Source organism: Anabrus simplex, chromosome 1, assembly GCF_040414725.1.
Source record: "Anabrus simplex isolate iqAnaSimp1 chromosome 1, ASM4041472v1, whole genome shotgun sequence".
NCBI lineage: Eukaryota > Metazoa > Arthropoda > Insecta > Orthoptera > Tettigoniidae > Anabrus > Anabrus simplex.
The window spans coordinates 731,248,084-731,536,441 of NC_090265.1; the positions used below are offsets into that span (position 1 = coordinate 731,248,084).

At 39.5% G+C, this 288,358-nt stretch overlaps 2 protein-coding genes across 4 annotated transcripts; one reads left to right on the forward strand and one right to left on the reverse strand.

Annotated features, from left to right (window-relative positions):
- The first annotated feature begins 14,689 nt into the window (after positions 1-14,689).
- On the forward strand, positions 14,690-146,860 carry LOC136856843 (uncharacterized). Its single transcript, XM_068231022.1, has 5 exons — positions 14,690-14,776; positions 85,310-85,519; positions 109,014-109,555; positions 121,783-122,206; positions 145,916-146,860. The coding sequence occupies exons 1-5, from the start codon at positions 14,690-14,692 to the stop codon at positions 146,225-146,227; spliced, it is 1,575 nt and encodes a 524-aa protein (XP_068087123.1). The 3' UTR covers positions 146,228-146,860.
- Positions 146,861-180,025: 33,165 nt separating this feature from the next.
- On the reverse strand, positions 180,026-268,952 carry LOC136857442 (FAD synthase). 3 transcript variants are annotated; one of them, XM_067136109.2, is made up of 6 exons: positions 267,801-268,952; positions 246,145-246,356; positions 232,127-232,268; positions 208,300-208,421; positions 187,156-187,294; positions 183,410-183,544 (listed from the first exon to the last, which is right to left on the reverse strand). In XM_067136109.2, exons 1-5 carry the CDS (start codon positions 268,680-268,682, stop codon positions 187,159-187,161), a joined length of 1,494 nt encoding a protein of 497 aa, XP_066992210.2. In that variant the 5' UTR covers positions 268,683-268,952; the 3' UTR covers positions 183,410-183,544; positions 187,156-187,158. The 3 variants fall into 3 exon arrangements, with proteins under 3 accessions (XP_066992208.2, XP_066992209.2, XP_066992210.2); XM_067136107.2 differs by lacking the exons at positions 232,127-232,268; positions 246,145-246,356; positions 267,801-268,952 and having other exon boundaries at positions 180,026-183,544; positions 208,300-208,416; XM_067136108.2 differs by lacking the exons at positions 208,300-208,421; positions 232,127-232,268; positions 246,145-246,356; positions 267,801-268,952 and adding an exon at positions 193,173-193,369 and having other exon boundaries at positions 180,026-183,544.
- Positions 268,953-288,358: the final 19,406 nt, after the last annotated feature.

Here is a 288,358-nt window from a genome sequence, read left to right on the forward strand (position 1 = left end):
GACGTGACTTCTGTGGCGATCTTTCTCGTAGCTATTAATGGTGTTCTTGTGCTTCCTTTGCCTGCAATATTCTGTTTTACAAGTAGTAGCTGTTTATCCCTTTGTTTACTGAATTATTAATAAATTATTTTGAATGAATTTTTTTACGGTTTAATGAGAGGTTGATGTAGATATACAAACATGAACAAAATCATAAAAATAATGGTAAAGGGGCCAAAGTGAAATTTTAGACTTGAAAGTCCCGACAGGACCGACAGGGTGCATGTGAAAAACATAAACTACTTCACTACATTTCTCTAAATTGTCAGCATTGGTCATAAAAGTATGCTTGGAGAAAAATAGCACAGAACACACTGAAATGTCAATCTCACTCATCACTCAAGCAATTTGATGATACTCATAGAAGCAGTTTCTTTCATTGACACACAGGAAAATTTTACACTGTGAGCATTTGGAATGAGGCCTGGATTCCACTTTCTTTCACGAGCATAGTTCAGACCTTCCTCTCTTCTTTGGCATTTGTTGCCGTAAGGTTAACAGACCCAGGGCAACACGGCGCTTATAAGTGAGATGAGGAATCTCCCTCATCATATGCAATGTATGAGTTCACAAGTGCTATGCCACCATATCTGTCTCGTACATTGATCTCAGTATGTCAGCTTTGTCAACTCCTCCCATTAGTTTCACAATTGTTGGCGCTTCCATTTCTACTTTTATACCATCCTTCATTGTTCTTGTAACTACACACGTCTCAATGCCATGGTAATTTGAAAGTAAATGGACACTGCGAATATCTTTCCATCTTAAATAAAGAAGACCCTGGTGTGTTATTCGGTAATCGAAATACCCTCTCTTCAAATCTTTATCTTTGGCAAGAGCTGGGGACCTTGTCTCGTAGATCGCACTGTCCCACATGCCAATATGTATTCAGACTTTAAACTTTAAACTTTCAAAAAGTGGCACAGAACAGAAATAGTTATCCATTATTGCAACGTAGTTTTTACCCCTTAGTGAAGACGTCGAATTCTTCACCACTGACCCCCCAAGTGCAAAATCAGTGTTTACACTGTCGTCACTTTTTTTTGCCTTAGTACACATCAAACTCATATCTGAACGACACCAGAGTTTATAGCCTCTTTTTATCGGTTTCATAGCGTTATATTGTTCAATGGATGGTCTTCCCTTGAATAAAATCATACTTTGGTCTACAGATTGAAACTGATCTGGTTTTCTGAGCCTCTGGAAATTATTATTAAGAGCAACTATAAGTGGCCTAATTTTGTATAATTTATCCTTGTTGTTAGCGGGAAAGGTATCATTATAATTTATATGAATATTGGTCACATTTGAAAATACCGGTCACGATTCACTGTCTCCTTTACGACAAATACACCAAGATCTGGTTCATTTGACCAGTAATCTCGAATCCTTGGCACACGGTGGTAGCCAAAATTACTCTGGAAACAAATATGAACCACAGTATCCTCTCCCTGGTACTGGATGAAATAATCAGTTGGTAACGTCAGTTCATCAAACACCTCAAAGGGCACACCTTTACTGAGAGAAAATATAGGCACAGTTGTCACAGTGTTTCTTTTCAACCATCGCCTTCGTACAACGACAGAATCATCCTCAGAACTGGAATTTTCTGGGCTCTCCAATTGTTTGACGATACCTGTCTCTCCTATCCGTGTCACTGTCTGGGCTTAGCTCCTCTTCACTATCACTACTGAATTCACTGAGTGTGTCTATATCCTAAGGTATATTATCCAGCCAGTCACGAGCGAGACATCGGGAAGTGCGGACGTGTGAATGAGCTGAGGTGCGCAATATGGGAATAACGCTACAGCAATACAGGCTAAGAATTGGAAGATGGCATGGTGCAAGGCAGTGTTGGAAGGAAGGTGGAGTTGAGAGAGGAAGAGAAATTAGTGGTTATAAAGGACTGTTGGAGATTATGTTGTGTGCGACGGTTATTGCGACGCTGCTGGTGGTAGGAGGTATAGAAAAAAATCCGGGTCCAAACCAGGGACCGTTCGGCTGGGAGGAGCTTGAAGAGATCAAGAGAGTGGTGAAGGAAGCAAGCAAAGGAGAAGAAATTAAGGAAATGATGCAGGAACACCAGGCAACCCAAATGAAGGAGATGAAGGACTTAAAAAGTTTTATAAAAGAAGAAATTGGAGGTGTAAATGACAAGTTAGCGGAGATAGAAGATGAGGTAGGGAGCTTGAAAAAGAAGGTGGTGGTACTGGAAGAGGAATTAACAGCAATGAAGAGAGAAGTGAGGTTAGCGAGGAACGAATCAACAAGAAAAAATGTGTTTGTGTATGGTGTACCTGAGGAAGGAACAGAATCAAAAGTGGAATTAGTATTGAAAGTGGTGGACATAGTTTCGAACAAAATGAAGATAAACTTTTCTGAAGTTGATATAGACGATATATATAGAGTGGGAAGGAACAAGGGACATAGGCCGGTGAAGCTAAGATTAATATCAACCCTGATGGCTGATATACTTCTGAGGAATGCTGGAAATTTGAAAGGATCGAACATTTATTTGAAGGCTGAGATAGAGAAAGAAGACAGGATGCGGTCGGATGTCTATAAGCGGCATATGTGGCGTGCTAGAGCGCAGGGATTGCGAGTCAAGATAGTGGGGAGGTGTCTGGTTACTTCAGGCAGAAATTGGTCGCGATCGTGGACACAGGAGGAACTGCTGAGGATGGAAAAATGTGAGGAGGAAATGAGTTGCAGAAATCGAGAGCAGGGCGACATCAGTACGGAGAAGGAAGAGAGAAGAGGGGACTGCGGTGTCAGCGGGCAGGTAGCGAAGACAGCAGAGTCCTTGGTGAGTCAGAACAGCCCAGGAAGGAGTGAATCAACAAGTAGGACACTAGACCGAAGTGAAGTGGATACAGGTAGTGAAGAGGTGACGGGAAGGGAAAGGAGTCAGGGTAGTGACTCAACCTCCCCGAATAGGAATAATGCAGAAATAAATCTGGAGAGAAAGCAGGCGTTAAATAAGGCGAGATCCTTAAGTTTAAAAGATCTATGGGGTGGGAAAAAAGGCTCTGGCACGGAAAAGGGGGAGGATGGGGGTGAGAAGAAAGAGAGGGATGGGGTGGAGCCAAAAGGAAGAATCACGAGAAGTAAGGGGGGAAGTGGTGAAATGCAGAAGTATAGGGAGGGAGGGGGAGGAAATAAATAACTAGATATGGTGATAGGGATGCTGAATATTGAGGGGTTGATGGGGAAGTTAGGGAATAAGGAAATTGTGGATTTAGTGAAAGATTTTGAGATTATTGCTCTAGTAGAGACGTGGTTAGGGAAGGGGGTTGAAATTACATGGGACGGTTATAGAGTAGTTAACGTGTTAAGGAAAAAAATAGGGAAGAGGAGCCGAAACCCAGGGGGCATAGTAGTTTTAATAAGAAATGAGATAACTGAATGGGTGGAGACGTTACAGACTAGGGTAGAAGGGGTAGTGTGGTTGAGAGTAAAAATGGGGAAGGGGCAGCGGAAGCAATTTGTCTGGCACTGCTTTATAACCATCCGAGCGATTCAGTGTATGCAAATAAACATTTTTTTGACGAACTGATTGAAGAAATAAACACAATTAAAGGAATGTATGTAGAAGATGGGATGATTTTATTGGGAGATTGGAATGCGAGAGTGAGCAATAGAGTACCGGTATACAGGAAAGAAGTAAAAGTAGACGGGGTACTGCAAAGGAAGAGTAAGGATAATGTTGTAAATAGTTATGGAGAAAGGTTATTAGAGTTATGTGCTCTAGAACATTTATTTATTTTAAATGGGTGGATGAAGGGGGATAGTGTGGGAGATTTGACGTATATTACAACAAATGGAGGGAGTGTGGTGGACATAGGAATAAGCTCAGAGATAGCGTTAAGGAGAATAATTTTTGAGGTGTTAGAATATGGGTTGACAGAACATATGCCTATCAAAATAAAATTGAGAACGTTGGTCGCTGATGAGAAGGGAAAGATGGAGGAAAGTAAGGAGAGGTATAGGAATGGAGGATGGAAGTATGTATGGGATGATAATACTAAAGAGATATTAAGACGGCATTTGAAAGAGGAGGGAGATATATTAAGGGTAGGAATTGAAAGGGCGCTAGAAGGGAATGATATGGATAACGTGCTAAAATTAATTGAACTCCCTGTATGGAGGGTGGGGAAGAAAGTGAGGAGAAGGGTAGAGGGAAAAAAGAATAAAATTAATGGATGGTTTGATGATGACTGTAGGAGAAAACGTGAGGTTGTAATGAGAGCCCTAGCGGAGTTTAGGAAGGAGGGTGTGCAAGAAAAAAGGAAGGAATATTGTAAATTGAGAAGGGAATATAAGGAGGTATTGGATGAGAAGAAAAGAGGATGGAAGGAGGTGGAAGCTGAAAAAATAAATATTTATTGTAGAGAGAAGAAATTTGAGAGGATTTGGGAGTCAATAAACAAGATCAGAAGAACGAAACCGGAGGGGAAGGGGGATAAAATAGGAGAAAACGAGTGGGTTAGGCATTTTAAAAGGCTTTTAGAAGGGGAGAGGAAATTGGGTAGAGAAATAGACAAGTCACAAATTGGAAGGGAACTGCAAGTAGGCATTACAATATTGGATAGGGAGATAACAAGGCAGGAGGTAATTACAGTATTAAAAAATGCTAGACCCAAGGCTGCAGGAGGTGTGAATGGTATTTCCAATAGTGTATGGAAAGAGGTAGGGGCAAATGAACCGATGTTGAGAGGGATTGTGAAATTCTTTAATAGGTTGCTGGAAACGGGGAAATTTCCTAGAGAATGGAGGAAGGGGGTATTATGCCCTATTTATAAAAATAAAGGAGCTAGTAGTGATCCAAACAACTATAGAGGAATTACACTCCTAGACTCGCTGTCAAAGGTGTACACAGGGGTTTTGGCGAATAGGATAACAAATTGGGCGGAACAGTACGGTAGGATATCTGAGTTCCAAACTGGATTTAGGAAAGGATGTAATACAGTTGATAATGTTTGGATTCTGGACACTTTGATTACAAAGTATGTGAGGATGGCAGGGCGTAAATTATTTATAGCAGCGATTGACTTAGAAAAAGCCTTTGATACGGTCAGTAGGGAGGCGCTATTTTTGAGATTAGGGGAGGTTGGAATGTCGAAAAAAATGAGGGTGGCAATTGAAACTATTTATGAGGAAGTGTTTGTGATGATTAAATTGCAGGGTGGAAGGTTGAGTAAGTGTTTTGAATCGAAAAGCGAGGTGAGACAGGGATGTAAGCTATCCCCGATATTATTTATATTATTTATAAATAATATTTTAGAGGGTCATGGTGGAGACGCATGGCAATGCCCTTGGGTAGGGAAAATGGAGGTTCCGGGGTTGCTATTCGCGGATGACCTATTGATTTTGGCTTTGACGGCAAATGGGTTGCAAAAAGGGTTGGACAAGGTAGTTGAATATACTAGGAAATGGTCTCTCAGAGTAAATGTAAGAAAGACTCAGATAATGGTGTGTAGGAAAAGGGGTGGGGAAAAGAATAAGGAAGTCTGGAGGCTGGAGCAGGAAGAAATTAAATCAGGGGGAAAACTGAGTACCTAGGTGTAATAATTAGTAAGAATGCTTCTTGGAAAAATCAGTGTAAGAAGGCAAAACTTAAAGGAAGAGGAGCGCTTGCGGTAGTAGGAGTATTAGAAAAGAAATTTCCAGACGTTAAATACAAAATTCAGAAAACGGTGTTTAAATCACTGGTAATGGGCAAAATGCTATTTGGGGTTGAAGTATGGGGAATGGAGGAAGACAGGAGTGAACTAAACCAGGTGGTGGCGAAATTTAGCAAGATCATGATGGACCTACCGAATTGTACAGCCAATGCCGGGGCCAGATTAGTCTGTAAAGAATCGATAGAGGTTGAAATAGCTAAGAGGGTGTTCAAGTACTGGATTAGATTGGAGGAAGGGAAGGGTGGGGCGTTAGTACAAGAAACGTTTAATTTTCAGAAAGGTATGACGAATGAAGGTTACTGGGTGAATAAGTGCAAAAATGGTTACAAAAGATTGGATTGGGGGTATATGGAGAGGTCTGGGGGGATGGTAGGAATAAATGGGTATGGGAAAGGATAAAGGGAAAACTACTAGATATTGAAAGACAGAGCTTAATAGGGGAATGTAGAGAGAGAGTCTCTTTATCAGTATTAAATAAATTGGTGGAAGTAATAAACCCGAAAACGGAGTTTGAGGGTAGAAGGGATAAGAGAGGTTTGTATTGGTGGGTACTGGGTCTTCCGAGGAATAAGGGGTGGGTAGGTAGTGAGAATAGGGATAGATGTGTGTTATGTGGAGAGAAGTGGGAGGACCTGCATATTTTTAATCAATGCCGACCTTTGGCGGAGATAAAGATCAAACTACTAAGTAAGAAGGAGCTGCATATGGTAGGGGAAAGCTATAAGATAACATCTTGGTTATGTAGAGAGTGGGAGAAAGGAACGAATATAGCGAAATTCTTAAATGTGGCCAGAGCTATATTTATAAAGAAATTGAGGGAGTAACAGGGGTTGTGCAGATAATGTGGTTCGTGCTGAGGGAGAAAGGGGGAAGGCATTCTGCTCAGAGGAATGGATATCCGCCCTGAGCAAATGCGTGAAGGGTATCATGGTAATCATATCAGAAGAGGGGGCTGTAGTGTTAGGGGAAAGGGGGAGAACACCTTGCCCTGTGGAAAGGTGATCCGCCTGGGGCAAAGGGAAAGCCTGAGAAAATTAGGTAAGCGTTGAGAAAAGGGGAGGTTGAGTAGGTTTGAGGGTAGTGTAAAGCTTAGGTGGAAGTAAAAAAAAAATTAAAAAATAATAAATAAAACAAAAAAGCGAGTTGACTGAGTGAACTAATGGACTTGGAATGGAGTACTGTCTGTTGGTGTGTAAATGAGGAGTGAAAAAAAATGGATTGTTTAAGTGTATTTGTGTGAGGAGGGAGTATATAGAAGGTATATGTGATAGAATTGTGATAGATTAAGTGGGAATGTAGTTAAGGAGAAAATGTTGGCAGTATGGAAATTATGAAAGTAGGTCATATGAAAAAAAAATTTTAAAAAATTTAAATGGTGTAGATGCCTTGATGAGGGGTGTAAAATTGAGGGATTCTTGATGTTTATGTATTAAGTTTAATAGGATGGAAGAAATGGGATCTAACAGTTTGATGTAATTGAGGTGTTGTAGACTGAGAAGTCGGAGTGAACTAATGGATTTGGAATGGAAACTGTTTGTTTGTGTGTAAGTGAAATGTTAAAAAAAAACAAGTCAAATTGTTTTAAGTTCGATATAAAATGATTGTTAGTTGATGCTTAAGTCTGAAGCTTAATAAGGTGAGTCGGTTTGATATATGAAGTGTGGTGCGGTAGGTGGAGAAGACTGAGTGAACTTCGAATGAAAAATGTTTGTCTGTGTAAAAAAAAAAAGTGCTAATTGTTTTAGGTGCGTTGATGAGGGATTTTAAATGGTTGTTAGCTGATGTTTAAGTCTTAAGTTTTATAAGGTGAGATGTAGATAGCGGGAGTAGTGCGTGAGAGGTGAGGGTGACGTATCAAGGGAAGAGGGAGGGGTGGGGGACTTGACCCCACTCCAAAGAAGTTAGACTTGAGCATGTCTGCACGGAAATGAAAAGGATAGGGAAGGTAGTCTGCTGACAATGGACAAGAGTATGTGTGACGTACATAGCGGAAGTGTGTTGCTGGCCATCTGTTGGGTCTGGTTTCAGCCAGAGTGGCTTGTAACACATGATAAGGAAAGGAACACAGTGTTTGTCAGCGAGGGTCGGTGAGATACGATACCAGTTCTCACGTGGCAAGGCTGGTGGCTGCTGTAGACGGGTTGGTGGGCGTGTGTTCCATGCCAGGGCTGTTGCAGCGACCAGTCTAATTATTTTTTTTAAATTTTTTTTTAGGTGGTAGTCAGGGGTTGGGCTTTGGGTAGTTAGTAGTGCGGTATCGTCCTGCATGTGTGCTGGCTATCCGCGTACGTGTGGGATGATACTGAGTAGAGGTAGAAGTAGTAAATGTAGTTAAGTAGTTTTAAGAGAGATGTAGTTGCTATTATTGCTTGTTTTCCTTTGTTTCGCTCTGTCTGTCTTTATTGCCTGTAAGCCGATGGTGTACACTAGGGTGAGCAATAAAGATATGTATATATATATATATATATATTATCCAGCCCATATACTATGTCACTTACTCTGAGGCCTTTCCTGTAGAGAGCCATAATGTTGAAAAGTAAGAAAGAATTTTTACGAAAGATTTCATAATAATTGTAATCTATATCTAAACACTCAAGTGCTGAAATAAAGCTAAAGAGTAATTTTCACTTGGCATTGATGCTATTTACCATGAATGGCATGTCCAACAACCCGGGAGTACTAATGTAGTTAGCAAATTGCAAACTAATTGTTGTCTGCGGAACCTGACGGGACTTTGAAGTGCCCAGTACAGTGTTTTATAACCCCATAATTGCACGATGCTACATAAATAGTAAGTTCATAGAGAAAAATTCGTAATTTTAGGTATTCACTTAGCAGAAAAAATGTTAGCTTACCATTTGAGCAGTAGAAATGCTATTCAAAAACACGTGTTATTCGCACTGCAGCACTCACCCAAAATAGCTTCGATACGATTGCGAAGTAGCACACATTTCAGCCAGATAGCTGCTGCATATCGTGTGTGCTCGATGATGCCATCTCTTATTGCATTCCAAGTTATTCCTGAAGACGTCTGAGAAGTCCCGTGCCTTGGATCAGCAACAAGTTGCTATGGTGGTATTCCTAGACATAGAAGAGGCCTTCAACTACACATCTTTGGGCTCCATAGAACTTAGTCTAGAGAGAAGAGGCGTGAGCAGGATGCTCATAAGATGGATTATGGCCTCACTGCAGGGCCGTCTACCCTCAACGTCATGATCCTTAGGTCTAGTATATGATGACTAGACCTGGGATTTTAGGCTCTAAAAAATTAGTTTTAGGCGCCTAAAATAGGCTATTAAAACAAGTAAATAGGCTTTTAAAACAAGTAAATAGGCTTTTAAAAGAGAAAATATACACTTAAAATATGTTTTAAAAATGTGTGGATAGGCAGGAAATAGAGTTTAAAATATTACAATATACACTTAAGCTGTAACATGATCCTTTTTTACTTTAACAAACGTGGTATCTCTATTCTTAACCGAACTAACTGCAAAATTAAGTCAGAATAAAAAAGACATTTATCAAAAACAATATTAAAAAGTCATGTCAAAAAAGTTATGGATTATGATATACCATTATCAGTACTGATCTAAAACCTTAATACTAAAATCACTGTACACAATTACAGCACTGTAGGCATCCAATAACTGTGTAAACACGAATGGAGTATGTGTTTATTATTTGTAAGGAACATTCCTACTGTACTTTCATTCGTAGTTTGCTTTACAGTACATAACAATAATCTTCTCTAAATTTTCCACAGTCAGGCTGTGTCTTTTGTCTGATAAAATAATTTTGAAAGCAGAAAGAGAGCGCTCCACGCTCACAGATGTTAGAGGGGCATAGGAAAATTTACCTACATTTTTCAATTCAATTTCACTTGGTAAGTCTACCTTTTCCCCATCCATTACCTGATGTACCCTTTTCAGCACTGAATAACCTGAGTTCTTCTGCAGTACACTAGACCACTTGTCTCTTATCTTGTCCCCTACCTTGCCCCTAGCACTTTGTATGTTATTCTCAGCTTCCTCAATTACAGAAAATTGCTGTTTGAGACTGTTTCCTTTTTCCTCCATTTTTGTAATGGTGACTGGAAGAAATGAAAAATTTGCTTGAATATACGCAATGTCTCTCTGAACACTGGAACAATCATTTAAGAGCTCTTTGACAGACGACACACATGCAGAGTAGTACGTTAAAGGCAAATTGTCTATCACAGTCTTGATTTCCTCAAGATGTTCTGCATAATACAGGGCAGCTTCCATCCAGGAACCCCAACGGGTGATGATTGGCTGTGATGGAAGGAGAATAGAGGGGAGTTTCTCTCGAAAGATGGCTATTCTTGATGGAGCCTTACAGAACACTTTCTTCATTGTTGAAATGAGAGTATTTACTGCAGGAAACTCGGCCCTAACTGTTTCTGCGAGTCTATGCAAGGCATGGGCCATGCAAGTAACATGAATTAAAGAAGGATAGAAAGTTTTGAGGAGAGGTGCAGTGGCAATCATGTAGGAAGCAGCATCAGAGACAAGGAGGAGGACTTTAGAATCATCAACACTCCCAGGATACAACAATTGCAACCCCTTGTTGATGAAGTATGCAATGCTTTGACTGTTGACTTTCTCAAGCTGTTTAGAGCAAAGAAGGTGAGCGGTAGATGCCTGATTCGGTTCCAGTTTTCCTACTATAAGGTTAGCAATGTACCTGCCCACAGAGTCGGTGGTTTCGTCCACACACAACAATATGCAAGACTCCCCAATATCCCCCCTGATTGACAAAATGACCTCATTGTAACAAATATCTAAGTAGTTCTTTAATGTAGATGCTGATGGGATGTGCTGCTTGGTGTATTTCTCTAAAAAATATCTGAAAATCGGATTATGCACAGCATTCCAGGGGATATTTGCTGCAACTAGGGCTCTACACATATCAGCATAGAAACCATTATGGGTTGTAGGAGATATAGTTTGTGTGAGCAGAGTCTGTCTAATGTTACTTTTCATGGCTGCTTTCGCTTTGTGACTGGCAGTATCTGCATGCTGCTGAAGGTGGCATTTTTTTCTCATGTGAAATCTAAAACACAATAAAGTGATGTCAATTAGAGACTAAGATGAGGAATAGAAAAGGTGAGCTATTGAATAAAGTTTGTAATTTTGAACTATTTAAATTAAGCCATTATTACTCTAAAGTTAATTAAGAACAAGAACACTACAGTCCCCGAAAGGCCTTGGCTTTCAATAACGGTTGCTGCCCAGCTCATGGCCTGCAGATATTGGGTGGCATGTGGCCAGCACGATACATCCCTCAGCCGTATTGCCTTGCCTTCGTGACCCCTGCCCACTGTAGCTTCTCAATTGTCCTCACGATGCTGGGTAAACACCGTTCCAGAGCTCATAGATTTCTAAATTACTGCCGGTACTAGAAATCGAACCCAGGTCGTCTGGACTAGGTCTCTACAATTAATTAGAGGAGCCAATATCAAAACCTTAGTTTTAGATTAATATGAAATTTAAGATATATGCACATACCTGTTTATTGCAGTACTGGCAGAAAATAATCTTGCCATCAAAAGTCATCCCTGGAAATTGTACAAGCCATTGTTGTATAAGCGCACTCTTAGATGATTTCGTTTTAGGCATGATGAACTATATTCACTTAAACAGATGTTCTTTCACTGGTGACTTGACACAGAATGTCCCTTCTTACTACCTGCTCCTTGTTCTTCCTAGATAATCCTCACCCCGTCACTCGACACAGTACGTCCTTTACTACCTGCTCGTTGTTCTTCTGAGCTAATCCTCCACCTCCACCCTTCACTCAGCATTCCTTTGGTGACAGTTGTCTGGAAAGGGCACATTTCTGTGAAAAACCCACCCTCTGCTGTTCTGCTCGTTCCAGGGATTCCATTGTGTGATTGTAAAAATTACAGAAGTTGAATTTTATTTTAAATGTAGAAAATAGGCATTTTTAGGCACTAAAATAGTAAAATAGGCTCTAAAGGTCCAAATAGGCATTTTAGGGCACTATAAAACTCTGTTAATGTAAGGTATTTATCATGAAACGTCAACATATTTTTTTAAAAATCATGTTATTTCGTAAGGAACGAAGTAGGCATTTGCCTTAAAATCCCAGGTCTAATGATGACCTTCCGGGTTTAGATATATATATATATATATATACTACCTTCGCCTGACGCCATAAGGAGTACACGTACCCCATGGTGAGAAAGGCTCTAAAAATTCTGACCAGGTATGGTATAAGGACCACTCCCGCTTCCTGAATAAGCGCTGGGAAGATCCCATCCATTCCTTGACTTTTATAAGGGGCTTAAGATTATAATGCCCACTTTACCCTTCTTGGGGTAACAATCTCTGCGGCGTCCTTCCAACCACTTCTATCGGGTCGGAAGGATCCACTCGATTCTACTTCACTATTCGTGACTACTGAACCTGGAAAGTGGGCATCAAGCAATAAGCTCAGGGTCTCCCCCTCTGATGATGTATATATCCACCCGTGGGAGACTCCAATGAGCTCAGCCTTGCCCTTCCATCCAAAGTTAGAATTTCATGAAGCCTTGCCGCTTCATGTTGACTCTCAATGGAGTAACAAAACTGTCTCTAGGATTTCCTAGAAGCCTTTTTGACTTCTGACTTGTACTTCCTCTGAGATTCTTTGTAAAAATTTAGACTTTCTTGGTCTTGAAGGTCCCTGTATTTGTTCCAGAACCTTCGTGTGTTTCTCCTCAGGTGTTCCAGATAACTGTTCCACTTGAAGCTTCCTGTTGCTCTTCTTGCCTTAACAACTGGGAAGTTTAACTCATAAGAGGTAACTTTCTCACACTGAGCTCTAGCTCCTCCTTGTTCTTAAATATATTTGACGGTTCTCCTTCCAGTCCCCTCCTCACGTCCTCCCTGAAAGACGCCCAATCTGTTCGTCTAGAATTTCTATAAAATGGGATCTCAAGGAAGCCCTCTATATGAAACACATTGTGTCTGTGGTCTGGGAAGGAAGGCTCCAATGAAACATTCCAGTCTTTAAATTCCTGTATAATTCCCATGGAACCCAGGGTAAGGTTTATGATCGCCTCACTCCTATTATTGATGTAGGTTGGGGTACCACCTATGTTCATGATCTCAAGATCGGTTGTACATAGAAATTCTATGAAGTTCTCTCCCGTTTGGTTTGTATGTTTGCTTCATCAAATGCTGCGGTGAGCATTGGCGTCACATGCTACTATGAGGTTAAGTCCTTGTTTGCTACAGTATATATCACCAGTCTCTTGAACTCCTCCGGCGGGGGTGGAGATTCAAAGTCTTCTGAAAAATATGCAGAGCAGACAACCAAATCTCTTGGCTGTCCACCCTCTTCACTGGGACTGCTACTAGGTCTCTAGTAATGAAGCTCGGCATAGCCCAGGTGTTATGGTCCTTAACTAGTATACATGTTCTGGGCTTCTCCTCCGCTACCCCACTGAAGAGAGTGAAACCTGCGCATTTTAGTCCCATGATATAGCTCTGTCTAAGCCAGGGTTCTTTTATCAAGGCGACCGAAAATCCACCTTTCTGGATACTTCTTATAAGTACCCTAGAGGCCGCTATACAATGTTGTATATTCGATTGTATGAAAATAATCATTTCTTACCTTCATGCAATGCTTTACCTTATGCAGTCTCCGGAACCTACAGCTCCGGCTCCCGCGATGGATCTTGAGGCTTGGCTGGCCGCGGCTCCTGCTCCTTGCCCCCTGTTGGTCTCAGTATTGTCTATGGTGGGGTTGGTCCTCTGCTTGTCGTGTTTGCCCTCCACCAAAGTGAAGATGGCAACAGCACCCCGCAGAAGATCTTCTTTCCCACCACTTTTTCCACATCCTTGGAGTCCATGCTGACCACAAGGTGGACACCTTTCTTCTCTTCCTTGCGGTCGTAGATTCTCCAGCTACTGGGATTTAGTCCATGGTTCTGGCATGCTATTCTTCTCAAAAGGACATCGTTGTCCTTTGGTTGTCCTGGTATCCAGACCATTACCCTCTTGTAGGAGCCTGGCTCCTTCCCATGGCTTCATACCTGTAACAAGACTAGAGAGCCATGCTACAGTCTCGTCATTTTCTGCAATTATGATGGCAGCACCTCTCGACGGATAGCAATCCAGGAACTGAGACCTAATGGGCCCCTGCTCCGGAAGCTCATCTATCAGATTGGTGATAGCCTCCTCTACGGACTCCACCTGTTTTTGTGTTAGCTGCTGGTCAGGATATCCTTCAGGCACTATGGCCCTCCTGATCCCAGCTTTAGCTATTCTGGTATACTCCACCTTAGGTCTTTTGTGGACTTGCCAATCTTCTTCTGGGGTTTCCCCCGACAGGAGTCGTTTTCCCGCTGGCGTCTTGGTAGGAGGAGTCCTCTGTGCCCTGGAAGCAGAGCCCGCTTTAGAGTCCCTCCTCTTGTGCCCATTGGATCCTTCCGCAGTCGTCATTTCCGTGGAAGTAGAAGGCCTCTCAGCTCCAGGAGCTAGGTCCTCTTTGACCTGCTCCCGGGCCTTTAAAGCCTTCTTGGTACCTTATTTTCTCAGTGCTGGAGCGCTGTTTCTTCTTCTTCCTCTGAATTAGAAGTTTGCCCACCTCTAGAGTGAGCTCTCTTATAGTCGATGTCGTGCTATCCGAGGGTATCTCCGAAGAGTCCGCATCGGTTGTCGTTGAAGTGGTGTTTCTTTCAGAGGCCCCAGAGGAGCTCTCCGGTTTGGGGGTTGCTATAGTACTAATGTAGGTCCCACGAGTAGCTAGGGAAATATGATGTCCGCCCAGGCAGAGCCCCGCATACCTGGGTAAGGCTGCTTTCTTCGAGAGGGCGCCAGGTATCTCGAAGGCTCCGTTCAAGATACATCTCCCATGTGCTATGCACCCCATCGGCACGGGTCGCGTTACACCTTAGGGTTGGGTGGTGCTTTAGCTTCCTCCTCCTCGTATACCGAATGGTTACGCAACACGGCTCCATTCGGCATCTCAAGAAAGGAGCTACTAGTCCCCCTCACCATGCAGAGGATCTTCATTTGAAGAGGGTAACCAGGGTTGGCTCCTACAATTGTAGAAGCATACAAGAGGGGTGGCTCTGTCTGAGCCAGGGTTCTTGTCTCAAGGCGACCGAAAACCCATCTTTCTGGATACTTCTTATAAGTACCCTAGAGGCTGTTGTTGCTGTATTTGTTGTTGTTGTTGCTGAAGTTGGGTAATTATGTTTTAGCCTTACTTTATTATAACTTGTGATGCTAAGTTAGTAGTAAGCTCAACCTATAGTTTTGTAAGCCATCGTGTTAAGTACTGGAAATAATTAAGTTGTGTATTAAACTGTACATGATGATGCTGGATTTAGAATGTTAAACTAGTAGTATTTCCTGTAATATTTTGTCCATGGAATTACTTTTTGTACTCGTGTTGTTGTAGTTGTTGGGTAGTTATGTTTTTAACTTTATTATCACTTTTAGTTACGCTAGTAGTAAGTTCATTCTATAGTACTGTAATCTGGAAATACTTAAGTTGTGTGTGAATTTGTATATAATGACGCTGGATTTAGAAAGCTAAACTAGTAGTATTTCTCGTCATATTTTCTTTCCATGGAGATGCTTTTTGTACTCTTGTTGTTATTGTTGTTGTAGGGTAATTATGGTTAACTTTACTTTATTATTACACTACTGTAAGTGACCATTGCCACCGGGATATTTTCCATTTGCGATGTATTTCTTAATAATAATAATAATAATAATAATAATAATAATAATAATAATAATAATAATAATAATAATAATAATAATAATAATAATAATAATAATCTCTACTTCCGGTTTAAACATATGTTAAAAACAAATTCTGTTCCGCTCGGTTCGATTCCATTCTACTAGGTGGGAGCGGGTCTTAACCTAAACTGAATGAGCAAAATTTAGCAGGTATTTTGTCGTAGCCGAAGATTTGCTGTTTCACTCGCTTACTCAGTGTAGGTACATCAACGACAAATGAATATTCCACACGACGTATACCACTGTTATATTCACGAAGAATTCTATAGAATTCGCCAAAGTACAAGAGGAACGCTAAAAAAATTCGCAACATATCACCATTACAGACAAACTCCCTCGTACAGAGCAAGCAAATACACAATTATTTTACTTTGCGCTAGGCTCCGTGATCATGCTGGACGACCTAATTATTTTTTCGCGTGCATCGAAAAATAAACTCTACACGTGCCATCAAATGAATCACTCCCAGAAGCTTTATGCGTGTTGAAATCCAAAAATAACATACTTTTGTTACAACTGATTACACTGTACACTTTGAGTGTTAGCTATTACAACTAACATGTGACGTGACCCCTACCTTACCCACTCTAGCTGCCCTGTCGCCGCAACACGCTATGAATCTCGACCGAGGTCAACAGCTCACACCCCGCCGCCCGAGGAGAACAGCGTCAACCCAGCAACTTGAATTTTGCTCTTTCGTGGCGGCAAAGAAACCTAGCTCTCTGGACTGCGGCAGAGCAAGCGGATTGTCGAGCCAGTTGTACAGTGACTTTCTCTCATAGGCTGGCTGGCAGACTTATCTGCCTCCCGTTGACTCATCACTCCCCGCTCCGCGGTATAGCAACAAGGTGAGCACTTTATCACTTTCTCCGTGCAAGACATGAGATAACAATTAAAATTAAGAAAATGAGAATAAGAAAATTAGTGCAGTAATTAAGAATTAACAAAATAAGCTCGTACCTTATGACAGGAGATGTTGGAAATGTTCTCCTCCTGCATCCACACGTTTCTGGCATCGTCTTCGGAAACTCCGATTCACACATCTAAGTTCGTCTTTCGTAATTGAGGCTGTTTCTCTCCGGATGGTTCAATTTTAACATTTTAGTAGCCCGCCATGCTGAGCTCTTCAAATCCCAGGCTTCTTGTCCAAGTCTTCTTAGCGATTTTGTAGGAGGATGTTCTAATATTTCTGCGATTTCATTTACTTTTTCCTCGTTAAGTACACGTTTTTACACTTCGCTTCTCATCGAGTAAAGAACCAGTTCCTCTCAATTTCTGCACGGCCTCTCTATGTGGAGGGCGTACACCTGGAAATTGTGTAACAAATCGCCTAACGACTTCCCTGCAAGACTCTGTTTTCACATCATTATCGTACATAAATACCGTTTCCTCTACCGTGTATACATGTGGAGGCATTATGCGAATTATACCCCGAAGTAATAATAATGGCGTATGGCTTTTAGTGCCGGGAGTGCCCGAAGACATGTTCGGCTCGCCAGGTGCAGGTCTTTTGATTTGACACCCGTAGGCGACCTGCGCGTCATGATGAGGATGAAATGATGATGAAGACGACACATACACCCAGCCCCCGTGCCAGAGAAATTAACCAATTAAGGTTAAAATTCCCGACCCTGCTGGGAATCGAACCCGGGACCCCTGTGACCAAAGACCAGCACGCTAACCATTTAGCCATGGAGTATACCCCGAAGTAACACTTCACAACTGGAGAAGAGTTGGATAGACAGATAAACACTTAATCACGTTCTAAGCGCGGACCTGAACAGCGAAGTGCGGGCATTCCCGTTCTGTCGCTGCGCTGTATAACGGAAAGTGATAAGTCAACGGGAGGCAGATAAGTTGGCCGCGTCTGCCAGCCAGCCTATGAGAGAAAGTCACTGTACAACTGGCTCGACAATCCGCTTGCTCTGCCGCAGTCCAGAGAGCTAGGTTTCTTTGCCGCCACGAAAGAGCAAAATTCAAGTTGCTGGGTTGACGCTGTTCTCCTCGGGTGGCGGGGCGTGAGCTGTTGACCTCGGTCGAGATTCATAGCGTGTTGCGGCGACAGGGCAGCTAGATTGGGTAAGGTTGGGGTCACGTCACATGTTAGTTGTAATAGCTAACACTCAAAGTGTACAGTGCCAGCTAAACAAAATAGAGCCATTTTATGAAATCAATTGTAACAAAAGTATGTTATTTTTGGATTTCGACACATATAAAGTTTCTGGGAGTGATTCATTTGATGGCACGTGTAGAGTTGATTTTTCGATTCATGCGAAAAAATAATTAGGTCGTCCAGCATGATCACGGAGCCTAGCGCAAAGTAAAATAATTGTGTATTTGCTTGCTCTGTACGAGGGAGTTTGTCTGTAATGGTGATATGTTGCGAATTTTTTTAGCGTTCCTCTTGTACTTTGGCGAATTCTATAGAATTCTTCGTGAATATAACAGTGGTATACGTCGTGTGGAATATTCATTTGTCGTTGATGTACCTACACTGAGTAAGCGAGTGAAACAGCAAATCTTCGGCTACGACAAAATACCTGCTAAATTTTGCTCATTCAGTTTAGGTTAAGACCCGCTCCCACCTAGTAGAATGGAATCGAACCGAACGGAGCAGAATTTGTTTTTAACATATGTTTAAACCGGAAGTAGAGATTATTATTATTATTATTATTATTATTATTATTATTATTATTATTATTATTATTATTATTATTAAGAAATACATCGCAAATGGAAAATATCCCGGTGGCAATGGTCACTTACAGTAGTCTAATAATAAAGTAAAGTTAACCATAATTACCCTACAACAACAATAACAACAAGAGTACAAAAAGCATCTCCATGGAAAGAAAATATGACAAGAAATACTACTAGTTTAGCTTTCTAAATCCAGCGTCATTATATACAAATTCACACACAACTTAAGTATTTCCAGATTACAGTACTATAGAATGAACTTACTACTAGCGTAACTACAATTGATAATAAAGTTAAAAACATAACTACCCAACAACTACAACAACACGAGTACAAAAAGCAATTCCATGGAAAAAATATTACAGGAAATACTACTAGTTTAACATTCTAAATCCAGCATCATCATGTAGAGTTTAATACACAACTTAATTATTTCCAGTACTTAACACGATGGCTTACAAAACTATAGGTTGAGCTTACTACTAACTTAACATCACAAGTTATAATAAAGTAAGGCTAAAACATAATTACCCAACTTCAGCAACAACAACAACAACAACAACTACAGCAACAATAGTGCAACAAGCAATTCCCTGGAAAGAGAATACCACAAGAAAAACTACTAATTTCACAATCTAAACCAAGCAGAAAATCACAAATTCAGTGTCCGTAATTTACAACTTTCACTTTTCACTTTATACTAGCACTAATAGTCTCATTAAATGATTTGATACCGGAGGATTCTAAAAAAGACTGCTGCAGGTAATTTATTCCAATCCCTTATGATCCTGTTTACGATCCTTATGCTGGTTTCTGGCTCTAATTTTATGCTCATGATCATTTTTCTATAAGTATGAGGGAGGTTACAACCTCCAGGCAGCCCTTCCCGTATAGCCCTTATAAAGACCACACAGACGAGCTCTAGTTCTTCTAGATTCAAGACTTTCCCAATTAATGGTACTCCTCCTATTCCCGGTTACGGAACGCATCGCTTTTCTTTGCACTTTTTTGGGGGGAATTTATTAAACCTGCCCTGTACGGATCCCAGCACTCAGATCCATATTCGAGAATCGGTCTTAGCAAGCATTTATAAGCTTGATTTTTGGTACCAGAATTAGCTTTCTTGAGATTCCGCATAATAAAATGCAAGGATTTCCAGGATTTCCACTTGCTCTGACCAGTTTAAATCTCTTCTAACAGTAACACCTAAGTACTTACAACTTTCAACTTCAACAACACTTTCCCCTCCAGTTTCGTAATCCCTCTTTCCTGTCATTTTCTTTTTACTGAAACACAATTTCTTGTTTTTTCCGCTGTGGATTTTCGTTCGATTTTCACGCGCCCATTTTTCAATCTATCGAAATCCCGCTGAAGCAATAGTTCGTCCTTTCCTGTCTTTATCTCCCGGTTTATGAAGCAATCACCGGCAAAGAGGCGCACTTCCGATTTTATCAAATCAGGCATATCATTTATGAAAAGTATGAAAAAATTGGCCCAATAACGCTACCCTGAGCCACACCAGACTAACACTTATTGGGAAAGATAGCGTTTTTCCCATGCGCACCTTCTGAGTTCTTCCATTGTGGAGTTCTCGAATCTATTTCAGAACTCTGATGGCAATGCCCGTACGCGCTAACTTGTAAGGAGGATGTCATGTGGCACAAGATCGAATGCCTTACCAAAATCATTTATTATTGCATCAATCCTTGACCCACTGTAGAGCTTATCCGATATATCTTGACATACGGAACAGAGCTGACCTTCGCAGGAAAAGTCTTTCCTAAAACCATATGCCCTTTAAATATCACTCCCGTAGAGTCCCATTTTAGCCCCAAATAATCTACTGTTAATTGCTCCATTTGTTTGCATATGATAGACGTCAAACTTACCGGTCTGTGGTTTTTCAAGTCGCTCTTGTCAGCCCCTTTGTGAATAGGATCTACAATGGCCGATTTCCAATCTTCTGGAACCATTGGTATTGTTCAGTGATATATTAAAGATTCTTATTGAATATGGTAGGATCGCTTCACCCCCGAGTTTAAGTGCCTCTCCGAAAATAAAATCTGGCCCACAAGATTCACTTCTTCTGAGTTTAGAAAGACCTTCACGCAATGATGAAGCTTTAATTTGGAAATCATTATTAGTTTCCGGAAAATTGTCCCTGAATAACTGTGCCGTCGGAATAAAAACCTTTCCGTAGTGCTTATTTAATGCTTCCGCTTTATCTATATCTCTTGTCACCAACAAATCCCCTTCTATACAAAGAGAAGGAAATATATCTTCGTATATACAACCTGTGATAATAACGTTCGGTGAATAGTCCTGTTCTGTCAACATAGATGAACAATGCACGACAGTGACCTTACTGTCCTTCGAAATAGTCCCCTCCCATAACTATGCACTGCTGAGATCGGCGATACATGTCCTGGAAACTTTGCAAGAAGGATTCCTTTGGGATAATGTTCAAAAGCCTCGTCACGTTTCGTTGGATGTCATGAATATCGTCAAATCTCTTTCCTTTCAAAGCGAGTTTGAGCCGTGGGAATAGGAAGAAGTCTGTAGGATTGAGATCTGGCGGGTATGGGGCACGTTCAAGTTGCACCACCCCCTTTTTTCCAGGAACTGTTCGACGATATCATCCTCAGTGACAGTACAGTTCAAGAAATTTGATGTCGCATCCACCGTTTCTACAAAATCCTGTGAAGCTTCTAAACGTGCCTGCTTCTGATCGTCCGTCAAGTGATGTGGCACAAGACGAGAACACGTTATCTTCTTCCATAACTTCTGGGTAACAATTTGTCCCACGGATTCACGTTTAATCTGCAGTTCATCCGCTATCGTGCGCACAGTTAATCGCCGATCGTTCGTTATTAATGTCCTCACTTTCTCAATGTTTTCGTCACTGACGGCGGTCGCCGGTCTTCCGCTACGGGGGTTGTCAGAAACGCTTTCCCGGCCTCCTCGAAAACGGGCGAACCACTCGTACACACACCTCAAGGACGTACCAGCTTCGCATGCGTTTCTTTCGGTGTCTTGCCAAACTTAAAACAAAACTGTACACTGATCTTTTGGTCATTCATGTTCCAGTTCGCAGTTCAGAACCAACGCACTAAACACGCACTGTGTCAAACAGTTTTTACACGGCACCATACACGATGCTCAACTGAACAACGCTGGGAGCAGGTGGTTAAAACCTGCTGCTACGCAGGTGCAGCGTTGTGTGTCGCCAGTGTTGGCGGATCGACCGTTCTGACTTCATTCACCGAACTTTATTGTCACAGGTTGTATTTTTAAAAAAGGGTTCCAGGAATTTCGATTTTCATTAAGGATATTGTCAAGATATTTCTCTTCAGCCACTTTCTTTTCTGCTAGCAAAAGCTTTACCAAATTTCTATCCCCCGCTTTGTACGCATCGTTATTATTTCTTCTGTTGAACGCTTTCCTAGTCTTACGTTTAAGCTTCCTAATAGTCGCGGTGTAGTACGGCGAATCTGAATTTTCTTTATATATCCTTTTGGGAACGATATTATTCAGTCCAGTATTTAAAATGGTTTTGAAGTTCTCCCAAGTGTCGTCCATCCTCTTGCCCTCCTTTAACCAGTTAGTATAGCACAACCTCAAATAATTATGAAAACTTGCGGAATCTCCCCTCGCATAACACCAAATAGTCTTAGAAATTTCCACATGTCTCGTATTATAAGTTTCCAAAGAGAGCTCGAGTACCACTGCACTGTGGTCACTAATCCCCTGAATTAAGTCACAAGATATAACTATGTCATCCGGTCTGACTAGAAAAACATCTAAAAGTGCTCGTTTACGTGTGTTCTTTGTGACGACTTGGGAAAAGCCATTATTCGACACTAATAAGTTAACTGCTTCCTGCGATAAGCCCCCCCATAGTTGGCCCAGCCCAGTTTACTAGGCGGTAGGTTTAGATCCCCTGCAGGGTAGTTCTTTTCCCGTAGCTTGTATTTGCACATGTCAATTCTGAAAGATGAGTGATCGTGTTTAAACCTGATTTGGCGGGCGATAAGCTCCAATAATGACTAAATTTTGTTTATTAGGTGCGTTATTTACCTCCACCCCAATTATTTCGCAGTCATCGAGAACACATTTTAATACTGCTTAGCTCTGACCTAATACAAATGAAAATTCCCCCTCTATTCGACCCTCTATCCCGTCTAAACGTCAGAAATTTTTATCTGAATATTTCTTAATTATATATATTATCTGATAACCAACTTTCCGTTCCCATAATTATATCAGGGTCACTGGAATCAACTGAGTTTTCGAATTTTGCGATTTTATTACCAATACTTCCGCAGTTTACCTGCAACAATCTAAGAAACTTACCCGATCCGGTATCACTGCCTCTCACAATATCCTGTTGGTGGCCCCGTTGTCGCTGGAGTTGCATCGAATCCGCTCCCGTCGTGGATCGTCATTCGGCTGCCTGTTCTGCGCCGTCATCCGTTTGGGTGGAAAAGGACTCGGTAACCCTCGACAAGAGTTCACCCAAGACCAACTACAATATAGGCCTATCAGACCGTAATATCAAAACCAAGATGATGGACGTCGTGGGCGCAGTAGCTGCCGACTGATTAAGGTCAGGGTTGCACGCAATAACTTCATTTCGGCGATAAACCAACTCACGGTTTCCGGAGATGCCGGAATTTAGTACCGCAGGAGTTCTTTTACCTGCCAGTAAATTTACCGACACGAGGCTGACGTATTTGAGCACCTTCAAATACCACCAGACTAAGCCGGGATCAAAACCGCCAAGTTGGGGTCAGAAGGCCGGAGCTTCAACCGTCTGAGCCACTCAGCCCGGCGTCACATTAAATTACTTGTGTTGATACCACTGAAAGAGCTACACAATATCTGGTTCAATCCGCCAGAAATTAGGAAAAGATCACGTACATAGTTTGCCAACGGTGGTAATTTAACATGATAAATTAACATCATAGGGAAAATCACTGTTGCACCTATGAAACGCTTCGCTAACAACTTTTTTTTTTTTTTTGCTAGTTGCTTTACGTCGCACCGACACAGATAGGTCTTATGGCGACGATGGGACAAGGAAGGGCTAGGAGTTGGAAGGAAGCGGCCGTGGCCTTAATTAAGGTACAGCCCCAGCATTTGCTTGGTCTGAAATGGGAAACCACGGAAAACTATTTACAGGGCTGCCGACAGTGGAGTTCGAACCTACTATCTCCCGAATACTGGATACTGGCCGCACTTAAGCGACTGCAGCTCTCGAGCTCGGTCGCTAACAACTACTCATCACATAAAATCAACTAGAATCGCACATATTCTGCTAGAATAGATGGACAACCCCACAGCAAACAAGCTGATTATTTAGAAATTTCACTTAGTCAAATAATGTTTTCTCTTAGATTTCACTCGCTGGATAGATGGACATACACGATAAAAATGCAATGATATAACATCATTTTGAATGTTTAAAAATAATTTAAGGAGCGAAATTCCTCAATTTCTTCACTCTCATGAAAACTATGCAACATAACTTGTTGCTTTCGAAGTGGTGGACAATTTCTAATATCCAGCACTCAATGAAAGGGAAGTACACCCGAAATGATTATGCCAACCCAATGAACGGCCCTGGTGATGTTAAGCTTTCCTTACTGGAAACTTTTAAAACATATGTTGACATATGGTATAGCAGAACTTCCAACAATGATGGTAAACTTATTAATGAAACGTTCAGGCACTAAAGATATAATGGGATTTTCCCCATTGAAGAACATGAGTATAAAAACTCTATTGACTCTAAACATTTTTTTTTTTTTTGCTAGGGGCTTTACGTCGCACCGACACAGATAGGTCTTATGGCGACGATAGGATAGAAAAGGCCTAGGAGTTGGAAGGAAGCGGCCGTGGCCTTAATTAAGGTACAGCCCCAGCATTTGCCTGGTGTGAAAATGGGAAACCACAGAAAACCATCTTCGGGGCTGCCGATAGTGGGATTCGAACCTACTATCTCCCGGATGCAAGCTCAGAGCCGCGCGCCTCTACGCGCACGGCCAACTCGCCCGGTGAGTCTAAACAATGATGTCTTTAACCTACATGGATGAGCTTCAATTTGGTGTAGACTGCTTGATAACAGATATCCACAACATGAATCGGAAGGTATTGGTACAATATAACCCCTGCGTTACAAACGAAGCTAATCCCTGCAAGTCACTATTTCTTCTCTGTAACTGTACGGATCGCTCCACCTGTCACATTATAAGTTTTGTTATACTCCAAGATCCAGCCAAATGTTCCCGCAGGCAAGCACAGATTCTTGCAAAATATAATTGCATCTAAATGACACGACACTTTGAAGCACATAGACACTGACGGAACATCACCGTATCAATTATCATCAATCTAAATGAATTGTTTTTCCGAGGAATACGAATAAGCCCACCATTTAGAATTATATATATATATATATATATATATTGCTATTTGCTTTACGTCGCACCGACACAGATATGTCTTATGGCGACGATGGGATGGGAAAGGCCTAGGAAGTGGAAGCGGCCGTGGCCTTAATTAAGGTACAGCCCCGGCATTTGCCTGGTATGAAAATGGGAAACCACGGAAAACCATCTTCAGGGCTGCCAACAGTGGGGCTCGAACCCACTATCTCCCGATTACTGGATACTGGCCGCACTTAAGCGACTGCAGCTATCGAGCTCGGTTTTAGAATTAGAAAAGTCTTCCCTAATCTCAGACTTACTCTCAGTTGACATATGTACACTACTGTTTTGTACAAATATTCACGATGTGTGTTTTTAATCCACTTCTCTCTTAATGTTTTATTCCTTAGAAAACTAAAGAATAATTGTATGAGAGGCATTGTCATAGTTCGATTTAAATCCGGTTCACAACACGATCCAAACAAACACATTCTCACATGACTGCGCGTAAAAATAGATTCTAAGTGACCACTGACCCATATGAATACACTCACACACTTTTATTCTACAAAAAACTAATATTTATTGTTAAATTTCATTAAATTACTCCGACTGAGTGAGAAAACAAAAACGAATAAGCTCACCATTTTCGGATATTTCCCAATGGATATTCCTTATCCATTTATTACGTAAAGATCTATCTTCAGAGAATTTAAAAGCTTCACCAACTATCACTAACGGTATAATTCGATCTACAACCACGAACGCACCAAGAACGACCCATTTTGTGAAATGCTACAGCACGGCAATATAAAAACTATTGTACACTAAAAATACCATCATATGCACTCCTAACAATACACCATACTAATAAACCATTATAGATTACTATTTTACCAAATATATACTTTATACTTCAATAACTCGATCAATATAACACTCTTTAACAGAATGTAAACACAGATATGTATCAACCACATGTCTCGAACGTTCGCCCTCGAAGGCGCAGTAGCTGCCGACTGATGAAGGTTAGGGTAGCACGCAGTAACTTCATTTCGACGATAAACCAAATCACGATTTTCGGTGATGTCGGAATTTCGTCCCAAAGAAGTTCTTTTACCTGCCAGTAAATTTACCGACACGAGGCTGACGTATTTGAGCACCTTCAAATACTACCGGACTGAGCCGGGATCAAACCCGCCAAGTTGGGGTCAGAAGGCCAGAGCTTCAACCGCCTGAGCCACTCAGTCCGGCGTCACATTAAATTACTTGTGTTGATACCACTGAAAGAGCTACACAATATCTGATTCAATCCGCCAGAAATTAAGAAAAGGTCGCGTACATATATTGCAAACGGTGGTAGGTAATTTAACATGATAAATGTAACATCATAAGGAAAATCACTGTTGCACCTATGAAAATACTTCGCGAACAAGTACTCATCACATATGATCAACTAGAATCACGCATATTCTGCTAGAATAGATGGACAGCCCCACCGCAAAAGAGAACAGCAAGCCGATTATTTCGAAATGTCACTTAGTCAAATAACGTTTTCTCTTAGATTACACTTCGCTGGATAGATGGAAATACATTATAAAACTGTTAAAATGATATTTATCACACCATTTTGAATGTTTAAAAATAATTTAAGGTGCGAAATTCCTCGATTTATTCACTCTGATAAGAACTGTGAAACATAACGTGTTGTCTTAGTTTCGCAGTGGTGGACAATTTCTAATGTTCAGCACTCGATGAAAATGATGAAAATGAAGTACTCCCGAAATGATTATGCCAGCCCAATGAACAGCCCCGGTGATGTTTCCTTACTGGAAACTCTTATATCATATGTTGACATATGATATAGTGGCACTTCCAACCATGGTGGTAAACTTAGCAATGAAGAGTTCAGACACGAAATATATAATAGGATTTTCCCCATTGAAGAACAAGAGTAAAACAACTCTATTGACTCTAAACAATGATGCCTTTAACCTACATGAACGAACTACAATTTGGTGTAGACTGCTTGATAACAGATATCCACAGCATGAATCGGAAGGTATGTTATTGGTACAATAAAATCCCTGAGTTACAAACAAATCTAATCCCTACAAATCCCCCCTGTGGGTGGGGGCGGTAGAATAACACCCACGGTATCCCCTGCCTGTCGTAAGAGGCGACTAAAAGGGGCCCCAGGGGCTCTGAACTCTGGAGCGACCTCGGGGCCCTCAGCCGAGTCCTGGCATTGCTTCCATTTACTTGTGCCAGGCTCCTCACTTTCATCTATCATATCCGGCATCCCTTGGTCAACACTTGTTCTTTTCTGACCCCGATGGTATTACGTATGGATGCCTAGGGAGTCTTTCATTTTCATGCCCTTCGTGGCCCTTGTCTTCCTTCGGCCGATACCTTCATTTTTCGAAGTGTCGGACCCCTTCCATTCTATCTCTGTGATTAATGTTATATAGATGATGGTTGCCTAGTTGTAATTCCTCTTAAAACAATAATCACCACCACCACCATCCCTGCAAGTCACTATTTCTTCTGTGTAACAGTGTTCAGATTGCTCCATCTATCACACTATACGTTTTGTCATACACCAAGATCTAGCCAAATGTTCCCGCAGGCAAGCACAGATTCTTTCAAAATACAATTGCATCTAAATCACACGACACTTTGAAGCACATAGACACTGAAGAAACATCACAATATCAATTATCAATATCTAAATGAATTGTTTTTTGAGGAATACGAACAGGTCAACCATTTAGAATTAGAAAACAATAGTCTTCCCTAATCTCAGACGTACTCTCAGATGACATATGCATACTACTGTTTTGTAGAAATATTCACGATGTATGTTCCTAATCCACTTCTCTCTTAATGTTTTATTCCTTAGAGAACTTAAGAATAGACGTATGAGAGGCACTGCCATAGTTCGATTTAAATCCGGTTCACAACACGATCAAAACTAATATATTCTCACATGACTGCGTATAATTCCGTATCCTAGTGACCAGTGACCCATATAAATACACTCACACACTTATATTCTACATAGAAACTAATACTTATCGTCAACTTACATGAAATTACTCCGACTGAATGAGAAAACTAAAACGAATAGCTCACTGTTATCGGTTGGAAAGAGATCTTCCCTAACCACAAATTTTGGTTACACACATAGCCTAGTACGATAGTTTGGTCTTTGACTTCCAGATTTTTTCCGGTGAATATTCCTTATCCATTTCTCCTGTAGAGATCTATCTTCAGGGAATTTAAAAGCTTCAGCAACGGTATAATTAGATCTACAACCACGAACGCAGCAGGAACGACCCATTTTGTGCTATGTTACAGCACAACAATATAAACACTATTATACATCAAAAATACCATCATATACATTTCTAGTCCGCCTCTGTGGTGTAGTGGTTAGCGTGATTAGCTGCCACCCCCGGAGGTCCGGGTTCGATTCCCGGCTCTGCCACGAAAATTTGAAAAGTGGTACGAGGGCTGGAACGGGGTCCACTCAGCCTCGGGAGGTCAACTGAGTAGAGGTGGGTTCGATTCCCACCTCAGCCATCCTCGAAGTGGTTTTCCGTGGTTTCCCACTTCTCCTCCAGGCGAATGCCGGGATGGTACCTAACTTAAGGCCACGGCCGCTTCCTTCCCTCTTCCTTGTCTATCCCTTCCAATCTTCCCATCCCTCCACAAGGCCCCTGTTCAGCATAGCAGGTGAGGCCGCCTGGGCGAGGTACTGGTCATTCTCCCCAGTTGTATCCCCCGACCAAGAGTCTGAAGCTCCAGGACACTGCCCTTGAGGCGGTAGAGGTGGGATCCCTCGCTGAGTCCGAGGGAAAAGCCGAACCTGGAGGGTAAACAGATGATGATGATGATATACATTTCTAACAAAACACCATACTGATAAACCGTTATAGATTACTATTTTACCAAACATATACTTTATACTTCAATAACTCGATCAAAATAACACTCTTTAACAGAATGTAAACACAGATATGAACCAACCACATGTCTCAAACGCTCGCCCACGAAGTCGCCATTTTCCTCCTAATCGATAGTAACATTAAGGTCTGATATTATTGTAGTCGGTCTTGGTCTGATATATTGTAGTCGGTCTTGGTTCACCTAGTCTCGCCACTAGTCGAATCGAATCGAACCGAACGGAACAGCATTTTCTGCCAAGAATATTTTTCGTCTAGCGGAATGGAATCGAACAGAATTATCAAATCCAAGCAATTATGTAGACGGTCGGGATCTTTCGGCGTGCATTTGGTGGCAAATTTGTATCAGATTCAGCTTGGAAGTCAGCTGTTCCCTGTTCCCTGCATTGCTGTTTCCTGATAGTTTATTCAACTTACTTATAACGGACACGGAAAAACGTATTAGTTTAATTCAATACTATGATTTCCCCTGCGACAAGACCCCCGAGTATTATTTTAACAACAACGTAAGAAATAATGACTGGGGTGAAATAAGCAAGTCAATCAAAAATCGAACTGGTTAGAATATTCAATTTCGTGGTAGATTACTGTAGCCTATATTCAATTTACTTCATAATTATTGTTAACCTCATCATAAAATCATTTTATTTTGGAGTCCAAATACAGTATACCACTAACATAATTGACATCGCTTGAGATGTATTTTTACATGCGTATTATATTTGCTACAGTGAAAAATGTCGTAAGTGGCATTCTCCACTTTTGAAACTGTCGTAAATGTGTTCCTCACAAACAGTAACGCATACGAAACTGCTCCACTGTGCACAATAAATACACTTCACAGATTTTAATTAATGTTCAGGCTACCTTGATTAACGATTCCATCCTGCCATGGTACGCAACCTACTGCATTAAAATAGTTTTACATTGATGACGGACTCCCATTGCATCTGAAGTAGGATTTCCTCTTGTAAAATTGAACTGTTTTGTTAAATTAATACTATCTGAAATAGTCGTTGAAATTTCAATACCCTTTTCTGAAGTACTGCGAGACTTAGCTTCATCGCGTAATAAACATTCAAATAAGATTTCATACTCTCCTTTCGAATCTCTTGTTAATTTCATGCCCACAGAATATTCTCCGATCACCTTTCCTGTCACTCTCATCACTTTCTGCCTCCTCACACACACAAATGCTAGAGCTATCAGATCTTTCACTGCGTGTTTTACGTTCCCGTAAAATCCCGTTCAATTCTATTCTACTAGATGTGAGCGGTCGAGTGGAAATTTCGACTGTTCGGTTCGATTTGATTCCACTAGGTGGGAGCGAGTCATAAGTAGAGGATTTGATCCCGGGATCCCGAAAACCGGGATCCCGACCGATTTCAATCCCGTAGTTTTCGGGATTAAGTTTTCGGGATCCCGGGATTTTCGGGATTGACATCATTTCTAAAAATTTGCAAAATAGACTGCGTGAAGCGAACCTCTCAGTGCGTTATTTATGCGTCTTTTCGGTGTGCAAATGCCTGTTCTCGTTTAGCGCATAACTGTGTTGTTCATCTCCCCTACGTGCGTGAAAGTCTGACCACAATGCGTGCATTAGTATAGTTCCTCTCACGTGTGAGTGAGATAAGTGAATGCCTTCTTGAAATTTAGCGTCAAAAAGGCTCTTATAGATTTGAATAATCCAGTGCAATTGGAAGAGTCCGATTTCGAGTTCATCGATGAAATCATCAAAGTCATGGCTCCAGTCAAATTAACTGTAGAAGCACTCTGTCGCACTGATGCAAATTTATGCACAGCTGATGCTGCCCTTAATTTTCTTTTTAAGCTGTTAAATGACAATCGCTCCGAGTTTGCTTCTAAATTCAAGATACGTTTACTAGCGCATGAAAGATGGCCGAAGAAAAGAGTTGAGTGGCGTATTATGCTACCAACAAAAACCGTATAGTAACAATGTGGCGTTGGCGTTCGAATATGAAATAAAGCGTACATTTTCAAGTCCGAGCAAAGTTCTGATAAAAAACCACATTGTTTCTTTCGTTGAGAGATTAAATGGTAAAAACGTGACGAAGAGGAAGAAAAAAATATGCAAGTTGAGCCTACAAATGCAGAAAAAAGTGATTTGACGCTCAAAGAAAAGCTTCAGCTGGAAATAGAAAACAGCATGAAAATTATGTCTCCTGAAGCATTACATTAAATGAATTTTCCAGAATTGTTAAAAAGGAAATGAACCTATACGAGTCTTCAAATTCTACTCAGAGCTATAACCTAGAGCACTCTTATAAGTATTTACTAACGATTCCTCCCACTTCCATCGAACCTGGACGCTCTTCCTCAGCAGCTGCATACAGTATATGTGCAACAAATTGAGAAGCAGGCTTGGTGATGGGACACTGGACGCGTTGTTATTTCTCAGATCATATTTTCACAATTCAGATTAGAATGTTCCTATTAAATTAGTTTTCTTTATATTTAAGAGAAATGTGAAATGTGACTGCTTAATGTTAATTTTAAGTACATTTTCGCTAAGAAACTTTCTACCTACTTATTATGTTGTTACATGAAAGTCGACTATTTAGTCTATGTTCAGGGAGATTGTTGTTAATTTCCAAAGTTTATTTTCATAGTTTGTTACATACGTTTTTTTAATGTATGCAAGTTTAAATAGATCTCGCTGATTCTTGGAAAAGAATAATTTTAACATAGAGACTGAGTGATTTTAAATCTCGTTAGTCTGACTCTAAGTCTGATTAGTTAGAGTGATTATATTAGCTAGATGCATACCGTAAAAGATGTTGATTTTGTCTAAATTTCGATTTGCTGATTAAACAGGTGATTTCTGTAAGATTTTCTTATTTTTTATTTGTAACCTTCAATCCCGGGATAATCCCGGGATCCCGGAATGACCAAGTGTAATCCCGAAATCCCGGGATTAGAAATAAGGGCCGAGATCGAATTCCCTAGTCATAAGGCATTTTAAGTTAAAAAGCAAGAAGTTAGCTCTGTGAAAACTATGACTGTATTATTACGAAGCGTCAGCAGGTGAAGCTCTAAGTACATCGTTTAGTAAACCTGTAAGGGAATGGTCAACAGCAGCCATCAAGGCCATGTATGACTTTCAAGCTATCACTCGACACAGCGATCACCCTATTCCACGCCGAGATTGGCGCTACCATCTACCAAGAAGAATGCGAACGCATTGAGTATCAGACGAAGGAAACAGGAGGAAATTTTTCTAGATGTCTACTCTATTGACGCCTTTTGTAGAAATACGACCGGACCAAACGACGTCATAAAAAGTGCACTGAAGAGACTAGCTGTTCATGGTGCGTTCACGATCAGGTTTCCATATGGGTGTGCAGTGTAACTGCTGCAAAAGGACGTCATTAATATATGATAGTAAACTTTAATGCACATTTACATGCTATTCTGTAATAAGTAAATAAAGAAATAAATACACCTGGGAAAAGAAAAGAGAAGGGATTAATATCGGCAAGCTATAGACCATCCAGAGTTAAGAAAGGAGTACAGGCCTTATGGCTTGCTGCCTTCCACTGTTGTCATATTCGCTCACTTACCGCGGCTCGGGCACTGCTTGTGAAATACAGTGATGACATAAAATTATACATCGCTTGGTACAGCTGTTTCAAGACTGTGTAGTAGAAATAATAATAATAATAATAATAATAATAATAATAATAATAATAATAATAATAATAATAATAATAATAATAACACTAATCAGAGAGAAAAAATGGAAGGGGTCCGACACTTCGAAAAATGAAGATATCGGCCAAAGGAAGACAAGGGCCACGAAGGGCGTGAAAATGAAAGACTCCCTAGCCCTCGCAAACCTAATAGCGTCGGGGTCGGAAAAGAACAAGAGTTGACCAAGGGAGGTCGGATAGGATAGATGAAAGTGAGGAGCCTGGCACAAGTAAGTGGAAGCAATGCCAGGACTCAGCTAAGGGCCCCGTAGTCGCCAACCCACGCTCCAAAGTTCAGAGCCCCTGGGGCCCCTTTTAGTCGCCTCTTACGACAGGCAGGGGATACCGTGGGTGTTATTCTACCGCCCCCACCCACAGGGGAATAATAATAATAATAATAATAATAATAATAATAATAATAATAATAATAATAATAATAATAATAATGCACGATTATCTACATTCAATGAAATTGCAGTTATGAAATTTCGTTTTGCCATAACTTTTCTAAGGATATCAGCCCACTGACTGTATCATTCGTAAGAGAGTAAGAGTTTGAACATGTAGGGATGCGAACTAAATAATAATAATAACATAAATAATAACATGCTTGTCCAGAACCCGAAATGGTTATTTCTTGCTTCTTATATCTGAGAAAGTTTCATGATCGTTGTTGCTTTAAGGGAGCGCAGTGCTGAGTTTATTAGACCCCAGAAACATGCCACTATTAAGGCAAATACTGTCTGGGTAAAACACAGGAAGCTCCGTTAAGGATTGGTGACAGAGAGATATCTCTATCCCGGTGGTGTATCCTACAGCTCACTTCAGATAAATTTACTCGTAAGTGACAACAGATGCAAGGGCTTCATCTTTATCACTAAATACGGTACCTTAAATATTCTTCCGCAACGTACAGTACAGAATGCCGAATAACCTATTCGTATGAGAACGCGAAAAGACACAAGCACAGATAGACAAATACAGTAAAATGTAAATATAAATTTAAAATGAATGCATCTACTCTTCTTACCTTGTCAGCAATGTAGAGATTTCCTTTCCCGCTTCTTGCTAGGACTCTGTAGTGGCCTTTCGCTGGCTTCCTTTCTTATTTTGAAGACGGAAGACAACGAAATTCCTAAAGCCTTTGCGGCTTCATCTACTACCCAGCTTACACTTTGTTCTGGATGCATTGTTTTCAAATATGAAAATGTATTAAGCACCATTTGCCGTGCCTTTCTCCTGAGAACTTCACCACTTCTTTTCACATGTTCAGCCATACTTAAAAATATTACTCGCTGATTAATTATATAAGATACTAAACAGACAAAAAATACACGATACACACAACCAAAAGCAATGCACCTTGACACGTAACACAAATAATTATAACAAAACACTATGCACTCAAGGAAGACGATCACTTCATTCTGCCAAATATCTCCCTTACACAGTAGCGTGCATTGTGGGTATGCAGGCTAAGCCGGGCTTACCCGTTGGACTTGAGAAGCAAAAGGTAAACACTAATGTAACTGTAAGTGCAATAATTCATTTTATCTTGTCAGTTGGCAATACTATATTTCTTTAATAACTCATTTGCTGCAATGTGGTTTTCTGCGGTATGTAGAACAAATTCTGCAGTGCGAATTTCTGCAGTAACGAGGGTACGCGACACACCTACCGCTTGGCTCACCCAGCGTAGAATTCAAGGTGACGCATGCGTAGTAACCGCGCCAGTAAGCGAACTTGGTAAGCCGAAAACTCAACGCTGCCCGGCTTCATCGCACGGTGTAGCTGTGTGAAGCAGCTTTGTTTGAGTTTATGATACGTTTATTTACTGTGATTTGACTTATTGCTGAAACAGCTCTTGCGAGTAACAACTGACATCAGTGAAAAACTTTTTAAAAGTACGAGTTTAGAACTGAAAATTAGTTTTTTCTTAAATGTAACAGTGTGAGAAAAACTTGCCTACTAGTAGGTACCAGCGTTGTAGTGGACCATGTGACGTGCTTCTATAGGAGCGTACGTTCTAATGATTTCCATAATAATAACATGCAACGTGGGCAGTGCTTATAATTAGCCTGTGTCGTAAGTGCGTAATTGTGTATCTATGTAGAAGTATTTAGTGAAATGTAATTTCTTCTTAGTTTCATTTATCATAATATTTGCGATGGCTGACTCAATTTGTGTGATTGAAGAACTGTTGGACAAACCGTTTCGTTTTAGGAGCTTATATGAGAAATTAGGAATTTTCCAATCTGGAAAACCTTCAGATATGCCCAACCTTAAAGGGACGCATAAAAACAAAAATCAAGAGTACGCTCGTCATTTCAACCTTCACAGTACAGTAAAACAGAATGGATTTCTGGACGTTCCAAATTTAATAAACTATTTTGCTGGCCATGTTTACTCTTTGCAAAAGAACGAACTGTTTGGTCCGACACTGGTTTTGATAATCTGAGTAACTTGCACAATGCCATTCAAAAGCATGAGAAATCGCAGTCACACATTTCTGCATTGAGAACGTTTCGAAAATCTAGAATTGATATTCAGCTTAATGCTCAATTGCGTGCAAGCTCTGTACAATATAATGAGACAGTTCGAAAAAACAGAGAGGTGCTCAAGTGATTGACTGATGTTGTGTGTTTTTTAGCCTCTCACGAATTTACCATTCCGTAGACATTCTGAAGGTGAAGATTCTTTGACAGGGGTGCTTATTTGGGTGCATTGAACTTACTCGCCATTTACGATGCGTCGTTATGTACCCACCAAGAAACATCCACCGTGTTTCGCGAAACTTCAAACAGGATACAAAATGAATTATTAAAGGCTGTCAGTGATGTAGTTTTGAAAAATGTGAAGTCAGAAATAAAACACGCTATCTTTGTTGCCTTTTTTCTTGACGAGACTTCAGACATGAATTCGTCTCAACTATCAACTACTCTGAGATACGTTGAATCTGAAAGTGGCAAAGCTCACGAAAGGTTCATTTCTTTCACTGATGTCAGCGCAGATCGAACAGCCAGTGGTTTGCTTGAACATGTTAAAAACATTGTTACTGAATTTGACTTGAACTACAGGTTAGCTGCTCAAACGTTTGACGGGGCAGCTGTGATGGCCGGCCACACAAATCGACTAAGAACCAAAGTGCAAAAACTCTTTCCGAAGGCCATATTTATCCATTTCTTTAGTCGCAAGCTTAATCTGATTTTGTCACAGTCAGTTTCCTGTATCAAGGAATGTTTTTTTTTTTTTTTTTTTTGCTATTGGCTTTACGTCGCACCGACACAGATAGGTCTAATGGCGACAATGGGACAGGAAAGGGCTAGGACTGGGAAGGAAGCGGCCGTGGACTTTATTAAAGTACAGCCCCAGCATTTGCCTGGTGTTTTCAGACCTTAACGTGATTAGGACAAGCCCTCTAAACGATCTCATGAACTGAAAGAATTTACAGCTAAGAGGATCGTCTTGTTCACTCAGTGAAACAACATCGCACTACATTCCTTGAATTTTTTCGGAGTGTTTTAGATGAAAGCTTAAACTGGGACAGTGAACAGTAGTAGCGGCACAAGGTTTTATGAAATTTCTAACTAGTTTTGAAACTTCCTTTTCGTTACTGATTTTTAGCAACATCTTTACCTCCACTGATACCCTTTTCAATGTCCTTCAATCCAAGCATTCATACGTCCTCTATTGCTCCGAGAAATTTCACGAAATCAAAAGAGAATAAACCTCAGGAATAAGTGCGGCGTAACTTGGGCCGAGACTCTGGTTATTCATGGTGTCGAAGACTCTCCAACAACTAAACGACAATGTCGGGAAGAAGATCCAATAATTTCAAGGAAATGCCTTTACCGCTCTATTTTGACAACATTATTGCACAATTAGACGAACGTTTTGGATCATTACACCAATTACAACTTACATCCTTGTTGGATCCTCTGAAGTATGAAGCGCACGGAGCTACTTTTCCTCATTCTGCTTGTGAAAATCTTGAACTGTCTTATAAATACTTGTTTGATTCTATCCGATTGAAGAATGAACTTACCGTACTGTATTCGTTTGACGAATTTTATGGTCAACACCCTCATCAGTTAGTGTGTTCTCTGAAAAGCAAACAATTAGATGCAGCTCTGTCTGAAGTGTACAAGTTGGGTGTACTTATAGTAACTGTTCCAAGCACAATAGCGTCAGTTGAAAGATCATTTTAAGCTCTCAGGAGGATTATGAGGTCTACACAGAGTCAAGAGTGACTTTCAGGCTTGGCAGTTCTGTTCATAGAAAAGGAAGGTCTGCACGAACTGAAAAGCATAGACACATTTTATGATGTCATCACAACATTCACATACAGAAGAGAGACGACTAGATTTCACCTTCAAGTAGACTCAAAGCAACAAAAAATGTTGTGGAGGGACTTACTGCATAGTTTTGTTAGTAGTGGAGCATACAGTGGACAATAGAAGAACGTCTGCAAAAACGTAGCAAATAAGTTACTAATAATTTTGAGATAAGCCTATGTGTTCAATGTAATATGCACGATGCTGTTGCATCAGTATCAGAGGTATTTCAAGTCGGCTTCGCGGCTGTAAGAGGACAGAAAGTATTCTGATACATAAATAAGAGATCAAGGAGTTTTTTAACAGAAGTGACAGGTAATTCATTAAATAAACGTGATGTCTACTAATCTATGAATTTTGAAGTATGAAACTTGTGGATTATGCACTGTCATTGGGAATAAATAAACTATTTCTATACATCTTAATAAGTTAATTGCAGCTTTAAAAATTATATCGATTTTTTAAATCTACAGATGTGATGTCGCTAATTATTTTGTATTTCCTGAAACGCCAAGGATTTGACATGATACCGTACGTTCTGGTTAGAAGTCCTTCAATTTTCATGAGATTACACTTAACTTTATATGGTTAGAGCTTGGTTACATTCTTTATATAATGATGTACAGTACGTTAAGTTGTACTTCCTACATCCGGTAATTAGTACGTCCTATTTTGGACAGCATACCCGCTTTTCGAAACCACCGCACGCCACTGCCCTTACATAAGCAGTCACTGTAATGAATGACACATGCAGAACAGGAAACATGCCGCGCTGATGCTTCGCAGTAGTTAAGCTGAGTTATTACACGTGCTGACTGACTACTGTACAGACTTCCGCATTACACGCTGAAATGTGGCGCGCGATGTGACAAGCATGGCCGGCTGTTCCGTGTAGTGAACCGCATATTATAACATTTAAAAGGATAAACTCGAAGGTATAAAAATGATGTTACGTCTTCTTCAGAATTGTATGGCACAACCAATGCTTGTTTCATAAGAAAAATTATGCATTTTGATAGGAATTCATTATAATTCGTATACTATATATATTTAGAACTAAAGTGGGTAACACCAATTGAAGTAAAAGACCTGTAGTTTTTTCCTAACCTTGGATGCTCTCACATTCACATCAAATGTTTGGCCTTCGCAGATGTTCTGGTAATTCTATTCAACAATAGGTAGGCAAGAGGCAATTCAGTACCTGGAAAAACTTCATGCAATTGCATTTAAAACTGGACTCCAAATCTCATACGAGAAAACCCGATAAATGGAAGGATCTCCTCAATACATAGATAAATAACCTATGGTGACTCATTTCGGCAAAATCCCTCAAAATTGAAATACCGTACTTAGGGGAAAGTCATCCAGCTAGCTGGATTAAATCGTGAAGCAAACGGAGAGAGAATTTCTAAATTACAAAAAGCCTACAAAGTCACATGGAACAGGTACAACAATAAATCAGTGTCTCGGAACGCTAAAACACTGTAACATCGTAATTAAGCCTGATGCATTATACGCATAAGAAACCTTCATCATTGGAGGCAGATTGAACATTGAACATTTAGAAAGACAAGAAAGGAAAATTCTTAGGAATATATTTGGCCCAGTATGCATAGAAGTGTGAATGAAAAGGTCTCCTGAATGACACTAGCATTCTAAGAAAATAGCACAATTTTATAAAAAGACGACTGAAATTTCTAAGAACAATGAAAGACTTGCTAAACAGATATTTAATTACGCTTCTTCATTGTCAAGAATAATTGGGTGATTCAAATTGAAAAGGGCCTTCCAGAAAGCAGAATAACAGGTGCACTTAGACTATATAGGACAGGCCTAGCTTTAGAACGCTGGTAAACAAACATCATTTGCTTAAAACCCACGATGAGAACCACCACTGCATGGACGGAAGAACGGAAGAAAAAACACAACGAGAGGATGAAGAGATTCTGGGAAGAGAAGAAACCAAATTCGGTTACCGGTAAACGAACGAATCGTATTCATGATATTTCAATGTCATTTTTGTCCTAAATGGATGAAAATAATTGCTTTCACGCAAATCGATAGTAAAATTAGTGGTAAATTGATAAATACCATTATTGCTAGAGAAATATAGATACGTAACTACGATGACTATTTCGCTGTAGACACGACTCTCGTCTGTGGCATTCCGCTTCATCGAGCAGTCTTTTGTTTCCTTCTCGGGGTCCAGGGAAGTTGTATGCTTGTGAATTCTCAATATCTTTGTCCAGGGCGGGCAGTTTGACGGGAAAATGGAGGTAAAAAATGTATCGTAACACGAAAATGAGTTCTGTTGGAAGAAAAATAGTGTGATACCTGGACCAATAATTATATTAATGAGTTAAATGGACAGAAGCATAGCCGACTACAGTTACAAGCCGGAGTCATGTAAGTTTGGCAACGTGCAGCGGAGGCAAAGGTGAAAGCGTGTGAGCTATCCGTGAATGTTGATGTGTAGTGAAGTTCGTCTTGTGTTTCGTTTTACTTTTCACGGATATGTTCGAGTGTATAGGCTATACATAACAATAAGCATACGTAGAACCTATTAGCGAACTAAGGTTATGAGAAGGCGCAGCAACGCTGTGTAGCTTGGCAGATTCAATCCTGGCTCTGTCTGGTGGTATTTGAATGTTCTCAAATACGTCAGCCTCGTGTCGGTAGATTTACTGGCACGTTAAAAACTCCTGCGGACCGTAATTCCGGCATCTCGGCGCCTCCCAAAAAACGTAAAAGTAGTTATTGGGACTTTTAACATTATTACTTGTGAAGGCGCAAAACGAATGTGTATCGTAGCAACTATATCATAAAGCGTTTTGTTACCGTACGTCATTTAGGTTTCCTTCAGACGAAGAATTAAAACAAAAATGGATTTGTCACTTTAAACGGGATAATTGGGGACCTAGGAAGGATTCAGTCGTGTGCATAAAGCATTTCACAGACGAAAGATTTCAACAGGGGGTACAATTTGTGATAGTAAAGGCAACGTAACTCAAGTGTCAAAAGAAAAGACTTGAAATGAAGAGTAAAAACAAGATGATGGATGATTTGCCAAATGTAAGCCATTTATTCAAAATTCACCAATATATGAAGGTCTCTGTATTATACCCTTTAAGGCCCTTCCTTACCTATCAGCAAATCGGAATGAGATCTTTATCTTGGGTCGTCTATAGGATTTTCGTCACTTGCTTTGGCAACAGGCGGGTTTCAGTAATTAAAACTAATGTCTACAATGAGTTAACTCAATTTAAAAGGGATGTGCGTTTATTGACTATTGGAGACGAAATATGAAAACTCGTGACATTTCACAACACCTAATCAACGAACTCAATCCTGTCTGTGTAAAAATAAAAATAAAAATAACAAGGATGACCAGAGGCGCTGGTTTTGGAGACCTTAACTCAAACGCCTGAGGGGCATCCTTACTAGAAACCACCGTCTTAATTTAAGAATGAAATAAGGAAAGTCTGGAGATTCCTAAGATCGGCTTCCATATGAGACTACATGTACCACCATAATGATTCATGACGATCCAGCCCCGTAACACGAGCTCAGGACTCTTGGTATAATTAAGGCAGTCCAATCGGTATGTGTCACACAGTGGTTGCACGGCATGGACCCTTAATTGAATCGATGTGGCCTGCGACTATGTCATGGACCGACATCTAACTTTGTGATTTACGTTAAAGTCATTGTGGATGATGGCCGCAAGAAAAAATTGTGATATAATGGCATATGGCCATAATCTAAGTCATTGACGTTGATGACACCATGACCATCTAAACTTCTAGGCTGAAGGCGGAACACATTTATTAAATTAAATGTCCGACTCGTTGGCTGAATGGTCAGCGTACTGGCCTTCGGTTCAGAGGGTCCCGAGTTCGATTCCCGGCCGGGTCGGGGATTTTAACCTTCATTGGTTAATTCCAATGGCCCGGGGGCTGGGTGTTTGTGCTGTCCCCAACATCCCTGCAACTCACACACCACACATAACACTATCCTCCACTACAATAACACGCAGTTACCTACACATGGCAGATGCCGCCCACCCTCATCGGAGGGTCTGCCTTTAAAGCCCTAACTGTCTCAATTAAATTTATGATTATCACTTGGACATGTTTACCAGAAACATTCCTTTGAAAGAAATATTTTATTTATTTATTTTATGAGCACTCGGCTAGAAATAGCCACACGAAATTATTATTATTATTAAATTAAATTAGTTGATGACCAAAGTTTCCACGTTAGTAATTCCCAGCACATCTGATGCTCAACAAATCAAAATCAAAAATAACAACAACAACAACAACAAACGCTCACAATACTTGTGGCAGTAACGTACCTTCCCATCGGCCATGTCCCCTTAATCGTTACGTTAATAAGTTGAATGTTACCAGCAAATAAAACTCACATTTCCAGAATACATTTTCAAGTTAGACACTTGGTTTTAAGCTAATTTCAAAATACGGTTCTATTGAATTTAATAAATTAATAAATTACGTAATCTCATAATCCTAATCAACAACAAATTTATCTGTCCCGGATAAAGTGGTTTCTTTAAAGCCCTAACTGTCTCAATTAAATTTACGATTATCACTCGGACATGTTTACCAGAAACATTCCTTTGAAAGAAATATTTTATTTATTTATTTTGTTTATGTTCATAGTTCTCTTAATTCGTAGCTGTAATATGAAATACATTGTAATAACTACCGGTACTATTTATTTATACTCATAGTTCTCTTATTTCATAGCTGGAATATGAAATACATTGTCATAACTACCGATACTATTTATTTTTTCATGATGTCACTCAACAAGTTTACATTATAACACCAATAATTATTAAAACACTAGCTTGGATAATCCTAAACTTAAATCCCATTATCTGCATACATTTACACACAACGCAAAATAAAACAACCCATGTCAATCGCTTATAACATCTACGGTTATTCCTTGGACTAATTTCGGCACCTCCTTTCGATATGATTTCAGGCCAATGAGACTCAAGTTTCGTAATGATCTCACCCAAACTATAGGGTGGATGTACTACTGCACCCCATGTGCTCCATAAGCATGACCTCATACCACATGAACCTACATTTGTGCCTTGAAAACCACCACCACCACCAACAACAACAAAACCATCCATCACGAACTCTATGGATTGACAAGATATCGTGACACTCATATAAAAGAATCGCAAGTCCTTGGACAACCCCGAACAACACGAAGCAACATCACTACGGATTCTCAAATTTTGACACCCCTGAAAATGGTTATTCACAACATAACACAATATCATATCATTTCCGTCGCACCGATAATGAATCTCAAGTTCTTTACCAAGCGATTCTCTTCTTAAGTAATGAAATCTAATTTCAAACATTTATTATAAATGACAAAATCTCAGTTACAATCCCTTTCTGACAATTGAACTGGCTCGCTCGCCGAAAACACAGGTGGTTTACTACCTGGAAAAGAGACCCTTCTCGTTATCTCTAGAAAACACACACGTAATCTTTAAATATATCAAATGAAATCTCGTCTCGCTTACAATTCGCGTGTAATAAAATTCTTAACCGACACAGAATATGCGAAAAATGTAATTTAAAACGTCACTTGAAACGTTCCTATCCACCACGGTCCTACGGTTTCAAGTGGGATCCTAACTATGGAATGACATATTCCCATATCATTAAATTCCACAAATTAAATTCTCGGGTTCCCTGCAATGAAAATACCGATACAAAATATCTTCAATACAGGATTCAACAACCTGAGCCATATTTCCTTCCAACTCTGCATGACTTGAACCAGTTGCTACCTCAAGTTCTCTACACGACAATAATATGGAATATCTCTCTTACGCGATCCACTATGTTACATAAAACATTCTGTGACAAATTTACCATCTCTTCTCGCATATCTGAATTTGACAACACAATATTTCAAAACTGAAACTCACAACTTCACTTACAAAATGTTTACCGTTCTTTTCCTCTCATCACTTCTACACAGATTGTAATAGACCTTTGGAATAACACGTCCTTTCCATAAATCACACACCAGTTTCGCCTCGTACATTCCCTTGACAAATTTACAGCTCCGAACACATGACGGTGTGCTCTGAGCAAGAGCTGACATTCCAACATTACTACTCCATCTATCTAAATGGTAAACCACGGATTTCACTTACGGGAATTGCACACTGAACAGAACGTCGTGATAAATTAATATCTTAACTTGGGCAAACAACAAATATAGGAAATAAACGTACGGAAATGATACTCTGCTATTCACATTACATCCGTTTTTCAACCATCAAATCTACTACCGTACAACACTTTACACGCTAGTTTCGCGGCTCTACCGCTTATCCAAGAAACATAAAATGATCTTTCGTTGTATTCCTCTGACATTTTCACGAAATAAAAAGGGAGAACAAAGTGCCTCACAGATACACTTTACAAAGGGTAGCTTACATACCTGGAAGTCGTGCGTGGCCTTGCATCGTGACAGACCCACTAGCCTCACTCAATCTCTTATCTAGCCATCTCGACAGATAGTGGCTTTTCAAAATATACTCTTCCTTTCATTTTTATTTTATATCATTCATCTGATAATAACGACATAAAAATAGAAATGCCCTTCACACGTTTTCTTCCTTGCGAATCGAACACGTTCGTCAAATCACGGATCCGCACACGCAATAAGGCAAAACAATGATATTTTCTAATTAAACTGCAGGATTTCGGCATTATATTGACCGTCTGTTGCCTGAACTTAAATCTAAATGACGGTTCCACATTTTGGAATACCGTTGAGTTGCCTTCTAATCTATCTCCACTTGGAGATGACGTTATATAGCCACCTTTGGCCAAAACTATCTTCCCTTTTGGGAACTTAGACTTACCAACAAGTTTACAATGTTATTCTGAACAACGAGTCGCCTCAGATTCACTGGACACTATGGGGTAATTGCAAATGGCAATTTTTGTCCCACTCCCATGCCATTTTCACCTCACAGAAAATGTAATTATGGCTCATTCTGAACTGACACATAATTGTTTAGTTTAGTAGCGGTGCTGATGATTAGCATTGAAAGTTTCTCTTAACAAATTTGAGTCTTTAAATTAACATAAGCTAGGTACTATATTTTGATCGATATAACAGAGTTCAAATAAAACAGGCGCGTCTTTTCGACAGATTTCCTTCTGGAACTATTTAGCGGTCTAAAGTTTTTACCACTAAGAACCAAACTGTTTCACTTACTATTTACTGACGTTTACCACGGCGGCTTCATCGCCAATTCTTCAAACGGACTTTTAACAAAAAAAATCAGAAAGAATTTCTCCTCTCTATCCAGAGCTGCTTTAGGAAGAAATGAAAAATCACAGTTCAGGTTTGAAAGCGGTCATTTTGGGTGTGACAATAATGGTCTGATAGATTGTTTATTGCCAAATTTGTAAATGTCGGGTTAAATATTTATAGAAAGCAGATGAAGAACAAGAGTTTTGCCAGCAGTGAGGATTAAACCATCAAGCTGATGAAGCTGTCAAAGCTCCAAAATAATGAACTTATGACCACTTTTCTTAAAGTGTTTCGTTTTTATTCACGTAAAATGTGTATTTCTAACTTCAGTGAATGAATTTACTTATGTGTGTGTTTCTTAGTATCACTTTACGAAGAGTGAGCGTTTATCATAACCATCGCCCTCTACTATGACTGCGCTAATATGCCTTCTCATTCGCCTGGTAACACATGTAAACGGGCGAACAGGGCATAGTTACCATTTCAGGCACTTGGAGCGCTGAGAAGCTGGCATTAGTCTGCTTGTAGAGACACGCTCAGTGATCAATGCTAAGAGTGCTGGTGTATTTTGAGCCTCTGTTTACCTCATTTGACTTGTTTCTTTGCTCGTGAACCGTTTCAATGTGTATGTACATAATATTGTTTACTGCTGTATGCTTAATGTAATATGGAACGCAGATCGGGAAGTGGGATTTCGTTTCATGAATTTCCTTTCAACGAGTAACATCATAAATCGCTAAATGTATTTCAGGAAATAATTTTTCTCTTCATTTCAATTCGAGATCATCGAAACGATATGTTTGCCACACCGAATAAATCCACACTTTCATCCTAAGTGGGAAATATAAACTGTGAGACTGGAATAACACTCTTAGTAAAGGAGCGCCTCTTAGAAGAAACTCAGCTTCTAAATGAACCAGAGAGATTGTGATTGTTGGTAGTCAATGTATCAGATGTTATATGACAAGAAACTCGACACCTTCTTTTTGTAGAAAGACGCTTCATTCCATTTTTTCCAAAGTTCTCATTCCCCACCCTGAAGGGGTGGGGCGGGCCACCTAGAGGGTTACGCCCTCTCTCTGGCCAAGAGATTGGAGCGGGTCGAGAAGATGTGAGGGAGAAAGAAGGTGGGTAGACGAAGTGATAAATGACAGGAGATGTGTGTATGCGATGGGAGAAGAATAGAAGGGAACGCAAGGGAGAAGATGCATGGAAAACAGGTGGAAAATAGCGGTGATATTATTAATAGATGTGGTGAGAAGGCGAATTGTATCTAATGTTGAAGGGGTGGGAGGAAGTGACTAGATTGAGGAGGGGGTGGACAAAGGGTTTAGAGGGCTGGAACAGGAGGAGGGCCTGGCCGGGGGCGACGATGTGTGTTGTTGTGGGGTTGGCGAACTGTCGAGGGTGGGGAGCGAGAAGGCTCCACTCTGTAACGATGTCCATGGATTATGACGCCGGTTCTAATAAGGTCGTGGACGTCTTTTGGTGTGGGGAGATGCAGTCACACCATATATGTGGCGCTGTTGGCGTAGTGAATCCGGAATGCGCGTCGAGCTGGAACGCCTTCTGCTTGGAGTGCCTGTATGATGTCCCGTTCTGAGATGTCCGGTGCCATCCCACGGAGAACACAATTTGACATAGCGTGGAAGGATGGTGGCGGCTGCTTGGGCGAAGATGGGATGTTGTCCTGTGTAGGTGGCAGCGGCGGAACGGTGGCGGTTGAAGTCGAAATCGAAGTCAGTGAGGTGATAGGGGTTTGTTGGAGTGCAGTAGTCGAGGAAATTGGCAGTGAAGTTGACATTACGGGCGAAGGGTGACAGGTCGTGACAGTAGTAACTGGAGGTTGGGAAGGGGTGTAGGCGGACGTTGTAGTGGTCGTGGTGGTTGTAGTTGTAGAGAAGGAAGGCGATGATTGTAGATGCGATGTCCGGGGTTGAGACACTTTGGCGAAGGGGACAATATAGGGGTTTGCGGATAGCTGGGCTAGGATGTACGAAGGAGTTGGCACCACTGCGTAGGTTCTATGGTTAATAGTCGCGTCGGAGGTTTGCAGTCGTCGCAGGTCGTCCACGTTGCCTAGATATACTGCGATGACGGTGTGGAAGTTGCGCCATCCTCCAGTCTGTAGATGTTGTCAACTGGAACGCCGGATGTGCGGAGGTCGATGAAAATGTATTCAGAGAGGTCCAGACCAACATCGGGGATGAGACAGGTAGGCATCATTGTTAGGGAGGCCGACTTTCTGCTCGGTGTCAGGCCTATATGCTTTATTAAGTCGGCTAGGTAGCCAGAGATGAAGCGCCACCCGGCCGAGGAAAAATATTTGGGGCTGCTGTGGAGTTTCGTAGTCCTTAATGGAGAGATCTGGTGTGGGGTTCATTCCATGCTGAGCGAATAAAAACTACTTAAGATGATTGTCGTGCAAGCGAAAGTAGAAATTGAATTAGCCTGGTCAATAACTTTCCCTGTTTCATAATTGCTGCTGTGACTACAAAACAAAGGTTACCAGCAGCATTTTTCTTCTTTAAGGGGATTTTAGGTACAGAGCTACATACTTTAACGCTCACAACAATAAAAGAAGTCTAAGCTTGCGGTGTTTTCGTATTGCGCATTCTGAGTGTCAACAATAAGACTAATGTTAGCATGATAAGAAGAATGCCTTCTTCAAAAGACATTAAACCGAAGATCTGTCATCCTGTTGATAGTGAAAGCCTTTTCTTGCTTTCTACCAATCGTACATTCTGAAAAAGTAAGAAATTATTTACTAAAAAATCTATGTTTGATGGTTCCTAGGATATAAATGGTCATTTTATCAAGAAACTGTATCAGATGCAATCAAATGAAACTGTGAAACCGGTTCATTTTTCTTACCCGGAAACACGACGAGCCGTCTGTTTAAGAAAATGAATGTGCGGCGCGCGGAAGATATTTTCGCGACTGAAGTAATAACAGCCCTAGAATATTTAAAAGACCATTCGTATGCAGGTATGCATGATTTGTCTAGTGCAGGTACCACTGTCACATACATTTTATCAATAAAAGAAGATTCGACATACATGTCAGTAGCACAAATGTAGCAACATTGCAGCCGGACAAGATGCTTGATTATTTTGACAAGACCGAGGTGTTCATCAGTGCTAATGGACTTGATTTATACAAGAGATTAAAACAACACGCTGCAGTACCAATCTGATTTGCTACTGTGGATTTTGTATTGAAAGCACAAACATTTGTGCATAAAAATCCTGTTGCGTCTATGAATGACTATTTAGGGCCAGTGATGCGTGATTTTCCTCACTTCAGTTGTCCTGAAATCAGACATTCACAGTTATTGATCTTTGAAAGACCGAAATATTTGAACGCGAGAACGCGAAACACTTTAAAAAAAGTGTGTGAAATTACCAGAGCCATCTACAGTTAAAGCCGGAAGGTACGCTTGGCAACGCTGTATGTATCTGTCAAGCGGAGGCCGAGAGAAAACGGGGCGTGTCCGACTTTGAATTGACTTCAATGATATTCAGCGCACTTAGACCTACATGATGGTTATGAAAAATATACATACTGTGAAAAATGACACTAAGAAACACACAAATCAAGAAATGCACTCAGTAAAGTTAGAAATACACATTTTACATGCATAAAAACAAAACCCTTTAAAGAACAGTACTCACAAGCTCAATATTTATGGTGTGATGACAGCTTCCTTCGTTTACTGATTTTATCATCACTGCTGGCATAACTCTTGTTCTTAATCTGCTTCCTATAATTATTCAATATGACGTTGCAAAATGTGGACAATAAACAGTCTATTAGACTATTATTGTCATGCCCACAGTTACCCTGTTCAAACCAGAACTGTTGATTTTCATCTCTCCCTAAAGCAGCTCTGGATAGAGAGAAGAGAACTTCTTTGTGATTTCCACAATCCAGGTAGTCTTACTTGTAGTCTTCAGACACCAACAAGGTAAACATTCCTGTCACTGTTACACACACACACACACAACACAATCCGATGGCACCACTAACCCACCTCTCTGAAGTTCTTCAAAATAGGGGAGTAGTATAATGGGAGAGTTCTAGCGCCTCCTCCCGCGGGAAATTTGAATTCTGGCGGGAAATTTGAATTTTGGCGGGAAATTTGAATTTGTAAACAAAGCCACGTGCTTTTTGACAGCTGTCATCGACAACAACGCATCGCTAACCTCACTGCTGCCATCTTGACGGGCCTACACCTCAGTAGTGCCAACTTAACCTAACTAGCGCGAGGTAAACAAAGCCACGTGTTTTTGACAGCCACGTGCTTTTTGACAGACAACAACGCATCGCTAACCTCAGTACTGCCATCTTGACGGGCCTAAACCTCAGTAGTACTAACTTAACCTAACTTGCGCGAGGTAAACAAAGCCACGTGTTTTTTGACAGCCACATGCTTTTTGACAGACAACAACGCATCGCTAACCTCAGTACTGCCATCTTGACGGGCCTAAACCTTAGTGGTACAAACTTAACCTAACTAGCGTGTGGTAAACAAAGCCACGTGCTTTTTTGACAACTGTCATCCGTCATCTTTAAACCACAGAGCACTGTGCTGCCCTCTTTATCGCAGTAGCTGCAAATACGTCACCTGTCATCCGCAGTGCTGCCATCTTGACGGGTCTAAACCTTAGTGCTACAAACTTAACCTAACTAGCGCGAGGTAAACAAAGCCACGTGTTTTTTGACAGCTGTCATCCACCATCTTTAACCTTTAGAGCACAGTGCTGCCCTCTTTAGCTACTTACCTTTGAAATGTGGTGGCGGATAATTTGAAAAAATGCTTTTTGACAGCAGCCATCTTTAATCTAGAGAGCACCGTGCTGCCCTCTTTAGCTAGATACCTGTGGTGGCAGGCAATTCCACATGACAGCAGCCATCTTTAATCAAGAGAGCACCGTGCTGCCCTCTATGTGGTGGCGGCAAATTCTACATGCTCTTGTTTGGAAACAAACTCACGCGCTTTTTTGACAGCCGTCATCCGCCATCTTTAATCAACAGAGCACAGTGCCGCCATCTTTAGCTAGATACCTTTGAAATGTGGTGGCGGCAAATTCCACGTGCTCTTGTTTGGAAACAAAGCCATGTGCTTTTTTGACAGCTGTCATCCACCATCTTTAATCAACAGAGCACCGTGCTGCTATCATGCGGGCAATTTCGTCAGCTGTCATCCGCCATCTTTAATCCACAGAACACCGTGCTGCCCTCTTTATGACATGTAGTAGCGGGCAATTTGAAAAGTTCTGTTAGCTATCATCCGCCATCTTTAATCAAGAGAGCACCGTGCTGCCATCTTTAGCTAAATACCTTTGAAATGTGGTGGCGGCAAATTGAAAAATTCCACGTGCTCCTGTTTAGTAAACAAACTCACGCGCTTTTTTGTCAGCTGTCATCCGCCATCTTACATCGCAAACCTCAGTGCTACACTCTTTAGGTACATACCTTTGAAATATGGTGGTGGATAATTTAAAAAGAAAAATTCTACAGCAGCCATCTCTCGACGCTAATTGCACAAGATGGTGGCTATACATGACTTCTGAAAGGTGCTTGTGCAAGATGGCCGCTATACATAGGTTCTTATGAGACGCCCTTGGGATGCTTGCGCAAGATGGCGGTTATACATGGCTCCTTATGAGATGCCCTAGGGATGCTTGCGCAAGATGGCGGTTGCTCTTATGAGGCGGCTTAAGGGTCCTTGCACAAGATGGCTAGAGACTCCTTAAGGATGCTTGCGCAAGATGGCGGACACAAGATGGCAGCTATAAACGTCTCCTTATGAGACACCTTAAGGGTGCTTGCGCAAGATGGCTGCTGCTCTTATGAAGAAAGCTAGCTTAAAGGCTAACGCGTCGTGCTAGTTCGATTCATTAAATTTGGGGCTTAAATGCAAAATGTTAAATATCTCGAAAACGGTGCATCGTACAGCAAAACCTGATACCTAGGTTTGCAGTATCAGGAACATGATAGCATAAGAAAAACATAGTCTAATGATGAGATCGACGTTTCGATCCCTACTTAGGCCCTTTGGCATTGGCAGCTATCTAATTCTACAAGATGGGGGCTATACATAGCTTCTTATGAGGCAGCTTAAGAGCGCTTGCACAAGATGGTTGCTGCTCTTATGAGACTCCCTAGGGGTGCTTGCGCAAGGTAGCAGCGACAAGACGGTGACTATACACAGCTCCTTATGATACGGTCTAGAGGTGCTCACATAAGATGGTGGCTGCTCTGATGAAGAAAGCTAGCTTTACATCGTGCAGGTATCTTTACAGCACTAAACCTCATACCTTTGAAATGTGGTGGCGGGTAATTTGAAAACTTCTACGTACTTTTTCTTAACAGCAGCTATCTTTAAACAATAGCGGCTATACATAAGCTGTTAAGGCCTCCTCTTATGTCAAGGCATAGCTCTATCGAACAAGTTTAAACCTGCATCGGGATAGCTAGAGTAAGCACGTGCTGCAGTGATGACGTCATTATGCATGTTTAGACTTGCAAATCACTAAAGAAACATAACAAGACTAGAATCGAACACTGCACTCTATGCTGTTAACTTTATCATGTGATCGGAACATTGATTGAAGTGTTTAGAACACTAAATAAGTGATCAAGACTAAAACAGAACACTGTACTCGATACAACATGTCAGGGGATACCTTTGTTCTAAGAAGATTAGATTACCGCACATTCCTTGTAGGGCTAATAGGCTAAAGGGCTAATGGGCAAAAGGGCAAAAGGCTAATGGGTTAAAGGGCTAAAGGGCTAATGGGCTAAAGGGCTAAAGGGCTAGGGTGCCTCTCCTCTCTTTATCCGGGCTTGAGACCGGCTCTACAACTAGAGGCGGAGTTAACACCCTAAGGAAGGGAGAATGTTGGGAAATAATCTATACGAATATAGCTACTCGATCGACTATATACTACAGATGGATGACTTAGGTGAGGGTAAGCGCTTACTTAATAATACCAACACGACGTAATTCATGCTCTATTTCAAAAATATCTTCTTTGTACTGTGTGTAACCAGCATCATGATAGGCTCTTAGCAGTTGTAAACGTTTTACCAGTACGTTGGGGTCTTTACAGTAGCTTATATCTACATAGGGTAACAGAGGCTCGTTGTGAACTTTGAGTCTATATGCAGACAGTTGGTGTGTAGGGACTTGTTTTGATGTAATACGTGCTTCAGCAGTAGCGTTTCTAGGTACAAACTTAACTTGTTTCGATAGCGATGAAGCGTTGAAATTTCCTTCTTCTTTACCTTGCATCTCTTCTTGAGATGTTTGTACTGCGACAGAACGTGTAGTAGGCTTAGGAAATGAAGTAAAATCATCAAGCTGTAATGGCAATGAAACATTCAGATTTTCTTCTTCTACTTTCCCTTTACTACTGTTTTGCTGAACATCATTATCCTTATTATCATAATCATGATCTTGCCTCTCTTTATCTTGAAGTTTGTGCTTAGTAACAGAACTCGCAGCAGGTCTAGACAACAAGGGAGAATTAAAAATCTCTCGCAGAGGTGTACTTTTTAAACATAAATCAGTGTTCGCTGGAATATGGTTGAGCTCTTTGTATTTTGTTCCCGATGAAGCTGCATTACACGCGGCTTCATGACGTTGAGCGTTGTATGCGTTCTTGAACTCTCTTCTACAATGTTTGCATTGAAAAATTGTCCTGCATGATATCTCATGACGTCTCCTGTGATAGCTTCGGGAAAATGCTTTTCCACACTCTTCGCAAATATACCTAGAAATAGGTTTTTCCATGACGGACTTTTATCTTCTGCTAACAGATTCTTCTTTAAATCTACTCGACATTTGTTACTCTCTACTTCGATGATGCGAACAGCTTAGCGATTAACAGTAAACTAGCACAAAAGCGTATAACCAAGGTAGCAACAGTAAGGTTTAAGCCCATCAAGATGGCAAGAGTGAGGTTAGCGACGTTCTGCTGTTGGATTTTAAATTCCGCGCTATAACATGCATAAGGTGGCAGCCTTGAGGTTTACTCCCGTAAAGATGGCAGCAGTGAGGTTAGCGACGCTCTATTGTCCTTCAAAGTGAGGTTAGGGTTCGTCAAGAAGACAGCTGTCAAAAAAGCACGTGGCTATGTTTACCAAACAAGAGCACATGGTCGTGACGTCACGGTCACGTAGTATGCTGCTTCAGCATGCAAAGTTCAATGTCTGCACCTACGTAGTAAACACTCTGCTATGTTCACAAAATTTTTACTCATAACTATTTTTTATGCTTTAAGTTCGTGAACATAGGTTATGTTAAGATAGCAGCACACGTACAAGCGATGGTCACGTGCTCTAGTAGAAGATGCATGCATTATCAAAAGGTGATATGTACACGCTTTTAAACCTTGCTATTCTTACCGCTGCCAAGTTCGCAAGATTTTCAAAGATCGCTATTCTTTGTGCTTTAAGTTCGTTCGCATAGGTCATGCTAAAGTAGCAGAGCAAACACATGCGAACGTTGTACATTCTAGCGGGATGTGTTTAGTACGATAGTTGATGCATGCAAAATCGATAGGTGTTGTGTACACACTTTGAAACTTAACTATTCTTCGTGCTTTAAATCCGTGCACATAGGTTATGCTAAGATAGCAGCACACTCTTACGGGAGAGGTTTTGTACTCTAGTTGGTGCATGTATAATCGATAGGCAATGCGTACACGCTTTTAAAACATTGCTATTCTTACTGCTGCTGCTGCTATGTTCACACGATTTTTATACATCAGTATTCTTTATGCTTTAAGTTCATGCGTATAAGTTATACTAAGTTAGCAGCATACTTATAAGGTTGTTGCACGCTCTAGTGGAAAACGTTTAGTAAGAAAGACGATGCATGCAAAATCGATAGGTGATGTGTACACGCTTTGAACTTGGGTATTCTTTGTGCTTTAACTTCGTGCACATAGGTTATGTTAAGATTGCAGCACACACAAGCGATGATCGCACGCTGTTGTGGAAGAAGTTTAGTAGAAGAGTTAATGCGTGCAAAATTGACAGGTGTTGTGTACACGCTATTCTTTGTGCTTTAAGTTCACGCACATAGGTAGCAGCACACAATTGCGAACGCTGTACACTCTAGCGGTAGAAGTTTAGTACGATAGTCGATGCATGCAAAATCGATAGGTGATGTGTACACGCTTTGGAGTATAGCTATTCTTTGTGCTTTAACTTTATACACATACGTTAGCAATACACATATGCGATCGTTGTACACTCTGGCGGTAAAAAATAGTCGATGCATGCAAAATCAATAGGTGATGTGTACACGCTGTTAAACATCGTTATTTTTTGTGCTTTAAGTTCGTGCGTATAGGCTATGCTAAGATAGGAGTACAATCTAGCGGAAGAAGTTCAGGGTGATGTGTACACGCTTTGAAACATGGTTATTCTTTGTACTTTAAGTTCATGCACATAGGTTATGCTAAGATAGCAGCACAATCTAGAGGAAGAAGTTTAGTACGAGAGTCGATGCTTGCAAAATCGATAAGTAATATGTACACGCTTTGAAACATGGCTATTCTTTGTACTTTAAGTTCATGGGTATAGGCAACGAGCTAGAATAACATAGAGAGGCGGAAGCGCTGCCTGGGTGAACCTAATAGAACGAACGTCCGCCATGTTTCCTGCTGTCACACAAGCAAGGGGGCATGGCCTGTAAATGACGAAAAGTGTAGAAAATGCGCATTTTAGAATCGCTGGGGGAGAATTAAAGTCCGTTGCCGAAAGCTTGAAGCATGAAAGCGAATACCGCCACTTCAACATATTCCGGCACGAGGCCAACATCACGATCAGTTGATTGTAGGGTAGTTCGAAATCATCGCACAGTGACATACGAATAGACCTCGAAATCGGAACAAGAGCGTTACCCTGCTTGGCTGTTGTGGTTAAGCGTAAATTAGAATAAAAACGATGGACATAAATATTTATGAAAGGAAACCTTAAAATCATAGGGACCTATAATATGTTACAACCTCATTCTGTTAATATTTTTAAAATTATTGCATCCTCATGAGTACTGTGTTCCTTTCTTAATCTGTTTACCCTCCCGGGTTGGTTTTTTCCACGGACTCAGCGACGGATCCCACCTCTACCACCTCAAGGACAGTGTTCTGGAGCGTGAGACATTGGGTCGGGGGATACAACTGTGAGGGAGGGCTGCACCTGCTATGCTGAACAGGGGCCTTGTGGGGGGAGAAGGAAGCGGCCGTGGCCTTAAGTTAGGTAGCATCCCGGCATTTGCCTGGAGGAGAAGTGGGAAACCACGGAAAATCACTTCGAGGATGGCTGAGGTGGGAGTCGAACCCACTTCTACTCAGTTGACCTCCCCAGGCTGATAGAATCCCGTTACAGCCATCGTGCCCCTTTTCAAATTTCGTGGCGGAGCTGGGAATCGAACCCGGGCTTCCAGGGGTGGCAGCTGCTCACGCTAACCAGTGCACCACAGAGGCGGCCCAAGAATACTTTACCACAATAATCGTTTAGTGTAATTATTTATTATAATATAGGGGGGATATCATGTTTCTCCCATTACCATATCATACTGGGATTACTAGCTTGAAAGTTGTCCATTATGATGTGTGGCGTAGTTTTAAAAACCAAGGCAACAGACATCTACAATAAAGGCTGTATACGTTTCAAAAATAGCAGTAAAATGCTGTATTTATCATACTTGGTGTACGTTTGAACGAAATAAGTGATTGTTTGTGGTTACGTTTTCTTGGTGGTGGGCGTTCCATTTCCTTTATTTGTAAATGTGAATGAACATTAAATAGGGCTGGAAATGTACAGTACACAGCATAAGCAACTGAATTGAGTGGGATACCATTTATCTCTTTTCGCCCTCACAACGCATTGTTCAGTTAATTCCCTGTTCTTTAAACGAAATCTGAAACAAAATTCGACAAATAATTACCGTGGCTATCCGTACTTTCGCTAAGTAAACAATAAAATGGATTTAATTACAAACAGAAATTACAAAAAGGAATCTCGGCTATCATTCAGTAATACTTACTTAAAGTACGATATATCCTTGGTTTTATTACTCCGATTAGTACAACCATACGCTGAGCTTACGGCTGGCATTCTTGAAAGCGAGAATCTACCTTTTCACTTCTTAAAACTTAGGGAATTAAATTGGCAAGCACGATCTCCCTGTCACCTCAACATATGCTCTCGCGCCAATTCGCTTTGTTTTGACAACCCTTAACATGGCTGCCCCTTATCAACTTGCTTCAAGCAGGGAGCGCTGATGTCAGGTATACAGCCCCTCTATGTTATTCTAGCTCGTTGGGTATAGGTTATGCTAAGATAGCAGCACAATCTAGCGCAAGAAGTTTAGTACGATATTTGATGCATGCAAAATCGATAGGTGACGTGTACACGCTTTAAAACATGGTTATTCTTCGTACTTTAAGTTCATGCGTATAGGTTAGGCTAAGATAGCAGCACAGTCTAGCGTAAGAAGTTAAGTACGAGAGTCGATTAATGCAAAATCGATAGGTGATGTGTACACGCTTTGAAACATGGCTATTCTTTGTACTTTAAGTTCATGTGTTAAGTTATGCTAAGATACCAGCACAATCTACCTGAAGAAGTACAGTACGAGATTCGATACATGCAAAGTCGATAGTTGATGCGCACATGCTTTGAAACATGACTATTCATTGTACTTTAAGTTCATGGGTATAGGTTATGCTAAGATAGCAGCACAATCTAACGGAAGAAGTTTAGTATGATAGTCGATTCATGTAAAATCAATAGGTAATGTGTGCACCCTTTGAAACATGGCTATTCTTTGTACTTTAATTTCATGCGTATAGGTTATGCTAAGATAGCGGAAGAAGTTTAGTGTGATATTTGATGCATGCAAAATCGATAGATAATGTGTACACGCTTTGAAACATGGCTATTCTCTGTACCTTAAGTTCATGTGTATAAATTATGCTAAGATAGCAGCACAATCTAGCGGAAGAAGTTTAGTATGATAGTCGATGAATGCAAAGTCGATAGGTGATGTGTACACGCTTTGAAACATAGCTATTCTTTGTACTTTAAGGTCATGCGTATAGGTTATGCTAAGATAGCAGCACAATCTAGCGGAAGAAGTTTAGTACGAGAGTCGATGCATGCAAAATCGATAGGTAATGAGTACACGCTTTCAAACATGGCTATTCTTTATACTTTAAGTTCATACGTATAGGTTATGCTAAGATAGCAGCACGATCTAGCGGAAGAAGATTAGTGCGATATTTGATGCTTGTAAAATCGATAGGTGATGTCTACACGCTTTAAACATGGCTATTCATACTGCTGCTCTGTTCCTAAGATTTTTAAACATAGCTAATCCTAATGCTGCTCTTAACGACGTAGAGCTAAGGGTTGATTACGTGACCGTGACGTCACGACCACGTGCTCTTGTTTGGTAAACATAGCCACGTGCTTTTTTGACAGCTGTCTTCTTGACGAACCCTAACCTCACTTTGAAGGACAATAGAGCGTCGCTAACCTCACTGCTGCCATCTTTACGGGAGTAAACCTCAAGGCTGCCACCTTATGCATGTTATAGCGCGGAATTTAAAATCCAACAGCAGAACGTCGCTAACCTCACTCTTGCCATCTTGATGGGCTTAAACCTTACTGTTGCTACCTTGGTTATACGCTTTTGTGCTAGTTTACTGTTAATCGCTAAGCTGTTCGCATCATCGAAGTAGAGAGTAACAAATGTCGAGTAGATTTAAAGAAGAATCTGTTAGCAGAAGATAAAAGTCCGTCATGGAAAAACCTATTTCTAGGTATATTTGCGAAGAGTGTGGAAAAGCATTTTCCCGAAGCTATCACAGGAGACGTCATGAGATATCATGCAGGACAATTTTTCAATGCAAACATTGTAGAAGAGAGTTCAAGAACGCATACAACGCTCAACGTCATGAAGCCGCGTGTAATGCAGCTTCATCGGGAACAAAATACAAAGAGCTCAACCATATTCCAGCGAACACTGATTTATGTTTAAAAAGTACACCTCTGCGAGAGATTTTTAATTCTCCCTTGTTGTCTAGACCTGCTGCGAGTTCTGTTACTAAGCACAAACTTCAAGATAAAGAGAGGCAAGATCATGATTATGATAATAAGGATAATGATGTTCAGCAAAACAGTAGTAAAGGGAAAGTAGAAGAAGAAAATCTGAATGTTTCATTGCCATTACAGCTTGATGATTTTACTTCATTTCCTAAGCCTACTACACGTTCTGTCGCAGTACAAACATCTCAAGAAGAGATGCAAGGTAAAGAAGAAGGAAATTTCAACGCTTCATCGCTATAGAAACAAGTTAAGTTTGTACCTAGAAACGCTACTGCTGAAGCACGTATTACATCAAAACAAGTCCCTACACACCAACTGTCTGCATATAGACTCAAAGTTCACAACGAGCCTCTGTTACCCTATGTAGATATAAGCTACTGTAAAGACCCCAACGTACTGGTAAAACGTTTACAACTGCTAAGAGCCTATCATGATGCTGGTTACACACAGTACAAAGAAGATATTTTTGAAATAGAGCATGAATTACGTCGTGTTGGTATTATTAAGTAAGCGCTTACCCTCACCTAAGTCATCCATCTGTAGTATATAGTCGATCGAGTAGCTATATTCGTATAGATTATTTCCCAACATTCTCCCTTCCTTAGGGTGTTAACTCCGCCTCTAGTTGTAGAGCCGGTCTCAAGCCCGGATAAAGAGAGGAGAGGCACCCTAGCCCTTTAGCCCATTAGCCCTTTAGCCCTTTAGCCCATTAGCCTTTTGCCCTTTTGCCCATTAGCCCTTTAGCCTATTAGCCCTACAAGGAATGTGCGGTAATCTAATCTTCTTAGAACAAAGGTATCCCCTGACATGTTGTATCGAGTACAGTGTTCTGTTTTAGTCTTGATCACTTATTTAGTGTTCTAAACACTTCAATCAATGTTCCGATCACATGATAAAGTTAACAGCATAGAGTGCAGTGTTCGATTCTAGTCTTGTTATGTTTCTTTAGTGATTTGCAAGTCTAAACATGCATAATGACGTCATCACTGCAGCACGTGCTTACTCTAGCTATCCCGATGCAGGTTTAAACTTGTTCGATAGAGCTATGCCTTGACATAAGAGGAGGCCTTAACAGCTTATGTATAGCCGCTATTGTTTAAAGATAGCTGCTGTTAAGAAAAAGTACGTAGAAGTTTTCAAATTACCCGCCACCACATTTCAAAGGTATGAGGTTTAGTGCTGTAAAGATACCTGCACGATGTAAAGCTAGCTTTCTTCATCAGAGCAGCCACCATCTTATGTGAGCACCTCTAGACCGTATCATAAGGAGCTGTGTATAGTCACCGTCTTGTCGCTGCTACCTTGCGCAAGCACCCCTAGGGAGTCTCATAAGAGCAGCAACCATCTTGTGCAAGCGCTCTTAAGCTGCCTCATAAGAAGCTATGTATAGCCCCCATCTTGTAGAATTAGATAGCTGCCAATGCCAAAGGGCCTAAGTAGGGATCGAAACGTCGATCTCATCATTAGACTATGTTTTTCTTATGCTATCATGTTCCTGATACTGCAAACCTAGGTATCAGGTTTTGCTGTACGATGCACCGTTTTCGAGATATTTAACATTTTGCATTTAAGCCCCAAATTTAATGAATCGAACTAGCACGACGCGTTAGCCTTTAAGCTAGCTTTCTTCATAAGAGCAGCAGCCATCTTGCGCAAGCACCCTTAAGGTGTCTCATAAGGAGACGTTTATAGCTGCCATCTTGTGTCCGCCATCTTGCGCAAGCATCCTTAAGGAGTCTCTAGCCATCTTGTGCAAGGACCCTTAAGCCGCCTCATAAGAGCAACCGCCATCTTGCGCAAGCATCCCTAGGGCATCTCATAAGGAGCCATGTATAACCGCCATCTTGCGCAAGCATCCCAAGGGCGTCTCATAAGAACCTATGTATAGCGGCCATCTTGCACAAGCACCTTTCAGGAGTCATGTATAGCCACCATCTTGTGCAATTAGCGTCGAGAGATGGCTGCTGTAGAATTTTTCTTTTTAAATTATCCACCACCATATTTCAAAGGTATGTACCTAAAGAGTGTAGCACTGAGGTTTGCGATGTAAGATGGCGGATGACAGCTGACAAAAAAGCGCGTGAGTTTGTTTACTAAACAGGAGCACGTGGAATTTTTCAATTTGCCGCCACCACATTTCAAAGGTATTTAGCTAAAGATGGCAGCACGGTGCTCTCTTGATTAAAGATGGCGGATGATAGCTAACAGAACTTTTCAAATTGCCCGCTACTACATGTCATAAAGAGGGCAGCACGGTGTTCTGTGGATTAAAGATGGCGGATGACAGCTGACGAAATTGCCCGCATGATAGCAGCACGGTGCTCTGTTGATTAAAGATGGTGGATGACAGCTGTCAAAAAAGCACATGGCTTTGTTTCCAAACAAGAGCACGTGGAATTTGCCGCCACCACATTTCAAAGGTATCTAGCTAAAGATGGCGGCACTGTGCTCTGTTGATTAAAGATGGCGGATGACGGCTGTCAAAAAAGCGCGTGAGTTTGTTTCCAAACAAGAGCATGTAGAATTTGCCGCCACCACATAGAGGGCAGCACGGTGCTCTCTTGATTAAAGATGGCTGCTGTCATGTGGAATTGCCTGCCACCACAGGTATCTAGCTAAAGAGGGCAGCACGGTGCTCTCTAGATTAAAGATGGCTGCTGTCAAAAAGCATTTTTTTCAAATTATCCGCCACCACATTTCAAAGGTAAGTAGCTAAAGAGGGCAGCACTGTGCTCTATAGATTAAAGATGGTGGATGACAGCTGTCAAAAAACACGTGGCTTTGTTTACCTCGCGCTAGTTAGGTTAAGTTGGTAGCACTAAGGTTTAGACCCGTCAAGATGGCAGCACTGCGGATGACAGGTGACGTATTTGCAGCTACTGCGATAAAGAGGGCAGCACAGTGCTCTGTGGTTTAAAGATGACGGATGACAGCTGTCAAAAAAGCACGTGGCTTTGTTTACCACACGCTAGTTAGGTTAAGTTGGTACCACTAAGGTTTAGGCCCGTCAAGATGGCAGTACTGAGGTTAGCGATGCGTTGTTGTCTGTCAAAAAGCACGTGGCTGTCAAAAAACACGTGGCTTTGTTTACCTCGCGCAAGTTAGGTTAAGTTAGTACTACTGAGGTTTAGGCCCGTCAAGATGGCAGTACTGAGGTTAGCGATGCGTTGTTGTCTGTCAAAAAGCACGTGGCTGTCAAAAACACGTGGCTTTGTTTACCTCGCGCTAGTTAGGTTAAGTTGGCACTACTGAGGTGTAGGCCCGTCAAGATGGCAGCAGTGAGGTTAGCGATGCGTTGTTGTCGATGACAGCTGTCAAAAAGCACGTGGCTTTGTTTACAAATTCAAATCTCCCGCCAAAATTCAAATTTCCCGCCAAAAATTCAAATTTCCCGCCAGAATTCAAATTTCCCGCGGGAGGAGGCGCTAGAACTCTCCTATTATACCACTTAGGGGTCATCTGTTTCATTGCACTGCAGGAGACCTAAACATGTGTCACAGCTTATCCTTTTGGATATTGCCCTTACTGCATACCCAGAAATGTATATTACACCTGTCATCTCAAAATGCCCATCAGAAATGTCACATGATAAAAGTGAGTCGAACTTTTTTATCACTGCCATATTGAGCCTAATATCATCTGTCTTGGTGGAATCAAACATTTCTAACTGGCTACAGTCAAACTGCACTTTTCCAAACCTAGATGAGTGCAAGCCCAGAACACTCTTAATCCTAATTTTCTTCTCACTTTCTATAACTTGAAGTGCAGTACCATTGTAGTTACAACCACTAAGCTGTCTGTACTGACCAAACCTTCTTTCCAGATTGTCACTCTGAAACTTTCCTAACAGTAAATAATTTAGTTTCACAGTTTCAAATGAAAATTGGATAATTTTTAACAGGACAGTTGTGGTATGTACCAAAGCTGTTGAAGTGTCAGTTGTTAAGTGACCACGAACCACATTTAAATCATCCCAACTGCTTACCCACTCACAGAAATATTGAAGAAATTGAATGCGGTCATCATCTAGTTCAGTAAAAGGCATTTGATTGTGGTCCCTCTTGCAAATTCCTTTAGTTACACTTTTGACGTTTACAATACGCCACCACTTACTAATAATTTCTAAACAAAATTGCAGTGGCATTAGAATCTAGTTCACTGGTTTTTAAAGCAGCTATGGTGGTGTCATGGAACAGATTATCAACAAGTAACACTTTCTGCCTATCAAGATTGTTGGGATACACCGTTGTATAATTAAGTTTAAACGCTGTAGCAATCAGGTTGGATGCATGACTGTGGTACACATAAAGGTTCCTTAAATCATTAAAGCACGCCTTACAGATAATCTGATCTACTTCAAAATCAGGGAAAATAAAAGTTTTGTCTCTGTCTTTCTGATTTAGCCAGTTATTCCTGGTGTTCTTAAATATATGTACAGGAGTATGGAGGAAATGCCTACTCCCAGTCCTGAACAACTAGGATGAACTTGTAGCACTTCATTCATCACCAATTCATACTTCATTAATCACCTTTCCAGATCACATCTGGAATTGTAAAGCCTGACCTTGGTCAGAAATGTTTCGATCGAAAGATCAGACAATCAATGATGATGAGTCTTCTAATGAATAAATCCACCGGTGTGGACAAACAACAACAAGGATCTGCACAAAGACACCACTCGGAATCGGTGGGGTGTCAAGTAGAAGACCTAGGCGAATCGGAGCGCCTGGAAGCCCAACAGACAATCGACAGACAGCTGACAGACAGTGGACTAACCCAACAATGTAAGAAGAGACTTAAGTTCAACAAATCAGGAAAATTTTCATACTTTGCAACATTAAACATTAATTCACTAAGTAAGGTGGGCAAGTTGAAACATTTAACTGATGTGATGGACCAACATAGGATTTTAATAATGGCTTTACAAGAACTTAGGAACACAGACCAGGACCCAATTGAATCAGGAGGTTATCGTCTCTACAAAGGACCTCCAGGAGAAAGAGTAATGAAGAATGTCCCTCAATTTGGTGTAGGTTTTCTTGTTCATAGTAGCATAATAGACTCAATTGAAGAATTTTCTTCAAAATCTTCGAGGATGGCACTTCTAACAATTAAAGTAGGGAATAAAACTTATACTTTAATAAATGTCCATGCACCAACAAATGACAAAAACAATAAAGATAGAGAAGGAGTTGAAAACTTTTGGGAGGAACTTGATTACATATTAGCGAAGATCCCTGATGAGCATATAAAAATCTTACTTGGAGATTTCAATGCTAAAATAGGCAGAGAAAAGAAGTATCGCACAGTTGTAGGAAAATGGCCAGCTCATAAATTAACGAACAAAAATGGCCAAAGATTAATTGAACTTTGTGCAGATCATAGACTCGTTTTGGAAACCACCAGATTCATGAGGCGACCACATAAACTTATGACATGGAAATGCCCTAACGTAAAATTGGGAGAGTTTCAGATTGATCATGTTGCCATGGATAAAGATTATCATAAAGAAATTTATAATGTCAGAGTCCTCCGTGGGGTAGACATTGACTCGGATCATTATATCTCAAAAATAAAAATCAAGTTAACACCAAAAAGGAAACACAAACATAATCATCTCAAAGCAAGGAGAAATTATGATCCCAGTTACTTAATAAATAATAAAATATATTTAGAGAGATCCAAAACACCTTTAAATGACAAATTAGAGACAATGATCAACAAACTTAAAACCATAGCTGAAGAAATTGCCCCAATCAAAAGGAGAAAGAAACATGCGTGGTGGAACGAGGAATGTGACAAAGCAATTCAAGCAAGACACAAGGCATGGATAAATGATCAACAGAGGAAAACGGAAAAATCTCGAGAAGAACTAATTAATGCCAGAAGACAAACAGCTAAAGAAATTAGGACAATTAAAAGGAATTATCAAAAGGAAATGCTTAGCACTATAGAAGAAACATTCAATCAGCATAAAACAAGAGACTATTACAAAACATTCAAGCAATATCAATCTAAATTTACCCCTCCCACACTTATGTTAAGAAATAAAAATGGTAAAATGGCACACAATAATCAGGATAATGCTAACATTCTTGCAGAATACTTTAAAGAGTTACTTAATTGTGAGGATCCTGTGGAACATTTAGAATTTGATCCTAACCCAAAAAATAAAACTCCATTACAAAAGATTATACCACCAGTTTACAATGAAGTGAAAACGGCAATTAATGCACTTAAAAACTACAAAGCAGCAGGAGAGAATCAAATAGTAGCAGAAATATGGAAGAATGCTAATGATCAGACTATTCAAAACCTACATAAATACATCATTGATATTTGGAACACGGAGAAGCTTCCTGAGGAATGGAATACAGCGATAATCCACCCGCTGCACAAGAAAGGTGATCGCTCCGATCCAAATAATTATCGGGGGATATCCTTACTTGATATTACATACAAGATTTTATCCAAGATTATATACACAAGAATCCAAGAACAACTCGACCAAGAACTTGGAGAATATCAGGGAGGATTTCGACCAGGTAGAAGCTGTCCAGATCAAATCATTAGTTTAAAATGGATAATGAAGCACCAAAGAGTTCGAAGTAAGGGTCTGGTCATCACGTTTGTAGATTTTTAAAAAGCATACGACAGTATTCATCGTCACTCATTATTAAAAAGCCTTAAAGAATTTGGCTTACATCAAAAACTTGTTAACCTCATTAATATGACTTTTAAAAATACGAAGGCAAAAGTTAAATTTAGAGGTGAATTATCAGAATCATTCACTATAAGAACTGGACTTCGACAAGGAGACGGACTTTCACCATTGTTATTTAATTGTGCATTGGAGAAGGTTATGCGTGAATGGAACAAGAAATGCCAACCAACTATCAAGATCGGTAGAAATATTAAACTCAACTGCCTTGCTTTTGCGGACGATTTAGCATTACTTGCAAATACAATAGAAGAGGCTAAATTTCAAGTTGAACAACTAGAAATTATAGCTAAAAAAATGGGATTACAAATTTCATTTGAAAAAACAGAAATGATGCCAACTTTTAAAGTTGATTTACCAGTTATTCAGCTGAACAGTAATAAAGAGATTAAAATTGTTCAGAAATTCAAATATCTTGGGGAAATAATAACATGGAACACAAATGAAAAAGAAGCAATAGAACACAGAACAACTAAATTTAAACAAGCACAAAGACTTACCTGGCCAACCTATAAAAAAAAATCTCTTTCGATAAACGCTAAGCTGAAACACTATAATTCCATAGTTAAACCAGAGGCAACCTATGCTAGTGAAACTTTATTCAAATTAAATGTAAAATCTACAACAGACAAATTACAGAAAACTGAGAGAAGAATTCTTAGAACAATTATTAATAAAAAACACCAAGTTGATGGACAGTGGAGATTGTTGCCTAACAACATTGTCTATCGTGAATGTGAATCAATAATATCTACAATGCGTAAAAGAAGAATTTCCTTTTTCTGTCACATATCAAGATTAGCAGACACCAGGATATTGAAACAACTATTCGATTACTTTTTGAAGAATAAAATCAATAATAATTGGTTCAAAGAAGTTCAGGACGATTTGGAAGAATTGGGTATAACTCGGCAACAAATCAAAGACAGAAAAGAGAAGAGGATTTTGAAGAACAAAAGCATAAGTCTCAAACTAAAAGCAGTTGAACGGAAACAATATACTATATCGGACACACAAAGGGCTTCCAGGTCGGAGAGGATGAAAAAGTTCTGGGAGAAGAAGAAGAAGAAATTAACTCAAATGTATTGATTTCAGTGCTCCAATGTGGGCGTAAAATATGTAAATAAATAAAATATGTACAGGATCAAACATGAGAAATATCTGTAAATTCTTGTGTTGGGGATTTGGTACACAATATGGACTTTCACTTCCTAACAATGAACACATACTGCTAAACATATTCTTATTTATCCTATTGTTGTCACATATTATGCACATAACAATTAGTCCTGTATTCTGAACAAGTGTCAGAGCATTCATTGTCAGGTTAAATAAAATATCTCCGGACTGTGCTTTCACTGGGGTGAGAGAGATAACTTCCTTAAAGGATCCAAATGCAGAATGCACCATGAAAGCTTGTATTGTTCTTGCTTCTTGTAAAGGGCTATTCTTGGCTTGACCAATGAGTACTCCGTTCTTGTACTCAAGAGAGGGATTCACATAAATTTCATCAAGACTTAAAACTACATATTTTTCAATGTATGATAAATTCCTTGTCACTCGGTAAAGAAAGTTTCTGTTTTCCTTTTCCGAATTAGGTGACACTTGTAAATTTGCTGCTAATTTTTCAAGGTACTTAGGGTGTGGTAGTATCAGTGTACCACTCTCACGCAAAGAACAATAAGCAGCATGAGACTGACAGTTCAACATAAAGGCAAGAATCAATGTACTTTTTGAGTACGGTAACTCTTTTTCCTTTTAGTACAAAGTTCGAATTGTTCCCTTAAGAAAACAAGGTTAGATGAGAAGAGTGTGCTTTCACTGCTAACCTCACAAAACTCTATGAGCTTGTCAAGCATTTTAAGTACATTACTTTGTACACATTCAACACTAACACTACTAGCAGTGGCTCCTGTATAATTTAATAAATATTCATTTATCTGAGACCACTTGGAGATTTTACCATCAGCTAAACATTTAATTTCTTTGATTGACACCTGATAACTATTAACATATACAGTCTCATGCATATCCTAGTGAATTTTTAGTAAATTACTTACATTTGGCAAATCATACAGATTTAATCTGTATATGCAAAGAAATTCATTACAGATACTGATCTGCCATACTGACATGTCAATTTTGGTATGAAGAAGGGATATTAAATGATTAAAGTCAGCTATTAAGTCATCTTGAAGCTTTGATTCCTCCAAATCTGTTTTCCTCTTGTTTTCCCTACTCTTAATTTCCAGTCTCCTATCTTCAGGATCTTTTCTTTTTACACTCTTTGACGACAAATATTTGGGCAAATTTGGGAAAATAATTGGACATGCATTAGGAAGAAGTTCATTAGGTTTAGGTGGTTGTACAGTTATATTGCCTTTACTATCACAAACCTTTTCCCCTTTTGAAAAACTATCATCTGTGAAATGTTTATACACACGACTGAATCCTTCCCAGGTTCCCAATTATCCCGCTTAACTTGACGAATCCATTTTTGTTTTAATTCCTCATCAGAAGGAAACCTAAATGAGGTAACATAACCATCCTTTTTGATGTCATAGTTGCTACGACACATAGGAACACAACATTTTCTGGGCATCTGCAAATACACGAAACGTGTTATTAATAACCCAAATTCGGACATGCCTTCACGTATTTCGATAATAGGTTCTACGTATGTCACTCAGTCACCTACCTTGTTACATATACTCGAACATATCCATGAAAAATATACAAATAAACACAACACGAAGTTCACTACACATCAACATACACAGATAGCTCCCGCGCTTTCGCCTCCGCCTCCGCTGAACGTTGCCAAACTTACATGACTCCGGCTTGTAAAATGTAGACGGCTCTGGAAATTACTTATTTTCTACAGTATTTACTAACTATCGTTAACATTCTTTTGTACGGTTTTTCCGCTACGGAGGGATACGTTCTTCATAGAATTTCTTTATTAACGTGTAAGCTGTGATTCAAATATGTTTATCGAGTGATTGTTTGTACATTTCAACAGAAATATACAAAATACTTAACGTGTGCTGTAATGTACAATCGTGTTTCAATGCCAGCGAAGCAGCGCTCGGCGGTAAGAATGGGAACTAGGCCCATATCGCTCATATCGCTGTATTGAGAAGACGTATTAGCGCAGCCGAGGGCGATGGTTGGACTCTATGAATTTCGTCCAGTCACTATGTCTGTAGTGAAAACACAAGTGTCTTCTTTGAAGTTCTTTGGTTTGCTGGATGTTTCTTGATGGGGAGAGTTTTTGATTTCTGCCAGAGCCATCTACAGTTAAAGTCTGAGGGTACGCTTGGCAACGCTGTACCTATCTGTCAAGCGGAGGCCGAGAGAAAAGGCGCGTGTCCGACTTTGAATGACTTCACTCATATTCACTACATTTAGACCAACACGGTGATTATGATCAAATACTTTAATACACCGATACCGGACAGCTCTATCTCAACGGCATTGAGTGGAGTGCGAACAAGGTCTGTCTAGGGAGATCTGGTCACGCTACCACAATCCTTTGCGGTGGCGGCCATATTGGGTCTTAAATATCGTTGTTATGTGGGCGTGTCCGATGTAATGATATGGGTTTTACTTGTATTTTGAAGTACAATGGGATACTGTGCCGCACCAAATTGTCAAAATAAGACAACTGACGAAATTAGAGGGTTTCACTTCCCGAAAGATAAGCAAAGGAGAGCTCAGTGGGTACAAAACTGTAAGCGTGACAAATGGCAATCTACAGATAATTCCGTCTTGTGCGCGGTTAGTAAAGTTATACATTCGTATTATTTCTGAATAATAATATGTTTATATGAACGATGTTTTATATTTATTATGTATTTTCTTCTAGTATAATTTTGAAGAATCGCAATTTGAACTAAAGAGGGCAGATGAACGTAAACTACTCAAATGGAATTCCATCCCAACAATTTTCAAAGTTCCTAATCCACCCAAGTCTTTGACATATAATAGGAAACCTGCCAAGGAAAGAGAATTGTTTTTCAAAACAAACAAGAAAAGTAACAGGAAATGTGTAATAGTAGTACTGATGTTTATAAAAATTTCCTTTTCATGTGTCCGGCTCCATGGCTAAATGGTTACCGTGCTGGCCTTTGGTCACAGGGGTCCCAGGTTCGATTCCCGGCAAGGTCAGGAATTTTAACCATAATTGGTTAATTTCGCTGGCCTATCACTTCAAACCAACAATATGTGTCCAGCTTGCCATCATTACAACAATTGTTAACAGCAGTCTTATAGGGTACTGTAGTTATTATTTACAGCTATATTTCATTCATCTTAAATGCTCTATGGGGTTCATTATATGGCTGGACAAATACTTAAAGATCACAATACTCGCACTAACCAACTACTGTAATTTAACGTACCGTAGCCTAACATAATATCCTAATGTAATCCCTAAAAATAGCCTAAGCTAGGTTAACTCAACTTAATAGTGAATAAATTTCTATTTCTTATGGAATCTAGTCTATCAATGGCTTTAATTTTCTTAACCATTATTAATTATTATTATTATTATTATTATTATTATTATTATTATTATTATTATTATTATTATTATTATTATTATTATTATTATTATTATTATTATTATTATTGTACCGGTTGGTACACCTATACGCCGCCTATTTGAATGTTCCGCCTTAACTTACCTCTCTACTGGAGCAACCCTGAACTTTAACAACTGAACTAACTCTACTGTTTATCAGAAGATGTCACTGTGTGTTTTTGATTTGCTTTTGTTTTTCATTGATCAAGACATTCTCTAACAGATGTACTGTAGTCAATAAAAGTTTGAGGGCGGGTTGTTATCATTCATGAAAGGTCTCGAACTTTCCACGAGGGTATAAAAACTGCTGATTTTCTTGTCTCCGTGCCACTCCGTGTGTGAATATGTAGCAGGGGGCGGGAAGCGCCTCGTTTTTCAGGCAGCAGCTCTTCAACAAGGTAATGGCCTTTTAACATCTTTATTTCTTGCTAGCTCAGCAGTTTAACTCGCGGGGAAGGTTCGAAACCTTTAATGTGTAACCTATATCTTTAAATATGTAAGCCTTTTCAATCCTTGTAAAACTTCACATAACTTGAACTGTAACTCGGGGATAGAGAGTGCTTTACCTCTCGAACTCCCCTTCATTTTGAAGGTGAGGTAACTACGTTTTCATAACCGTTTCTACTCTTTCTTAATATGTTAAAGTTTTCTCATACGAGTCACCTCCCTAGCTTGGGATTTGCCCCTGTGTAATCGGCCTAGCGCCACTTAGGTTTTAAAATGTGTTTTTAGGAGTGCTAATTCACGCCTCCTTTCCTTTTGCGTTTTGGGCCGTTTTTATTAACGTAGTACTTTTCCCATTAAGGCCCAGTAGCTTGGGTAAGAGATACCCCTGTTTAAATTTGTAAGTCGTGCCTGTATGGCAAGTGATTGTAAAAGCTGAGGCTGCCCTCAAAGGGCGTGAGTAACTGTGAGCCGGTTTGCTCTTTCATTATTTGATCTCTGAGTGCCCCTTGGAGGCTTAACATGGTAATTAGGAGCAAGTGCTCCTTGGTATGAGGGGGTTTTCCGCCCCTTAGTTCAAATTTGTACCTTGGTAAAGATGGGCTAATAGCTCAAGGATTGTGAGAGTGGGGCTCGAAGCCCAAAACTTGTAAAAAATCCCTGTACTGGTAAAATTATACTTGTACCTGCCTTTCATTGTTATTTCACCTAGTGGAAAATTGTTTTCTTCGTTTTGGACCGTTTGTTTGGTTATTGTTTGACTCGCTATTTTTTGTTGAAGTCCAAAGATCATTGTTAAATCTTGTTAAGTTTTGATATTTTGAAAATATAACCTTTATTGAAATTTTAAATTCACCTTTTGGCCTTGTAGTTAGACCCACTCTAGCCCGCACCTTCTTTCACCTCTGCCTTCCACGGATAACTTCGTAACAATTATTATTATTATTATTATTATTATTATTATTATTATTATTATTATTATTATTATTATTATTATTATTATTATTATTATTATTATTATTATTATTATTATTATTTGCATGCAGGTTAGGACTCAGTTAAGAGCCCCGTGGTCGCAACCCACGCTCCCTAGTTAGGAGCTCCTGACGCCCCTTTCAGTCACATTTTGACAGGCAGGGGATACCGTGGGTGTTAATCTATTGCCCCCGCCCACAGATGGAAATAAATTTGGGTTGTGACTACGAGGCCCTTAGCTGAGTCTTTACATTGCTTTCACTTACTTGTGTTAGGCTCTCAGCTATTCTAGCCCATCCGACTGGTCAACTCTTGTTCTTTTCCGACCGCGACGGCATTAGCGCATTCGAGGCCTAGGAAGTTTTTCATTTCCACGCACTTTGTGGCCTTCATCTTTCTTTTTCCGATACCTTCAGTTTTCGAAGTGTTGGACCCCTTCTATTTGTTTTCTTCTGATTAGTGTTTATAGAGGACGGTTGCCCAGTAGTACTTCCTCTTAAAACAATAATCACCACCACCACTTTGTCTATATAGCTGCATGGGTTATCAATAAACTAGTTAAGAGTAGCTAAGAACATCACTCTTGTTGCACATGTGCAGAGTATTTTTGCCTTAGAACCCAAAGAAATACCACAAGAGTGGATAACAACAGTTACCGTACATAATTTAATGCACTCAAGAGGCATTCGGTGCTTGTCAACATACTGGAGTAACCTTTTAGAAACGCAGTATCGATAATTACTTTCTTAGTAAAGAAAACGCTGAAGGTAATTTATTACAACTGTCTTTTAGTACTTTAAGTACAGTACTTCAAGTTCAGTATTTCATGTACCAGTAATCATAATATGGCACAGGTACTGTACAGATTTCTGTATTTATGTCAATAAGATTACGTATTTGACAGATGATATTAATAAGAAACACATAAGACAAAGTTGTAAGGAAGTAAAAGAGTAGGACATGAGCTTTTCTGTTTATTCTTGTTTCTAAAAAAAAATTCAGGCTCTGTTACTTATCTTCCTATTCAAATAGCTGTGAATGTATTCATATCATTTGAGTGTTATACAGTTATACATGAACAGTAGATGCCCAATTAAATTCTTTATGAAAAATAGTTGGTATTTTGTTTTTATTTCAATGTACGGCACCGAAATCCTCTAAATTCGAATACACTTGCCTTTGGTTACGCTCGCTTAAAGACCCAATATGGCGACTCTATAAGAAGCATTCGTGACTTAACCTCCCTAGACAGACCTTGAGTGCGAACAGCGACGATGGTGACATCTAACGCGTTGGTGTGAACTGCATACTTGTCTATGCTACAGTTTAGAGGAATACACTACACTCATTGGACATATTTTTGTTAAAATAATTGAATAATCATAATAATTACGAATGAAATTTTAAAATATAAAATGCCTCCTTCATAAACCTCCAAACGAGCATTATGTTAGCCGTGTATTTCGCTATGTCTTAAAAATTATAAAGCTTAATTTGTTTGAGGATCCACCCAGCCTCTGGGGGAAATATTTAACAATTACTCTCTCCTCTTCTTTCTAGCCTTTTCTCAATTACCTAGCGCAGGATTGTGTATTGACTTAGCCTAGTTTTCCGGCCGGATGCCTTTCATAGCAGCAATTATATGTGAAGGGATATACATCATACCGTACTCACTGTTGGGTGTTTCTGTGATTGTTTTTCGAATGATGTGTTGTATGTACTTGAAGATGCGTATGAATACGAACGCAAACCCGTAGTCCTCGATCTACAGGAATTAACAGACGCTATTAAAATCTCCGACTTAGCCGGGAATCGTATCAGGGCCCTCTGAACCGAAGGCCAGTACGCTGACCATCCCGTGATGGTGATTATTTTAAGAGGAAGTACTACTGGCCAGCCATCCTGTATTAACAATAATCAGAAGGGAAATGGAAGAGGTCCAACACTCCGAAGAATTAAGGTATCATAAAATGGGGGGGGGGGCACGAAGCGCTAACCATTCAGCCAAAGCGCTAGAGGGGGCAGATAACTAACAACATCCATGATTTATTACGATTTTGGGAAAGAGAAGCTGTATCTAAGGGACAGGAGTTTTGGTCCATTATTTTGACTTCTTCTTCTTCTTCTTCTTCTTCTTCTTCTGTACGGCCGATCTTCCCGAACTCTACAGGGGAACTCACCTCACGCTGCTATCTCACTTTCGCTGTACTTTAAACTTTCTGTTTCACCTCTGAAGACAGAAATACATAATATGTATAACACATATTGGGGTTACATGAGTGAACTACGTTCTTGACAAGGAAGAAGTGTTCAGAATTTCCTGAAGTCTCTTTCACAAATTTATGCAGAATTACCATTACATTATGAAGAATTACCATACACAAGTTTTAACTTAGTTGGACTGGTGCTCAAGCCGATGCCAATAATACACTGAAATAATTTTCTTACGCCGATCTGGGTGGTTCAGATGGCCTTCCGGTGGTATTTGAAGGTGCTCAAATAAGTCAACCTCGTGTAGGTAGATTTACTGGCATGTAAAAGAATTCCAGCGGGACTATATTCCGGCACCTCGGCGTCTCCGAAAACCGTAAAAGTACTTAGTGGGACGTAAAGAAAATTGTTATTAGTATTTGCAGTAAAAAGAAAGTGACTGGATTCAAAACTCATGGCCTTCAATTTTCAATTTCAAGACTACCGCGATAACCATTACGCTACAGGCCCACAAGTTTTCGATTGTGAAATTTATGGTACGGTACTGTTTAACAATGTGGACCCTCAAGTTTGAGTATACTAGAGTTCCATATTTGTTAATGTTACCGTGTTTTAGCGGTAGGTAGAGGTGAAAGAAGGTGCGGGTGTGAACGGGTCTCAAGCTACGAAAGTAAAAATTAATTTAAAATTTAACAAGGTTATATTTTCTTTTCAAAATAAGGAAATAACAAGCATGGCAGGTACAAAGTAGCAAGTCAAAAGGGTAGTTACAATATTTACAGGATTTGGGCTTCGCGCCCTGACTTCACAATGCTTGGGCAATCAGCTCAGTTTTACCCCAAACACAAGTTTCAACAGAGGGGCAGAAAACCCCATTCATGCCTAGGAGCCCTTGCTCCAAATTACACTGAAAAGCCTCCACGAGGCATACAACACTCAATTTTCAAAAAGAGCCACTCGCTCTCAACTTTAAGCCTCTCAAAGGCCACACCAAACTCCGCCTTCGAGTTGTCCTCGCTGGACATAGACACAGGGGTAAAATACCCAACCTACTGAGGTCTATTAAATGAAAAGAAGGTTGATTACATGACCTCCAAAATAACAATTTGAGAGGAGGCGATCTGCACTCCTAATACACTTTGTTTTTAAAACCTAATTTGGCTCTTAGGCCACTGATGCAAGGGCTAATCCCATACTACGGAGGTGACTTTAGAAAAGAAACAAATTTACATAATGTTAAGGAAGAATAGTTTGAGAAAAAAAAGTTCACCTCAAAACAATATGAGTGGGAGATCGAGAGGGTTAAGCACTCTCTATCCCAATACGTAGTTTAAAAGATAAAATAGATACCAGATTCTTTACATTTTTAAGGAAGGTTACATAACGGAAAAACTTCGGACCCGCCCCGAGAGTTAAACTGCTGAGCTAGCAAAGAAAGAAGTTATTAATTGGCCATTACCTGGTTGTTGACCGCAGCCGGAGAAAGAGGCGCTTCCCGCCCCCTGCTATGTACTATACACACTGAAAGATGGAACAGAAGTGGCCCGGAGACCCTAAAATCAGCAGTTTATATCCTCTCGCGGAAGGTTCGAGGCGTTAGGGGAATGAAAACACCCTCCCACAACGTCTTTATTGGGTAGGATACAGCAACATATTCAAGTTGGGGGAAGATACCTCGGATTGGTCAGCAATTAATAAAAGAAATTCGGGATTGGGTAAATACAAAACAAGGGGAAAGAGAGGGGTATACAGCCAACTTAAACAATAACAGAAAGAAATTTAACAAGAAACAAACTTTTGAAATAAAAATTTCTCCCAAAAAACAGTTCTTTCACTCCGCACTAGGGTGCACTATTGTTGATCTTCAGTAGTGTCCTCTAGAAGCGAAAGTTCACACTTCTTACTACAAGTAAAACAAAAATACGTCGAAAATGACACAGTTCAAAAACTCCAAAATTTCCAGGTAGTGACATCTTCTGAGAAACTTGAAAATTAATACCGTCAATAAAGTTCAGACTTCCTCCAGCAGAGGAGTTTCAACAGGCGCAACTTTTAAATTAGCGGCGTGGAGGTGTACCGCCCGGTACAGACCTCCCCCCCCCCCAAAAGTTCCTCCAGGGGTGACACATGAAATTTGTTTGAAAACAAGGTCCAAGTTTTGATGTAGATATGGAGATTAATTGCCGAAAAATTTATAAGATTTTCTTAATGTGGTTTGATTCAGTTTCAAAATTTTTGTTGTAACTGGAGAAGTAAAGTTTTTATGGTTGTAGAAGTTGAATTGAGAAGGAAAACTTTAGTTTTAACATCGAGGAAAAATTTTCTAAGTCCACCAGATTTTGTTGTTGAATTCCCAAGTGTAGTCATCTCTTATAGTAACTGTCCATGTAGTTGATGTTGATTAAGTTGGATGGCCAGACCGGCCGTTGCAGCTTGCGTCCAGAAGAGGCCGCTCGGACCCCTCAAGTACCCTGAGATACCGCTCGCCCGCACTATGAGGGGAGCAGTGGTGTTGAAACACGCCGCGCCCGCGGTGAACATATACAGGCTGCGGGCAAGTAGCAGGTCGTGCGCCGCACATCAGCCTTGGCCGGGAGGAGAGCTCCGGCTCGCCGTGCACATGTCGTCCTCGCTGGGGTCGAGGGGGCCCTTCCTCAAGCCCAGTCGCGGCACGGCGCCACGCGGCTGCGGGGGCACTGAAACATTAAAACTAGGCGGCAGAATTGTTGGACCATCATCATTTTTTGAGGGCACAGGCTTGGTGGAGAGGTTGAGGGGCCAGCGGCGTGCAGATATCCATGGCATTTAATATAAGCAAGCCACAGTGTGTATAGCAGGAGACGGGAGCGTGGTAATGGCCTTGGTAAGGACAGAATGGCAGTTTAACGGTGCGGGGAGGGTTTACAAAAATACTTACATATGAAACTAAATTTTATAGAAGGGGCAGAAAGCCATAAAGGTGAAACTCAAAAAAATATAACCTTCATATTCCTTTCACGATTATATGAAGCAAGTTGACACAAAATTTACACTGGTTTCACCTGTGACAGGTGAACCCTAAATATCCTCTCGGTGGCTGGATTACTTAATAACAACGTAACCGGCGTAAGAAAATCGAGAATGATACAAGGCCCATGAAATCTGGGGGCAAGCTTGCCCGCGGGAACAAAGTTCTTGACCATAACTTGGTCACCTACCTTCAAAGGGGTGGGTCTCCGTCCACGATCATACCTTTCACTAACCTTATCATGAGACACTTTAAGATTGGCTTTAGCCTTCTTCCAAAGATCTTTAATGTTGTCCGGATCTATTGTCTCGGGCAGAATGTCACTCAGAGACCAGAGGTTAGAGAGCGGCGTGTTGGGAACAAACTTGAACATCAAAGAGGCTGGAGTAAATTTATGTGATTCATGAACCGCCGAATTCAAAGCAAAAGCTAACCAATGCAGGGACGTATCCCACCTGGAATGATCTTCATGATGATAGGCAATAAGCGCGGACCTGAGATTACGGTTAACCCGTTCAGCCAGAGATGGTTGAGGGTAATAAGCAGAAGTAGTTACATGAGAGATGGACAAGTCGAAACAGAATTTACGAAAAAGATTAGATGTGAACGCCTTAGCATTATCAGACACAATATATTGGCACGGACCAAAAGAGGCAAAAATAGAATTTAAGCAAGTAATGGTAGACTGAGCGGTAGCCAGCTTAGTCGGAAATAACCAGGAAAATCTAGTAAAGCCATCTACGCATACAAAGATAAACTTGTTAGCATTTCCCTTAGACTGGGGGAAGGGTCCTACATAATCAATATACAAGCGTTCCATGGGACGCGACGCTTGATGCGAAGACAAAAGGCCTACCTTGGTGGACATGGTGGGTTTACTGAGCAAACAAGATTTACAAGCTTTTACTAGTTCACGGATTTCACCGTCCATACCTTTCCAGATGAACATTTCACGAATCTTCTCACGAGTTTTAAAGATTCCAAGATGCCCTCCTAATGGGGTCTCATGATAATACTTGAAGATCATAGGTACAAGAACAGCTGGAACGACAACTTTCATCATCTTATCATGCCTCGTGGGGCAACATAGAACACCATTCCTCAGAACATAAGGGACGACATGTTCCCCAGAAGAAAGGGTTTCCATTATCGGAACCAGCGTCGGATCTTCACGTTGCTATTTCTCGATATCCCTAAAGAGCATGGGAACATCTGTTAAGATGGCATTAACATCAGATAGTATGGACTGGGAAGGTGATGAACTATCGACCGGTTCATGGGTCTCGACGTCGTTGGAAAACATACGGCTGAGTCCATCAGCAACAATATTTTCGGTACCTCTGATATGCCTGACATCGAATTGGAAGGCAGAAATACGGATGGCCCAACGGGCTATACGACCAGTACGACGCGGCCTACCTAAGACCCAGCTTAAGGCTTGATTATCTGTCTCCAGGTCAAATTTGACGTGTTCCAGATAGAGACGGAACTTCTCTAAGGCGAATAAGACTGCCAAACCTTCGAGCTCATAGATGGAATACTTGGCTTCTTGAGCCGATAGAATCCTAGATGCATAGGCGATGGGTCGCCTCCCTAGTTCAGTCTCTTGAAGAAGGACTGCAGCTACTGCTGACGACGACGCGTCGGTTTGGACGATGAATTTCTTCGAGAAATCAGGCATAGCAAGTACAGGGGCATTACAGAGAGCTAATTTAAGATCTTCAAAAGCGGCTTGTTGATAAGGTCCCCACTCGAATTTGATGCCTTTCCTACGAAGAAGGTTTAAGGGCGCCGCTCTATTAGCGAAGTTAGGAATAAACTTCCTGAAGAAATTCACCATACCAATGAACCTGGCGATACCTTTGATGTCCTTGGGAGGTTTAAAATCACGGATGGCCTGTGTTCTAGAATGATCGACTGCTACACCATCAGGTGATACAATATGCCCTAGGAATGACATAGAGGGCTTAGCAAAGGCAACCTTGGACAACTTAACAGTTAACCCAGCCTTACGAAGGCGATTGAGAACTTCTCGCAGATGATCTAGATGTTCTTCAAAAGTCTCTGAAAATACGACATCATCCAAGTAGTGATATAAGTACTCAAATTTGATGTCGGAGAAGACCCTATCTAGTAGCCTAGTGAGTACAGCTGCTCCCGTGGGGAGCCCGAAAGGCACGCGGTTGTATTCGTATAAGTTCCAGTCCGTGGCAAACGCTGTGAGGTGTTTAGACTCTTCGGCAAGGGGAATTTGATTATAGACCTGATTCAGGTCCAAGATAGTAAAGAACTTGGCCTTACGGAACCATGAAAAACAAGAATGAAGGTCGGGAAGGGGCACAGATTGTAACACCACCTTCCGATTGAGAGCCCTATAATCAATGACAGGCCTGAAGCCTCCTTGGGGTTTCGGGACTAGAAAAATAGGCGAAGAATACGCCGACTTAGAGGGCCTAATAATACCATCCTTCAACATTTGATCGATGATTTCTTTCAATGCCTTCATTTTAGGTGGAGATAGCCTATATGGTGGAAAACGGACAGGAATCGAATCCGTGACCTCAATTTTGTATTCAATAAGGTCAGTAACACCAAGAGTATCAGAGAACACCTCTGGAAATGACTGACATAATTTACGAATACTATCAGCCTGCTCCTCAGGTAGATGTCTAAGGTCTAACAACATCTCATCCTGGGTAGGCGAAATAGATGAACATGACACAGAATTACACTTTAACAAGGGAATTTTACATTTGGACGCAAATTTGAATGTGCACGACTTACTGTGAAGATCGAGCACAAGACCAGTGTGAGAAATGAAGTCCGCTCCCAGTATGATGGGGCAAGACAAGTGCTTAGCCACAAACAGTTTGGTTTTCCATGCAAATTTAAAAATACGAATTTTGACCAGTAAGGAACCTAGAATTTCTAATGGGGATGAATTAGCCGAAACATATTGAACAGGAGAGGAGACATAGTCAGGTAGTTTACAAACAGACTTAAATTTTGAATACCATTGGTCCGAAATAATTGAACAAACACTACCTGAATCTAATAGAGCGGTTATAGGCTCGTTATTTAACTCAATCTTAAGAAAAGGAATAGGTGCGGGGGTATCCGCCGCAATCCTAAGACATTCTTTAGGGCATTCAAAAGATGAATTTGAAGACTGCTCGTTCCCTGAATTTACAACCTGTTTACCAGGGGCTGAGTCTCGGGAAGATGGATTAGTCGACTCAGCCGAAGCCACTAGTCACTTTTTATTATTGGCATAGGTGGAATTTGCACCAGAAGTTGAGCAGGAGGGGGTGCTATTTGAGTTTGGGCAATTCTTGGCGATATGTGAGAAAGCCCCACATTTAAAACAGCCTTGTGATGAACCAGCCCCATTCCTTGTCCCACTCGACTTGATCAGTGGACACTTATTGCGCAGGTGGTCAGGCGACCCACAAGCATAACATTTACGAGGGGTGACTGATCGGCGAGGTGGAGGCCGAGTATTACTAAAGGAAGGCGGGGGTTCTTTCGCTACACGCAAAGAATCGGCGTATCTAACTCCTTCTGTTGAGACGGCCAATGCTTCAAGTTCAGAGAAAGTTTGCGGGCACGCCGCGAAACACAAATATGACCTATAGGGAGGTGAAATTCCCTCTACAATAGCCTGTACAATCTGATCTTCAGGAAAATGAAGGGCAAACACCCTAGTATAAAACTTAATGTCCTGTATGAAATCAGCCAAGTTTTCATCCAAGCGCTGTACACGATAATAGTACTTCTGAATCAGAGATGACCTCGCGCGGGCGGGAATAAAATTTGCAAGCAAGTGTGCATGAAAATCTTCAATAGATGACTGTTCAGCTATGGCTCTTACTATTTTGTCAGAGAGAATACCAATTGCATAAGGATAGATAATTTGCAGAATTTGACATGGAGAAAGAGAAAACACAAGGGCATGATCCTGAAATTCAACTAGAAATCTTAAAAATGAAATTACGTCACTGGTGGTATTAACGGAAAACTTAGAGATACCTCTGAGCAACATTGCCAATGGATGAGGCAAGCTGCTAAACCCTGGTGACATAGTAGGTAAAGGTTTCAATGGCAAGGAAGTTAATTCAGAACGTACATTATTTAATGAGTTACGGCGTTCAGACTCGTCCAATGGGGCAGAGGTTGTTTGTGCAGCAATGGTTTTCCTATTTGCTTCTCCCTTAGGAGGCTCTTCCTCACTACCTACATTCACTGTGGTGGGTAGATCGCTTTTGGGAGGAACCTCCCCCGTTAACAATTGAGTGACCTTGCTAGACAATTCCGAAATATTTTCAAGCAGCGTACTAGCTTCCTTCTTCTGAACGTCATTCAGCTTTAGAGACAACAGATCGTTAACTCTATTTGAGAAATGATATAGCCTGGCTTGCACACGCTTAATTTGATTAGGAGAAAGATCATTTTCATCAAAAAAACCAACTACAGAAGCTAGCCCAGTAATATTCTTGACGATCGTGGAAAGAGAGTCGTCAATTTCTTTCTCTCCCAAGGTGGGGATGGAAATAGGCAACTCAAGGGACTCTCTAAGCTTGTTTGTGTCTATCGCAACCGTGCCTCCAGATTGCACATTTCTAATAGTCAATTCGTAGATTAACTCCTCCTTGCGCAAATAGTTAAGATGGAGAACATCGCGAGGGCCGGGCATGATGACAGAACAATAAAAAAAATCAAAAAATTCCAGCAACTGAGAAAATTGTTAGAGTTCGGAACAAAACAATGTTTAGCCGTCAAAAGGGGCTAAATTGAGACCCATTCAACCACGCTCTGCTACCACTTGTTACCGTGTTTTAGCGGTAGGTAGAGGTGAAAGAAGGTGCGGGTGTGAACGGGTCTCAAGCTACGAAAGTAAAATTAATTTAAAATTTAACAAGGTTATATTTTCTTTTCAAAATAAGGAAATAACAAGCATGGCAGGTACAAAGTAGCAAGTCAAAAGGGTAGTTACAATATTTACAGGATTTGGGCTTCGCGCCCTGACTTCACAATGCTTGGGCAATCAGCTCAGTTTTACCCCAAACACAAGTTTCAACAGAGGGGCAGAAAACCCATTCATGCCTAGGAGCCCTTGCTCCAAATTACACTGAAAAGCCTCCACGAGGCATACAACACTCAATTTTCAAAAAGAGCCACTCGCTCTCAACTTTAAGCCTCTCAAAGGCCACACCAAACTCCACCTTCGAGTTGTCCTCGCTGGACATAGACACAGGGGTAAAATACCCAACCTACTGAGGTCTATTAAATGAAAAGAAGGTTGATTACATGACCTCCAAAATAACAATTTGAGAGGAGGCGATCTGCACTCCTAATACACTTTGTTTTTAAAACCTAATTTGGCTCTTAGGCCACTGATGCAAGGGCTAATCCCATACTACGGAGGTGACTTTAGAAAAGAAACAAATTTACATAATGTTAAGGAAGAATAGTTTGAGAAAAAAAAGTTCACCTCAAAACAATATGAGTGGGAGATCGAGAGGGTTAAGCACTCTCTATCCCAATACGTAGTTTAAAAGATAAAATAGATACCAGATTCTTTACATTTTTAAGGAAGGTTACATAACGGAAAAACTTCGGACCCGCCCCGAGAGTTAAACTGCTGAGCTAGCAAAGAAAGAAGTTATTAATTGGCCATTACCTGGTTGTTGACCGCAGCCGGAGAAAGAGGCGCTTCCCGCCCCCTGCTATGTACTATACACACTGAAAGATGGAACAGAAGTGGCCCGGAGACCCTAAAATCAGCAGTTTATATCCTCTCGCGGAAGGTTCGAGGCGTTAGGGGAATGAAAACACCCTCCCACAACGTCTTTATTGGGTAGGATACAGCAACATATTCAAGTTGGGGGAAGATACCTCGGATTGGTCAGCAATTGATAAAAGAAATTCGGGATTGGGTAAATACAAAACAAGGGGAAAGAGAGGGGTATACAGCCAACTTAAACAATAACAGAAAGAAATTTAACAAGAAACAAACTTTTGAAATAAAAATTTCTCCCAAAAAACAGTTCTTTCACTCCGCACTAGGGTGCACTATTGTTGATCTTCAGTAGTGTCCTCTAGAAGCGAAAGTTCACACTTCTTACTACAAGCAAAACAAAAATACGTCGAAAATGACACAGTTCAAAAACTCCAAAATTTCCAGGTAGTGACATCTTCTGAGAAACTTGAAAATTAATACCGTCAATAAAGTTCAGACTTCCTCCAGCAGAGGAGTTTCAACAAGCGCAACTTTTAAATTAGCGGCGTGGAGGTGTACCGCCCAGTACAGTTAATATTACTGGTTTTACGTCCCACTAACATTTCAGTAGAGTATTTGATTGATTTTCTTAATATAAGGGGCATAGAATGTAACCTGAACACAGATGCAAGGTCATTACTTTTTTTATCAGTTCCCATGCCCACTACCTTGCTGGGTAATTTGTTCAGCGCATAACACTTTTCTTGGAATATAACTGCAGTATAAGATTATTTAGTGACAAACATTAATACATTATATACAACACGGCAGTGAGCCAAGAATCATACAGATGGCAATATGTTATTGAAGAGTTGGTCACACCAAGCCATGTAGGTAGCAACATTATCGACTGTCTCGTTTCTTATGACATCGCCCTCTACTATGGCTAGTAGAGGGCGATGGTCCAACCCAGACCCTCAAGAAGAAGAAGAAGAAGAAGAAATTAAGTGAGCGAAGACTTCACACACAAATGTGGGACATGAACAACTGACATACTGAAGCGCTGTGACGTAGTAGAATTCGTAGCCGTAATGTAGCTAACTATGTATGCATATATTTCTCTAGTAATATTCGTATTTATTAACTTAACCCTAATTTTACTCTTTATTTGCTTAAAAGCAATTATCATCTTCCATTTAGGACAAGCATTATAATTAAATTTTATGGATACGATTCGTTTACGTACCCAGCAAATTCATCTGTTAAGCATTGTAAGTTCAATCGCGCTCGTTAATTGGGCACAGCGTTGTAAAAAAATCTTATGTCTTGTCATTTGGTACTCTTTGAAACTTCTGTCTAGTGACTGACATTCAGGTGCCGTCATTGGCAATATTCGCCGTCACTCGGCTCATAGTGCCGAACGCATCGTGTCATCATAAATCCCGCTCGTCCCGCTTGCATTTGATTCTTTGAGAATCTTGGAGTGAAGTGATTAATTAAGTTAGCGTATTATTTAATTCTATAGTAGTCACGAATAACTTCGTCTACCCAGTACCAGTACATCCTCTGATCATAGACAAGACTTAGTACTTTCCTTTCTTGTAGTGTATGCATTCTTGAAGATCCCACACGAAAGGATGTTTTCTCTCAGTCTGTAATCTGTATCTTGCGGTAGTCAGATGAAGTATGTTTGTTTGAAGTGGACTTGAGTTTTTTCTTTGAGAATTTTGGAGTGAAATTATAAATTAAGCTAGCGTATTATTTAATTCTAAAGTAGTCATGAATAACTTGGTGTGCTCAATATGTTCTACATCCTTTAGAAAGTTGAATCGTCATTTTAAAATGAAACATTGAGGCGAAGCAGTGATATTTACATGTAACTTGAATTCAATTATATCACTGAGCCTGTAATTCCGTTCACAGTACACTGAGCTCGAGGAAAGTAAAAATCCTTAGTTTTGAGAGCTCAAGCAGAGGGAGGATGTAGCTAAATATCCTGCCAAGACGATCATGCACGAACTTGGCCGATGATGGCTCCTGAGTGTCAGGCGCTAGAGCCGTTCTCGTAGGCAACGCTAGAAACGTTGCCTACGTTATAATACAAGGCCCAGAAATAGAGCCTGTGAAACGCTATGGAAGTGGTTACACTGAAGTTCAATGCCGGGCCGCTAGGATCGCTATCTTGCCCCCTGTCTACCAGGCTCGCGCCTTTAAACGTGTTCATTAACTGAGTTGGTTGTGAATGTATTATGTATTTGTCTGATGTTAAGCATTCGCAATTCCAGTCATGGTTTATTCACAAGAAATTAAAGGTAGTGGAATTTCGTTTCACAAGTTTCCAGTGAATGTTCAATATTCCAAACATTATACAGGGGAAGTATTACGCATGAGATACGACTTCAAGCTGATCGAAGTAGGCCTCTGTTCCTAAGTTTTGATCCGAGTAACGTCATAAGAATCGGGCGATTCCGAAATTTGTCACTGGACTTTTTTTAAACTATGCTACCGTGACCGGCAATCATTTGAGAGACATCTTCAAACTCAGAAATCTTACATTAGGAAACCAAAGAGGAAAATAATTTGCCCAACAAATTTCACGAAAATGAATGTAGTAAGAGCTAAAAATATTGTATTTTCCCCTGAAACAATCTCCGGTTTGTAAAGTATGGAGGTGGTTTTGTCCCGAGAGCATAAAATACAGTTTAAAATAAGCCATTTGTTTTATGGAGCATTTTATGAAATTAATTAATGCGCATAACGTCTGCAACACCTCACATGGGACATATTCAGGAACGAGAACAAATGAGCATCATTTAACCGGGCGAGTTGGTCGTACGGTTAGGGGCGCACGGCTGTGAGCTTGCATCCGGGAGACAGTATGTTCGAATCCCACTGTCGGCAGCCCTGAAGATGGTTTTCCGTGGTTTCCCATTTTCACACCAGGCAAATGCTGGGGCTGTACCTTAATTAAGGCCACGGCCACTTCCTTCCAACTCCTAGGCCTTTCCTATCCCATCGTCGCCATAATACCTACTTGTGTCGGTGCGATGTAAAGTCACTAGCAAAAAAAAAAAGCATCTTTTAGTACTGAAGATGAACTCCTCAGTTGGTTAATTAATGATTTCCTGTCATATATTAAGAAACTTAAAATGCATTCAGAGAAAGTAAAAAAGGATCATGAGAGAAATGTATCAGGCATAGATCTTGACTACCCAGTCCACTGTGGCCTGCGTAAAATACCTCATAATTATACATTTGCATTATGCATTGATGAGGAACCTAACGAGCTATGACATCGAGCTCTTCTTCAGCTACCTAAGACGCCAAGCGGAATACAATGACATTATGGTTCGTGTGGCAAAAGAAAAAACAGACTGTAAGGGCTGTTTAGAACATATCTGTTCTCCAGCTACTCAAAGTCCAACATTGTGTCTTATTCGTTTTCAAGATCGAGGAGCCCTCAGATACCGAAAATCATCGTCTGTGGCACTTCTGCAGTGAACGGCGTAATTTTACACTTCCGCTACGCAGTACTTGTCCCGAAGAGTGTTACTAAAAGGTGTACGTTTATTTTTTCGAAAGACATGTTCAACAGTGAAATTAAGTGTAGAAAGTGTAAAGGCGACAAATCACCTCTTTTTCTACTATGAAAATTTCTGAGGCCTCTGTTAGACAACATTACTTTGAGCCACTCAAGTAGAAGAGAGACAATTTTGAAACTTGATAAGAAGCCCCTCAGAAGGAAAGTTTTGAAACTTCAATGACATATCCAAGCCAATTCAGCACCGCTCTATAAATAAAGTACTGTCAATACTCGCAAAAACATTCAGTTCTTTTTATTTAGGATATACTTTACTTATTGACATATACGGCCATGCGAATACACGGGGGCAAGACCGCGATCCTAGCGGCTGAATGGTGAACTAGGAAGCAACCCGTTTCCACGAGTGCATTTCCAGGCCTTGTATTATAGCGTAGGCAACGGCTAGAACTAAGTCTCATTGAAAGCTAGTGGCGATGACTTGCGGCCATCAGAGAAACTATTTTATTGTTGTCTTATTTCTTTACTGTTTGACATGTGTAAACAAATCAGACGGTGATAGTTATCGAGTAAGATAGAATTCATTGTAATCAGTAATGTGTCGCTGTGATGTGATACCTCCAGTCGCGGTTCGTTTTCATTGCTCTTATGGTGTACGGCTCAGGCTTGAGCCATGTATTTTAGTGGCGTACGTTTTGATGGAGAAATCTGACGTAGCACTACCCGATGTATCACTAAATAGGGTACAGGCACCGGTATCACAAATTACAATTATAAGGGAGCGTTTCTCTCGGTCACTTTGGAGAACGTTATGGACCCAACTGCGAAGACCATCCCTGCCTGTCAAAGAAGAAGAGCACCAACATAAATTAAAACATGCAAGTCGATATTGTTCAGTTCAAACCGGTACACCATTTCAGATCCACTCCTTGAAACTCGACGGTTACAAACAGTTGAAATGTATAGTTGTCAATCTTGATTCCGAACATTTACAGAAATTAAATATAGAATTGTTAATATGGAGTGCTTTTTCACTATTCGTTTACTTTAAACTTCGTTTGCGAGGTCGTGGCTTCTCGGAGTGCATACGTCGACGACAGTTCGAGAATGTTAACGCCCTTTGTGGTTTAATAATCAACAAATTGATACCAGAAAAGGAGTGGGAAGTGATAAAAAGTGCAATTTCCTTTACAAATCACTTCAGGGTGAGTTCTGAATCACGACTTGATTGTATTTGTTTCTGTTTAGCCACTAGCCTAAGCGACTTAACAACGGGGAGTTTCAAAGGTTAAAAAGTGTGAAAGAATCGATTTTCATACTTTGTCTTATCTGAAAGGCGAAATTCTAAAAACGATAACACCTGCTGCGGTACCAAGTGTCCAAGCAGTGTTGCCAACTTAGGGGTTTACCCTAAATTTAGGGGGATTTAGTAATCCCAGAGGGAAAGTTGTGGGGATACAAAACAGGGGAAATTTTAGAGGGAATTATTTTTTGAGGAATTTTTATGGGGCTATGGAGATGACAAAAAATATTTATTTCATGCTTAGGTTCATGAGTGTATATCGATTTTATCTTGAGGTTTAATTTTTCGCTGTTGGCCAGCCTCCCTCAGACAGTGCAGTTAATCATACAATGTCGTGATTACTCTTCTAGCAGCTCTTAACGTCTGCAGAATCCTTTACCTTCCTTTTGATTCCCTCTTCTCGCCTCTTTTACGAACGCAGCAACCACCTTATTCTTTTCTTTCCCCCCCCCCCTTTTTTTTTTTTTTTTTTGACTACCAGCAGATCTGATCTCACACATAGTTCATTGGTCCGTTGGTTGTCAGTGTCTTGTAGGAAGGAAATCTCCACAATACACAAATGTAGCAGTCTGATAACGTAACACGAAGCAGCTTTTACTGTGCCTCCACAGTTCATGCAGTTGTAAGGCCATATGCATGATGTTTTAACAAAATAAGGCAACTTTTGTGATGTGTGAATAATTCTGTGAAGTGATTTATTCTTTTTGTGAATAACGGCGGTGCTATTATTATTATTATTATTATTATTGTCTCATTTAGAGGGATTTTAGAAGTGATTTGGGGGGGGGGGATGTGGACATAAGTGTTGGCATCACTATATCAAGGAAGCACTTAGAATACTTCATTGTATAACATGTTGTGCACCCAAAAACCTACCTGGTAGTTAGTGAGAAAAGGGGACATGAAGTTCAGGTCTGCACACACCAACTCGGGACGTGGGAGCGGGAACGATCCCGTCGCGAACTATTATGAGTATAGCGGGATATTGATACATTCACACCGGTGCGTCACTCTCCCGCCTACATGGCGGCATTGCTGCGTACCATTTTCAGTCCGCAGCATGAAGCGTTTTCCCGCGTCCCACATTCATTGTGACAGTAGCAGTGGCGACTGAACTGTTGATAGAGTGCGTTAAGAAACATCCAATGCTTTACGACATGAGTACCATAATGAAGATTACACGAATGTAAGGAAGAAAGATATGTTGTGGGATGAAATAGGAAAAGAACTGTGTAGGCTATACCTGGTAAGTATCAATTCTTTAAATTATCACTGCTTGTTTGTGACTTTTTTGGCACACATTTCTCCACGCGCTGTTGGTGGGGCGTAAGGGAATGGAGGAGCGGAAAGGAAGTGGCCACCCTACCGTACGTAAACTCCGGCTCAGGTACACCTCTACGGAGGTTCGGACCTGCCTTCGGGAGAACACACCCTTACCTTACCATTTTCCGTTCGTAAACTTCCAAATAATGCAAGATGTGCACTGACTTAGCAAATGTCATGGAATAGTCACCTAACAGCGTGTGGGGCCTCCTCCGGCCCTGTGAACTGCAGCGAGACGCCGTGGAAGTGAGTCGACAAGTCCCTGGTAGTCCTCTGGACGCAGCCGACACCAAATCATTTGCAGAGCGGCCGCCAATGCTGGTCTGTTCGTGGGTGCAGGATCCGTGGCACGGAGCTTGCATTCCAGGACATCCCAGATATGCTCGATAGGGTTCATATCGGGGCTTGTGGGTGGCCATGGCAGTCGTTGGACCTCCGCTGCATGTTCCTGGAACCATTTCCGGGTGACGTGGGAGCGATGTGGCGGCGCGTTATCTTGAAACACCGCAGAACCGTCTGGGCACTGGAAGGCCAAAAATGGGTGGAGATGGTCTCCGAGCAGCTCAACATACCGCGTACCATTCAAAGTCTCTTCTAGAACAACTAGGGGGCCCAGTCCACACCAGGAAAATGCACCCCAGACCATAACAGAGACACCAGCGCCCTGGACCACACCTTCGAGGCAGGCGGGATCCATCGCTTCATGTGGTCTGCGCCATACACGGTGCCTGCCATCGGCATGGTGCAGTTGAAATCGTGATTCGTCAGACCATATCACGTTATGCCATTGTTCCAGTGTCCATCCCTGGTGACTGGCGACAAATGCGCGTCGTTGTGCCCGATGGTGTTGGGTTAACAGTGGCACCCGTGCGCAGCGCCGACTCCCATACCCCATAGAACCCATGTTCCTACAGATTGTCCACTGGGAGACGTGTCTAGCACGGCCTGTGTTGAATTGAGCCGTGATTTGTTGCACGGTTGCCCATCTGTCACTATAGACAATCCGTCTCAGACGTCGCCGGTCACGGACATCGAGGATGGCTGGACGGCCGGTCGTTCGTCTGTTGTGGACGGTGACACCCGCATTCAACCATTTACGATACACCCTGGACACGGTTGATCTTGTGAAGCCGAATTCCCGCACCACTTCCGAAATCGCACTTCCCATCCGTCAGGCACCGACCACCATACCCCGTTCGAACAGTGTCAGCTCATGACGACGTTCCATGTTACACCTGTCACATGCACAGCCACTGCTTACAAGGTCTCCTATACAACTGTCGCTGGCAGAGGGGGCGTGTGGTGCACAGACAACACACCTGCGCATCAATGCTCTGCTATCCCATGACATTTGCTCAGTCAGTGTGTATACTAAAACTATGTATAAACACTGTTATTTCTCACGATCAGCGAAGGCTACAGCAGGTGCTCGTCGTGCATCATTATCAACATTTGCAAAGTCCTGATTCCGGTGGATCTAAATCTTCGTAATACACTGAATTTTCTCTCAGGAAATTGTGCAGAATGCACGTTGTTCTAATGATTAGCCTAGCTGTGTCCACATGAACTTCTTTGGGTCTGTAATAAATTCTTCATTTCTGTGCTAACATGCTGAAGGCATTTTCTACGACCCTTCTTGCTCTACACAGTCGATGGTTGTAATGTTCTTTGCACTTGTCTCCTTTTGCTTGCCTGTATGGAAATTAAGTGTGGTAACTTTTCGGAGGAAACACTTCGTCGCCGATTATGGCATAAGGCGCAGGCACGTTCTGTCCAGGAAGAGTTTTGTCTTTCAGAACACCAAGAGCACCCGCTTCTAACCGTTGTCCCATTACAGAGTTCTAGAAAATACCAACATCATTGTTCTTTCCCTCTGATATCCACACATAGGAACTTGTAACCTGGACCAACAATTGATAAAAGCACAACAGAGAATTTGTTCAGGTAACAAAAATAATTTGATCCGCTGTTCCTCGGACATTTTATACTAACATGCTTCCCACCGATACTACCAATACAGTTTGGGAATTGCCACATTCTGTAATATCCATGAGCTGATTCTATCCATGTTTCGGAAAATGGTTCTGGTATGTATATTCCTTGCATTCTGTCACAAATAGCTTGGCAAACATCTCACACAATAGCACCAACTGTTGTGAATCTGACTAGAAAACTGTGACCTATTGTAGAATAGGAATCTCCAGTAGCCAGAAATCTGAAAGAAAAATACATAGAGTGGAGCTAAGTCCCGCAAATACGAGCATTGTTTGAATTTTTACTTTCTTCAATTTGAAATGATTTTTCTACAGCATTTCATTCCCTGCGTATTTCCGCCGTGTCATCGTACTGTGGGTCCCCTCTACTGAGACCAAATCTGCCTATTAAAGCAGTTTTATTGCTGGGCAACGCAGGGCCACATCCAGATGAACATGAACTAGTATGTGATGGAATTCGTGCTTTATTTTTGCCCCCTAACGTAACAAGTTTGATACAACCTATGGATCAGACCGTTTTGGAATGTCTAAAAAGAAGGTATTGACAACGCCTGCTACATTCACTCCTGGAAGCAACAGAACGTGAGGAAACCATCACGAACTTCCTCAAACAGATTGCCATGAAGGACGTAATGTATTGGACGAACTTCGCAGTAACCGCGGGATTGTAGTTTTCGCTCCCGCATCCCGCATTGGTGTGTGCAGACTTTTAAGAAGATAGGCCATTAGGGAACTCCCCTCGTCATCTGCGTATTTGTAACTAATGTCGAATTAATCTTTAGTATACATCTAAAAGTCACTTTGCATTAGAAACAAAACATGAATATGAATATAAAATACTGCCTTATAGGTACGGTAGTAACACACTGTAATATTCTACACTATTAAATATACCGTACTGGTACTTATACAAAGAGCAAAATATGAGTGATATAAAATGAATCAGTGACTCCAAATAAAATTCCCTATTATCTGTGTAGCTGATTTTATGATCAGAGGTCTCTTTAAAGAATTATTGCAGCTTCCAGCAAATAGCCAATAGGTACCAACGATATGCTAATTTTATTCTGTTATTATTATTAGTCGCATTTACAACATATTAACTCATGTAAGATTTCACAGTTATTTATATCCATTGTTTAATTCGACAGTCACTATTTTCTGAAAAATTTCATCCAGCCTGACCAAGTTGAGGGTGTCTGATAGACTTACGTCTAGCAGCTGACACTCAGGAGCCATCATGGATTATATTCACTGACACTCGGCTCATGGTGCTGAACGCATCGTGTCGTTACAAGTCCCGCTCACCTTTGATTTTTTTGAGAATCTTGGAGTGATATTAAGCTAATGTATTATTTCATTCTAAAATAGTCATGAATAACTGCATGTGCCCAGTATGTTGTACCAGTACTTCCTTCAAATATGGACAAGAGACTTCCTTTTCTTTCTTGTAGTGTATGAATTCCCGAAGATACCGCGTGAAAAGATGCTTTCTGTCAATCTGTAATCTGTTGCTTGCGGTAGTTAATTTGTTAAAATGTGATTTGAGTTTTTTATTTGAGAATTTTGGGGTGGAATTCATAATTAAGCTAGTGTATTATTTATTTCTAAAGTAGTCATGAATAACTTGTTCTGCTGAGTATGTTCTACATCCTTTAATTATAGACAACTGAATCATCATTTTAAGATGAAATATTGAAGCAGTGATAGTTGCAGTACATGTGACTTCTGCGTCTACAATATTATGGGCCTCCATCATAACAATATGATAATTTGAATATTTGTAAGTAGATGTATGTCTTTCATAATGATATTAGCCACTTATTTTCTCTTTAAGAAATAATGAATGTGTACCAAGTAGCATTAGAACCGATTATAAACTGGGCACGCAATAACATTGTGAGCGTTCAATTATATCACTGAGCCTGTAATTCTGTTCACAGTACACTTAGCTTGAGAAAAATTGTTAATCCTTAGTTTTGAAAATGCAAGCAGAGGGAGGGCATGGCTAAATATCCTGCACGACGATTGTGTAGGCCTATGTGTACAGCTCCTGAGTGTGAGGCACTGGAGTTAAGAGTCTGATGGTGGGGGAATTCATGGTAGGAATGGCCTTTAGCCTGCGGCAAGAATTAAGGCCAAAATAGTTTTGGGGAACTGGGAGTTAAAAGGAGTGCTCCCATTCGAGCAACGCACCCCAGCAAAGGAGTGGATGTAGTCATAGTGAGTGGCCAAAAGCTATTAAAATAACTGCAGAACTTACAGCACCACAGGAAATTTGAAACACTTGCAATGTTGTGGGATTACATGATGAAACTCACGTCATCGGTTTTGGGTCAACCTCACGGCTGGCCCCAACAGTCTGCTGTTCTGAGAATGGTTTTCCATTCTATTGCACTAAGGCGAACGCCGGGACAGTTCCTAGTATAAGCCACGGCCGTCAGCCCCTTCACCTTCTCCGAGCTTCTCCTTCACCGAAGAAATCTCCCGGCCTGAGAGACGGCGTCACCGTCTAAGAGGCCCGCCTCCCCCTTCAGGAGAGGAATGAAAACATTTTAGTAGTAGTTTCGGGTCAGCTGTTGCCAATACCTTGAATCACAATTTGATATTTTTTGTCTGACTAGTGCTTATGTTTAGCCTAAGTTAGTGACCACATGGCTATGTTACACTCTTGCAGATATGTGCATTCACTAAATGCAATTATAGGATATTGAGATAAAGGAAATAAGTTAGCATTTGATATTTCATGACCTGTGCATCCGAGTGTGAAGTGAGTATAATAATGAAGAAGGTGAAGCGTGGTGTCGGTACGTAGCTTACTCCTGTCAAATAACATCAAAGGATCTGCTCTAGGATTAACGTCCCCATCCAATGGACGGATCACCATCAACAGCATCATATGCCCTCACAGGATACAAAAACTTCATAAACCAAATTAGTTCTGATACTGATGCAACATTCTTCAAACTATTTAGACTTTAATAACAGACCCAGAAAAACTACAGCTTCACCCAGTAACTTCATTTTGGATTGTATCAGAAGAATCACTGGGATTTGCTCTGGCTAAAACTAACTGCTTATACCCTAGAACATCAGAGGCCAATTTTGTATGTTAAGCATAGTCTGGATGTTAAAAAGAAGCATGACACTCTTTGTTTTGAAACGTTTTTTTATACACACAAAGTTTGCAAAATACTTCAGTTCCGCTGTGTCTTGATGCGCATGTTGACAACAAATGACCACTCCTGTCATTTTTAAGTACACAACCAGTTTTAAAATTGCACTTTCCCATTATTAACACTTCTGTTCACAGATCAAGAGGCAACCTTTCCAGTATAAATCCCGAAAGGAAAGGAAAAAATAATAGAAAATCAGAAAAAGTACATTACCGAAAAACTCTGTTTTAAACCGTTCTACTACAATATGTAACTAAGAACACAACAATCATTTCTGTCTTCATTACACGGATATTCTTATCATAAGCAACTTCAGAAGGAAGTTAGATATTGATCAACTTTAAATATAATAAGAAACCATATACCATATACCTTTATTGTATCTAACAAAAACAAACTACATAAATTTTCACAAACCTTTGTATGTATTAAATTTGGATAAAAATCTGCTTTTCTTCAATCAAAGAGTAATGAAAGTGCACAGTACTAAATTCTTAGGACTGATTATAGATGAAAATCTGTCGTGGAGTAATCACGTGGAGACTATCTGTAATAAAATTATCCCTGTGATTGGTATCCTCAGTAGATTGCGATATAAGTTTTCTCGTGGGTTGTTGAAGGGTATTTACTATGCTCTTATAGAAAGCCACATCTCTTATATGATACATGTCTGGGCATGCTGTAATAAAGAATTATTTGGAAAGGTAGAGGTCCTTAAGAAGAGAGCACTAAAAATAATTTTCAAACTGCCCATTCTGACACCGACTAAAGATCTGTATAAATATTGTAATATATTATCACTTCCAAACCTCCGCATAAAGGCTTCTATAATTATGATCTATAAAATTCAAAACAAATTAGTCTGCTCAAACACATCAGTAATTACCAATTCACAGATTCACAATTATGAAACACGAATTATTTATAATATTCACTACAATCAGATTCATTCCACTAGTTATGGTCAAAACTCTCTTTGGCATTTTTCTATAACTATGTATAACTCGCTTCCAAAAAATATAAAAATGTTACCAACTTTATCTATCTTCAAAAGTAATGTAACTAAATACCTGAAGTAGTATGGTAATTATGGTTAGGAAGCTTTGTCCTATCTTATATCTTACACCATGTTAAATTATATACTTACTGTATTTTATTTTGTAATCAGATTGTGAATATAGCTGCCATTGTCATTTATTTGTATTGCACCAAGAAGAACCTTGGCTCAGGTGCCTATATTGAAATGAAATTTGTAGAATAACACCTCTCACAATTCTACTCCAACTCCATATTTTCTAAATTCTGCACCTACCAAAGGGAAGAAAGTTAGAAAAGCGACTTATTCTGAAAAAAGAGACTATGAGAGAGTAACTCCCAAAAAGAGACTGAGAGCTAAAAAAGAGACCAACTCCTAGGCCTGCAAGAGAGCTTACGCCGAGATACAAAAAACAATTTGGAACAAGAAAGAAAGTGTTGAACATGATACGAAGTAAGAATGGCGAAGGCCTAACTGAAGAAAATGAAGTAGGGCTACGTTGGAAGGAGTACGCACAAGAATTCTACCAAGGAATTCTGGATACAGATGTCCTGGAAAGTGAACACACCATGAGCTGGAATGAGAGAAGAATTCGATATGACTCTCAAGAGATTAAGATACAGAAAGGCTTCAGGACCAGATCAAATCCCTGCAGAGATCTTACAGGCCCTAGGATATAAAACCAAGAAGACTCTATATGAGCTAATAAATGAGATGTACATAACAGGAGGAATTCCAAAATATTTTGAGCAAACTATCCTTATTCCTCTCCCAAGAAAGCAATGAACATTGAGCCTCCTCTCCCATGCCTCTAAAATTGTAACTCAAATTATCTACCACAAGGATAGAGAAAAAGACAGATGATAATATTTCAGAAGAACAGTTTGGGTTTAAGAAGGGAAGATGTACATGCACAGCCATTCTAAGTCTCAGAGTCATTATTGAAAAACCTCCAGAAATAGGCAGACCAATGGTAACTGTGTTCATTGAAGTAGAGAAAGCCTTTGATAACGTAAACTGAATAAGCAAGTTGAAAATAGCCTATAGGAACAGAAGAATACTCTACCACATTTACAAGAACCAGACACCATTGATACGCATACAAAGAGTTTGAACAAAAACTGGAAAGGGCATAAGAAAAGGATGTGGAATATCGCCATTATTATTTAACATCTAGCTACCAAGAATCATAGCAGACTCTACAGTTTGCAGATGTTATACAGTAACACTGATAACTGAACATGAATAAGATATGGAAAAGGCACTAGATCACATGAACAAATTGTTAAAAGAGAGGTGCAGCATAAGAATACAAAGGGATAATTACCAAATTGCCTTTGTGCTGAAGGATCGAGAAAAACTAAATCAAGTAAAGGAATTCAAATATCTAGGAGGTCTGATCACATCTGACAGGAAATAAAGGAGATAAGTAAATGCTCAGACTGCACAGGCAAAGGAAGCTTTCTCAAAAGAGAAGTCCTTAAGACCATCGTCATGGAGGTACAAAACACAACGTGAAAAGATTTGTATGGAGCGTTGTAAGCTATGGACCCTGCAAAAAGCGGAAGTGATGAAACTCAAGGCCTTCGAGATGTCGTGTTGGCATCAAGTCCTGAGAGGGTTACAAATGAGCATGTTCTCAAAAGAGGGAATGAGACACCCACCCTGTGCCACCCTGCTTGAAGGGAAACTCGAAGTTAGAAGGAGCAAAGGAAGACCTAGAGTACAATTTATAGACAATTATTGCCACTTGAAGCTACTGGCCATGACTGAGTGATATTCCCACTTTCTCATAAGATTGTGTATTGGTTGTTAAAATTCAGCAGTGACAGCTAGACTCCCCTTAACTTGGCAGCATCACAGGCACGTTACCAGTTCCAGTCTTCTAGCTCCGAGTTCCTTTCTATTAAAAGCCAGGCAGAGGATCACCATCTGCTGTTCGTCCAGAATTTCATGTCCTTCTGGTACTTTTGAGTCAGAGTAGTGAGGACAAGTATCTGACCTTAGAAGAGCCTCATCTCATACTTGACCCTCGACCTCTCTAGGTCACCTCCCGTTTTCTTCCCCACTGACCGTATTAACATCAAAGAGTTTTCTTTGTTGGAGGTACAAACTTGTTCTGCTTTGCTTTAACTTTTAACCATCAAACCATCTACTTCCTGTTTTTCCTCATGGAAAATTGCCTTCAACTTTGACTTTTCCAAATTCTGTTGTTCTCTTCTCAAAAAGTGTCCAAGGAACTGGAGATAAAATAAATATGCTCACTTCAGGCATAGATTTGAATATTAGGAATATGTTTCTAAAGGCTTGATGTGAAACATGGACAATAACACTAGTGTTAGAAGACAGAACACAAGTGTTTTAAATATCGTGTTACTACAGAGTCTCTCATATAAACTCAGACCGAACGCATGGTGTTTGTACTCTGGGCTACGGCAGCTGCAGTATGGGAGCCGCGCACACAGTTCTTGACCTTACAAGCACCCTGCACGCGTTCAACCTGACAAGCATGAGTCACTAGCCTGAATCTCAGCTGTTAACATGGTGAGACAACTATCATCAAAATACCATATTTTATATGTAAAAGTTCTGGTTTCATGTTAATGGTCATGTGAACAGTCATAATTCTTGCTATTGGTGTGCAGAAAATCCTAATGATGTTTATGAAGTCCCTCATTACAATAGGAAGATCGGTGTTTAGTGTGCTGTCGAACAAATTCTCGCACATAGGAGGAACTGAAAGAAAACATTACAAATGAAATCAGAAACATTATAGTGGCAGAATTCACTTGCGATCAGTCAGAATGTGGTTGCCAGATACAATGCAGGGCGGCCGGGTGCAACATAAGTTTGGGTGAGGCAGCTGCCGTAAGGCAGAGTACAAACAGAGAGACGCTGTATAGCATGTTGAAGGTCAGATCACAAATGAAGTTGTTAAGGGGAGAATAACTTTACCATACTGATAAGGACAAATCTAGAGAAACCCAGGATTTGTCAGATAGGCTCTCCTCATTGCTTCTGTGAGCTCCTTTCTGCTTCTCAGCTTCATCGGGAGGGCGGGCATCATTAAGGGGGTCATTCTGAAACTGACCTGCTGTCATCACATTCATATTTCATATATCCAGGTTCCTGAAAGCTGTTCTCGGCCTATCAACATATAGCCTATGAACTTACTGGAGAAATATTATAGAAGACTTAAGAATAAATTACGGCTTGCCATCTGCCGTGAATTCGGAGAAAATACTCAAAGCCAGATGACGAAAAAGAACCGAAATATGGAGCGAATTTTACTCCAATGGTGCCATGATGACCAATGACTGGAAGCAAGCTAATTTCAACCTCCGACACATCATGACAAGATTCGCAACCCATGGGTTCCACCACAAGATATGTGCAAATAAATAATTCCATGAACCAAGACAGGAGAGAGAGAGAGAGAGAGAGTGTGTGTGCGCATGCGCACGTGTGTGTGTGACAGATATCACTCTATGTACTGCAAACTCAGTTGAATAACAGCAGAATATCCCATGCCTGTCGTAAGAGGCAACTAATAGGGGCCCCAGGGGCTCTCAACTTGGGAGCGTGGGTTGGCGACCATGGGGCCCTCAGTTGAGTCCTGGTATTGCTTCCACTTACTTGTGCTAGGCTCCTCACTCTCATCTATCCTATCCGACCTCCCTTGGTCAACTCTTTTTCTTTCCCAACCCCGACAATATTAGAGCACTTGAGGCCTAGGGAGTCTTTCATTTTCACGCCTTTCATGGCCCTTGTCTTCCTTTGCCGATACCTTCATTTTTTGAAGTGTCAGATCCTTTCCCTTTTTTCTCTCTGATTAATGTTATATAGTGGATGGTTGGCTAGTTGTACTTCATCTTAAAACAATAATCACCACCACCACTATCATCAGAGCAGAATCTCTGATAAAATTCTGTTCCTCTATGTAAACTTTTGCACATTGTGCACATTTCCTAATTAATAATCATGTTCATATTTCTCTATATATGGCACTTCTTTATTCCTTTTCAGCTTTTCTCCAGTTAGTTTTTGAGGAAACTGTAGGCTGTGATAACAGTAGTGCTATGAATATGACAAACATAGAACTAGATGTAGGAAGCAGTAATTATGTACTTATGAAAAGGTTAGCTCAGGATAGGGTGACATGGAAAGCTGCATCAAACTAGATTGTGTACTGTACATACCCCATGTTGAAGCTTCTGATTTTTCCCTGCCACAGCTTGAAATGATTCTAGAATCTGGGTTCAGGTGGTGACAGTAAAAATGAATCTAGTTAGGATGACAGCTGTACATTTTTATTACATCTGATATTCTGTCAGCTAAGGGGCTTCACTGGCATCTATGGCTTCATTATGTGACCCTCTTTATGACTTTAAAACCATTCTCAGCTTGCATTCAGGAGATGGTGAGTTCAAATTTCAACATTGGCAGGCTTGAAGATTTTCACATCAGGCAAATGGTGGAGCTGTACCTTAATTAAGGCCATGGCTGCTGCCTCCATCTTCCCAATCCTAGCCCTTTCATATCCTTTTTTCTCTAAAATAATGAAGCTATTCTTCTTCAGTGTCGACTCAGAAAATGTAACTGATAGATTTTCAGTCTTTTGAAACACAAAATGTAACACTATAACATGGCTGAAAAATTATTTTAAAATGTTTTTATTTATTATTATATTTTTGTATTATTTATTTATTAAAAAATTTGTTAATCTAAAAATGAACAATATTAACTTATACAATTAAAATTAATTATAGTTATGTTATAGCATTACATTTTTTTGATCAACAGACTGAAAAGCTGTAAGTTATACAGTCCTTTCATTTTACGAGGAAACTTCCCGATTTTCCCAACTGCAATGGAACCCCAGCTCACACTTACCCTCATGTCATCTTTCCACCAGTGGGGAGTGCATTCCATTACTACTGGCAAATCAAGACAAAATAAAATAAATCCACAAATTTAAATATTATTATTTAAAATACTGTACATGTATACAGGTTTATTACTCACCATTTATTTCAGATACTGTTCAAAATTACCTCCTTCACAGTAAAGCATGTCTCACCACTTTCTGTAATTCTGCTTTGCTTGTGTTATTTCAGCCTTCAGTTCTTCTATACAATGGCAATTATTTTGGCAAATCCTGCCCTTCAGGGTTCTTCAAAGTTAATAATCAGTTGATCTAGGGAGCCATAAACCTGTACTAATTATTCAGTCATAAAAAACTGGACGTAAAGTGTCTACAGAATTAACAGCTCCATCCTGTTGAAAAAATTCATAATCCTTTCCAACCAGTGTCAGTTCACTAAAGAAACAGATGCAGAATTGTTCTCATGTTCAGATCTGAATTCGTGTGGTCATCAAAACATCTTTTGCATGCTTACCTCTATTTTAATGGGCTGCAGTGGCACTTTCTGTACAATACATGGATTGTCAGTATTTTACAGTTGCATATTTTGAGAATTTACATGTCCAAAAAAATGGAACCATGCTTTGCCAGGCATAAACATCAGCTGAGGATCCAAATTAACATTATATGAAACCAATTACAAACCTTATTCTTGCGGCAAAATCTGTCTGATTAAGTTCCTATATGAACCTTGTATTATATGGTCAAATTTTCAGCAGTCTGATCGCTTTATAGGCCAACCCCATGGGTATGTTTGTTTCCTGCGCTGGGCGATTAAGTGGTTTTCTGGTACTTACTTCCATCCCCAGTTTATGTTCAATTAAAACCTGTCTTTTCTGCTTCCTCTGTAAATCACAAACTGAACCTGAAACTGAGCCACTTTTTCATCAATTACAATTACAAGATATTAGAATCATTCTGTATTTACAGTTTTCACTTTACAAAGGAAATTTAATATGTCCTCCTATTCGATACATCGTCATCGGCAATTACTCATATTCAAGTTTACAGATTTCCTGGCTAATAGCTCACTTCAATTCACAGCAGTTTGTGTTTAAAATTCCAGTGACTGTACAGGCCAATTCTTGCGTAGAAGATACGTCCACACATCGCACAGCTGAGGGACGGGGGAAATCTTGGCTGGGTTTGGCGAAGTTTGTGTTCCTGTCGCTTCATATTTTCATGTCTGCGGCGTTCTTGTTCGAAGTGTTGAAGTGAGGCACAGACACTTTGCCGCCAAAGTAAACGGTCCTTGGCAAGTCTTTCCCAGGTTTGTGGGTTTATTCCTGCCATCTGTAAGGTTTGTTTCAATTGGTCTTTAAAACCCTGTGGTGTTGAACCAGTGCTAAGTTCACCATAGAGGATCTGGCGTGGTAGTCTGGTGTCATTCATATGGCGCACATGTTCTGCCCATCTGAGGCAATGGCCAACGACCAATGCAATACATACACAATTTGAAAACGCAAGATTTTGTAAGAATGCTCGAGTTAGGATATTTACGAGCAAATTTTTATTATTATTAACAAATACATTGCAATTGGGAAATATCCCAGTGGCAATGATCACTTACAGTAGTGTGCTAATAACATAAAGTTAAAACATACTTACCCAACAACAACAACAACAACAACAACAACAACAACAACAAGAGTACAACAAGCAATTCCATGGAAATAAAATATTACAAGACATACTACTAGTTTGACATTCTTAATCCAATATCATCATATACAAATTCACATATAACTTAAGTATTTCCAGTGCTTAACACTACGGCTTACAACACGTTAGGTTGAGCTAACTACTAGCCTAACATTACAATACCGTCATATACAAATTCACACGTACCTTAAGTATTTCAAAATTTTACACTATGACCTACAGTAGATTGAGCCGTCTAATTACTGTTATCTTAGCATTGTAAATACAGCATGTTCATCTACAAATCCATACATACCTTTAATAATTCATATGCCTCAAAGCTACAGTTTACAGTGGGTTAATGTTGCATTAAAATATGACACCATCACATAGAAATTTACACACAAATTACAGAAAGCTGGAGTCTGCTCAATTTCCCGATTTATAAACAAATATTTACCATAGTTAATTTTATGCGGTTGATCTGTCCTACATATGTAACAGGGCTTTTCTGGTCGACTGTTCAACTCTTCCCAAGCTGGCTTATTTGTTGGCATTATACATAGCATATAACAGTGTTCGTTTCCTTCTAGTCCTCCGTGTCTCCCACTCAAGTTTTTCTATCACAACTTTTAGGAGTGAAATCATTAAGCACGAATCTTGCAGCCTTTCGCTGTACCATGTCAAGTTCCTTAATGAGTCCTATTTGGTATGAATCCCACACGGCTGCCCATATTCCAGGACTGGCCTAATGAGTGATATACAGCCCTGCGCCTTCGCCTGGGAACTCCTGCCTTTTAGCACCCTCTGGTGACCTTTAGTAACCTAAACATATCTTCTACAGTTCAACTAACATTCCACTAAATAAATTTGCTGTACAAGCAAATACTTCATTTTCCAACGGAGTATTTAATACATGAGCCAGACGGTATTGGATTTTCAACGTCTAAAGACTCTTTAATTTTTAATGCCCTTCATGACCCTTGTCTTTCTTTGGCTGATATCTTCATTTTTTGAGGTGTCAGAAACTTTCCATTTTTTCTCTCTGATTAGTGTTAATAAAATTAACGTGGTCTGCATACAATAAAAAATGTCCCTCGATCATAACAAAGACCCTGCTGTGGTTTTGGTTTCAAGCAAATAAAATTAACAATTAATGTGCAAAAGACCAACAATATGATAATGACAAAACAGGATCAGAAAGAAATCCCAATATACACAATGCTGAAGTAAAACCAGTGAGTATTGTCAAATATCTTGGGTTGATAATTGACAGAAACTTGAGGTGGACAGACCATGTTGAATATGTAACTGAAAAGATCATACATGTTGCAGGAATTTTAAAGAAACTTAGGTATCTCATTCCACAACATCTTCTAAAACAGATCTACTACTCTTTAGTTCACAGTCACCTACAATATTTGAATGTTATCTGGATGCGCTGTAAGAAGTCTGACTTGAATGAGCTAATGGTAGTACAGAATAGAGCTATTAGAAATAATCTTCCTTACTTAACGCCAATCAAATATCTATATCTAAGAGCTGAATTTAAAAAAAACTATATATCTGCAGTATATCACGGAAACATAAATTGTTACAGATGTGAAAATTAGTATTTGGAATCTCCTGTAAATGTAAAGAAATACGTATTTCTTTGTTTTCAGATAATCCACTTAAGGGGCAGGGGTGAAAGAATTGGAAAAATGAGTTGAATTCTTTGTATGAGGATACTTATATCTAAAAAAATGTTGCAGATGTGAAAATCAGTATTTGGAATCTCCTTTAAAAGTAAAGAAACATGCATTGTTTGGTTTCCGGAAAATAGACTTGGGGAGGGGGGTGAAAATAAATGAAGGAGTTGAATTCTGTTTATGAGGACTTACATCTCAGAAACTGAAGATGTTACAGATGGTATTTGTAATCTCCTTTAAAAGTAAATAACATGTACATTTTTGTTTTCAGAAAATTCACTAATAAAAGGTGATGGGAGGAGGACTGATAAAGGGGTTGAATTATTTTTATGGTGATACTTACACCTCAAAAACTAAAGATGTTATAAATGTGGAAATCTCTTTTAAAAATAAAGAAACATGGTTTTTTTTCGACTTGAGAGAACACTGTTTCTCATATGTACAGCTCTATGTCGCAAGATCTTCTTAGCCCCAAAAAGCAATACCACAAATATGGTTTACAAAGAGTTTTTGGGGTAAATTAAACTCACTTTTTCTGTGAGTGTTTATATTAGTAGGGATTTTCAAATAATGTCTTAGTACAGTACCAAGGAATGATTACTTCTAACAAATTACAAAATCCATGTGAGCAAAGCCGCAGGTAACTGCTAGTTTATTTGGCAGACTGAAGAACGCCTTGGTTATAAATTAACTGGTGAAACTGAAAAGAGACAGTTTCAGATACCGCTCGTCCCCTTACTCCCAAGTCTTCCTAGCAGCTGATGTGGTAGCATCATCTGTGGCTCAGAGGCAGCTCGGAACTGACCTTTACTCTGTCATTCTCATGTTATTAGATTGTCAATGCTCTGTCTTTGTATGCATTTCATTTTTTGAGTTCTTAATCACAAACCAAATCCTATACTGTACCGTACCCAGGGGTAAATACCCTCTAGTACGATGCCTCCATTCCTGTATGAACATTCGACTAAATCAGGGTTGGGCAGAGAGTGGGTTGGTCGTCAATTGGATCAGGATAAAAGTCGAATTTCTACACTTGAATATAAGTAAATGACAGGAAAATGGAGGTATAACTCGAATGAGAAACAATCATATGGGGTAGGATGAATTTATTCATAAATATCCCCGAATCATTCTACTTGAAATCTATTAAATCAAATAATAAAATAGCAATATAAAATCTCAAAATAACAGAAATAGCTGGACACTGACAACGTTAATTATTTAAAGAAACAAAGTGAATAAATTATCAAGCACAACATTGAATACTTGCATACTTTCAGAAATTATCTTCTTCTTTTTTGTCCATAGTTCATGTGATATGGTAATCAGTATACGCATACACTGATATGTAGTTATTTTGCATGGAGTCACACTAGAAAATATCGCAACGATACGGGTTACGAATTTAATTTAAAACGAGAGTCGCCAAAATGTTATCGTTAAAGAAAATTACAATATAAAGAAAAGTTACGATGAAAAAGAAAAACTAAGACGCAATGGGATATGATCTGAATTATGTAAAATACTAGTGGCATTTCCTACGCTATATTTACAACAAATCAAATAAGCAACACTAAACACATCTATTTACATCGGATAAAGAGAAAAAGTCTTACATACTACACAGATTCTACATGAATCGCGGTTCACCACAAAGGATCTAGTGAGAACTAGATTGACCATCAATAACACTCAGCACTCGGGCTGTTCCCCATTAAAAAAACGAGACAAGGTATTCAAACAACATGTAACAATATAAAACATCATCCTGTAAGGGAAAAACATATAAATAACCATCGATAGTATGCAGAAAGCAATGGGCAACATTGCCTCCTTCTGCTGCATTTGAGCGCTCAATGGCGCGGTCATCCATCATGTATTTACGGGTGGGCTCAAAGCTGAAAGGAAATGTTGAACTCAACACTGTACTAAGGCTCCTTTCACACTACACGATTTCGACCGTACGGCAAAAAAACCGTACGGCTCTTTTGCCGTGGATGTTGCTTTCACACTGCAACAGTTTTTTTGCCGTGGGAAGCTCGGTGCATGTCTTGATGCTAGTCATACAAGAGAGTCATTTTAATAATAGGATGATTTCTTAATATTAATAGTTTGTGGCTGAATATTAAACTGTGAAATTGTGTCATAAGTATATATTTGTGAATCTGTATTATGTAATAATATACACTATATATATATATACTGAAAATACACTTAAGTTACCAAACACACTTTTTTCTTTGTCTTAAATTAGATCAAAATCTGGTTTTATTTCTAAGTAAACTTCACGCCAGGCTTTTCTTGTCGGATTCCGATCTTTATAAATGCAGCAGCGGCGATTAGGGGGCGAGGGGGTGCGATCGCCCCCGCCCCACTTTGTGGAGGAAAAAGACAGAGACACCTCCGTACAGGCCATGAAGCCCTTTGGAGGAGTGGAAGGTAAAGGCTTCCACCATTGTTAACCACAGCACGTGATGGGGTAAAGTGGTTAGCTCTACGCCCGGCCGCCTTTGCCCGCAGGAATTAACCTGGTACTCATTTTTGGAGTAGGCTGAGTGAACCTCAGCGCCATATGCATCTCCGGAAGTGAAAATCTCGTTTCTTAAATTTTACGACTTCCTGACGGGGATTCGAACCCACGTCCTTCCTGGCGGACCGAGTACTCCTTTACCGCCTCGGCCAGAGAGCCCCTTAGTGGAGAAAACATTACATTATTATTCCATTTTAGGTGGCTTAAACTAGGACTTAATTTAATTATTTAAAAACAAGCAATTTGTACAAGCCCTGTTGTCTTATCAGATAAATCTTTCTTTTATTTTCTTTAATTATCAATAAAATTATTAGCGGGAATACGCACAGAATGTAGTTTGTCGCGGCTAACCGATTTGTATAGCGCTATACCAAGTAGTGGAGACTTCTATGAGGAAGGGTGGCAGGGGTATATTTTATTGCCAAGGTCATGGACGCTGAGATATGATTCACTCGCTTGCCGCGCGTTTTCGTCTATCTGGCAATCTCGTTAGTGTGTTAGTTTCGTAGTATGTAGTCAAATTCTAAACGAATTTTAATTTTATTATCACACCGTACTTCTGTTTAATTTTAGTGCATGTGTAAAATTGTTCCTTTGATGAAAGTTTTATTGTATGGTATTGAATCAAAATAATAAACAAAAAAACTATTACCGCACTTAAGTTGGTAGTCTGACAATCTTTACCTCTCTGTCGAAATTAGCCTACCACTTTCAGCTTTTCTTAAAAGTTCTGGTGTATATACACACCCCCACGCTATACACCACAAACCCGGGTACGTTTTGTTGTTTGTACATCCCCCCCCCCCCCCCCAAAACACACGTCCAATACAATCGCCACTACTGTATAAATGTCTAGCGTTATGTCCCAGTATGGACCAGAGTAATAAGAATTTCAGAATCTGCGTCAGCCATTTCACAAAACCAACGATAAATCCTACAAAGCAATGCACTGAACATTTTAATAACAAAGTAAAACAATAAAACACTACGATACCAATACGTATAACTTGTGTCTAGATACCCTCGCGTTATCTCCTCTACAGCTGCTCGAGAGCTGCCGTACGATTAAAAAACCGTGCAGTGGGAAAGCATGCATTTATAGCTGCGTGCGCCACTGAGTCAACGGCAGCCGTCCATTGCCGTGCCGTGCCGTGCCGTGTAATGTGAAAGGTCTAATGCTCTTCTTCACGCCACTAAAGGAATGTCGCCGTACGGGTTTTTTTTGCCGTACGGTTGAAACCGTGTAGTGTGAAAGGAGCCTAAGGCTTAGTTTCTGTCTCCCAAGATTGTGACACAGAAATATCATCTCATTCGCGCCGTCTAATAAAAACACGGCCAATATATCAGCTTGCAGTGAGATAACATCTTTCGTCGGCTATACGGAAACTCACGTATAATCATTCCTTCCCAGCACGCTTTTACAAATTAGCACACATCAGACTCCTTGGTCTGGAATCAATTCCGTCAATTCTGATAACAATATACTCTCAGAAGACAATTGGCAGGTGCATGTCCACTGCACATTATTCTTTTACATATCAGGCAACAATCGGCCTGCATAATCACTTTATCATTCCGCATGCAATCTTATTTCTCATATCTCTTATGAATCACATTAGCTTTCTACATTATGAGACCCAGTTCGTTTCCTGTGCAAATCATTGAGCAAAAACAGATTCCAACCTAAATTCGAAGATCCTATTCTTTCAACGTCGGTATGCAGCTCCTTACGTACAGCTTCTGAAATACCATGCGTCATGCAATTAGCTATAAGTGTCTCTCTAAATGATCAAAATGAAATGACGTAGTAAGTATTTAACTTTGAACTTGGATGAACTTGTCAATCTAATCCTCCTAGCACTATTTTACAAGGAAAAATCGGAATATTCTACACTAAATAAACATGCATAAATGAACAACAATCTAATCCTAACAAATCCCTCATTATCCCAATTATCTAGTCATAAATCAAAATAAAAATAAAAAGAACATGCATTACTCTCTTATACGTATATACAACAATATCAAAGTGAATCAAACACATGCCGTCAGGCTTACTTTACATTAAATAAAATCTCTATTCTAAACTGCACTAGTATTTTAACATAACCCATATAACATTCCATAATTAACACATGTGTCTTATCTTAATTTGTGGCGACTCTCTGGATACATGGTAGCAGCTCACATCTCTGCTATATTAGGGATTTACTCCATGTCGATCACAGCTTCAACACGTGGAAATGCACTTCCTTCTTCCATAGGCGAAGCCATCTTCTTGCTGAAAAGTTGTTTAACACTGGAACACAGAAAGCTTTGGATGAATATCTCTTCACCGCTCACTTCTATAAGTGCCGAACAACCCTTGGTTACAAATTCAGCCAAGCACACTGACACATTAATAATGCAAACTTTACACCGTCTCTATATGTTGATAGTAAACTTTGCAATAACATAATCTGCAATTAACTCTGGAACAGTTATTTTATCCCACTGCACAACTGAAACACTTGTTTAAAATCATATACTGTTACTGATATAACACTTCAGTATCTGCGATCACAATGACACTTCTACTCCCTCCAAACTACCCGATCAGAATGACGCTCTCCTGAGCTTGGGGTGCTGAGGAAGCTTCGGTAACGCCGTTTCAACTATGGGGTTCCCGCTTGTCTAGACAAACCACCAATCGGAAAGCTTGCCATGTATAATGTCACAATATTAATTTTAATACATTTATAAAACACAATTCAAACAATGGCAAATCTCTTCCTATAATTTTTAGATCGTATTTCTGATCATATTTCACTTATAGACCTGTGGAAAACCGACAAATGACAGAATTAAACCAAATACAGTAGAGACAATACGCGACACTGAGCGAGATATCGAGGGACAGCTATTGGAGCCCTCTCTAGCGAGTAGACCTGAAAACCACTGATTCTGTCATAAGAACACGTGTATTTGTGTGTGAAGTTTTTGGTGTTATTTATACGTTTTCAGTGAGTTGACATAATTAAATAGTAGCGTGTGTCATTCCTTGATATCTCCCCTCAACATGAGGGGAAAGGTATGTGCTGTGTTTGGCTGCAGTAACTGTGAAGTAGAGAAGAATGTGTTGTCTTTCTTTCGCTACCCTCGTGACAAGAAAATGTAAGTAATATTGTGTTTGCATATATATTCTTCCGGTGACAAAGAGATTTTTATAGTACTTCATAATCTTCTGACCTGCTCGACCCATATTTTAACTGGCTTAAAATATAATACCGTACGCATATTTTATTCAATAGTGCAGCAGTTAATCTTCAATACCGATTGTGTTGTTGTAGGTGTGATCTGTGGGTTTTGAAATGTCACATAAGTGATTTGGATAAGGTGTACGAGAAAGAAGGGACTTAACACTTATATAAGAATTATAAGATCTGTTCAGATCATTTCCAGGCCAGCGACTTTAAAAACCTCGACTATACAGCCAAGAGTATGTTACATTTTTACTCTAATTGTACGTAAATATTCCTCAAAGCATCACCATCGACAACATTTTCATACTTTTCTTTCTTTTATCCCTCTTCTCAGATTAAAGCCGGGATTTTATAGATTTTCTTTCTGATAGTAGGCTTCATGTTAAGAGGAAAATTGTCCAGCTTTTAAATGTTAATTCATTGCTCCATGTGTGTAAGGAATGTGCCGATATTTTTATTGACAAGTGTCTTAATGTGATGATACAATGTTTCTTCAATGAGAAAAAAGATTAATCTAACCGTAAAAGTTCAGGCAGGAATGCTAAAGCAAAAAAAGTAATGCATAAATGAAAGATCAACCCATTTCACAGCAGTCCATTTCACATCTTGTTTATATGTCTAATTTCAGTCTTTAAATAATAACCTTTTAAATAATTCTTCATTCATTTATCCAGAATTGCTTTAGCATCTTCGAAGTTAATATCTCAATAATACTTTCTTTCTAGACGTAATTTATTTATCCATTTTCGTATATGCATTTCCATTGATATTTGAATTTAGCGCGACTTTTCAGGTCAAGTCACCAGGAGCGCCACCGTCGAATTGTCCCCCATTTTATCGAGGCTAAATCCGTAAGTGTCGCGTATTGTCTCTACTGTATTTGATTAAACTCAAGCAACTGTACATGTTGGTCAACCTGGGATTATCACTTGGCGCGATGTAGACTCCATGGTTGCCATATCCTCACTTTCTCATTGGCGGAATATATAGCTTGGTCAGCACCTTGTACACGTGCCGACCTTTACCAACGCTTCGTTACGCTAAGCTATTCTCACGGTCTCGAGGAAATGTTGGACAATATCCAGCGACTTGATGTCTCCATAGACATCCGGTCTCAACTATCTTGGGATTCAATACTCTACCATTTATGACTGTAATTTATATGAATAAAATTTATATATTATGTCAAATAATACTCTGAATATTTCTTATGGGCCGACAGGATACGGCTCAATGCCTCAAACCCGTCACTTCTTTTGAAGCCACCTGCGCATATTTAACCAAGGCTTGTTTCCCAGGTTTGACAATTGTCCTCATTTAGGTGGGGTAGCCAGATTTTCAGAATTACATATATCGAATTATCCCAAGACGTACGAAATGTGTGAAAGAAATTGTTGATGAGAGTCAGCTATGATCGTAAACTTGTATGCGTAAAGTGTGTTGTGTGGGAAAAAAATTAATTTCAAAGTTTCATCAATTATATTATGCTCAGATGACATGCCTCATTGTGATTCAATGAACTTATATACTTTACTGTCTTATAATATGCATAATCTTTGGATTTGGCCTTTTTCGTTTCATGCATTTAGGGGAGAGAAAAATTTCATATTCAGTATATCCCTCATTTCCAATCAAACAATACCTCAACCACTCAGATCCTTCTAGAGTTATAAGCAAGATTGTAGCACATGATTCCCTTTCACTAAGGTTTCAATGTGTGCAGCCAGATTTCATAGACGTTACCATGTCAAAAATAGATTTAAAAAGAATTCCATTGTTTGTATTTTGTTTTATTCAGGTAAGATGGGCCTTCTAATATGTTGTTTGTACTCTCTCCAGCTCTGGGCGCAGGAATTCCTGGCCTTTGCTGTGTTGTACAAACCTCTAAGTTTGGGCGTCCCTGGCTACGTGGTGCTCACGTTGATGCTGGATCAGGTAGAGGAACTGGTGGAGCGCAACTCCATGGAGTCGCGCCAAGTCATGCGCATTCTCTACGAGGTCATGAGCACGTATGAGTGGCCACCGCAGGGCGAAAAGGGCATCAACGCCATCACCCGTCTGCTCCGGCTGTTCTACTTGGCCGCAAGCGACCATCGACGGCCTTGCGCCGTTCTCCGTAAAGGTTTGGAGGTGTGCACTTTCCGCGTTCTGGAGCACATGACTCTATCCGACGTGAGGAAAGTGATGCCGGAAGTAATGCAGGGCTTGTTCAATCCCAAACTGTCGGACAGCGCTCTGCTAGATATAGCCAATGTTATAGAACATGCCACGCTATTCCATGCTCAAGGTCCATATAGAGACATCATTGGAGATCAATTGTTTACAGCCGTTCTAAACATGGTGGCATCCAAACGACGAGTCCTCAGTTTGGTGGGGAACAGGTATGTTTCACACATAGCACTAACTAGACTTACAGAAAAAAATAGTCCAGCATAATTCTAAATTCCTCTTATGTGAATCTGTCTTGAGATGGGTATCAACTGGACATCCTCCATGATTCTCTGTCCTGAGCATCTTGTTTCAGGTGTTCATAGCTTCTCCCTTGTTTGCTTTCTGTTAACATTCCAAACCTTCTTTCTCTTCCATTTCTTCCATCTATTTTTCCCTCCACCACCCTCTGTTGAAGACAATTTACATGTAGTATCTGACCCAACCACGATATTTTCCTCTTCCTTATCATTTTCATCAGGTGTCTCTTATCTCCTACTTTTCTTAGCACTTCATCATTTTTCACTTCATTTGCCGACTTCACTTTTCCATTCTTCTACACAACCATATTTCAAAACTTTCCAAATACTTTGTTTCTTTCTTTCTTAATGTCCATGTTTCAGCTCCATATGACACTCATCATCGGGAGTTACTCATTTCCGAGTTTACAGATTCCATGGCTAATAGCTCACTTCAATTCACAGTAGTTTGTGTTTAAACTTCCGGTGCCAATTCTCGCATAGAACATACATCCACACATCGCGCAGCTGAGGGACGGGGGGAGATGTTGGCTGGGTTTGGCGAAGTTTGTGTTTCTGTCGCTTCATATTGTACCAAATTATTGTAGTGCCATGGGACCTCAATACCTGTCAAGCAAATGCTCCATGAAAATGCCGAAAATGAGATCGAAAATGCCGCACAAACCAACAAAATGGCCCCACGTGACAGCACACCAAATTATGTGCCTTACTGGGTCAGCAAACAAATTAATCACAATAAATAAAGTGGAACATCGCGTAATAAGCCACAATTTACCATATTTCCTGTTATCTTTTGACTGGCTAGTTCAGCGGCATAGCCCGCAGAACGTCCGTTAACTTAGGTCACCAAGAACTACAAAATAAAATCTCTTAAAGATGTTAGTAGGACAGGATTGAATGAGGATTAAAATTTTCTTTTAAAAACATTAATAAAAGATAGATAAGAAGAATCCTTAAAAAAAATTGATGCAATTTATATTACAATTAGTGTTGGTAGCCATCAAGTAGCAACAAGTCAAAAATCAATTATCTTGGAATCCATGCGGGCGTTACATAAACACTACACTGTATATTTAAATAAGTTTTAACAGACTTTATTATTTGCGTCATACTTAAACGTCCTGGTACACGAGATAAGCAACAGAAAACTGTGCATATAAAAGAAAACTAAGATTAAATTATTCCCATTTAAATCTGGGATACAAAATTCACACGAATGCTTAGTTAGGACTTTCTGTTATCCCCAAAAACACACTGAAGCTCATAAGCAAAGACAATGAATGAACATTTTTTTTTTTTTTTTTTGCTAGTTGCTTTACGTCGCGCCGCCACAGATAGGTCTTATGGCGACGATGGGACAAGGAAGGGCTGGGAGTGGGAAGAAAGCGGCCGTGGCCTTAATTAAGGTACAGCCCAGCATTTGCCTGGTGTGAAAATGGGAAAACACGGAAAACCATTTTCAGGGCTGCCGACAGTGGGATTCGAACCTACTATCTCCCGAATACTGGATACTGGCCGCACTTAAGCGACTGCAGCTATCGAGCTCGGTTAATGAATAAACTTCAAAACCCCTAAAATGCATACATGCTTCCCTGTTAGCAGTGTACAACGAAATGACAAACACGAACATAGACACACCAAAAAAGAAAAACAATAAACAAATCACAGATATTCCACTGGATCTGAAATAAACACTCAAAATACACACTGGTCTTGCGGGCTTGTTGATGTAATCACATCTCTGGGTTGTCCTTCTAGAGCAACGTTCATTGACCTTCCCTTTACTGAGGGAATGGCAAGGTCGTCTTACCCTCGCTTACATATATCTGTCTGCAGATACACATAGCTACACGGCAAAGCCTTTTCCACATCTGCTTGTCGTCACATGGCTAATGGGTCCTCTTCTGCAGTACAAGGCAGCTCTCAGCTGACCCAAATCTCATGGCCTCTCAATAACACATAATAACCTATCTCTCTGGTCTGGAATCATGTCCTCATACTCATAACTCAAAGGCCTACATGCTTGACCTCACTTCAGGTCATTCAGAATATCCGGAGTATACTCAGTACATCTCTTTTCTTCATGCAAGAGACCCCGGTTCATGCCACGTGCATGGCCATGTGATAGCTTGCCGGAATTATTTCGAAAAACCTTTCTAGTGTAACGATGGTATTTATTCTGCACATCCGAAAAACTCATGCACTTTTACATAACATACAGTTCCTATACGTTAGGTCATCTGGCACTCCAGTAACTTATAAGGCATCTCCCTCCTTCAAATCTCAATGATCCTAGCTCCACAACCTTCTATAAATTACTCCCCAATAAGAATAACACTACTTTACATGATTATAGAACAAACCTAATTCAATCCTAATACCCTCGTAACCATACACAAATGATACAAAGCTAATAACACTGAGAACACATGCATTAGTCCTAAGCATAATTTAATGACTGCCATTAAGGCATAATGAAAGTTTATTTACAAAGAAAAATATGCAAAGCTAAACTGTCCCTCTCTAATGCTAAAGAAAATTCTGTTCAAACTTATCTGTTACATTGCGACCTCACAGCTCCTCCTTGCTGGACTGTGGTATATGCATTTAGCCCAACATTTCACTGGCATCGTCTTGGGCTGCTGGTCCTCGGTTCAGTTACATGGTATGGTCCATCGTGCTGCTGTCTGCTTGAGTGCTGGTTCGTAGGAAGTTCTTGTGCTTAAACAGCTCTTATCATAAATTCCCGTACCGCCAATAACTGCAATTTTACGCACAATTTTGTGCACACAATTAAAATGCCTGTTTGCGCACTCCCATCACTCCTAGTTCTGCACATCGTGGGTTAGGACTGGAGAAACTATAGAACATGTCTCCCATCTGGACTTATACTTTGTCCCGTAGAGCTCCTAATCGTAATTGCTATTTCTCTTGGCTACAGATAATAAAAACTAACAAAACACTATATATTATGACGCTGGCTTTGTGTAATTGGTACAAGCTCATGACGCACCTCCCCCTGTGGGTGAGGGCGGTAGAATAACACCCACGGTATTCCCTGCTGTCGTAAGAGGCGACTAAAAGGGGCCCAGGGGTTCTGAATTTTGGAGCGTGGGTTGGCGACCACGGGGCCCTCAGCTGAGTCCTGGCATTGCTTCCACTTACTTGTGCCAGGCTCCTCACTTTCATCTATCCTATCCTACCTCCCTTGGTCAACTCTTGTTTTTTCCAACCCCGACGCTATTAGGTTTGCGAGGGCTAGGGAGTCTTTCATTTTCACGCCCTTCGTGGCCCTTGTCTTTCTTTGGCCGATACCTTCATTTTTTGAAGTGCCGGACCCCTTCCATATTTTCTCTCTGATTAATGTTATATAGAGGATGGTTGCCTAGTTGTACTTCCTCTTAAAACAATAATCACCACCAACACTCATGACGCACCCTGTCTCATCGTCTGTGTTCCAAAGAATGCCATCTCCACTCAGTGCTCCCTTTTATATGTTCTTGACAGAGATGCCACATACGGGGAAGCCGTATGATACACACGCTTCTCCTTTGTGCAAATAAAAGCTTGGTTCCCATGCTCATCCCACTCAAATCAAACTAAAATCAAACTGGATCAATTCGGAGCACACAGTAAATTACAACAAAATTTTCTGTTATTTTAATTTTGTTGAATTTTGTTCACAGGAGTCATTATTGTCATATTTTCATACCTTGCCAGGCCTGCTTCATGCCGCGTTTCTTCTTACACGGGTAGTATATGTGAATCCCCAGACAGTATTCAAGTCGTTCTATCCTTTTCCCTGATTTCTTCGCTCTCTCACACATCTTGCCACACCCGTCCTAACTTCAACATTAGAAATGTAGTTTTCCCTCTTGATGTTCATGATGAAGCATAGTTTTTGCTGTTGAAATTGCTCCAGCTTTTTGATGTCACGGCGGCATAAGGTCCACGCTTTGCAGCCATAGAGAAGTATAGAGATGACTACAGCCTGGTACACGATTAGTTTTGTGCAAATTGTAAGGTTTTCAGAAACCTTGGGACACTATACACTCCACACAAAACACTTTGGGAACCTCTTTCTTAAATCAATAGGGATTGGCTTAGATGTCAAAAGCCCTCTCACCTTTCCAAAAGCTTCTTCTTCCATAGATATTCTGCTTCTTATTTCTTCTGTACATCTTCCACTTCATGTCAACAAACTTCCCAAATATCTGAATGACTTTACTTGTTCCAGTTTCTTTCCCTCTAGTGTTATATTAACAGCGATCTCTGGCTTTCCTATTCTTATCACCTTAGTCTTCCCAATGTGTATCTTCATTCTGCAATCTTTGACAGATTCACAGAATAACAAGAATTCTAAATTAAAATGTAAGCTCTAAAGTTCTTATTATAGAAATTTTGCCACCAATTGAAACTCCAGAACTATGCTGGCTACAATGTTTTAGCTTTCATGCTGTGGAGAAAGTAACATTCATGTTATGTCTAATTTTGGAGAATCAGGATGCACACAAATGCAGCTCTCATTGCAAACCTGGAGCCACTGCAAGGCTCCAGAGCATTGCCAAGGACACTATAGTACAGTGGGCTGTGCCAGTGCTTAGTGCTTGTAATGAATATATATGTGGTGTTCGTTTGTTTGTAGAAGATAGTATGTGCTCAACTGTTGATATATTCCATTCACCACCATCATCAGTCCGACTCGTAGGCTGAATGGTCAGCATACTGGCCTTCGGTTCAGAGGGTCCCGGGTTCAATTCCCGGCCGGGTCAGGGATTTTGACCTTCATTGGTTAATTCTAATAGCTCGGGGCTGGGTGTTTGTGCTGTCTCCAACATTCCTGCAACTCACACACCATACTATAATCTATCAGCTTCATTGATAATTTAAGGACACAAGTATGAAGGATGAGTTTTCCACCTAATCAATACTTTATTTACAAAATGTTTAAAATTATCTACATTAAAACAGTACTGGTTTCGACCCGTAAATAGGTCATCATCAGCTGTTGGTAAACCTGCTTAATAGTGATTGTACATAAAACATTACTAAAAACTAATTTAACAAGAATGCCTTATTCTAATATAATACTACTGTACAATTATAGGGCTTTGACTAGTTGGAGTTCCATTCAAAAATCTAAACTGTTGCCAACATTATGTCAAACAAGATACATATATACATATGGTACAATGAAGGACTTTGGCATGCTGGAGTCCCTTCAGTGCCACATATTCCAAAAATTGTATAGCTGAGGTTGAAAATATAGTTCTTATAGAATAAAGGATCACTGAGGTTTTGGTGTCAAGTTCAACTGTTGTGTAGATACAATCAACATACACACATAACACTATCCTCCAATACAATAACACACAGTTACCTACACATGGCAGATGTCGCCCACCCTCAACGGAGGATCTGCCTTACAAGGGTTGCACCCGGCTAGAAATAGCCACATAAAATTAATTAAAACCACCATTATCATCATCATCCTCATCATTTCCGGGTGTAGTGTACAAGTGCTTGCCACTTCTTCCCGTCAAAGTATAGTTTCTGTTCCTCTATGTCTTCCCATTTGACGTTCCTCTTGGGGAACGCCGATTTCACTGTGTCTATTACACCAACCCACCTATCTACTGTGGACCGGTTGAAACTGGCTAGAAACTGCCAGGAGCTGAATCCCCGCCTCTTAGACTAGATAAATAAAGTATAAAAGGTATGTACCCAAAACAAAGATCAATTAGAAATAAATGAGGTTTATCAACATAAGATTGGCAAAAGAATTAAAATGTGGGCACAAAACAAGTAAAATTGGGAGACACAGGGAGACGGATACTAACATACATAGTCCTTGAGAGTATCTTAATCACAATCGAGTCGTTTGACTCGTTAAATTCAATCTCATGGAATCCTTCTACACTGTCGTAACGGAAATATTGTGGAAAGTGACACAGTTGTATTCAATTATTATCAGACAGTGATAATTAAAATTTGATGCAAAGCATTCCTTTCTCAAAGGCAAGACGTCAATAAGAGGTGAAAGTAGCAGCTTTCACACACTAAAAAATTTATTATTATTGCAGCTCTCCAGATGAGACAAGGCTTAATTCAATTATTTAAAAAGGAATATGGGTTCCAAAAATCTCCAAAGAGACTGTATCCCCCCAGAAATCAAAACACCAGTGAAGCAAAGCTGGCAGAAAAAAGAACAAATATGGAACATAAGGAGGTTAAAAGGAGTTGCCTTAGTTACAGAAGCAAATAAACATGAATCAAATGAAACTAGAATTGAGAGTAAGATCCAGAAATAGACAAATAAATTGGCTGAGCAAGCCATGAACAATAGTAAGATGAAATAATAATAATAATAATAATAATAATAATAATAATAATAATAATAATAATAATAATAATAAAAGCAACATCCATAAGGCAATAAAAAATAACACAGATCTGATAATCACACAAAGTCTACATACACACGCACATGCAAAGACCAAATAGGCAAAATAGAATAAATAATATAGTATCAAGACACATCACGATAAGAACCGTAACAGCATGACAAGAGTCAGTCAATGGCTTATGAGCTTGATCTGAGAGCACAGATCAGATATCTGGGTCACTGTAATATAGGTCAGGCTCACCCAGTTAATACCATAACCAAATAACAACACATACGCTACATGACATATTCATATCGCATATCAAGGCGAACATGAATCGTACAGCACCAGCATTAAAACATATAACAGAAAGCCAGATGCCAAAGCCAAAGAAAATATATAAGGTCTCCAATCAAAACACAAACAAACTCATCATACACACGGATCAAATGGATCAGTGTTACCTTCTGCCCCTACATAGGAAGGAATACATAACAAGCAGACATGAAGAAAAGGAAGGACATTGAAATAAGCCAGCAGCAAATAAATAAAAGAATAATATACAGAACAGGGATCTCTCAGCACACTAAACCAACATAACTGCGGCAAGCCAATGAGAGGAAAATAAGATAAATACCTGAAGCATGAAGGAATAGAATCCAGAGATTCTAAGTAATCATATACATTGACTTAAAACAGAGAGTCATACTGGGTAAATTATGAATCTTTTTAAAATACCAATTAAAAGACACGAGAATCATCTTGTATGCCAGCATGTCCATCTCTTTTACCTAAGCCATTCTAGTCTCCTGAGCTCCCGAGCAGAGAGCAAACGAATCAAAGATAAGTTAGAAAGAAATGCTTCAGCAATCTTCATTACATGAGGTGCCATCTGTCTAATCGGGATGAACTACATGTCAAGTTTGAGAACATTAACCAGTCACAATCGATTGACCTATGACATCGTAAAGAAGGCAATATCAGAAAATAAAATATGAAGGTAATTAGGTGTGGCACCCTATCCTTGCTCTCCCAACTTGCCTCTCCCCTTTCACTTCTCTGTCAAACTAATTCCTTGCTGTTCTTGTTCCGTCCATCCTCATAACATGTCCAAACCATTGTAGCCTGCATCTTCCCAAAAACTCGGTAACAGGTATTTTGATGCCAGCCTCCTTCCTGTTTACTTCATTTCTAATCTTGTCCTTCCTGGTCTTTTGGTTCATTGTTCTGATGAATTTCATTTCTGTTGACTGGATTTTACTATTTGCCTTGTTATGCAGGGTACATGTTTCGAGTCCATATGTGAGAATTGGAATAAAGTAAGTATGAAACATGGTCAATTTTGCTTTCTGGGTATTTTATCATCCCAGAGTAGATTTCTCAAATGAAAATCAAATTGAGAAGCTTTCTGAGTCCTATTAGTTATTTTTGAGTTACTGTATTATCTTTTGAAATGATACTTCCAAGGTATTTGAAATTAGAAACAGACTACAAAAGAGTTCCATCCAGGAAAATGTTTGAATCTGTGCCTTTCCTGTTGATAGTCATTTCAACAGTTTTCGTTTTAATTATGTTTAGTCCATATTCTTTAAACTTGCCATTCCAGAGATTTAGTTTCCCCTGTACTTCTGCTTCATTTTCTCCCCAGATCAGAGCATCATCTGCAAATATTAGAGTGTTAGGCTCTTTGTAATGTTCTTTGATGGACTTTATGACCCGATCCATGACAACTATTCAATTGAAAAAGAAGTTATCTCAAATATACACGTATCCTACATCAAATTAATTGGGTAGAAATATTCTAGTCATATCAACTGCTTAAACAAACTTTACTGAATAAAGCGAGCAAAATCTGGAAGGCGCCAGCTGACTACGTTGCTGGAGGGAAGTGAACAGTGTTGATGCCAGTAGGCGTGCTGTAGAGAAAGAGTTTCTTGGAAAATTGCCTCTCAAAAAGGAAAGAAACTGCTGTGTATGTAATGCAGCTAGCACCAAAACTGGAGGCAAAAGGAAAAAATCTACTTTTCTATACTCAAAGTGCAAAACGGGATTGCACTTTTATGCTACCCTCTGCACAAATGTTAGAAATTATTGGCACATACATGTTTGTACATATACCCTGTAAATATACGAACTGTATATAGTAAAGTGTAATTTAAAAAAAGTTAATATGTTATCATGAATAGTGACATTTTTGTGGGTTTTGTTATTATTTACTATTGTTATGTTGAACATATGAAATGTATGTGCCGAGAAATACAAATTGCTGGTTTATGTTTAATCTTCAATAACTATGTTTTTTTTTTAATAAACTTTTGAAATTTAGTGGTTTTGTTCATTTTTAAACGTTCTTTTAAGTGATATGGATGGTTGGAGGCCAGCTATTTTTTTTTTTTTTTAATTTTGAAAAATGTATTTTAAAAAATTAACTTCCTGATTTGGTCAGTAGATTTTGAAACATTATATATCTTTTTTGCATGACTATTTACTTTTTGCCTTTAGTATTTTTTTAGAGTATGTATTTACAAATAAAATGTTTTAAAAAATGTTAATTTGGACTAAATAAGTGAAATATGCATATTTTAGTAAATTACTACAATAAAGCAAGAAAAGGGCGTGGGATTTCTTGCACATACCCTGCCAAAATGTCTGGGAGTGAAAGGGTTAAAGTATTTCTTGGTATTCATTGCATGCTACATTGCATAAAAATGTCCACAGTGACATGGAGTTCAAGAATTAGTATGGATCCCATAGCTATTTGTATAATGATTAAGATCCAGCACTGGCATTTGTAAGACCAGATTTTCTGCTGAAGTTTGAATTTTGTTTTTTTATATCGAAAATAAACTACTCATACCATGTGAATACGTAAAAACAGGAAATAATATTAAAGAATGAATTAAGTCTGACTTGGGTATATAAAGTGTATAAAAATAATACATTGTTATGAACTATGAAATATTTCTTGTAATTTTCTTCACATTTCTTAAAATATTTTTTTAAAGCCTTCACAGGCCGCATAGTGTTGGTGCGATGTAACACAAAATTGTAAATAATAAAACATATCAACCAACATAAATGCACTTGGAAGAAATGAAAGCAGTGTTGATATTTGACATAATTCAAAACAAAATATTGGAGATTATTGATAAAACGTTTGTAGAAACACCATAAGATGCCCAATTATATATTACTAAGTTCTTTGATGAAAAGTTCATAAAATCACTACAAGATGGCTAAATATATAATGTTCAGATTAAATACACCAATGATGATAACTTCACACTTGAAGGCTGAGGGCTGCTTCAGGGCATCGATGCAATAATCTCGTCGAGAAGAATCTTTTTAGATTGTAATATGTGTATGGATTTGGTGGTTTTTTTCTCAAGTTACTAGTAATACAGACCATGAGCAGGATTATTTGAAACTGATATCTGCCATTAATGAAGTACAGATACCTTTTACTTTTATTACTGGGCTGCCTCTTCTACCCTAGTTGCTGTACGCTGGCAGCAGACTTTGTCCTGACTTGTGACAAGCAGAACCTGCTCCAACTACAATCTGTTGGCCAATGAACACAATCACACAACCAGAGGATGGAGAAATTACAGGATATTTCAGCCATATCCTGAGAGGTCCATACAAACTTCACCGTCAAGAGCAAACTTCTACCGTAGTCACCAATATGAACGTTGTGTAAACTCGTGTAAAACAGTGTTCGTTGAGTGGACCCTGCATCTGCAGGATAACATGAAGATAATAAAATAATAACTTTATGACCCACTAACTACTTTTACAGCTTTCAGAGACACCGAGGTGCTGGAAACAAGAAGAAGAATGTAATAAAAATACAGTCGAAATCGGTTATCGACTCTCAACGGTCATTATTGCCGATCCTGGCACAAACTGGTTTATGTCATATCTGTATTAGGCTGCACACTTACACGGTTGGTTATTTATTTATTTATTTATTTATTTATTTATTTATTTATTTATTTATTTATTTATTTATTTATTTATTTATTTTAATTTTTTAGCCAACATAGGACTACTTAGTCAGGTTTACGGAGATTTTTCTTCTTTTTGTCAGCCTAATACTGTTTCATCCTTTCTGAACGTAATTTTCTTGCTGCTTCTGGAATCACTCTTCCTATTCTCTGCTTGTTGATTTTTGTCTGTAGTCTAGTGTGTTTATCTTTCAATATTTTGAGTGTTTTTGGTTTTGTATTTTAAATCTTCTATTGTAATATGCAACTCTCTTATGTCTTCTTTAAGTTTTGTGATCCATCTAATATTATTCTTACTCTTCCATAATTTTTCTATTATTTTTCTACTGATTCTATTTTCTGGTGACCATATTAGATGGCCTAAGAATGATATTCATTTCTTTTTTCATTGTGCTAGTCACAGGTTATATTTCTTTATAAACTGTCTCAATGGAAGCTAGTCTCCAGACTCTGTTTACTTGATAATTCTTATATAAACAGGTCCGCACTATTCTTCTTTCTAACTTGAGTACACTATCTATTGCAACTGTGTTTGTTGTTTTGAATAATGTTTCACTTGCAAGTGTTAATTAAGAGAATATTACGTTAAAACAAAAAAACACAAGTGAAATAAGTATGGTACCGGTATTTATTGAGTGGGACTGAGAGGAATTTCATTGACTTTCACTGGAAGAACAGGTCGATTGATTGGCACAGTATTTGTTCTTTGACTGGGCGAGTTGGCCATGCGGTTAGAGGCGCCCAGCTGTGAGCTTGCATCCCGGACATAATGGGTTTGAATCTCACTGTTGGCAGCCTTGAAGATGGTTTCCCATTTTCACACCAGGCAAATGCTGGGGCTGAACCTTAATTAAGGCCACGGTCACTTCCTTCCCACTCCTAGGCCTTTCCTATCCCATTGTCGCCATAAAACCTATCTGTGTCGGTGCGATGTAAAGCAACTTGTAAAAAAATTTTTTTTAAATTATTCTTGCAGCTTAAATGATCTAAGTAAAGCTTGTTCACTATCTTTGTGCTCAGATGATCTGGCCCGCTTGTTTTTTTTTATATTAGAAAAGAGACTGTATTTTCTCTCTGTTCTTCCAAATTGTAGAAATTGTTCAGTATGATACGACCAATTCCCTTGTGATGTTGATATTTGTTTCCCAATTTTTCCAATTGCCAAATTACATCTGACTTTTCTCCAATATTCAACACTTTCCTTTTCTTTTGTGACATCTTCACAGCGATGCTTGCCTTGACTATTTAACAGACAGACTGATTTGAAGTCTCCAATAATAAGCATTACATTGTTTTCAGCAATCCCTATATATGTGAAAAAGTCATTAGATGTTATATCTGATATATTTATTTGAAAATGTGATAAAAATACATTGTTTTATATGATATGTCATAATAACCGTTTTTTTAAATACAGTGTTTATATCGAATTCAAACAGGACCAATATATTTTGCCATTATATCCAATATGTAGTTAACAGTGATGTCGCAGTGACGTTGACTATATTAAATTCAGCTGCTTAAGATATCAAAAGACATCTATAATGAGCATTACAAAGCTTAACATTTTAGTTCTGTCAGTTATCACAGAAATAAGATTTTTTTGTTGTTGAACTAGGTTCACTGGTCACTAGATTGTCCTCAAACTCTCTTTCCGGTGATCCGTTTCTCCTGTGTTCATACCGACTTAGCTTTGCTCTGTTGGTTCTCAAAATATAGCAATTTAAATTTCAACTGTTCATTTCAGGTTTTTACAACTGATGGTAGATCGCAATGAGAACCGTCATCAATTTGAAACTCCAAAGATATTTTTCCAGAACACGCATTTCAATATCAAGATTGGTCGGTTTAATGCAGATGATATGGTTTTCCTCAAGCGTCATAGAGAATTGTTCCACAACTCATTTTTAAAGTGCGTGCTACGCCATGCAGAACATCGTCTCAGTCTGGAAACCGTTTACATGAGCATCTGCATCTTAGCTTGTGAAGTTCCCTGCAGTTTCACAGCAGCAGCTACGGTCTGTCTGGTAATAAACATGCAGGAAGTGGTGCGTCATTACCCCAGCATGAAACCTGAAGTAACTTTCCATATGCACGCAACTGTTATTGCAATCATCTCCCTCGTATGCTGGATATATGATGCTCCTGACCTCTATTTACATATGAACAAGGTAAGGTTCTACACTACACTTCTTATTTGGATACTGAACTCTAGGATTCTAACAATTTTTAACTCTTTCCTAAAAAGCAGCAGCCATTGGCCTTTAAAGGTAGATAATTTCAGGAAGGATTTTTTTGGACCAAATACAAACTATTTTTTTTAATGCTATTTGTTCGGGGCGTCGACCCATGTGGATCTTTTGCCCCTAATATAGGGACTATCTTTTCACTGTTGAAAGACAATAATTTTCCGTGGGATGTGCTTTTTGCAAAGGTGATCAAAAAAAAAAACTTCAAAATCTCTTTATTTGCAAATGAGGTGTCTACCTCGGTGGCAAATGGTACACTAAAATACATTATTGTCAAGCACTAAATATTAAATTAACAAGAGAAGAAAATTTTTCCTATAATACAATATTATACAATTTACGCTAACAATGTTTTCTATTAACACACAGCTCATCCTTAATAAATTTATATTGTTTACAAAATTCTAATTATAATATCTCCTGTACTACTTACAAATATAGTCAACTGATATACAGTATGTGGAATTGCTTCAAATGATACTATAAAACTGGTATAACATTAATATTTACATTGCATTTATGTATTTACTTTTTTTTTTTTACCCGTTCTGGATCCTAAGTAGCATAACGACCTGCTGCGTCTTAACCAGAGCCCCTTTTGCCACCACTTTTCAGAGTTCCTGAAGGGCCTTCACAGCTACCGTAGCGGTCCCAGGGCCCTCGAAGTCCCCACTGTACTTCACCCCTACAGGCAGTCTCCTACTTTGGCTGTCCAAACTCCTTAGACCAGGGGATGGAATTAATTTATTCACACACATTTTTTTAAATTTACAATAACCTGCACCGGTCGAATGCCCTCTAACACTTCATTTATTTTCTCTGTTGCTGTTTATTCTCTTCTTGAATATCTGTACAGATTTTGGAAAAGGATCAAACACTACCGCTGGTAAACTGTTCCACTCCTTCACACCCTTCCCAATGAATGAAAATTTACCCCAATCGCTTCTGCTAAAATTCCTTCTAATTTTATATTTGTGGTCAGTCCTGCCGATATAATTATTTTCCAGATTAAGGAAACTGTGAAACTACAAATTTGTATGCATTCTCCTAATTCCAGACGTCCAAACTGCAATACTTGACACGTTTTGTGCAATCAGTTCAGTTCATGGCAGGCCTACGATTTTAATGGACAAACATTTGATTATATTTTGGATATAATGTTGTTGTGGAGTCCTGCAAAATCAACAAGACAGCATAAGAGTCTGGAATCTCTATGAGGACAGGAAATACAGCTGTAGAAAAGGAAGATGAGAAGAAACCAACACAACTTACTTGGTCAGATTACAACAGTTGATGAAAATGAAGAACTATGTTGATTCAGTGTGGTCCCAAGTGACCTATCTGCACAGAAGAAGAAGAAAATTACTGTGGTTCAAGATTTAAAACAAACTGATCACAAGAGGTTACTATATTGTGAATACTTCCACAGATTTCAAATCAACATGGATTAGGAGTTATGAAAGAAATGTTCTTTATGGACAAGGCATTTTCAGTTACCTGGCTATGTAAGCTCTCAAAATTCATAGGTTTGGTCTTCAGAAAATCTCAATGCAATACGAGAAACACATATTCAGTTTTAAACACTTTACAGTATTGTTAATTACTATGTTTGAAATATGTTTTTCTTTATTTGTTCAAGAAGAAAACAGATTTATTATTATTATTATTATTATTATTATTATTATTATTATTATTATTATTATTATTATTATTAGCTATAGCAGTGGAAGTCTTGCATGCTCCTATTGTTGTATTCATTACTAATCATTTTTAATCCTCAATTATTATTACCGAGTTTTCCATGGTTCGCAGAGGGAAGGAAGCATGTGCGGTGAATGGCTGGACAAAGGACTAACTAAACTTTAAGTATTGCTAACAAAAACCAAATATAAACTTTTTTTTTCTTTTCTAGAATTAGGATTTTTTAAACACAAACATAAATATAAACATAACTGAACTCTTTGCCAAGGAGCTGAGAATCTCGAGAAATTACAATTGAGAACCTCGTAAATTCAGAAAACTATACAATATTAGGCGCTCACAAGCTCATAGGCTCAGAAAAACTTGACAATACAGGAGCTCATAAGCTCATAAAATCTTTACATACAGGAGCTCGTAGGCTCAGAAAATCTTTACAACACAGGAGCTTGTAGGCTCAGAAAATCTTTACATACAGGCGCTCGTAGGCTCAGAGGATCTTTACAACACAGGAGCTCGTAGGCTCAGAAAATCTTTACATACAGGAGCTCGTAGGCTCAGAAAATCTTTACAACATGGGAGCTCGTAGGCTCAGAAAATCTTTACATACAGGAGCTCGTAGGCTCAGAAAATCTTTACAACACAGGAGCTCGTAGGCTCAGAAAAACTTTACAATACAGCAGCTCGTAGGCTCAGAAAAACTTTACAATACAGGAGCTCGTAGGCTCATAAAATCTTTACATACAGGAGCTCGTAGGCTCAGAAAATCTTTACAACACAGGAGCTCATAGGCTCAGAAAAACTTTACAATACAGGAGCTCGTAAGCTCAGAAGTCTTTACAATTCCAGGAGCTCATAGGCTCAAAAAATCTTTACAATACAAGAGTTCATGAGCTCAGAAAAACTTTTAAATACAGGAGCTCATAGGCTCAGAAAACTTTAAAAAACTGGAGCTTGTAGGTTCAGAAAATCTTTATAATACAGGAGCTCGTAAGCACAGAAAATCTTTACAATACAGGAGGTCGTAGGCTCAGCAAAATCTTTAAAATACAGGAGCTCGTAGGCTCAGAAAAACTTTACAATACAGGAGCTCATGAGCTCAAAAAAACTTTAAAATACAGGAGCTCATAGGCTCAGAAAACCTTTACAAATCTTGTTGAATCTAACTCACATTTCGAGTGGAACAGTCAAAATATTTGACCCGCTGGTCTCCAAAATTTTACACTGTCATAAAAGGGGAGGCTAGGTTTTATACATTCGGAAAGGTACTGTATGTATTAGTGAAAGGAGCTTTGGCTTCTAGAAAGTTCTACAAGACATGGGTTTCAAACCCTGGAACTCAATTTACATTAATTTTAAAAAGTGCCCTTTTATGGGCCATGAAATTACACATGTGGCTACATCAGTCATCACAAAATACCCCACTTGGTGCAGTAAATACACTGCTGTACAATTTACCCTTAAATACCTATGCTACCCCCAAAAAGAATATAAATATTCAGAGGCATAAAGCCCACACTATGCGGCCATGAAAAAGAAAAAAGAAGGTCACATTCAAAAGGAGGAAACTCAAGGACTCCAAAATTAATTTAATAGCAAACACCTAAGTGGGCGTAAGGCCTCGTTGTGATACAGAGACTAAGCCCATACTATGAGGTGACCAACTGAAAATAAATTTTAAGCCAAAATGACAAATATAAATTTTGGAAGATAGAAAAACTTAGTCACTTAAAATTATATTACAGGAAAGTTACAAGGGTAACCACTCATGCTTCCTTACATTTTAACAAGTTCACATTAGGGAAAGAATATTTGAAAGTCCAAAGACTAGAAAGAAAGCTATATTTAATTTAGAAACAAGATAAACCTACATTTAATTGAAGAAAGAGCCTGGGGCCAAACAGTTACACACTAATGGAAAAGGTAGAAATGTTCCCTAGCTTCACACGCAGTAGTTTCACTTAGATAAAATTTTCTGCCATTACTCGTTTATAAACTCTACATGATGCCAGACCCCCCCACCTCCTCATCTCTCGAAGGAGTGCTCCTCTATCTTCCGTCAACTAGAACACACAATAACGGTGCTGCAAGATCAGACATTTTATACTCAAAATTCTCCTCTTATATTGTAGGTCAGCATAATAATCTAATATTTTTTAGTAACCACCAATCTGATTGGGCCAAAGGATTCTGGTATCAACAATTATGATAGGTAGATCAATTCAATATCAAGCCTTTTCATAGGTGGATTAATATAATGACAATTTTGATAACTTCAGAGAATTAAAATATATTTTTTATTTTATTATATAATCTTCCTGCAACAGCTGCAGGTTGCCCAAGGACACAGAGTACCTTAACAACAATAATGGATATAGTTACAGTAGGTAATGCGATCGTATGACGTTAAGTGTAGGCATTTGAGTGAGGCATGTCAAACATTTATTTGAGGTCCGCAAGCATGGTTCTTGAAGATCATGATGGACTTCTTGAGTGTGGTAAACGCAATGTTATAGATGCAATCTCTATTCAGCCCAAAGGTATTGCAGAAGTTGACAAAAAATGTAGGTATGGTTCCTCGAGCACCTAACATCAAGCCGATTACAGAGATGGATGACAGCTTATACTTTTGCTTATAGAAGTCCACCGTTTCTTCATAAATTCTTCTTTTTTCTGCACCAACCTCTTCCGGCTGGTTTTTGTTGGTCTCAAATCTAATTGTTGGATCAATGATGAAACCTTCAGAACAGGATGGCTTAAAAGTAATAATGTCAGTGCACCAGTTGCTTCCTCTGTTAGAGAGACCATATACTTCTTCATGGACATTATAACCTTGTCTTCTCAAAGCATTAGCTATCATTGATCTGGCTATATTGTGGCGTGAGGTGCGTAGTAATTCACCATGTGGACAGGCTCCCAGGACATGTGAAAGAGTTTCAAACTCTCTGTGGCAATGCCGACAGAGGCTGTTGCCCTGGGATCTGCCAGGTACAGTACGCACAGCAGAAACATTGGCGTTCATTTTTATTGCATCATGCCATTCACTGCAATACAATCCTTTATGATCACGAATCCATGTATTCGCTGGAGTATATTGTTTAAATAGGACTACACCTTTGCCTTTATGCTCTTTCTTGCTCCAGTTGTCAAAAGCTCTTCTTCTCAATTCGAGTCAAACTTTCTTTGTATCTACAAAACCATGCCTTTGACTCAAGTAGATTTTGTTTCTGCTACATTCAATGCGGTGAGGCTCATGCTGATTTCTTGACATAAGTTTCTCATTGAATGTAAAAAAATGTTATTGGAAGATGTTGCAGATATATTTTCCATGATACACACAATAAACCCAGACCTTTAAATTTCATTTCAGCATATATCATATCATTCGGAACAGCCATGGGAAGTTGCAAAATTTCCTTTAATGCTCCCTTAACCATAATATCAGTGTCATTTATACATTCGACTGGACTCTTTTATGGTGGTACTGTCTGAAATTTATATACCAAACTGGGACAGACTGAAGTGTTTATGATTACAAATTTTTGATCAGAATGCAAAACTGGTGAAGAAATGAGGAGCTCTAGGGTGTTTTTGAGCTTATTTAGGACGATGGACTGGAAAGTAATTTCATTGGAGAAATTTACACCCAAATCCTTAATAAATTCTCCTTTCTTCAGACATGGTATCTGTTTTTCATCCGCCGTGAATAGTTTTTCTTCTGATAGGTGACCTTGTTTGATGCATATTCCTTTATATTTTCCAATATTGATGTTAAGTCCAATTTCTTGTAATTGATGTATGGCCGCATGAGCAAGTACTAAAGCTGACTCAGAATCTTTTCCAACAATAACTACATCATCAGCAAAACTTAATACTGTTAGAGCTTCACGATCTGGACTCAACTGAAAGCCATATTGGGTAGATATCAACGTTTCATTAAAGCCATCCAGAATATGATTGATGGCGAGATTAAACAGGATTGGCGACAGAGGAGAACCTTGCATAACTCCCCTGCTTATCACGAGAGGTCTTGTTTTGCTTCCCTGCATTTGAATTTGTGTGACATTTCCTGTTTGCAGATTCATGATTGTATTCGCAAGTTTGGTTGGCATTGCTAACGACTTTAGTGTCTCATTTAAATGAGCATGACCAATGTTGTCAAAGGCTTCCTGTACATCTAAGAATATAGTAGTCAGATTGGCTTGTTTGTTTTTAGCTTCACAGAGAAGAGTCGAGTATCGCAGTGTTGACATGCGTTCCAGAGGAGTTAGTAAATCCTTGTTGATTGTGGTTTAAGAAAACATGTTCACGAAGACGCCTGTCAAGGACCCGCTCAATTATTCTTCTTATTGCTGAACAGATTGTGATAGGTCTCCAGTTCTTAATATTGAGTGTATCTCCACCTTTATGGATTAGAACAGTCCTAGCCTTTTTGAAGAAAGAAGATACAACCCCAGTTTTCAATATACGTGTGGCAATGTGAGATATTATGTCGACTGCAATACTGTCTTTGATAACTCTGATGAGGACGTGGTCTGGACCAGGTGATATGTCTATGGCTATATGATTAACAGCAAAGCTGATTTCATCTGGGCTTATTGTGTCATTAAATAAAATGTCAATTTGTTCAAATACTTGTATGAGATGGGTATTTGAATCGAATCATGTCATTAGGTTGCCCGAGAATTTTAGAGAATTAATGGAATATTTCATCCAAAGGAATTTTACAGTTTTCAGCATTGGAATTTAAAACAGATCTAATAGCCTTTCTGCGCTGATTGTAAAAGTGATACTGGGTAAGCTGATATTTGTATTTTTTGCAGCGTTTTATTCGGTCCCGTTTTGTTGCCCGTTCAGGATTGGTTGTCTGTTTATATTTCCTTTGGTTGTCTGTGGTTTGTTTATTTTTCCTATACTGGTAGTATTTCCGTGACGGATGTTTGGGGCCAGGGAGTAGATCAATCACAGAAACCAAGACGTCACACCAAATGATAATCTCATGGTTAAATTGCTCGTCTGTCAAATTTCAAAAAATCTACTTTGCCAGTGCATCATTTTCTGCTTAAATTCATGCGGTAAAATGTTGACATCTTTAGTTTTCGTGTTAGCATGAGAGTCACTTTCTTGAACGATTGTTTCAACATTTTGAGAGGGATCATCCCCCTGTCGATTTCTAGAAACTAAAATTTGATGGTGAATATCAGGATGAGCTCTGCTGATGTGTATTTTGACCCCATGGGAACTGGGGTAATGACATCCACAGTGTGGACACCGACAATTAATATTGTCAAATGCCTGATTTGAAGAATTCTCAGTGTGTCTAGCTGATAAACTTGGATGAAGGTTTGAGATGCCTGAGGAATTCCTAAATTAATGTGTAATTGTTCACTTTCTTTCTTTCTTTATTCGTGTCAGAAGTATCAACTTATAGATATTTAACAAAAAGCAACATCTACATTTCTACTATACAAATATACAAGTCTATTATACAATCACAGATAGCGCAACAATATTCAAGAGCTAGATGATGCTTGCCCAGTATTGGGCGACGTCAATAGCGTTGGGGGAGGCTGCAATCAAGTCTTTCATAGTGCACATTGAAGGACATAAAACACACTGACATAGATGTTGGATCGTCTGCTGCTCTCCGCAATCACAAAGTGATGAATCACTTGAGAAGCCCCACTTCCGCAAGTTTACTTTGGTTCTGCCGACTTCTGTACGGAGTCTGTTAAGGGCTTTCCATACTGTCCACTTCTCCTGGTGTCCACATGGAAGACTTTCCTTTGGCTCTATCCAGTTGGAAAGGTGTTCACTATCTACAAATGATGAGTCCTGAGATAGTGGCTCGTGAGCTCTTGCTAAGTGTATGTTAATGCCCCTCTTTGTAAACTTTCTGTGACATATTTTACATTCAATAAATGTAGGCACAGCACTTGAAGTCCTTGATACTTCCTGAGAATTGACCATGCTCTGGAGTGTGTGGCTAATCTGATGCTGTTTTTGAATGACAGATCTACCAAGTCAGATAGTTCTTTCCACTGCACAAAGGTAAACAGCTGGTGTGAAGTGTCAGAATAATAATAACGCTTATATATCATCATTTGTTCAATGACAGTGGTACAGAAATTGACCAACGAAGCCGTCACAGAAGGTACCCCACAATGATATCACGGAGGTTGTACATTGGTAATGTAACAGAGGAAAATCAGATGCAGGTCATTAAAATAATCTATACGATATCATAAAGGTTCTACCACAATACTATCATCCAGTTAATTATATTGTACGATTTGTTATATAAATCCAATATATCCAATCAAATGTCCAAATGCAGCACCTAACCTAAATTGTTAGTATCGATGTGAACAGATTAGATTGTTTAGCCACAAATAATATGGTCATGAGATAATACAATTCTTACTCATAAGGGCCTAAAGACTGCCACAATTGTCCTAAATAGAGACTGTCTTAGTTAATCTTTAAAATATTTGTGATATAGAATAACATAGCAACCATTCGATTAATGTAAACAAACAACACATGCACTAACCTATAAAAATAAGACAAAATAACTATAAATGCAGCAAATGACACAAGCCACAATGTAAAACACAATACATAATTCAAAATATTATCAAGACCAGAAAATGTATAATAAACATGAATATTAACTGTAATAAAATGTCAAAATATCAAGATCAGGAAGTGTGTCTTGACTACCAAGTCACCACCTTCTGAATGTAGATAGGTTGCTCAACATCCAAATACAAACTTTCTCAATGACTAGGAATAGCTTTGAACCCAAGACATCTAGTTCTCAAAGGACTTCACATGATTCTCAGTTTTTATTAGAGACGGATGCACAGTATGAGAATGCGCTAATTTAAATTGATGAAGAGGCCTTACTCACATGATTATTATTATTATTATTATTATTATTATTATTATTATTATTATTATTATTATTATTATTATTATTATTATTATTGAGTGTTGATACAGCGACGCCTCATCTATATCATCAGATATTCTATGCTAAAAATGTACCAGGTGTATGCATAAGTTTTTGGCTGTTTTTGTGGTAAAGAAAACACATAATTTTCAAGGGAAATTCATTTTTTCTTTATTAAATATTGGCCATCGGCTTCTACACACATTAACCATCTTTCAGGTAAGTTATGAATAACATGCCAGAAAAACTGCTTGTCTTTTGCGTCAAACCATTTGTCGAGCCGTTTTTCAACTTTCTTGAAACTGCTGAAGTGCTGCTCGGCGAGCGCATGCCCCATTGATGCGAAGAGGTGACAGTCAGATGGCACCAGGTAAGAGCAATGCAGCGGGTGCGGAAGGACCGTGCATTGTCGTGTAACAAAATCACTTTGCTATGTCTTCTGGCTCATTCCGGTAGTCTTTCGATCAATGCGTGATTTAAATTAAACATTTGTTGGTGATAGTGTTGTGTATTAACGGTTGCGGTGGTCTTCAAGAGTTCATAATACACAATACCGCTCTGGTCTTCTTGCCGAAGCGATATTCTCTGCTTTGGGTTTTCAAAATAAATCCATTTTTTGTCACTCGTCACAATTTGGTACAGAAATGACTTTCTTTCATGGCATTGAAGCAGCATTTCACAAGTGACTTTGCGATTTTTCATTTGCCGTTATTCAAATCATGTGGGACCCATTTACCGAGTTTATTGATCTTCCCCATTGCTCGTAAACGTCTGCTGATTGTTTCTTGTGACACATTTAATGCTTGTGCCAATTGCTGTTGAGTTTGAGTTGGGTCATCATCCAGTAATGCCTACAATTGCTCATCTTTACACTTTCGTGGTCTACCAGACCATGCACTGACTTTCACATTGAAACAACCATGTTTAAATCAACAAAACCATGTCTCACATGTTCTAATCGATGGGGCGTATTTAACATACGTTTCTACCAGCAAAGGATGACTTTCTACAGCCTTTTTTCTTTTGATTAAATACGAAAAGCAATGCACACTGCAAATGTTCTTTTTCAGGTACAAACATCGACATGATCACTGAATGATACAACATAGATGCTAGTGTTTGGCGGACTCAACTTTGTGTGTTGGTAGGTTAATGTCAGACGAACAAACTGACGTATGTGTCAAATTCATATGCTGTGTACTGTTCACTGTCACCATCTCTTAGTGAAAAACTGGAAAAGACTAGGCTTCGCCCCCAAAAGCTAACTAAGATTTCCTCTGTTACGGAATTGCAATATGCAGATGACGCTGCAGTCTCACATCTGAGGAGCTGCAACAGTTGGTCAGTTCTTTCAAGAGTGCTTGCAATCGTTTTGGTCTGTCTATTATTGTTCAGAAAACCAAAGTAGTTGCACAGCCTGCACTGGGGTCGAAACTTCCAGCTTTCAATATCTCCACTGGTTGGAGCAGGCAGTTACGAAGTATCTTCTTAACCCTCTACTGCATGAATTATTTTTCGTTTTCGTTTGGTGATGAAAATTTCAAGCTTTGTGAGCATGAAAATGTAAACTGCTGAAGAATATATTTACTTGGATATGAGTTGCAGCCGCCGATGACAAATATGACAAATACAAAGGTCATTACAATCATGATCATCATCATCATCGTCATCATCATCAATGTCCCACTCCAGTCACCTGGGTGTGGTTAACAAACCTCCTCCATTCCTTTCTGTCCTTCCACTTTTCATGCGCCATTACTTCCACCACATCCAATCCAGCTTCTCTAATATCCTTTCAAATCTGATCCATCCATCTTCTTCTCGGTCTTCCAACTGGTCTCTTTCCTTTAACTTCCCTTTCCAATTCCCTTCTTGCTATCTGTTCCTTTCCCATTATTTTTACATGTCTGAACCATCTCAGTCTTGCTTTCTGTATGTTCTGTACTAACGGTTCTATATTTAGCTCTTCTCTGATTTTAATATTTTGGATTCTATCTCTTCTTACCTTTTTAACCAATGTTCTTAAAAATTTAATTTCTACTGCTTGGATCTTACTATCTTGTCTCTTATTAGTTACCATCGTTTCTAGTCCATATGTTACAATTGGTAGGAAATACTGTTTGTATAATGTTAATTTTGTTCTCTTGGGTACTTTGTCATCCCATAAAAGCTCTCTGCCTTGATGATAAAATGTTGTACCTTTACTTAGTCTGTTATTAATTTCAGGGTTGATTTCATTACTTCCATTAATAATGCTACCCAGATATGTAAACTGTTCTATATTCTCTAACCATTCTACGTCTATGTTCACTTGGCTTCTCTTTTTCTCTTTTCCACAGTTCATGACTACAGTTTTCTTTTTACTAATTACCATTCCAAACTCCTTCAGATTTTCATTCCAAGTGTCCAGTCTCCTTTGTACTTCCTTTTCTCCCTTTCTCCAAATCATCACATCATCTGTAAATACCAAAGGATTCACTTCATCACTAATGTTACTGTACTCTGTTTTACACGTTTTATGATTTCATCCATCAATATAATAAACAATAATGGCGACAGTGCACTTCCTTGCTTGAAACTTTTTTTTGTATAAAATGTTTCAGGCCACCACTCCCCACTTGTACACTGCTTTTACTCTCATGATACAACATTCTTATCTTGTTAATTAATGATTCTGGTACATTCCTTTTCAGTAGGCATTCCCATACATGTTTTCTCTTAACTGTATCATAAGCTTTTTTCAAATCCAGAAATATGAAGATGATTTCCTTGTTCCTTTCCAGATGTTTTTCCATTATCGTTCGCACTGTAAATATCAAGTCTATTGTTGATTTATTCAGTCTAAAGCCATATTGTTCTTCCTCTAACTGTGTTTCTATTATATCCCTTAGTCTTTTGTCTATGACTTTCTCCATTATTTTTAGCCCATGTGATAACTGGGTTGTACCTCTATAATTGTCACATTTCTTCCTATTTCCTTTTTTGAACAATGGTACAATGCTTCCTTGTTGCCAGTCTTTCAGGTATCCTTTCATCCTTCCATATGGCATTGAGGGCTCGGTATAGCCACTGTTGTCCACTGCTTTCTGCTGCCTTAATCGTATCAGCATTGAAATCATCTTTTCCACTTGCTTTACCTTTGGTCATTGCTTTCACTGCCCTTTCAAGTTCCAACCATGTTATCGGGTTCTCTTCTTTTTCTCCATCTATTATTTCCATTTTCTTATCTCCTTCATCCTCCGAGCAGTCATCCTCATTAAATTTTTTCAAAATATTTTGCCATCAACTTCTGAAGACCCTTTTCATTTTGTACTATGGATCCATCTTCTCTCACTAATGCCTTGATTTTTTCTTGATTTCCTCTTTGGGGCCGATGACCTTCGATGTTAGGCCCCTTAAAACAACAAGCATCATCGTCATCATCATCAGATTTACTCTTTTTGATTTTGTTACCCTGTATAATAGTTTCTGACTTCCTCAACTATCTTGCTCAATTTTGTTGGTAAACTCTCCCCAACATTTCTCCTTTTCTTCCTTCATACTCCTCTTTACTTGTAGTTTCAATCTTTTATATTCCACATGTAACTCTTCTATCTTATTTTCATCCCTTTGATACGTTTTTTGCTTTTCCTTATCCATTTCTTTCTTCAGCTTGAAGTGAAAATCCACAGCCTGTTTCCTGTCATTCGACCGGGTCAGGAATGGAATGAATGAAGCCCCTATCTAGCGGTGAGGTTAGGAATTGTGCCAGCTGCCGAAGCCTGTCGCACTCCTCTGGGGCAATGATTAATGACTGACAGATGAAATTAAATTATACTGGAGAGTGTCGCTGGAATGAAAGATGACAGGGAAAACTGGACTACCCAGAGAAAAACCTGCCCCACCTCCACTTTGTCCAGCACAAATTTCACATGGAGTGACCAGGATTTGAACCACGGAGCCCAGTGGTGAAAGGCCGGCGCGCTGCTGCTAGATTTATGGAGGCTCTGTTCAGCTTGTTACTTTCTTTTATTTCTTTATTTATTTCATCTGTCCACCACCGTGTCTCCTTTGTTTGTGTTTTTCCGCATACCTCAATTGCTGCTCCCACAAATGTCTGTCTTAAATTGTCCCACTCTTCTTCTCCAATTTGTATTTCCATATTAGGCAATTTCCTTTTCATCCAATCTTGGAATGCCATGCTTTTATCCTCCTCCTCCAATTCCCAAATCCTGATCTTTGGTTTCTTCTTCAGTATAATTTTAGGGATTTTTACTTGTTTTAATTCCACAATTAATTATCTATGATCACCTTCTATACTTTCACGGGGGATTATCTGCATATTCATGATGTATCTTCCCCATTCTCAGTCTGTTGTTATAAAATCAATGAGTGTTCCATACTGTCTATCCCAACTATATTGGCTGATCTTTTAGCTATTCCTCTTCATAAACCATGTGTTCTTTATTATCAGGTTCTGATACAAAAGTCTAACAGTTTATCTCCTCATTTATATCTCCATACCCATGTGGCCCCAAAACATAAACATTCTCATATCCCATTCTATCAGTTCCCACATGGACATGCAGATCTCCCAATATCATGATCCCATCTCCAACAATATGTGTTTCCAGTTCAGTGAGGAAATCATCTTTCTCTTCCATGCTACATCCTGTCTGTGGAGCATACACCTGTACTATCTTCTGTAGTTCCTTGTTTACATGTATGTGCATTCTTTCATTTACATACTCAACTTCAGCTATTGGTTCAACATTCCGATTCACTATAAATCCCACTCCATTTCTTTTCTCTTTACTGTTTCCCATCCAGTACAAGGTGTACCCCTTTCTTAGTTTCTTCATTCCTTTCCCTTTCCATTTTACTTCACCTAATCCCAGGATTACATAAAATAAATTTCATCGTAAAGTCCGTATTGTTGTACGTATACTTTACCATAAAATCAATAACACTATGAACAAATACAATAACTCAGGTGTATATAAGTTAAATTGCACTCAACGTTCTGCAAGCTACATTGGGCAAACCGGAAGAGGATTTTTTATCAGATATAAAGAACATGTCAACGCCGCCAAGCATAAAAGATACTCCGCCATGAGCACTCATATGACAGATTGGAATCATTTTTTCACTTCCATAGAACAGAACCTAAAAATTCTTTGTTTTCATAGTAAAGACAGTTAACTCAACATTTTAGAAAACATTTATATTAACATAGATCAAAAATGCAACCTCAATCATCATTTAAATGAGTTTTCAGAAACTATGAATGTAATTTTTGAGGCATTACTGAACAGTTCCTATTTTGACAAACATTCAAACAAACTTCCATATGATCGCTCCCCGTCTATTGATTCCAACCTTCCCCTAATTTCGCCTCACACCGGCTCCCATCACACACGTCCTCCATAATTCATCCTCTTTGAGAAGCGAGAACGCAAGTAATCAGATATGCCAAAATCTTCCTTTTTTAAACCAGCTTACTTAATTTCAATTTTTATAATTAATCTTTACTCTCATTTTAAAACGATCCACTGTGTTTTTACGTATGTCATATGATCTGATATTCCACCTAGTTTTAATAAGAAATGTCAACTTTACACCAATATGACGTTTTTTACATCTTCTCTCTGGATTCCCTACACATGCTCGTTGATCGTATTTTTTCTGCTACAAATAACATTATGCACTTCATTATCAGCTTTTGCCGATGCACCTGACTGCTCCACATCAACGGCACCCTCAAGAAGAATTTTAACAACAAGCTTTACTATATCATCTCATGTGTATGATTTTAAGTTTTTTCGTCAACAGGTTTTGAATGTTTGTACTTGGAACAATCTGGAACATCCTCGCTATTTTGATTGACGTGTTCGACAACTGATTTATTTTATTGTGTTGTTCTGTCCTTGTCCTTTTTTAAGCTTTTTCTTGAATATCTTACGGCTGATGATGTCTACAAGTTAGACGAAACATGTCCTGTATTATTTAATAATGTTGTTTAAATAAATAGACAATAAACTTATGGTATTGTAAAGGTGGAATATTGACTTAACCTTAAAGTAATCCCAGGATGTCGAGTTTTTGTCTCTCCATTAGGTCAATCAATTCATTTTCCTTCCCATTCATTGTTAAAATATTTATTGTTCCAAATCGGATTTTGTTTTCTGATCGAACACTTGCATGAATATCAGCATTACCATCATACTGTGCAACTGTAGTCAGAGACTTGTCAATTCCATTTCCATTTTTAAACTTCCATCTGAGGCTTGTATTATAGTTGAAAGCAAGTACAAATTTACTCATCTGCTGACCTGCTAAGCCTAATGCACCTGAGGATTTTCTTTCGGGGTTTATTCCCTTAGCCTTTGAAGATCCCTCTTCTCTGCAAGGCAGTGGTTTCCTCTTCTAATTTTCCCCAGAGAGGATGGGTTACCTCATCCACCATCGCCATTCCGAAGGTCTTCTTCTCTGCGTAAGATGCTGTTAAGGTCTACACCCGTAACCCTGGGCATGGGTTCTACGTTATACCCTGTGAGACTGAGCCCCTGCCTGAACTTGGATCTCCTTCACACCGGCCTACTGATGTGGGGGACACCCGCCCCCGCAACGTGGATGCGCCAGACAAGAATTACTCAAGTGAAGGATAGGGATGGTGGGTGACCCTATCTCCCTTGAGCCGGGTTAATGGTTGTGTATGGTGCCACAACCAACAATTCAATAATTCTGCACACCTTAAAATTATGGTTCCAAAGTTGTCTTTTTTTTAAATTTCACAAAATGACTTTACAGGCCTTTAATGTAATCTTCATTCTCCTCAAATACAATGGCGCAACATTGTATTCTCATTAGGGCGCCATCTCCATTGATCTGTCTGATTACTCTGGCCACTGCATCCCAAGCATCATCTTGAGTTTTGAGTTTTGGAAACAAATCAAAGTCTGATGGGCTGATGTCAGGACTGTATTGTGGATGGGAAAGGACTTCCCACCCATAATTCTCCAGAACTCTGTGTACTGGTTCGCCAGCGTGTGGTCATGCCTATCATGCAGAATGAGCACTCCAGCTGAAAAAGTGTCAAATCTCTGCAAATCTTTGACCGCCAAACATTTAGCAGAAAGTCCGTATAGTCCATGTGTAGCGTCAATCTTCTTGTGAAATGGTGGCAATAATGACAGGAAGTGTAGTCTGTTGCAGCTACTGGCCGCCCACTCCTTACACTGTCTTCAGTCCAGCCTTCGCAGAAGCAAGAAGCCTACTGTGACACTGTGCTTTGATCCACTACACTATCACTACAAGCTTCAACTAGAGCGTTGTGAATTTCAGTAGGTCTTTTCCCCCGTAAACTTTCAATTTTAGTATAAGAACGCTGGTCACTGCATGAGATTTGGCCTATGTAATTTTTCTCCCTCCATTTCAAAACATTGAAAACACGTGTTGATAGCTGAAAGTCTGGCCAACAACTGACGCTTTGCGCGTAGCAATCGTTGTACTGTTACAGACGTGCATGTGCTCTGTGGAAAAGTTTTGAAATGGCCCTTATATATATGCTGTATATAATGACATTTTAAACCTCAGTTTCAATTAGGATTTTCTAAGATCCAAAGTGTTTTAAGATCTCTATTATCACTTGAACACTCTGAAGCTGACAGTGGTGAAAGTGCCTGGTCGTTTTGTCCCAGTTTCTGCAATGTGGCCCCATGCTGGAGCTGAAGAAATATATTCGATGATGACATGAAGTTCTTCAGATCCCTATGCTACTATGCCTTCTTCTATACCCAGAGGGGCACCACTTGATCATCATAATAGATACACTATGTGATCAAAAGTATCCAGACATCACCAAAAACATACGTTTTTCATCTTAGGTGCATTGTGCTGCCACCTACTACTAGCTACGCCATAGCAGCGACCTCAGTAGTCATTGGACATTGTGAGAGAGCAGAATTGGGTGCTTTGCGGAACTCGCAGACTTCGAACGTGGTCAGGTGATTGGGTGTCACTTGTGTCAGAAGTCTGTACGCGAGATTTCCACACTCCTAAACATCCCTAGGTCCACTGTTTCTGATGTGATAGTGAAGTGGAAATGTGAAGGGACACATACAGCATGAGATCATACAGGCCAACCTCATCTGTTGACTGACAGAGACTGCCAACAGTTGAAGAGGGTCGTAAAGTGTAATAGGTAGACATCTATCCAGACCATCACACAAGAATTCCAAACTGCATCAGAATCCACTCCAAGTACTATGACAGTTCGGCAGGAAGTGAGAAAACATGGATTTTATGGTCAAGCGGCTGCCCATAAGCCACACATCACGCAGGTCAATGACAAACGACGCCTCACCTGGTGTAAGGAGCGTAAACACTGGACAATTGAACAGTGGAAAAACGTTGTGTGGAGTGATGAATCATGGTACACAATGTGACGATCCGATGGCAGGGTGTGGGTATGGCGAATGCCTGGTGAATATCATCTGCCAGCATGTGTAGTGCCAACAGTAAAATTTGGAGGCGGTTGTGTTATGGTGTGGTCATGCTCTTCATGGAGAGGGCTTGCACCCCTTGTTGTTTTGCATGGCACTATCACAGCACAGGCCTACATTGATGTTTTAAGCAACTTCTTGCTTCCCACTGTTGAAGAGTACTTCAGGAATGGCGATTGCATCTTTCAACATGATCGAGCACCTGTTCATAATGCACGGCCTGTAGCGGAGTGGTTACACGACAATAACATACCTGTCATGGACTGGCTTGCACAGAGTCCCGACCTGAATCCTATAGAACACCTTTGGGATGTTTTGGAATGCCGACTTCGTGCCAGGCCTCACCGACCGACATCGCTACCTCTCCTCAGTGCAGCGCTCCATGAAGAATGGGCTGCCATTTCCCAAGCAACCTTCCAGCACCTGACTGAACGTATGCCTGCGAGAGTGGAAGCTGTCATCAAGGCTAAGGGTGGGTCAACACTATATTGAATTCCAGCATTACCGATGGAGGGCGCCACGAACTTGTACGTCATGTTCAGCCAGGTGTCTGGATACTTTTGATCACATAGTGTTCCTCTTGAAGCGATCAATCACAATTTGTTGCACATTCAAGTTTTTTCAGCATGATTTAATTCCTGACTCTTCAAATTGAAGAGATGCCTCTGTTTTCCATTCATCTCCACAGCTTTCACTGAATTAATGTCCACTCCATCACTCTGATTAGGATCTCATTTGCTTTTCACCAGATATCCTGGCTCCGGCATTGAGCACTTTTACAGTTTTGAGACATGAAACATAACAGACATCCACTAGTGTCACCAACTACTTTGGGGCCACAGATTTTATTTTATTTTAATAATGTGAAGACAAAGTTGGAATTCAAGAGGACAGATTAGGGCAAATATTCATTTATTGGATGAGGAGTAAGGGATTGGATTAATTTATCAAGGGAAATGTTTGATAAATTTCCAATTTCTTCGGAGACATTTAAGAAAAAGGCTAGGTCAGCAATTGACAGGGAATCTGCCACCTGGACGACAGCCCGAAATCTACATCATTGATGATTGATCGATCGAAGTGAAAAACTAAGACACTTTATTGCACATACTGCTACAGCAGTGCTTCGCTCGTGTGGATTTTTTAATTTGATCAAAGTAATCGTTCTTGGTACTGCACTAAGACATCTCAAAATCCCTAAAGTATAGAAACTAAATGAAAAATTGAGTTTCGTTTACCCCAGAATCTCTTTGTAAACCACGTTTGTGCCTTTTGGAGCTAAGACAGCCAGGCAACTGGCAGAGCTAACTCTGGAACTGTACATGTGAGGAACAGTCCTCTCTCAAATTGAAATTAAACAAATACGTGTTTCTTTATTTTTAAAGATGATTCCCAATACCTAATTCCATGGTTGTCACATCCTCAGTTTTTGAGATATTAGTGTCCCCATTAAAAGAATTTAAACCCTTTACCAGTCTTCCCAACCTCCACGCCTCACCTAAGTGGATTTTCCAAAAACAAATAAGTGTTAATTTTTAAAGGAGATTACAAATACCAATTTTTACATCTGTAATATGTTAAGTTTTAAGATACCAGGTATACTCATTTTAAAAATCACCCCATTGTAACTTCTTTTAGTCCCCTTTCCAGTTAAGTTGGTTTTCTGAAAACAAAAATGTGTTTCTTTGATTTTAAAGGAGATTCCATGTACCAAATTTTACATCTGTAACATATTCAGTTTTTTAGATATAAGTACAGTAGAGTCTCGATTATCCGACGTAAACGGGACCTGGAGTACGTCGGATCACCGAAAATGTCGGATAATACGGAATAACTTTGAAAATGAACTAAAACAAACAGGAAGGCTAAAATAATGACATGTTTTACGGTGCTCTATTTATTGAATTACCAATTCAATTGGACAGTACATGCAGTATTAAACGAAAACTTTCCAGATGTCTTACGAAAAGAAACTTTTCTCCACAGATATTAAGCTACCTAATACCGTACCGTTTTTGCCACCGATCACGCCACCCAGCACTGGCAGGAAAATTAGGGTCCCCTTCATTAAAATCCTTCTGGAAATACACAGTCTTTTCCCGCAGAATGGTGCCAGATATTGGCAGGCCCTTTTCCCGGTGTTGAGATACCAAAGAAATAGTGCTTCACTTACTTTTTCGTACTGACATTTTTTCATTGTTTTTCTCTGCTCTGGTAGAGCACAACTTTTCAATTTCTTCCCTCTGTTTTTTCCAGTCTCCCACTGTAACACGTCCAACACCATAATATGAAGCCACATTTTGAAGAATTTCCCCTTTGTCCAGTCTCTTTAACCCACTCTACTTGTCTTCCACAGAAACAGTCACTTTCTTCCATTTACTCGCCATACTCACAGAGGATATGAAAATTATAACATCCGCACCGAACCAATACTACAATGACTGAAGACTCACTGCACCTGTCCTTGAGAAAAACCCAGTCCTACCGCCAGCGTTCAGGCCAGTGCTTGCCCCATGGTCGCACCTTCCACAGCGGGTGTGCTTGAATTTAGTCTCCACCAAAAGTTGAAATTAAGTCTAACAGTGTCGGATAACACGGAATGTCGGATAAGCGAAGGTCGGATGAGCGAGACTCTACTGTATCCCCATTTAAGGATTCAACCTTTTTTCAGTCCTTTTAACCCCCTCCCCCACTAAATGGATTTTCCAAAAACAAAAAATGTGTGTTATTTTAGTAAGTAAGTTTTTGAGATATACTCATTTTAAAAATTAACCCCAATTTTCACTTCTTTCCCCCTTCAGTGGATTTTCCAAAAACAAAACAAAAAATACATGTTTCTTTATTTTTAAAGAAGGTTCTAAATACCAATATTCATGTCTTGAAACTTTTTTTTTGAGATATAGATACACTTTTAAAAATTCACTCCCCTTTTAATCTCCTTAGTGACGGAATATCCTTCCTAAGTGAGCGCCTACACTGTAATATAAATGTATCCCAAAAATTTCATTTCTTTCTGTAGTTTTGATGAATCAATCAGCCAGTCATACATCTTCATTATAGACTGTTATGCCTTTCACCATTCAGTCTGCAAGCCTCTGTGAATTTACTAACTACCGCCACAATCCTTTATTTGTATATAGTTCTGTGGCCTCGTTTAGAACTATACCTCTTATCTTTACATCCTTAGAAACCATCGTCATCTTGGTCTCCCTCTACTTCTTTTACGCTTCATAACAGAGTTCATTATTCTCCTCAGTAACCTATCCTCCTCCATTCACCTTACATGACCCCACCACCAAAGCCAGTTTATGCGTACAGCTTCATCAATCACGTTCATTCCCAACTCAGGCATTACCTTCTCATTCCAAAGATTGTTCCTACCTGTTTATACCAGCAATCATTTTCGCTACTTTCATGTCTGTTACTTCTAACTTACAAATAAGAAATCCTGAGGCCACCGAGCTTTCACTCCTGTAAAGCAAAGTTGGACTGAAAACAGACTGATGTAAAGATAGTTTCGTCTGGGAGCTGACTTCCTTCATACAGAATACTGCTGATCGCAACTGCGAGCTCACTGCATTAGCTTTACTACACCTTGATTCAATCTCACTTACTATATTACCATCCTGGGAGAACACACATCCTAAATACTTGAAATTATCGACCTGTTCGAGCTTTGTATCACCAATCTGACATTCAATTCTGTTGAATTTCTTACCTACTGACATACATTTAGTCTTCGAAAGGCTAATTTTCGTACCATACTCATTGAACCTATTTTCAAGTTCCAAGATATTAGACTGCAGGTTTTCGGCACAATCTGCCATTAAGACCATGTCTTCAGCACAGGCCAGACTGCTTACTGCATTTTCACCTAACTGAATCCCTCCCTGCCACTTTGTACCTTTCAGCAGATGATCCATGTAAACTACGAACAGCAACGGTGAAAGATTACAGCCTTGTCTAACTCCTGTAAGTACCCTGAACCAAGAACTCATTTTACCATCAATTTTCACTGCAGCCCATTGTCAACGTAAGTGCTTATGATTGATTTTAATAATCTACCCTTAATCCCATAGTCCACCAGTATGGAGAATATCTCTTCCCTTGGTACTATGGCGAATGCCTTCTCTAGATGTACAAAACATAAACATAACTATGTAAATTCCTCTCGTAGAATTTTTTAGTTACCTGGTGCATACTGAAAATCTGATCCTGACAGCCCATCTGTGATCTCAGACCACACTGGTTTTCATCCAACTTCCTCTCAACCACTGATCGCACCCTCCCTTCCAAGATGCCAGTGAATACTTTGCCTGGTATACTAATCAATGAGATACCTCGACAGTTGTTACAATCCTTCCGGTTCCCTTGCTTGTAGACAGGTGCAATTACTGTTTTTGTCCAATCTGAAGGTACCTTACCAACACTCCATGATAATCTTATTATTCTGTGAAGCCATTTCATCCCTGCCTTCCCACTATACTTCACCATTTCAGGTCTAATTTAATCTACTCCTGCTGTTTTATGACAATGGAGTTTATTTACCATCCTTTCCAATTACTCAGCTGTAATTTTATCAATGTTGTCCTCCTCCCCATGAGCTTAGTTGTTTGTGACGTCACCAGAAATATTTCCTTTTGTGTTGGGAAGAGTTTCAAAATATTCAAAATATGAATTCACGTGATTTATCCAAAACACTATCATTTCCTTTTTCCCTCCCTTCCTGAGATTCTTCATTACTGTCCAGAAAGGTTTCCCTGCTGCCTGACCTAGCCTTTCCAGGTTATTACCAAATTCTTCCAGATGACTTCTTCTTGGATTCAACAACTATTTGTTTCACTCTGTTTCTTTCATCTGTCTGCATCAGCCCTTGTTTGGAGCCATTTCTGAAACACCCTACTTTTATATCAACAACCTGCCCTCACTTCATAATTCCAGCAAGATGTTCGCTTTTTCCCACCTCAGCACACAGTTGTTCCCAGGCATTTCATTGCTGTTTCTACTACAGCATCTTTGTACGCCACCCATTCTCTTTCTACATCCTGAACCTGCTGACTGTGTTTGGAATTTTGCACTAATGATATCCATGTACTTCTGTCTAATTTCCTTGTAGTGATTTTCTACACTTATTTGTATGTAGACAGATTTCTCTTTCTCTATCCTAGGCTTAGAGATATTTAGTTCACTACAGATCAGGTAGAGGTCTGTATCATCAAAAAATCTGTGGAATACCCACACATTCCTAACAGATTTCCTGAATTTGAAGTCGGTTAAGATATAGTCTATTATGGATCTGGTTCCCCTACCCTCCCTTGTGTAGCGGTGAATTGCTTTATGCTTAAAGAATGTATTTGTAACTGCTAAACCCATATTAGCACAGAAGTCCGGCAAACGCTTCCCATTCCTATTAGCTTCCATATCTTCCCCACATTCACCTATCACCTTTTGGTATCCTTCGGTACTATTTCCAATTCTCGCACTGAACTTCATCATCATCTGCACCCTCATATGGTGAGTATACCGACACAATTCTCATCCTAATTCCTCCAACTGCCAAATCTACCCACATCATTCGCTCATTTATCTGCCTAACAGAAACAATGTTGCGTGCAATAGTATTCCTGATAAACAGCCCTGCCCCACACTCTGCCCTTCTCTTTTTAACACGCATCAAGTACACTTTATAATCTCCTATATCTTCCTCGTTATCTCCCTTTACCCGAATATCACTTACTCCTAGCACATCCAGATGCATCCTCTTTGCTGACTCAGCCAGTTCTACTTTCATAAGCCCCATTGATTTCAACAGCTCCCCATCAAATTCCATATCGTTTGCCAAATTGTTTCCAAAGAACCCCTCGTTTGTAAAATGGAAGTGGGACTCGTTACTCCCATGGATCCAAGACTTGCTTAATACATTCTGAGCATGCTCCATGAAAATTCTGTGAAGCTGGATGCTACCCTTACTTACACATAGTCCAAGTGAGGATCGCTCCTCTAATGAGTTAGGGACCACTGGTGGATTGTATAGTGCCAGCCGCCTGTGCACAAGGAGAGCCATGACTCAGAATATGTCCAATATGCCCACTCCCATTCCATAATGACTGGTACCCGACTCTACATCCTACCTTTCCGAATTTAATCCATTTATAAGGAAAACAAAAAGTGTGATTTGATAGAATCTGATGATGTTCTTTCAAATATGAAACATGTCATTGTTTGTTTGTTATAGGGTTTTAGTTGATATATTTAGTGTTCAACAGAGTGGAGAACTTAGGAAACAGCTGAAGTTCTGTGCTTCACTAGATGAACGTTCACAAGACCTACTTTGTACAGGCATGCAGAAAGGGTATCACTGTTTACTTTCACTAGAAGTGTTATGACATTCTCGAGATTTCGGCTGCCTGGCTCGCAACTCTGGATCAAGATGAATTCCCGCCCCTACTAACTACTACCACATTCAATAACTCCAAAGTTTGTTTCCTTTTACAGGTGATGAAATACCGTGCTGATTTTGCTCCTCACCTGAATCCCCCACTGCAAAATCATTACATCTTTGCGCAACATCACATCACGACAGAAAAACCTGAATTCTTTTTCGAGGACTGGGAAGTACGTTATGGACTGTGGAAATGCTTCAAGATCAAGGACGGTCGAGAACGCAGAGAATCGTTCAAAGAGGAGCTCAAGAAGCACACAGCAGTGCCAAAGTCACCAGCCATAAAGAAGACTAAAACTCCATCGAAAGAACAACTCGGAGTCTCATCAAACGAAGGGGACATGTTCTATGTAAATGGTAACTGAAGATTACATTCGGTCAGGCCATTTAGATTCGTGGGCAAAGTCCATGACTCTCAGGGAGCCAATGTTCATTAGATTATACCAAGAGCTTCCCAAAATAGGTCTGACAAGAACATACTGGATAAATTATGTACTTGTCTCCCCTTCAGTTAAACTGGACATTCCAGTGGCCCTCCATTTGTAAATATAATGTAATATAAGGTTCTAGTGTATTACCAAACTGCAGAAGAGAAGAATGTGTTGCTAGGAAGAAGCTTCCATAGGACGGAACCAGGGTAAATGGTTGACAAGAACTCTTAAATGTAAACTTCCAAAGCCAGTAGACATTGGATCGAGCTCAAAATAGACAAATAATTTTATATTTCATAATGATAGACTTTTGTGTTCTTTATTTTTGATGTCTATGTACTCATTACAATAAAAATAAAAAACAACTGAATAAGCTTGAAAACAATCTCATGTTTCTTCAGTAACACAAAGTTCCTCTGTACAGAGAAGGCAACTATACAGATCCTCAGGTTCTCTGTCAAATAAAACCAGGTGCACCAAGCGTAGAGTGTTAATACCATGTCCAGCAATATATGTCATAGCAGAGAAGGAAACAAAGCATGTCAAATGATTTGACCACAACCATGTTTTGTCTCCTCATATCTAAACGATAGAAGTTAGCATGAACTGGATTGTGCAGACATGTGTCTCTATACCTGAAGCCCAGTGCAGCCGGGCTTTTTTGAAAATGAGACAAAGTCTCTCATAGAGCATTGGCACTGCCAGTGGCTCCAAGTAGCCTGCGCAGTGGCCTCCACAGTATGCACTAGCCATGCGTCTTGGTACGTGTGCTATTTACCAACTGATGAGCCCAACTTAGCACACTGGCACGAAACGCTGGCAACCAAGAATGAGTTCGCTGGAAAATTTATAATGTCCAGTAACGGTCCAACTATATTGGTATTATCTTCAGGGCTGCCGACACTCACTATTTCCAGAATGCAAGCTCACAGGTGCACGGCCGACTTTCTCTTTAAGAGAAGCCAGCACTACAGGCATCACTCACACTCTTCTGTTCTGCAGATGTACTTTTTGACCCCATATTGAGTTTATTTTCCTCCTGAACATGTTTTCTACACATTTTTGCCTGCTGTCTTAAGTTTGGGGAGTTTTGTAAAGTATGCAAAAATTGATCAACTTTTAGTCACAAAACCATCGGTACGTTTATTGTTTACAGTCACATTTAGAATGTTCTGATGTTTTCTGATAGATCTCAATGAGGCAGATCAAATGACAGCATGCAGTAACTCACCAAAAGCACACCTTAATGGGGCACTCTGTGAGAAAAAAAAATAGAACTATCACATACTGGTCTGCTCTATTTCTGAAAACTGGCATATTTTTAATTATAACTTTGTAGTATTGTTTTTAAGCCAGACCCACGGTATAGGGGTAGATGCCTACCTCTTACCCGGAGGCCCCAGGTTCAATTCCCGGCCAGGTCAGGGATATTTACCTGATTCTGAGGGCTGGTTCGAGGTCCACTCAACCTACATGATTACAATTGAGGAGTTATCCGACGGTGAGATGACGGCCCCGGTCGAGAAAACCAAGAATAACAGCCGAGAGGGCTTGTCATGCTGACCAAACAACAACTCATAATCTGCAGGTTTTCGGGCCAAGCAGTGGTCGCATGACAGGTCAACGCCCTTCAGGGCTGTTGCACCATGGGGTTTCGTTTAGCATTGTTTTTAAAACTTTTCTCACTTCAGAGGTTATATTATTTTATTATACTGACCAATTTTTAAAGCTTAACTTGAAATATTAAGAATTTGTTACCTGCAATAGAATTGAATTCTGCTGCGACTTTCTTCCGTGTTCCTTCTTTCTGCTTTATGGTGACTCCATTTGTCTTTTTATTTTCAATGATGTCTTTATGTCTGATACAGAGACATTAGAAGACTTCTTTTCTCTTTTATTCTTCCATGTTACTACTTTCAGCAATGCAGTTTGTTTGTTTTTGTGGCGACGACAATTCCCAAAGGGAAAAAATGGAAGAGAGAGAGAGCCTGACGTGGCTCAACCATACATAGTCTGGTGTACCTTTATGTTATGCGTAAATAACCTACCCCATTGTATTATTTTCTTTTCTATTATGAGGATAAGGCAATCTTTATTATGTGTTTGCTTTTCATTTGAATAAACTCCTTTTTATTTAAGATTATCACTGTCTTAATATATGTGTATCGATTTTAGTGTTGCTTCCTGTACTTGGTCTATTGATATCAGAAGCCAAGTTCAGCACTGACTATTTCCTGTCAATTTCAATCATGATCTACTTTTATCGTCCTTCTGCATCACTTTGCTACCTCTGTTTATGTAGGGGGCAGAGATTAAGTAAAAATGGTAGCAGAGCGCGGTTGAACGGAATGCATAAAGTTCCTTAAACATGTATGAATGAATAAATAATTTCAGTTATAAGAGGTGTACTGACAATGTGGACTCAATAAAACTATTTTAAATAGCTTTTTAATAGATTTAGACAAGTCAATAACAGATCAAATGAAATACCTATTGTTGTATATAAAGAACTTTATATACAAGGCACAAACTAAAAGTTTATTGCTTTAACATTTTTATACAATATGTACATGAAAGAGAATGAAACTTTTCTTGAAGCTTGTGGAGTTGCACACGTTTAATGTTAATATAAGATAGTAGGCTGAGGGCCTGAAGAATATTTACATTTGTACAAATTGAGAGTCCCATATACATTCAATCTTGTCTTGATGAGACAGTCTGTTCAAATGAGAGAATGTTCTTGATAGTCGAAAACTATCGGTCATGTATAATAACAAGTGGAACTTGTAGAGAGAGTTCATATTAGCAGAATGCTAGCAGGAGGTGTATAACTTGCAAGGAACTTGTGTTTATGTTCATCTATAGCAGAATGCTATGATTGCAGTCGGAGCACTGTAGGGGACTTGTGTGAATAGTAGAATGCTTGGATGGGTGCTCGACCTGGCTACGGAATGCAGGATGAATGAGGCAATGTCCAGAAGTGAAACCTCACGGCCAGGAATCAGTCCACCTGTTCAGAACACATTTTTAAGAGGGTGCCTCCATGTCTGACTTGCAGTGTAGTCTGGTCGTTGGACACCTATTATGGTTAAGTTTATCAACAGTAAAAAAAGAAACATGAAATCCTTGTAATGCATTCATTGTTTTCCGTTTGCAAGCAAAACTTCTCACTAGTGTTTAATTCCACTGCCAACTAAACATGATTAAGAATGGTGCTCCAAAACTCCTTGCAACCGGGCTTTAAAATTTAAAACATGTTTACGTAAACACTGGTTAGCTGAATTTCAGCCATGCTTGATGGACTTGGCATTGTCTAAATACCGTTTCTGCAATTGACCCATTTTAATTAACGAAGTTTGTCTATAGGCCGTAAACACAACTAAACTACAGAACCATTTACAGTCGACTCTGAAGGACCCGCCAATGAACAGTCGCACAAACCAGCCTACTTTTTTGTTCTTGTTGCTAAAAGGATCATATCTGTAAGTTTTAGGCAGCACATGTACATGGTTAATTAACAGAATAAGTTAAAACTTCAAAAAATATCAATGAACTAAGTACTGCATTTTCAATACAGTATTTGTGGAGTGGGACTGAGAGGATTTTTTCTTTGAATGTTTACACAATATGTACAGCAAAATATAAAATAATAAGTGAGGAAAGAAGTAGTAACAATAATGTTGCACACGGTCTTGGCTAAAAAATGAGACGTTCTCTCTGTCCTTCCAGATTGTAGAAATCGTTGAGTATGATGCACCCAATTCCTTTTCGATGCAGACGTTTGTTTCCCCATTAAGTAATCGTTATATTATTTGTGACTTTTCTTCAACATTAAATACTCCCCTTTCTTCCATGACATCTGCACAGCGATGTTTACCTCAAGAATTTAACAGTCAGAAATCTACTGAAAACAAGACTTTATATTGTTGTCAACAATCCCCAAACGCGTAACAAACAAAAATCAACATTGTACATTCCAGGTGGCCGTGCGGTTAGAGGCGCGCGGCTGTGAGCTTGCATCTGGGAGATGGGTTCAAATCCCACTGTCGGCAGCCCTGAAGATGGTTTTCCGTGGTTTCCCATTTTCACACCTTAATTAAGGCCACGGCCACTTCCTTCCAACTCCTAGGCTTTTCCTATCCCATCGTCGCCATAAGACCTATCTGTGTCGGTGCGACGTAAAGCCACTAGCAAAAAAAAAAAGTGTTTATGTAGGACTTAGATGGGACCGTTAGATTTCGTTATTACATCCAATATGTCATTAAAAGCGATGTCGCAATAAACAGTTTTGAATGTACATAGCTAATGAACATCACAGTCTACAAATAAAACTGATAGTGTAGTTCTACTATCATTTCAGTATTATCTAAATTAAAGTTCTTTTAAGCTTGTCAATTTATTTTTAGTGCTTTTTAAAATATGCTTTCGTAAGTTAATTACAATTAATTACCAACACCAGAAGATTGAGAATACTGTGAACATCATAAAAAGATTACCTCATTCAAAATATGTCTGCAGAACACCAACATTGCCCGCTGGACAGCAAAACACTGTCAGCTAACTGTGCATGTGATGGTGGTTACCTCTCTGTATTAAAAAGAAAAGCTCCCACAAAGATGCAAACATGATAATAATTATTAAGGGAGAAATATATCACCTGAAAGGATTTTGGTATAATAGTACAGTTTAGTTGTTGCTATACTCTGTTAATATCTTCACATTTTTGTGGGGCTCTGCTAGGTGGTACTTGTCACAACTATCGCTGCGGCTGGCGTACAATTTGTCCAAACATATCTTGTGGTAAAAGCCATGAATGGCAAATTGTGTCACTAGGATAGTAAATGAAGAAACATCTTCTGGCCTTATGTTAGTAGGTAACCACACTATGCAGTCCAGTTTAGTTATAGACACTTTTTCTTATCTCTGTTTAAATCAGTTTAATGCTATCCCAAAGTTTCTAAATCACTTTCTTGATTTGGTTTTCAGTAACTCCAGTTCCATTGAAGTAAAATCTAGTAATGAAAGCATTGTCCCCCTCGTTAGACACCACCCAGCATTAGAGATTTCTTTACCTATAAATGAGCTATACAATTCCTTGCCTGCTGATAGTTTTTATTTTGACTTTTTAAATGGTGACTATAATGGACTAAATTATTATCTGTCACAGTTCAGCTGGGAGGGGATGTTTCAAAATGTATCAATTGATAAAGCAGTAGAAATCTTCTATTCAGTACTACATTATGGCATGGAACTTTACATCCCTATATGGAATTTTAAGACTCCCAAATTCCCAAAGTGGTTTAATTATAAACTGAAGTCCCTGATTATTGAAAAGAAGAAAGCACAGAAGCGATACAAAATATCAGGTCTCAATAGTGATTATCAGCATTTCTCGAAATTAAGAAATGAATGCAAGTCTGAATCTAAATCTTGCTATACAATGTATGTCTCCAACTGTGAACGAAGTATTACTTCCAATCCACAGAAATTCTGGCCATATCTAAGTTCTAAAAGGTCATGTAATAATATTGTTTCAACAATGCATCTTAATGAAGTTACAGCCGATACTGGAGAAAATATTGTCAGTCTTTTTGCTAACCACTTTTCATCCGTTTATTCTTCTTATCAGAATAGTAGTAGTATGTCATATGATTATCCTTTCTCTGTCAATCTATCAGTTATAAACATTAGTAAGGCAGAAATCTACAACAAACTTATATCTCTGGAATTAAAGAAAACTGTCGGACCTGATGGTATTTCAACGTACCTGCTCAAGTACTGCTCATTTATTTTATGTGAAGCACTCTTTTATCTGTTCAACTTATCATTAAACCAAGGCATTTTTCCAGTGGAATGGAAGAAAGGATTTGTTAGTCCAGTTTTCAAAAATCGTGATAAAACTGACATAAAACAATATAGACCAGTTATAATTTCTTCTCATATTTCCAAAATTTTTGACTCAATAATTCTTGACAAAATCACACCTCTCTTTAGAAACATCATCATTGATGAGCAACATGGATTCTTTTCAGGACGGTCAACCTGTAGCAATCTTCTTTTATTCTATCAGTTCCTCTTGGATGCAATAGAGAACCACTCCCAAGTGGACTGCATTTATTCAGACTTCTCAAAAGCTTTTGACACTGTCGACCACGATATCTTGCTGCAAAAACTAACAGGCTACGGAATTAATGGGCCTCTCCTCTCATGGTTTGAATCGTATCTTAAAAATTGCCTGCAGATTGTTAAAATAAGGAATCATTTTTCTGCACCTATTATTGTTACCAGTGGAGTTCCTCAAGGGTCTCACCTTGCGCCCTTACTTTTTACTCTCTACATAAATGACATTAAAAATATAAGAATTCTGAATTGCTTTTGTTTGCTGACGATGCAAAAAATTTTATGCAAATTAATTGTCCACTTGATTGTTTAAAACTTCAAGAAGATTTACATCATCTGGAAAAGTATTGCATTCAAAATGGGTTGAAACTTAATCATGAGAAATGTAAAATAATATCTTTTTTAAAAACAAGAAGAAAATATCATTTCAGTACAAATTTAGTAATAACAACATTCTAACTCCTGTTTCACAAGTTAATGACCTTGGTGTTTTATTCAGTTATAACCTATCGTTTAATGAACATACTGAAAATATTTGTAAGAAAGCATTTCAAAGATTGGGTTACATTACTAGATATTCTAGAGAATTTTCAAACTTAGCTACCTATCGATTGCTGTATGTGTCTATGGTACGCCCTATACTAGAATACTGTACACCTGTTTGGAACCCTTCTCATCAGACCTCTATCCATAGATTAGATTTAGTACAACATAAATTTCTTTGTTTATATTCATTTAGAGCAGGATTCTCATATGATAATGTTGATTATACATCCTTACAACAGTCCTTAAATATGCATAGCCTGTCACAATGCTGTGAATTATTGGATACCCTCTTCATTTTTAAATTGCTTCATTCCTTGATGAATTGTCCACAACTCCTTGCAAAAATTAACGTACATGTACCAGACAGATGCACAAGGTTCAAGAATACATTGTCTACAAATTGGCATAGAACTAACTATGCATTCAATGGGCCAATTGAACGAATGTCAAGATCTCTAAACAAACTGGATATTGATATATTTAACTGCTCATTGTCAAAATTGAGAAATCACTTACATAATCTCCAAATTTGACTATTACTTTCCTGTATTACTTGTAATATAACCTGTGTATATATCTGTACATATTTTTCTACTTATACTCCATTGAACTTTCTTTTTAGTGTGTTTTGTTTTGTTTATTCTTCTCTGCTGTTATGTAAAATGGTATTACCGTTAATAAAGTATTAATTAATTAATTAATGACTAGGTGTCTTAGTTCTTGATTTTCCTTCATCCAGTTTCTTTCAATGACAATCTCAAAACACTGAAAAACAGGAGATAATATAATTCGCCTTGTCAATACAATACACAAAATCTGTTTAATACATATTATTATTCATACATGTTTCAAAAAATCATAATTCTCATCTTCAGCAAAAAAGTATTTACCAAAATCACCACACAAATTAGTACAATAGAACCTCATTATTCCGGACTTTGTTTAATCCAGACAGCTGTTTACTAATAATAATAATAATAATAATAATACATAAATGCAATTACAGAAAGCTCTGAAACGGATTAATTTGGCCAGGATGAAGCAGATGATATTATTAACCCTAAGCCAAAACTTTGTGAAATTAAAGACCATCTATACATTGTCATTAAATACATGGATGACAACAATTATGAAAAGATATCTGCATATTATGAACATTTGAGGCATCTGTACGTGATAATTATTAAAGAAATTAATGTCAAAGGAAGACAACAAAAGATCAGCAGTAAACACATCAAGTGTGGTCAATGAAGGTGTGCCTTGATTGCCATGTTCTAATCCTGTACTGCACTAGTTATTCTGTATTGCATTACATCTTGTATACTAAATAACCTTTGTATTTCTTAAATTTAAAATACTGTACTGTACACGTTCTTTTTACTGAACAGAGGGTTTAAATATATACCTTGGCCCATTTCATAAGTTATTTTGTTTAATCCGGACTTTCATTAATTTGGACAACCTAGAGTCTCAGTCTTGATTAATGAGATTCTACTGTAGTGACAAGGAGGATTATATTACCTCCTGTTTTCGGTGACAATGATGATGATGCTTGTTGTTTAAAGGGGCCTAACATCGAGGTCATCGGCCCCTAATGGTATGAAATGGGACAAAATGGAATGACAAATTAAAAGTCCAAAATCCTCCACTGACCAGAATTCAAAACATGAGGATGAAGAATGAATGGATGGATATGAATTTAAAAGAATCAGTGGATATGACCGCAGTGTCTCCCATTCACAGAAACTTACGTGACACAACAGTATTACTAACCAAGGGACTGCGTCTATAGCAAAATACTAAATCGATAATGCTTTTAGTTCAAAGGGGTCAAAAATCCAAGTCATCGGCCTCTCATAATGGTACTTATCATTAGGAAAGTAAAACCATGGTATTTGTCATGTTGCGGTACTAATCAAAAGTAGCTTAGACTCGCGGCATTCCACACAGTATGGTACTACTCACAGGTAACGAAATTTGCACAGGGAATACAGACCTATCGTGTTTTGCACACTGCAGCGCTATTTACAGGCAATGCAAACCTATGACATTCCTCACAAAATTGGACTAACCACATGGACCCGCACTATGCCGGGGTATTCCTCACATAGCGGGTACTAAGCATAGGCAAGGCAGAACCATGGTGTCGCTCATCCCATGGTGTTGCGCATATAGGGGTACGGATCCCAGGTACTGTAGAAGCCGCCAACGTACTCTATTGTTACTAATCAAGTAATCACAAACCTATTTGGTACCTGACATAGTGGTACTACGCGCAAGTAAAAGTGACCCATGGTGTTTCCCGCGTGGTGGTACTAAGCATAAGTAGTCTCATGGTTCTAAGTTGATCATCCCTTGGTTGCCCCTTTTAGTCGCCTCTTACGACAGGCAGGGGACTGTGGGTGTATTCTTAGTCTGCGTCCCCCACCCATAGGGGGTTGTGTGTTTGGTCTGCGAGAGGTATTTTATTTCCCTCAAGTCCGCCAGCAAGCCAGTTAGGACCCCCCTATCTGCAACCTGGGACACACCACGTGGGAGTATCACCTCTCCCCCTGCTATGCCAACGTAGCAGGTTCGTGGCCTCTTGTTTTCAGTGATCTGAGATTGTACTGTAAGTAGTCAATACAGCTCACTATAGGTTTATAGATTCAGTTTTGTTCAATCACGGCACTCGTAGCGTAGAAGTCTCGTTCCTTCTCTCTCCGGGCATTTGGTGTACTGCTCTGTAGATGGCAGGAACAGCCATATTCTTGAGGTCTTCAGTGTAGAAGGACTCCTTAGCGAGTTCGTAAACCATCCTCGACAGCACTGTTTTTCCAACTCTCGGAGCACATTTAAGAATGCAAGCTTCGACACTCCATTTTCACAACTAAGTATTTTTTTATTTTCCACCTTGTCAATACATTAGATGCTTAAAGCAACTTATTGGTTAAGCAACTAATGTATCGACGAGGTGGAAAATATAAAATACTTAGTTGTGAATCTGTTAAAGTGTGATACGGACCATGAAATTGATTTTATGTAATACTTTCCATTTTCTCAAAATCCCCGATCCCAAATCAGCTCTAGTCCGCAAGTTACTATGGGGGAGATAGTTGAATTGTTGTTAGAGACAGGGCTGGAGAAAATTGCCTTGGCTGCTGCTGTTCTTTCATTGTGTTAATGGCTTTACATCCCACTAATTAATTTTACAGTTTTTGGAGATGCCGAGGTGCTGGAATTTAGTCCCACAGGTGTTCTTTTACGTGCCATTAAATCTACCGACACGAGGCTGACGTATTTGAGCACCTTCAAATACCACCAGACTGAGCCAGAATCAAACCTAATTTGGGGTCAGAAGGCCACTCGGCTCAGCTCTTCTTTCACTGGATACGATAACTAAAGTATGAAGGGTGATAATATAGTTATGAACATGCAAGTTATCTTGAAAATCACTGGTGAATGACAAGTGCAACTATTGTCACATGTGCTTCAATTTGCTTGATCGGTCTGTTTTTTAATATATATATCCATAACCTCCATTTCATGATCTTAAAGACTGCATAAATAGAAAGCAAGAAAAGAATTCCTAATTGTTTTTAAGCACGATGAGGATGGTCTTCTAGAATTGGTTGATTCTTATCCATCCATCACAGAGCATGATTCTCCTTTTGGAGGAAACTTTACATACTGAGGAAACAACACTATGATCTCCGATACTTCACTAATAAGCTGCCTCTGTGGATCAGTGGTAGAGTTTCGGCCTCCGGATCCCAAGATAGCGGGTTCAAACCTGGCAGAGGCAGTCGGATTTTTGAAGGGCAGAAAAAAAGTCCATTCGACACTCCATGTCGTATGATGTCGGCATGTAAAAGATCTCTGGTGACACATTTGGTGTTTACCCGACAAAATTAATTAAATCTCAGCCATAGACGCCCAAGAGAGTTTCGGTTTACTTGGTCTGCCATCTAGTGGGCCTAGAGTAAAACGGAACATCAAAATTGACGAGCAGACAGCCAGATGGCGTCAAATTGAAATGTCTACACACGGTAGCTGAGGCCATACGATTATTATTATTATTATTATTTTGATACTTCACTAATGATACTTTGCACTATTGTGCAATATACCTTAGCAGTTTTCCCAGTTACTTTGTTGAATGCACCAGTTCCACGTGCTTTTCAAGTAATTGTCTGTTCAATGGGTGGGATGGGGTTATTTGGATGAGCAGGAAATTGTAACTCATAATTTATTTAGTCTAACAACCACCACACTGTTTCTTTAGACAGATGAAATCTCTCTCCCAAACTTACTGTCATTGTAATCTTCAAAAGGATTTCTCCTTTCCACAATTATTCCAATTTCAGTCACGATTCAGATGGTCAGCATAGAAAAAATTCTGTCTTAATATGCATCTGGATTTAATCAGCATCATCTTGAGATAAACAGAAGTCAATCTATGGTAATCTCCCTCGGTCAACTGTTTACAAAAGGTGCTGCAATAGCACTTTCTGGTCCAGTGAGGAAAGCAATGGCAAAGGCAAAAACTACCTCACTCCTTATCTCGCCTAGTACGCATAATTTTAGCGGTCATCGGTTTTTGCAGTTCCCTGTAACCGTATAACCGTCAGTGATGCTATTTGATGACCTAAGACAAATATTAGCAAAATTTAATGCTGGGGATTTTGTTTTTAATATTTGAAGCTTTATATCATTCGTTCGATAGAATGAGAATAAGGGATATTAATCAGTTTCATTTACAAATGGCTAGTCCTGGAATTTGACCACTTTAATATCGGAACCCAGCGTCTGAACTACTGAGCTCAGCTAAAAACTTTGCTACCATCATGTAATTTCTGTCATTTCAGGGTTGCACACACAAAATGTACACAGTAAGTCAGTTTTTGAGATTTTGATATTTACACACTACCCTAAGTCCATTCACTGGCTATGTGCATGAAATCATATGATGTAATTTTGGTTACTAAATTTTTGTATTATCTTGCCATGTCTCAAAACAGAAATTTCATTCAGTAAAATACATCAATACAATTTGAACTGCAAAGCACTATTCTAGGTACTCTATCAAACCTATTGCATAGTAATAATAATCTGAGAGCAGATACTGAAAGACAACCGGTTTTTCTCAGAAGTAATAATACTGTAATAATGTTATTTGCTTTAAGTCCCACTAACTACTTTTTACAGTGTTTGAAGATGCTGAGGTGCCAGACTTTAGTCCCACAGGAGATCTTTTACGTGCCAGTAAATCAACTGACACGAGGGCGACATATTTGAGCACCTTCAAATACCTCCGGACTAGGCCAGGATCAAACCTGCCAAGTTGGGGTCAGAAGGCCAGCAGCATCTCAACCGTCTAAGCCACTCAGCCTGGCTTTCTCAGAAGTGAGATTTTTCAATAATGGTGTTCGGCTTGTAAATCCACAAACTGGAAAGCTCTGATTCATCAATGATTTCAAATCATTTTACAAAGACCAATATAAACAGCCAAAATAAACACAATATTTAGAAGGATTGTCAGTGGTTTATTTCCATTTAAAGACATGTTTCCTACATAGCACCAACAACAAATCTGGAAGAAAAGTTACGATGATAAGATGTTGACAACAGCACGTTTAGTTTTAGTAAACCTTGAAACTGTGAACCATGTGTTTTACAGCACCATATGATAGGGATATCAGACTATCAAAAAATACAGGAACTGAATACTACAGTACAGGGTGGTCGGAGCATTAGAGCGTTGGTCATACTGGTAAGTAATTTGAAAAAAATAAATAAAAAATACATTGATATCTCACTCCATTGTCATTTTATCAGCTTCTTGGCTCCATTTGAGCTAACTTAAACTTACTTTCTCCAATTGAGTACTTAATCACAATAGGTGTCCAAAATATCTCTGTGTTACCTTGGACTGGACTTTATCATTCAAGCAACATCTTCTGAACTTGTAAAAGAAACTGAAAACCCAAAACAGTATTATTCAGAAGCTAACTGGTACTACTGGGCGATCTACTGCAAACATTCTGCTCTCTTTAGCCCTCACACAAGTTTTCTCTACTTCCCACTATTGTGCTTCATTGTGGCTTAGTAGCCCATATACGAAGTATATTGACCCACAATTGAATACCAGCTTGCGTCTTATATCTGGCACCATCAGATCAACTCCAGTCCACTGGCTCACACTGATGTCTGGAATAATGCCATCTGACTTATGAAGATCCAGTGCTCTTGTTCGAGAGTACAACAAGATCTGCAAGAATCCTATGCTACCTGTTCTAGTCTCCAAAGACTGAAATCATGACATTTGTGATGCTGCTCTGAAGACGTCCACCAATTTCAATGCTTTGGAGGAGTGGAAAGGCCGCTGAAATAACTCTTCTGACTCGCTCCTGCATAACATTTTCAGAGGAGATAAAATTGCTAACAGATCCCAACTGCCACGTGCAACTTGATCCAGACTGAAAAGGATCAGGACAGGTCATGGAAGGTGCAGGCAGGGATTCTCTCTACAAGTGAAACTTTGTACCATCTCCAGAATGTGATTGTGGAGTCCCTCACCAGACCACCGGTATTCCCCATATTGTAAGCGAGTGTCAACTACGGGCTTATCCAGGTAGATCGGAAGACTTCCTGTCACCAACAGTGGAAGCACTACAGTGGCTTCAAAAGTTGGACATTCAGATATAACAAATAACATTAATGCCTTAAGTGAATCAATGGTTTTTTTTTGTTATTGTTTATATATTGTGTATTATGTATATAATTTTCTTGCTATACACTAATAATAATCATCATCTTCCTTCCAAGTATTGGGCCATGTGTCCCGTTATGGTCTTGCATTTTTCCTCCATCTCTTCATCGGACATCCTACAGATCTTATTCCTCTGGGTTGATATCGAAGAATCTCTTTCGGCAATCTACCAGATTCCATCCTTTGTATATGACGTAGATGTAGTCAGTTATCAGTTATACTTTCAGTTCTTTTAGCACCTCTTCATTCCTTTTATATACCCTGCTGTATGATGCATGAATGTCATTTCTTGTGCTGTAATTCAAGACAAGTTTTGAGATCTTCACGTCCATGCCTCACATCCATAGCAAAGTGTTGGTTTAGGTAGGGTATTATAAAGGCACAATTAAGTATGTTTCTGAACAAGTTATAGGGTGGGTTTTTTTTTTTTTTTTTTTTTTTTTTTTTTTTTTTTTTTTTTGCTAGTTGCTTTACGTTGCACCGACACAGATAGGTCTTATGGCGACGATGGGATAGGAAAGGCCTAGGAGTTGGAAGGAAGCGGCCGTGGCTTTAATTAAGGTACAGCCCCATCATTTGCCTGGTGTAAAAATGGGAAACCACGGAAAACCATCTTCAGGGCTGCCGACAGTAGGATTCAAAATCACTATCTCCCGGATGCAAGCTCACAGTTGCGTGCCCCTGACCGCACGGCCAACTCGCCCGGTACAAGTGGTAGTTGCATGATGTTGTTTTGTTATTCCTGTAGTTTTTGTGAATTATTAATTTTTGTTGGTATATCTAATTATGATTGGTATGGTAAGTTGTACCCGAGATAATTTTTGATGGTATATCTAATTATGATTGGTATGATAAATTGGTGCCTTTGCTGGCGGGACCTAGTGTTTACAGTGCACTATGTCTTCTGGTATGGGCTAGAGCAATTTTGTTACTTTCATTGATCTGTCTCAGCTTTATCCTTGGCTTTGACAAAATGAAAGTGACTGAGGTATGAGTGATGCCATTCCTTCTGCAGCCAGTCCCTGGTATGAACGGCGTGAAAATATTGCTCATAGGGTCGGTTGGTGCATGCATTTCAGTGGGCTTGGCAGACTGATATGTAATAGCAACTTCTGGCTCGGTGAGGAAAGCAACGGGAAACCACCTCACTCCTCATTTCCCTAGTACGCCTCTTCAGTGATGCCTAGGACATCTATAATAGCTGATGGCGGAGCTGTTGAGGATCCATCCAGCCTTCGGGCTGAGGACTAAACATACATACATACATGATAAGTTGTACCCGAAATAATTTTTGTTGGTATATCTAATTATGATTGGTATGATAAGTTGTACCTGAGATAATTGAACACTTTAACTCTTTCCAATGTATTATCTCAACATATTTTACTAGGAATCGGTTCTCTTCCTTTGAAGGCCTTTTTCTTTTTAAGTCTTGCAAAAGGAAAAGAAACCGGGCGGATATTTTCTAATAATAATAATAATAATAATAATAATAATAATAATAATAATAATAATAATAATAATAATAATAGTAATAATAATATCAACTGAAGTTAGCCAATTGGATCACTTTGCGAGGCGGCGTTGCTAAATCTGTACGTGGCTTAAGACCGGCTTGAGAGCACCAGTAGAAGAAACAAACTTCTCCAGGGGAGGGACTTGAACAAGGATCTCCCAGCTTATAGGCTGCGCTCATAGCAAGCACGCTACGGTGGAATTGGCTGAAACTCATGGTGTGTTAGCTCTCAAGCCGGTCATAAGCCACGTGCAGATCTAGCATCACCGCCTCACAAAGCCCATCTGAAGTCGCTCGCAAAGGGACCTGACTGGCTAACTTCAGCAGGTGATAAAATGACGACGGCGTGAGATACTGATGTAATTTTTTCAAATTATTTATCAGTATGATTCACGCTCATATACTTGGTCCATGTTGTTTCTGATGATTGATTGATGTTTGTTTAAAGGGGCCTAACATAGAGGTCATCGGCCCCTAATGGTACGAAATGAGACAAAATGAAATGACAACTTAAAAGTCCAAAATCCTCCACTGACCAGAATTCAAAGTGTGAGGACGAAGAATGAATGGATTGACGGATATGAATTTAAAACGATCAGTGGAAATAACCCACAGTGCCTCACATGCACAGAAGCTGGCACAAAACAATAGTATTACTGGCCAACACGAGGCTGAATCGATTAGTCGAAACGGGTCCAAAATTCAGGTCATCAACCCCTCATAATGGTATTTATCGCTATGAAAGTAGAACCATGCTATGTGTAATGTTGCGATACTAATCAAAAGTAGCGGAGACTCGCGGTGAGCCACACATTATGGTACTATTCACAGGTAGTGTAATGCACACATTAACACAGATCTATGGTGTTTCGCACATTACAGCACTATTTACAGGCAACACAAACCTATGGTGCTCCTCACATAAGCGGACTAACCACAGGGACTCGTACTATCCCGTGGAATTCCTCACATAGTGGGAACTGAGCATAGGTAAGGCAGAACCACGGTGTCGCTCATATAGGGGTACGAATCAGAGGTACTGTAGGACCCACCTCCTGATTCACACACTGTCGCTACTAATCACAGACCTATTGTGTACCTAACATAGTGGTACTACGTGCAAGTAAATGCGACCCATGGTGTTTCCTGCGTGATGGTACTAATTACAAGTAGTCTCATGGTTCTAATTTGATCATCCCTTGGTCGCCCCTTACAACAGGCAGGGGATACCATGGGTGTATTCTTCCTCTGCGTCCCCCACCTACAGGTGGGTTTTGTGTTTGGTCCGCGAGAGGTATTTTATTTCCCTCAAGTCCGCCGGCAAGCTGGTTAGGACCCCCCTATCCGCTACTTGGGACGCGCCACGTGGGAGTATCACCTCTCCACCTGCTACGCCAGCATAGTAGGTTCATGGCACGTTGTTTCTGACAACCCTGTATACTCAAAATAAACACTACATTGCCACCAATGACACACACCCACCAAAAGTACTCTTACCCCAAAACTTCACCCAAACACACCAAGGTCGTGAGCACTAGCTACTGCAGTCCAGACAGACATACGAGGCTGAAAGAGGTACGATTATCCGTGCTCACCAATCAGGCCTTTCCCTTCATTCTGGGAGGTACCAGACGCCACATTCAACAGCAAGTGATATAGTGGTGAAATGGAAATGCCCCGACCTCAACCAGGGAGGCCAAAACAATCAACAGATAGGGATGTAGTGAAGGCAAATTCAGAAATCATGGCTACAAACTTTTGACTGGCACTGGGAGGTGATTGGATTTGGATTCCCTGGGAGAGCAGCAGCACATGGACCAAAGGTCACTAAACTGAACACTCTCGGCCAATTGCCATGTTGCCTGTGAACTCTTCATGTGAAGCGAGGAATCACACTAGAGATTACAGCAGTCCAGTGGATGTGTATAGACCTGGCGAATGTTAGTTACCAGACTGCATTATTTTTACTGTGCAATTTGGTGGTGATTTGTGTTTCATGGTCCACTGATTTTAGTTTCTCAAAGCCTATCGGGCAGTACTGGACAATTCCACACTAACCACCCGGTGGCATCAATTTGCAACCATGCATCTGTTGATAAAGCGAATGCCATAACCAAGTAGTTTTCCAAAATAAGAGTGAATAAAATCAAATGGCCATTGCAGAGCCCTGAGCATCACCGGGATGAGTTCGCCATGTTGTAGACATCTATTGATACTTGATAGAGAATGGTCATAGTAACACCAATTAAGCCAGGACCTACAGGTGTCTGGTCATTAATGGCAATGTACTGTATCACCATTTAAGTCGTAAACAGCATATCAGTTTTGTTAATTGATGATACTGATGACAACACTGCGGGCGAGGCTCCTCTAACAGATGATTAACGAGGTTCTGATATGAGTGAATCCACTTTTAACTGACGAGCTGCTTTTCTAAAAAGGTAATGACAGATATGGATGAAAGCGGGTATAAATCAAAATACATCTTCTAAGTGTATTCATGACTGCTTATATTTTCCTTCCATTCATAACTTAGATGAAAATTACATAGCAATGGAGTTTTTAAACAAGTGATAATGTATCTCATACTACGGTTCGCAGCTTCTCAAGCTTGTATCATCATATTACAGAGGTGCCAACCTTTAAAGCGGATTATCAGTAATCGCCCTCCGCCCCCGAGAAAAATTTAGAGTCAAGTCCAAAGCACGCTCCTTCCTTCTCGATAATGACACCCCTTTTGCCCTTCCCTCTAGCAATCTATTCGAAAGAATATTATATTACACAATAACATTTGCACACAACCTGTTAATTCTGTGAAAAAATATTCCTTGTAGCTTGTTTCTCACGCAGCAGCTCCTTTTCACTGTAGTTTTTCTTGAAGCATCCTTCCTACTGTGATGACATTTTCGTCTTCTCAACCACAAGCGATTCCAGTGCAGATGTGCTGAATGTAGGCCTCACTTCTTTCTCAATCTTTCTGTCAACTGTCAGGTACAATTAACACAGAAAATGCAACATTACTGAAGGGTTTATAGTGGAAAAGATCAGCTCCTGAGCTCCCTCATTCACAATGAATTTTACAACGCATATGGGTAGCAAAAGGAACTCACGATCGAATAAATAACGTTGCCAACTCACAAGCAATGAAACGGGGACCATTTAGGAGAAAGGCTCGAAAGGATTGAACATTTTTCCTTATTTTCTTTCTTTCCGTAGAAAATTATTTTTTTGTGATAATGTCAGCTTCTCCGTAATAATTTCCCCTTTGACCGTAATCCCGTGATCGTGAGGGGAAATCCGTAATAATTACGGGCAATCCGTAATAGTTGGCACCTCTGCATATTATATCTTTTTCATTTAAACTATATTAAGAAATAATTTACTTACATACTGTAGAACAACTGAGGCATTGCCATTAGTAAAAGCAAACTCCACAAAAGCTTGTTTCGAGGAAACAGTTTAAAGATTTGTCTTGAAAGAAGTAACCAGCAGTTCAGCTACGTATTTTTTCTTTACTACTACAACTACTACTACTACTACTGATGATGTGCCATCAAGTTGAAGTCTGCTCCTGGCGACTGTATGGATAGACTGCCTCCATATTTTTCGGTCTTCACCCATGTACTTGAGATACTTCAATGACATGTTCATGTTGGAATTGAAGGAGTTTATCCATCTCATTGCTGGCCGCCCTCATCTCTCTCTAATCATAATAGTCTTTTCCAATGAATCAGAGCGTCTCATAATGTGTCCGAAATATGACAGCTGTAATCTTGTAATGAATGCCTCAAGAGACAGATCGGGTTTGATCTTTTGAATGACCCATGCATTTGTCCTTTCAGCTATCCACGGGATATGCAATATTCTTCTACAACACCAGAGCTCAAATGCATCAATATGCTTCCTATCTCACTTCCTTATGGTCCAGTTATTACAACCATATGTAACTATGGGAAAGAATAATTCCATAACCATTCTAACTTTAGTATTGTTGTTGTTAGTCACTTAGTCGCTTTCGACTCTCCGTGACTCCATAGACCAAAGTGCGCCATTTCTTCCTGTCGTGTACTATTTTCCGAAGTCTTTCTAAATTGAGAGCCGTGCCTTCTTTGATGCCATCAATCCACCTCATCCGTTGTCGCCCTCTTCTCCTGTTACCATCAGTCTTTCCCAGCATTAAGGTCTTTTCCAGTGAATCATGTTTTCTCATAATATGACCGAAGTACTTTAGTTTTTGTCTGAGTATTTGACCTTCCAGTGAACAGCCTGGGTTGATTTCCTACAATATGGACTTATTAGATCTCTTCGCAGTCCACGGAACTCTAAGGAGTTTTCTCCAACACCATAGTTCAAATGCGTCTATTCTTCGATGCTCAGCCTTTCTTACTGTCCAGGTCTCATTTCCATACATTGCTACTGGGAAGACCGTAGCCTTCACTATACAAATCTTCGTTCTTAAAGTTACATCTCTACTCTTGAAAATGTTATTAAGGTTGACCATTGCCTTCCTTCCAAGAAGCAAGCGTCTCTTAATTTCATGGCTGCAATTGCCGTCAGCAGTTATATTGGAGCCTAAGTAGATGAAACTAGGAACAACCTCCATTGTTTCACCATTTATATCCCAGGAGGTGATAGGTTTGGTTGCCATGATCTTTGTTTTCCTGACATTCAATCTTAGTCCAGCTTTTGCACTTTCTTCTTTCACCTTCATTAGTAGATACTTAAGTTCTTCTTCACTTTCTGCCATCAGGGTGGTGTCATCAGCATATCTAAGGTTATTTATATGTCTCCCACCAATTTTAGCTCCAGTTTCTGTTTCATCTAATTTGGCATTCCTCATTACATACTCTGCATATGAGTTGAATAAATAAGGTGACAATATCCAGTCTTGATGTGCACCTTTCTCAATCTTGACCCATTCAGTTGTTCCATATAGGATTCTCACTGTAGCTTCCTGATCAGAATAGAGATTTCTCATAAGGCAAACAAGATGATCTGGTACTCACATAGTCTTGAGTACTTGCCACAATTTATTGTGGTCAACACAGTCAAAGGCTTGGGCATAGTCAATAAAGCATAAGTATAGGTCTTTCTGGAATTCTCTTGCTTTCTCCATAATCCAGCAAATCTATATATATAAAATTGGATGTTGGTATGTTTGAAGCTAATAGACTCAAGAACTACTGGACCGATTTTGCTGAAATTTTCATAGTTTGTTCTTATTACATCTGAGAGGGATTATGAAGTGGTTTGAACGAAATCTGATTGGTAGTTCAGCACTAAGGGGTGAAAAATAAAATAGGGGAGGATAAGCAAACCGCAAGACAAGTCCAATCAGCGGGCTGCTTACCCAACAGTATGTGAAGATTATGATGTGCTCCTTAAAACTTATTTCTGCTTTTATCTTCTACATCTTCTATGAACTATGACACTCAAAATGCTGTTTAAGTCAAGTTCATCCCGAATAGCACCCCTAGGGGTGGGGTTTAAAGGGAGGTGAAATATTAATGTAGAATCCATAGTTTTCGGGGTCGGTGAGATGAATAAATGCACTTCAGATGTTGTTTTAAGTCCAATTTCAGCTCCAACGGCATGGAGGTGAGAGATGATAGTGGTGATAATTATTGTTTTAAGAAGAGTTACAACTAAGCAACCATCCCCTATTAACTAATCAGGGGGAAAACTGAAGAGATCTGACACTTCAAAAAGTGAAGGTAACGGCCAAAGAAAGAAAATAACAAGAACAAGAGTTGACCAAGTGAGGTCGGATAGGTTAGATGAAAGTGATGAGCCTGACACAAGTAAGTTGAAGCAATGCCAGGACTCAGCTAAGGACCTCATGTTCGCTAACCCACGCTCGAAATGTAAGAGGCCCGAGACCCTTTTAGCCAACACTTACGACAAGCAGGGGATACCCTGGGTGTTATTCTAGCGCCGGATCCTGCAGGAAACATGGAGGTGAGAAGGGGTGCAAAAGAAACGATACTAAACGACCGAGATTACGGAACAATGTGTGTAAAAACTTACACATATGACGTACTATCTGGAAAATAACCGCGGGGTCAACCACTAGTATTAGTATATATCTGAACATTTGCAGATCTTATTTAGGCATTTGAATGCTGCTCTTCCACAGGCAAGTCTTCAGCAAATTTCTGGACTGTTCGAGCCACTTCTACTGATAGTTGATTGAAACAAACAGAAATTATTCACCTCTTTGATAAACTCATTATTTATCATAATGTTTGATGGTAAACCTGTTGTAAGTCTTGTTGATATTCAGGTACAGGCCCATGTTCTTACTCTGTTCTGTCCTTGGGCTCTTCCTCACTTCCAGCAACCCAAGTGGTGTCATCTGCATACCTCAAGTTGTTTATATTCAATCCACCAATCTTAAAACCATGAGGAGACTCATCCAATTCAGATTTCTTCATGATGTACTCAGCATACAGATTGAATAAGTAAGGTGTAAGTGTATAGCCTTGTCTCGTGCCTCTGTTAACCCATTAGCGCCCACTGATACCATATGGTATCAGGAGACAGTAGAAGTTTAACTGAGCTGGTACTGGCTTGAGTCGCAAGAGGGGTTTAGTTGGAGCTTTATACGTTCTTTGGCTTGAAGTGACGCATGCGCCTGAAGAAGCTTCCGACACTTCGAGTGGTTTGTTGGCGGGAGCGCTTGCATGAATTCAGGTGTGATTCTCTGGAGTGAAAATCATGAACGTTCGATATGTATAAGTATAATATTGCCCTTATTATCTATTATTCCGTTCTAATCAGTATATTATAACATTGATGATGAATCAAAGAAACCTTCTGTAACATTTGAATTTCAACAATGTTATTTGTGACAACACAGCAATGCCTCTAAGTGCGTGATACCATATGGTATCACTGGGCGTTTATGATATCAAGCCGTTGATACAGTAATTTTTAAAATATTATATCGTACATTGGAAGGTTACTTATGTGCTAAATGTAGTTGATTACATATTTATCTTTTATTAGTCCAGGGGTGGACTGACCTTATCAGAAGTGATGGATATATTGGAAGCAGACGATGAGTTAGGACATCAGACTGAGGATATTTTCATTGAACTACCGGATGGTAATGTTGACACAGATGAAGATTCAGCCAATGAAGATGAGGGAGGAATGGTTCATAACCTAACTGGACGTCAGCTGCGTGCTGCAGCTGAAACACGCTTAGCAAACAACGAACATATTGGAAGAGATTATGAACCCCTTGAAATTTCCTCTAGTACTTTCTCACCATCCATGCAGCCTACGGAGAAGAATCAACAGCAGCAGCAGCGACAACAACAACAACAACAACAACCTGAAAAACAAGCTCCTGAGTGGATTCTAGAAAGATTAGCCAATCCAGCTATTTATGAATGGATTGACGGTGACTTAGAACGTGTTGATGTTCCCTGCCCTCCTCCTGACTACAAGGGCACATCACAACTTGACTTCCGTAGAGAAGTTGTTCAACTTGTTCAAGTGTATCTAAAACGCTATTGTGTCCCACAAAAGATTCCTGGGAGAGTAAGTGTTGCCCGAAATACAATGCCAGCTTTGAGATTTGATGGACTCAATCACTTTGTTGCAAACTGCAATAGGAGAAGATGTGCCAGTGAAGGGTGCAAGTCATTCGGCAGAACGTGTCTGAAGTGTAATGTAGGCTTATGCGTAACATGTTTTGCTACATACCATACTCAGTGAGCTGTGTTAACAGGTTGGAACAATATTAACAATTTATTGTACCCTGTACAATGATAGCAGTGTAACCGCCCAGTGATACCATATGGTATCGGCTAATATCTCGTAAAATAAGTTCTTGTTTGAAAATATTGTGTTATTTTCCCAATTTGTATACACTAACCATCAAAAATTAATGAAAATATCATTAAAGTAGGAACTTTTTTTTTTCTGGGCGCTAATGGGTTAATGGGGAACCACTCTGTTTCACCATGTTACACATCAGGACAATGAGATGTTCAGGTATGCCCATGTGTATGAGTACATTCCACACCTTGTCATGACTTACATTATCATAGGCCTTCTTGTAATTTATGAACTACTACTACTACTACTACTACTACTACTACTTGAGGTTTTATCTAGGATAAAAGACATAGATTGGGAATTAACATACTGTAAAGGAAGCTGAGAGAATCAATAACCCTTACTTCCAACATCGAGGTACACTCAACAGCGAGGATCAAGGTCCAATGTCATGTGGAACTTATCATCATTTATTAAGATAGTAGTTGCCAAGTTATTAATTAAAGTACAAAACATACGAAATAATACAAAGATAGTTTGAGAGACATTTTAGATACTGGCAGATGCAGCATGACAGAACTGGGCTGTGGAGTTACTTGAAATCATTGTAGTTTTTTTTTACATTGCACCAACACAGATAGGTCTCATGGTGATGATAGAATACCAAAGGGCCAGCAGTCGGAAGGAAGTGGCCGTGGCCTTAATTAAGGTACAGGTACATTTGCCTGGTGTGAAAATAGGAAACCACGGAAAACCATCTTCAGGGCTGCTGACAGCTGGGTTCTCTCCCAAATGCAAACTTGCAGTTGCCTGACGCAAACCGCACGGCCACTTGCTTGGTAAAAATCGTTGTCAACTTCAGTGAAGCCTTATTCTGGAAAGATGGGTTAAGTGTGTGGCAACCACAGATCAGATGCCGAGTTCACTCTTACTAAATGAATGCCGCAATTCATTCTGAAAAGAAGTCAAAGTTCTTCTCATTCAAAATTTTCAAATACAGCTGGATGTGATATGTGATCACCACTTTTTTTACTTTATGAATAGCCTGAAACTTTATACCTGTAAATTTGGTTACAATTTTAAAAGAGCGTTTATAAATATAATTTATTAATGAAGGAGTTGGACAGCCCAATAATCTCATTGCATATTTATCTGCAGATCTGTTCTTCTATGGAACTACACTACAAATAAAATATTGAGGTTTTATATAAAATTAAAAGGGAAAACTGTTTTATTTGCAGCAAGATCTCCTCATTAGTACACAATCAACAACACAAACAAGTGAATATGATCAAAACAAAATAATATGTTAAACACGAAAACAATATGTAGACCAGCTACACACAATTCAATGGCAGGTGCACAGAAGATGAAATGGAGTTAACATTCTGATGGTGCTATCACGAGAACTCATGAAAAAACAAAGCTGACTAACTCATTGTAAAGTTATGTACACCTCCAAATTGATGCCAATAGACTCGCATGCTCAAACAAACAACAAAAATATGAAATGGTTCTTGCTTACTCTGGCTTGTTCAGGCATTTCTCTAAAACCTTGGTAGAAGTTTTTGAATAGAGATTGGTGATGACAGTACAACATAGAAAAGGAAAACTGAACCAGCAATTTTGCTTTCTTTCGTATTCCATTACTTATATGAAAAAAATTAACATAGACACAAAGAAATTAATACAGACTACAGAAAAAGATGGTCAGCCCAAGTTAAGTACAAACATCTGACTTTCAAAATAGATGAACCAGGGTATGTTGCATTGGAATCTTTTCCCTTTTAATCTCACCCATTCAATTATAATTTAGATATCTGTAGTTGACTAGTTGGTCTTGATGATGGTGGTGATTATTATAAGAAATTATAAAAGCCCTTTTTAAACTATGATTCAGTAGAAAGGGAGATTAATTTTTTGCAGACTCTTCGCATTTCCAAACCCAGTGAGATAACGAAGGAAAATATTCCATTGACTTTAAATTGAGCCAGGAGCCAGAATATTAACACTGATGACTAACATACATACAAACAAATATGTAATGGTACTTTTTCAATCTGAGTTTTGCAGTAAAACAGGTTTTTTTCTTAGTTTACTGAAAACTACTGAGTAGAATCTTTTTCTTTTTAATCTCATCCATTCAATTACATTATCCACCGTAATAAATGAGTGCTCTGTATCAGCTCTTTTTTATGGTACAACAACTCTAAAACAGCAGAATGTTATCTAGCAACTGAAACAACATTTACAAAGAACTGAGGTGGAGTGTTTGGGAATAGAATAGGATGTGTTAAAGAAGGCATTTGTGCTTGTGGCAGAATAGTCAAAAGAGCATGATGGGAAGTATAGAATAGGGATAAAACGGAAGAAAGCAGAAGAAAGTATCAGGAAATGAAAATAAGTTGTAAGAAATCAGTAAATGAAGAAAAGGTGGGAGGATTTACATGAGATAGGAAGATGATGTGCACAGCGGTAAAACGTCTTGTAAGGAGGATCCACAAAGCAGGTAAAAGGAAAAAATAAAATAAAACTAGAGGAGATAAGGAAAAGATGGAAGGATGAACTCCTGAATGTGAGAAAGGGTACAGGCAGAACCTGAGAGTGAAATCACAATGGAAGAGATGGAAACTTCTGTCAAATGAAAGAAAGTGGGAAAAGCATCAGGACCTGTTGCTCTACAATGGTTGCATAGGCTATTTAGATATATCTGGAAATAAAAATCGGTACTGAATGACTGGAGTAGAGAGGGGGACAAGAAGGTGTGCGATAATTATTGAGGAATCACACTCGTATATCAGGCAGCAGAAACAGTTATAAAATTTCCCGTGGAGAAAATCAAATGATCTTGCCTTTCAATAAAATGTGTAACACAATGTTACCTAGCAACTGTGCAAGCTGTGATGTGAAGTATTCATGGATGGCCATGGCCTGAGCTGCTCTCAAGGTACACAAAATTTCAGATGACCCCCAGCTCTGACATTTGAGAGGGTACTACAAAGAGAATGAGAAGAAACATGGAAAGACAGTTATAAGAAGAGCAATATGGAAAATCAACACTAGACCCCATCTCCCCATCTTCAGTAGAAGGCAGTTACTGGAAAAACACTGGGAATACAGAAGAGATACGGTGATGACCAGCGCCCGGATTTTTTAAAATGCATATGAGCATATTTTGAAGGTTAGTGCATATTCTGAAGGTACTCTCATATTTCTGCATATATACGTGAAGACATGGATCATTTTAACATTTTTAACGTCCTGAATCCGTAGTTTCAAGTGTACTGGACATCCCTTAAGAAATAATTTTTCCTACCTTCTGAGTAATGGAAATACTGTACTATCTTTCTAGCATGTCTTTAAAAAAAAAAAAACCTCCTTATCATTACAGGTCTAAGTAATGGGAATACTTTTGTTATGTAACCTCTTTGTATGACAACCTTTTGGTATCGAGATACTGATCATGGAAAATATCAGAGTATTGTGGTTCAGGTTATGTGATGTACGTTGAGTTTTGTAGATGTTGGGTTATGTGTAGTAGGCAATGAACGAGTTATGTTAAAGGACAATATCTCATTAATGCCTTACGCCCAACATTACATGGTGTCAGTTTACAAACTTGGAGATCATGGACTTATGGTCCTGATAAGTTTAAGGATACAATTAAGTTTTCAGACAGAATTATTGGTCACAACATGATTAACCTGTTTGGTGGGCGATGTGGCAAGATCCGCAGCTACAAGTCGCATGCTCGGCAGGGAACGCGGATATAACCGCCGATTCAAAAATTTTTTCCTCAGTTGCCTGCCTGCAGAGGTTTATTTCTTTTTCAGCAGCATATTCTGGATTAGTCTGCCCTCTGATGTGAATTTTTTAAACTATGTTCTTCCAATACCAATGTGTCATCCACGAGTTGTATCATAAAGAACGCAACTTACGTCCGGGCAAGAATGACCTAAAGCCTAATAGCCTCAAGCCGAGGGTTTAACTCATCGCCTAATCATACCTTGGATGTAATGATGTTGCTGTAGAAGGAATTTCTAGAGATTATGATACTAAACAGACCTCTTTGATGACACTTTAGAACTGTCATGTTCATAAATTTCTTATCCAATCTGAACAGCTGTTATTGTTCAGAATTACAAAGGGACCTTGAGAGTATCCAACAATGGGTTGAAAAAAATAATATGAAGGTTAATGGAGGCAAATCAACTGTTACAACATTTACAAACCGGAGTTTTAAAACTGAATTCGAATATACTTTGGATGAGGTAGTTATCCCAAAAGATAGCAAGTGCAAATACTTAGGTGTGAGATTTGAAAAGTAATTTGCACTAGAAGGGTCATGTGGATGACATTGTTGGGAAAGCATACAGATCGTTACATGTCATAATGAGGCTACTTAAAGGATGCAACAAAGAATTAAAAGAGAAAAGTTACTTAAGTATGGTTCGTCCGTTATTGGAATATGCAAACAGTGTTTGGGATCCTCACCAAGAATACCTAATAAAAGAAATAGATAGTGTACAGAGAAAGCAGCAAGATTTGTAACAGGGGATTTCAGGAGAAATAGTAGTGTATCAGAAATGTTAAAGGAACTTGGATGGGAAACTTTAAGTAAGAGAAGGGAGAAAACTAGACTTATAGGATTATATAGAGCCTATACAGGAGAAGAAGCATGGGGAGATATCCATGAGAGGCTTCAGTTGGAAAATAATTATATTGGCAGGACTGACCACAAGTATAAAATTGGAAGGAATTTTAGCAGAAGCAATTGGGGTAAATTTTCATTCATTGGGAAGGGCGTGAAGGAGTGGAACAGTTTGCCAGGGGTAATGTTTGATCCTTTCCCAAAATCTGTACAGATATTCAAGAAGAGAATAAACAGCAACAGAGAAAATAAATGAAATGTTAGAGGGCATTCGACCAGTGCAGGTTATTGTAAATTAAAAATGTATGTGAATAAGTTAATTCCATCCCCTGGTCTAAGGAGTTTGGACAGCCAAAGTAGGGGACTGCCTGTAGGGGTAAAGTACAGTGGGGACTTCGAGGGCCCTGGGACCGCTAAGGTAGCTGTGAAGGCCCTTCAGGAACTCTGAAAAGTGGTGGCAAAAGGGGCTCTGGTTAAGACGCAGCAGGTCGTTATATTACTTAGGTTCCAAAATGGGTAAAAAATAAATAAATAAATGCAATGTAAATTTTAATCTTATACCAGTTGTATAGTATTATTTGAAGTAATTCCACATACTGTATATGAGTTGACTATGCTTGTAAGACTATGTTTTGTAAACAATATAAATTTATTAAGGATGAGCTGTGTGTTTAATAGAAAAAAAAAAATTGTTAGCGTAAATTGTATTCTAGGAAAATTTTCTTCTCTTGTTAATTTAAAATTTAGTGCTTGACAATAATGTATTTTAGTGTACCATTTGCCACCGATGTAAACACCTCATTTGCAAATAAAGAGATTTTGATTTTTGATATGTCTTTCATTCTTTTACTGTGAGCTTCCTTTCTGTCTTCAGACTAGGTTGTTCCAGTCTTCTTCTTTGGTCTTTCCTCTTGGTCAACTTGCCCTTTGTGAATTTTGGATCTGAACATTACCCTGCTTTGGACATCTGCTGGTATAATTCCTGCCCGTTTCAAATCGGTTTTGATTTCGACAATCCATTTCATTGAGTCTGTTTTGGCTTTACTCCTGTTTTCTTAGAATTTGACTGTTTTTGTTTTGCGAGTCTGTCGGGATACATTCTTTTAATATGACCATAGAACCTTAACCTGCGTTTTCTAATTTCACTGTGAATATTTGTGTACTGTTTGATTTCCGGTCTACCTTTAAGTCGGCATTGTCCGTCAGCGAGTTTTGGGCCTAGAATTTTTCTTATGATTTTGTGTTCCTTTTTCTCATTGTTTTGAATGTCTGCTTTCCGATTCAAAATTAGCGTTTCTGACCCGTAAAGACATTCTGGTTTAATGAATGTATTGTAATGTCTTAGTTTTGTGTGCTTAGAGATACATTTTTTGTTGTAGATTTGTGGTTAGTCATTATGCAGTTTCCATCTTTTGGCATCTAATTTCATTGGCTTTTGTTTCCAGTCCATTTTCCTGAATTGTTTTATCAATGTACTTAAATTATGATAATTTCGCCATATTTTGTCTCCATGAATTTTGGTGCTTGTTTGTTGCAGGTTGTGTATTCTATCTTTTCAGAAGATATCTGAAGGCTGACTATCTCCAGTTTCTTTCAGGAGTTCAATCTGATTTTATTATTGTTATTATTATTATTATTATTATTATTATTATTATTATTATTATTATTATTATTATTATTATTATTATTATTATTGACTGCCTGCCTCGAGGGAACATGAACACAAAGTTCATAGACTTACACTCAATGGACCCTCTAAGATATGACAGCTGTCTCACGTATTTATAACTGACCCCACCATTAGAAACGAGGTCTCTGAACAGTGCGTAGTTCTGTACTTTAAAACAACTAGGAGTTAACAACTATAAAAGTATGATGGAATTGGAGGTACAATAACAGCTGTTCAGATTGGATAAGAAATTTATGAACATGACAGCTGTGAAGGGTTCAACAGGAATCATCTGTCTTAGAAGTGAAATGCAGAATAAACACATTCCTCTCCCATCATGTCATTAACAAGATACATACGCCTGGAATGTTTTGTCCACTGGACAAGCTCTAGCTAGAGAAAGCTGAATGGTATCTGCTGCTGAAAATTTTTTGGCACTCTGATGTTGGGCCCTGGAGATCTCTGTATTACTGTGACCAGCGTGGTTGATGCGCCCCGGAAATCACAAATGAGCATCATCTTCAGCTTGCTGTGCTATCTTTTGGCTAAACTTCAAACTACTTGCAAGCATGTCATGGAGCAGTGAGATCACAGATGTTCCTGCTTATATATTTTTCCACTTGCTTGCTCTTTCTGGCCATGAAACTACATATCTTCGGTGAAACCTCGTTAGTACGTTTCTGCAGGGGACGACGACAAAATCGTGTTAAGCGGGAAAACGAACAATCGAATATCCCATTAAAAACTATCCAACAGGGAGATGGTATCGCTTTACACATTAGTACATTTTACATTGTGTGTGTGTAGTGTTTCAGGAGATAAAGGAGAGCACTAAAAAGTGTGAAAAAGTCGAGAGAACAAATATCAATAATTCTCTACTGGAGCCTGTTAAAGTATCAAGAGACTATTAAAAGATGTGAAAAACTCAGAAAAACAGATACAACATTCTTTTGCCTTTCCGCTCATAGAAGTAGCTACAGTACCTACATATTATAGCAATCACTTTCTTCCTAAAACAATTGTATAATGAATTGTTAGTTGAAGCCTTAGGTTTCTGACCAGTGGGTAATTAATCACTGTTTTCTGGTCACTTTGTACTCGGCATTGGTTGGACAGACTCGCCGGTGAATAAATGTGCCAACTGTCAACTAGCAGTTTGTATTTTTGTATGAATGATACAATGCTTTACCTTCAATTTATTGTGTTGGGTGATAAAAGAAGTGAAGTGATTATTTGTCGCGTGACAGCCTACGTATGGACTAATAGGATAATCGTGAGAAGTTCAGTAGCGCGGTGTATACGGTATCTGTCTTGTGATAGCCTAGCTATGGATAAGAAAAGGGTTGTGAAACCACTCACTAATGAAGAAAAAATTAAAATCCTTCAAGAAGTAGATAGGAATCCACATCTTAAGCGTGTAGAGTTGGCGCGAACATAAAAACTAGCACCTTCTAATTTGAACACTATTGTGGGCAACCAAGACAAAATTGTAAATGCGCATAAGCAAACTAGAAAAGGAACAAGAAAACGACTGCACAAAGGAAAGTTTCCGAAGTTGGAAAGAATGATTTTGTGTAAATAAATTTCTAACTTCTGACTGGAATGCAAAATAGGCTACAAGCACAATCAAGTGCACTGGGTTATTCAACAATCTCACTGACAACAAAGACCTTTCCATAGAACAAAGAACATAAAACAAAAAATAAACCACTTTTCAGAAAATCAAATGATCACAGATATGTCTCTCGGTCATGACCATCCACCAACAGCTGCACGGTTGCTACAGTTACACTTCCGTTAGACATTTTGTGGCGGTAACTTCCGTGACACATAATTTTGGATGACTCCCAGCCATAAGCCATGTATGTCAACGGGACAGCTTTGGAAAAAAAAAAAAGTGTGAAAACCGAGTTCAGCGCTCCTAGCCTCAGTGGAATCTATTACTGCGCTTTAACTTAGTACTGTCCTGTCTTGCTCTAGTGTAAAGTCTTTGCTGCCAATCAATGACGCAAAACTCAACTTTACCTAAGCTAACAGCTTGCCCCTCAAAGGCGCAATATACTTGGTGTTCGAGAATTCAAGGTCATTTCCTCTTATCGCGCAACTTTTTCCGACCGACCTGTGGCGAGGGCTCTTATCTCTGTTGGAAACCACATTCCGTACACAAGGGATGACAAAGAACATTTTCAGGTCTGGAGATTTTTTAATACAGATTTAATACGATGGGCGCCGGGACTTCAAATTTACGACGTGCTAACCGGGAAAACGTGTTAACGAGGAACATACTAACGAGGTTTCACTGTACATACTGTACGTGTTCTTACGTACCAAGAATCAATGTATAAGATAGCGTGCCTATGGCAACGTGCCTTGTGTAGCAACAAGACATTTCAAGATTTATTTGCAGATTAATAATCTAATGTGCCACATGGGTGATGGGCCCTGATGATTCTTGTCTTTGTGCATCTCATACAGTCAAAACTGGTTAGGACATTTTTGTGGGGACCGAAAAAAAAAAGTCCTAAAGAGAGAACATACTAAAATATGAAAAACAATTACGCTGTTTAATTTAAGGTTAGGTCTGAACGTTCTCTACCAGATCCAAATCCACACCCAAGCCAGTTATTGCTGGAGCACTGTGCACGCAACGTGGCCAGGAAAGCTAATTTAAATTTCTTGTGGTGGGAATATTACGAACGTACTAAAGAGCAACATAAATGTGCTATCCAGGTTTCTTTCGCATGTATTTGATAGGACATAAATTAAGCACCAACAAGTCAGCTGTACGTATAGTAGGCCTAATTTATGTATGTTGTTACACAATACACTTACGATCGAAAAATTAAGCACCAACACGTCACACGATCTCCTGTTGTGGAATCCAAACAAACACACGGCCACATCAAAGATTGTACGCCAACATGCTCTAGGGCTGTGAAATTAAGTTCTCAACGAAGTTCTCACCCAGGCCAGTCGCCGCTGGCACATCGTGCGTACAATGTTGCCAGGAACGCTAATTTAAATTTCTTATGTTGGGAATATTGCAAATGTACTAAAGAGTGACGTAAATGTGCTATCCAGGTTTTTTTAACATGTATTTAATAGGACATGGACTGGGACTTTGGAATGACGATGTAACAACCAGGGAAACGCGCTAGAAGAGGGACGTCTTGACCAGTTTCAACTGTATTTCATTGATCATTGCTATATTTGGCAGTGAGATTGTACGTTTCAAACGGTGTAGTCATGGAATATAGTGTAAGGTAGCTATTGCTGTATCTATCTTTCTTTAAACCCTCATGTTGTTAACAAAATAATATCAGAAATTTAGAGCTACTGTATTACCTAGAGCTTCAGTGTGGATGTCAGCATGGCGTGGCACGTTCAGTTGCTTGTACTGATATTTGTGATCCAGTTATCAGATGTACCGAGTGACAGTGAATTCGGTACTTCTAATAATGAACAGCTAACAGTAAATGAGGAGTGACCATAAAGAAAAAAATCCTTGCATACTTGAATACAATAAGTACATGAAAGACACACACAGGCCAGATCAGTAATTCTGCTAATATACCATGCTGAGAATGACTATTAGAGGGAGCCACAAAGGTATCACACCACAGTGACTATTGAGCAACCTGGTGAATACATGTTCCAAGTTTGAGGTTGATATCTTAAATATTTTTTGAGTTACAATAGTTTGAGTGCAGCAAGTGTAAGATTTCTCTTGGGAGGCCTGAACTCTCTGGTCAACATGGGGTAGCAACCTATGTATGGGGCCGGTCATCAGCGTGTTAAACAATATTTAAGACTGATTGGAAAGAATGGGATAAAAACAGACTGGTCAGTGTAAAGGTAGTTGTAATGTTATGGTGCCAATTAATTACAACATTTAACTCTACTACCCTCCCTGTTTCATCAAGAACAGTCTCTCTTTCCCTAAAATTTTCACCATTCATACAACAGTGTATTATTTAAGGCAACGAGCTGTTCAGCTCAGGTAACAAGTACTAATGATATACAGTAATTAACAAACTGTAAAAATGAGGACGGACTGTTTAGTTGGGGCTTGTCATCGTAACAACGCTGTCGTCGTGCCTTCTTCTCTCTCGCTCACTCCTCATCCCAATTTTCTCTGTCCAGCTCGCATATGGACAATAGTTTTTACATAGCAGTCAATACTGCGCACTATAAAAGTATAGACGACAATTACATTGCGGCCCCCTGACGATTACTGTTAGTGACTTGGTAGATCCTGATTTACCAGAAAGCACTTTAGGGTTTGGTTAGGTCACACAGCAACCTTAACACTGCAGTAGAACCTCTGTTATCTGGAACACTTTTAACCAAAATTGTAAATATAGTTGTTTTTTTGCTCTCTCATTAATTCCATTATTCGCTATGTTAAGTTACGACAGAGGGGATGTGTAATGAAATACGTGGACTCCATCCTTGACTACCTCCTTCCCTTCTCTGTTGCCAACTCAGTTTGTGATGTGACGAATCAAAGCTTTCTGATGTTCTGCTGATGAAATGGTGGTGTGACATAGCAGCTAGAAAATGATGTGAAATGAAAAAATCCACAGTTCTAGCCCTTCAGGCAAACAACTCAATGTTGAAAACATCCTAGGGATATGAGTATGAATTTTAGGTAAATAAAATATTAAAAAGTATGAGAATATGTTCTTTATTTAATCCTAAAAATTACAGTCCTTTTCTTAATCATTGTTATCCAGATTAGCAGTTTGCCCTTTTCTAATACTACGAACACTAATGTGAATCAGTGCAGAGTTTCACTTAAGCCCTTACAACTACATTAGGTGTGGACATTTTTGAAAAAATCGAAAGATTGAACCAAGGAACACATTACAGAAAGAATTATGTAAATAAGTTAATTTGGTTAGGATTTGAATCAAAAAGAAAACTAGTAAAGAAACAAGCAATTTTAGGCTGTTTTTCCAGAACTGCGTTTAGGCTGGAAGTGATTTTCGAAATTTGGTTTTTTTAGTTTGATAGAGCTATCCAAGACCCACAGTTTGAACACTTTCCGGGCCCTTTAGCCCTTCACCTTTTGGCACAATTGAGGAAATTGCTTAATTTTATGTTTTTCGTAGTATGAGGACCTCTACTTTGTCTGCTAAGACACGTTTTCCATATTAAAATGAAAAATAGTGCAATATGTACAGTATAAGTACTATCTGCGCACTTTTTAGCGATAGATTTACACCCTAGTGCTGAATTGGTCGACTTCGGTTATCTTCGAGATTCGTATTGGCAACCTATGAATCACAAACTAAGTATCGCTTATCATCGCTGTGCGACATCTGGCGTACACTTTACGTACTCGTACTGTTGTTGTTTACACAGCAAAGCCAAACTATAGAATTCATGCTAGGAACACGTTTCGCATCGGGAAATATTATATAGTATTATATATTGTGTGTGTGACACAGTTGTTGGCGTTAAGATAATAAAGGTTTAGAAAATTCATAACGATCGATCAAATTATCGATTCAATTCAGATTTCATTTCCATTCCGTTGGCAGTATTTACCGGAACTGGCAGTGCTCCCTACTTACTCCTCACCGAGTACAAAAATCTATCACTAAAAAGTGCGCGTACAGTATATGCACTTATGAACATGGTTTGTTTTAAACATGTACAGTAGTTTTGGTTTATTAAAATGCTTTGTTAGCATTGTACATGTGAAAATGAAAATCCGCAGCCTGTTTCCAGTCAATCGACCGGGTCAGGAATGGAATGAGGAGTGAGGATAGGAACTGTTCCTGTTGTATTCCTTTGGGGCACGATTAATGATTGACAGATGAAATGAAATGATATGATACTGGAGAGGGTTGCTGGAATGAAAGATGAGAGGGGAAAACTGGAGTACCAGGAGGAAAACCTGACCTGCCTCTGCTTTGTCCAGTACAGATTTCACATGGAGTGACCGGGATTTGAACCATGGAACCCAGCGGTGAGAAGCCAGCCCATTGCCATCTGAGCCACGGAGGCTACACTGTATATGTATTGTCTTTGTTTACTTTAATCTTAAACATTAAAAAAATGTCTTAACTACAAGAATGATATTTGAATTATTATTCTAAACCATCTTTCCCCCCTTTGTTTTAGGTAACAGAGGTTCTACTGTAATTGCTGTCAGTGTCAAAATTAGTTGGGTTCCCCTTTGTCACAGAATTACTGCGAGACCGTTTGCTTGGGAGCACTGATGATGTAAAAAATCACGCAACGCACCAAACAGGTCCAGCATCGCAGCATCAATCTATCTATATTTTCTTATCTAACAGACTTCCTGCTACTAAGCTCACTGTAGGGGGGGGGGGGGGGTAACGAGTACTGATTTTCCCTCCCCTTGTCCCCTGGTAGACTAAATTTTGTGACTCAGTCAATTTTGAATACTGATTTTTTTCTAATAATTGTTACCTTCCAAACGCCAATGAGGCATGCACTTTTCCTTCAGCAGAGAACAAGGAGTGAGGTAAGTGTGAGTTTGTCTCCATTCTTCCTCCCAGACAACTCTACAGCTTGTGCAGCAAGAATCGTCACTTGCTGGCAGCCCTGACAGTCCTCCGTGCCGTAGGATGCCTCGGGGGAGAAGTGGGGGAAATGCTGTTACAACGCCAATTACCGTATAATTTCACATAGTGTACTACTACTGGTTAGGAAACGTTTTTGAAGCTTTAGAAATATTTACCATACTTCCAATTCTAAGAATCTGAACAGCAGCAGAAATAACATGTTGAATGATTTGAGCTTTGAAGGCAAGCGACTCAAACGCTTGTCGGTGACCGCACCAAGGACTCTTGTCTAGTTTATGGGGCACTGCCAGCAGCGACCCTGCAATAGCTAAAACCACATCCCTGTCCGTACACAACAGAGCCTGTGCCACAGAAACTAACTCTTTTTCTGAATCACAACAGGATAACAAAGATATCTCTGATGAAAGCTTCTCTATGTTATCCCCTTCTTCCTTTAAATTACGATATTGCTGATGCCTTATCAATAATTCAGCTCGACTCGTTACGCTAAATACTGATTGTCTTTGGTAAATTGGTTCTAATTTGGATATTAATTTAAAGTTTAAAGTTCTTTCAAACCACCCCCCTGCTTTAACTAGGGTACGATGCTTAGCCGTCATGAGTAGCAGCCTGATGGCACCGAGACAAGACGATGCATATTCTCTGCTGAGAGTCTCCGTTGGTCCGCAAAGAACTAGATGATTCACCTCCAGCAGACCAAGCCAGGTACATTCCAGGGTACCTTCAATCGCAGATTTCACTTCAATGGGAACATTTCTCTGTAGTAATGAAGAAACATATTCGGCCTCGGCTTGTGGGACTCCATGCAACACAACTACTTTCTTCCGTCTGAGGCTGAAGAGCATTAGGTCCGACAAGATATGAGAAGTCAACAGTAAAGTTGGTACATCATCTGAAACTTCGTTCAGAAAACTATTCACTTCACATTCAACGTCAATTACGTCTAAAGCTCCATCACTGTCGTCGCCAAACAACAAAACATTGATGACATGAGGGCCAGGGTTACACAAGTTGAAGGCAGGTCTACTAACAAGGAAACCTGCCACCACATGACAGTCGCAGACAGATCTTGAGCCCAGCTGTTGATGAACACATAAAACTGCAAAATTTTTATAAAGATGGTGCAAGGTTGAGATTACATCACAATCTCGAGTTAAGTAACGGCTGAGCCACTTGTGAAACACTTGTTCCAGTGACAGAGAAACACTGACAGGGAAGCGGGTGTGAAAGAAGGTGCTAGTAATTTTACAACAGTGATCAGCAACAGCTGCAGTTCCATATTCCAGGAAAGTCAACTGGGCTACCGACATCTGCAGCCGACTGAACTCGGTAATAAGACGACTCCTAGATCCTTTAAGCTGCTGCACATGTTTCAGCAGGGCACTCAACATGAAAATGAAGCACTTAACACCATCACCCAAGCAGTTTTCTATTTTGCCAGCACATTCTAGTAGAATTCTACGGATGGGGTTGGGAGGTTCCTGGATGTCCTCGTACACAGCCTTCAGTACGGCCCAACCGCAGCGAGTGACCGTCAGCTGTCCAGTTGGCTGCTGGACAAGAGCTGCTCTCCCTCCAGGACCAAAGGAGCAGCTCAGCAACGTCCCCAACTCCTCGGCTTCCTGCACTGCACTCTCCAGGCTAAATTCTCTGAAAAGAAAATTGTACCACTTTATAATATGCTTAGAAAATGATATTTGGGGTTTCTTGTTCTGAAGTGTATTATTATAAAGAGTTTTTGTATTACACAGCAAGATGTAAAGAGAGACTGTCTGGGCACCCTATGAAAGGACTGGCTCTTTTGTGTTACGTCTCGCTGGTGCCAGAAACAAGTTTTGTGCCTGGTGTTCTGGAGAACATCGGAGAACGTGAATGACACCAGAAAGAATTCTGGGGTCCAGCAAGTGTCCGAGTGTCCTGGCAATTATCAGAGGGTGAGAGAACATTCCACCCTTGTGGTAAGAATGCAAGTAGGATGCGCCAGTCAAATCCTGCATGTGATTGGTTGTTTGCTTCCCTTATTCTGGAAGGGACATATGCAAACTGGTGGTGGTGGGGTTTCTTCATATTCTAAGATGCAAAGTTTCTTTTTTTACAAGTTGCTTTATGTCGCACTGACAGATAGGTCTTATGGTGACGATGGGACAGGAAGGGGCTAGGAGTGGGAAGGAAGCAGCCATGGCCTTAATTAAGGTGTGCCTGGTGTGAAAATGGGAAACCACGGAAAACCATCTTCAGGGTTGCCAACAGTGGGGTTCTAACCCACTATCTTGTGAATACTAGATACTGGCCGCACTTAAGCGACTACAGCTATTGAGCTTGGTAGAGACAAAGCTAGCGTCCTCTATTCTCATCTTGATCCTCCGAGAAGGTAGACGTGTCTGTTCCAAGCTCTTGCTCCGAGGGGGATTTCTGGCCTAATTTACCAGATAATGCAAGTTGTATTTTCTTGAACATGTCTTAACTTAACCTTTCCAGTTGCAGGAATTTGGCGGGGCAGTTTCACATCTCCGATGATATAATTAATTAAAAAAAAGTGCTTTTCAGTGCTATCACGCTTTGTTTTAGGGGCAGGCAGCCTTAACATGTTACTTGTAAAATTACCCATGTTATCTTAATTTTCTTGTTGCCTGTCTCATTGTGAACACATTTCTGAGGATAACAACAACAACAACAACAACCATCACCATTGATAAGAAAGAACTGTTTCCTTAAAAACTGTGTTTACTGGCAGGTGAGGCATACAACACAGGGCTCACATGAGCTTAGAGAGGCAACGATTTTTCTTTTCCCAACAAACTACTGCGTTAACCCAAGAAGTGCCAAGGATTGCTTAAAGTGGCTCACTGTACCTTCCTGTGGTGCCACGACTGCTTTTTGAGATCCTCAGTAAATATGTGTTTTCTTGACTGTTATGACATCTGTTGGTGAAACATTCGTACTACAGTATATCAACTTGAATATCTCTAGATCACACTCATCATCACTATTGTCGCTTTTGGTAGTATTTGTTGGAGTTTCATGTCCATACAAATCTCGTATCTAGTAGCAGTCATGTGACTGTTGTAAACAAATATGGCAGCATCGAAATCAAAAATGTTGCTAAGTGAATCAAATATTTTACAAGCTCTTGATGAGGGTAGTGACTTTAGTGAAATTGATAGTGAAAATGATTCTGAGGACATTGAAAATCCAGGTGAGGCTGGAGGAAGTTTGGATACTTTATGAGATGACAATACACCACTGCAGACGACTGAGGAAGTGTGTATGTGGGAGTCCAAGAAACATATTTGGATCAATTAGAGTACTTCTTCAGAGCAAGATGGGAACAAAAGAAAGAATGCCCAGGAAGAGGAAGTAGAATCAGTATAAGCTGCAAGAAAAAAAATGAATGTTTTCTTTTTCCCCTATTGTGACAAAGTGTTCTAAAAGTGCTAATTATATACAGCTTTTCCTGAAACTTTCTGGGTTATTTCAGTATCATATGAGGAACATTTTGTATATGTCATTTTTTGTTATGAGGACCTTTCTTTATGCAATTTCACTCTGTGTTTTTCAAGATAACAAAAATTCAAACCAACAAAAAGTTAGCTTTCTACCCAGTCTAGCCATAAATACTGCTACAACTTAAAAACTGAAAAATGCAAATATTATATGAAGTATTTTAATTTGCTGTTAGTATGTTGTTCTTAAAGGCATTCTTTACACAAATCATCAATCACTTTTCGAAATGGTCACCTTTGGCACTGATACAGGCTCTGAGTCATTGTGGCCACTCGCCCATGGCAGAACGGAGCACATCCAGGGGGAAATCCGCCACTGCTGACAATAAGGAACGCTTTAAACTTCCAATGGTGGGGTGTCTCTTCTCGCAGACGATGCCCTCAAGCACTGACCACAGTCGGTAGTCCAAAGGGTTCAGGTCCGGACTGTTACTGGGCCAATCTTCAGTTGAAATGAAGTCGGGGACATGATGCTGAAGCCACCCTTGAGTTAACCAAGCCTTGTGGGCTGGAGCAGAATCCTGTTGGAAAGTCCAGGGGTGGTTTTGAAACAATGTGCCACTTAAGTTCTTCACAATAGGCACCAAATGGTGCCTTTGTACACTCTGGTTCTGGTTTTAACACCCTTTTCGCAGAAATGCAGCTGGGTGGTGCCAGAATAACTCACCCCCCACCACACCATCACAGAGGAGGGCTGATGGGCCCTCTGAACTTTCGGAACCTTTTTACTGGCTTCCCGAGATGATGATGCATAAACCCTGTCGTTTTGCACACTGAAAGATTCTTCAATAGTGAATACCTTTTCATCGGTGAAAAGGATGTATCGGTGACCATTTTGTGCATAACACTGCAGGAGAAGTCAATATTTAAGCACTCTCAGTTTCTTTAGGCGCGCATCAAGGTAATGTCCTGTTCGTCGGCGATAAGCCCGTAGTCCAAGGTCTTCTGACAGAAGCCTTGACATTGCCCTTTTTGAAATATTAATTTCACTGGCCACGATAGCCTGCTTCCACGCTGCATTTCTCCGAATACGAGCCGTCACTGCCTTTTTTGCTGCTGGAGTCCTGACACTGCGTGAGCGACCCTCCCTCGGACGATTCTTTACAGTCCCACTTGTAGTGAATCGCTCAATGGTCCAGTACACAAACATACAACTGATTTTCAGCTTTTGCACCGTCTTGAAAATGTCACTGGGAGATTTTCCAACTTAATGTAATGCTATTACTGCAACACGATTTTCATAATCACCCCATTCCATGTTAAAAGCTGGAGCTAGATGCTTCATCTTTCACGGACAAGTTAACAACGGTTCAAGGTTAACGTGTGCACACTGGTAAGTTCTTTACCTGCCAAACTGGTTGTACAGTGTGTGTCAAAACTTTGTAACAGTATTTATGGCTAGACTAAGTACAAAAGATCTTTAATTCTAATATTTTCATTTTTATATGTCTTTTTATTGTGAAACAACTCTTTCTGTTAAAAATGGTACATATATTGTTGGTTTCTGATAATATTTACCAATTTTGTAAAATATTTTCTAAACCACTACAGTTTCAGCATTAACGCCTGGCACTACAGAATATAGCACTGGCACTTGTAGGGTTAATAACCTCAGAAAGCAAGTGAATACAAACTGGACATTGCTTGGAGCACAGAGAGCCCCAAGATATCAGAGCCACGTGGTTTTCGACTTGTCCGTGAAGTGGACATCCTCCGATGTACTGACGTTGGACCTTGAAGGAAATGTGGAATACATACCTGCTACAACCTGCCACTCCTTTCTGCCGCTCCATCCTGCAACATGAAGGCCGGCTGATATCTGGTCTCTCCGCTGGAGTCGGTGTACTTCAGCTGTGGGTTGGGTGTGGTATTATGACGACTGCCAATCGATGTGTACCTAGCAACATAAAAACCCAAATGATATAAATGTACAGAAACGTGCCGTGTATGCACGCGTGGATAGTGCACATAAAAGAAAGGCATGGATCCAAGGTTGCAGTCATCGTCAGTGGAGGATATGTATATAACTAGCAGAATGTGCTGTTGATGGGTTGATAGTTAGCGATGTCACTAACTTCTGTTTGCAGCTGTTGACATATAAATTATCATTTTTAAGTCACCGGTAACGAGATGAGTTCAGTTAACAACTCCTAACTAATTTCCAAAGGCTGTTTTGAGTACTATATTAGTGGTCAATCAACCTGGAGCAAGAACAATGACGTCTGATGTAGCTACATACAAGTGTAAGATCTCCCGAGAGTTAGCCGGCAGGTATGGATTTCAAGCTACAGCAACCTCTGCACACTTTAGTGTCCACTGAATTACCAGAACTACTAAACAGTGCTCTGGAACGCACGCTTTAAAATATAAAAACATAACTTCCCGAGAGTTACAAAGAAAGTGCATGTGACCTTTCTTGCAGAATGATTTTGTGATAGGACAAACTACTGGCCCACCAAAGAAAAAAAACATGTGCTAGGTCAGTAAAGACCTATATTTTGACATGGTTAATTGCTGAAAAATCAGAATAAAATTATATTTGAAGTGAAATTTTGAGGTATACCCACATCAAATTTCAGCCAGGTCCTGTAGTGACTGAGCAAAATGGACACTATATCAGTTTAATCTTTTGAATGCCAGACAGCTTTATATTGTCGTTTGAACAGCGTGCCTTACTATCGGCTTTAGCACGATTATGTATGTCAGATGGCAATATCTTATGTTTTGTTTCCATAGGGTAAAGAACATAGTTACTAATTTTATCACTACATGGCTCATTTGTTCATTGATTTATGCACAATGGATTTCTGAATTTCATGTGTTTCTGAGGTCATGTGATGGTTGGCAGTTACATAACTGTAATTACCTACTGAACTACCAAACAGATACTTTTCAAATTTTCTGTGTTTATTCACTTGGATGGCTGCATTGCAGAGAGATTACTACATTTTATCTATAATTTTAATTTTGAATTATTTTTATTGCTATTTTTGAAATCTGATTCTTTTCAAGCTTCAGAAAATAATTTCTTAAATACATTTTGAAACTCATCATTATCATTATTTTACAGTTCCAGTTTCCTGGATACTGTTGGCGAGCCTCTTCCACTCTATCTTATTGAGATAGGTTCTGTTGTTAATGATGTCCTCCAGTGTCCTTCCGCGATCTGCAATGTCCATCTTTATGATGTTCATCCAGCGGGTTCTTGGTGTTCCTGCCACATGCCTCTCCAAGTTTACACAAGCTGTTCCAGTTGGCTCCATCCTCATTACATGCCCGAACCACCTCAATCTGGACATGCTGACCCAATCTAACAATAATGTCTCAATCCCAGCTTTCTTTCTAACCACATCATGCCTTAACTTGTCCAGTTTTATTTTTTTGAGTTGTGGACCTAAGGAACTTCACCTCAGATGCGTGCAACCTTGATGAATCCTTCTTAGTGAGGGTGCAGGTTTCGATACCGGCTTTGATTTTGTTGGTACTTTGGGATTCCAGAGGAGTGTTTGTACTTGAAACTTAATGGTATTGTAATCGTTGTATGTACTAAGTACATACCATCCTCAACATTTCCTGCAAGTTTAAAGTCAGAATATTCAAAACTGTAAATTATGTGGTGGTTTAAATAGAGCCTTGCAAAATGCTACTAATCATTCTGGCATTCTTGACACATTCTCGGCATGAGAGCGTGGCACTAAGAGGGTTAAATAATCTATATGTGATTTTTTTTTTTTTTTTTTTTTTTGCAAATAATTTCATAAATGACACATTCTCAGGTCAAAATGTTTAATTAAAACAGTCAAACGCACTATCCCCAGAATGCAACGTGATAGCTATGAGACCCAAACAGCACAGCCATCAGAATAGGATGACTTTCCTATTACTCGGGGGGGGGGGGGGGTTGCTCGCTCCAACAGTATTTGCATTACATTTGGCTGCCATGCTACATGAATCATCTACGAACAACTCAAGTGTGGAGGTTAGGTATCGTTTCAATGGAGCCAAACTTTACTCCCGGAGGCTCACCCCGGTTACAAAGGTAACCAAAATGCTGTATGCAGATGATGCTGCATTACCTACACTCACAGCAGAGGAACTGCTACTAAGTCAGTTAACTGCTACAAGAGTGCATGTAATCGTTTTGGTCTCACCATTAACGTTCAGAAGACCAAAGTCCTGGCAAAACCTTTCCACATTTCAACATCTCCTATCTCAGGTACTCCACTGGAGCAGGTAGACCACTTTTCCTACAAGGGTAGTTTCCTATCTGTGCGCTGCAACTGTGAGCAAGATGTGGAGAAGAGAATTGGTGCTGCCCATGTAGCATTTGAACGACTATTACACCGGGTGTTCATGAATAAAACCTGACTGTGAAGACGAAACTCATGGTGTACCACACTGTTGTCATCATAACATTGCTGTATGGTCATGAAACGTAGGCCATCTGCCGACGTAACTTGAAAAACTTTGAGCGTTTCCACCAACGAAAACTTCAATCCATTCTTACGATCAAAAGGGAAGACCATGCCACCAACATTGCCGTTCTTGAGAGAGCGCTGACCAACAGCATAGAATCGTCCATTACTGGACATCAGCTTAGATGGATTAGCCATGTCCGTCGGATGAGTGATACCAGATCTCCACGCCATCCTGTATGGTGAACTTTGTTCAGGCACCAGACCTCGTGGAGCCCCCATGAGGTGCTACAAGGACCAGCTTAAGTACACTATGAAAATGACTGTCTCAATCCATAAACCTGGGGCATGGTTGCTCAAGACCGTACAATTTGGCGCCGGACTACCCCTGCTGCTGTCAATCTGTTTGAAGGGGAACGACGCAGATGTGAAGAGGTCAGGAGGGGAGCACGAAAACTCCGTGCATCACAACCACGCCATTGTCCAACAATTCTGTGCAATCTGTGTGGACGCTTATTCCATGCTAGAACTGGTTTGTTCAACCACTGAAATGACATCCACAGACAGAAGTGAATCTACTGGAAGAAGTTAATTACTGAGAAACGAGTTAAAGCCGCCAACAACGACGACATGTTCACTATAGTTTGTCCATTATAGTCTTTGTACTGTTGCCTTATTTTAAAGCAATCTGACCATTTCTTTGTTTTAGTTTTGTTTAGTTTATTGCCTTTCTTATATGGCGGGGCTCAGGCTATGAAGCCTGCTATTATGGCAAACCATATTATACGACAGCTTTATACAATTTACAGAATAATGTACATAAAATCATTTTTACATAAATTTTTACATATATTTCTAAAAATCACTAAAATTAATTTACTTAACCTCTATAATTTTGTACCCTTACTGATAATTAAGAGCTAATTATTAAATGTTTACGTTGGTGAAAACTACTTTTTACATATTTGAGTACCACATTAAACATTTCCTTTTAAATAGCCTCGGATTGCCTATGCCTCTAATTTCAGCTGGGATTGAGTTCCAGGAAGGTATGGTAGCAGGTATGAATGAGTTGTTGTACGAGTTACTGTGGTGAATGGGAATGGACAAGAGGGAACGTGTGGATGACCTTGAGGGAGCTCTATCAAAAGGGGAGAGCTATTTAAAGTCTATTCTAAGATAGTCTGGTTTGCTTGTTTGCAGAATACTGTGGAGAAGGGAAACGGCGTGGTATTTACATCGTTCAGTCATTCTTAGGCATGACAGCTGAGAGAGGAAAGGGCTAATATGAGTTTGGATTGGGATATTTAATACGAATCGAGCACAAGCATTGTAGGCTTGCTGTAGACGACATGAAAGTGTTTTGCTCATACTATTATAAACTACATCTCCGTAGTCAAATATTGGAAATATTAGACTCTGTACTAATAATTTTCTTGTGATTCTTGGAAGAAAGTCCCTCATCCTTTTTGCAGAATGTAATGAGTAGAATACTCTTTGACAAATTTTTATGACATGTTCCGACCAACTTAAATATTTATCAAATACTCCTCCAAGGTTCTTTACATGATCGCTAAATGTTACTGGTATTCCACTGAGCATAACACTGGGTATAGATGTGTTTTGTATTTTAGCATGAGATTTCTACGTGCCAATTATGATGGCCTGTGATTTTGATGGGTTCACTTTCAGCCATGTCTGCTAGTCCAGTCATTAACATTTGCTAGGTCTTCGTTTAACTTAGCGATTGAATTGTTTAAGTCATTACGCTTTGTATGAATATATAACTGAATATCATCTGCGTACAGGTGATATTTACAATTGGTTAGCGTTTCAGATAAGTCGTTCATGTACAATGAGAACAAAAGTGGTGACAATACTCCTCCCTGAGCCACGCCCATCTTAGTGGTTTGCCACGAAGATGTTTCGTTTCCCACTGATACGCGCTGCTGACGATCACTAAGATAGGAGTGTACCCAGGTTAAAGTGCTGTATGAAAATTTCAGCGCCTTAAGTTTAGCAAGTGATATGTCTCTATCTACACAATCGAAGGCTTTGCTTAAGTCCAAGAGAACAAGTATAGTCATTTATCCTTTATCTATCGCTAGTTGCATGTCATTTGTCACTTTAACTAATGCAGTGGCAGTACTGTGGTTTTGTCTGAATCCCAATTGATATTTGTCAAGTAAGTTGTACCGTATAATATATTCAGTCATTTGTTTATGTACTATTTTCTCCAACAATTTTCCTAATATAGGAAGGATACTTACAGGGCGATAATCTTCGGGACTCTTGGGGTTGTTGTTTTTAGGGAAAGGTCAGATGATTGCATGTTTCCAGTTCGAAGGAAATACTCCAGTCATGAGTGAGCTATTCATGATATGCGTGACCGTTGGAAGTATGATGTCTATGATTCTTTCTAAAAGAGACAGGTTGATTCCATCATGGCCAGTGGACCCTGACTTTATTTCACTGAAGACTTCCCTCACGTCACTGGGGGTCACATGAGAAAAGTAGAACTGCTCGCCATTATGTCTTGTTTTTGAGGATATTCTGTTAATTACTGCTGCTTTGGTCTGTTCGTCAATCTGAGAGGATCGTGAGCTAAAATATGAGTTTAGATCAGCTAGCGGTACATTACAGTTGTTGTCATTTGTCTTGTTTTTGCATAATCCCATTTCGCGAAGAGATTTCCAAATATGACTAGAATTTTGAGTGTTCAAAATATCATAAGAGTGACGTCTTTTAACATTTCTAATTAACTGTGTTGTTCTGTTTTGGAGTTTTTTATACTTTCTGAAATTGTCAGATGTAGGATATTTCACGTAATAATTATAGGCCGCGTCTCTTATTTTCATCTGGTCGCGTATTTCTTGGGACAGCCATGGGTTTGAAGGTCTCTTTACCCTAACAGTGCGTAGTGGTGCATGTCTGTCATACAGAGTGAGAAGTAGTTTGTTAAAATAATTTACTTTTCCGTCAATGTCATTTATGAACTGAATGTTGTGCCATGGTGTGTTAAGAGCATCTTCAAAGAATGCGTCTTCATTAAAGTGTTTAAAATCTCTATATGTAATTAATTTTGGCTTGAATTTAGGGTACTTCAAGGAATATGCAGCGTAAACCATGTCATGTCGGGAGAGACCGGGAACGGGCATTTGTCCACGAGTTACGATTCGGTCGGTATTATTAGTAATTATCAGATCGAGAAGCATACGTGAGTTGGCAACATGGTGTGTAGGGTTTAGGGGTAGTATTGTCAAATTAATGGATGAAAACATCTCAGTCAAACGTTTTGTTTCGGTAGATTTGTTTGTAAAGTCTGTATTAAAATCTCCCATTAAAATCAAATGCTCATACCTGGATGTTAGATCATGTAGGGCTTCCTCTAGATTTGTGATGTTACCAGTCTTCGGTGGACAATACACCACACCAAGCAAGCACTTTGTACCGCGAACTGTGAGCTCAACGAACAAGAATTCAGGGCTATTGGAGAACTCACTGGGGTATTTTAATATCACCTTATACTTCATATCTTCCCGTATATACATACTGACTCCTCCACCGAGCTTACCGCTCCTGTCATTCCTAACTAATGAATAATCATTCATTCTAACAAGAGATGAAGGGATAGACTGACGCAACCACGACTCGGAGAATAGTATGGCATGCAGGTTGCAGGTTGAGAATATTTCAGAGAATTCCGGGAAATGTGGGAGAATGCTCTGAGTGTTTACATGAGCTATTTGTAAGGAGGTAGGGTAAGGCGAAAGAATGTCTTGAAGGTGATTAGCGGTACTTAGGGTGGGGGCTGGGAGATACAGGTAGTGACCTGCTTGGGACTGTGGGTTGGAGAGGCTGAAACTAGAGGCATTTGTTTCCTGGTTACTTGTTGCTGCCAACTTAAAATTTAACTGTAGATATAAAAGGAAAGACTACACTAGATAAAATTAAGAAACTAACAATTGAAATTCATGATAAAAATGTAGGCTATAGCTACAGTTGAAATTCTGATTAAAGTTCTATACAGTGATATTTAGTTTACAGAATGTCGGCTCATGGTTAGCGGATACGATCGAGATCTTCGCGGTTTGACACAGGTATTTTACGAGTTCCCTGCTTAACATAAATTATGCCATCCTTTGACCACACGTTCCGCACACTGAACTTACTTATAGCGTCCTGTAGAAGCCGCAGTCTCTCTGGGGTTAGGTCCTCTCTAATTGTTTTATTTGTACCCTTGAGTTTCTTTTTGTTTATAAACATTGTATTTCTTTTCCAGTACGAAACAAACTTCACAATTATGGGTCTTGGACGGCCAGTTTGACTTTTCCCAACCCTATGCGATCTGTCTATTTCGCCCACTGAGAGTTCCACCCCAATTTCACGAGCAATATCAATGACAATATTGTCCATGTTTTCTCCTGCAGTTTCTTCCACACCAAACACACGCAAGCACTGTCTTCTTTGGTACTGCTCTAAACTGTCTGTTTTAATTTGCAGCTCCCTTTTTAATTCCCTTATGGTCGTGTCTCTTTCTTCCAGCGTACGCTTTAGTTCCTCGATCACACTCATATTGAAATTTACGGTTTCTTTCAGTTGCTCTACAACTGTCTTCGTCACCTGATCTTGGATGAGGTTGGCAAGCGTGTTGAGAGTCTCCTTACTGCTCAGCACTTCCTGGACTGCTTGCTTCACAATGGCTTCCATTGGCACCTCTTTAACTTTGGGGAGCATGGTTGTTTTTGTAGATATTTCGCTTCAGGTTTCAGTGAACACTTCACGAACACTCTGATGTGAATAACTGTACAAGTTAGAGTAATGTATCACACTTGCGACTGTCAAACTGCTAAAATTCACCTCCTAATGCTGTACAAACCTCGAGCCTCGTATTTCGTGACTATACACTATCCGCCATTAACAGGCAATTTGTTTTATTAACAAGAAATTAAAGAAATTAAAATAAATGCATATAGAAGTTATGAAAAAACACAACAGGAAAGTCCGATAACTGTTAACACCCTAATCAGTTCAATTTTTATATATAATAGAAACCATATTTTGTAATGCATTAAGAAAATCTAAATGCATATAAACTTCCTGAATATCATCACAAATATTTGCGCCTTTCTTTTGCTACATATTTCTGTCCCCTGTAGGCTTTGTCTTTAGTCGGGCATGAACTAAACAGGGGATGCCGTTGTGACAGACATTGAGCGAGCTTCAGATAAAACGAACAGCAAGTAAAACATGTGCTCTAAGACGACTTTACAAATACAGTATGCGCCAAAATATACAGTACTGGAAATTATGTTAGTCTTATTGTCATTACCTTATTTATCAAGATGATACTGTAAATGTTCAAAATGTGCTCCATTGCGCTGTAGGCAGTGTTCATAACGATCACGCAGATTTTCCAACATATTCTGGAACATAGGTTGCTGCAGAGTCCCGAAGAACGAGACGATCTTCTGACGTAATGCAGGCGCAATTTTGGGTGGATCTGGACAATTGAAAATTTGCTCCTTTAACATTTCCCACACATAAGCATCAGGTGGTGTGAGATTGGAGGAATGTGATGGGTAGGTGAACTCAGCCCCGCGGAAAATTACTCATTCTGGAAAGGATTCTTGCAGCATAGCCATAGTCTGTCGAGCGGTGTGGCAGGTTGCCCCGTCTTATTGGACCCACTGTCTATTCATCTGCATGTTCCTGGCACAACAAAACCTTCTTAGATCCTGAATAAATGGCCTGATCACCGTGTTCCTATAGCGTTCCTGGTTAACAGTAAGAGGTGCACCATCTTCATTCTCTATGAAATATGGACCTAGCACACCGTTTCCTGACAATGCACACCAAATCGTCACACGCACACTACGTAGCGGTTTCTGGACTACCGTATAGTGTCTGGCGTCTCGAAACCAAGAAAACGAGTTGTTTGGCGAATGATAAAACCATCCAAGTGAATGTGACTTTCGTTGGAGCACCACAAGTTGAACAAGAAATCTGGATCCTCGTACACCACGGCCAAAAATCATGCACAATATTCCACCCTGACATGCCTATCGTGCTCCGTCAATCGTTACCCAACCTGTATTCGGTATGGAAATCCACCTGTCTTTAAAAAATCGTCGAAGTGACGTAGGGCTGATGTTTAATTTCAGGGCTGTTCGCTGAAGACTTTGCTTTGGAGACTGCAATACCTGATTGAGGTCCATGATTTTCATTTGTGGACACAGTTACTGGCCTACCAGACCTTTCCTTGCATTGACACAATAAACTACCCGTACGACAAAAAATTTTAACAATAGATAGCATAACTGTGGCGCTAGGTGCTGGCTTATTGAAGTGTTCACGATATTGTTCCGCCACTAACTTTAAAGATTCACAATTAAGTATTTATTTTCCACCTAGTCGATACAATGATTGCTTAAGGCAATTTTTAATGGTCAAAAGTGGTACATGTTTCGTATATTATCAACATCTTCAGCCACATAACACTGTTTAGATGAAAAATGTATAAAATTGACAAAGTAATGCTTTAGTGGAAGAGGACACTTCCTCTACGCGCACGGCCAACTCGCCCGGTAAAATCCCTGCCTTAAGTTCCCGTTGTGCTTTAAGCTATAGTGTGCATAACTTATACCGAAGGGCATTCTAGACACTTTCCCCTGCACTAATGGTGCTACCATAAATTTCAGGCAAGCATTACTTTGTCAATTTTATACATTTTTCATCTAAACAGTGTTATGTGGCTGAAGATGTTGATAATATACGAAACATGTACCACTTTTGACCATTAAAAATTGCCTTAAGCAATCATTGTATCGACTAGGTGGAAAATAAATACTTAATTGTGAATCTATTGAAGTGCGATACGGACCATGAAGCTGATTTTATGTAAAACTAACTTTAAACTCGGCCCACCTTGATAACAGTTTCCATACGAGCGAAAATAATACTCCACTATAAACACTTTATCCTCCGTCGCGAGACCCATTGTCACTTCCAATCACAGAGCACAACGTTCTTTATACAACTAACAATTCATCATGGCGATGTAACAACACGCAGACGCTCAGGTGTGGGCATGCGCACTGCGCGAAAATGAGTACTATATATTTTGGCCCATACCGTACTTTGTAAAAGAATCCCTGCCTTTATTTTTTTTTTGCTAGGGGCTTTACGTCGCACCGACACAGATAGGTCTTATGGCGACGACCATGGGAAACCACGGAAAACCATTTTCAGGGCTGCCGATAGTGGGATTCAAACCTACTATCTCCCGGATGCAAGCTCACAGCCGCGCGCCTCTACGCGCACGGCCAACTCGCCCGGTAAAATCCCTGCCTTAAGTTCCCGTTGTGCTTTAAGCTATAGTGTGCATAACTTATACCGAAGGGCATTCTAGACACTTTCCCCTGCACTAATGGTGCTACCATAAATTTCAGGCAAACATATGGCACTGAAATCGAAAAAATTGATACTTTTCACCCACATCACATCTTTTGCTCGATCTGCAAAATTTTGCCATGCGACTTAGGGTATGGTTTTCTGTTGAGCATCACATATTTATTAAATATTAAAGTCCAAAGTTTAAGTGTTATTTAAATGTTTGAAGTTCTTATAAAACATGTGGTAAACATTTAGTCCTTGACATTATTGTTATTTAATATTATAGGTGCAAATATTTAAATCAAGACTTTAGACTAGTGGCCTGTCACACCAATAGCTGATGATAAAGGCAACATGAAAAAACTCACATCTACTTTACTTTCGTGCAATAGAGAAATAAATTATCTTGAAAGGGCCATGAGATTAATTTATAAATACAACTTTATGAAAATTTCCATAGGGACACAAACATCTTACCTGTCAGGATGAATAAGACATACTCTGAAGCATTACTCATGTACAGATTTAAAAATGGTAAGATCTCTTTAAACACAGAAATTAGGTATAGGAAACTAGATCAGCAGATCAGATATACACTGGCCATGTATCCTCTTCAAGGTATGGAATAAAAAGCACAGCATATTCTTCCGCAGTATCATATAACAAATTGCCAACAGAGTTGACGAGTTTAAAAAAATGTTCACTATTTAAGAAGTCTGCTTTTAATTATTTTTTACAAAAATATATAGAAATGTATTAATTATTACTGCCACAGTTAAATATAAATGTTAATTTTCTCCAGTGTACTGCCATCATTATTGTAATCAACGTATATTATATTAAGAATACTAAACTTTTTTTTTTGTACCATGAACTGTAAAGCCAAAATTGTAAAACGCAGTCCCTCCCTCTAGCTAACAGCTCACTGGGGCAATACTCAGAATGAATAAATAAATAAATATATCAAACTCCGGATGACCATTTTTTTTGCCTTTAAACTTACACCTCTGTTGTGACTATACATATGGTGATTACCCTATCGTAATCTTCTTGTGCATACTTGCAACAGTCATTTTTTAATCTTTAGCAATGTAGGCTACAGTTCACTGTAAATGACTGCATGTGACTAATTTCAGTATTTCATTGTAAACTACGTTTTTTTGTGAAATACCGTTTCGGGGAACTGACCATGATATGGCATAGTTATAGCTTTAATTTTGACATCACTTGCAGCTAACTACCACATATTACTGACCATGCTTGAAAACACACCAAGAAAGGTGTCAAAACTACGACCTTATGCTTTGTTAATGGTCACTGTGAAAGCAAGACATAAGGGGGACTGCCTCCTTTTGAATTTGAAAGGCAGGTTTTTCAGTAGTCACCAAATCAAACCTAGGTAGATAAATTACTTGATTCTAGGAAGCACCTCTAATGACTTCTAATTTTATAATTTAGTCATACAGTTCTCTATCTCTATTAAACCAAAGGCCATGTCCAAATTTCTTATAAGCATTAAAATTTGCACCAACTTTCAATTTTAATACATGTGGAGGCATTCCTAATGGCATAATGGAATGCAGGTATTCTAAGGGTATGCTGCTTAAGAAATCTGTGTCAGCATCATCACCGAACAATAGAGTATCGACACTGTTGTATTCTTTAAAACTTAGATGAGGAACATCTTCATTTATGCTGTTACAATCATCATTCAAGGGATTTAAGTACAGTAAGCTGAAGAATTAGTCTATACAATGGTTGAAAACATGACTTACCAATGAATCATTACTTGTGAAGACATTGGGAACCCTTATATAATTTCCTATTTCACTTTTAATTGTATTATTTCCTAGTTGTAGCAGCCTTCAAATTCCTTTTCGAAAGGCCTTTGCAGAGGTGCCAACCTTTGAAGTGGATTATCAATAATCGCCCTCTGCCCCTGAAAAAAAATTTTGTGTCAAGTCCAAATCCAAAGCATGCTCCTCTCTTCTCAATAATGACACCTCTTTTGCCCTTCCCTCTAGCAATCTATTCAAAAGTATATCATATTACACAATAATATTTGCACACAACCGTTAGTTCTGTGATAAAACATTCCTTGTAGCTTGTTTCTCACGCAGCAGCTGCTTTTCAGTGTAGTTTTTCTTGAAGCATCCTTCCCCTGTGATGACATTTTCATCTTCTGAATCATAAGCGATTCCAGTGCAGATGTACTTAATGTAGGCCTCACTTCTTTCTCAATCTTTCTGTCAACTGTCAGGTACACTTAACACAGCAAATACAACATTACTGAAGGATTCACAGTGGAGAAGAGCAGCGCCTGAACGCCTTCATTCACAATGAATTTTACAACGCTAATGGGTAGCAAAAGGAAGTCAAGACCGAATAAGTATCGTTGCCAACTCACAAGCATTGAAACGAGGATGATTTAGGAGAAATGTTCAATCCTTTTGAGCCATTTTCCTCCTTTTCTTTTTTTCTATAGAAAATGATTTTTTCCTGATAATGTCACCTTTTCTGTAATAATTTCCCCTTTGACCGTAATTCTGTAATCGTTAGGTGAAATCCGTAATAATTACGGACAATCTGTAATAGCTGGCACCTCTGCCTTTGCATGCATCTTTATTTTCAAGTGAAATACTTTAATTTTTGGCCATATTCATTCTGGGTACATGCCTCATTTATCTGAGCTCTTCCACCTTTGGATACCACAGGCAGACCTTGGCAAAAATCTCCACAGGAAGAAATTGGTAAAAATCTCCCCCCCAAATATGACAATTTTTTTCCTAGTAATCCTGAGATGGAGATCTTTCCTTTGATGTATAACACACAGGTATTAGTATTACGTTTTTCTCATAATATTGCGTTACACGTTCAAATTATATAAATAAATTTGCAATTTCAGAACCAAGATACTAAAACACGTGAAAGCATGTAATAATGTAGACAAGATGTGACTTGTTTTGTTTCATATTATCATGGCTAAAAATACAGGTCGTGAAAGCATCAATGTGTGTGACCACAAAGATCCTCCTAGTAGACGTATGTTACAATTTAGAGAGAAAAAAAATATTCGTAAGTACTGCAACACATTCATAGGGGATTATCACACAACGTGGCCTAGATTAACAATTATGAAATATAAAGGTGCTTCAATTTCATACTTTTAATTATTTATTTTAAAGACCTCTTAATTTGAGTAACTTCTCATTGTATACGGTTTTATATTAATGATGACTTGAGTCATATCAGTGTAATTTTTGCATCAACAATAAATAACATTTATAATATTGATCCAAAGAATCCACTGCACTTAAAGCATGTATGCATAATTAATATGTAATATGGCTGACTGAATATTAATTTTCATTTAAGTTATGTCAAAGGAAGCGCGTACCACTTTACAGAAACTGTTCCCTGTCTGGAGCACTGTTGGCGGGTGCGGCCATTGCTTGAGGAGTCTTCACTTCTATGACGGATGGACGAACCTGTCCGTTCTTAAATCCGTTTATGGGTTTCTTATCAACAGGCGTTTCCATATCAGTCACTTCCACGTCCAGAAGGGCTGCGGTCACAGACTTTTTCTTCTTGATAAACACTTCAATGACAGGCTTGGGCTTTATACGGAACAAACGGCGAAGTTTTATGTACGCCAGACAGAAGACGAACACTCCCGATGGTATTAAAGACAACAGAAAACTACGCATGGGGTCTTTAAAACGTGCAGCGTCGTATTCGGCTGGATCAGGAATTGCAAAGGTACCTTCCTCATCAAAATCGATAAGGCAGGAAAAAATCATTCCGATTTCGTTGTAGTTCCCGTAGAAATGAAGGCACAAGTTTTCTGGCTCGTACCCACACCCGAAGATGTTAACGTACAAAGGCACCGTCGAGTTCTGCTCTGTTTCCGTGCCACTACTGTTGAACACTGCGCCCGTATTGTTCATCTCCATGCTCATGCTAGGGACTAACTCAGCATCTACATCGACTTCACGCTTTATCTTATTCGTTTCTCCGAAGGACGAGGATGAATTTAATGAATACACAGAATGAAACATCTCTTGAACAAGGGAACTGTTTGAAATGTGCTCATCTTCAGCTGAAACAGAATACGTCTCTGTGCTGTTCTTTGCCAGTGCTAACTGCTGGTCTGTACTGTTTCTCTCATAATCTGTGATTTGAAAATAGCTGTTGTAGTCATCTGCAACTTTCAACGTATCATGAGTGTCTCGTTCACTGTAATCTCTTGTACTGTGAATAACTGGAGTAGTGGTAGCTTTAACCTCTAGACTTGTCTGAGGGTCAGCCCTGAACACATCATTGTTAAGGGAGGTATTAAAATTGTCTGTTCCAGCAGTGGAATACACAGAACTATTTGAGATAGACACATTGCTGGAAGAAAATGTTCCACTTGTACTACTTAACTTGAAGAAATCAGACTCCAATATGCTTTTAACTTGATGTTCTATTCTAGTAACAGCATTAGTAATGTTAGTCTGAATAATGTGGATGTTATCTGCGAACCGAACCTTGCCTTCAGCAATCTCATCCATCCCGGAAGCAGGCATTAGGGTGAGAGTATCATTGTCCAAAGCGTTCGTGGCATTCTCCTCCGAGTTGAGGATGTAACTGACTCTAATCTGGGTGCAGTTGTACAACATGGCAGTGCAGCTGGCGCGACAAGAGCTCCACTGGCACTTGGGGAAGCCGTAGAACTTCTTGAAACTGGTGATGGTACAGGTGGCAGGTCTGAGCACAACACTAAGGGACAGCAGGGCAGAGTCCGTTATCAAAACGAACGAAGTCGCCGCCAAAGAGAAGCTAACGATGGCGGCTATCGCGCAAGTCCGAGCCTCGTACTCCCGCACCCACTCCGGCATACGACAGCGGCAACGGCACCTCATTTCTTTCGTATGGTAGTACTTCCTTCTCACAGACCTATCCTACCTTTGATTCTTTGTTAAGGATGTACCACGGCAGTACTGGTAAACCATGACCAGAAATGAAGTGAAACATATTTATTAAGAAGTGCACTGTCAACATTTGCCTGGGTGGCTAATTCTGTTCATTAATTTGTATGTTTCAGATTCTGTCTTCACGAATTTGTGTCCCTTAAACAATATCTGAGATATTTTAAGAAAGAAATACTGTTGAAGAACACTAAAGATCCAAAGAGTATATTTTCTGAGGATCAGTTTCACACTAGACCTACGAATTCGTCTTCCTGTTTACACCGAGTCAAGCACTGTAAACTTTGCGGAAACTACGTTTCAGTATCAAGATGTCTTTGCAGCAAACAGTAGCTACTGTGCTACACTGTTCCTCCAACCACACAGGAACTCAACACACTTTGTAATGAACTAAACTTCTGCTATTCTTATCAGAAATCCTAATTTGAGATGGTGTCATTAAATCATTGAAGCATGCTTCTTCTGTGAACATGCACATATGTGTCCAGTACAATCAATAACTGAGGAGGGACCACAGTTTCATTACCAGAGCTGCTGGTCAGTGTATTAACACACACACACAGGGATCAATACACAGCTTGTTTTATATACAATATGCCATAGCAACCAACAACATTGAGGGACTGATAGTAATCTAGCATGCAAAGTGGCTGGCCGGCTGATTGAGCCAAAAGATAAACATGACCTCTACTTGCTTGCTCGTGCATGCAAAGTGTACGCAATGGCTCTGCTGCAGCACTGCGAGGGATAGTCAGGAACATGAAAACAGAACTGCAAGAAATAAATGTCATAATTAACCCGTATTGTCAGCCCCAACAAGATAGTAGTTCTTAATGATTGAGTGACTCCACCTTTACAATATAGAAAAATATTATTCCTTTTTTAACTTTATTTTGAAAAAGGGACATGTTTTGCCTCTTCCTTGTGAGACATCTTCAGCCTAAAATATTATGATAAACACACGATATTCTTGACACTAAAAAGTGTTAGTGTTAGCTTTTTCAGAGAAGTTAATGGGAAAGAGACCACGAGGAAGATCCCGAAAGAGGTGGACAGATTCAGTGTGGGAGTGCATAGAGAAGAGGGGAGGAAAACTAGAAGATGTACTTAATAAAGGAGACGAGTGGTGGAGAGACAGGCAGCGATGGAGGTCCTTGATTCACAACCAGACCCAGAAAGCTGGAAACTAGAAATGAGAAGATGAAGATGATGATGATTCTTAACACTAAAAAACAATGACATATCCTTAAAATGTTAGAAAGTCAAGATGACTCAATCTGTTGCATGTAAACACAGTTTTAAAACAGTGTGTTGTTTAAGACCGATTACTAAATGGTGGAAGTCCTATTGAGTTTTGATACTCAAAATAAAATTAATATGATTATCAAAGCGTTCTAAAATAAGAATTAAATCTTGAAATTAGGTTGATGTCATCTCATATTTGTAACATTTATCATAATATTTCAGGCTGAAAGATGTCTCACAAGGAAGAGATGAAACATGTCCTTTTTAAACTTTATTGTAAAGGTGGTGTCACTCAATCATTAAGACCTTCTATCTTGATGAAAATAAAACAAGCATCGCGACAGATTAGTGTAGAAACAGGAAGAAACAGAAAGAGTCTCCGCATCTTCATACACAGCTGTCTTTAAATAAACTGGCTGTCTCTTCAAGAATTGCAGCTCTTCTGCAGTTTTGCTAGAATGTTCAGTGACACAGTGTCCATAGGCGACCTTGTTGCTAAATTATTAGGTTAACAACAGGAAACTGGTATTTGTTTGGCCCAAACTAGGCATTTCTATGACGACGGTTACTCCTAGAAAATTTTGTACATTTTTAAACAAAAGAAAAATTTACTTTTTTGACAATAAAATGCGAAATAACTGTGATCCAATTTTGACTTTAGCTGGATTGTTACTAACATATTGTAATTTAATTTAGCTATGATGAAATGTTCCCAAAAATATTATTTCACAAACGGCCAAGCATTTTCTGAGTTTAATTTTTTTCTAGACCAGTGTGGGTGGGAATCATGGTATTATCTATATATACAAAAGAACTTGTCCTGACTGACTGATTGATCATCGCCGAGCCAAAACTACTGGACATAAAGAAATGAATTGGGGATACATTCATATTAACATGTAGGTGCTCGCTAAGGGAGGATTTTTGGATGTTCCGTCGCTAAGCGGGTTAAATGTGGAGTTAATTTTTAAAATGAGTGTACCTATATCTCAATACTGTAAAGGTTTACAGATGTAAAACTTGGCATTTAGAATATCCTTTAAAAATAAAGAAACACATATTTGTTTTGTTTTCGGAAAATCCTAAGAGGAGGGGTGAAAAGGGGTGAAAAATGGCTGAGTGCCTTTAATGAGTATACTTATATCTCAGAAAATGAAGAATTACAGACCTGAAAATTGGTATTTGGGGTCTCCTTTAAAAATAAAGAAACATGTACTATTTGTTTTTGGAAAATCCAAATAGTGGGGGGGGTGAAATTTTAAAATGAGTGTATCTATATCTCAAAAAGTTAAAAGTTTAGAGATGTAATAATTGATATTTAGAATCTCCCTTAAAAATATAGAAGCATAGCATGTATTTTTTTTTTTGTTTTCTGAAAATCCCAATAGGAGGGGTGAAATAGGGTGAATAAGGTGTTGAATGCTTTTAATGTGGATACTTATATCTCAGAAACTGAAGATATTACAAACCTGAAAATTGGTATATGGGATCTCCTTTAAAAATAAAATACACGTATTTTTTGTTTTAGGAAAATCCAATTAATGGGGGTTAAACAGGAATGACAAATTGGGGTTAATTTTTAGAAAGATTATATCTGCAGTACATCTCAGAAACGTTAAATGTTGCAGACATAAACACTGAAATTTGGAATTTGCTTTAAAAGTAAAGAAACACGTATTCTGGGAAAATCCAATGAAGAGGGGGTGGGGTGAAAGAATTGAAATATGAATTGAATTAATTGTATGAGGATACTTACATCTAATAAAAACTAAAGTTGTTACAGACGTGAAAACTGGTATTTGGATCTCCTTTAAAAACAAAGAAAAACTTTTTTTGGGGGGGGGGGGGGGGAATCATCTTGGAGGGCGAGAGTGAAAAGGAGTTAAACTCCTTTCATGAGGACACATATCTCAAAAACTGAGATGTTAGAGTCGTGATAATTGGTATTTAGAATATTTAGAAACAAGTATTTTTGCTGAAAAATTCACTTAAGGGGGGTAGTGTGAAAGGAAGTGAAAAACAGGTAATTATGTTTATGGGGATTCTTATTTCTCAAAACTGAATGTAACAGACGTGAACATTGGTATTTGGAATCTCCTTTAAACAAAAAGGAACGCGCCTCCTTTTGGGGGGGGAGGAGTGTAAATCAACGGCGGTGGGATGAAAAAAATACAGGCGAGACCAATTGATTTTACTGTTCATAATGTACTTATAAGGAGCCTCCGTGGCTCACGCGGCAGCGTGCCGGCTCTCACCGCTGGGTTCCGTGGTTTAAATCCCAGTCACTCCATGTGAGATTTGTGGTGGACAAAGTGGAGGCGGGACAGGTTTTTCTCTGGGTACTCCGGTTTTCCCTGTCATCATTCATTCCGGCAACACTCTCCAATATCATTTCATTTTTCATTCATTAATCATTGCCCCAGAGGAGTGCGACAGGCCTCGGCAGCTGGCACAATTCCTATCCTCGCCGCTAGGTGGGGGCTTTATTCATTCCATTCCTGACCCGGTCGAATGACTGGAAACAGGCTGTGGATTTTCAATGTACTTATTCTGATCATAAACAGATCATTTTTAATCTTTCCTCAGTTCGTTTTCAAGACCCATCTTTTCCTTTGGAGAATGTTCTTAGATTACAGTAGATTCTCCTGGCATATAAATAAAAATTTAAACACATTTGAAATAAACGATAGGAATGAGATTGACCGTGCAAATGTTCACCTCTACAGTAACGTCAGTTTTGCACGGAAGTATGTCATTTGCATCGCCAGGAATCCCACGCACTTGCCTGACCGCGACAATGGTGCTGGTCACATTTTCAGCAATGACAATGGCAGCAGTTGTAATTTACCACCAAGTAGCCGTCTTGCATCTTGCTGTGGGGTCCAGAATAACAACTACAACAACAACAACAATAGTAATACTAAAATGGGAGGAACTTTGCCGTAATCTCTCAGAAAACGAGTCAGATCGCAAATTTTGGCGGATTCTCTCAGAAAACGAGTCAGATCGCGAATTTTGGCGGATTATATATAAAACGTAAAGCATCCAATTATAAATTTCATTGTCAAAAACATTCAAAAAAGAGTTTGCTTAACAATCTATAAAAAGAGTAACAATCATCATAGAAATGCCTAGTTTGAGGCAAACATATACTAGTTTCCCACTGTTAATTCATCATCATCATCAGTTTTCCACTCCAGTTGCCCGGGTGTGGTTTACGAGCTCTCTTCACTTCTGTCTGTCCATGTACCACTCTTCTCTCAAGACGACATCCCAGCTGACTCCTCTTGATCCTATGTCCTCTTTCACTTGGTCCAGCCATCTCTTCCTAGGTCTTCCTACTGGTCGTTTTCTGGCCACGACTGTCCCACTGTTAATTAACAGTTAAAAATGGTGTCATATCACCCAATAATACAGTGACAGAGTCGTCTATCATCAAGTCACAGTGTGTCCCTAAACTGTACATCCATTCGTTCAGCTCCATGTCTTGGCGTTCAATCCTCGGAGCCCCGGACCAGTTCCTTTGCTCGGGGACTGGGTGCTGTGCTTTTCGTACACAGCCTCACAAAACTGTACATCACCAGTGTCTTGGCATTCAGTCCTCAGAGCCCCAGGCGAGTCCCTTTGCTGGGAGACTGGATGCTGTGCTGTCTCCTACACAGAGACGGCAACAGCCTCACAAAACTCAGCCCACAATGACCTTTTTCATCAGAAGGGCAGGCTTCAACTCATGTTGCCGATCCAAGGGAGCCGAGTTCTGCTTCTTGTAAAGCATACAGCTGGAGTGCAATCATTTCACTGAAGACTAGGGCATTCCCTGCCTGTGGTAGACTCCTACCGAGTCTCGCATTGCTCCCACCTCTCTTAGTCGACTCTCATTCTCTTGTAAATCGAACAAGCCCTAGGGAATCTTTCATTATAACGTTCTTCCCTTCCTTTCTCCGATACCCTCGTTGTTTGAAGGATTAGAGTTACGAGAGAACGACTGTTCAGTGATCGTCATATCCCTGTGGAATGGGAGCGGTACAGTAACACCCACAGTATCCCCTGCCTGTCTTAAAAGGCAACTAAAAGGGGCCCCAGGGGCTCTGAACTTTAGAGCGTGGCTTGGCGACTACGGGGCCCTTAGCTGAGTCCTGGCATTGCTTCCACTTACTTGTGCCAGGTTCCTCACTTTCACATATCCTATCCGACCTCCCTTGGTCAACTCTTGTTGACTGTATTAGAGCACTCAAGGCCTAGGGAGTCTTTCTTTTCACACTCTTTGTGGCTCTTGGCCTACCTTTGGCCAATACCTTCATTTTTCGAAGTATCGGATCCCTTCTATTTTTTTTTCTCCCTGATTAGTGTTGTATAGAGGACGGTTGGCTAGTTGTACTTCCTCTTAAAAACAATAATCACCACCACCACCACCACCACCACCACCACCACCACCACCACCTTGGTGATCGTCATCACGTTCTGACATCTAAAATGCAGTGTAGGTTTGTTTCCAGACTTCGTACTGGGCACAGTACAGTCCCTGCAGGTATCTACTTATTTCAATCACTGTAACATAATTTTAATTACTCAAGACGTACAATAAGCCAGATGTATTAATTTTCTTCTCCATGGGTTCACAACTTGTGCGGTTCCAGCTGATTCTGGCAATGCTTCTACTTACGAGTATGCAACTGCCCGGCCAGGACTTTTTTTTTTCTTTCTTCCTATTGTGAAGGTATCATGTGGGTGAAAAGCCAAGACCCTGACAACCTCAATTCACTGAGAACTGAGAAATTAAGATTGTAGCATTTGGAAAAGCTGGGAATAAAATAGAAAATAAGTAGACTTTACATAAACGGAATCATAACCAAACATAAGAACAATATATATCTTACCCGTCATCATAAAGGCTGCAGTAGGGAATGCCTAGCAGCTGCAAGAATCCCCACACGTCTTGATAGTCCCAGTCCAGTAGAGGGTTGACACGCATCACCTGGGGCCATCCACTGTCTGTCATCTGTAACATTATATCAACATTTCTCTAATACTAGCAGAGTTCTGGACACTGTACATCTCCCAGCTCAGCAATTCCTTTTCCCCCTCACTCTTCGCAATTTGTTTTACACCAATTAAGCATTTCAAAAATTAGATGTAAGGCTTTTCAGGTGTTTGCTATATAAACCAGCATTTCTGATGCTAGACACATCAGAGGGGGTTGTGTCAGGCAAACATCTGGAAAGTCTTACATCTCATTTTTGAAATGCTCTATTGGTGAAAAAAAAAAAAAAAAAAAAAAAAATACTAAGTTCCTCATCGGGAACTTCGACTTTCCATTAGGAATGGCTAGGTGGACAATAATTCCATTGGGGAGATTTATCTTCCGTCTGCATGCAGTTATCAGACTGTGCTTCCACTAATGGGCTTCTGATAAATTCACCTGGGTATAACTAAAATATACAATTAACTATTCCCTTATTAACAGCATAAGAGCTGCCAGTACAGCTCGTCGGCGGGTAAAAATTGAAATAACCTCCTATCATGATCGTGATTCACCTGGGTTGGTGGATGCAGAGTTGGTATCAGCCTACTATTGGCCACGGCTGGCCCGTTGTCTGACAGTTCTCCACTCCCACCGGGCTGCCAAGTAGAGGAGGGATGGCCATGCCTCTCTGCCTCTGTATTCGGGAGACTGAGAGTGGCTGTCCTGAGAATGGTTTTCTGTGGTTTTCCATTCTCCTGCACCAAGGCGAATGCCAGGACAGTTCCTATTATAGGCCACTCACTCACCTTCCTGAGCATCTCCTTCACCGCAACAAATCTCCTGGACTGAGAGACGGTGCCACCATCACCCGCATACACCCCACTGTCAGTGGGTAGGGCCTGACACATCCCAATCTGACGAGTCTCGTGTCTGGCCTAAGACGAAATGCTGGTTTATAGAGCAAACACCCGAATGGCTTACATCCGATTTGTTTTACATTGCGACGACACAGACAGGTCGTAATGAGGACGATGGGATAGGCCTGGGGAGGAAACGACCATGGCTTTAATTAAGGTATTCGCCCCATCAGTTGCCTGGTGTGTAAACAGGAAACCATCTTCTAGGCTAGCGATACCAAGGTTCGAATCCTTTATCACCCAAATGCAAGCGCGGTTCCTCTCACTCTTTGAGTGATTGTTCCATCAAGTGTTTCTTCCTGATTCAATATACGACTGTCATCTCTTGTAGTCCGGCTCCATGGCGTGCTGCCCTTTGGTCACAAGAGTCCCTGGTTCAATTCCCGGCAGGGTGAGAAATTTTAACCATAATTGGTTAATTCTGCTGGCACGGGGGCTGGGAGTATGTATCGTCTTCATCATCATTTCATCCTGATCATGACACGCAGGTCACCTAGGGGCATTAAATCAAACGACCTGCATATGGCGAACCGAACTTGTCCTCGGACACTTCTGGCACTAAAAGCCATACGCCATTTCATTTCAACTCTTGTAATCTTGGTAGCAGTGCTTCTGGATGCAACACTCTTGTGCAGATAATCTCCAAATGAATTATTCAATACTCACCACAGACAATGCTTCCATGTGTACTCTTGTAAACCAGTAAATTTATCCATATCTTCAGTATTCCCAGTATCACCCACAACCTCACTGTGACCTCCACCAACTCCTTGGATTACTATCATCTACATTACAGCTGTCACCTTTTTCTTTTTGTATTTTTGTAATAGTTTTGATTCATTTTTTTTTTAAATCCTTTGTTTACTCCTTGGCTTGTTGTGCTTTTTTCCTACTTTTGTGTGTTGCTATATGTTGTATGATGATCATTCAACCTGATGGCTAGTTTGATCCTCAGAAGGTCAGCATCACTGAAGAGGCATACTGTATTACATGGATTCCATGAAAACTGCAACCTTAGCACTTTTTGTAAACTATGAAAAAATAGTGGTATGTTTAACTATATGAACAGTACACATTGTAAATGGCCATATCTAGGGATTAACATATTTTAAAAATTATTATTATTATTATTATTATTATTATTATTATTATTATTATTATTAAGTTTAGATGCAGTTTTTGAGGTTTCAAAATTTTAAAAAGTAGAATTTATAGTAGTATTAATGCTAGATATTTTCTTAAGTTTCTCTCTAATTACAAATATGATTCTAATGTGTATTTAATAATAAATAACTATTAAAATGCAAGGAGTTTCAGAATAATTTTTAAGTTGTTAAATTTGTTCATGAGCTCTAATGCTTAACTTACTCATTTAAACAAACAATCTTACTTTAATTTGTCCTTATATACTATTATCTCCTGTAATCTCAGAAGCATTGTGTAAATAAGGATTTAAGAAAAGGAGAAGTTTTCAAGAAGAGAGGAGACAGCATTTCAAATTTAAGTATATAGTGACTAACTTATAGGTTTTATTCATTTTGTGATTTGATTTTTTTTTTTTAAGTTTTTACTAAATGACATAGTAAGGATGAGTGAACATTTCAGCCATAAAAGGGATATTTTAACAATTTCAAGATTTTATGTATAATTTGTTTTATTGATGACTGTATTGTACAAATGTGTCAAGTCCAAGGATTTTTGTTTGATGTTTTGAACCGCTGAGGAACGGAGCAGTTGAGCTCTTGAAACATGTACGAGAGGTAATATAATAAAATGTGAAGTATTGACTAGGTGGAAAAGTGTTTACATACATTGAATGTAAGTCAATAAGGACAAAATTGAACCATCATAGTTAAAATAATCAACTGTGTAACACCCATTACAACTGCCGTAACACCCATTACATTCAAAATAATAAAACAACAAGAAAATAGTGATTGTCCTTTTTTTAAATTATATGTTTCATAATCTCTTTGGTCTGCAATAAAATTTGCAAGTTTCTATTAGCTATCATCTCACAGAGTTTATTTTTTCACCATTTATCTCAACAAGTGGATAGCATTCATGTAACATCAGTTACAGTATGTTTTTTTAAATATTTAAAATACTGGGAAAAGTTTTATTTCAGAAAATAATAACCCACAATACACACAAAAGTAAGAACTATCTTTTGCAATTGATGAGATTTTGATGAATGGTTATTTCAATCTCCAAATTTGTCCTTTTAACTGCTCAACTGTAACACCCATTACAATGCCTAATTAGGGAAATGAGTGGTGAAGGAAGTTTCCTGTTGCTTTCCTCACCAAGCCAGAAGCTGCTATTATGTATCAGTCTGCCAAGCCAACTGAATTGCACGCACCAACATTTTCACACCAGTCGCAACAGGGAGCAACTACTGGCATCGCTCATACCTCAGTCACTTTCACATTATCAAAGCCGAGGATGGCACTGAGACAGGTCAATATTCTAGCCCATACCAGACAACAAAGTGCACTGTAAACAATGCATATTGTCAGTGACGGAGTCAAATCTACTCCACTTTTTTTGTTGCTAGTGTGAGCAAAGATGGCAGGAAAGTTAATACAAACATAAAAATAGGACATTTCAAAATAGAACAAGTGCAATATTTCTGTTACTTAGGAAGCAAAGTTTAAAAACAAGAAAGGCTTTTGTAAAATTATTTGTCTGGAGTGTACTACTTTATGGTTGTGAGAGCTCGACTATTGGAAAAAAAAAAAGGAAAGAGATTCATTGGAAGCAACTGAAATGTGGATTTGAAGGAAAATGACGAGGACATGCTGGACTCAAAAGAAGACGAATCAAGATGTTCTAAAGAAAATCAATGAACAACGGAGACTGATAAAGGATATGGAAATAAGGAAGATAAAACTTATCCTGAGACATAATGACTTCCTCGTAAACGTCTTTGAAGGAAAAATACTAGGAAAGAAAGGAAAAGGAAGACACTTTGAGGATGTGAGAAACTTGATGAGATGCAAATCTACAAGGAAGTGAAAAGAACAGCAGGACTGAGAGGAGAATGGTTGCAGTGTATGATGATTTTGAGCTGCATACCACCTCCAAGAATATGAAGACTAAATAATCTGGTCCGTGAGTTTAGAAAAATATTAACAAACCCAACTCTCCCTACCCATGGGGACTTGGCTGTTAGGTTTGGATGTCTGAAATCAAGATCTCCTTACGTTCAAACTGCCAGGGAGCTCATCAATAGGGCAAATGGAGTGGAACAACACAGCTCCAATGGAGTGTCAGTGTTCATCATCCACCAGCTGGCTATAATCTACCTGGGTTGTCCTCAATAGAGTTTGCACCAATTATGAATTGTACGGCTCATTGGGTACGAGATCCTCCCCGGAGTGCAACTGCGGTGAGGGAAGGTGGAACATCTGCCATATCACCACGGAATGTCCAAGGAGATCATACTTGGGGCCGTTGAAAGATTTTATGTGGGCTAAGGATGAGACTAGTCAGTGGCTGGACACTTTAGATTTTAATTTATGAACTCTCCTTGACCCTGGTTCATTGTTTAGTGTTTTTGTTTTCCTTCTTCAATTAATTCTTTATCATTTCTTTTATATTTGTAGCCACAAGCTAAATAAATACTGTAAACACTAGGTCTTGCCAGCAAAGGCACTGACCACCTATATGCTTCCCTTATCCAGATTTCTTGTTATCCTACATTTCCGACATCGAGACTGAAGATCTCTCAAGATGAGTGTTGATGAGTGGGGAATGATTAGCAGCAAGTCTATCTATCTCCCTCTGCCACTGTGTTCCTACTTCTCTTCATGTCTCCTTTAAATCAAATGTATTGATCAGAAGTACCTATTCAGGGGAGAAACATGTCACTGCCAAGTTCACAGGACAAATATCACTATGCTAAGATTAAGAGTAGGTCGTCATTATTGATTACGACCTTCATGTGCACGACATGCAATGTAAGCAAAAAACATTAAGAGCCAGTCTTTATTGATCTTTGACACAGGTACCTCATTAGGTGAGCTGAAAAAGTAAATATCAACAACATGAAATGAAAGCACATGATTAGGGCCTGGACTTTTCTGACAAGTGATATTTTTATCTTTCTTTTTGTAATATCTGAAGCTATCTCTCTTCAGTTTTGACTCGGTTAACGTATGACTGTTAGCTGACTTTGAGTAAATAAATTCCTCCTTGTGTGTGAATGGGTCACGTAGGACCACATGGAATCAACATTTGATGAGCTTTCTTCCTTGCCCAATAGTGCTTTGTTTTCATTGAATGTTGTAATTTCTGTTCCTCCAACCAACTATGTCGTGTTGGTTTCTTCTAGTCTTCCTCAAATGTCCTTGTGTGAACAATTTTTTCTGGTTACATTTCTATCCAGCAGATTTGGTGATCCTAATTCAGTTAGCTCTTTCTCTATTTGCTTATACCATTTTCAGGTGTGCCAACCTTTGAAGTGGATTATCAGTAATTACGTGTTAGTACTGTGGTAAAAACAATCTTTGTAGCTTATTTCGCACCTAGCAGCTGCTATTCGGTGTAGGTTTTCTTGAAGCATCGTTCCCCCCCCACCTGCAATGCCAGTGTAGATGTGCTTAATGTAGGCCTAAATTCTGTTTGATTTCCCCTAACAAACTGAAAACTCCTTCTGTGGGAAAGCTACTGTAAGGTACATTTAATACAATAGTGCAAATACAACATTACTTAAAGTTTTATAGCGAAGAAGAGCAGAGTAGAGCTCCTTCATTTACAATGAATACTACTACTAAAATGTTTTCATTCCTCTCCTGACGGGGGAGGCGGGCCTCTTAGACGGTAATGCTGTCTTTCAGGCCGGGAGATTTGTTATGGTGAAAGTGAGGGGGTTGGCAGCCATGGCCTATACTAGGAACTGTCCCAGCATTCACCGTAGTGCAAGAGAAGGGAAAACCACGGAAAATCATTCTCAGGACAGTCGATGGTTGAGGCCAGCCGTGAGGTCTAACCCTGTCCGGTAGAGCCGAGGCCACCCCTCCTCTGCTCAGCTGGCCGGTCAGAGTGCAGAGCTGTTGGATCACGGACCAGCCGTGGCCACTTGTGGGCCGAGACCCACTCTGCATCCACCGACGCACAATAAATTTCACAACACTCACGGGTAGCAAAAGGAACCGTCGAATAAATTTAGTTGCGAACTCACGAGCATTGAAACAAGGAGGATTGAGCAGTTCTTTCCTTTTTTTCGCAGAAACATTTTTTGCGATAGTGTCGCTTTTCCATAATGATTTCCCCTTTGACAGTAATGCCATAATAATCATGAAGCGAAATCTGTAATAGTTGGCATCTCTGCATTTTGATCTCTGTTTGATGTGCAAAAATTTGTGTATTCGATAAGTAAGTCTGTTGTTCTTTCCAAATGGCTTCTAAATTGAATTTGTTGCAGTCTTATTGAATCAGTATAAGTAAATATATTTCTGAGTTGGGTTTGGGGTAATGTGCTCCATTTTTAATTCTTGGCCCTAAGATTTTTCTCGTGATTTTTCCTTTCTTTATCTCTTAATTGTTCCTTTAATGGAGGATGTAATCAGAAATGCAAGCTTTTCTTTAAAAATAAAATCACTACAACCATAGTTATTGAATTAGAGGCATGAAATTTTGTGTGTTTACAGATAAATAACTGTAAAAAATAAAAAAATTAATGAAAGACCTACATGTAACAGTTATGCCCTTTAACATGAAAGTCATAAAAGGAATTTTATGATGCAATTCACTTGAAATTTTTACTGCATGAAGCTATCACTACAATATCAGTTCTGAACTAGAATAAATGACATATGATGCTAGCTTTTTCATTTAAAAATTTGAACTTATCATTGCAAAAATATGGCATTTTTCATCATATAATACCGTATAAATAAAAATTTAATAAGTAGACTAATCATTACTATTATAGTTCCGTATGTTCCGCAATGTATAATGATCAACTCCTGAAAAATCATAGCTGTGAGATTTATAGCTTTTGAGAAAAGGCTTCAGATTATGCAAAAAATGTATATCAGAGCATAATTTTAGAAATTTGGTTACCATATTTAAATATGAAAAATGCTTGGCTTTTTCTCAAAAACTATAAATCCTAAAACCAGTAGTTTTTCATTACACATTGTCGAACATATGGAACTATAATTGTAAGGATTATTTAAATTTTTATGATGAAAAAAGGTTTAATTTTGCAATGATAAGTTCAACGTTTTTAAAACCAAATATATGCCTTCTATAAATATAAGTTTTATACACAGTGTAGTACTCTTATGTAGATTACATTGAATATGTTACAAAAATTATTTTTGACACCACATTCATTACATCCCCCCTTAAATTTATAAACTACCTCAAAGAGAAAACATACAGTAACAGTATTACACCTGAAAAAGAAACAACTTAATTAAAATAGAATGACATTTCACCAGATTCTATCAAATCACACTCAAATATTTAGAACCTTGAACTCTGAAACTTATCTTAAGGATGTCCTCATCTGTCTCAACTCCAGCATTTACTGCAAGGTTGCTTTGTCATTGGCGTTAGTTTTGGCAAACCGAACAACCTAATAGTTATAAACTTCAATTAAACACATTTCTAGCTTCGTGAACATGATCAAATGGTCATATTACAATTGTTTTAGCCATACTCCAACTATTTTTCACTAGTCTTGTGCTGATAATGCCAAGTCATTTTGTTTATGTTTCCTTATTTTGGATTTCACTAGAAAATATTTAGTGCTTAAATGAAGTTTGAAGATAATGGAACATGCCCAGTCTGCTGCTGGTCAAACATCCCCGAGCAGTAACATAATTGTGCACAGGACAAATGTTGGACATAATTCTCGGTATCCTTTTGTTTTTACATGTTACAAATCTCATGTTATGGTCCGTATTGAAATATACTTAAAGTCAAATAATAATACTAGATTATAAATTCCACCTGTTCAATACATAAGAGTTTTTTATTTAATTTTAAGAAATAGTTCTTAACATATTAGAATAGGGACATGTTTCACCCATAATGAGGGCATCATCAGCCTAAAAATTTCATACCTGAAAGAAAGATAGATCAGGATCCTGATTGTTCTTATACCTAAATAAGAGGGTACTGTTTTAGGTACAAATGTGTATAAAATGACTAGCAAGTAGAATATAGTAGTTATAAGTACTCTTATGACAAAGTCTTATAATCAATCCTTATTGTAGATATTTACGAATGTCTTGTTTTTTAAAATGTGGTAATAGGTGGTTAGTTAAAAGTTAAAAAAGAATACGTAAATTGCTGCGCTGAAATAAAATTTGGTAAATATAGTGCCTTATTCTGGAGATGGCGTAACGAGCTTATAACATCTTAATATTTAGGATAAAAGGCACTCTTAATGGTAGTAAGTTGTTAATTTTATACGAAAAGATAATACGACAAACTTATTGAAGCACTTAGGAGCGAGGACAAGTACTCGTCAGAAATATAGCTGTTTTTATAATTAGCTGGTAGACATAGTTGTAGCTTCTTGTATTAAAAGTCGAACGGAAAATGTGCGAGGTTGAGTAGGCCTAGAGCTTGTGGTGTTATGTCTCTTCGAAAGTAATTTACATATTCATACAATACAATTTACATCATATTTCAACTTCTTTATGTTACATTTTCGTATGTTTCAGAATATAAATGTAACTTTTTTTCTTCCCCTGTCTTCTGGAAATCTCTGAACTCCACAATGTCCTCTTCATTCATCTGAATGTTGGCCAAGTCACTTAAGCTGTGTTTCCTGCCTCCTTCTCTAACTCATATGGAGAAGCTCCTTTAGATGGGTGCTAGGTATAAAAATGCCTTTGAAAGTGGCAAAACCCACGGTTATAAGAGCCTAAATGCTGCATCAAAGTGCATCAGGACAGGCAAAATAACACCCACAATATCACCTGCCTGTCGAAAGAGGTGACTTAAAGGGGGGCCAGGGGCTCTGAACTTTGGAGGGTCGGTTGCTGACAAAGAGACCCTTTAGCTGAGTCTTGGCATTGCTTCCACTTACTTGTGCCAGGCTTCTCCCTTTCATCTCTCTTAGTCAACTTGCCTTGGTCACCTCTTGTTCTTTTCCGATCCTAACACTATTAGGTTCCCAAGCCCTAAAAAAAGGTCTTTCATTTTCATGCCTTCGTGGCTCTCGTCTTTCTTTGGCTAATGGTTTCATTTTCAGAGTGCTGGGCCCTTTCCATTTTCTTCCTCTGATTAATATTAATAGAGGATTGTCCAGTGTACTTCCTCTTAAAACAATAATCACCAGCTCTAGCCCAGAAGCAATGAGCATCTCATGTCTCCAGGGAGGATGGAGGCCTGACCCAGGAGCTCCCTGGAAGAAGAAGAAGAAGAAGAAGAAGAAGAAGAAGAAGAAGAAGAAGAAGAAGAAGAAGAAGAAGAAGAAGAAGAAGAAGAAGAAGAAGAAGAAGAAGACCAGAATGTAACAAGAGATCCTGAAGCTAACATTCACATAGAACAGATGAGATTTGAACCTGTAATGTAAGAGTTGTCTGGGCAGGCTGGGACTAGCTCCACCAGTTTGGCGTTTTTGCAACAGAACAGCACAGAAAAGGCACCCATACATGGTAGTGGGCTGTCCTCTGTTAATACTAATCAGACGGAATAAGAAAGAGGTCCGTCAATTCAAAGAATGAATGTATCGGCAAAAGAAAGGCAAGGCCCACGAAAGTCATGAAGGCCTCGCAAACATAACACCATCCAGTTTGGAAGAGAACAGGAGGTGACCAAGGCAGCAATACCTGACTCCGCTAGTCTCATTCCAGTTTATCTCTCACCAAATTATTTCTTTTCTCATTCTGATAGTCATGTCATCTTCACAATTTTCCTTGTCCCCATTGCTTTTCACCTTAAAACAATCAGCACCAATTAACACAACAATATTTCCATGTTAGCAATGCTCGGCACTGATATGGACTAAGCAGCAAAAGTCTACATTCATGAATAACTCTGTTATCACAGCCGATATGGTAAAACAGTATAAGACATAAATGATCAGAAATTATATTCTCTATAACATTTGTTATGTGGTATCTATCGACAGGACCACCATTAATCTATCAATCTAGAAGGCAGTGACTGAGTTGGTTCACTGACGAATGAAGGCTCACTATTTTTTTATAATTTTCAATTTGTATGTTCTTAATGGTGATTTTTTGATAGTGTTTTTATAGCAATAGCGATGTGTCACATTTTGAAAAGTGTTACCATACTCCTTCTGAGAGTATATTGTCGTTTGCACCACAGCATTTTTATGAACAATACAGATGTCATTTCATTAAAGCGAAAGACTTGATAAATGATATTACTTTTGTATAAGATAACATCATTTGAAAATGATGAAATGGCACGGAATATATTGAACACTAGTGAGCATCAACATCATAGAAACTAGCAGTCTCGATCATGCACTAATTGAAAATAGTTCACATCATGAAAAACATATGGCAGGCTACTCATGCACTCATAAACATAAAGTTTAAAATTAATTTCTAACGAAGCTTCAAGGTTTACCTCAGTATTTATTATTTGTACTCAGGTCGATATGACGGCATGTTATGGCATCAAAAATATCTAACACAGCATCGTAGAAATTAGGCCTCTTCATTAAGTCACTCAGAAATTTCTTCTCAATCGCAATCAAAGAAAGTGCAGAGAACCTGTCCTGTACTTGTGAATTTCTTTGGAAGCTGTGTATCCATTTTAAGGCCGAGAAGCTTCTTTCAGCGGAAGCGCTAGTTGCTGGGATGGTGAGAATGAAGTCAATTTTGTTGCTTCTGGACATGCTTGACCACTGGTGTGAAAATATTGGTAGAGGTCATATGCATTATTTTTCACAAGGTCCGGCTTCGTGAGAGGACAGACAGTTCACTTTTAAGTTTCATGCAGTCGAAATTTCATCCATAGGTCTTCACTAACAACTGATATGCACTGTTCGAGAACTCCTTCACAAAATTGTTAAACTCATCAATATGCCTCCCTTCATTGTCTTGCAACTTTGACCACACAGTTTCAAAATTATTTCTGGTTGTCAGCAAAAATGCTTTCAATTGCTGGATCTCTTTGGAACAGAAGGCAATATCACATATTTTCTTCTGAAGGATCTGATACAGAACATCAGGTTGAGGAAGCACTTCAGCAAATAAATTTAAGAGGAAATAGAAATCATAGTCTTACAGGGTAACATAGTTAACCTTAGCTTGAATTCTCATTCCACCGTCCCATTAGTCTGCGTTATCTTTCATTTCTCTGAAGAATTCAAGGAGATCTGTATAGAGAGAGGACACAACTTCAACAAGCTTACCAGCATATATCCATGAAGTAGGCGTTACTGCTGGTAATCGACTCTGCATTACTTTGTCAAGAACAGCGGCCCTTTAGGGGATGAAGAAGAAAAACCGTGCTAACCCAGACAAGGTCTGAAAAAATACTTTGCATTCCTTGATGTGGTTCAGATTGCTATAATACCAAGTTCAGCCTATGACCATACCAGTGAACAAATATAGTCTGGTCATATTTATCCCCAACTAACTTCTTGCAACCCACTGTGCTGCCCTGTCATCATGGCTGCGCTATCAAATGTTTCTGCTACTAACTTTTCACCACACTGAAATTCTTGTAACACTCCAAAGAGATGTTTAGAGAGAGAAAAAGCATAACGATCACCGCTTACATCACTGAATCTCAAAAATCTCTCTTGAAATTCCCCTTCGGGACTAACATATCCAAATACAGTCAAGAGTTGTGCTCTGTTTGAAACATCTGTACTTTCATCCAAAATAACGGAAATAAAGTTTGCTTTCATAACCTCATTTTTAATTTCACTGGTCATAAAAGTAGCTATGGCTTCAATAATATCATTTTGTATATCAGATGAAAGTCCTGAGAAAACTGTAGACTGTTTCTAAGTGGTGCCGAAATACGTCATCTTTCTTAGCAATTAATGCTAGTAACTCCCTGTAATCACCTCTGTTATCGGATCCTTCAGTTTCTCGATGACCCCTGAAAGGTAATCTTTGATTTGAAAAGCACACAGTATCTATTAAAGTGCTGACAATATATATCTTATTTTTTACTAACTTATTATACTCGTCCATTTTCTTTCTGTAAGCTGTACTCAAATAGAACTCTATTCTGGACCTTCCCAATTAAAGTGCTGACAATATATATCTTATTTTTTACTAACTTATTATACTCGTCAATTTTCTTTCTGTAAGCTGTACTCAAATAGAACTCTATTCTGGACCTTCCCAATTAAAGTGCTGACAATATATATCTTATTTTTTACTAACTTATTATACTCGTCAATTTTCTTTCTGTAAGCTGTACTCAAATAGAACTCTATTCTGGACCTTCCAAACTGAATCATATCGGCAACAGCGTTGATGTGTGCTTGAGACACTTCATGGCATCTCTTTAAAACTCTGAAATTATCTAAATTGTCGACACCGTCTTTATTCCAAGCATTATTTTCTGAGTAAAATAGAATACATGGCCAACAGTACAGTTTATTCAATTTTGCACAACCACATAACCAGTCCAGATTTATGTATCACGGATCATGAAAATATTGTACTGTTCTTTACGATTCCTTGAATAGATTTTTAGGATAAGGCGTGAGTCTACCTTTTTCAATTATGTTTTCCTTTTCTCCAAAAGCTCTTAACGAAAATGGTGTGTTCATTAAGCTTTTTATTATACATGTACATTCTGGGCCCGCCAACTCACTTATTTTCGAGGTGGAAGTGACAGCACTCATTTTAATGTTTAATACACTGTGCAGTCCTATAGGCTATCCTTACCTAACATAAATTAAATTCACACTTTAACAAGAGAAGTCACATCATAATATAATAGAAAACAATAGCACAATAATATAACAATGAACTGCTCAGCGTGGTGGAAAGAAAGGACGGAACAGCACAGGACCGAAGTTATAAGCTTTTGTTTCCACTTTCCACTATGGTAACACGACCGGAGAACATAGTAGGATACATCTCAGTGTTGAGGGGAAAAAGGGGCCTTGCTTGGAGCAGGCGCATTAATACTCCCCTACCTGTTAGAAGAGGTTCAAAGCATAACCACTGCATGGAGTGGTAACAGCCTCCCGCTCAGCTTTCACAGTGGCAAACTGCCGCAACTGAGATTTTGCGACACGTCCAGGCGAAGAAACAAAAATATTAAATATTAATATTAAAGAATATTCAATTTTTATATTTTCATACGCCGGTGCAGAGAAAGTGATCACTGTCTAGATATAGGTCCATAAGTTGCATTGTAACTTGAGTAGCCATGCTCAGTGTATTCTGAGCATTCAAGACACCTTAAACAGCGTATACTTTAGTGAAGATGCAGCCTGTGTCGTCGCAGTTTAACACCGTACCTGTGTGCCTTACCAGGCATAAATTTCCAGAATGATAAACGACCTCTCAATGGAATCATTGATTCATCAACTACGAGGTTTTTCACCTAGAGTTTTGACACTCGTTGACATCTAACAAATTCAGCGACAATTAAAACAAACCCTAAAGAACACTTCCTTTCTTTTCACGGACCACAAAAAATTTAAGCTGTTAAATATAAACCCGGGCCTACCTACTACAGCTAAAACCCTTCCAAAGATCCATAAGGCCAACATCCCTATCCACCCTATTATTAACTATAGGCCTAGTTCTCTGTATAAAGCTTCTCAATTTGTCCAAAATTTCTTGGCGAAAACTACCATTTTCTTGCCAATAAGTCTATTAAAAACACCATTGAACTGACAAACTAAAGACCTTTGATTTGCAACCCAACCACTCCCTTCATTCTTTTGACATAGTCAACATGTATCCAAGCATACAAACAGCAAAGCTTTTCCCCATTATTGAAAGTAACTTAAAGAAATATAGTCCTCTTAGCAAACTTGAAATACACGATTTCATCTCCATTCTGAAATTAGTTGTCAATAATAACTTTTTCACTTTTGACTAAACTATTTGAGGAGTGGAAATGCTAAAGGATCTAAGTACCATTTTTTAACTTTCGGGTTTTTTAACTGCTAACCGATCTATGTCTTTGCGCCAGTGCTGTGCTAGGGGATTTATGTGCCTCAGTTGTTCCTTGGAGTTTCTACAGTCCCTAACAGAATACACTAGTTCTATGTTCAAACAGGCCTGCTATGCTAGTGGATCTATATGCCACAGCCGTCTGCCACTAGCCGAGAAGTAGTCAACTTCATCTCGTGCTATTATTTTGCTTACTGAAGCTTTTGTGGTATTTGAAAATGATGGACGAGAATGATGACAATAATAGTATGAATGCCAGTGCTTTTAGTAGGTGATGGAAGTGTTGAGAAATTTACGTTCAGAACAAAACAGCAAAAGCAAGATTAAGTGGAAAGTCTTACCTCACACAGAAGAAACAGAACAGGTGGAAAATTGACGCAAAACAACTGCCGCCTTTACAGGTTAGTTCTGTTGTTTTTGACAGTAGAAGTAAACTTATAATACACAATATTTCTTTCTGTAAGCCTAAGCCTACATTATTATCTAGTAATATAAAATTGCCAAAAAACAGTCTTAACTGTATCCTGTTCTACCTCAATACGTAGGTAGGTCTACTTTTAACTTGTTATAATCTAACAGTGACATTATAGGTGCTGTCATGTGTTTTAGATGGTCAAACGCACCAAACTCTCATCAATTTAACGTTACATTTAAAATTTGTCTTATTAGGTGAAGTGTTTTATAAGATACACCTTATGTTCTATATACCCCAAGCTGGACTATTTTCTCGTGTATCATACCTTAACAACTATGTTACCTTCTCTGATTTGCTTTCAACGTTTTAACTTGTTACAATTTAACTTTTAACATTTGTCATTGTATTTGCTATCAAGTGTTTTATATTTTAACTAGTGATAATTCAACATTTGTCTTGTAGGTGCTATCATGTGTTTTATACTGTTGTTTGATAAGTTGTGTTTTGCTCAATTGATTCATTGGCTGATGATGACGCGCAATGAGCATCGAAACTAGTACCAATCTTCTTTAAACGATATGTGATGTATACTCACATCAATAAATATTCATAGTATTGAAAGGGTGGACCCTTAGCATTTTAATTTTACTCTTGAAGTTCATATGCATTATATCTAATTGTGGCTGAATCTTGTGCAGCTTTCCAGCTAAAGCATCGTTGGGAGCAAAGTGCCAGAATCGAAGTAGTAACTGAAAACGATTTCTTGGCATTGCCTTACCACCTACACTATTTCCATATACAGAAAACTGGCTCCAGTAATTTGATAATGAAGGCATTCTTACAAGACTCATCCACAATCTCAAACCTATAAAAGCTTCCATTTCCTCCTTTGTAGTATCTACCCACTCCTTCAAACGACTAGACCGCTTAATATGCATAGATGCTAGTGTTTGATTTGCATTGAGATTAGTTTGTAGTACCATCAAATCAAGAACTTCGTCTGTTAGGAACAGGCAGTAAAACTCATATGGTGTGGCTGTAGAAGTATCAATTTGAAGATTTAGATGCTCCTGGCTTGTAAATGGAATATCTTTCTGTGCCCCTACACAAGGACTCCAGGCATCATTGTTCACATGATTGTCTACACCATTTGCACCAGCACCATCCTCACCTATAATATCACTATCAGTATCACCATCGTCTTCCGCATCACTCGATACATCTGTCATACTGTCACTGTCATTGCACTCACCATCACTAGCGTTATATTCACTGCCATCAACACATCTTCCTCTCCATCAAAATCCATCAGTAATTCACAAATATCCACTTCACTAATTCTCTTCTTTGCAAGTCGCTTACCATTTCTACCAAGATTATTACCAATATCTTTTCATTTCTTATATTTTTGCACAACTGTTCAAACTGAGCAATAATTCATACGTAAACGAGGAATAAACATTGCCTGGCGCACTTTCACTTGTGACAATGACCACTGGCCAGTCAGTGACTTCCGAAGAATAATATGGCACCATATGGTGGCACACAGTAGAAATACATAGTTGGAGTAGACCCTGAAGTTTGCTCTTCACGTAGTACGAATTTTACATGCATAGATGTCACAGCTGATTTTTTTTACGATGCATCGCCTGAAACTCTACTGTGCCGCTATATGGCGTCACGCCAACTCTGATTTCAAGAACGCCCAAATTTGAAGACCAGCGTGACACCATTCGGCGGCACAGAGCAACATGTTAACACTTCCGAAATTACTGTTATTCCAGACCTTGAGCTCAGCTGGAAAGCGCGCTTGCTGTACAAGTCGATACAAGTGCGAAATGATACAAAGTTTTTAAATGTAATGTGCACAAATAAAACGTCTGCGGTTTTTATAACATTTTAACACACAAAAAAAAATGTGAAATTCCCAGTCATATATTAGGACCAAAACAGCAATAGGCAATCCCAAAACCTCCCATGGCTTTATGTATGTAAGGTGCAACGTATGTTCTGGTCTTGATAACACGATAATATTGAAATACTACATTTGTGTTGCTTAAGAAGGAGCAGTTTCGATTCCTGCCTGAAAGCCCAGTGACTATACAGTGCCCTCAGGGAAGTGCTGAAAACCTGTTCGGCTATACACTCAAAGAAAGTAAAAAAATAAAAATAAAGATCTAACCCTGGACATAATGTAGACTTTTGCAAGTATGAATATTTGAAGAAACTCGTTCCGTCTTCAAGTACAGCTGCTGAAATGCGCTCTGTCTCCTTCCAATTGTTGTGGACACTCTGCTTTATGATTTCTGAGAATTCTCTAAACAATACCAACCAAATGCGATGCTAAGATGGTCCCTTATGCAAGTTCGCCACTGATTGCTTTTCCAGTACAGTAGGCTACTTCCTCCAATTACCGCAATGACGGGACGTTAACACCATGATCCGTAAGTATGCCGTAGCCGTCCTTTTGTGAGATACATTTTCTTGAAAAATGCGTGATCGAGGATTTAGCGTTTATGGGACTGAAATTTCTGGATGGTTGATCCGGGAAATTGTTTCTTCGAGGAACTGATAATGCAAGATTTTTACAACGTGATTTAATTAGGATGCTCACGGGACCACGTAATTTGAACGAGTAATATGGGAAAATGTAGTTTCCGGGAACGTATAATCGAGGTGCTACTGTATACAATTTGTTCAAACATCAAACAAACACAAGTCCAAATAAAATTTTACATTCTTCCTAGATCGAAACTTCTTCATAATAATGTCTCTCTTGATGTCTCCGAAATAAATTTTTAAAAATATATATTGCAATAAATTTTAGAACACAAATAAATTTCTCCGTCCTTTCTTGATGATGTTCTAACACAGATCACACATTCTATAGCACTATACGCGGCAAAGTGCTGGCCAGTCACACAAAGACATGTCACGGAAATGAGGATGCTTCGATGGCCTCTGAAACTCTGTAAACTGGACCACGTGGCTCCAATTACTGACAAAATGAAGGAGACTCATCTGAGATGGCGTGGTCACGTACTGCGCAGCAGTAGTAACTCAGTAGCGAAGGTGGCACTAGATTTGCACCCTAAGGGCCATCGACCACGGGGACGGCTAAGGAAGAGATGGCTTGATGCACTACGTGGGAAAGCGACGGAAAGCGAAGTGCAGAAAAGCGGACGCTGCAATTATGCAGAATAAATGGTAGGAGGAAGAAGAAGAAAGTTCACTCTAGCGAGAACTCCATTGTAGTAACAGGTTTTTTTTTATGTCCCTTGAAAATTCTTACAATGAACTGTGTAATATGCTTTCGTTACAACGAGAATCCTTTCACTAATTCATCCGTTATTATGGGTGATTTAGGGTGTATAATTTTTCTGGTCTTGATATTTATGCACTACAGCAATTATACTGAACGCGATCTATTTCTCGCTAGGTGCACTAGTGAGCTGTATCGTCAATATTCGAAGGTGCTGCAGAAGATGATAAGTAATACCCGGTGACTAACGTAAAAAAAAAAAAAAATTGAAGTTACAAATGAAAGCGGTTTTCATAATAAATGCGTAAATAATGTGGCGGAAAGCAGTTTTTAATACATTAGAAATAAAGGCTATGTTAAGACTATCACAGCAGCCCAATACAATGAGTGGCCAAAATTCACGGCGGGAAGGGGTGTCTCATTAGAAAATGTGCCGTGTATGACCCTTGAGCGTTGCAGCTAGCTGCGGCGTAGCTGAGCAGTCTGTCATAGACACCAGTGTTGTGAAGATGGCAATACGTCGCGAGTTAACCAACTTTGAACATGGGTTGATCGTCGGCACATGGGACATAGCATTACGGAGATTACACACGAATTTGTGTTTCCGAGGTCAACAGTGTCGATGGTGGATCTTCAATATTGCAGAGAAAATGTTACCAACCGTGTAAACCGCTGCATGGGAATCACGTCGCCTACGCAGAACCAAACTGGGCCCTCGATGGACTACTGCAAGTCAGATCACTGCCCAGTTGAAGGTTGGGAGTCAGGAACCCATTTCTACCAGGACTGTAAGGAGGCAACTGTACCGCATAGGCTTCCTCAGCCGACGACCAACTCAGGTGCCTTTGCCGACACCTCGACATAGAGCAAAATGCGTGGGTCCAGTACCCTCCAGAAAGATTCCAACACCTTGTAGAGTCGACGCCTCGCTGTATTGCTGCCGTTTTGAGGGATCGCGGAGGAGCAACTTGTTATTAACATCACATTCAGTGTCTTCCCACGACTTTTGGCCACTCAATGTACTGGCAAGCTGCATCACTGGTTTCAGAGGTTACTTTACATATTCTCGCGTTCTGTTATATTTCAAAAAGATTTGTAACCGTACGTATGTACGATCCCCAAATTTTTAGGTTAGGAAATTTTCGTATATAGTTTGTAATGTTAAAATCATGTAATTTTGTTTATTGAGAATGTAAAAACGTAATATTATAAGAAGAATGTGTAGTTAGGGAATATTGCATATGAGCATCATTATATTTTGTATATATATCCGTTTGGGTAAGAGTCTGTAAATATGGCCCAGCCATAGGATTGTGAAACCGGGAAAACTGCAACTATATCGGGAAGGACGGTTGAAGTCAGTTGAATGTGTTGCAAAAAAGTGGCTTGGAAACACGGGGTACGGCAGGTAGCATAGGCTGAAGAATTGGAGTGGATCAATGTGGATATACGTGAGTGGACGTTCAATGTCACATCAGACACTCAATAGCCAATACGAGGGCTTTGTTTTAAGCGAGGTTGGGTTGACTCAGTGACGCGTCAAGAAGTGCCTGTGAGAGCGTTGCTACCTATAAACTTTTCAGGATGCTATGACCACGGGCAGCAAGCTATATAAGTATGTACGCGTGTGTGGCAAGTCATTCGGACTCTGATTCTGTTTCTGGTTGTGTTTCTGTGCGTTTCTCACTCGGACCGGCGCGCAGGAGCTACTTTGCGCATAGTCCTAGGCAATGTTGTATTGTTCTTGAGTATCGTTTTCGGAGTGAGCACGCTATATGTCGCTGATGCTAATGAGTTTCTGGTGGCTGTTAGGTCAAAGACGCTACTTAAGTGTTTATTTGTAACTCCAACTCTGTATAATAGTTGGACTACAATTCTTCTACGAGATTATGTACAGTGGATGTGGTGATGCGTACAGGATCGAGATTCGGTAGAGGATGTGTGTTTGTGCACAGAGCTGATTCTTGGTCAAGAAAATCGTCGGCCGAGTATCCACTTTCAGTTGCAGAAACCTGAGGCGTTACACCAACCTGTGCGGCAGTCGGGAAGGACTCAAGACGTCGATGAAGAAGTGTGTAAATAAGTTTAGGGATGCTCTTCGTAAAGATGGTTGCATCTGTACGTAGAGAAAGTCGTCGTACTTTTCTTTACCAGAATACGATTTTTGTTCTGTAACAGTAGTGAGTGTAGTGGGACTCTTACCTGGAGGTATGTAAAGAAATGTATATCTCGTCAAGTAATTATTTTGTTATTGGTAGTAGTGTGTATATTTGCCTTTGTAAACGACAAACGAGTAGGTCTCGTCAAGTAATGATTTGGTTGTTGTTAGTGGTGTGTATATTTGCCTTTGTAAACGACAAACAAGTAGGTCTCGTCAACTAAGGATTTGGTTGTTGTTAGTAGTGTGTATATTTGCCTTTGTAAACGACAAACGAGTAGGTCTCGTGAAGTAATGATTAATGTTGGTCGTACTTGTTTGTACGTTGCCTTTGTGGACGGCAATCAGGAGGGGGTCTCTTTAAGTGATGATTATTGTGGTATTTATTATATTTTGTTTATTATTTTGGGAGTAAAGTCCTGGTATCAAACTTGCAGTAAATCTTTTTATCAGTGGAGTTAGGATGAACCTGGCATGCTACCTACATCTAATTTCAGGGGTAAACAGGTAAGGTTATAAAGTAAGTCTGGAGCTTCGTCAGCCCGATGACCATCGCCTTGGGAGAGGGAGTTACTCATTGCTCTACATAGTTATATATTCCTGTAATTGTTTTACAGGTGGCGCCCATTAGCTTGGTATTTATACTTATTTCACTCACTGTTAATTCATTTCATATTTTCTATCGATTGCAATGGTTACAGATTATTACCAAGTAAATTTATAGGGAGGAAGTTATCATTACTCTACTGGGTCTTGAAATTATGTCTGCATGATATATAAATTATTAAGTAAGGTTAGGTGAAAATTGGAACGTTTGCCACAGTAGCCTCTGGAGTGATGCTACAGTATTACAGTTGAACATCACGTTCATGTAGTACTGAAATTAGAAAAATAACTAATGGGTAAACCGTAGTACGACCAAGCAAGTGGCCACTTCGCTAACAGGTTGAAGTTGGTAGATAGTGGTTTGGAACCCCACTGTCGGTAGCCCGCAAGGTGGTTTTCCATGGTTTTCCATGTTCACACCAAGCAAATACTGGGGCTATACTTTAATGAAGTCTACGGTCACTTCCTTCTCACTCCTAGCCCTTTCCTATACTATCGTCGCTATAAGACCTACCTATGTCAGTCCGACGTAAGCAAACAAGGTACACACATCACCACATTGCAGAACAACTGACCCCGAGCTGCCTTGCACCCGGCCTTATGTAGGCACAGGGTGGTTCGCATGTACGAGAAGCAGCACGGGCGTTAGCCGTGAGAGAGGCAGCGAGGGAGTACCATAAGGGTTCCCTCCCTCGATACTGCTTTATTATATTTAAAATACATACAAGAAACGTAATTCAGGCAAGGCCTGGCACAATGTGAATACACAAGATACATTTGAACAAAGAACACTATTCTTTACAAAAGAAGATACATACAAAATTTTTCCATGAACAAAGTCTTACATGGTCTCAGGAAGGCACGTAAGGGACCACTGAAGAACAGGAATGGTGGTCTGGTGTAGGGGCCGACGAGGCAAGGTCCATCATTGCTCTACGGCCAGCTGCAGCGTTACATTTTGGTTGCTGACTTGCTTGCCGCCCCACGACGTCCGCGTCCTCGTCCTGGCCGAGTGGAGCCGGCCCCGCGGGTGACCGCGGGCTGGCGGAGAGCTGCTGTATAGATGAAGCCTTCTGGCAAGACGGCGACCTGATCGCCGGTGGCCTGGTCTACCTGTACTGCCACGTCCCACCCCAGGGCTAGGGCCAGATAGAGGAGGTTGGCCCGATTGAAGAAATACTTCTTCTGCGCTGGATCGAGGCGTGGCCATGCTGAGAGTGCCCACAGGGTGGTGGCTGCGTCGTGGTGATCGCGTCCCGTAGGGATGAGAGCGAGCTGTTCCCTTAGTGCGGTTGCGATCTGGTACACCTTGGTGTCGGCCGATGTTGGGAGGCCCTTGTCGTAGGTCACCAGCTGTAGTTGTCTCCAAGGGATGGCGTCAGGCTGCGGTGGCTGGTCCTGGTCGTCCGTGCCTCCGTCATATTCCCCCTGCTCCTCGTCTAAAAAAGAATCCATGCAAGCCTCCATTTCCTTGAAGCGTTCAGACATGGCCTGTATGGTGGCTGTTAGTGTGTTGATGTTATCCTGAGACATCTCTTGATCGGGGTCGATCTCCTGGAGTATGGCTGTGATGGTATCAGTAGAGGTAGCTCGTGACTGGTGGACAACGGGAGTAATGCTAGTAGCCTTGTGATGAACGTTCCGACGAGCAGTACTTTTCTGTTGCCGGTATGTCGTATCTAAACGAGTCTGAGGCATACTCCGATGACCCGGCGTAGTAACAGGGGTGGCATACCCGAGAAGCTGTTACTTGAGGTTTAGTTGCTCACCTCTCTCCCGACTAACTCCTGGGAAGACATTGGAGAATTTCAGGGGGGTGCGGGGGTGTGCAATGAAAAACACACATCAATTTGCTAAATAGTAAAAAGTTGTGACAGAGAAAAGAATCTACTACAAAAAGTTATCTTCATCACTGCTAAATCGTACATGCAGAAAATGTTTTAACTAAAATTATTACACATAACGACCTTCTTGATGACAGACAAAATCTTCCATTAAATTTGAAAAGTGAATTGAAGAGCTTGATTTCAGAACATTTGTCATCCTTGAAAACCGAAGTAGCACTCTATTTTCCAGACATTTCTTCAGATAGCTGGCAATTTCAGTTGACACAAAATCCGTTCAAAATAGAACTGGATTTCATTCCTAATTTCATTCAAGAGCAGACTATCAACCTAAAATGTGATTCCGAAGCAAAAGCTGAGTTTCTACATTTGACTGTTGAATTATTTTGGTTAAACTATTTTTCATTATACCCACAAGTTGGTAAGGAAGCTGCAAGGTTGTTGGAGCAGTTTCCATCAACATATCTATGCAAGTTACACTGGCTTACATCAAATCAAAATACCGAGCAGGGCTAGAGGTGTGCAGTATCACAGTTGGAACTAAACATTAAAAAGCTTGTGAAAGAAAAACAGTGCCTGCCCTCTCATTAATCATTAATCCTGTTCTTACAAAATGAAACAAATGATGTAGTTTGAAATGTTAATTGCAGTGAGTGTAGATTCCCCCGTAATATATTTACTGTCATTTTTTTATTCTCTTGTATCATTATTTGTGTTATTCGTGACTTTCTTTGTAAAGTAATTACATTATAATTATTACTTTGAAACTTGTAATATTCTGTATTAAGCACTCATAATCACCATAATTTTTTTTTTTTGGAGATATTAACCCTAACAGAAAAGTAGAACTTGTGTAAAACAGTAATTCATTAGAGAGACGTGAAATAATTTAGGACAAAAAAAGGGGGAGCAGGCCCAGAAAGATTGAGAACCACAGTTGTAGAAGATAGCCGCCAACATATCGGTAGTCACAGCATCAATTTCAACCAAATTTTCATTAGCATCCATGGCTTATTCCCTTTCACTATGCCCCGCAAGAAGAACCTTGTTAGGTTGACTTTTATAAGCAAACGTTAGGAGGTACATAATATAATTTCGTGTGGCTATTTCTAGCTGAGTGCAGCCCTTGTAAGACAGACCCTCTGATGAGGGTGGGCGGCATCTGCTACATGTAGGTAACTGCGTGTTATTGTGGTGGAGGATAGTGTCATATGTGGTGTGTGAGTTGCAGGGATGTTGGGGACAGCACAAAGGCCCAACCCCCGGGCCATTGGAATTAAACAATTAAGGTTAAAATCCCCAACTCGGCCGGGAATCGAACCCGGGACCCTCTGAACCGAAGGCCAGTACGCTGACCATTCAGCCAACGAGTCGGACATGTTAGGAGGTAAGAGTGAGGAAATAGCCTGCCTGCATTAAGATAAAGAGGTACATACCTGAAAGGACTGAAGCGTGTCTGCATATGGGTCGGTTCTGCGTGTGCCCATGAGCACAGCCTTCAAGTCCGGTCTCTCGTCCAACACAACTTCAAGAGCTGTTTTAATTGGAGAAGGAACAACCTTCAGTTCAAGGTTATACCTGGAACAAAAGTGGAAGAAAAAGTCCATCAGTAAAAGATCCTTTCAACTGACTAACAAATTATCACGATTTCAGAATACAGTTATCCTTTATATCTAGCCTTCACACCAAGCTTGATAGCTGCAGTCGCTTAAGTGCGGCCAGTATCCAGTAATCGGGAGATAGTGGGTTCGAGCCCCACTGTCGGCAGCCCTGAAGATGGTTTTCCGTGGTTTCCCATTTTCACACCAGGCAAATGCCGGGGCTGTACCTTAATTAAGGCCACGGCCGCTTGATTCTACTTCCTAGACCACAATCAATCAATCAATCAATCAATCAATAATGATCTGCATTTAGGGCAGTCGCCCAGGTGGCAGATTCCCTATCTGTTGTTTTCCTAGCCCTCTCCTAAATGATCGCCAAAAAATTGGAAAATTATTGAACATTTCCCTTGGTAAGTTATTCCAATCCCTAACTCCCCTTAATATAAACGAATACTTGCCCCAATTTGTCCTCTTGAATTCCAACTTTATCTTCATATTGTGATCTTTCCTACTTTTAAAGACACCACTCAAACTTATTCGTCTACTGATGTCCTCCCACGCCATCTCTCCTCTGACAGCTCGGAACATACCATTTAATCGAGCAGCTTGTCTCCTTTCTCCCAAATTTTCCCAGCCCAAACTTTGCAACATTTTTGTAACGCTACTCTTTTGTCGGAAATCACTCAGTACAAATCGAGTTGCTTTTCTTTAGATTTTTTTCCAGTTCTTGAATCAAGTAATCCTGGTGAGGGTCCCATATTACATCCCTACTACAACCCCTAATACCCTCACAACCATGTGCAGAGATCTGTACCCTTTATTAACAATCATATTTATGTGATTACCCCAATGAAGGTCTTTTCTTATGTTAATACCTAGGTACTTACAATGATCCCCCAAAAGGAACTTTCACCCCATCAACGCAGTAATTAAAACTGAGAGGACTTTTCCTATTTGTGAAACTCACAACCTGACTTTTAACCCCGTTTATCATCATACCATTGCCCACCATCCATCTCACAACACTATCGAGGTCACCCTGCAGCCGCTCACAATCTTGTAATTTATTTATTACTCTGTACAGAACAACATCATCTGCAAACAGCCTTATCTCTGATTCCACTTCTTTATACCTATCATTGATATATATAAGAAAACATAAAGGTCCAATAATACTGCCTTGAGGAATTCCCCTCTTAATTATTACAGGGTCAGATCAAGTTTTGCCTACTCTAATTCTCTGAGTTCTATTTTCTAGAAATAGAATAAAAATTCAGTCACTCTTTTTTCTAGTCCAATTGCACTCATTTTTGCCAGTAGTCTTCCATGATCTACTCTATCAAATGCCTTAGATAGGTCAATCGCAATATAGTCCATTTGGCATCCTGAATCCAGGATATCTGCTGTATCTTGCTGAAATCCTACAAGCTGAAATTCAGTCGAATAACCTGTCCTAAACCCAAACTGCCTTCTGTCAAACCAGTTATTAATTTTGCAAACATGTCTAATATAATCAGAAAGAATGCTTTCCCAAAGCTTACATGCAATGCATGTCAAACTGACTGGCCTGTAAATTTCAGCTTTATGTCTATCACCCTTTCCTTTATACACAGGGGCTACTATAGCAACTCTCCATTCATTTGGTATAGCTCCTTCAACCAAACAATAATCAAATAAGTATTTCAGATATGGTACTATATCCCAACCCATTGCCTTTAGTATATCCCCAGAAATCTTATCAATTCCAGCTGCTTTTCTAGTTTTCAACTTTTGTATCTTACTGTAAATGTCATTGTTATCATAGGTAAATTTTAATACTTTAGTATTACTCACATCCCCTATCTGGACATTATCCTTGTAACCAACAATTTTTACATACTGCTGACTGAATACTTCTGCCTTTTGAAGATCATCTCATACACACTCCCCTTGTTCATTAATGATTCCTGGAATGTCCTTCTTTGAATCTGTTTCTGCCTTAAAGTACCTATACATACCCTACCATTTTTCACTAAAATTTGTATGACCACCAATTATGCTTCCCATCCATCATATTATCCTTAGCTGACTTCTTTGCTAGATTGAATTTCCTAGTAAGTTCCTTCAATTTCTCCTTACTTCCATAACCATTTCTAACTCTATTTCTTTCCAGTCTGCACCTCCTTCTTAGTCTCTTTACTTCTCTGTTATAATATAGTGGATCCTTACCACCTTTAAAGGAACAAACCTATTTTCACATTCCTCAACAATTGCTTTAAACCCATCCCAGAGTCTGTTTACATTTTTATTTACCATTTTCCAGCGATCATAGTTACTTTTTAAAAACTCCCTCATGTCTTTATCAGCCATATGGTACTGCCTAATAGTCCTACTTTTAATACCTTCCTTTCTTTCACATTTATTTTTAACTACGACAAAAACAGCTTCGTGATCACTAATACCATCTATTACTTCGGTTTCTCTATAGAGTTCATCTGGTTTTATCAGCACCACATCCAAAATATTCTTCCCTCTAGTTGGTTCCATCACTTTCTGAATCAGCTGCCCTTCCCATATTAACGTATTTGCCATTTGTTGGTCATGCTTCCTGTTGTTTGCATTACCTTCCCAATTGACATTTGGTAAATTGAGATCACCTGCTACTATCACATTCCTTTCCATATCATTTCCAACATAGCTGATTATCTTATCAAATAATTCTGAATCAGCGTCAGCACTACCCTTTCCTGGTCTGTACACTCCAATGATATATCAGGTTGCCTATTATCTTTAGAGAAGAGACTTACACCCAGAATTTCATGTTTTTCATCCTTAACTTTTTCGTAGCTTACAAATTCTTCTTTCACCAGAATGAATACTCCCCTTCCTACCATTCCTATCCTATCTCTACGATACACACTCCAGTCACAGAGAGTTACAATATTGAAAATCTTCCACCTTTTTAACTTTTTATTTGCCTTTTAGCAAATTTTTATTTGTAAACAGTACACGTTTCGTTCTCACTTGGGAACATCTTCAGCTGCTATTAAAGCTTAGGTGAATTGCTAAGTTTTTAAACACGTTATTTGCAAGTACATTGATTCTCTTAAAAACTACTAGAATACCAATTAAATTAAATGATATTAAAACAATGTGGGGGTTAATGTGTTAATGAAATGAGACTGGATGATTACATAATTGGTCAGCTTATTCATTGGACTAGTTGTTAAAAATTTCACTTTGTTACATTAAAAATGTCTGATTGTCTTCTGGTTAAAAGGTTTTAAAAATGATTGACTTCATGACACTGTTCAAATTGTTGTTGAATGTTTTTTCTCTTTCACTCCTTCCAGGTAAGCTGTTATTTATTATGAGCCTGCTTAAAGTGCCCTAAATTGAGTCTAATGCGGAACTTTGAAGCTGACTGCTGGTCAATAACAGCTGAAGATGTTCCCAAGTGAGAACGAAACATGTACTGTTTACAAATAAAAATTTGCTAAAAGGCAAATAAAAAGTATCAAAAAGGTGGAAGATTTTCAATATTGTAACTCTCTGTGATTAGATTTTGATACGGAAAATGAAGCTGATTACTTGCAAACTCACTCCAGTTCCGTGAAAATATTTTTGCATCCATTATATCATTTCTCAGCCATGATTCAACTCCTATTACAATATCTGGTAAGTACCGTATTTCACGGCATAATCGTCGCACTTTTTATACCAAAATTTTCGAAAAAAATTGTAGGGTGCGACCATTATACGATGAATATTTAATACCAGTATTTGTATTACTCAAAAATGTATTTATAACTAAATTGTATTTGATACAAATGTAAGATGCACGTAATACTCGCGTTTATACATCAAAATAATTAAAATAGTCTAAAACAAAATTCATAATTTTTCGCAACAATTCGGCGAACGTTTTTCCAACCTGAAATAAAAATGAACGTATTAAGTTAATTTGTCATTAATTTGAGTATTAAAGTTAAAATATTACACTTGCAAAAAATTATCGCTTTGTTGTGAAATGCGGACTTACCGGTACGCAATTTATTCCAAATCTTCGGTGTTGCTATCGCAGGTTTCGCTATCTGATGCGCCGTCCTCGCCTCTGTTAATACCAGTATCAGATTCTTCGTCTCCCTGCCACACTGCGTCATCTTCGGAACCGTCTAGTGCATTCGAAATCCCAGTCCTTTTGAAGCTCTTGGAGACTAGTTCAGGTGGTATAAGATCCCAACTCTTCTTCACCCACGAGCATAACAAGTCCAAGGGTGGACGCCTGATATTTCCGGCGGGCGTCAATTGCTGATCGCCGCTCATCATCCACTCGTTGTAAAATCGACGTAAGTGGTCTTTAAAGGGTTTATTAACACATACGTCTAGTGGCTGCAAAGCAGATGTTAGGCCACCAGGAATGACTATCTGTCGTGTCTTATTTGTAGTGAGAATTTGCTTCACTTCGTTCACGAGGTGACCTCGGAAACTATCTAAAACAAGCAGAGCTGGTTGTTTTAGTAGTGCACCAGGTCTTCTATTCCACACAGTTTTAACCCAGTCCAGCATGAGTTCTCCGTCCATCCAACCCTTTGGTTGCACTCGTACATGAATTCCACGGGGAAACTGTATATTCTTAGGCATCGTTTTCCTCTTGAAAATGATGTAAGGCGGCAACTTTCTCCCGTCAGCTGTAATGGCTAGCATTGCCGTGCATCGCAACTTCTCACTACTGCTGGTTTTCATTAATACACTCCGTGATCCTTTTAGTGCAATAGTGCTGTTGCGAGGCATATCAAAAAAATTGGAGTCCGATCGGCATTACCGATTTGAGAAAGCAAGTACGAAGTTTCCTTGCGCAAACGTATGACAAATCGGTGAAAATTTACAATCTTGTCTGTGTAATCAGCAGGCAACTTTTGGCTTAGTGTTGTTCTCCTTCGCACTGACAGATTGTGCCGTCGCATGAACCCCTTAATCCACCCACGAGTCGCCTTAAACTGAGTTACCGGTATGTTGTGTTTGCGACCCCCTGTCCCTTAATTTGTAACATTTCATATGATACACTGCAGCCATTGTTACGTATTTCACTGACGTACCTAAACACTTCTTCGTCAATTATAGGAAACTTCCCTGTTTTATGACCTCTAAACGCGCGTCTAGAAGGGTTTGTGCTTTTTAGCTTGTATTTTTACTTTCCGCCAGTCACGCACCAACTTTTCACTCACAGAAAATTTTCTTTCTGCAGCTCTGTTCCCGTGCTGTTCAGCGAAGGCAATTACGCTTAGCTTGAAGCCCGCAGAATAGTTTCTATATTTACCCATAATCGCTTATAAATGCTTCACACGTTAATGTTTTGCGATATAAATGACTTTCCGTAATTGTTCACTATTAAAACAAATTATTTCTGCAAACACCCAAAACACAAATTAAAAACTTAAATTCTCACGCACACATGTCTACAGTAATCACGTAAATCTGAAACAAATAAATGCATCTGTGATCTGTCCATTCCAGAGCAGCCAATACTGTTAGGCAGCAAGGAAGCATGCAACAATTTATCAGTTTAGCTCGTTGGTTGCGACACACTACTGCGCTTGCGCAAAGCTCGCAAACCGGAGCTAGCGCGGTGTAAATCTACTGTATAGTTGACTGTATTCCGAGACGTCAGTAACAAACATTCATTTTTTTCAATTTCTTTTAAACATACGGTAATTAGGTTAATATTTCTTCCCAGTTATTGATGATTTTACATTACATTACTGACGAGTTTATAAAATAAAACTTTAATAGCATTGGATAATAATTACCTTGACTGCTTGGATAAAAGTTTTCATCCCATGCCCGGACACTTATGACGTAGTAGTAAGATAAGAGTCTAGCGATGACAACTGAGACATCGTAAATAATTCGGCTGAATAATTCCGTGGAAATCTGCGTTATCGTCTTGGATTTCACTTCGTGCGCAATAACACAGGAGCCGGCCCCATGGTGTAGGGGTAGCGTGCTTGCCTCTTACACGGAGGCCTCGGGTTCAATTCACGGCCGGGTCAGGGAATTTTACCTGTATCTGAGGGCTGGTTCGAGGTCCATTCAACCTACCTAGCCGGTATTTCCTGGCGACGTTGCCGATAAGCGATAACTTACAGCCTTACGTATTTCAAATGGGAACTCATAATATGTACGTGGTGAATAAATAGTACACTGTCTCGCGACCACGTTGTCAAACTGCCGATAGTCTACCGGTAAGCCATGCATCGTACATATACCGGTATTATTTATTTATACGTTGTGCAACATGTCGCAAACGTGACTGTGTTGCCAAATTGCCCATAAACCATACACGTATTTAAATTGCGCATTCATGTGCAACTTACGTTGCAGTTCCATTTACCTTTTAACCAGATTAGTGAACAAAATTTGGACGAGCGACGATTATGTAATTAAAGGTTTAAAGTCCGATTTTTGTATTGAAAATAAAGGATGCGACGATTACGCGGTGGCGACGATTATGCCGTGAAATACGGTATATATCTATTAAATTACTTAATTCGATTCCTTTGTTTACAATGCTTCTACAGTTGAGCACTAACATTTTTATGTCATCCCTACTTGATTTCCAGTTCCCTGTTCGCTTAACACTGCTCCCTAGGCCACCCCGTTTCCCTGAATGTACCTGCCTATAACTTATAGTCAGGTACATTCAGGGAAACGGGGTGGCCTTTCCTATCCTATCGTCGCCATAAGACATATCTGTATCGGTGCGACGTTAAGCAAAAAAAAAAAACAACAACTTTAGCCTCCTCTGTACATCAGTGGCCCGGAAGACTGGAAGTTCTAAACCCGGCAGAGGGAAATCCATTTACTTCTCGACGTTGTACGATGTTTTCTAATTATTTTAACCATTATGGTTTGACTTTGGTCAGTGTTGACTTATATCTATCAACACTGCTGAAAAGCACTTGTGTAAAGACCTTATTAATAAAATATCATACATATTTCAAGAACTTCACTTATTCCTTTCATCAGCGACCCAACATTCCACCGAATAATTTGCGGAGTTGAAACCTAACAATATACTCTAAATAAGCTATAATTAAATTACCAGAATTGTCATCTAAATAAAATATTTAAAAACTAGCATTTGGACCCGTTCTTCGCACGGGAATATGTAATGGATTACACGATTCCTTCATAAATTTATGCAAAGTTACATGCCTGTATTCAAATGTTTAATACAGCATGTCAAACGTATTTTTCTACAAAAGCACGTGGCAGTAACGTGAAGTACAATAAAGCTGAACAACGTCGAGACAAAATTTATTATACAGTACAGTTCCTGGTCCGAAGTTGTGCAAAAATTCTCCCTGCTTCTTGGTGTTTCTCTCTCTAGATGTGGTGCTGATAAAACCAGATGAGCTCTATAGAGAAACCGAAGTAATAGATGGTATTAGTGATCACGAAGCTGTTTTTGACGTAGTTAAATATAAATGTGAAAGAAAGGAAGGTATTAAAATTAGGACTATTAGGCAGTACCATATGACTGATAAAACAGGCATGAGGGAGTTTTAAAAAAGTAACTATGATTGCTCGAAAATGGTAAATAAAAATGTAAACAGACTCTGGGGTGGGTTTAAAGCAATTGTTGAGGAATGTGAAAATAGGTTTGTACCTTTAAAGGTGGTAAGGAATGGTAAAGATCCACTGTATTGTAACAGAGAAATAAAGAGACTAAGAAGGAGGTGCAGGCTGGAACGAAATAGGGTTAGAAATGGTTATGGAAGTAAGGAGAAATTGAAGGAACTTACTAGGAAATTCAATCTAGCAAAGAAGTCAGCTAAGGATAATATGATGGATGGGAAGCATAATTGGTGGTCATACAAATTTTAGTGAAAAATGGTAGGGTATGTATAGGTACTTTAAGGCAGAAACAGGTTCAAAGAAGGACATTCCAGGAATCATTAATGAACAAGGGGAGTGTGTATGCGAGGATCTTCAAAAGGCAGAAGTATTCCGTCAGCAGTATGTAAAGATTGTTGGTTACAAGGATAATGTCCAGATAGGGAAGGTGAGTAATACAAAAGAAGTATTAAAATTTACCTATAACAATGACATTTACAGTAAGATACAAAAGTTGAAAACTAGAAAAGCAACCGGAATTGGTAAGATTTCTGGGGATATACTAAAGGCAATGGGTTGGGATATAGTACCATATCTGAAATACTTATCTGATTATTGTTTGGTTGAAGGAGCTTATGAATGGAGAGTTGCTATAGTAGCCCCTGTGTATAAAGGAAAGGGTGATAGACATAAAGCTGAAAATTACAGGCCAGTCAGTTTAACATGCATTGCATGTAAGCTTTGGGAAAGCATTCTTTCTGATTATATTAGACATGTTTGCAAAATTAATAACTGGTTTGACAGAAGGCAGTTTAGGTTTAGGAAAGGTTATTCGACTGAAGCTCAGCTTGTAGGATTTCAGCAAGATATAGCAGATATCCTGGATTCCGGAGGCCAAATGGACTGTATTGATAGGGTAGATCATGGCCAAAATGAGTGCTATTGGACTAGAAAAAAGAGTGACTGAATGGGTGGCTATATTTCTAGAAAATAGAACTCAGAGAATTAGAGTAGGCAAAACTTGATCTGACCCTGTAATAATTAAGAGGGGAATTCCTCAAGGCAGGATTATTGGACCTTCATGTTTTCTTATATATATATCAATGATAGGTGTAGATGATGCAAGCTAAACCTTCAGTTAATTCTTTGTTAACATAAATGTATTTGGTTTTGATTTAAGTGGACTAATGTGGGCGTAAACTATGTAAATAAATAACAATAATAGGTATAAAGAAGTGGAATCAGAGATAAGGCTGTTTGCAGATGATTTTATTCTGTACAGAGTAATAAATACAGTAAGTTACAAGATTGTGAGCGGCTGCAGGGCGAGCTCGATAGTGTTGTGAGATGGACGGTGGGCAATGGTATGATGATAAACAGGGTTAAAAGTCAGTGTGTGAGTTTCACAAACTGCATTGATGGGGGTGAAAGTTCCTTTTGGGGATCATTGTAAGTACCTAGGTGTTAATAATGTACCCTTGAAAATTGGTTATTGGTCTGTATGGAAAGAATATTTTATTACTGGGGTGGAACAATGCATAAAATTATCATTTAGGAAGGAGATTTCAACTCTGCACTGTCTCTGCTCGCCAGCAGCAGAACAGGTTTTCCCCCGCCGTGCAAGGAAGTATGGGTTTTTTTTGTGCCTTGTTGTACACCTCAGCTGAGTAGCACGTGGACACGAATTTTACCAGACCAAAAGCGATCAATACTTTAAGATTTTGACGTCATGATATTTAACCAAATGGATCGCAAGGTTAGCCCGATCGCTAAATCTCAGCCAATAAAATTCAACTGAAAAACACACCTATGTCTTGAAGAAATAAATACCCATGTATCTGGGGAAATTTGCGCTCTTTTGTCTTCGGCTTTCTACGTGAATAATTGCTTCGTACAAGTACTCGTCGTCATGTTATAAGAGCACATGTATAATTGGAGACGGCATATACGATATTAAAAATTATAAGCGTTCATTTGATGAAAGATGATATTATTTCTGCTTCTGAGGAAATTTTGAGATATGGAAAATATTGGAAATGCCGCAGTTCAGATTTCCTTAATTTTACAAACCTGAGGAACTTTTAAAGTACGTAAAAACTGTGCCAACTTGGAGAATCAAGTGTGTGTTGGGAACTATTACTAAAACAAACTTTTTAGTTTCAGCTTTCACCAGAAGACGGAAGATCACTAGCAGTCCTGAATTATTTCGGACGAATGGAACTTAAACATTACGACGGAGTTTGTAACTGTCCTAAGTCTTCGCCTGCTGCAGCCATGTGTAATTAAAATGTGAGGCATAATTCAGCCCAGGGGAGAATAATATCCGAGATGAAGTCTGGTTAAACATTCACTGATCATCAACCGAGTCCAGAAGCCAAGTCTACTACAGCTAAGATTTTAAATTATATTTTTCTCTATTTTCTGTTGTAATAATTATGTAGACGTAGTCCTTGCTTGAATATTTGAGATCATTTCTAATAGTCTTTGTAGTTAGAAATTTCACTCTTCTTTCTATGGTGTTGGTAGGTTTGATGTGTGTGAAAGTGTATTTGGGACCTGTATTTCATTCTATTTGAGTGAGTGCTTCGTGACATGTTCTCACTGTCCCATAATAAGTCGAGGAAAGTGTTAAAAGTATTTGACCCACGCAATAACATTTATTAATTTATTAAATAATTTTGGAATCATTTTTTAATTATTTGGGACAGAATATCGACGTGTTCTGTGAATTTAGGATTTTTCCTTGATGTTTTTGTGGTTCATCATAGATTTGAGATAGGATAGAGTCATCTATGATTTCATTAAACCATAGCCTATGATGACGCGACCACGCGCGTATAATAATAATAATAATAATAATAATAATAATAATAATAATGATAATAATAATAAAAAACATTATTACGGTCTAATAGAATGTTTAAAGGTCATGAGTGTAATTATTACTGTGCTTATAAGTGATTAATGTGTGCTATATTGAAGTAGATGTAGGCCTGGAATATTGGTCGTGACTTGAATGTTCACAAATTTTGCATTTACTGTTGTGTGGTATTTTTGAGACTTGTAAATGGATCTTGAGATAGGATTTTATTTGTGTGTCCATTACATGAGTCATTTAAGGAAAAGTGTATGTCTTTGAACATAACTTCTTCTTATGCAGCACATATTGATTGGTAATTTGAGAAAATAGGAGATTAAAAATAACGAAGGCGTGACTCATAGACCGTATGCGCGAATGCTTATTTATCTATGACTGTAGGCAATTCTATGGAATTTTAAATGATGATTTCTACCGAAAATTTATCCTGGAACATCGTAGTGGAATCTATTTAGTTGAAAAAGTGATAATCCTGTTACAATCACATGCCAGACGATCGCAATGGTAGCTCTTATCTGATATCGTCATTGGGAAAACTCTCATATTTCAAATAATTTTTAAAAATAAAAATCAAGAGATACGTTTCGATAAATCTATTTGATAATACTACCGGGAACCTAAGCTTGAATGTGAGATGGATGAATGATTGATATTTTGTAAATGTGATTTTTCATGGTGATATTTCGTCATGATATGTGTACACAGTGCGCGTAATGTTTTTCGATTTCTTGTTGTTTTGTGGCGAGCATATTTGGCTCAATTATAAATCTTTGAGCGATTTTATGATAAAATGAGACAGATTAGGATCTTTGCTTCGAGAAAAAGTACTTAAGCAAGGATCACGTCAATGAACTAAGCTCACGAAATGTAAAACATTTAACCTTACACAGTGAGAATTTTAAGTCTTTATTGTGAGTTGTGCACAACACTAGGTCAAATAACTCAAGATTGAAAATATAAGGAGTTGAATATAGGACTTCAAAGTAATTTAATTAAATAATCTGAAGCATAAATAATTCATCAGAATAATATTTAATTAATAGAAATGATTATTTGATTTTTCATGAGAGGTGAAAGTTTGATTCATTTAAGAGTAAATAGCAGAATATTGTTAATTTAAATAATGATACGAAAAATCAGATTTTTGATATTTTGAGATAGGACTTTCTCAGATAATAAGTTAATTAATTTTCTAATACGATTTAATAAAACTCAGTTTCGTATCTTTGCAGAATGCAATTTAATGAAGAATTGTGGGTGAATTCCAACAGGGAAGAATTAAATATTTTTATTCAATATTTTGGAAATATTAATTGAATTTTGGAAAGTGCTAATTAATTTTAATAAATGTTAAAACCCATTTTTAGTGTTTTCATTTGTCGTCAGTCCTTAGGTTGTCCCTGTCCTCAATAAATTTTACGTTGCCTGTAAGTGAACGTTCCGCCTCTGGGACTCTTGCTTACTGGCTGAGCTGCCCGGTAAAACGGGGGCAATAAGAAAAGCCCTTCATTGGGGTAATCACATAAATATGATTATTAATGAAGGGTACAGATCTCTGCACATGGTTATGAGGGTATTTAGGGGTTATAGTAAGGATGTAAAGGAGAGGGCATGTAAGTCTCTGGTAAGACCCCAACTAGAATATCGTTCCCGTGTATGGGACCCTCACCAGGATTACTTGATTCAAGAACTGGAAAAAATCCAAAGAAAAGCAGTTTGATTTGTTCTGGGTGATTTCCGACAAAAGAGTAGCGTTAAAAATGTTGCAAAGTTTGGGCTGGGAAGACTTGCGAGAAAGGAGATGAGCTGCTCGATTAAATGGTATGTTCCGAGCTGTCAGAGGAGAGATGGCGTGGGAGGACATCAGTAGACGAATACGTTTGAGTGGTGTCTTTAAAAGTAGGAAAGATCACAATATGAAGATAAAGTTGGAATTCAAGAGGACAAATTGGGACAAATATTCATTTATAGAAAGGGGAGTTAGGGATTGGAATAACTTACCAAGGGAAATGTTCAATAATTTTCCAATTTTTTGGCGATCATTTAGGAGAGGGCTAAGAAAACAACAGATAGGGAATCTGCCACCGGGGCGACTGCCCTAAATGCAGATCAGTAGTGATTGATAGTGATTGATTGTCCGCCTCCGTAATGTAACGGTTAGTGTTATTAGCTGCCGTCCTCGGGGGGCCTGGGTTCGATTCCCGGTACTGCCAGAAATTTAAGAATGGCAGGAGGGCTGGTATGTGGCTGAAATGGTACATGCAGCTTACCTCCAATAGGGGTGTGCCTGAGAAGAGCTGCACCACCTCAGGATGAGGACACGAGTTTACTACTACTACTTACTATAGTGATTGATTGAGTGATTGACCACTGGAGTAGCCCTGTGAAACCCATCGATGATGATAACCTCCCCTATTGTCGGTTCTATAAAAAGAGTAAAATGGGTCTTTAGTTCTTCCCGTTAACCCACCTTGAAGTGACATGCACCAAGTGTTCCACAGGACTTGAACTAAAGATCCAATTTATTGTAAGCATTGCCATTATTATCCTTCATCTGTCGTACGATAAATGTGTATATGGCATACAGTAACATATCTTGAAAGAACTAATTTAACGAACATATATTGGGAATAATCTTTCTATAAACGCTAACTCCAAGTGACACCTTTGACGTCATAATGCACCTGATAACACAAACCTGAATGAGTAGATTACAAATTGCACCCGCTTTTGATCTAAGTCCACTGAGACTTAAACTGCAAAACAGTCCGTTAATGATATCTCCCTTATTAACCCTCCTATTGAAAAGATGCAAATGAGAAAATGTTTTAGGAATTGATTTCCAATAAGGCTGGATGATTTACGTTCAGGTTGGTCATGCATACTTGTGGGAGAGTAAAAATCACAATTTCGATTTTCCTATAAACCCAAGGACAGGTGGATTCTAAATATGAAGTTTGGTAGAAATATCCAGTACTTTTCCAGTTACAAGAACTCAGACAAACAGACACCAAAGCTAAAAAATATCCAGACGGTCATTATTACACCTGAAACTGATAACTGTACAAAAATTTTCCCAAAATATTCTATGTAGAGACACACAGTTGTTATGATTTTATGTACATAGATACATAAAAATCAAAAATATACATAGTATCTCTTCTTCATAAAATTCAAATAATGTCACTAAAAGTTATGTGTGCGTCTGCAATTTAAATTTTTTTATTCCAGGTCCTTCTGTTTGAAACTTCCTCCAAATGGCCAACCTCTTTCTATCAACAAGGTGGAAAATAAAAAATACTTAGTTGTGAATCTGTTAAAGTGCGATACGGACTATGAAGCTAATTTTATGTAATACAACTGACATTCTCGTTACCTTACGACAGTTTCTTCAATGAACTTCTCCACCTCTGGAAAGGGGTCATTGTAGCGGATGTAGAGAGCCTGCAGGCGGTTTTCCCGCTCCTGAGGCTGCTGACTCCACAGGACTGCACACGCCAAGTGCAACAGCACTGTACAATCTTTGCCACCATTGAAACTGATGAACACCTCACGGGCACTGAATCTCTCAAAACAGTCCGTCAGTACCTGTAACAAGAGTCAACATGCCCTTCAACAGGATCTAACAAAACTATACTATGGATCACTAAAAGTTCACAACAAACAGAAAGAGTGGGTCTTGTATTGTTCACTTGACCATACCAAAAGACTGGAAGATACAACTGATTCTATGAAATAATAATAATAATAATAATAATAATAATAATAATAATAATAATAATAATAATAATAATAATAATCCCGTGGGGGTTTCAGCCTGTTCCCCTATCCGGTGCGCTCCAGGTGACGGATCGGGAGGCTCGCCGGACTTGTCCGGAGGGTTTAAGGGAAATAAAATACCTCTCGCGGACCAAACAGGCATAGCTCGCCAACATTTTCAGCAATATCTGAAGCTCACTACTTCAGTTGTAACCATGACACCGACATAGATCGATATCCCCAATACTTTTAACTTGATAGCATGATGGAATCAACCTACAATATAACTACCCCAGGCCCTAGTAGACATACTAGTTTTTCTCGGTCATCGGATTCTGGGGGACCAAGAACATCATGTGGGAATGTATCGGTGCTTCCCAAATCTCTTCGCCCAAAATGCAAAACTTTCTTTGGTAGTCTAAACATCAACACACTTCAGAAAACTGGGAAGTTAAAACAATTAACAGACATGTTAGATAAATTAAACATCCAAATTTTAGCACTTCAGGAAACCAGATACACGGATGACAATCATTATGACTCAGGAAATTATAGAATTTACAAAGGCAAGCCAGCAATCTCCCTTCATAAGAGACCATTACAATCTGGCACAGGATTCGCTGTAAGAAGAAACATTGTAAACTCTGTACTTAAAGAAAAACACTATCCATTAAATCAGGAAACAAAGCTTACACATTACTTAATGTGCATGCACCCACCAATAACTACAATCAAAAAGATCCACAAATGGTGGAAGACTTCTGGGAACTGCTAGATGAAACTACAGCCACAATTTCAAATCATAAATTCTATTAGGAGATTTCAATGCCCAAATTGGTAGAGAAAAGAAATTCAGGACCATTGTAGGACTATACCCAGCGCACAATAGAACTAATAAAAATGGAGAAAGATTTAATTGATTTTTGCAAAAAATTTTGATCTCAAATTAATGTCAACACATTTCTGGGTGCTTACACACAAGAAAACAACCTGGAGATCCCCAAATTTTCACTTGGGAGAATTTTAACTAGATCATGTGGCTATTTCCAAGAAAAATCAAAAAGAAATTATGAATGTTAAAGTTAAAAGAGGGATCATTGACTCTGACCACCATCTATCCTTAATCAAGGTCAAATTTCAACCAAACAGGTCCAAACCCAGAATAACAAAAAACCTGGGTGTCAATCCAGAATTTCTTAAACAGAACACTAGTACTTTCCTTGAAAGTATTCCTACTCACAATCCTTCGAAGTGGCTAGAACTCAAAGACGTATTTTTGAAGGCTTCTCGAAATGTTGACACACCACCCAGGAAACGCAAACATAGGTGGTGGAATGAAATCTGCGACAAGGCCATAAACATTAGAACTAAAGCCTGGCAGAATTCGAATTCTCATAAACTGAACAAACCTGGCAGGATTTCACCAAAATACAGAAACAAACATAAAAAATTAGCAGGTCTGAAAAACGCAAATACGAACACTACAGATTGGCAGAAACTGAACAAGATTTTACAAAAAACAATACACGAAACTTCTACAAAACTTTGAGAGAAGAATTATCAAATTATCAGGCACCTGGTCTTTGCTTCAAATGCCCAGATGGGACATTGGAAACGAATAATCAAGAGAACTGCAAACTTCTAGCAGTTTATTTCCAGGATCTTTTAAACTGTGAATCCCCTAAAGAACAACTCACCTTTGAAAAACCCTAATCTAATCAAGATTCAGAACCCCCAACACTGGAAGAAGTCAAAGAAATAATCCATGGACTAAAAAATAACAAAGCCCCGGGGGAAGATGGTATGATTGCTGAAATGCTGAAGATAGGAGGTGACAGCGTAGCCCGGAAAATCCACTCGATTCTTGAGAACATCTGGATCACTGAAGAAATCCCGGAAGATTGGGAATGTGCGCTAATCCATCCACTACACAAGAAAGGGGATAAAACGAACATCAATAATTATAGAGGAATTAGCTTGATACCAGTTGCTTACAAAAATTTTTCCAAAGCCCTGCTCACTAGACGTGAGAAACAAACAGACCATCTAATTGATGAATACCAGGAAGGTTTCCGAAAAGGAAGATCTTGCACAGAACAAATCCTTAACCTCAAAACTATCCTCCAAATGCGCAAAACTACACAAACAGTCATTACTTTTGTAGATTTTAGAAAAGCATATGACTCCCATCAAACACTTTTCAATACTCTAGAAGAATTTCAAGTAGATAAAAAAACAAGAAAATTAATCAAACAAACATTAACTGGCACTACTTCAAAAGTTAAACTCCTAGGCAAAATATCGGAGCCTTTTCCTGTTAATACCGGGGTCCATCAAGGGGATGGTTTATTGCCGTTACTGTTTAACTTGGTACTTGAGAAAGTAATCAGGATCTGGGAAAAGGAAACTAAAGGAATAACTCTTGGAAGACTATGTAAAGAAAGAATTCACGTGCAATGTCTGGCCTTTGCTGATGACATAGCAATCCTTTCCAATAATAGGCATGAAGCAATTCATTCCATTGAAAAACTACATGAAATTGCCATCAAAACGGGACTTCAAATTTCGTATGAGAAAACTCAGTACATGGAAGGAGCCTCACGATACTTGGATGGACAACCTATGATAACTAAATTCGGCAAAATTGTTCAAGAGAACCAATTTAAATATTTGGGAGAAATTATTCAGCCCTCCGGTTTAAACCGCAAAGCAAGTAAAGAATTTCCAAATTACAGAAAGCGTACAGGATCACTTGGAACAGGTATATTAAAAAATCAATATCTTGGAATGCAAAACTTAGACACTATAATACAGTGATCAAACCTGAAGCGTTATATGCCTCAGAAACCTTAATCATTGGGTGTGGATCTTTAGCCAAAGACATTGAGAAACAAGAAAAGAAAATTTTACAAAAAATTTTTGGCCCACTTTGTATAGATGGAACATGGAGAAAAAAATCATCTCATGAGATATATTGTCATTCTAAAAAAATTTCTCACACTTTTTGGAAAAGACGATTGAAATTTTATGGACACATTATCAAAATGAACACTAACAGGCTAACACTAAAAGAATTCTCAACCTGGCCCTTTCATTAAAAACCAAGAACAGCTGGCTTCGTGAAACTGAAACAGATCTCCAGGAAATCAACATCTCAGAAGACATTGTACAGGACAGGTGTAAATTCAGAACCAAAATCGACAATCACCACTTTGAAGACAAATCCAACACCAGAGCTACTAAAACTTGGACAGAAGAACGAAGGAAGAAGCTCAGCGAGAGGATGAAGAGATTTTGGGAGGAAAAGAAGGTCAACACATCAGCTAAGCAAGTTCAACAGTGCTCCTGAGTAGGGCATAACGAAGTAAATAATAATAATAATAATAATAATAATAATAATAATAATAATAATAATAATAATAATAATAATAATAATAATAATAATAATAATAATAATAATAATCATCATCATCATCATCTTCAAATATCTTTGGAACAAGAAGTCAACAACATGGAATAATGAAATCAAGAAAGGTTTGGAAAGAAACAACATAAGGGAAGAAGAAGCAACAAAGAGAGAGAGATTTTTAGGAAAATAGTGTTAAAACTGGAAGGATTAAAAGCTTGAGAGGGAAAGAAAACGGGCTCAAAATGGTCCGAGGCAAGAAAAAGGAGGCAGAGTGAGCAGGTGAAGGAGTTTCGGAGGAAGAACAAGAAACAACAAAGGATGAAGCATTGAACTTGTCACATGGTCCCTAGAAGACCATAACAGAGAAAGAACAACAACAACAACAACAATAATAATAATAATAATAATACAGCAACAATAAAATCAACAGTTCTAGCTCTTCAATCAAGCAACTCAATGTAGACAACATCCTAGGGATACAAGCTACACATTGTAGATAAATAAAATATAATAAAGTATGAGAATATATTCATTTATTCCTAAAAACTACAATCCTTCTTAATCATCGTTATCCGGTCGATTAGATTAGCAGTTTGCGTTTTTCTACCACTATGAACGTTAATGTGAGTCATTGCATTGTTTCGCTTACGCCCTTCTAACTACATTCGGTGTAGACATTAAAAATAAATAAAAGCCGGAGTCTATTGAACCAAGGAACACATTACAGAAAGAATTATGGGAATAACTTAATTTGGCTGTGAGACCTGGACCGTGAATGCTAAAGACAAAAAGCGCATTGATGCCTTTGAGATGTGGTGTTGGCGGAGAATGCTATGTGTACCCTGGACAGAAAGAAGATCTAATGTTTCTATTCTGGATGAACTCCGCGTCAAGAAACATCTATCTTCTCGTGTGAGTGAGTGTTACCTCCAGTTCCTTGGCCACATTTTCAGACGAGATGGAAAGAATTTGGAAAAGATCACTTTGCAAGGCAAAATCGAAGGCAGTAGACCACAAGGAAGAACAGCAAGTAGATGGATAGATCAGGCGAAGAAGATCACTGGTCTACCACTTCAGATCATATTAAAGAAATGTGAAAACCACTCGGGATGGAGACATCTCGTCAAGGTTGCAACACGTAAATGATAGAGCTATGTGGTCACGACGCTCAGTAATGAGCATAACGACTAATGATGACGATGAATAAAAAAGAAAACGAGTAAAGAAACTAGCAATTTTAGGTTGTTTTTCTGGAACTGCACGTAGGCTGGAAGTGATTTTCAAAATTTGTTTTCTTAGTTTGATGGAGCTATCTAAGATGCACAATTTGAAACCTTTCCGGGCTCTTTAGCCGTTCAGCTTTAGGCACAATTGAGGAAATTGCTTAATTTTATGTTTTTCGTAGTATGGGGACTCCTAATTTGTCTGCTAAGAAATGTTTACAACATTAAAAAGGTTCTATCTTATGGGGCTAAGCTGAGGCATCTAGACACTGTTGTTAAACCTGAGCAGGGGAAATACTGGATATGTTAGGAAAAGGTGGACTTGAAGATATCCAGAAGAGAAACATTCTGGGGAGAGGAGACTCAAATCTGACAGAGAATTGTCTCAAAGAACAGACGGAGTGATTGACTTGATGAGGAAGAGGACGTTACAGTTCTATGGACACTTGTTGAGGATGGACAATGACAGATTCTCAAAGAGAATCTTCGAATTCTTCAGGAAGAGAGAAGACAGAGCTGAAATGGTTTCGAGAAGTGACTAAGATGGGGTTTATGGATGATTATATAACGGACAGAAATAGACTTAGACAACTCGTCAAAACGTTCTGTGGTTTCCAGGAGACTGGGGAAACGCTAGTGAACAAAGGGAGATCCTATACAGAAGGAAGTACGACAAAGAATGAAAATATACTGGCAGAGAGTGAAGGCAGAAAAGGCAAAGATTGTCAAACGTGGTTCACAGATGGCCGAAAAAAAAGAGAAGAACAATATAATTTTCTTTGTCTTTGTTTGACGCATAGTGTGTGGTCGGGCAGCCAACCTGGCTAGTTAAGAACTAAGAATGAGCACTAAGAAAAGATGACTTACAACTTCATTTCTTGCCATGTGCACTTATCATTCGGGCTAGTGTCAAAACCATTGGACTGTGATCAAGTAAAGGGTGTCTGGGACATAATCCCCAGGTTAGAGCCGCAAAGAGGCTTTTAGATATCTAGCAGTCTGTAGGGCAACTGTTTCCTTTACATGTTCTATTTATTTGTGTTTTTATTCTGTCAGGGTTGGTAATGGAATCTAAGTATTATCATTGACAGGAATGACGTTACTTAGCCTGCCTGGTGGCCATGATCGTTAAGGCGGTAAAGTCTAAACAGTCTGACAACGTTGTTAGCCGGTTCGAGTCCCATTGGTCTAAACAAATTTCAGAGTAGGGGAGGTGATGGTATACAATTTATAATCACTAGATAGCATGTTGATTGAAATTCGTCCATTGGATGGCTACGTTAAGCCTTGAGCAGACCCCTTTGGTGCTATCAACAGGAGTAGGCTATGTGCCAGCACCGGGTTTCACCCTCTCCCTTTCTGCTGTCATATATCACATCATTCATTTCATCTCATTAACTCCTCTCACGAGGTTGACGTCAGGAAAGGCATCTGGTCATAAAAACCCGCCACAACAGATTCATCTCACTTCATACCCAACCCCGTAGTGAAACGGGATAAGGGTTGGACAAACAGATGGGAATGACATCCCATTTTACATCGGACAATAGCAATGCAAGTACCTCCTTCAGCAACAGAGAATGTCGTGCAATGTGCTTTATTAGGTTATAAATCTACTTGGGCCGGTGGGCTCCTGGACTTCGCACTGAACTCGTCTCTCCTCTAATACCAATCCCAAATAAGATTTGAATAATTTCTACTTCCTTATAATTAGAGCCCAGATTTCCATGCACTATTAAATGACGGGACATGCACAATAAACTAGAAAATATGCGCTATCAAAATTCAGTTCCACATTGTTATATTTTCATTTCCTTTTGAAACACTGTACAACAACTAATTCCTCCACATTTTCTTCATTTAAATTTATTCGTTTATCTGACAGAATATTCCTGAACACAGAAAATGATCTCTCTTACCGGACAAGTTGGCCATGCGGTTTGGGGCCACGCAGCAGTGAGCTCGCATCCGGGAGATAGTGGGTTCGAACCCCACTGTCGGCAGCCCTGAAGATGGTCTTCCGTGGTTTCCCATTTTCACACCAGGCAAATGCTGGGGCTGTACCTTAATTAAGGCCATGGCCGCTTCCTTCCCACTCCTAGGCCTTCCCTCTCCCATCGTCGCCAGAAGACTTCTCTGTGTCGGTGTGATGTAAAGCAAGTAGCAAAAAAAAAAAAAAGATCCTTCTACGTCACAAGAAGTGACAGGTTCATACTTAAACGAAGACATTTAGGACGAAGTCTATCTGAAGTTATCTCTTTGAAAAAATTATCTTAGAAATTCCTTTCCCTCAATCCATTTAGACACGAGGTCTCTTCGCAGACTTTTAACAGGTGGTATAACACCAACACTGCACAGCACAGTCCAACACTATATTACAGCATATAAGTGTGCTGCTTTCCAACTCCCTTCTTTTCTAAATTATTTTGGCCTCAGATGTGTGGGCAGTGGGAGTTCGGGGTAGGAAATACCAGGAAAACAAAACAGGATTCAGTGCAAAATCCAGGTTTGTTAGCTGCTATCTCACTGAAGTGTGATTCAAGTTTTGATTTCTTCGTCTAACACACACACACACATACATACATACATACATACATACATACATACATACATACATACATACATACATACATTATCATTATAGACTGTTATGCCTTTCAGCGTTCAGTCTGCACGCCTCTGTGAATTTACTAAACGTTGCCACAATCCTCGATTTGCAACTAGTGTTGTGGCCTCATTTAGTTCTATACATCTTATCTTTAAATCGTTAGAAACCAAGTCTAACCATCATCGTCTTGGTCTCCCTCTACTTCTCTTACCCTCCACAGCAGAGTCCATTATTCTCCTAGGTAACCTTTCCTCCTCCATCCGCCTCACATGACCCCACAACCCAAGCCGGTTTATGCGTACAGCTTCATCCATAGAGTTCATTCCTAAATTAGCCTTTATCTCCTCATTCCGAGTACCCTCCTGCCATTGTTCCCACCTGTTTGTACCAGCAATCATCCTCGCTACTTTCATGTCTATTACTTCTAACTTATGAATAAGATATCCTGAGTCCACCCAGCCTTCACTCCCGTAAAGCAAAGTTGGTCTGAAAACAGACCGATGTAAAGATAGTTTCGTCTGCGAGCTGACTTCCTTCTTACAGAAGACTGCTGATCGCAACTGCGAGCTCATTGCATTAGCTTTACAACACCTTGATTCAATCTCACTTACTATATTACCATCCTAGGAGAACACAACCTAAATACTTGAAATTATCGACCTGTTCTAGCTCTGTATCACCAATATGACATTTAATTCTGTTGAATTTCTTACCTACTGACATCAATTTAGTCTTCGAGAGGCTAATTTTCATACCATACTCATTGCACCTATTTTCAAGTTCCAAGATATTAGACTGCAGGCTTTCGCCACAGTCTGCCATTAAAATCCAAGTTGTCAGCATAGGCCAGACTGCTTACTACATTTCCACCTAACTGAATCCCTCCCTGCCATGTAAACTACGAACAGCAGAGGTGAAAAATTACAGCCTTGTCTAACCCCTGTAAAGTACCCTGAACCAAGAACTCATTCTACCATCAATTCTCACTGAAGCCCAATTGTCAACATAAATGCCTTTGATTGATTTTAATAATCTACCTTTAATTTCATAGTCCCCCAGTATAGTGAACATCTTTTCCCTCAGTACCCTGTCATATGCTTTCTCTAGATCTAAGAAACATAAACACAACTGCCTATTCCTTTCATAGCATTTTTCAATTACGTGGCGCATACTGAAAATCTGATCCTGACAGCCTCTCTGTGGTGTGAAATCACACTGGTTTTCATCCAACTTCCTCTCAACAACTGATCGCACCCTCCCTTCCATGATGCCAGTGAATATTTTGCCTGGTATACTAATCAATGAGATACCTCGATAGTTGTTGCAATCCTTCCTGTTCCCTTGCTTATAGATAGGTGTAATTACTGCTTTTGTCCAATCTGAAGGTACCTTACCAACACTCCACGCTAATTTTACTACTCTACGAAGCCATTTCATCCCTGCTTTCCTGCTATACTTCACCATTTCAGGTCTAATTTCATCTATTCATGCTGCCTTATGATAATGGAGTTTATTTACTATCCTTTCCACTTCCTCACGCATAATTTCACCAACATCATTTTCCACCTCCCCATGAGCTTGGCTGTTCGCAACACCACCAGGATGATTTTCTTTTACATCGAGAAGATGTTCAAAATATTCCCTCCACCTCTCCAGTGATTCCCTGGGATCTATTATGAGTTCTCCTGAATTACTCAAAACACTGTTCATTTCCTTTTTCCCTCCCTTCCTAAGATTCTTTATTACTGTCCAGAAAGGTTTCCCTGCTGCTTAACCTAGCCTTTCCAGGTTATTACCAAATCTTCCCATGACTTATTTTTGGATTCAACAACTATTTGTTTAGCTCAGTTTCTTTCATCTACAGACAAATCCCTGTCTGCCTTGGCCCTTGTTTGGAGCCATTTCTGATAAGCCTTCTCTTTATGTTTACAGGCTGCTCTCACTTCATCATGCCACCAAGATGTTCACCTTTTCCCATATTTACACACAGTTGTTCCTAGGCATTCCCTTGCTGTTTCTATTACAGCATCCCTGTATGCCACCCATTCACTTTCTATATCCTGAACCTGCTTACTGTCTACTGTTCGAAACTTCTCACTAATCATATCCATGTACTTCTGTCTAATTTCCTCGTCCTGGAGATTTTCTACCCTTATTTGTTTGCAGACAGATTTCACTTTCTCTACGCTAGGCCTAGAGATACTTCGTTCACTACAGATCAGATAGTGGTCTGTATCATCGAAAAATCCGCAAAAATCTCGTACATTCCTAACAGATTTCCTGAATTCAAAGACTGTTAAAATATAGTCTATTATGGATGTGGTACCCCTAGCCTCTCATGTGTAGCGGTGAATAGCCTTATGCTTGAAGAATGTATTCGTAACAGCTAAACCCATAATAGCACAAAAGTCCAGCAAACACTTCCCATTCCCATTACCTTCCATATCTTCCCCACATTCACCATTCACCCTTTCATATCCTTCAGTTCTATTCCCAACTCTCACATTGAAATCGCCCATTAGCACTATTTTATCCTTGCTGTTGACCCTGACCACGTTGTCATTCAATGATTCATAAAACTTGTCAACTTCATCCTCATCTGCACCCTCACATGGTGAATACACGGACACAATTCTTGTCCTAATTCCTCCAACTGACAAATCTACCCACATCATTCGCTCATTTACATGTCTAACAGAAACTGTGTTGCATGCAATGGTATTCCTGATAAAGAGCCCTAACCCAGACTCTGCCCTTCCCTTTCTAACACCTGTCAAGTACACTTTATAATCTCCTATCTCTTCCTCGTTATCTCCCCTTACCCGAATAACACTTACTCCTAGCACATCCAGATGGATCCTCTTTGCTGACTCAGCCAGTTCTACCTTCTTTCTTCCATAAGCCCCATTAATATTGACAGCCCCCCATCGAATTCCATTTCGTTCGCCAAGTTGTTTCCAAGGTGTCCCTCGCCTGTCAAATGGGAGTGAGACTCCATTACTCCCATAGGTCCGAGGCTTGCTTAAAATGTTCTGAGCTCGGTAAATTCATGAAGCAGGATGCTACCCTACTTGTACATAATCCAAGTGAGGATCTCTCCTCAAACGAGTTATGGACCACCGGTGAATTGTATAGTCCTAGCCGCCTGAGCACAAGGAGGGCCATGACTCAGAATATGTCCAAGATGCCCACTCCCATTCCATTCCCATAAACATGAACCATCCACAAACATGAACCATAGACGAAAAAAAGAAATACAGGAGAACCCCGCTTAACCGAAATGATCTGGCAAAATTGTTATTTTAATATTTTGTTTTTACCCTCTCGTTCTTAACCATCGATATTAGTAATTCTCTTGCTATATGTGCTGAGAGGTACTAGGCAAACCCTATTTTTATATCATGACTTATACCAGAATGCATGTGTAGCATAAAACAAAACAGTTTCTTACCATCTAGTTCGTTCCATGATAGATTTTTTCTTGAACAAGCAAGGATTATTACTATTACTGCATTATTATTATTATTATTATTATTATTATTACTGTATTATTCGTCATGAAGATCATGTACACTGTAGTTAACGTTGCTTCAGTTGCGGGAGTTTCATCGTATTTACTGCTCGGACTATACTGCAGCTTCTGTTAGGAAACCAGGGAAGTCCAGCGACCCTTCTCCATACATATTTTACTTTCACCCAAGCTTGTTCCACTGGCCTTGCGGTTTAATACCGTAGTTCCAATGATTTTCTTAGAAAATGTTTCATTATTTCAGATTGCTTTGTGCTTTGTTGAACAAAGCAATGAATCTACACCAGCTGATGTATTGTTGATTAAACGGTGGCGTGATATAACTGCACAACAGCGCTGCACCAAAAAAAAAAAAAAAAAAAAAAAAAATCACAGATTTCATACAATGAGTGACATTATGTAAACATTTTAATGTTAACATAGTGTAAGCACATTTGCCATTTGCTTAACAGACTTCATGCATTTTTATTTCGACATTTAGCTTCCGAAAATATTTACCATGTGTCATCCGAAGAAATGCATCAACTGAAGTGCCCCCCCCTTTATTTTGGATAAACGGGGTTTTTACTGTAGCCATAAAGTAATGTAAAATTCAGGGTTCAGTTTTTACTGGGACACCTTATTACTAAGGATTAGAGCGTTCGACTCTGAGTCTTCCTGCTTATGTCAACGTTTACTTAAGCAACAGATAAAGTGCTTGGCTAATTAGATTATAGGACCTCTATGCATCTAACTTTGGTTGTCAAATAGTATGACAGGAATACATTTTCTTTCTCTCTCAATGATAGACAAATAACGTAGATGTACAGTCCCAAATTCTGCAAACCAATGTTCAAAAAAGGCACTATCATGCAACTTAATGTATGCGTCAAAGTCAAAAGAAAAGTCATATAATCCAATATAAATGTCCAATTATTCGGTATTAACATTTTCAAAATATTCATTATGCATGAAATTTCTCCCAAAAGGGTCAAAACATGCAAACATGCACGGAAAAAGAACGGTTATTTGGAAATGATTTGTAATAAAACGAATATTTGCAAAGTTTCAGAAGTGTAACCAGCTTATTTAGGAACAATTATTTGCATGGAAATCCGGGCTCTACTTATATTATAAACCTTGGGGTCCACAGTGTATATCTGCACCCTATCAAGAGTGGAGAAACATGCACAGAAAACAGATGGAGATCAGGTGAGCACACAGAGCTGCCGGACCACCAACATAAAAATTCAGGACATTTTCAAGTTTCTCATACCTATTCTCGACGAAAAAAATAATTAACGAAAATATTTTAGAATAGCGTCTTAATAGCACAACAAAATAACATTAAACTGGATTCATTTTGTACAGTTACACGCATATTACATTACTCTTTTGAAGACCATATCAATGATGCTCAACAGACCGTGAAATCTTTGTTAAATAAAACATCTTTACTCATGAGGCAATCACTGAATGAAACAGAGTACATCATGTTTCAAATACTATTCAGAAGTCTCACAACTTTTAACTTTAAACCACTTATCAGTTTAAAGAAGAGCTTAAACTGTCATTTTGTTCCACATCTTGGGAGACAAATTTGTTTAACCCTCTCCCACACATAGCGCAGTAAATTATACTTGTACTTCCAGTCGCATCCATAAGCTGCCTATCGGAGGACAGGCGAATACAGCTGATTATTAGTAGCACGTGAACTATCTTAAGAGACCATAGATGTTAGTTGCCTTCTCACTGTCTCACTGCCTTCTGTATTTCACATTAAGGCTGACGCAACTGGAAGTACAAGTACCTTTACTACCCTACGAGTGGGAGGTATTCAGCTTCTGCCGTACACATTACTACATTTTTATACAGCAAATTCTTTAATAAATATCTGCATTTTTCAGGATGATGGGTAAAAAGAATGAATTTCATTCTGGGGATAACATGCATTTAAATATGGACAGGAGAGGGTAAATAAAAGTGACTGAATGAATGCCAGAGAGTCATCCGCAATATTTCAACTCTAATTCAATGTAATCCTAACGTGAAAAAAAAAAAAAAAAAAAAAAGGTCAGCAAATCATGTGCTTTACTTTTTCTCCCTCAAGTAATAACAAAAATTCAGATGAGACTTCTTTTTTGAAGCTAAAAATATTTATAAGTTTCTTTACGTCGCACCAACACAGACAGGTCTTATGGTGACGATGGTATAGGAAAGGGCTAGGAGTGGGAAGAAAGTGGCCATGGCCTTAATTAAGGTACAGTGCCAGCATTTGCCTGGTGTGAAAATGGGAAACCATGGAAAACCCTCTTCAGGGCTGCCGACAATGGGGTTCAAACTCACTATCTCCCAAATGCAAGCTCACAGCTGTGCGCCCCTAACTGCATGGCCAACTCGCCCGGTAAGGCTAAAATTTAAGATAATCCTGCTTTCCCAGGATTTATGGCAACCCTGTTCTGCAAGCCTCTTTGAATTATCCTTTACCTGATATTTACTACAGTTCCTCTGTCTTCTCTACTTCTGCCCTCCTCCATTCAGCTTGCAGGCTCCTACACGTACATCTTTACCCAACCAGTTCATTCCTAACTTATCCTAACTGCAAGTACCCTTCTCCCATGTTTCCCCACCTCATTCTCACTACTTTCATGACTGTTACTTCCAACTTTTAAATAACATGAGTCCACCCCAGCTCTCTCTCCCGTACAGCAGTCAGTCTGAAAAGGAACGATGTCCCAGAACTCACCATCACCCAAAGGGACTGATGAAAAATATGATGCCATCATGGGAGAAGGTGCACGTTAAAAGCTTGAAAATATCCAGTTCCAGTTTTGTGTTCTGTCAATCCTTTTAGGCTTCCTGTCTACTGACATCACTTTATTTTTATCATCATAATCACTGCACCTATTTTCAAGCTCCAGCATGACACAGTTTGCCATTGTAACTACCTTGAACTAAGAACTTTTGATTTTAATGCAGCAATATAGTGTTCATAGAGGATCATTTCTATAACATCCTCAGTTTTTAATCTTAATTTTAATCTTACATGTATTCAATGGACAATACGGCAGTGTCATTTTTCACATGGACAACTGTTCATCAAGACCAAATATCTATATATGGACTACACTGACTGATCTTAATTGTGTATACATATGTGTGTTTTCTTTCGACCAATTCATTTGTCATAGTTTTAAGATTATGGTCCTTGTTGACTTTCAATTCACAATTTTTTAGACGCTACGTTCTATCTTAGCTGAAAATGACCATTCTTATTGGTTGAAACTAGTCCTAGTCTTAGTTACAAATACTGTATTGATTAGGTGGTTAATAAAACCCTTCATTAAGAAGTAAGGAAACTCTCCCTCCTGAGGTGAAATAAAGAGGGAAACTACTGGTTCTGTGGACTAATAACTCAACAAACTTAAACTAAGCTACACAGAGGAACAAGACTGATTTCAAGACGATAATTTCCGACTTGAAATGGATCACAAAAACTAGAATTAAGAAATGTGAGAACCTAGCAGAAGAGTGGAAGACAATGACACGCAATTACTTGTATGAAGAATTATGGCCTGAACATCGTTGGCTAGAGTGAAGCAAGATGGAGCATGTTTGAGGAGATGACCAGAGAGAATGGAGCTACATTTCTGTACTCGGGAAGAGCTGAGGACAATGGATTGGCCATTGACTGAGGAAAGGAAATAAAACCATCGAAAGAGAGGAGGCAGTGGTGCTGATTATTGTCTTTAAGAGGAAGTACAACTGGGCAACCATCCCCTACATAATACTAATCTGAGGGGAAAAAATGGGATGCCCAAAAATGTTGCAAAAAACGAAGGTATCAGTACAACAAAGGGAAGGGCCACAAAGGGCACGAAAATGAAAGACTCCTAGACCTCAAAAACCTAATACTGTCGGGAATGGAAAAGAAGAGCTGACCATGGGAGGCCGCATAGGATAGATGAAAGTGAGGAGCAATGCCAGACTCAACCCAATGGTCCCCCTTTAAGTCACCTCTTACGACAGGCAGGGGATACCCAGGACGTTATTCTACCTCCCGACCACCACACCCACAGGCGTAAAGAAAGAAAGAAAGAAAGAAAGAAAAAGGGAGACCTGAAGATCTGTCTACAATGAGGCAATGGAAGAAGGAAAGACCTGGTTGGTTGTAGCAGGACTAAATGGGGATAGTTTGTGTTCCACGAGAGATAACTGGAGTTAAGCCTAGTGATTACGAAGGACACTATCATCGCAATGCTGACAATACCATCGATGCCCTCCTAACCAACTGACCCAGTTCTACTCTCCCACTGCCCACAATGACTCCCACCCTACTTGACTTAGTAATTAGACACAAAAACGCAAGAAACTGTTACACATTACTTTTTAAAATCAATTTCATGTGTTCAGTTTGTTTCATTGGATTCATCATTTTTACGAGTTTAAAGAATGTTAGAATCTAAATTTTTACATAAGTTTACCCTACTTTTATTTATTACAGTGGAAGGTATTTTCTCTTCAGTTTTGACTTTTTTTTCCCACGTATATTCTGCTATAAATTAAATGTTGTTCTTTTTCCTAGATTTATTGATCTTACATTAGTTTTGACGGACTGAAAATTTAAAAGTTATATATTAACAGAGAATAAGGGATTGTGTTGTGAAGTGAAAAATACAGTGGATGGATCATGAACTCATCAATCAATCAATCAATCAATCAATCAATCAATCAATCAATCAATCAATCAATCAATCAATCAATCAATCAATCAATCAACCAATCAATCAAATCAATCACCACTGATCTGCATTTAGGGCAGTCACCCAGGTGGCAGATCCCATATCTGTTGTTTTCCTAGCTTTTCCTTAAATAATTGCAAAGAATTTGGAAATTTATTGAACATCTCCCTTGGTAAATTATTCTAATCCCTAACCCCCCTTCCTATAAATAAATTTTGCCCCAATTTGTCCTCTTGAATTCCAACTTTATCTTCATATTATGATCTACCCTACTTTTAAAAACATCACTCAAACTTATTTGTCTATTAATGTCATTCCACGCCATCTCTCCACTGACAGCTCGGAACGTACCACTAGTCGAGCAGCTCGTCTCCTTTCTCCAAAGTCTTCCCAGCCCAAACTTTGCAACATTTTCGTTCGAGAATTTTTGTTAGAGAATACAACAAGATATTGACCAATCCTGATCTCCCCATCCATGAAGATGTTAACGTCAGATTCAGCCACCTCAAATCAAGATCTCCTCCGATTCAAACAGCACAGGAACTTGTTAGGAGGGATTTCAACCCAAAAGATGATTGGCAACAAGAGTGGAACAGCATAGCTCCGACTCAATGGCAGACATTGTTCAATTATAAGAATCTTCCAGCTGGCTTTGATTTTCCCCGCAAGACATGGGTAGCCCACAACAGAGTCCATACTAACCATGGGAGATGCGGATCAATGATGTTTAAGTGGGATGTGAGATCTTCCCCAGCCTGTGATCGTGGTGCAGTTAAGCAGACTATCGACCATACTGTCACCGAATGCGTTGGAAGGGCATTCGTTGGATCCATGCAGGACTTTGTGGTGGTTTCTACTGAGGCCAAACGATGGCTAAAGAATTTAGATCTAACTCTTTGAACCCATTTGCTTGCATGATTGTTTTCGCTGTTATAATGTGTATATTTTGATATTCATCATAATCATCATTTCTTCGCTCCAGCATGCGAATATTAATTGTGCTTACTGTTCATGTATATTGTTTTGTGTATGTCACGATACGCTAATAATAATAATAATATTTTCATAACACTACTCTTTTGCCAGAAATCACCCAGAACAAATTTGGATTTCTTTTTTTAAATTCTCGAATCTAGTAATCCTGGTGTGTATCCCATAAACTGGAAGCATACTCTAGTTGGGGCCTTACCAGAGACCTATATGCCCTCTTCTTTACATCCTTTTTTTTTTTTTTTTTGCTAGGGGCTTTACGTCGCACCGACACAGATAGGTCTTATGGCGACGATGGGATAGGAAAGGCCTAGGAGTTGGAAGGAAGCGGCCGTGGCCTTAATTAAGGTACAGCCCCAGCATTTGCCTGGTGTGAAAATGGGAAACCACGGAAAACCATCTTCAGGGCTGCCGATAGTGGGATTCGAACCTACTATCTCCCGGATGCAAGCTCACAGCCGCGCGCCTCTACGCGCACGGCCAACTCGCCCGGTTCTTTACATCCTTACTACAACTGCTAAATACCCTCATAACCATGTGGAGAGATCTGTACCATTTATTTACAATTCTGTTTGATCTGTATCGTGGCAGATAATTATGTTTGCGTGTACACATTGAACTCGTATTACTTGTTCATGTTTAAGTAATTTGGGTAAGACTTCAGTATCTGCTCCGAGGCATAAATTAACATTATAGTGAAGGTAAATGATGCAAATCTTACCACATATTATTTGCAGGAGCATGATATGTTCATTACAAATATCAATAGGCCTACCAATCCACCTCTACAAATATATTTACTTTTATAGTAAAATATGAGAAGTCATGAGATATTTTCCACATTTCATGGGTGAAGATCCACTGCCCCAATAGCACATTACTGGAGGGCGTGCAGGTTCATTAAGGGGAAAATCATGCAAAAATGATGTGAAATGATACCTTAAGTAAGAGTAGGGTTGCCAGGTGTCCCATATTATACAGGATTTACCGTACTTGAGGGTCTGAAGTACTGTCCCGTTTTAACAACATATAGGATGCCCTTTGTTACCATATTAAAGGGGGGACGTACACCAATGAACATGCAAAAATGGGGTGTAATAAACTTTCTTTCCTGCAGCAATGGAAATGAATACTAAAAGGAAAATTAGTATGACAAACACATTTTTCCTTAATAATATGCCTACATATTTAGAAATCATATAAACCTATGCCATTATATATAATTAATTATTCAAAATAGCAGTGTATCATGGCCGCTATTTTGCCATTTTCCCTGATAATTTACAAACACATGAATATTTTTCTATGATTCTTTTTTTTTTTAATGATCAGTAATGTTATAGCTACAACATATACTACAATCAGTGAAGTACATCAAGTCTAAATATTTTTTCATGAAGTTATTTTCAGGTAGGTAGTGAATTGTTTCATTAATTTTCATTCAAAATTTGTTTAAAAACTTAACAAATGAAGCTACTTCAATAATTCTAGTATACCTTCTTCTTGTCTATGAAATATACATGCAAAATTCTTTAAAACTTTCAGAGTTACCAGGGAAACGGTTCTGAAAAACAGAAAAGTTAAGGGGAACTAGCAGCAAACTTACCAATAAACAGCTTGCTTGGGTAACAGAGCTTCACATTTTTGGTCACAACTCCAAAAGTATTGGAGATATCAACAAAACGTTTGCAATGTTATAAAGAGAAAAGTTCAATTTTAAATCAAAATGAAAAAAAAAAAAAAATCACATTTTTGGTCGGTCAAAGGTGTTGGTCCTCCGTTAAACAACTCACTTCTGATCTATTTACAGTAGCATTTCAGATAATTATTCTTCATCAAGCTACTCTACACAATGGATGAATTTTTTCTCTAAACTTAACTTAGATGCTGTTACAAATATACTTATCTTATGTTCTAAGTATACCTGGTTTGAATGAATATTTGAAAGAGTTTTTTGAATTCTTAAAAACAAGTGGAATGATGAAAGGAATAGATGTTCAGCAACTGTGATAAAGTTCAGAAATTCAAGCCTTGCTTAATTTCCATCATTGTTGTCAGAAATGTCATGACTTGATTAAGAGAGCGGCATTACTGAACAAGGCTAAAGGTGAAGAAAATACGGATTTAAAACTTTTTTAGTAGAAAATTATACAGCAAAATACTGTAATAAAATTTGTGTCTACAATGCATTTATAGTACAGTACATTAGATCACAAAAATTTATGGATTGAGATTTCCACTTTCGGAAGTGCACACGGCCCTGAGGTTCACCCAGTGTCCACCAAAAATGAGTACCAGGTAAACTCCTGGCGGCCGGGCATGCAGCTAACGACTCTACCCCATCAAGTGCCGAGATTAAATATAGTGGAAGTGTTTACATTCCACCCCCCACACCCACGGGCCTTCATGGCCTGTACGGAGATGATTTTACTTTGCTTTACATTACATCACAGTGTTTTCTTGAGAAAATGATGTTATAACCTGTCCCTTATTGGCATTTCCTAAACCTGGCAACCCTAGGTAGGAGAGACGAGACACTTTACTTCATGCTTGCCAGGGACCAACCAACCCACCCCTAGAAGTATTTTTACTTACATAGAAAAATGAAACCAGAGACTATCTCAATCAGGAAAATGTGATCAATTTCTGTGTTCCCATTGGCCAGAGTAGCTTGCTATTGTTTTCAACAGAGCCTACATCATGTGTGGTTATACGATTGCCACATTCTGTGGAAATAACGAAACCGTGAAATTTGAAATTGTCACGGGTGTGCCGGATTTATCCACGACGTGAACAAACTAAGTATTTTTTTTACAATTGGCTTTACAGTCCGTCACACCGACACAGACAGTTCTTATGGCGACTATGGTACAGGCAAGGGCTAGGGGTGGAAAGGAAGTGACCGTGGCCTTAACTAAGGTACAGCCCCAGCATTTGCCACGTGTGAAAATGGGAAACCATGGAAAACCATATTCAGGGCAGCGAACAGTGGGGTTCGAACCCACTATCTCCCAGACGCAACTGATAGCTGTCCTACGTTATCAACTAGTATGTGGAGGTGTGAAAGTGAACCTTGAACGAACTCAGATATGCGATGAAGACGTTAACATGTGTTATTATCGCCATAATTTAGAACTGTACATATCTTAAATAGTGTACATAATATATTTAATCTAATGTATTGCTATATTGATATTTTTATGTTCATGATACATTTAGCAGCTGAAGATGATCAAAACAGATCGAAACTCATACTGTACTTTCAAACGTAAATACATATCATTAACACTATACAAGTATTGATTAGGTGGAGAACCCCAAATCTATAACTGTGAACAGCTCATAGCTGTGCGCCTTTAATCACATGGCCAACTCGCTCAGTAACATATTAAGTACAGAAGGAGTGAAATTCACTGACCTTTTAGACAGATCAATGTTCTTGTCACTAGCCAATACTGTACCAGGAAATACTAAGAGGCCTGCAGACCACTTCCTGACTCTAACCTGGGTTCTTAAAAACACTGTGGAGAGGTTTGGAAGCAAGTTCAGTCTTCTGTCATGAAATCGAGTGATTAGAAATTGTATACCACCACCTCTCCTACCCTGCCTGCGAATATTCTGATAGTGGTTTGTTTTATGAAAATGTACAAATTTATAAACACTAACCAGAAGGAAAATGGAAGAGGTCCGACACTTCGAAAAAATGCTTGTATCGGAGAAAAAAAAAAGAAAAAAAAAAGCCTCGCGAAACTAAGACTGTTGGGTTTGGAAAACATCAAGAGTCGACCAAGGGAGGTTGGATAGGAAAGATGAAAGCGAAGAGTCTGGCATTACGGAAAGCAATGCCAGACTCAGCTAGGGGAAGAGAAGACACCAAACTACACTCCCAAGTCGAGAGACCGTGGTCCCCCTTTTGCTCACCTCTTATGACAGGCAGGGGATAGCATGGATGCATTCTGCCACCCCCACCCACAGGGGTGGTCTGGACACTGCTACAAAGTGACAAACACAAAAGATCCACTCGCACCAAAGATAGACCGATCGCAACCAGCTCACGTCATGACAGTTTCAAACTTTGCTGTTTTCTTTCTCCAAATGTGGCAGCTCTGCGGCTCTATTGGAGACAACATGAATATTGCCTTCATCACACCTGGCAACAGCAACAAGGAAAAAGGTTGCATTTCCCTGTTTTATACTGTTTCAATTCTAATTCTTCTAAAATTTATAATTAAAAATACTTCTTGGAGTATGCTACATCAGGTATCATAAAACATCTTCCTTCAACGATTTCAAATATGCAGGATGAGTACTAAAACACTCCCAAACTTTATAAGCCTAATATGTATCAAAATATTGTTCCAAACCTGGTGAAATATAGCACTATAAACTGTTGGATAGAGCCTTCATTTTCATTCACCCAGCCATTTTGTTATCCGACCAAGCATCCGGTCCTGAGCAGGCCGGTTAAGAAGACGTCATCCACTGTATGTTAGTTATTAGGTAATCACAGCTGGTACGTCAATTTCCAGCACTTGCGGTTTAACTGACAGTGTCAGGTCCCAAAGTTAATGGCATGGTGTACAGTGCATGCCATATACATAAATTTAAAACCTGCACCCATAAAATTACATTTCATGCTCTGTTCACTAAACAATTCCTCCCAAAATATATACATATATATATATATATTTTTTTTTTTTTGTAAGTCCACAAAAATTAGTAAGATTGGTAGGCTAAATAAGCTAGTGTTCAATTCACCTAAATGGAATAGCACTCACTAAATTTACACACACCTTCAAAGAATTCTTCACCATTTCTGATAATCTGGAGTTTGGCACAGACACTGCAGTGTCATAAACAGAAACAATAACACTCTCAGCTGACAGACTGTCTGGGTTAACAACCCAACAGGCAGGGAAATCTCTCTTGAGAAAATTTTCTGCTTCAAGCACATGTTCCTCCACAACAGCTTCCATAGTGATCTTTGTGCAGTAAACGTCATTGTCTATGATCGGATACGAACCAAAGGTAACATCTTTTTTGAAAGTTTCAACAGCACGATTTAGGCAAGGAACAAGTTCAGTCTCTCCTTTGTTAAAATACAAACAACGAACATAAAACTTTCTATTATCAAGATTGCTGAATAGATGTTCAAGCTGACTAAAGGCATACTGAAGCTGGTTGGGAAGACCTGCGAAAATATACACATTCGATACACGTACAGTTGGCATATCATAAAAAGTAAACGAGCTCTTCCGTCTTTTGGTTGTATCTCTAGGGTATATCAAAGTAGCAGATTCAGGTATCATTGCCATCTTTAGAGCAGGATTTTCTATAACATCGGTAGTACTCCCATGAAAAAACATGCCGATAAATTCGGCAATTTCTTTATTGAGAACAAGAGGAGTGTTAAATGCTTTCGCTGTAGCTTCGTACGTCACATCATCGTGGGTAGGACCAATACCGCCACTCGTTAAAACAATGTCATATTTTTTTGAGAAGATCGATGTTTCTGAAGCTATTACATCGACATCATCTGGTACCACAGATATCTTGCATAATTTCACCCCTAACGCGTGAAGGCGTTTGCTCATAAACGGCGAATTTGTATCAACTGTTTGACCCTTTAAAATCTCGTCACCAATAACAATGATACCGGCTGTATGACTGGGCATAGCTGTACACTGCAATGAATAAGATATTGAAAAACTTAAACACACTTTAACAGGAGATTCTTCCACACTTAATCAAATCACATGGGTCAAATGAAGTGTTCTGAAAGGTTAGAGTGCTGCAGCAGAGATTGTGTACTCGACGTCGGTGCTATCTGGTCTGAAATGTAAACATACTTACACTACAATCTATTGTCTGTTACGCAAACACGTGCATTTCTGCCACGTTCTACCAACAAGAAGAGCGTTAAGCAAGTTAATCCACCATCACACCACTGGGAACACGAAATGAGTGCGGTACAATGCCAACCACAGAATACCAAAGAGAATGACAGAATACTAACCAAACAGTATGTGACGATATTAATCAGTAAACTGCCCCCGTGCACGCGTAACAACAGCTGATCGGTATACAATGTTGCCAGAGCGTGTCCCAGTAAAAGATAATAAATAAAATTTTGGAATTATAACGAGTATCAGTACGCCCAAATTTTATCGTTATTTGCTTTACACTACAGACATATATATTGTTTAGTTAGTTAGCCTATTGTTCTTATAACAAAAGAAACTGAACCGTGTAATTATATCGTTGCCTACGCTGTATTATAACGTAGGCAACGAATTTTACGAAGGTTGGTGCCGATATCTTTGACAACCCACTTTACAACCGACCTACTGTACAGTAAACGTGGGAATCAATTGGTCATGTTCTCTTTAATCAATACAATGGCAAACATATGTTTAATTTTCCGTGCCAGTTTAACGTTATTCGGGCGCATAGGACCGAGTATGAACAGTCGGGAATCCATTCTTGAACATCGATTTTACCCAGGGGTGAGGCCAGTGGAGGTGTTACTGGGGGGTTAGAACTCCCGCCCCCATGGAAATGTTACAAAATAAATTAAATAGAAACTGGGAATAAACAAGTGAAAGTAAACTCAACGGGTTGGTTGTTTTGAACATTCACGGAAACATGACTGTAATCTGTTTTTAAGAAGCCTCGAAAGTTGGATTTTAGATTGCAATCTTAACATACTATTCACTGTAAAACTTGATCATATTATTCTTGTTCTGTATTTTAATGTAATATTTTGTAATGTACCGGTACTGCAATTTGATTATCAACATAATTCACTTGTATCAGGTCCTTATAACGACACCCATGCATGTGCGCACCCGGTGGTCACGGCCCACCATACACGCACAAGCACCTACATTATCATCATTTTGCAACTACCCCCCCCCCCTCCTTCCCAAATCGCTACTGATTTTACCACCAATGGATGGTAAAGTAAACCGTACGCATTCGAACCCCTGAGAATATCGTTGGCTATAAGCTGACATTTGAAAGATCCTTAATGCAAGAGACCCAGAGCTGAGGTCATGGGGAGTCAACTTGAGAAATTTTAAATTAATTAAATCTATTATGAAATAAAGCATAGAGAAAATTAAATAATTTAATTTAACGTGTAAGAATATAGCTAACAAATTTAATGAAAAAAGTTGTCTTAATTGGGTGAGATATATGGATTGTTTATTTTTACTACATGTCAGTTACGGTATTTAGGCCTACTCTCCGGACCAACTTATGAATTTCTAACCTTCAACTAACGTGGTGCGGTAGTGTTTTGCACTGTTGCTATTTACGCACTTCCCCGTCCATTATTGGAGCTAAGATAAGGTAAGGGTGTATTCTGCCCGAAGGTAGGTCCGAACCTCCGAAGTGTGCCTGAGCCGGAGTTACGTGCGGTAGGGTGGCCAGTTCCTTTCCGCTCCTCCATTCCCTTAGCCCAACCGTCGGCTGTCCTGAGAATGGTTTTCCGTGGTTTTCCATTCTCCTGCACTAAGACGAATGCCGGGACGGTTCTTAGTATAAACCACGGCCGCCAATCCCCTCACCTTCTCCGAGCATCTCCTTCACCGTAACAAATCTCCCGGCCTGAGAGACGGCGTTACCGTCTAAGAGGTCCGCCTCCCCCTTTGAGGGAGGAATGAAAACGTTTTTAGTACGGTACTAATAGTAGTGGTGTAAATTTTCAGCCGCTCCTGTAGTTTTCGTTTCCCTTCATTTTCAGGGCTTCAACTTGACCGTACGGACAGTATGTTGAAGACCAGAATTTTGAAAAAGCTCTTCTCAGGTGCACAGAAGAATAACATTCAACGAAAGAGTTGCTGAATGAAGGAAACATCTGACAGGTTTTCAGTTACCACGTCGTTTAACGCAACGCTTGCTCGATCCGGTGACTTCCGTGGTCGATATGGAGTTGCGCGATAATTATCACGTTTCCATGGGGAATTCAAATCGATTTGAATACGCTTTCCGTATCGAATACCTCATGGAAAAGGGGACTCAGTTCGTATTGAGTCTCAAACTCGATCCTATTAGAAAGTGGGATCGAATCGTACTCAATACGGATATAGTATCATGGAAACCCGGAACGTACGGTATTGAAATCGACTTGAAAATGCTACGGATGGTCAATCGTAGTTTGTTTATCCAAGTCGGTCGTGGTTTATTATATGCTTCCTGTGATTTCGTTTATGTTCGGTTGATTTCAGCTTGTATGTATGTTTAGTCCTCAGCCCGAAGGCTGGTTGGATCCTCAACAGCTCCGCCATCAGCTGTCATAGATGGCCTAGGCATCACTGAAGAGGCGTACTAGGGAAATGAGGAGTGAGGTAGTTTCCCGTTGCTTTCCTCACCGAGCCAGAAGTTGCTATTACATATCAGTCTGCCAAGCCCACTGAAATGCATGCAACAACCTACCCTATGAGCAATATTTTCACACCATTCATAGCAGGGACTGGCTGCAGAAGGAATGGCATTACTAGCATCACTCATACCTCAGTCACTTTCATGTTGTCAAAGCCAAGGATAAAGCTGAGACAGATCAATGAAAGTAACAAGATTGCTTTAGCCCATACCAGAAGACGTAGTGCACTGTAAACACTAGGTCCCGCCTACTGCTCCTTATATATCTTATCACGTGAGTATTAGTAGGCTGTACATAAAACAAGTTTGTATCAGACTTTAAATTCACCGAGCTCGATAGCTACAGTCGCTTAAGTGCGGTCAGTATTCAGTATTCGGGAGATAGTAGGTTCGAATCCCACTGTCGGCAGCCCTGAAAATGGTTTTCCGTGGTTTCCCATTTTCACACCAGACAAATGCCGGGGCCGTACCTTAATTAAGGCCACGGCTACTTCCTTCCCACTTCTAGCCCTTTCCTGTCCCATCGTCGCCATAAGACCTATCTGTGTCGGTGCGACGTAAAGCAACTAGCAAAAAAAAGAAGACAGACTTTAAATTCCTTTGTAATAATGCGCGAGGACTTCTTTATTTACTCTATTTTGGTTACGGTTGGCCCTTGCTGTCAAACGCTACATGACGAATTATTCTCGCACGGCCTCGCACGATCTCTTAAGGGCCGTCCACACGCGCAGTCTTTAGTTCGAGCATACTTGTGCGGCATAGTTTGCGCAGAACCGATTGTTGACTGCGGAGCGTCCACACAGCACGAGTAAATTTGCACAAACTTCAGTACGGTATGACAAAGTTCGCCTTTGGAGTAGGTGCTATCACAGCAATGTGGCCAAGTGACGATTTACTTTTGCTACAGTTTTTTTATTTTTTTTATTTTTAATTACTGTTTGCTGCTGAAGAAGAAGAGAAGTAAGCGTTGTAGATCGAAGTGGAGCAAAAAATGGCTATTAAAAAGATATATATATATATTCACATGTAAATTTAATGAACAACTTAAAAGAAGATCCAGATGACTGGCGTAATTATTTAAGAATGGACGAAACCGCATATACCGAATTGCTTCGTTTGGTAACGCCTCTAATTGAACATCAAAATACTGTGATGCGCGTATCTATATCTCCACACGAAAGACTGAGCTTCCTAGCTACAGGGAGATCGTATAGAGACTTGAGATTTACGGTGGCAATTTCTTATCAAGCTTTATCTATAATAATTCCGCACACATGTCGGGCCATTTTTGCGAAAGATTAATAATTAACTTTTCACAAAATCGGCAACGCTGTTACGCACAGCACTGTCTAAATCGTTACTGTTCATGGTGGTTGTACTGGAAGACTGAGTATAACACGGCATTTCTGGTGAATAATTTATCGTGGTGTACGAAGGTATGTTGTGTGGATTATGCAATGACACTGGCGAGATAGACGGCAGAGAAATGTTATAAGCAGGCACATTTGGAGGCATCTGCCTCGTAGGTAAATATACACAACAATTTCTCTTTAGGTTCCCTAATTATGCTTGAAAAATAGCCTCATTAATTATTTTTTCCACATAAATGCGTTGATCATTCGGTAGATGCTGACGCTTATGAGCAATATTTCGGCTATAAATGTCGTGTTGATCTTCAGCTCTTCTTTCCGTCAATTGTTTTCCAATACAAGTTAGTATGCTGTTTACTTCTGTTTTTCTCTTCCTCTTGAGCTGTCTGGGCGGTGAGGGCGTGCTCGGAGTGGGAGATAACACGCCTAGGTCAGAAGGTGGACGATCCGGTACAGAATTGCTTGCTGATGATTGTGATGATGGCCGAGGCTCTGGGGTAGAGTAATTCGTTATTGAATCTGTGTCACTTTCATCCTGAACTTTTTTTTTTTCTTTTAGGTTCCAAAGTCGCAAGAGGAACGGAGAAAAATAGCACTAGAATTTGAGAATAGATGGAATGGAATGGTGCCGTTGATGGTAAACACGTCATGATTGTACCGCCGCCAGAGAGTGATTCATATTTTTACAATTATAAAGGATTCCATAGTATGGTACTGATGACAGTTGTCAGTGTAAATTATGAATTCATTATATGTGAATTTGGTGTGAATGGAAACAGTTCCGACGGAGGTGTAATTGAACAAACAGTGGTTTACAATAAACTGAAAAATAATTATGTATTCCTGGTCCGCAACGGCCGAATCATTCAGATAAAATCCTCAACTATGTGTTTGTAGGCGACGAAGCATTTGCCTTGACTTCAAATTGTTTAAGGCCTTTCAATCAAAGATAGTTAACAAATGAGCGTAGAATATTCAGTTATCGTTTATCAAGAGCAAGGCGCACTGCAGAAAATGCGTTTGGCATATTGGTATCTAGATTTAGAATTTTTCATGGGAGTATTAATTTGAAACTTGAAAGTATAGAAATTGTAGTTATGGCGTGCTGTGTGCTTCATAACTTTTTAAGAAGAACATTTTCAACCACATACACACCAGTCGGAAGCTTGTACTCTGAAGACACTATATTAGGCTCTCTGACATTAGGGTTAAGAACAAGTGATACTAATCTAGCTGATATAGAAAGAGGACATTATAAAAACAGTTCCAGGGATGCCGAGGAGACTAGAGAAGAGTGTTTAGCTTATTACAATAATGAAGGCAGTGTTCCCTGGCAGAGCAGAATGTGTAATGTAAATAATATATGAATATCTTGAATAGTGAAGACAGTGTTTACCGACCGAGTGAACTGTGTGAAATGCAGTAACAAACTTATTAAAAAAGTACTTTGTTACAACCCGTACTTCAAAAAATGTTTCTTCAAAATTGGAGATCGGTATTCAAGGGGTTTCTTGGTCATCTACAAACTGCAGTAGATTGTAGTACCACAAGGTAGGTATTATCCGCACACTTTATCTTGGTGCATTTACACCCTAGTGCTGAATCGGTCGACCTCGGCGATCTTCGAGATTCGTACTGGCAACCTTTGAAACACAAACTATGAATCGCTTAAGCATCGTTGTGCGACATCTGGCGTACACTTTACATACTAGTACTGTTGTTGTTCACACAACAAAGCCAAAGTATAGAATTCATGCTAGGAACAAGATTCGCATCGAGAAATGTTTTATAATGTTATATAATGTGTATGTGACATAGTTGTTGGCTTAAGATGATAAAGGTTTAGAAATTTCATATCGATCGATCATATTCTCGATTCAATTCAGATTTCATTTTCATTCAGTTGGCAGCACTATCGATACCGGGACAGCTCCCTCCTTACTCCTCAACCCCGTACACAAATGCAACAAGATAGTGTGCGGATAATACATAAACGTCTTCTGTGCTGCTACCTGACTTCAGTGAGTCTTTGACTTTCTTCTTTTCTCTGCGGTAGGAACTACGCAATGAATTGACTTTCTTTGTTACTGAATCTCTGTCGGCGCTTGGTTTTACTATAAAGATAAAAAGGGGAAGAAATGTTAGCAGTGACCACCAGCCTACTGTAAACATTTCACAGAAGTGAAGTGATTAGAAAAACGTCCTATAATGAATTCACGGATAGATAGATGTTCTAAAAACTATTTCTTCCTTGTACTATTTTACTTCAATATATGCCGCACACTTTATATAACTGAAAATGTGTACCGGTAACAAAACTAAAGTTAACTTATATTTTATGTACACCATTTCTAAAACTGAATATTACAAAAACACATTTGACTGTTCATTCTGAATATATAACATGAAAAGAATCCTACTTACCTCTTTTAGTTTTTCTACCATTTTGCCGTATGCAGCATTCTTTTTATTCCTGTCAGAATACTTCTTGGATTTTACTTTCCAAAGACGTGGCAGAGACTTGTAGAGCTCGATGAATTCCGCAACAAACTACCCGCACTGGAAAGTATTTCGAGTTTTAAAGCGCGGCTTGAGCTAACGTGTCTATACGCACAAACTTCACTGCACACACTTAGTTTGCGCAAGTAAAATCTTTGGGGCTTACGCAGGCCGCGCTTCTTGGCTTGCACGAGCTACCGTCTTCCCGTCCATACGTACAAGCTTTTCGCTGCAAACCGGTTTGCGCAAGTAAGCGCGAAGTAAAGCCTGTGTGTGTGGACGGCCCATTACTCTACGAGTGTCAAGACTATCGTATTCAAATCGATCTGATTATGGATTGAATCTTACATGGAAACAGGTAACGTATTGAGTACGGAAAGCGTATTCAAATCGATTTCAATCCCCATGGAAACGTGGTAAATGTATGGATCCTCTGGCATGTTTCAAGATCTCTGGCGTAACGGATCGGCATGCCTCGGTGATGAGCTGTCTAAGGTAACAAGGACTGACCGATTCTTGTGCATACACCAGTTGTTTTACATGGACCCATAGAAAAAATCCAGGAGTGCAAGATCAAGAGATTTTGCGGGCCAGGAGACAAGTCCTCCCCCTTCCTATCCATTTATCAGGAAATGGTTCCGGACGACCACCGCCGCATGTGGTGGAGCTCCGTCATGTTGAAACCACATCCTGCAGCGGTCAAGGAGTGGCACATGTTTCAAGAACGGTGGTAGTTCATCTTGGAGAAATCGCACATAGCGTTCTTCCGTGAGAAGTCCCTCATAGAAATGTGGACCAATGAAGTGATCACCCACAATGCCACACCATACGTTCACGCCCCACTGTAACTGAAAAACTGCCTGCCGTAACTAATCGGAATTATCCACGTTCCAGTAATGCATTTTATGGTGATTAACGGTTCTACTGTTGTGGAACCGCACTTCGTCCGTAAATAAGATGGTCGCTAAAAAGGCAGAATCAATGTCCACATGCTGCAGCTTCCATTGACAAAACGCCACTTGTGCTTCGAAGTCATCACCATGGAGATCCTAGGTGGTACGGGTGAAACCGCTGGGAATGCAATATCCGCATAACAGGCGGCCGGCTGATGTTTTTCTACTATGCAATGGCCCGTGTGCTAGTGTGAGGGTTATGCCGGATAGCGACCAAGACAACCCCGTTATTGTGAGCAGACGTCACGGTATGATCTCAAACAGGCCTGCATGTCCTTCCTAGCGACGTAGTAACCCGCAGGCGTATTTCCATATTTCGAAATCCCATGTCTGTCTGTTGTCGTCTATCCGGATAGCGTTCTTGATACTGGCGTTGTGTCTGGTATGCTTTCTGTCTAGCTTACCCACTGATGAGTAATATATCCACATACTCGTCGCTGTAATACATCACGAGACAGTGAATAAACTTTGTGTTGTGTTGTGAGGTTGGTGGATGCAGAGTGGGTCTCGGCCCACAAGTGGCCACGGCTGGTCCGTGGTGTACCAGTTCTGCACTCCGACCGGCCAACCGAGCAGAGGAGGAGTGGTCACGGCTCCACCATGTCTCTACGTTTCTGCATTCGGGAGACAGGACAGGGCTGGACCTCACAGCTGGACTCAGCCGTCGGCTGTGCTGAGAATGGTTTTCCGTGATTTTCCATTCTCCTGCACTAAGGCGAATACCAGGACAGTTCCTAGCATAGGCCATGGCCACCAACCCCCCCCCCCCTCACTTTCTCCGAGTATCTCCTTCATCGTAACAAATCTCCCGGCCTGAGAGACGGCGTCACCGTCTAGAGGCCCATCACCCCCTTCAGGGGAGAAATGATAACTTTGTAGTAGTAGTTTTTATTTATTTACTATTATTATTATTTCCCCCCAGATATACAGTATTTCCTTCCTTAGTGATCCTTAATGGAGAGAAATAATATTTCCCAACCTAGGCGAACACCTTCAACTTTACTCTCCTAGATAAATAATAATGTGATGACAATAATAAACATAATAATAGATAAGAGTACTAGTGTAACCTAAACAGTAAATTAAATTAAATTATATGGTCCACCGGCGACCCGATAGACCTGATAATACATGAGCTGTCAAATAACCTAACAAAGGTAAGTTAATTGGTATAGTGGACCCTTCCCGCAGTGATCACTGAGTGGTGGGGCGTGGTACTTACCAGCTGTTCGGCGATTGTCAGAGATTCGCGAGGCTGCTCGCAAGTGTAGTAGGAGTTTGGTATAAAGGGATAATTGCTCCCCCTCCCCTGCAGTGCTAACTGCTGGCTGGAGCCTGAAGGTTAACAGAAGAATAACTGTAGAGTGACTAGTGGGCCCTCCCCGCCGTGATCACTGTACGGTAGAGTCTGTTGAATACCATAAAATCGGCGATTGCCATGGAATCGCGAGGCTACTCACGATAATAGAAATGGCAACTCAGCAACAGGAGGTTTAGAGACCTCCACCTCCTTTCTGGCTGAATCTCGCGAACCTCGCACATTCCGTAACTACTGCCTTCCACACTCGCTGACCTACTCCCGGTTCGCTGATTCAGCCAAAGCTAATCTGCTGCATTAGTGTGCCGTAATTTCCTCGCTTATCAGTTCCTTATAAACTGCTTCACTCCACACAATATACATACAATAAAATAGCATTATTTAATTTACTATTCCTACTTATACCCACTATAACTATCCATCATCAGCCAAAATAACTCAATCTCTTGTTATATCACAATTATATATCCACCAGACATATCTCGAACTCCCCTGTAATTCCTCCCAATCACCTCATCATTACCTCTCATATCAATCAGACGTAAATCACCAATCACCCTCTTATACTTACAGACCCAAACAAACTCTACATTTCAAATTATCATCCAACTCCTCAACTAGTTTCTCTACCCTTCAAATTGCTCATAGCCAAATTCCACACTTAAAATTCCAATCACATATCCATCAATTATTACCATACCATATCTATAAAACAATCACTCTTTTCTCCACCATACCACCAAGTCTGTCTCTTACAAGTAACAAAACCTCAACCACCAACCACATCATCACTACCACTCTTTTTGGTATATGTGTGGAAACACTATACATTTCAAATACAATATCTCTTACCAAACATATACGACTCATACTCACGTTGATCATCTCTCTAAACATCATCTCGCTATTCACTTCTAATACACCAAATTCGCTACTTCAATACTCTTATCTCAAATATAAGTGACAATCACACTCCACCATCCAACATTATCTTAATTTCAATTAAAACCACCAACAGCTTGCTTACTATTGAACGCTCTCCCATATACCATATCAAGATCACGCAACCAATCGTATACAATAAAATCAATACCTGGGCATATCAAACACGCCCCACCCTCGACCAACTTTAATCCTACATCATGTACTATCTTTACTTAGCTTTTGACTCCTAGTTACCATACCTTCTTCATTTCTATCTTCCCCCATAAATCTTTTAAGCTCACACTTCGCCCTTTGTGTAGAGCCTTGCTTTTGTTAACTTTCTCACTCTGAACAAGACATTCACTCATACTAGGGCTTGAACCGCCCTCAACACCGTTCACCCCTCTTAATTCACTATTCACTACTCTCCGCTCAAACCTGTCACACTCCATACGTATTTCTCTGCCAACTTCCCTGGCCCACCTTTTCCTTTTCTCACTGTCAGACCAAAACTTTTCGAAGCTCTGTCCTCTTCTCTTTCTTTCCTCCTCAGTAACTGCCACATTAGTATCACTCAACTCACTGCTTCTCTTCCTTCTGCCCATTTCATCATGCCCGTCTTCTTCGCCGCTACATCTCTCAGTCGGTGCTCCACTCCTTATACTAAGCATGCCCTCGCCGGCCCTACTCGTTTCGTTCTTATTTAAATCCTCCTCCATAGACAAAAGTTTCGACTCTCCCCACTTTCGAGTCCATTTTCCATTGGACACCACCCGAACTTGGCCCCTAATATGAGCTCTCAATCCTTGTAGTTTTGCCCTAATCATATGTTTCTTCAAAATTTTGATATTTCTATTCCCATCTCTTCCGCAGTCTCTCTTAATCCACATTTTCTCTTTCTGCAGGTTTCCGGCGTTTCTGATTACTACATCCGCCATCAGTGAGGATAGCAACGTGACCTTTATAGGTCTGCACCCCCTCAGCCTGCCTATCCTCTTCACGTCGACTATATTGACCTCAGTGAAGTTGATTTTTCTTTGTATTACATCTACCACCTTGTATATTATGTCCACTTTAGTCCCTGCCTTCTCTTCTTGTACTCCATAAATAAAAATGGCTTTCTTCATGCTTTCATGTCTGTAGGCTTCTTCTACTTCTTCAAATGTATTACCTCCTCTTTCATATTTTTTATTTTATCCTTTAGAAAAACTACATCTCTCTCACCGCTTTCCATTTTACCTTTGGCTTCATTCGTGTTTTCCGGATCCACCGTCTCGTCATTTCATGCTCCTTAACTTGCTCTTGTGTCATCCGTTTTAACTGCTCAAACGGACAGAGTTCCTCTACTACCTCCTTAACCACTTTCCTTATTACTTCAATGTCCTCCCAATTTATGTTGCCATTGCTCTGCTGGCCTGGATTTTCTTCCACACCACCAATAACCAGCAGGACAGTGACCACCACTGCCACCATGAGCATCTCGCCTTTCAATCTCATCCTTAATCTGACTTCCTTACATTTTGCTGTTCCATTCTTCTTACTTCCCTGCCATCTACATATGATGGCCCTATATTGTTCAACGCTGATTATTTTCCTTGTAACACTCAGTGCGACCTGACCGCTCCACACTCCTACTCCACTCACCCGGCACACTACGCACAACACGTCTGTTCTCTTCGCTCGCCTTAGCTAGACTGTGTTGTTGTAGTGGGTTGTTGTAGTGTAGTGTTGTGTTGTGACTTGCCTCGAAGGACGGAAGTTCGCTCAGCCAAATCCTACCTGCCATCGCATGTTGTTATCGTTCCAATGGGGCACGTTTTGCCTTACGTGTGGACTACGAAGCTTGGAACATGTACGGCGTAGCTAACTAGTTGCCTGTATCCTAGGCGGAGACCATAATCTCCTCACCCTCGTCGAACCCAGCTCCACACCCTATGCCACGACACATACGGCACTTCGCAGAGCCTAATAAAAATCAGTCTATAGAAACTAGCAAGTATGCAACCTTACAACATTCCCGGCAATACTTGCGTGGGATTCGAACCATCGAGCACTGTCTCCTATCGGATCTCCGACCGCGCCCTTGCCATGTGAGCTACTGAGAGGCTGCACATGAAGTGAGCAGTTCGTAACTTATATAATACCTGCTCATGGTCTTTGCGTGCGCGTCCTGTTGTAAGGTACGTGTTCTTTACATCTCTGCTCGTTTTATGGGTTCATTCGGGTTACCCATGATGAATTAATAGTGATGCTCACGATCCTGCTGTGTTTTAGCCCGTGAAGACAGTTCTCGTTATATTACCCTAGTTTAGGGAGATGGACCGATGTATTTCAGAACCGTAGTAAAAGCGGCGGGATGCATAAAAGTAGATAGGATATATATGATACAAGTAAAGATCTGGAATCACAGATATGGCTATTTGCGGATGATGTTATACCGTATAGAGTAGTAAATGAGTTGCAGGATTGTGAGTGACTACAGAGGGCTTAAACAATATTGTGAGACGGACAGCGGACAATGGTATTAATGTAAATGGGATGAAAAGTCAGGTTGTGAGTTTCACCAAGTAGAAAAAGTCCTCTTAGTTTTAAATACTGTGTTGACCGGGTGATAGGATATCATGGGGATCACTGTAAGAATAAGCTTGAGTGGAGCTTTTAAAAGTAATAAAGTTTAAATCCAAGAGAACAAATTGGTCAAATTTTCATTTATACGACGAGGAGTAAGGGATTGTAAGGAAATCAGAGTTAGGATTTTTAGGTGCAAATCTCAGATGAAAAAAGGAAGAGAAAAGGTGCTCAAATAAGGTAAAAAAAAAGGACCAAAAGGTGCTGGTTTATTCCACTAATTCAACGATTTCTCTTTCCTTTATTCTAGTTTATTGAATTGCAAACAAGTACATCAAACTATCACTCATCAAAAGAAGGAAAACACATGAAGCTGTTGTACTTGAAAATATTAAGCATCTCCACATTTTAAAAAGTAAGTCTGTTTCTGTTAGAAGATAGAATGTCTTTGTAGATACTAAAACTTCTTTCGACATCCACAGAAACCAGTGGGGCAAACCTTATATTCACTCGGAACGGAAACTCTACAGATGTGGCGAATTCCTCAATGCTTGGATTCTTCTGAAGACTTGACTCAAGTTTGTCTTTAGCAAAGCCATCTATCTAACTGCTCCCTCACGGAAGTAAAAATATCCCATTTTTTCCTTTTCCAGATCGTGTTCTTCTAATCGTTTAATAACTGCAGTCAGGTACTTGTAACTATGGACACACTATAGTTCTGTCTGCAAATTGTGTATTTTCTCCAGTAACATAAGTTGCTGTGGCTTGGAAGTTGCACCTGCGTCAGCTGAACCCAAAGAAAGCACAAACTCTCTAATTTTGTCAAAATTCTCACACAACATAGTAGCACACTCAATCCACGATTTCCAGCGAGTAATGACCGGGAAATCTGGAAGGGGCAGGCCAATGGTTTTCCTGTAGGTAACAACACGACTCAGAGCTTTCAGTAGAATCTTCTTCAGGGCAAAGATGAATTGATTTGCAATGTCTTATTCGTTCCTTATGGATTCACAAACCCTATAAAGGGCATGAACCAAGCATGTCACATGCTTCAACTTAGGAAATAAAGGTTTCAATTGGTTAACAGCTGAAACCATGTCTGAAGCTTGGTCCGTAACCACAAGAAGAAGTTTTTCAAACTCGATACCTGTCGACCAGAGTTTTTGGCAGAAGTCCATAATTGATTGCATTCTTGTACTAGCATTGGATTTCTGCAGCTCATACATTTTTAACAACATGTGCTTAACGTTCACCCCTGCTAAGGGAAAAAATGTTCAATACATATCGTTCCATTGATTCTATGGTTTCATTCACAATGATTCCCACATCACAATCAGAAACTTTCTCCTTGATTCTTTGTACGGTTTCTTGGTAAACAGGCCCCATGTAGTTTTTTCTTAAAGTACTCTCATCGGTTATTGATATCTTTGTGTATTTTTCAAGAAATCCCTTGAAGGCTGGATGGTTCACGTTACTGAGTGAAATTCCTGCGTGTGTAAGAGCTGCACACAAATCAATGTTTAATTCATTCAAATTTTGGCTTTTTGAAGAACTTTGTTGAAACGCATTTCGTAGCAGAGGTTGTCGCGATTTGTTTTGTTGAAGAGTCTTATTCATTTGATGCTTACAGCTGAACATGTGTTGTTCGATGCGATCTCGCTGGTGTTTTTAATCTAACAAAATTCTTGGATCACAAATACAGTACAATAGTCTAGTTTTCTATTAAAATGATACCAAACTGAGTTTAAAAACAAAGTAATATGCCTGATAATTGGGACTTATTGTTCGTATAATAATGAAAGAGAAACTATAAATGTTAAGCCCTTAGTACAGAATTTAAAATCTTTGCAGAATTTGTAATTCTCGCTCCCAAGGGGTGTGTTGCTAGGAACAATCGATCGTTTGATGAAAATGTTCGGCCGAGTTTCGACGTTCACTTTATTTGATATTTCTTGATTATAGATATGCATGATTCGGTTGTCGTAAATGTTCATTGCGTCAAGGTACGCCGCAGGTAAGTTCTGTTAATCTTCTCAGGGCGGAAAAAGAACGTACTGATGTATATTTACAAATGGGATACTAAAGCGATCTTCAGCAACTTAACTACTTCTGGAATTAGTTAACCTTCCTGAAGTTTTGGATGAATAAAATAAAATATCCATATAACTCACTTGTGATTGAGAATAAAGTAAACTAAATTTCTCAGTGGGTACCTCAGCCCCGCCGTTGGTAAAGCACGCGACAAAAATACCTTGGTAATGCTAGGGTTAAGAACTACGACGAAAAATTAAGATTCACCCTCCTTTCTTTCTTTCTTCCTTTCTTTGTTTTTCTTCACCGTGAGAGTTGGCGGTGCGGTTAAGGTCCCGTAGTTCTGAGCTTGCATTCGGAAGATGGTGGGTTCGAACGCTGAAGATGGTTTTCCGTGGTTTCCCATTTTCACACCAGGGCACACCTTAATTAAGCCCATGGCCTCTACCTTCGCAATCCTAGCCCTTTCCCATCATTGTGTCACTTAAAACCTTCGATGTGTCAGTGCTACGTTGGACCACTAGAAAAAATTATTCTGTTATGATCTCTTTTTTTCTTTTTTTTTTTCCCTGTATGTGAAAGGAGAGGGGGGGGGGAGGTGCAGGGTGTTGAACACTGACACAAGCGCCGTACCACTCTCGGAGTCGGCGCCCATGGTCACCACGTTGGCGTACCAGCAGGGACTGCATTCTAACACAAGAAACCGCCGGGCTCAGTGGCTCTGGGCTTCTGTCCTCCACTCGGCGGTATACGTCAGTCTCGTGTTGGTAGATTCACTAGCATGTAAAAGAACTCCTGCGGGACAAATATTCCGGCATCTAGGCGTCTCCGGAAACCCCCAAAATAGTTCAGGGAACGTAAAAACAGTAACACTATTATTAATCGAAGAAGTCCTCAAAATGAGCGCCAAGCACCTGAATGCACGCTTGAACATACCACCTCATCGAATTTCGGATACGTTCGAACGTCCTGACAAGTCAGTGCGGGGGGGGGGGGGGGGGAAGAAATCGAATTCAACCCCTGCCCCCTCGTCCGAGGAATAACAAAAAATGACTTGACAAATTTAAACAGCACATATGGGTTTTCTGAACTTCAACCCATTAAATCAAAACTTAGCTATCACATCAAGTATTTCGAAAATAAAACAATATTGAAATAAAGCTGTAAAATTGTGCCGTCTTTAAATGTTTCCCTATGAATATAGTTTCAGCCTGTTGGTAGGGGTGGTACAATAACATCCACGATATCATCTGCGTGTCGTAAGAGGCGACTAAAAGAGGCCCCAGAGGATATTAACTTGGGAGCATGGGTTGGCGACCTCGGGGACCTTTGCTGAGTCCTGGCATTGCTTCCACTTACTTGTGCCACGCTCGTCACTTTCGCCTATCCTGTCCCACCTCCCTTGGTCAACTCTTGTTCTCGACCGGGCGAGTTGACCGTGCAGTTAGGGGCGCGCAGCTGTGAGCTTGCATCCAGGAGATAATAGGTTCGAATCCCACTGTCGGCAGCCCTGAAGATGGTTTTCTGTGGTTTCCCATTTTCACACCAGGCAAATGCTGGGGCTGTACCTTAATGAAGGCTACGGCCGCTTCCTTCCCATTCCTAGGCCTTTCCTATCCCATCGTCGCCATAAGACCTATCTGTGTCGGTGTGACGTAAGGAAATAGAAAAAAATACTTGTTCTTTTCCGACCCCGACGATATTAGAACCTAGGCAGTCTTCTCACGCCCTTCGAGGCGCTTGTCTTCCATTGGCCATACCTTCGTTTTTTTCGAATTGTGGAAGCCCTTCCATTTTTTCTCTCTGATTAGTGTTAAAGGAGGGTAGTTGCCTAGTTGTACTTCCTCTGGAGCGTGAGACTTGGAGTCGTGGGATACAGTTGGAGAGGAGGACCACTACCTCGCCCAGGCGGCCTCACCTTAATGCTGAACAGGGGCCTTATGGGGGATTGGAAAGATTGGAAGGGATTTTCAAGGAAGATGGAAGGAATGTAGTTGGCAAATTTACTGAAAAAATAAATGAATTTTCGTGAGATTTGCTTGTTTCTTAACGTTTTAATAAATGTTGCACAAATATTAAATTATTTTCACTCCAGACCACATTATTCTTATCTAAAATGTTTTGCTTGGCCTTTTATTAGCGTCGTATAAATACAGAGTTCGAATCCCACTGTTGGCAGCCGTGAAGATGGGCTTCCGTGGTTTCCCATTTTCACACCAGATTTTCGTGAGATTTGCTTGTTTTTTTTAACGTTTTTTAAATAGATGTTATACAAATATTAAATTATTTTTACTCCAGACCAAGTTATTCTTATCTAAAATGTTTTGGTTGGCCTTTTATTAGCGTCGTATAAATGCAGAGTTCGAATCCCACTGTCGGCAGCCGTGAAGATGGTTTTCTGTGGTTTCCCATTTTCACACCAGGCAAATTAATTAAAGCCACGGCCGCTTCCTTCCCTCTCCTAGCCCATTCCTATCCTATGGTCGCCATAAGACCTATCTGTTTCGGCACGACGTAAAACAAATTATTCTACAGAAAACGGAAAACATTAAGTATATCGCGGATATTATTATTATTATTATTATTATTATTATTATTATTATTATTATTATTATTATTATTATTATTATTATTATTATTATTAATATCGTATGGCATTTACAAAAATATACAATGAACATTTAAGTTAAAATAGAGAAATAATTAAACTAGAATGTCCAGCTTCGACAACCAGTCCACTGCACTTGGTGTCAATTCATGCAGAGCCCGTAAACCGTCCTTAAATGCTGACAGTGGACATCTCTCAACAACATGAAGCAATGTCTGCTTCTCAGCACCACACTCACACACAGCACCTTCACAATATCCCCACTTTTTCATCATACATCGGCACCTGCTGTGGCCTGTTCTAAAGCGGTTGAGTTTTGACCACTCATGTCGAGGAAGATCGGAACCTGGCACTTTCTTCGTTGGGTCTTTAATCAGAAAGGCGTTGGTGGGTGGACACTGATCCCATCGCTGTCTCCATACTGTTACACTGAATTTTTCATGGGAGTGTAGATCAGTCCAGAGTGGATTCCGGGATTTTAACCTCATCACAGGTGAATTTTGTAAGGCATTGAACAACAGTGAGTTCCTGTGTGCTAAGGTTTTCTTGAGCAACTGTACTTTCGCTGCTTTTCTCCTCAGATCTGGAGGAGCAACGCTTGCTAAAACAGGTAGCCATTGAGTAGGAGTGGACCTCACTCTACTAGTAACAACTCTCATGGTTTCATTGAGCCGTACCGGTACGTCAATCTTGCTCGAATGTACGCTGTTTTCCCACACAGGAGCGCAGTACTCACCAGCCGAGTATGCTAGAGAAAGTGAAGCAGTGCGAAAAGTGTTTGCATCTGCACCCCAGTTGCTGCCTGCTAGTTTATGCAGCAGATTTACTCTTGCACTCAGCTTCTTTGACAGATTCAGGCAATGCCGTTTGAATGACAGGGATCGATCCAGTGTGACACCCAGATATTTTGGGAAGAAGTTGTGGGAGATTTCTGTTCCGTTACAAACCACACGTAGCTTCCAATTCGCTTCTATGTTACGCAAGTGGAATGCTGTTACTTCCGTTTTACTAGGATTTGGATGGAGTCTCCATTTGTGGAAATAGTCACACATGGTAGCTAGGTCCTCTGTAAGTACATCCTCACAGTGTGCCAAATCCGTACTCTGAATAATTAACGCTAGATCGTCTGCAAACGGTATCTTCTTTGAAGTTCTGCTTGGCAGGTCATGAATGTAAAGATTGAGTGGATGGGTGATACTACTGACTCTTGAGGAAAACTATTATTTAGAGATCTCCACCTGCTTCTTCCACCGTTCAGAAATACAGCAAGCGGGCGGTTGGATAACATGTTGTTTAGTAAGCAAGCTAGCTTCTGACAAGGGATGACTTGAACAAACTTGAGCAACACTCCCTCTCTCCAGACCGTGTCATTGGCTGATGTAAGGTCGACAAAAGCTGCAGCAGTCTTCAGTCTTTTCTGGAATCCTGCTTCAATCTGTGTTGTCAGTGTTAACACCTGATCACAACAACTGCGATTCTTTCTGAAACCCCCTTGTTCAACTGGCTTGACTCTTTCTATTGCTTCCTGGATACGGTTAAGTATCATTCTTTCGAGCATCTTGTAGAATACGCTAAGGAGTGAAATTGGTCGATGATGTGACGCATCAGTTCCTTCCTTTCCTGGTTTCAAGACTGCAATTACAGTACTTCGGCTTGTTTTAACAACTTAGGTAATATATCAGTTCGTAGAATTTAATTGAAGAAGTTGACTAGCCAATATTTTGTTCCAGAGCCTATGATCTTCAGAAGCTCAGGATAGATTTCATCTAGACCAGCCGCTTTATTTATCTTTATCTTTGATAGAGCCTTGTCCAGATTTTTTTGTGCTGAAGTCACAGGAATACTCCCGATAGGATGTCAACTGTGATCTTATCGTTCTTAGTTGCTTCTTAATAATACTTGTCCATCTTCGCTCCAGAGATTTGTGTCAGTCTGGAGGCAATGGTGTTTGGGTTCATTGGCAAACTTCTGCGTTTCATGCTAGGGCCACTATTAAGTTTTCTTATGAGGTTCCAGGCTTTACGACTAGAGTGTGTGAAGTCTATTTCTGCTACAGTTCTGTGCCACTTCTCTTTCCTAGATTTATTTAGAGCCCTTAGCAACTCATCAGCTGTCGTTTTATTAGGAGAGTTCTGATATTTAGTGTATAGCTGATTACATTCTTCTGACCATCCTGGCATATACGTCTTACGATATCCCCGGGGAATGAACTTCCTAGCATTAGCGGGTTAAGACACATTATCACGTATCTGACAATGCTATTCCTATCCATTGTATTCCTTAAGACTGGTCACGCCTCCCAACCACATATGTATATGCAGTCCATCAGAACAATTTTCCTTGTGTTCATTTTCCTATGACTACAGCCCACCTGGTGGTCATAATCTTTAAGGCGTTGAAGTCTATATGGTCTGACACCGAAGTTAGCCGGTTCGAGTCGCGTTGGTCGAAAAAAAACCGTCATCAGAGTGTTCGCCGGCAGGGTGGGGGAGGTGGTGGAATACAATTTCTAATTACTAGATTGCGTGTCAAAAGCCTGGAGCTCATATGGAGAGTGGGCATTTGACATTGTTGATGGTGATTCGTTCGTCGGATAGAGACGTAAAGCTTTAAGTAGACCTCTTGGTGTTATTCGACAGGAGTAAGCTGCGTGAAGACGCCGGGTTTCACCATCTCTCTAGCTAATTATCATCAT

Bases quoted from the DNA above. Each gene is read 5' to 3' on its own strand.
- LOC136857442 (XM_067136107.2), bottom strand. From the start codon at position 187,190: ATGGAGCGGCAGAAAGGAGTGGCAGGTTGTAGCAG. The intron at 183,545-187,155 runs GTATGTATTCCA...TTTTCTTTTCAG, and splicing joins GGAGTGGCAGGTTGTAGCAG to AGAATTTAGCCTGGAGAGTG.
- LOC136856843 (XM_068231022.1), top strand. From the start codon at position 14,690: ATGGTTACGCAACACGGCTCCATTCGGCATCTCAAGAAAGGAGCTACT. The intron at 14,777-85,309 runs GTAACCAGGGTT...GAACATTTACAG, and splicing joins AGGATCTTCATTTGAAGAGG to AAATTAAATATAGAATTGTT. The intron at 85,520-109,013 runs GTGAGTTCTGAA...TACTCTCTCCAG, and splicing joins CCTTTACAAATCACTTCAGG to CTCTGGGCGCAGGAATTCCT.